Here is a 263,795-nt window from a genome sequence, read left to right on the forward strand (position 1 = left end):
AAATTTATTTGGGTGATAAATGGTATACAATCCTATCAAATAGATATCAATCTCAATTTGACAAACTTTTACTTACTAATGATATATTTCAAATGCATCTATGAAAACTTTTTTGAAGGAGAGATGCAGGACACGAAGTTTGGAAGACAGAAATTTAATTGTGCATTTTGTACAGGTATATGTATTTATTTTCTCAGTAACAAAATTCTTTCATTTAAACACGCCAAACAAAAAGTGTACTCTTGTAATGGAACCACTGTGTCAATCTTCAGTTACATTACCGAAGTTTTTTCTTATTCCAATTGAGATCTTTATGCGTAACACAAAGGTTGTTCTACCAAGGATCAATTGATGTAATATGGAGATAACGAACATTGAATGCTCTTGAAAAATTCGAGGGCAAATAAAAGAAAACTTCAATAAAAATAATTAAACAAAACAGATTAATACAAAGAATTCCAATTCAAGTGCTGTGAATTCTTTTATTTGTAATCAGCATGTTAATATTTACATTTATCGAACAGAAAAGATGCTTTGTGAAGTTCAGACTTCGAAATGTGTTGGCTACCTGTAATTGGTTTTCTCAGAATTAAAATACTGTACACTTAACAAAACTTCTAAGTGTTCACTCTAATAGATGTATTTATTTAAAAACTACATGATAGAATGGTATGATATTTTCAAATTATTATAATCAATGACTCTCCTTAACAATTGTCAAAAGAAAATCAATTATCACCAATGAAAACCAATGTCCCGTGACGAAGCTTAAAAACAATAAATCTGTACTTTGCGGCACGTGCTTTGTGTAATCAGTTTCTTTTTGTGACCATTATCGATTCTTAACAACTGGTTTAACTAAAAAACACAAAACATGGGCAAAATGGCCATTGAGGAAGGAGGGAGAGTGGTTGGAATGCTGACATCTGGATCATCCTTACGACACGTTTTACTCACTTTTATTTAAGTGTTTATTTGTCCTTAATATTGCTTTTAAAAATCAACAACCAGTATTAAAATCCATTAAAAGACATTTTGCTATAGGTTGTGTGTCATTTTCATTGCCATCTTATCACAATTTGAAAGCTTTGGACAAAATTTAACAAAACCGGAAGTGATCTGGATATTCGTCTGAGGCCAAGGTTTCGCGTCACAACCAGGTTAAAAGATTGTGACATGGTCCAGAACCACTTTTGATTTATTTAAATTAGCAACTTCAATGGTAAGAAAATAGTAACAAATTGGTGCCCATGGCTGTCTAATATCATCTCAAACAGTCTGAATCATCCTTAAAGAGGTACACTTATGTGCGAGACGCCCAAGGGGGTCTAGGTGTTGACCAAAAGGCATCTATGTAATGCCCAGGCCTGCCAAATCCCCCAATCTGAATCCAATTAAACACATTTTGGACTTTTAAAAGGAATATCAAAGCTCTCCCCATCCACACAATTTCAGCGGTTTAGAAAGATCCATGCAGTAGGTGTGGCAGCAGATAATTCAGGGGTACAATGTATCCATGGGAAAAAGGGTGTCTTGCAAAAATTAGAGCGAGTGGTGGTCTTACTCCATAGAGATTATATTTTGTGAATTTTCATTTTGAGGGTACATCATTTCCTTGACACTTTGCTTTAAAGTCTGACGAGATACTGACATGAAATTTACGCAACATCGAACTGAAATATGTTTCAAAGAAGTTACTTATTGTGTGCATTTGTTCTTTATAACTTAAAAAATGTTAGGTGAATACTTCGAAGTTTGGTTCAGTGTAGAGACGCCACCATATACCAGTGAAGGGCTTCAAATTTAGACCTTTACTCGGCATTAAGGGCCGTTGAACAGCTAGGGATCTTTATCGTGCCAATGCCTACTGTGACACAGGTCTCGGTTTTAAGGTCTTACCCGAAGACCCGCAATTTTCACTTCAAAATGCCGAGTCCTTGGCGAAGGAACAGTTGCTACCTTATTACTATTTTTTTACAGTCTTAGGTCTGATGCGGCCGCGGCTTGAACCCTCGATTTTTCGATCGAAAGGTCTTGTTATAAATGTTTTTCAGAATTTCAAATTGTAAATGGCAATATTTTAAAAGCAAAATGTTTTATGTAAGAGAGTAATTACTTTCAAAATTGCATAAACTGCTTGATTCAGTATTTTAATGAGGCACAACTTTCCTGAGTGTTATTCTCTTCATATAAAGGACTCTATGTCAATTAAGATGAAAGCAACTTTATTTTTATTCTAATATAAAGCACCAAAAACTTTTGAATCCCAACCAGTATCAAAACAAACAAGATGTATTTACGCAATCATATTTGGGACATGAAGAACGAGGACGCATTTGATTTGGATTCGGAAGGAATCCGTCCGTATCCCGTTACGTTGTTACTTAAATTCACTGTTTCTCTGTCTTTCCGTCTATTCGTCCGTCAGACTTCGCGTTCACTTAGTTTCAAATAAAAACAGTTTTAACAAAATTCACACAAAAAATTCATATGTGTAAGAGCAATGTCACTTTGTAGTAAAAATCAGACTTTTACCATCCCTTTGACCTTCATTTTAGTCCTCATTTTTAGTTTTCTGTAATTTCAATGAAACTGTTCGATTTGTTTTCATCAAAGAACTAAAAAGGAACGGTAAAAGCAATGAAAGCCAAATTTTGAAAATCTCTAGAGTTCACGGCGGGTGTGATCTGTCGACAAGGGATGCTAACTCCTCCATTGCACCTAATCATGTTTGTTTTGCTAATAATTGTGTTGTTTAATTTGAATATGAGCATGATGACTGTTCGTTATCTTAGCATATCATTTTAGGATCTCGTGATCACTCTAACGTGAATGAAGAAAACAAAAACTAACAGAGTCAGGACCTGTTATTAAGGTCTTCCGTATTCAGCGGAAGACCTTACTGTTATTCTTAGGTTTCTTTTCCACTATTTTATTGTTTTTTCCCTACCGATTTTGTGCACGCGAGTTCTCGGAAACGGCTTGTTTGATTTTCATGAAACTTTCAGGTCTGGTAGAACATCAAAAAATCTAGATATGTATTTTATTTTGATAACATCACTTTCGGTCCGGAGATTTCTGCGATTAAGTGATTTTTAGAGGGTCACTTTGTCCGCTCGTTTTCTAAAAAAAAAAAAAAACAAAAAAAAAACCCCCACTTATAATAGGAACTTGACATTTTCAGCGATGATAGAGCAATGTTCATAGATGTGTACTAAGTAGTTCATTTTTCTCAGAAGTGCCGCACGTTGACGCGCGGTATGCTCCGAAAATAGTCATATGGAGAATATCAAAATTTTTAGGATTTTTTTTAGATTATCTCTTTACTTGTAAATTTTTTTGTAAAGTTTTGTTAAAACATATAGAACAAAAGTTTTGCAGAATGACAAGGTCTTTCATTTGATATCAAGAAATAGTGGCTGGCCCCTAAAATAAGGGATCTACAGGGGCTGAAAGTTTTTTCTCAATATCTCAAAAACTATTGAGAATTTGTGATACATCAAAGAAGCAAAATTGTTCAAAATGACAAGTAGAAGCGAGTAAGATTGTCGAACGTCGTCAAATGACGTCACTTCCATCCAAAACGCATATTTTGCCGTTTTTGACATGTTATTGGTAAATTTATGTAACCAGAAGAGTCCAACCAAATTTTTCATCAGTCGACATCACTTCCGGTCAAACCGGAAGTAGCCAGAAATAGCTTATTTTGCAGATTTTGAAGCAAAATTGAAATTCTAAAGTCACTGGAGACGTCTTAACTTATTCCTTTCTTTTGTTGACCACTTCGGTCAAAACAGGACGGAAGACCTACTCGTTGCTTTGCAACGAGCTTTGCTCTAGTTATTATTATTATTTGACATGTTCACACCCTGGGAGACCGACGTTTGGACATTCGAACCTCTTATTTGCAACAAGTGAATAAAAATAGTTAAGTGAAGATAAAATTATTAATTATATATAATTTTTATCTTTATTCAAGGATGAATGTTTCGTAAATACTGCATGTAGTTGAGGATATTTATTATATTATACTGAATGTTTTATACAAACATACAAATAACGATGAACAGTGCACGCATACATTCCGCGCAGTCAACATTTTTTTGGAATATCACCCGTCGTAATGTTCACTGTTGCTATGTTCTGTCTTGCATGAGGGAGTGTTTTCATCATTCGGAGGTTAAAAAAAATCAAAAATCAAAATCAACTTTTTACATGAAAGTATAACATTAAGAAATGACAATGATAAGTACCACATTTTGTAGGCATGCCTCCATATAGCCAAGACATAAGTTTTGTAAGAAATGTACCTGGTACTCTAGAAATAATTTATATAGCAGTGTTGCTTTTCTCTACATCAAATATTTTCTACTTTCATATACATAATAGAATACTTATCATATTGCTGCTTTTATAATCTGCAAGCTTATAAAATAATTAGCCCCGATAATAATGATGAAACCAGTTTTAGTGCATATTCTTATTTGCTTTATACAGTTTCTAAAAATATCACCGCATTGTTTTCAAATTCGGTCTAACATGAAGGTTTTCATTCATACAATAGTAAAATGTATTCTTTTTCTTTCTTAGCACTTTCCTAAGGATACTCATGAGATCAAGCACACTGCAGATTTTTTAACGATTATTGCTAGCAATGAATAGTCGTTGAGTTAAGTAAATAAATGTCTATATATTGGATTTTTTTGGTACAATATTACCTCTGACAGAAAGACAATCAAGATTTTTCTTAAATTTATTACGAATGATATTTTCCATCCAGAAAAAGTTATATATTTCTTATTGCTCTTGCTAACACGTACGAAAAATTTGAATAGCAATATTCTTGGTTCATAATGTCAAGCTATTTCATTTGGAAGGAATTTAAGATTTCAGGATCCTGATCTTATAAAATTTGTGCATATGCTCTAACACCCCCCCCCCCCCCAAAAAAAAAGATAAAAAACAAATTGATGCGATCATTATTATTTTTTTATTACATATAATAAAATCAAGTTTCTCCTCTGACATGAATGCTCATCTAATGAATTTGTTAACACTTTTCGAACACCAGTGGTGCTTTGCGAAGTTCCCCCTCTGAAACTATTTTATCACCTGAAATAAAGTAATACAGTTTTAAGAAAAAAGAAATTAACTCTTCCTCCCCTTTTTCAGCATTACTGCTAAAAAGGATGTTTCTGAAGAATAGGGAAATTTTTAAATCATTAAAAATGCATAACTTCTTATAATTTCTTATTTAAAAAATGTGCTGAAAGAGAGAGAGAGAGAATCAAGAAGATAATCAAAGAATCATAAACATGTTACATGTAATTATCGAAGAAAAAAAAAGACCTCACCATTCGTGTCAGTAAGATTGAATGCTTTTCGGAGATCTTCATTTTTGGTGCTTGCTTTGGATGTGATTGCAAATTCTTTTAGGTCGATTTTCCCGTCTTCATTGGAATCCCAATCAGAAAACGTGCAAGGCACGGGTCTCATGTCTACCTGCTGATACCTGCTGATATGAAAAATACACAAATTACTTACATTTAATTTTTGTTAATGTAATTTATCGTATTATGTCTGATAGCAAATAGAATTCAAAGTCTGCTTACCCAAATCGCATCTCGTTTCTTTCCGCAAAATTTACCACATCCGTATCCACATACTGGTGCACAGGCAGGGCAACCAGTCACTGCTACACATTTGAAACTACACACTGAACGACAAATAATCCGGGTCCATCGTCGCAAACGCCACGGAGCGGCTTTTTCCACTAGACATAGCTCAGTTACAGTCAACAGTACCAAGAAGAGATGAAACTAAACCAACATAACACATTTTGTACAGTTAATTTTGTGGAGATTCAAATTCTTTGTTTTATAAACTAAATTAAAATATTAGTAAAATAAAATACAATACCTTATTCATTGTTCTGCAATAGTCAAAGTTCTTTGGGTTTTTTTTTTCAGGAACAGCTTTACTTATATATAGGCCTAAAAGGTAAGACAGACCCACTAAAATATTGACATCTCGCATCCAATTTCTCAACAGATTTACAAATGCCTAGATTTGATACTCTGTACACGTGGAATTATAATCTTTATTTTTTTAAATTTGTGATTTGTAACAAACAGAAATTATAAATATATTTATTACATACGTTGTCATTAATACACCTTTTTTTGCATGTGTGATATGCATGACGTCACCGTAGCCATATGAGCTTTCACGGCTGCTACGGACTTTGCAGGGTTGATAATGAATAGCAGGGCAGATATATATATATATATATATATATATAGTGTTGTTAATGAGTACCCGGCCAACCGCCGAACAATGCGATGTCGATAGAACTGCTGCTCGGCTACTCGGATATTTAGACTTAAGTAGAAAATAAATGATTTTTTGTTCAATTAATCCTAAAACAAGTCATCATTTTTTACCGTTAGTCTCGATTTAATGTTTTACAAATACGTTTGTTTTGATAAGTTTTCACAGTTTATCTAATTGATGTCTTTGATTGCGCGTTTTGAAGGCATGAGTTCCTAATTACCTTATTAATTACATGATTAATATGCCACACTCGACATCATGAGCATTCAGAAATAGAAAATTAGCCGCTTTTAAATCCTTAAATGCGTAAAATTTACATAAATTTCAAGCATGTAAAATGGAATAAAATTAACAATCACGCTATAAAATGGTATTTTCTTTTCTTTTTGAAAAAAAAAGAAAAGAAACAGTTTTAGGGTAAATGAGCATGGTGTGTACAAATAAATGTAGATTTGTGCGTGCGCATGCGATGATTAAAATGACTGATATAATTGAAATAGCTTAAGAGGTGATATTTTTTTTTTTATGAAATGCTTTGAAACTGCGTATATATATAGGACCTCCCATGATTTGTAGTTGGATATGATTTTTATCCAACGAGTTGTTTGTTCTTTTTATCCCCGAGCCTTGGTGAGGGGATAAAAACACACAACGAGTTGAATAAAAGTCATATCCAACTACAAATCATGGGAGATTCTTTTTATCCCATGTTTAATACTTCACAACCAATGTTTTACACTGTTTTATACAGGACTCAACTTTATTTTACTTCATCACTCTAAAGCAAAAACAATTGTGACGTCACAACTACACTTAACTGTGGAATTTGAAAAAAATTATCCTATGAGTCATATCCACGGGATAAAGGGGAAAACATGGGATAAAAATAAATATTTGTAGTCAAGAGAATTTATTTTTATGCATGCTTGTGCTTCGCTCTGATTGGTTGTGACAAGAATCTAGAGAACTTCATTGTTATTAGACAACATGCTTTGAAATTCCAAATATAAGTATATATTATTAGGTTGTACAAGATATGATTCTTGAATCACGCACATGATACATGTTCTCCAATTTAATTGGCTGAAACTTTAAAAATTCATAACTTCCTTATTTTCAAACAAAATAGGACGGATTTAAAATACTGTAGATTCCTTATTTTTGGCGATTTTCTTATTATCGCGCACCATAAAAATAAAAGCGAGTAATGTTATTGCTCGAGTGGTGCTTAGTTCCTCGCATATATTTAGGAATCAATAGTACAGAGGGGTATGATAAGTTTTTACAGTACGGTATTATGAAATCTGAATACAAGAAAATGTATGCACACGAGCTGAAATCTGATTGGCTACTACTTTATTGGCTGTAACTCTCTTACTATTCGATAAAATACTCTGAAAATTTACGACAGGTATGTATTTCGAGACACTATAAAATTTGTAAGTGAGTACTCTTAAACATTTATGCAAGTGCACGTGTTCTGAATTCAGGTAAGCTAAGATTGGAAGTGGTTATATTTTTCAACAAGACATGACAATATCAGGAGTTTATGTAAATACATGTATAATGAATCTCTACATCATAATAATATAACAAATTTAATACATAAAAGCTAGTGGAATATTCTGATCGATGTAACTTCACAAATTTTCAGTGAAAGTGTTTGAAATCTGATATGTAGCTCTCTATTATGAGATATAAAGAAATGATGCAGGTGGCAATTTAAGAAAACACGCACATTCACGTGCACCGAAATCTAATTGGCATTTGCTATTACTGAATTTGCCTTGTATACATTGTTATCCCTGCAAAATTCTTTGAAAGTCTATAATACAATGATGTGTCTAATTAAATGGCAAAAAAGTTTCATTGATAACGATTTTCAATAAATAGGTCAAAGACCTACATTTTAAACGGTATAGATATTGTCATGAGGAACTACAGAATCATTTCAATATCAACTTCAGAGTACTTGTATGTTAAAACATATCGATTATTAACAAGGAATTTTGTAGATGACAAATCACAAGATATAACATTTTACAAGTTCCATTTTTATTGAAGGAGCGCTTCTCTATATATGCATTCTTTAATTAATCGCGAAGAATGGTTGTATAGAGCGTAGAAAGTTATATGTACAAAACTACAGGAGATGCATTTAGAATTTAAAATAAAAAGAAACCTAATAATTTTAAAGATTTCTCTATACATGTACATGCATTTCGTTTAACAGCAATGCACCTTATTGAAAATAAAACATATCTGAAAAAAATTATTCATAGAGGAAAATTACTAAGCTTGAAATTTTAGGACATATTTGTAACATATATTGATAAATAAATAACACAGTTATTTTCCTCTTCCTAGTATTGATCGCGTTATAATATACAAATTAAACCAGCACCTGTTTCAGGAATGAATATAAATTTACACAATAACAAACATTGAAGATGTCAAAAGTATAGAGATTACCAGAAAAACAAATGAATAATGATATCAAATGCAATCTGATCTATCCATTGAGAAATAAGGTGCTGCTGTTGACAGATTATAACTCAAAGCATGTAATGAACCTAATTCGGTTATGAATTGTCCGCCTCCTTTATAATATCATATCCTTTATAATAAACAACTATGTTTTTATGTACTTTTTTTGCACGAATGGGTCACAAATGTGTATTTTCACACTATCTGTTCAATAAAAAAAAACTCTTTACAGTAAATCTTACATTATTTACTTATTATTTCCAACTAGAAATATATTCACAAGACACGAATGTCCCGCTCTTTGGAACACATAGAAAGAAATTGACCTTATTTTTCTGTCAGAGCTACCAGAAATAAAATAAGATGATAGAAGGAATATTTTTCGTACTTTTAAATAAAACTGATAGTTCTGATAGTTGAAGTCTTTTGTAGCATGGTATATTGACTCATACTATCTATCAGCAAAATGGAGTGTCATTGTTTTAAATTTATTCTTTCTATATTAGCAGATTTACATTTTGTATGCTAGAAATGCTCTCAAGGAAATTTTCTGAGTATAATGGTATACCTATGAAATATTCCTTTATAGAATTCATTAAGATTAACTAAGAGCAAATCTTAAAAAAGGCAAAGCTCTAGTCATAGAGAATGTCAAATCAGAAAATAATGACGCGGTTGAATTACTCTCAAAAGTTTGTATCACTATATTAAGTTTGATAAAATTACTTGACAAGTAAGGTTCAAAGTCATACGGAAGATAGAGGTGAAAAGAATCACACAACTAGATTGTATTAACCAATATAGGTCATTATATGATAAAACTATTCTAAACAGTTTCTTTGAAACTGGGCTAAACATGAGGTATGACTGACGGATATGCGGAAAGACAGAGGAACGGAGGAATGGAGTAATCGAGACAAGGAGAAAAGGAGACTTTATAACAAAATCTATAGGTCCCTCCTATGGCGGGGCATAAAAAATAAAAACCTTTTAGAAAAAATGATGGCTTGAAGAATTTTAATTGCGATTGATTATACATTCTGACATTTGAACCATGGCTGGGATGGGGTAGGGATGGTGTGGAGATGAGACAGGACTTTACAAGTGTAAAGCATGTCAGATCAAAGCTTGCGTTACTTTTTTATTTGCTCTTCGTCGTCTCTTATGTATTTCTTTCTCCCTCTCTCAATAATCTATTGATTACATTGATACATATATAGCTACGAACATACGTTAAAGAATTCCCCCCTTTTTTAAAATGAGTATATATTTTTTAATTCAACAATAAAGTTTAAACCATTTACTCAATGTGATGTGATTCCTTCATGTCAGAAGATACACTCTGTTCGTAATTAATAACTAGCTTTTATTGTTTGTTATGAATATTTTCGTGTTAATTCCCATTTCTTAATGATAACTTACAAAATATAAAATTCGAGGTTATGAAAATCAGAGCATATTTGATGATGGTAGTTGTAAGACTTACACTCAATTTACGTTTCCCCAAAGACAATTTATCTCTGAACAGTTGGTGTATGGCGTGTTTTCTTTTACATCATTATTACATGTTATGTTATTTTCATACAAATTGACATAAGCTTACATCCCATTGTAAAAAAAAAAATCAAGTGGCATTTGACCAAGTGATTCCAATATCTTCATCTGTATTTCTTTAACCTACTCCAAGTTGAAGTTGTATGAATTGATGCATGCAAAAATGCTCGAGTTTTACAATCGAATACGAAATAAAACGAAACAAAATAATAAAGTTTTGAAGTAAATGTTTATACAAAGGTCACAGTCGTCTTTCATTTGTTCATCGTCCTATAATATAATATAATCCTTTGGTCAACTGGTCTCTGTATATGACATACGCAAAATAGTTACATGTGTGCAATTCACGTTACCACTTCTACTTTGCTTTTGGAAACATGATATATGGTACATAATGTATTCAAATATTTATCACTGGTTATAGGCAGGTACTTGTGGACAGGAAATATTTTAAACAAGCACCAAAGAAAATCCTCATAGAACATCTTTTGTTTCTATACAAAGAATCCCTATGTTGAGGCTTACATGCACTCCTAGACTTGCTCAAGTCTCTATTTTTTAAATTCTTTGTTCATTTTTGTATTGCTGTCCTTTGCTCTCTTCCAAAGTTAAATGTTATCAAACATATTGTCTACTCTCTAAACCCCTCAGCGAAGTCTGCAGACGTCATAAAATGACGCACCATATATACACCGACGACACCCAGATATACATCATTGCTGAACCAAGTGATAATTGGACCGATATGTCCCAAAGACTCTCATATTGTTTATCGGACATACGTAGATGGATGAGTGCCAACCTTCTCAAACTCAACGACTTAAAGTCTTTGCACCGAAACATAGACTTAAAAATATGAAGAGGTTTGAGTTACGATTCGATGATTGTATTGTAAGTGATGCATGCATCTTCTGTAAAAAATGTAGGCGTATTCTTTGACAACACCCTCTCCATGGAAAAGCAATATATCTCAATTTCGCATTCAGCATATATGAACATTTGCAGAATTGGCCGCATTCGTCCGTTTATTAGGGACGAAGAATGTAAAACTCTAGTGAATTCCTTAGTTACATCTAAACTAGATTACGGCAATGCATTGCTATATGGTGTTCATTCTCAACACATCGGCAAACTTCAGAGAGTGCAAAAGACAGCCGCAAGACTAATAACGCGCTCCAAAAGATCCGACCAAAATACTCCACTCTGATCCATCTTACTGGCTCCCAGTTCAATACAGGATCCAATATAAAATCCTTCTATACACTTTCAAATCCCTTCGCAGCCTATCTCTATACATGAGAGACATCCTGACTGTTTACAACCCGCCACGATCACTACGTTCAGAATCCTCGCATCTTCTCCAGGTACCTCGGACACACACGGAAATATACAGAGACGGTCGTTTAGACAAGGCCGCATCGAGTCTTTGGAGCTCTCTGCCTTTTAAACTTAGAGAATGTGTTTCACTGCCTAGTTTTAAAAAGGATCTTTAAACACATCTTTTCGAACTAGCTTTTAATTTGTGATTTCTTAATATAAATATGGCTTTATATCTAGATAGAAAACATTATGATTAATTTTATTCACATGTCTTTTTTTATGTATTTTAAACATTGTCTCTTTTGAAATATTTTAATTGTAAAGCGCTTTAGAAGACTCAAATTGATAAAGCGCTATATAAATTTTATATAACAATATTACAAGTACAATAACAATGTGTTTGACATTATCAAAAAATTATAAAAGAGAGCACTAAAACATAGAGACTTGAGCAAGTCTAATGCACTCCTTTCCAACGTATTTTCCGTGAATGTTTTATTTAGATAGTGTAATCCAGAATGATGTCATTCAAAACTTTTCAAGATTAGTATGAAACATCTTGAAGTAAAAGTCTTAGAGGAAGTGGCGAGGAAAATATTATAGTTTGTACCAGAATAAGTTAGAGCAACTTGACACTTGCAAGGAGGAAGAATGCCAGCTACTAGTAAATTATTTTCACCAACATGAAAAGTTATTAGATTTAGTTTAATAATACAGTTTATCGGGAAATTTTAGCAATCATCTAATTTTGGCATTATTAGCAGATTTTGACAACATTAAAATTAAACCTCACAAATAAGCCAGTCAAATTTATCGATAATGAAAAGAGTTATCCTCAAGATCAGTAAAAAATTAAATAGGCTTTCTAATTAATTAATGCTCACTTATAGTATAAAAATCGCTAAATTTGCCGATCACTAAAACAACCTGTAACACGGTAGTTTATCGGTGAAATTTTATAAACTTTTATTGATAAAAATAGGACAACAAAACCTTGAAAAATATAACTATATTTTTACGGGTTATCTATTGAATTAGATTGTAATGAGATTTTGTTTATCTCTTGATTATATTAGTGACTTTCAACTTTTGAATGAATCGAGATCGATTACATGATAAAATTTTACAATTGCGTATCGAATAAACTAGGAGATATAAACTCCATATACAGATGATAATGGTATATTGATACATAAATAAAGGAAGATGGCGATAGAAAAGTTGAAGTCATCACGTTTTTCATAAAGTTAGGTTGCTATTAGTATTTTCCTAGTAAAGTAACCAAATATGAAACAGATGTGTCAGACTCTATGATGTTAAATCAAAGACGAATCTTTATTAAGAACTGTTAATTGTTCGAAGTTAACATATAATATCATACTGTTGATTTCGTTCTAGTATCAGCCCTAGAATTGTGTATCGACCGAAGCCCAAAGGGTGAGGACTGAAATCATCTAAGGTTTGCTACAAGGGTTGAAATCAAATTACGCAATGTGATTTTGTTTATATGACATATGTAAAACTATAAACGTTTTAAAATCATCTATAGAAAGTTTTTCTCTATTACGAAAAGGATATTAAAATGTAAATTCGTGTTTTAGTCGCAGAGAATAAAAGTTAGAAACCTCTATCATTTTATATCTACAATTTTTGTCCCCCGCTTTCACTGAAAGTGGGGGATATTAATTTGGGTCTGTCTGTCCGTCCGTCCATCCGTCCGTCTGTATTTCTGTCTGTCTGTAAAACTTTCGTTTCCGCGCGATATCTCAAGAACCCTTTGAGCTTTCGCAATGAAATTTAGCATGGCAACTCCCTATAGCCTAAAGAAAAACCCTATCGATTTTGAGGTCAATAGGTCAAAGGTGAAGGTCATTAATTCATAAATTCTGTCTGTTTTAACACTTTCGTTTCGGTACGATATCTCGAGAATCCTTTGAGCTTTTGCAATGAAATTTTACTTAAAAACTTGCTGTGGCCTAAGGAAGACCCCTATTGAATATTGAAATTTAGCATGGCAACTCCCTATAGCCTAAAGAAAAACCCTATCGATTTTGAGGTCAAAAGGTCAAAGTTCAAGGTCGTAAATTCATACATTCCGTCTGTGTGTAACACTTTCGTTTCCGGGCGATATCTCAAGAAGCTTTTGAGCTTTTGCAATGAAATTTTATACCATAACTCCCTAGGGCCTGTCTCGCCCCTCTCAAAGTGTCCCGCCCGTTTTTTTTTTTAATTATTAATTGTATTAAAAGTCGCTTGGCACTATTTTTAGCACAGGCGCATCTGGAGAGTTATTACGTATAATACAGGTTGTCGGCGGACTTTATATTCTTATTACATCTATTAGAACTGTTTAGTAAAGGCTAAATTAGACATCATGTATTGTGTAAAATATCAAACGTGAATATAAACATTATATGTGACATAATGTTTGCATTTAATTTACCATGTAATCAAGTGCCTCCATGGTCTAGGGGTATGACTCTCGCTTAAAAAGAGAAAAAAAAATGACTCTCGCTTAACATGTGAGGGGTGCCGGGTTCAAATCCCGAACGATCCTTTTTTTTTTTGAATTTTTTTTTTTGATTTACCAAATGATAGTATTCAGCATGTAAAATGAAAAAGTTATGACGTCTGGCTTGTACAAACTCATAAAATCATTATTACAGTGTGATAAATATTCTATATAAAAAGAATCTTCTATACACATATTAAAGAATAAGCAATCAAAGCTTTACAATCATATTGGCATTTTTTATTTGCTTCAATATACATGTAAACATCTAATAATTCTACAAATCCGGGGGGGGGGGGGGGATTGCGACCCCCCCCCCCCCCAACTGTGCATGCTCTTCTTTATGCTGGGTTTTCAAAAGTACTTGCAATTTTCTATTATTGTTTGATATAAAAAGAAGATGCTGTGTTAAAACACAATTAGATTTTTTTTTTTTAAATATCAATTTTGCATTATTTGACGTTTTGGAAACTCACTGCCCTACCTCACAGTATGCCTTTGTTTCTATAAAGACTGAACTCTCTTCTTTTGGAAGGCACTCTGACAAAATCTATTGGACGTACTTATTATGTCAATCCATTCATAGTACTTTCCAAAGTGAAGCTTTAAACATACATACTTACCTTTTGTTCGCAGATTTGAATCTCACGTACAGATCTTGAAATAATAAGTCGTTGGATATCTGGTACCTGGTACGGGCTGCAGCAACTTGAAGTAAGGATTTAAGTTGGATAGTTGTAGTTGCAGTTGGACTTTAGAATTAAAATTTATTTCCTTCAATCCCCACACAGGATGTTAAGGGTGAAAATTCGCTATAGCACTAGATAGTTTTTATAGACGCAATTTTAGCAAGAGTCATTTCCCGTTGGCCGCCTTCCACACTCAGGAAAATAAACTATGGGACAGTTTTACTGTCACTACAGGGTTTTACCATGGCGGCCCGCCATGGTTAAACAAGCTGCGCCATTGTTAAAATCGGCGACCGCCATGATTAAATTTTTGTTGCATTTCAGTTAATATCAACTTCAGTGTAACTGTGTAAAGAATGAGGATGATTTTTTAATAAAGTAATTTTGTTGATGATCAATTACAAGATAAGAAAATTTCTGAGTTCCATTACTAATGAAGAAGCAGTTTTCTATGATATCAAAAAGCCTTGTTTTTAATTTATCGTGAGGAATGATGTATGAAGTATATGGACAAGTCGTCTTTTTGATGTTACTAAATTTAGATTTAGAAAAAAAGATTTTTAATTTTTTTTTTTGAGTTTTTGAAAATCAATGTGATATCTATTTTACACTACTTTTAGAATATGTTGTAGCATAGTGTATCTGAAGTTTCTCCTTTACAGCAGTTAATATTTTTGTGAGGAGAAGAGTTAGAAGATTGGTAGTGCATTTGCTGGACCCGGCAAATGTATCTTTGTTTGGAAGGATTTTTTTTATGAAGTTTAGGAATCCAATATAGGTAGGGTAGATCGAACTCACATCGGCTGACTGGAATGTTAAAAATATTAAACACTGAAACAGAAATATGATTTTGATGAATTTCATCATTAGAAAGTGAACTGTGAGTATAGGTTTTGTCTTTATTCAAGCATGAATATCATGAAATAGCAATGATTATTAACGCATCCGAGAGACAAAACCAAGTTTTGTGAGAAATGTCCTCCATTTGTATATATCAACGTTGCTCTTCTCTTAATCAATTTTTTACTGTCATATTCTTAATAGAATATTTTATTTAATCGCCGCTTTCATACAAACATTCTGCAAGCTTAAGATATGTATAAATGTATACATGTATTAATTATTTAGCCACAATGATAATGATGAAATCTGTGTTAATGCATATTCTTCTTATCTGCAATATACTGTGTATTAGAGAATCACCGTACTATTTTCAAATTCAACTCCACATGAAGGTCTTTCTTTTCATTCAATAATTATAATAGTAGACTGTATTTTTTTTTAGTATTTCCCTAGGGATACTAATGGCCTAAAAGAAACTGCAGATTTTAGCCATAATTGCTAGCTATGATGGTCATATATTCAGGTATATAAATGTCTATTTATCTGATTTTTGTTGTCTTTTCTGTACAGTATTATCTCTGGTAGAAAGGCTTTCAAAAATTTAATAAGAATCTTATTTTCCATTTTCTTGTTTATTGCTCTTGCTGACATGTATGAAAAATTCGAATAGCAATATTCCTTGTTCATAATGTCAAGCCTTTTTTTGAAAGGAATTTTAGATTTCAGGATCCTGATCTCATTAAAATCTGTGCATATGCTCTCTCTCTCTCTCTCCCCCCCCCCCCCAAAAAAAAAGATTAAAAAAACAAATTGATGTGTCCATTATTCTTTATTACAGATAATCAAATCCAGTTTCTCCTCTGACATGGATGCTCATCTAATGAATTTGTTAACACTTTTCGAACACAAGTGGTGCTTTGCGAAGCTCCTCCTCTGAAACTATTTTATCTCCTGAAATAAAGTAATATATTTATAAGAAAAAGAAATTAGCTCTCTCCCCCTTTTTTCAGCATCACTGCTAAAAATAATGTTTCTGAAGAAAAGGGACTTTTTAAAATCATTAAAAAGCATTGCTTCGCAATTTCTTACACCAATGTGTGGAAATAAAATAATTGAAAAGAGAGACAGTGTATCAACACTATGAACAAAGAGCCATAAAAATGTTAACAATCGAAAGAAAAAAAAACCCTCACCATTCGTGTCAGTAAGATTAAATGCTTTTTGGAGATTTGCATTTTTGGTGCTGGCTTTTGATATAGTTGCAAATTCTTTTAGATCAATTTTTACGTCACCATTGGAATCCCAGTCGGAAAACTTGCAAGGCACGGGTCTCATGTCCACTTGCTGACATGAAAAATACACATATTTCTGACATATAAATTTTTGTTAATGTAATTACCTTATCATGACTGATAGCAAATAGAATTCAAAAGCTTTCAATCATTTTTGCAGCTTTGATTCAATAGGAAAATCTGCTTACCCAAATAGCATCCCGTTTCTTTCCGCAAACTTTACTACATCCGTATCCACATACTGGACCACAGGCAGGGCAACCAGTCACTGATACACATTTGCACCTACACACTGAACGACAAATAATTCGGGTCCACCGTCGCAAACGCCAGGGAGCGGCCTTGTCCACCAGAAAGAGCTCAGTCACAGTCAACAGTACCACGAAGAGAAGAAACTAACCCAACAAAACGCATTTTGAACATGCTATTTGATAAAGTGGAGATTTGTTCGAATATTTAATTTATAATTTGAGCATAATTTATTATTTTTAGATAAATCAAAATTGTTTAATACATGTACCATACCATATTCATTGTTCTGTTAAAGGCAAAGTAAGATGGTTTTCCAAGGGACGGCATTTGAACATATATATATAGTCCAAAAATGTAAGGCATACCCACGGCAATATTGATACATCGCATCATTTTTCTCAACAGATTTACAAATGACTAGATTTGATACTCTGTACAGGTGAAATTAAAGTCTTGATTTCTTGTGTCTGTTCTGTTATACCAATATTTTTTATATTTATAAATATGAGATTGTTTTGATCTTGTGAAACGTATTTATAACATGTATATAATTCACAAAATATTATTGACAGTAAAATTAATCTTCAATCTTAGTAAAAACTAGCTATAATCTTTTAAAAACATTGCTTGATAGGTTTGATTTTTATCTTTTAACGAAATTTACTGTCTTGCTGCATCTGTATGAAATGCATATCTTGATATCGTAGCATAATTGGATCTGTCGGACTATGACTAATTCAACAGGGCATTCTTAGGTCTTAAAGTGAGAATGACTCTAACAAAAATTTACTACAGTTAACTATAGTTTACTAAAGTTGTCTATAGTTAACTTTAGTAAATGCTTCATACTTTGATTTACTATGGAACTTTACTTTGGAGTATATACAAGCAATACTTCCAATTAATATAAAAAATGTGCAATTATGAATTTGAGAATATAAAATATAACAATCTGAAATATACACTAAAAATACTTTGATATACTATAGTAAAAACTTTGATTTATCATAGCAAAAACTTTGATTTATTATAGTAAAAACTTTGATTTATTATAGTAAAAACTTTGATTTATCATAGTAAAAACTTTGATTTATTATAGTAAAAACTTTGATTTATTATAGTAAAAACTTTGATTTATCATAGTAAAAACTTTGATTTATTATGATAGTAAAAACTTTGATTTATTATAGTAAAAACTTTGATTTATCATAGAAAAAACTTTGATTTATCATAGTAAAAACTTTGATTTATTATAGTAAAAACTTTGATTTATTATAGTAAAAACTTTGATTTATCATAGTAAAAACTTTGATATACTATAGTAAAAACTTTGATTTATCATAGTAAAAACTTTGATTTATTATGATAGTAAAAACTTTGATTTATTATAGTAAAAACTTTGATTTATCATAGAAAAAACTTTGATTTATCATAGTAAAAACTTTGATTTATTATAGTAAAAACTTTGATTTATTATAGTAAAAACTTTGATTTATCATAGTAAAAACTTTGATATACTATAGTAAAAACTTTGATTTATCATAGTAAAAACTTTGATTTATTATAGTAAAAACTTTGATTTATTATAGTAAAAACTTTGATATACTATAGTAAAAACTTTGATTTATCATAGTAAAAACTTTGATTTATTATAGTAAAAACTTTGATTTATTATAATAAAAACTTTGATTTATTATAGTAAAAACTTTGATTTATTATAGTAAAAACTTTGATTTATTATAGTAAAATCTTTGATTTATCATAGTAAAAACTTTGATTTATTATAGTAAAAACTTTGATTTATTATAGTAAAAACTTTGATTTATTATAGTTAAAACTTAGATACTATAGTAAGCTATAGTTAACTAGAGCATTTTTATGTTATGGGGTATGCACATATGATAACATTGTCAAAGTGAAGTCAATCATTGAGAAAACTTCAGGAAAGTCAGTTAGGTCTGGTTTTAAGGAAAAGGATTTTGACAATGGAAGTAAATCAAGTGTATTTAGAAATCTTCGATTTGAATTGAGTGTGTTTGCATACAAGATTTCAGCATTGCAGCATTTAAAGCCAACTAACATTCAGAGTCGGTTAAAGTTTGTAAGATTGATTGAAAGAGCGAAAGAAGTGGACGTCAGCACATACCAGTAGTTCTGAAATGACACATTTATTTAAATTAAAATAGATATGCAATTTGGGGGTTCTATAAAAAGCTAGATATAAAACAAGAAAACTGTCAAGTATCTTGTGAAACGTACAAAGCAGTGGTCAGAAAATCCTGAAACGAGTCTCTTAAGTTATTTAGGACAACGGTAGGGAAACACTTTGAGCACAACATTTTAGGAAATCGTTGCCATAGAAACTGAAATGGAGTATGTTTGATACCTCTGACATAAAATAATAATTTTGAATATCTGCTGATTACAATGATATATAAAATGTATATGTAGCTTTTGTTTTAATTTTTCTTTCTGCCTTTAGATGTGTGACATTTATTGTGAAACACCCTGCATTTAGCAGGAAAGTCTCGTTGTTTCATTGTACCCAAAAATTATTGGTAATGTTATAAAAGAAATGATTGGGATATATATATATATATATATATATATATATATATATATATATATATATATATATATATATATATATATATATATATATATATATATATATATATATATATATATATATATATATATATATATATATATATATATGTATGTATGTATGTATGTATGTATTCATCTCAATCGGATGAGTAGATTCTGGCCATAAAATCTTTGTTTAATACAAAGAACAGTTCAATGCTACTTGACGAATTATTTTAATTCCAGTGCTAAATAGTAAAATATCCCTAATTCCAGCTCTTGAAATAAGGGGGGGTTGACGATATTTTCCACTGACATCGGGCTATAAAGCATCACCATATTCTGAAATAGTCTTGGATATGAATAAATGTTTCTGAAATCTTTTCTTATGTTTTATGCATATAAAATTAAGCATATATATTAGTAAAATATAATGTTTCAGTTGTAAAGCACTTGGAAATTGCTGAAAAAATAAGCATTTTTGTCTTTTTTGGTATATAAACATATGTCCCCCCCCCGTGAAACACAAAAAGCTTTGGTATGAATTTGTGAAATGACAGTCCATATTACCCGTAAAAAGGAATTTTTGTTTCACGGGGGGGGGGGGGGATGTTTTAAAAATATTTTCCGTTTTCCGTTTATTTCCATAGTGAAAAACACGAGTTTTACCAAAATTTTAGAGTTATCTCTCGTTGTTTTCCCAAAGAAGTAATGTTTTATGAAAATCCATATCAATATCAATATAAACATTAAAAATCATTCGAATATCTTAACTTTTGAAAATTGACTTGGAGGTAGGCGGGAGAACAATACTATCGTTCGTAGTTCTTTGACTGGCTTGTGAGGTTTAATTTTAACGTTGTCAAAATCCGGTAATAATGCCAAAATTAGATGGTTGCTAAAAATTCCCGATAAACTGTTTTACTGAACTAAATCTAATAACTTTTCATTTCGGTGAAAATAATTTACTAGAAGATGGCATTGTTCTAGCAAGTGTCAAGTTGCTCATACATATTCTGGTACAAACTAGAATATTTTCCTCGCCCCTTCCTTTAAGGTTTTTACTTCAAGATGTTTCCGACTAATCTTGAGAAGTTTCGTATGATATCATTCTGGCCTACACTATCTAAGATAAAACATGCACTGAAAACACGCTCAAAAGGAGTGCATTAAACTTGTTTTAGTGCTCTCTCTTATAATTTTTGATAATGTCAAACATATCTATGTTTTATAACATTTAACTATGGTAGAGTGCAGAGGACAGCAATACAAAAATGGACAAAGAATAAATGGACAAAGAATAAAAAAAAAATAGAGACTTTAGCAAGTCTAGGAGGGCATGTAAGCCTCGATAAAGAGATTCTTTGTAAAGAAACAAAAGATGTTCAATGCAGAATTTTAAGAAACAGGTCTTCTTTGGTGCTTGTAAAAAATATTTATAGGATAGAGATTTGGATAGAAATTTAGTGCATGATAATATTACAGCTACATGTATTTGTAACAATAAGGGACAATTTTCCCTTTTCCACTAAACACATGACACTTGTTTTTTTCCTTAACAAATCACTTAGCAAAGTGGAGATTAGTTATATAATACATGTATAAAGTATTTAATAACAAATCGCCTTTTTATGGAGCTGTATTTAAAAAAAATGGCACAGACCTACAGACCCTTATTATAACATTTGTTTTGATGTAAACACTAATATCACATATTGAATAAGTCGAAAATCTCTACAATACATCTTACATAACTTTCGATGGACATATCCTATTCACTTTATTGTGTAATGCATATTTGTTTTACAACGTGTGCTGACTGGATTAATTCTATACATTTTAATGATATTGATAAAGTACCAGTGGAAAGAAAATTTTATTATTTTACTGAAGACAACACAAAAATAGTAAACAAACTCAAACGTACTTGTCACGGGTACTTGTGGACAACCCAATCCCCCCCCCCCCCGAATATACACCCCGGGTCAAGGATATTTTTATGTCTTTTTTCATAAATTATTCTTCTAATATACAATTAAAATGAAATGTATGGAGATAACGAACAGTATTCAAGCTCAGAAGTCCATTAAACAATACATTTTTTTGAGCAGAGCAAATACGGACCTCTAAAACATCAGAGGTGGGATCAGGTGCCATGGAGGAGTAAGCATCCCCTGTCGACCGGTCACATCCGCCGTGTGCTCCTTGTCATGATCGGGAAAATAACGAAAAAACCGTCGAAAATGCAGTGTGTAAATAACGGCCTAACAATGAGAATGAAAAACAAGAATTCTTGAGTTTCCATATGATAATGAGGACGTGAAATGTTTTGTTTGTTATTCTCCGTTTAATAGTAGTTGTATATTTGTGTATGTAAATTTGTTTAAAAAGGAGATTAACAATGAAATATATGGAGATAACGAACAGTATTCAAGCACGAAAGTCCATTAAACAATACAAAATAGGAGCAGAGTAAACAAGGACCTCCAAACATCAGAGGTGGGATCAGGTGCCATGGAGGAGTGAGCATCCCCTGCCGACCGGTCACACCCGCCGTGTGCTCCTTGTCATGATCGGGAAATAACGGGAAAAATCCGTCGACAATTCAGTGTGTAAATAATGGCCCAACAATTGGTATGAAAAACGTCAGTCAGCATTTGATTCAATGATAAATTGTATTTGCTGACAAGGTCATTGTATCGACCATAGAACTTACCAAATGATGACTTTAAACGAGACAGCTGATATTCTTGTTTCATCAACTTATTTGTCAATAATTTACCTCGTTTTAGAAATTGTACATATGTATAGCATCCTCTTGCGTATCGAATCAACCGAGAGATGTATACCCCGTATGCAGGTGATGAAGGTATACTGTAAACGTGGAAATTTTGACGACGTGCTAATTTTGACTATATTGACGATTTTTCTTTTCTCGTCAAAATTTCCACTCGTCAAACTTCACATCATACATATAGCGTCACAACAGACATTGACCGTTGTACAAGTTTACCGCTTAATTTTCTCGGCTTCCCCCATTAAAACTAGATCAAAATTACTGTTTAATTTTTTTGTAAATAGTTATGAAAACATATAATCACAGTTTTAAAAACCATTGAGTATGTCATATACTATTATTACCCATGGTCACAACATTCTAACTTTGCGTAATTATCACGCCGTGTTTGACCTACTTTGTCACCTCAGGCAATCGGTCTCGTTATAATGAAAACAAAGACTAGTACAAAAGAGCAATTAATTCAATCAAATCTTATACACTGTAGATGGTTTTTACAAGCAAAATTAAATTTTATTGATGAGAACGCTTGTAAATGAGTTCCCGAGGAAGTCGCGGTCCTTGCTAATAACATCGTGAACTCGCACAGAGCGGCTTAATCGTAGACGTTCTCAAGTCAACTAAGCCAATGTTTCCATCAAGTTTTTGTTCCCCTAGCTTCTGGCGAAATTACTCTGAGTACTAGTTTTGAAACTGGTTTTTTTAAGAGTGCTTTGTATTCATTTTTGTTTTAATCTTGTGAAATCAAAGATGTACATAACTCTTTATTCAATATTTCGTCAAAATTAACACTCGTCAATTTTCGTAAACAAAAAATCGTCAATTTTTCAACTCGTCAAAATAACCACGTTTACAGTATTGCTGCATAAGTAAGGGAAGTTGACGATTGAAAAGTTTAAGTCATCACGTTTATCATAAAGCTTGGTTGTTAGATTACCATTAACGTCTTTTTCAAGTAAAATATCCAAATATGAAACAGATGTGTCAGACTCTGTGGTATCTTTTATCTCAAGTTCACCATGAATATCGTATCGACATAAGAATGGAAATAGCCATTGTTAATTGACAATACGTCGTCGATATATCTAAATGTCGAGTTGAAGGCCACAAGAAGTGTTTTCTTCTTTTCACGTACAAGATTTTGGACAAATTCTGCTTCATATGAATACAAAAAAGGTCTGCTAATAACGGGGCGCAATTGGTACCCATGAGAATTCCAATAGATTGTTTGAAGACCTGGTCTCCAAAAACCACATAGATATTGTCAATCAGAAACTCAAGCATCTTTTTAATGTCAACTTCAGAGTACTTGTGTGTACAATCAGAATATTTTTTAACAAAATAATTTTGCAAATGACCAATGACACTCATAATTTAAAAGAAAAAAAACTCTTTCGTACATTCTCTCTCTCTCTCTCTCTCTCTCTCTCTCTCTCTCTCTCTCTCACACACACACACACACACACACACACAGAGGGGGATTATGGATTTTTCTGTTACTATTCTGATTTTAAACCCAATATTTTTTTTAAAATACTAAGTCCACATCTATGCATGTTTAGGAATCTTATCTTCAATCAAGGGAAGGTAAGAATACATTCTCCGTATTTGCAAAGTAAGGGCGAAAAAAGCATTCAATTATTTTATTATATAGTCTTAATCATTTGTCATTCAAATTATGAATGTAATTGACCAGACTATTTAGCAGATTCCAAAATCCAGCCTTAAGTGCATTCATCCTTAACGATTATAGATAGCAAAATATTCAAATGCGTGTGTTTAAGTACTTGTGAGATACTTTTTAAATTACAATCAAAATTGCAGAAACTGAATTGACGGTATTTTTAGTTTTATCCTGCACAAATAAAAGATACTGTTTCAACTAAGAAGACATGAGGTTTAAAAAAACGTTACTGGCACCTAATACAACCGATACTGATTTTACAACTACGGTATTTTGTGTATGTCTTCTGATTTTTTTTTTTTTTACAATGGGATATAAGCTTATGTCAATTTGTATGAAAATGACATAACATGTAATAATGATGTAAAAGAAAACACGCCACACACCAGCTGTCCAGAGATAATTTGTCTTTGGAGAAACGTAAATTGAGTGTAAGTCTTACAGCTACCATCATCAAATATGCTCTGATTTTCATAACCTCGAATTTTATGTTTTGTACATTATCAGTAAGAAATGGGAATTAACACGAAAATATTCATAACAAACAATAAAAGCTAGTTATCAATTACGAATAGAGTGTATCTTCTGACATGAAGGAATCACATCACATTGAGTAAATGGTTTAAACTTTATAGTTGAATTAAAAAATGTGTACTCATTTAAAAAAGGGGGAAATTCTGTACCGTATGTTTGTAGCTATATCTACGATGGCCGACAGCGGCCGCCACTTTCTGATTAAGAATATTGTCATTTTGTACAGCGTTTTTGTCAATTTTCGTTGACATATTACAACTAAACTGGTAATGCTATATGTACATGTACACTTTTTACACTGACAATTTACACCAGCGAAAAACATTAAAATTCTTTCGTGTGATATGAAATTAAGATACATAAAACAGGTGGCTTGAAAGAGATGAGAAGCATTTTAATGATTTTCTCCCTCAATTAGTCTGAGATATCGTAACCCAGTTAATCCTAGATTAGACATAAATCGTCATTCTGTCACCTTGTTGTATCATTGAAAAGATATTCTTGGGATTGTAATTAAAAAGGCGAATAAAAGTAATACGTTTGTTGTAATGGATATACATGAATATAATGGATATATCTCGATCCTCAAAGTGTATGAGACAACTCGATTCTACCTATTATGTAGAGGTAGAAAAACAGGATTTAGTAGCTCTACATGTGAGCATCCAATCAAAAGTTTATGGAATGTATCAAAAACCTAACTTTAGATACGGAGATATACCCGTTTTTAAGCAAGAATAAAATGACAACCTTAAATGTGGGAGTCTGTATTTGCTCTGTAATACGTAAAATTAATAACTAAATGCTTGAAACACTTTTAAAGGCCAACGCAACCTCTCAAGACTTCCACCTGGTCGGCCAATTATTTTTCAATGTGGCACGGGAATGAAAATATAGGTACATGTAACTAATGTGATCATTTCCTCGTGCGCATTGTTTATAAAACAAAATTCATGCATCAAAGACACGTCCGATTATGAACAAAATCAAATTTCTGATAGACCTGGAAAATTTCATCCTGGTTACCTATGATGTGACCAGCAGGTACACTAACATGGAATTTTATGAATTAATTACTACAATCTGTCGAGAAAGCATATAATATTAAATATCTAGAAGACAATACTAATCTGTAATCACCCCGACCTTGCTGTTCTGCTAGAACCTTAAGCTTATTACCTTCAAGTAACCTGTTTTATGTATCTTCATTTTATATCACAAGAAAGAATTTTGATGATTTATTTTCTCCAGTGTAAATTGTCAGTGTAAAAACTGTATATGGACATATAGCATTACCAGTTTAGTTGTAATTTGTCAATGAAAATTGACAAAAAAGCTGTACAAAACGACAATATTCAGAATCAAAAGTGGCGGCCGCTGTCGGCCATCGTATATATCTGTGTATCAATGTATTCAATAGATTATTAAAAGAAGGAGAGAGAAAGAAAGAGAGAGAAAAATAGAGAAGAGGCGGGGAAGAGCATATAAAAAAGTAACACAAGCTTTGATTTAACATGCTTTACACTTGTAAAATTAATCGCAATTAAAATTTGAAAAATATCTTTCAAAGAATTCATTTTTATTTTAAAGACCATCGTCCATCATTGTTTAGTACATATATAAATGTATATGACCTTAATATGACCGAGGTACGTGCGTTAATGATGTCGCCCAGCAAAACGGACGTCGGAACTGACGTTACAATCGCTAAAACACTCTTGCCAGTAAATGTTCTACCAAGCCTCTTTTCTTTAACTCCTCATTAAAATATTAACATTAGTGAATGAGAAACTTTGGGAGTACTGTATCACAGTAAAGAACTACGCACGCTAACTCTCGATTCCCGCCTACATTTTACACCCATTTAATTCAATACTAATGGCAATTTGACCGTAAAATCTTTGTTGAATGCAAAGAACAGTTCAATGCTAATTGACTGATAATTTTAATGCCAGTGTTAAATAGTTAATTACCCCTAATTCCAGCTCTTAAAATAAGGGGGGTAGACGATATTTTCCATTGAAATCGGGCTTTAAAGCATCAACACATTTTAAAATATTCTTGGATATGAATAAATGTTCCTTAAATCTTTTCTTATGTTTTACGCATATAAAATTAAACACATCATTAATGAAATACAATGTTTTAGTTGTAAAACCCTTCGAAATTGGTGAAAAAATAAGCATTTTTGTAGTTTTTTTTTCTGTAAACATATGCCCCCCCCCCCCCCCCGTGAAACACAAAAAGCTTTGGTATGAATTTGTGTAATGACAGTCCATATTACCTGTAAAAAGGAATTTTTGTTTCACGGGGGGGGGGGGGGAGATGTTTTAAAAATATTTTCCGTTTTCCGTTGATTTCTATAGTGAAAAACACGAGTTTTACCCAAATTATAGAGTTATCTCTCTTTGTTTTCCCAAAGAAGTAATGTTTTATGAAAATTCATATAAATATCTACATAAATATGAAAAATCATTCAAATGTGTTAACTTTTGAAAATTGACTTGGAGGTAGGCGGGAGAACAATACTATCGTTCGCAGTTCTTTGAGAAGTGGTGTAAATCAGATGTGGATACTTAAAATCTACAAGGAACGTCCAGAAAATTTGAAACCACAAAATTTTACCAAAATCAATAACAACAAAACGTATGACCTTTCTACACTTTATACAACCATTCCCAACAAGAAATTAAAGTCCAGGCTTATAACATCATAGACAGCTGCTTTTTCAATAAAAATGGAACTCGTAAATTTACTTACCTTGTCATTGGTCATTTGCAAAATTATTTCGTCAAAAAGCATTCTGATTAAGGACACAAGTACTCTGAAGTTGATATTAAAAAGATGCTTGAGTTTCTGATTGACAATATCTATGCAGTTTCTGGAGATCAGGGTCAGAGACCATAAACTGAGAACAGACTTAAGTCAAAATTTTGATTTTGAATATCTTGGGTTTTATTTAATATACATACTTAAAATTTTGAAGGTTTGTATAACATTCCAGTATAAACATATGATGAGAATTTTGTTCTGTTATCAAAATTATTTCAAAAGTTATGTGGATTTGAAATTCTGACTTACGTCTGTTCTCAGTTAATGGTCTTGGGGTCAGGTCTTCCAACGATCTGTTGGAATTCCCATGGGTACCAATTGCGCCCCCTTATTAGCAGACCTATTTTTGTATTCATATGAAGCAGATTTTATTCAGAAGTTTATAAATGAGAAGAAGGAAACACTTGCTGTGGCCTTCAACTCGACATTTAGATATATCGACGACGCATTATCAATTAACAATAGTTACTTCCATTCATGTGTCGACAAGATATATCCCTGTGAGCTTGAAATAAAAGATACCACAGGGTCTGACACATCTGTTTCATAATTGGATATTTTACTAGAAAAAGACTTCGATGGTTACCTAACAAAAAAACCTTTATGATAAAGGTCATGACTTCGATTTTTCCAATCGTTAACATCCCTTACTTATGCAGTAACACTCCCTCATCACCTGCATATGGGTTTTTGTCTCCCACTTAATTCGATATGCAAGAACATACTCTACGTATGAACAATTTCTAAAACGAGGCAAGCTATTGAAAAACAAGTTGATGAAACAAGTATTTCAACAGTCTCGTTTGAAGTCATCATTTTGTAAGTGTATGGTCGATACAATGACATTGTCAGTAAATACAACCTATCATTAAATCAAATGCTGACTAACGTTTTTCATATTAATTGTTAGGTCATTATTTACACACTGAATTGTTTACGGATTTTTCCGGTTTTTTTTTTCCATTCATGACAAAGAGCACACGGTGGGTTTGACGGCAGGGGATGCTCACTCCTCCCTTGCACCTTATCCCGGCTTTTATGTTTTTGGAAGTCTGTGTTTGCGATTTGTATTGTTTAAATGAACTTCGAGCTTGAATACCGTTCGTTATCTCCATATTTCATTCAATGGGGTTATGAGCTTGATTACTGTTCAATATCTTTATATTTCATTGATAAAATTTGACATTTCATTGAGGTAATAAATCTCTTCTTGTTTTTACTATTAAAAGTTTTTCTTATAATAAATGATTTTATAACACAAGAACTTTCAGAAAAAATTTCGATAAATTTACATTTTGAATAGAGGGATTGTGTCGAATCCGGAAGTGCTATTGATAAAGCACAGCCGTGAATGAAGCATAGATTCTTTTTTGGGAAGTATCCACAACACATATGAGATAAATGATATTTTGATAAACTCATTTTTATATTCATATGTTTGGTTTGGCTTGAAATACTGTAAAAAAAAATCTACAAAGAATCAGGCCAGGCTCAGTTTAAGGTAGAACCAATGTCGGAAAAGTCTTTGTCACAAGATTTTCAAACTTTTCAAAATGATAAATTAGCACTCGCTTATCAGTCAGATTAAAATATATGGTATGTTTCCTTGTTATTAAATGTAGTGCAGCCTGTGCAACTTGGAATGATAATTTTACACTGCGACTATATTTTCAGCCATTATTACGGGTACTGGTCAAAAAATAGAATATAGAAAATCACAAAAATACTTCTTCAAACATCGTCGTTTATAGACCTTATTAACTGAACCGTATTAAGCAATATTATTCAATAATAAATTCTTTTTTATTCAAATGACATAAAAGATTAAGTCCACATTTCAAGGAATATAGCAAATGTGCTCAATTTTTTTTGAGTCAATTTACAACCTAAATTTGTAAATATTTTTCAAAAGTCTTTGTCAGAATGTTTTCAATCTTTAATATAATGAAGAACATACCCAAATAATTAGAAAAAGTGATTAAAATATAGACCTTTCCCCGCAAACTTATGAGAGACACTCTATTTATCAATAATTCTTTTGTTGACCTTTTTGCACTTACACAGGATTTAATTATTAAATGGCTGTTTTGGGGTTACGTTCAGATTTAAAATGTGAATATATATCAAAAAATGTATTTTTTTTTATTTAAAAAGATAATACTTAAGGGAAACATTATTATTACACACCAACCATTATGACAAATAATTATGAAAAGGAATGCACGCCATTTCATGATAGACATTACAAAATTTACACACAATCTTTAACAAATCTTTGACTCAGACACATTTCATCAAGATATTGTACTATTTAGATTTCTTAGGATTTTTGCATTCCTTCAAAATAGTTGCATGCCATTCACATTACCACAGTTGTCAACTTCATTACTTGAGACAGTCTTGGATTAAAGCCGTAAAGTACGGGAAAAAGTAATATTAGATTAATTATGACGTCATAATGGATCTAACACCAAAAGTCGGACTAAACTCATTTACCCGATATGACGTCATGCGACGTAGGTTCTGCGTTGAGAACATGCTTGTTTTATCATGCATATACAATTCTTCAAGCCATCATTCTTTTTAAAAGGTTTTTATTTTTTTAAGCCCCGCCATAGGAGGGACATATAGTGTTTGTTATAAAGTCTCCTTTTCTCCTTGTCTCGATTACTCCATGCCTCCGTTCCTTTGTCTTTCCGCATGTCCGTCAGTCATACTTCATGTTTAACTCAGTGTCAAAGAAACTGTTCAGGATCTTGTTTTAGTATATAATCACCTATATTGGTTAATACAATCCAGTTGTGTGATTTTTTTTCACTTTTTCTTCTCTATGACTTTAAACATTACTTCTCAAGTAATTTTATCTAATTTAATGCAGTGATGCAAACTTTTGAAAGCAATTCAAATGCGTAATTATTTTCTGATTTGACATTCTCTATGACCTTGAACTTCACTTTTTTTTACTTTGCTCTTAGTTAATCTTACTGAATTCCATAAAGGATTATTTCATAGGTATACCATTATACTCAGACAATCTCCAAGAGAGCATTTCTATCATAAAATACGTAAATTTTCTAATATAGAAAGAATAAATTTAAAACAATGACACTACATTTTGCTGATAGATAGGATGAGTCAACAATACATACCACGCAAGAAAAGACTTCAACTATCTGAACAATCAGTTTTATTTTAAAAAAAATACGATTCTATCATCATATTTTATTTTTGATAGCTCTGGCAGAAAAGTAAGGTCAATTTCTTTCTATGTGTTCCAAAGAGCGGGACATTCATGTCTTGTGAATATATTTCTAGTTGAAAATAATATGTAAATACGAGGGTTGTTCCAGAAAAACGGAAACATTTTCAATATTTTTTGTTTCACTAATATTTTAAAGTTAAAAATGTCATGCATTTAAATCAACATTTGTAAAATAATTCACAGAATTTCAGTAAAACATCTCTTTAAATAAAATTTTTCTCCTTGGTAAACGAATCATTCAAATTAGCTGCTGGCGCAACACCGACGACGTCAAAAGGTAGCTCGTGGTGTTTTTGAATTTGTTCAGGAATATAGTGCGTCATTAAAAATTCGTTCGAAGCATAAATTCGATACTGTATTTTATTTTCTTTTAGTTACCGAGTTACAAATGTGTCCATTTCACACGTACTACAGTTAAGAATAAATCAAGGAATAAATAGACAATGTCCCAACCCAGATCATAAACCTAGCTGCTCGAATACTTAACGGTGGTTTCCACGTATGACTTCCAGCTCTAGCCTTTTCAGTTTGTCGTCATTTTTGTTGGTCTAGCAAACGCTTCTTCCATTGGATAGCTCTTTTTTCGTATGGACAGGAGTCAAACCCTGCTCCACAAAACACTTCAGTAATAATTTGGTGACCCACATTATCGCTAGACGTCGCCGTTTTTGGCAATATCTAGTTAATGGGTGAATTAAAAAAAATGACCTAATGCATATTTATCAACCCACACTAAAAATACAGGCAATGAAAATAGATTTCTATGTCTCAACATATGTCTTTAGATAGTGTTTAAATACCCTCCAAATATCTCGTTGATATCTCAATTCACAAAAAAAGTTATGCCCAAAAATGATGCTAAAATTGTCAGGAGTGCAACACCTTTTTGTGACATTTTGAAATTTCAATATTTTTTGGAGATCTGTGAAATAAATAATAATGCTTTATGATGAAAATAAAGACTTTCCTGATAATATTCAAAGTATTGAGCTTTAAATGTGGACTGTAGTAACTTTTGTTTAATCAAGTTGTGGTCATGGCCGATGTTTAAAAAAATGTTATACCATTTCAGGAGTGCAACAGAAAAAAATGTAGTGTTGCCAAAAAAACATCAATTGTAAAATTCTGAATGAAAATTAAGACAAAAAAGAATTTTTGAAGTGTAAAACAATAACTGATATACATTTTTAAAACTTATAAATGACATATAAATCACAAGCAGCATTAATGAGAGTCAAGTATATGTGCATACCCAATAATGTCAGGAGTGCAACATTTGATGTTTTGGTCCCAAACATGAAAAAACTATTATCTTTATATCATTTTCTGATTTTTATTTTGGAAAATAAAGACACAAAGAACATTTTTACCAAATAGATTTATCAATTACAGGATCCGTCTGTGCTTCAGATCTATATTTCTATGGCCAGGAGTGCAACACATCTTTTAGCGATTCAAGCTGTGTGACGAAAACGCTTCTATTCATGCTTAGAAGTATTCATTAATTAATAATGATCTTTTTGTATAATTTGATACTAAATTATTGACAGTTTTATTATTAAAATCCTTCCTTTTTCAATTTTATCAATTCAGATGTGTTTTTATCTTTTTTGTGATTTTTTAATGAATGTTAAAAATAAACACACTAAAAAATTGTCATGAAATTCAAGTAATTCCTCCTCAACTTCACTGAAACAACAGAACAAGTTCTTATGTAATTTTCACTTCCCAGTTCTACATTAAAGGCCTCAATGCTTTTGGTCAGTAGTGCAACAAGTAAGTTAGAATTATAAATCATCCAATAAGAACAAAAATAAAGAAAAAATGATGAGTAGAATTTTTCTGGTGGGTTACTGTGTTTGTCCTCTAAAGGAAAATATGCTATAAAATATATTTTATCTTCTAAATATACATTTAAACTAGTTTTTTTTGGCATAAATAGGGAATAATTCCAGATAAAATGCGAATTTTAAATACTTTCATCTGTTTTAATTATGAAGTATTTGACTATAAATATTGCACAATTTCATCACCACTTGATGTTGCCAACACTATGAATTTTTGTGTTCTATGGTTTTAATTTTGAATTTTTCTGCAGTCAGGAGTGCAACAAAACTGCTTTATAATTACCAATGCTTTTTAACTATCTTTACTAAAAAATAAGTTGAAAAAAATGTTTGATACTATTTGATGTTCAAAACACTATGTCTATCAACAAATTACAGAAATTTTACAGTCAATTCAGGGAATAGTTTTTATCATTTCACATATATTTTTAAATACAATTTATATATATTACACTTTGCAAATAATCATGTTTTAAGGTCTTCAAAATATGAAAAACCTGCCATAAACGATGAAAAATATCAAGAAGACAAATTGATTTACAAAGTAAGAATGGGTTATTGTGTGTTATAATTTTTAAAACAATGTTAAATAAAATACATATCAGATGTCAGGAGTGCAACACAATAATGTAACATAGGGTCACTTCAAAATCTAGTCTTTTTTGTAAGAGAACTCGTATATAAAAATTCTTTTTTGGCTTAGATTTAAAGAATTGACTTGAACGGACAAAAAGTGAATATTGGGGAATTTTATTGCTTCATATTTTTTTCATATTAAAACTTTTCAAAACAGATTTGAAAAAAATAATGTAAAATAACAATCAAAACGCCAATTTTTTGTCACTTATACAAGAGAAGATACTCAATCAAGGTCTAGATTTAATCATTTATACCCTTTTTACCATTTTGAAGCATAAAAACTATAATTTCTTGTGATTATGTATTTTAGAATGTTTTTAAGGTGTAATGATATTTTCTTTTTTCGAAAGAAATTTTACTAATAAAAATTCTGAAACTTTTTAATCCTATTGTCTATTCTATTGCCACTTCAGGATTTTAAACTAGAATGCATGTGCAATATGATGATATAAGTGAAAAATTTGTTATAAGTAGTTGAATTTTTCCAAAAAATTTTAGTTTGGAGGTCATTTTTTTTTTAATTCGCCCTAATAGCGTTTGTGCATATAACGTCATATTTTTGTTATTTATGGTGTCGGAGTATTAATTTTTTTACACATGAGTACTCTTGATCATGAAGTTTCTAAGGATATAATTTTTGTCACATAATACTTCTGTATAGCCTGGTAATAAAGAAAACATTGCTGTCAATGCTATTTCTGAAAGTCAAGAAATTACCGTGAGCCGACCACCGATATTTAACACCCTTTAACTGTTGTTTATTAATGTATATGGCTTTGGATCCTTATATTATTTAACCAAAATAAAAAAAATATCATTTTCCAACTTTATGCCAAAAGTGAATAATTTTGGTTATGTAGTTTATGAAATATTTAAAACGTTCGCGTTTTTCTGGGACAACCCTCGTAATATAAGATTTACTGTTAACAGATTCTTTTATTGAACGGATATTGTGAAAATACACAGTTGTGATCCATTCGTGCAAAAAAGTACATAAAAACAGTTGTTTAAAACCTCAGATATTATAAAGGAGGCCAACAATTCATAACCGAATTAGGTTCATTACATGCTTTAAATTATAATCTGTCAACAGCAGCACCTTATTTTCTCAATGGTTAGATCAGATTGCATTTGATATCATTATTTATTTGTTTTTCTGGTAATCTCTATACTTTTGACATCTTCAATGTCTGTTATTGTGTAAATTTATATTCATTCCTGAAGCAGGTGCTGGTTCAATTTGTGCATTATACAGCGATCAATACTAGGAAGAGAAAAATAACTGTGCCATTTATTTATCGATATACATTACAAATATGTCCTAAAGTTTCAAGCTAAGTAATTTTCTATATATATATATATATATATATATATATATATATATATATATATATATATATATATATATATATATATATATATATATATATATATATAATTTTCAATAAGGTACTGTAAAAGGAAATACATGTATAGGGAAATCTTTAAAATTCCTAGGTTTATTTGAATATCTAAATGCATCTCCTGTAGTTTTCCACATACGACTTTCTACGCTCTATACAACCATTCCTCGCTATTAATTAAAGATTACAGATAGAGAAGTGCTTCTTCAATAAAAATGGCACTTCTTGTGATTGGTTAACTATACAACATTCCTTGTTACTAATCATTCTGTTTTTACATATAAGTACTCTGAAGTTGATATTTAAATGATTCTAGAGCTCCTCATTGAACAATATCTATATAGTCTCTGATACCAGTTCTTCCATTAATTGGCTTGAATTGTTATGGGCACAGATTATGCCTGTTCCTTTGCCGACCTGGTTTTATACTCCTATGAAGCAGAATTTATTCTGAAACTTCTACATGAGAATAAGAAACCTTGCAGTGGTCCTCAACTCAACATTTAGAATATCAACGACGTTTTATCTATTAACATTGATTACTTTCATTCATATGATTCGATATATCTGAATGAACCCAGAATGCAAGAACCACAGAAACTGCTATTTCTGTTGGAAATTTGAATATTTTTACTGACTATTGATTGTAATGACTAACTAATAACTAAACTTTATGATAAACGGAATGCCGTCAGCTTTCCGTCGACAACTTTCCTTATTTATGTAGTAATATACCAACATAGCCTGCATATGGTGTTTATGTCGCCTGATTCGATGAGTATGATCAATTTGTAAATCAGGGCAAGCTAGTGACAAATAAGTTTAAATTACAAGAATATCAACAACCTCGTTTTAAGTCAGTATATCGCAAATTTTACGGTCGTTAAAACAACCTTGTATGCAGATACAAGCTACATGTATCGTTGAACAGTATTTTGTCCGGCATGTTTCATACTAATTGTTAGATCATATTTTTTTTTTACCAAATTTGACTACGGTTACTCCGTCTTCCTGGTTAACACATAGAACCCAAGGTATGACCTTTGAAATGCTTACTCCTCCGAGGCACCTGATCCCATCTCTGGTGTTTTTAGGGGTCCAGGTTTTTGACCTGTTCACAATTCATATTCTTTTCTGGATTTATCAGATTGATCACGGTTCGTTCTCTTTACCTTTTACATATAAAAAGTACAAATAGAGAATACATTATGATGAATATTTTTCTTTCGATTTTGATGTGTGATGCTGCCACACTTATCAATATACAACTATGGACTTCAATTAAGGTCTATATGTGTTTACAAAGAATCATGTTATATATACCGAAGAAAAGGAAATGATCTCGACTGAGCTTCGGAAAACCATACCACTTTAAAGCATTTATTTTTAGAGGCCCAAAATTTAGGGAACCCCGATCTGCCGTCATCATTTCATAACTACTATGAATTCTGTGGAAGATTACACCAGGCGACGGACAAGATATGAAAAAGAAGACCTTGACACTTTGTCAGAATGGATTAAATGCATCAGACGTATGTTATAAACTCGCATTAAGCTGTTGAGGGGCAATATGAAAACCATGCATCCTTCTGTGTTCAATAATATAGTAGTGAAAATAGATTACATGATCAGCTTGTACTGGTCCCAGCTGAAAAAGCAGGTAACAACATTGTCGTAATATTTCAATATCTCCTGACCGTTCACGGTAGCTTAGTCGGTAGAGCGCTCGCTTCGTGATCGGGAGGTCGTGAGTTCGAATCTCGGCCGCGACTAACCTAAGTCGATAAAAAATGGGTAGCAACTGTTCCTTCGCCATGCGCTCGGCACTTTGAAGTGAAAGTTGCGGGTCCTTCGGATGAGACCTTAAAAACCGAGGCCCCGTGTCACGGCAGGCGTTGGCACGATAAAGATCCCTCACTGCTCAATGGCCCTGAGTGCCGAGTAAAGGTCAAAATTTGAAGCCCTTCACAGGTATATGGTGACGTCTCTATATGAGTGAAAAATTCTCGAATGGGACGTAAAACAACATACAATCAATCAATCAATCAATATCTCCTGCATATGGTGTTTGTCACCCAACTTATTTTGTACGCTAGAACATACTATGAGTACAATCAACTTTTAAAATTAGACAGTATACTGACAAATAAGTTGATGCTACATGGCTTTCAAAACTCTTGATCAAAATCAGTATTTCGAAAACTCTTGTGTCATTACAACGACCTCGTTAGCAAATACATTTAGTAATTTCCGAATCTTATATTTAACAAATTTACAAAAAATCATGAAGGCCATTACTTTTACAAATAAGACATTGAGGGCAAAAATACAAATGCCGGATAGGCTCATTTTTGAAAAGATAAAAAAATTATTTAACTCGTTATAACGAGATAATTATCTCGTTGTAATAACTAAGTATCTCGTTATAGCGAGTTAGTTTTCTCGTCATAACATGTTAGCTTTCTCGTTAAAACGAGATAATCATCCTGTTATAATGAGTTAGTTATCTCGTTATAACGGGTTACTTATCTTGTTTTAACGATTAAGTATCTCGTTATAACGAGATTTTCATCTTGTTAAAACGAAATATTTATCTCGTTATAACGAGTTAGTTATCTCGTTATTACGAGTTAGTATCTCGCTATAACGAGTTAGTATCTCGTTATAACGAGATAATTTTCTCGTTATAACGAATTAATTATCTCGTTATAACGAGATACTAAGTCATTATAACAAGAAACTGGCATAACTAACTCGTTATAATGAGACACTAAACTTGTTATGATAAGATTTTAACTCACTATATCGAAATAAAAATTTTTTCTGTCAGAAATCCGGATTTCGTACATACAATAGTATGATGTCTTTGAAGCTAAAAAAATATATTGTTCTGACAAACAAGATATCTGTTCTGACAAAAAATAGTTCTGACAAGTTTGTTCGTCTTAGATATGCGCGAACGTTAAGAAATTAAAAGTAGATAAATATTTTGTTCAGATGTGTTTAGTAAGAACTGTATATTTGCTTGGACAACTTAATGAATTTTTAAAATATTTGTTAAAACAGAATTAACATTTCTTCTTTGGATAAGACTTTTCATTCCTCTAAAGGACAGTATCCAGAAAATCAAAGATAGTACATGTTTACAGCACATGGATCCAGTGCACGTTGGGGAAGGATATGGATATCTGATAGATTTTTTAAAATTCATTCCTTAATGGTTCTTGAGGTTTCACAGAAGATTTACATGTAATTTATTTTAAAATCATTTGTATCTCAACTATTGTTTGCCATGTGCAATAGATAGTTAATTATCATATCATTTATTGCTTGACCGGGAGTCATTTTTCGACGTCGTATGTATATATATATATATATATATATATATATATATATATATATATATATATATATATATATATATATATATATATATATATATATATATATATATATATATATATCTACGAATTACACGTTGCATTGACATTACTTGCATTTACATTTTACACATGACAAGTTATGTTAGATAGTTACAATTAACAAACTGTGATGCAACAATTGACAAATAATGAAATTATGATTTACACTCTACAAATTTTTAGAACTTGTATAAAATACTTTTGACATATTGTCAATAAAATATGTTCAAAACAAACAAACAAGGTTTACGTGCGTACATTTTAAGAATTACAGAGTTTGAATTTTGAACTCTCCAAAGAAATGTACCCGGTACTCTAGAAATAATTTATATAGCAGTGTTGCTTTTCTCTTCATCCAAATTTTTTCTGCTTTCATATTCACAATAGAATACTTATCATATTGCTGCTTTTATAATCTGCGAGCTTATAAATTAATTAGCCCTAATATTAATGATGAAACCTGTGTAATTGCATATTCTTATTTGCTTTATACTGTTTGTTAAAGAATCACCGTACTATTTTCAAATTCGGCTTCACACGAAGGTTTTTTTTTTCATACAATAGTAAACTGTATTCTTTTTCTTTAGCATTTTCCTAGGGATACTGATGAGATCAAGCAAACTTCCTGAAATTTTTAACGATTATTGCTAGCAATGAATGAGTTAAGTAAATAAATGTCTGTTTATTGGATTTTGTTGTCTTTCCTGTACAGTTTTACCTCTGACAGAAATTAAAGATGATCGAAAATCTATTAAGAATGTTATTTTCCATCCAGATAAAGTTCTATTTCTTATTGCTCTTGCTAAAAAATTGATAGCAATATTCTTGGTTCATAATGTCAAGTCTTTTTATTTGGAAAGAATTTTAGATTTCAAGACCCCAATCTCCTTAAAATCGGTGCAAATGCTCTACCCCCCCCCCCCCCCAACAGATGAAAAACAATCTGATGCGTCCATTATTCTTTAATACAGATAATCAAATCAAGTTTAATCTCTGATATGGATGCTCATCTAATGAAACTGTTAACACTTCTCGAACACCAGTGGTGCTTTGCGAAGCTCCTCCTCTGAAACTATTTTATCTCCTGAAATAAAGTTATATAAATATAAGAAAAAAGAAATGAGTTCCCCTCCCCGTTTTTTCAGTATTACTGCCAAAAATAATCTTTCTGCAGAAAAGGGACATTTTGAAATCATGAAAATGCATAACTTTGCAATTTCTTATAATGTGTTTAAATAAAATCATTGGAGAGAGAAAGAGAGTATCAAGGAGATGATCAAAGTAAAAAAAAAAAAAAAAAAAACCTCACCATTCGTGTCAGTAAGATTGAATGCTTTTCGGAGATCATCATTTTTGGTGCTTGCTTTGGATATAGTTGCAAATTCTTTTAGGTCGATTTTCCCGTCTCCATTGGAATCCCAATCAGAAAACTTACAAGGCACGGGTTTCATGACTACTTGCTGATATGAAAAAAATATATATATTACTTACATTTAATTTTTGTCAATGCAATTTATCTATTATGTGTGATTGCAAATAGATTTCAAAATCTGCTTACCCAAATTGCATCTCGTTTCTTTCCGCAAAGTTTTCTGCATCCATATCCACATACTGGTGCACAGGCAGGGCAACCAGTCACTGATACACATTTAAAACTACAAACCGAACGACAAATAATCCTGGTCCATCGTCGCAAACGCCACGGAGCGGCTTTGTCCACTAGACATAGCTCAGTCACAGTCAACAGTACCAAGAAGAGATGAAACTAACCCAACAAAACACATTTTGTACAGCTGATATAGTAGAGATTCAAATACTTTTTTTTTTTTAATAATTTGAACATATTTTAGATAAATCAAAATTTTAGTAAAATGCCATACCTTATTCATTGTTCTGCAATAGTCAAATTACTTTGGTTTCCTCAAGAACAGCACGTACATATATATAGGCCTAAAATGTAAGACAGACCTACGAAAATATTGACATCTCGCATCCAATTTCTCAACAGTTTACAAATGCCTAGAATTGATACTCTGTACACGTGGAATTATGATCTTTTTTAAAATTTGTTTTGTAACCAACCAGAAATAATAAATATATTTATTACAAACATAATAATACTAACCAATCACTAGAGCTAATACGAGGGTCAAGATAAAGACAACAGTGTGATATTCTTTGTTTACTTCGAAAAATCGAACAGTTTTTAAGAGGATTGCTGTATGAATTAAAATCTTATATCTTTCTGCGAAAATTAAACAACCAATTCTGACATTTCTCGACTATCTCAAGATATCGTTCGTGCATGATAAGCTGAAAAGGTGGAGTAACCGTTGAGTTGTACTTCACATTATTAGTCCTCTACCGGTGAAACCGGAGGGGACTATAGGTTACCTCTGAGTCTAGCTGTCCCTCTGTCTGTCTGTCAGTCTGTCCCACTTGGTTTTCCGCACTTTTTTCCTAAACCCTTGCAGATATTGAGCTGATTTTTGGTATGTGTGTGATTCTTGATAAGTTACAGATCAAGTTTGAATTTCGTTCCTCTTCAATGATTTTTAAAGGAATTACGATATTTTAAATTTTTCAGAGTTTTCCTCAATTTTTATTCTAAACGCTTGCAGATATTTAGCTGATTTTTTGTAAGTGCTTAACCTTGATTAATTATTGATCGAGTTTGCATTTCGTTCCGCTTCATTCATTTTTGAAAGAACTACGGCATTTTCAATATTTAACGGGAACCAGATTACACTTGCCGGTAGGGGACTAGTATTGCTAATGCAATGCTCTCAGAATGCTTGTTCTATTTATATTTCAATCATGACAGGTCACAGAAAAAAAAAACATAGCTGGCCATTTCACCCTTCAAATGTTATCGTTATATAAAGGGTGTGTTCCTGTATTGCACACATTTATTAATTAGGTATGGGTGTTAATTGTGTTTTTATATAAAAAAAAAAAATCTACATGTAGAATATGTCTTTGAAATAAATCCAATTTTGATCTCATGATGGTGTCAATAATGTAACTGAAATTTTCCATACAACTGTCAGTTTTCAAAAACAAACAGACAAACAAACAAATACAGTTAAGTAAATATTATATAGTAAACTACAGTTTACTATAGTATCAAAGTTCTTTACTATAGTACATGTATTTTTTTTTTTTTATTCAAGGGAAATATTACTTGTATATCCACCAACAATTTACAAAATTTACGTCAATTGGTATGTAATTTAAGAGATATTGGGGTTCTAAATCTCAAAACAATTCTTGAGTTCAGTTTCATAGCAAATGAAAGCTTTTACTATAATAGTAAACTACGTATAGTAAACTATAATAGTAAACTATAATAGTAAACTGTAGTAATTTTTTGGAGGGTTGTCTCATATGTATCCTGGTAAAAATAATAGTTTACTTCTCGACCATTCCTTTCAATTTTCAACTTCAAGACGTATCGTCATAGTTTTGAGAAGTTGCCTGTGATATAAAATAATATTTCACACATGCTTATTTGATATTGTTGCCTAATTTATCAGTAATTAAAAGAAAATGACCAGTCATCCAATCATGAGAGGACATAACATGAACCTACCTAACTGGGAGTTCCCATTTCCAAACCAAATGGTTTTTTAATGTCTTATTTCATTGTCTATTGAAAAATCACAATTTAAATGTCAGTTTTGATTCCATTATTTATTAGTTTTGTATTTTCTACTTCCTTATAAACCTACAAAGTATTTTAGTGTTGTGTCCATTAAGAAGCGTTTTCATTGATACTAGATAGAAATGTCTTCAAAACATTGATAACCATCATTTGTTTGATGCAGATCTGGATCTCTTTTACTATATGGTTCATAATAATTGCAATAATTAGGGACACCCCTTTCCTTTAAAAAAAATTGTTATTTTACAGACGTCTGTGGGGATATCTATTATATACATGTACATGTAATATGAAAAATATAAATTTCTGAGGGGATCTTTATTTGTACAAATAATACAGACTCTCAAAAACATTTTTTTGATGTAAACATTTAATTTCAATAAGTCAAACTGTTGCTGTGAAATTCCTCTACCATGTACATAACCTTGGATGGACATACTGTGTAATAAATATTTGTTTCACAACATGTGCTGACTGAATTAATTCTATACATTTAATACTGTTGACATCAGTAATGGAAAATTATACTATATTATTGACTTTAAGATAGAGGCACTCTAATATTAAACAACTCAAACATATATTTTTTTATATTTGGATGAGATTTTAAAGTGCTTTTATTTGCTGTAGTAAAATCTATATGTATGATATACCAAAAACACATAAAGTTCTACGTTTGACTAGCATGCTTATTTGCAAAAAGAGTGAAATGAGCATTTGTTATATTGTATGCAATGCCAGCCCATAAAACCATAGTAATTTTACTAAATTTCAAGTCATCAAGCCTGAATCTTTAATAGAACTCGGAAATACACAACATTGAAAAACACTTAATGAATTCGAAAAGGTTCATTTTGGGTTTTTCTTCATTTTCATTAATTGCATAATTTTTGCAGAAAAATGGACTCAAGTCAGGAAAACATTTGATCCCAGTCTTAATTTTTCTCAAACATTTTCAGTAGCCATGACGACTATTTTAGGACAATTTTAGGACTACAACCAGTAATAAAATAGCTTAATATAGTAAATAACATATTTTACCTCTTCACAACAAAGTGAAAGTGATAATGTGAATCATCCGTGATGATATTGTGGATATCTTGTAAATAAGACACTCTAATCATTCGGTTTTCGCTATAAAAAGGCCATTTTACCGTAGAAAGGTGAATTAAAAAGCATTCAAATTGGAATTAAAAGACGATGGCGTCCCTCTGTATAGCATATATTTCAACACTTTAATGTCTTGTTTCGTAATATTTCGTATTCCTGTATAAAATATAAACATCTTTTCTTTGTATTCATAAATTTAGGCATACTACAAGCATAGATTAGGTTGAAGAAATACAACTGCATAAAGTATCGTTCATTATCTTAATATTTCATAGAGCAATTTATAAATATTCGTTTTTGGAAGGCATATAGAAGAACATGCATAAATATACCTGTAAGAGACTTCTTCAAAATAACATTCAAAGTTGCAGAAACTGGTTGGGTTAGAATTTTTAGTGAGACAGAGTGTGTATGATTGTTATCCTGCTCTGATTAAGGGCCCTGTTTCTTTGCTTTAGGTCTATGGGCGACATTAACTTTTTAAAATTTAAATATATTTCATTGAGATAATTGCAAAGAACTTATTTTATTACGTAAATACGCATAAGCAAAATCAACATCAGCATTCAGCCAGCGTTTAAAAAAGAGCATCGCCAGGATTAGCATCAGCAAGCAAATGAAAGAACTAGCATAACTAACACTGACCTACTTAAAATCAGCAATGAACTACAAGCATATGATAATCAGTGAATTTTTTCAGTCAGAAATTGAAAACAGAGAAATAAAACTGGTTTGATTATTCAAAATAATGATATATATGATTAAAGATCATAATAAAATAATTATTAAACAGGGTGTCCCAAAATATATACCATATGAAAGAACCACCAGAAACACATGCCTTGACATATTTCTTTGATAAACGTAATATTCGTGTAAATATAATTTTATCAACAAAAATATTCAAATAAAATTTTCACATTAATTATGAATTGTGATGTCACAAAATTTCATAAAAATTTTGCAAAAGATTGCATTTTTATCAAAATGAATTTTACAAAAGAGCTAGCTACCCTCATTTTGAAACCTTAATTATGAATTCCAGTCTTAGGTTTCTGTTACAAACTCAACCCTGAATCTTTAACATATCTAAAAAATACATCTTTCCAATGAAAATCCAGTAGATAACTATTGAGACATGCAATGCACTTTGAAAAAATTTCGCACTTTGAAAAAAATTAACGCCTTTTGTAATTTTTTTTCAAAGTGCGTTAAATTTGGGACAAAATCAACGCACTTTGAAATTTTTTTTCAAAGTGCGTTAAGAGTGCAGATCAACATTTTTATTTTACCATGGAGACACTTTGAAAAAATATGTATGTTTAAAACAAAATTCTGGACTTAGATTTTAGTAATAGACAGCATTATTTTGTTACATTGCTTTCGAAAATCTGATGAATTCATCTACAGTGGCGGATCCAGGAATTTCATAACGGGGGAGGGGGCGCACTAGAAGGCAGGGGATCTGGGGAATGAATTGTAGCCCCAAGTGGGTGCAGGGCAAAGCCCTGGTGGGAGTTCGGGGACGAAGCCCCGGAAGCTGACGAATTCTTTTAAATAAGAGGTGTTCGTTTACATGTAAAAAAAAAAAAAATTAATTCAAACGGGGGGGGGGGGGGGCGCCCGGTGTGATGATAATTATTTGAACCTGGTTGGATACTTTTCGGTGATAGGTCACTTCAGGATCTGAGATATAGATTTTTAGGGGTTTTCTTGTTCCCAAAGGTTCTCGTAAATGTTATAAGAGAGAAAAAGGTTTCTAGAAATAATGGAGGAGTGATTGTTTGATAGCACAATTTCCTTTCTTTTTCTATTTTATCCAGTCTGTAATGAGTTAAGTAGATGTAGGGGTTGACAAGTGACTCTCTCTCTCTCTCTCTCTCTCTCTCTCTCTCTCTCTCTCTTTAATCTATCATATTCATCTATCTAACTTTTGTGAACATATATAAAACAATGGTTGACTCATTTATTTGATAGTAAGAAAAATAAACTTTAGCCACATTATACTCACTCTACTGAAATTTTTACCTCTTTTACTAAATACTTTTTCTCATAAATATCTTATAAACAAAAGTTATGCAGTCAGATTACTTCTAAATTTTTAATTTGATATCATAAAAAAGACTAGACATATTAAATAGCATGTTTTAATTACCCTATAAATGCCTTTTTTCTGAGGAATCAATGTTGATACTTTTTGAATTATTTAAATAAAATATTTGGGTAGGAAAGATAAATAGTTGGGCTAAGAGGCCTTCTACCTGTCTTCTCCTCGTTCTCGATGAGGGTAGATCAATTCATCAGTTTTTCGAAAGAAATATAACAAAGTAATGCTGTCTTTTACTAAAATCTAAGTCCAGAATTTTTGTTTTATACATATTTTTTTTTAAAGTGGTTAAGTGTCTCCATGGTAAAAAGTGTTAATGTACACTCTTAGCGCGCTTTGAAAAAAAAAAAATCAAAGTGCGTTGTTTTTGTCCCAGATTTATTGTACTTTAATTTTTTTTTTCAAAGTGCGTTGAAACAAACCACAAATTGACCGTTCACCCAAATCCATAATAGTTATAATACATAATCAATCCAAACGAATAATAGCTGTACATGTGACCAGACTTGATAGGCTGTCATATTTTTTTAAAGGTAAAACACGCTTTTGCATATGACGTCACGTCATGCTACTAGTATGTATCTTTGGAGCGTCCGTTTATAGAGACGGTGGGTAGTGTGATATATTCCGCGGCCGCACTTTCGCGTTAATTTTTTTTTTATGGGTCAATGTCGCGTGATATTCTTTCAATCAATGGGAATTGCAAAAATAATCTATATAATATATTATTATATATCAATAAATTTGAAACAATGAAACGTCATTTTGCTGTTACAAAGTTAGGATGAATCTACACTACATACACTACAAAGGGCATCAACTGCAATAAATGCATCAGTAATGTTAAAAAGAACTTTCTTTTATTAAACGCAGTCGGAAATTGAAAAAGTATACAGCTGTTTGATTTTCATGAATAAAGGTTTCTGGAAACAATAAATAATAAAAATAAGAAACAAAACAAAACATAAAAGGGAGAGTTGTTAAAACGAACGAGACAGATACATATTAACCGAATTCAGGTTCAATATAAGAACTTTTATTTCACACCGGATAGGTCACATTGCCGTAAGGAAATATCATCTGATACCACAGTCATTTGTTTTTCTGGTCACCTCTATACTTTTGACATCTTCAATTCTATTGTTGTGTAAATTTATATTCATCCTGAAACAGGTGCTGTCTCAATTCATTCTATATATTATAACGCGGTCGATACTAGGAAGAAAAAATAACTGTTTTTATTTATAAGTAAAACTATATCTTTTATGGTTTACAGGAAGAATTTCACCCTAACCACCCTGCTTTTGGATTGACGGAAACGAAATTTGATCTTAAGTATACGGCTGCAGCTAAAACTAAACAACTTATGCTCTTATAATTAATTCAAGCTAATGCATCCCACACTACATGTAGGTACCTAATGTTCCAAGATCTGTGCACAAGGATAAATCAACCGATAAGGAGAAATTTTGTAAAGCTATATAACTTAAAAATATTTTTACAGTGTTTGCAAGCCAAAATGTCACAACTTACTGGACTTATTTCATTTATTTTATTTTCTCCATTTCAAAGAATTCTGAAGATGACAATTTATATATATATAATTATTGACGTCATAATAATTTTTGTTATTTATAAATATGAATTAAAAAAAAGAGACTCATTTCGAGAAATAAAAACACCAAAGGTAATTAGTATGTATGCATTAATTAAGACCATGAACCAGGCCTCTGGGAAAACGAAAGATTTTATTTTAAACTATTCTTATGAGCTTATAAAAAAAACCTGGAATTTCTCAAATGCCCCTTCCCAGTTTTCAGTAATACAATATGTCTACCAATTTCCGAAGAAATCCTTGTGTAAATACATAAAGATTTGTAAAAGCTGGATTTCAAAAGTGCTTGGATACTTCTTGTAATAATTGAGAAAACAACTGCGGGCGCTGAAGCAATGTATGACCAGTCAATAAAGCGAAAATACACCTGTACTTTTGTCAGACACATTCCTCAGATATCTGCTTTTGTATCTCTCTATAATTTAGCAAAACTATGTATTATCATTATTCTCTTGTTATTTCTAAATTGTTTTCAAAATGTCTTTAAAGTATAAAACACCGAAGTAAAGTGATATCAGCAATTCAAGTTATTTCCAGGAGAGTTATATAGGAAATACTATCCCTCGGTATCTTGCATAAATTGCCTGGTAAGGTACCTCAATTTTTTGCAGGTAAACTTGTTAAAGTACCAAAACTTCAATCACAAGTTCTTGGGGGGGGGGGGGGGATTATACATGTATTACTGACGAATGTGACGTCTGTATGGCATGTCAAACGTTGCAATATTCGATCTTTTGCATTTGCATTGTATAATTTTTATTTGTATTGTATAATTTTCTATTTGTATTGTATAATTTTTCATTTGTATTGTATAATTTTTATTTGTATTCTATAATTTTCTATTTGTATTGTGTAATTTTCATTTGTATTGTATAATTTTTATTTGTATTGTATAATTTCTCATTTGCATTGTATAATTTCTTATTTGTATTGTAAAATTTCTTATTTGTATTTGATAATTTTTCATTTGTATTGTATCCGCGGACTGTTTATTTGTTTCGTTACGAAGGATTTCATTGGTCAAGTTTCAGTCTGTATCGGGTTGAAGATGTTCCGGATGCTCAAAGCAAACTGGGCTCATATGTATTTGCTTGCTTGATTGATTGATTATTGTTTAACGCCGAGTCGGCAATATTTCAGCCATATTTCGGCGGCATATGTATTTGCGTGCATGTTAGACGGTCATTGGATTCTAAAAAGGGAGCGCTGGTAGATGGCAAATAAATAATCTGTCCTTAGGAATGCTGACTGAGAAAATAAATAAATTGACCTTGAGTGGTGGTAACTACCCCCGCCCCCAAAAAACTGAGTTTTCGGGTTTGGGTGGATTTTCTTCTTTTTGTTTTTCTCCTTGTCTCTGGTCATATTGGAAATAAATATTCTCTCCTGCGAGAGAATGAAAATAAATAATCGGATTCAACACCCCCCGAGAATCAAATGGTCGTCCCTTAGCATGCACCGCAAATAGAGGAGCCGAGTTTGTGTTTGTAGAGAGTGCGCGATCGGAATTGTGGGAAGGGTACCAGACTAAGTTTGTGATGGGCACCTGAGACCATTATACAGACTAAATTTTATGACCAATGACATCCTTCGTAACGAAATAAATAAACAATCCTCGGATACAATACAAATGAAAAATTATCGCATACAAATAAGAAATTATACAATACAATTAAGAAATTATACAATGCAAATGGAAAATATAGAATACAAATGAAAAATTATACAATACAAATGATTTTTTTTACAACACAAATGGAAAATATAGAATACAAATAAACATTATACAATCCAAATGGAAAATTATAAAATCCAAATGGAAAATTATAGAATACAAATAAAAATTATAAAATCCAAATGGAAAATTATACAATACAAATGAAAAATTATACAATACAAATGAAAAATTATACTATACAAATAAAAATTATACAATACAAATGGAAAGTTATACAATACAAATGGAAAAGATCGAATATTGCAACGTTTGACATGCCATACGTCTGACCTTAACAATTTTTATAACAAAGCAGCAAAGAATTGTAGCTCAAATATTCGAAAATTCTATAAGCTAAAGACTGATGTGTATCAAATTAATAAGTAGTCTATATGGATGTACTTTCCGGAATCCAGTTTCATGCCCGATATCTATTTTACCTACGTTTTGACTGTAGTACAAATTTTTCTATGATAAAATAAAATTGAAACTAAATACTGCACACTTGTAGTTTGCTTTAGATAATTACAATTAAACTTGCAGTTAAACATACAATTAAGCATTCAAAGATTCTGAATTTAAATTCAGAAGTAGTATCCGTCTAAGGGAAACATTATACGACTCTTTGAAATTATTTAGGGCTTGCTACGGTGAGATTCAAAGCCTGAATGCATAAAAAGATGGATAACTCTAATTTGATTTCCAACTAATTTTAATATCTTTTTTGCAATAGAAAGTGATCTGAGTTTCGGTTTTGGCTATATGATTATAATTAACTATATTCCACTGCTGCTTTGACCTCGGACCGGGTATCGTTACTTGCTATGCATTTACTGAAATAAATTCGACTGATGAACGCTGGTAGCACGTAAATATTTTGCAAGCTTTTTTATTAACTCAAGAAACATTTTGAAGGATAGAGAAGCCCACTGAGGCCAGTTGAGAGTTCCAAAATCATAATAAAAATTTTCCCTTCTATATGTCTTTCTATGGAAGCCCATTGAGCCCAATGCAGAGAAAGAAATATTTTTGTATTGCGTTTAAATGCAATAAAAATATTTCTTTCTCTTAACTGGCCTCAACGGGTTTCTGTAGAACTCATAAATGTTGAAATATATTTAGAACTGTTGATAGGATAACTGGAATTATAAACAATACTGTCAGCAACAAATACAAGTATTTGAGGTATTAAAACATGGATAATGAGGATTAACTGTAAAGTTTAAACTATTTGGAGAGAATAGTCTTGTTTGTGAAAAATCAAGAATTAGATCCGACGTTAATCCTGGTGAAGTCATTTGGTTTGTTGATACCATTAGGGAGGAATTACTTCAGTTTCTGCATCCAGGACTTTTCCTTGCTTTTTCTCTGAGCGACTGTCCGTCTTTGCTTATAGTAAATAACCACAACTGTCAGGTCCTCCCATTTGTGACACTCGAGGTTGAAATGTTCCCCAACTGGTTGGTTGATTTTCTAGGTCTTAATGGTCGAACGGTGATAATTGATTCTTCTGCAGAGATCTCTCGTTTCCCCAACATAATGTTTTTGACAAACCTTACATGCTGTTGTCTGATTGACAGGACTTGGGCCTGTTTTATACAAGAACTTACGACTAAGACCAAACACTTTAGCTGATTGTAAATGATATTTATATTGGATTCCGAAACTTCATAAAAATCCTTACAAAGATACATAGCGGGTTCCAGTGAATGTTCTACCAAGCCTCTTTCTTTACTTCTCACTTAAATATTAACAACAGTGATGGAGAAACTTCAGGGGTATTGTGCAACAATATATTCGAGAAGTGGTGTAAATCAGATGTGGATATTTAAGAATTCCAAGAAACTTTTGGAAAATTTGAAATCACAAAATTTTACCAAAATGAATAACATAAAAACTTTCGACTTTTCAACTCTGTATACTACCATTCCCCATAAGAAATTAAAGTCCAGGCTTTTTGACATCATCGACAGCTGCTTTTTCAATAAAAATGGAACTCGTAAATCTACTTACCTTGCTCTACGTATGAACAATTTCTTAAACGAGGAAAGCTATTGACAAAGAAGTTGATGAAACAAGAATGCCAACAGTCTCGTTTAAGTCATCATTTCATAAGTTTTATGGTCGATGCAATGACCTTGTCAGCAAATACAATCTATCATTAAGTCATATGCTGACTGACGTTTTTCATTTTAATTGTTAGGCCATTATTTACACACTATCTACGGATTTTTCCGTTTTTTCCGATCATGACCAGGAGCACACGGCGGGTTTGACCGGTCGCAGGGGATGCTCTCTCCTCTATGGCACCTGATCCCTCCTCTAGATTCTGAGGTACCTGTTTGCTCTGCTCTCGATTTGTATTGTTTTAATGGACTTTGAGCTTGAATACTGTTCGTTATCTCCATATTTCATGTTAATGCAGTGTTGGAGAGCTGCACGTAATCTCGTCGTTTAACCAATTATATACCATTCTTGTCACATAGAGGGAAAGATACAACAAGAAGCATATAATACATAGAATTATTGTTTTAGTTCTTCCGATCGACGCGTAAACACGAGATATGCATGATATGTGATTTTTAAAATATAAATTGCTGATTGGATTCAAACGGTGCTTAAAGGTTGGAATCGTGTATTGCACGCCTAGATTCTCTGTTGGGTGAATCGTAATTTTGAATTATTTGATACTTTCGTGAGTGTTATGATTACTTTATTTTCCCACCTAAATAAACATCTGAGTGAACACCTATTATCTATTGAGAAGTTGTTGCCTCTTTAATACCCCTCCCCCTTCAACTTCTCTACGAATTTGTAGAGTTTGTTGGTGAGATCAAAGAGGAAGACACAAAGGCTAAATTGTGAAAATACGATTATTTATCTAATTTGTACTATGGATTGCCTAAAAACTGGTAGTATGATCGGTTCTAAAATATTTCATACAAATACATATAAAAAGGCAAATCGCGATGAAAATGACAAGAACAGTTCATGCATCTATTGAAGAACGCACAATCACTATGCCTACATGTAATTGTGGAAGAGCTGAAAAAACATGGAAATAGAATAAAACTAGTCAAAACACAGCTCCAAATGGAACAGAATCACAGAATCGAAAAACCACGTCATTTTGGGTTGCCAAAACCATGGCATCAGTTCATCACACGTTAGAACCAAAAACACAGGGAATGGGACTGCAGGAGCAGATCCGACCGAACTGCATTCAAAGAGAATGAATGCAAACACTCGACACTCATGGAAATTCATTGGATACACATTCGCGACCTATGGAAACATACACATAGTCCTTGAAAACCTAAATGAACGATCTAATAAAACACAGATTGTCGTTAAGTAAAATGTTGACTGACGTTTTACATGGGAATTGTTCAGCCTTTGTTTTCATGCTGATTTGTCTACACGTTACTCTGTTTACCGATTAAGATAAAGAGCTCACGGTGGGTGTGACCGGTCGACAGAGGATACATACTCGTCTATGGCATATGATCCTACTTCTGGTATTTCTAAAGATCCATGTTTACCCTGCTGTCAATTTGGTCTTATTTCATATTTTTCGAATTAGGTTTTGAATTAGATCATTACATTATCTTCACAATTACCTAGCATATTTTTATGAATAGCTAAAAAGAAGAAAAGCAAGAAAAATTTTCAGTGTTATCTTTTTCAAATCAAAAGGTTAAACGAAACTATTAACAAGAAATGAAACAGGATGGGAGGAATAGTGTGGTTCAGTAAATACTTAACTTGCTTTAGCTTACAAACAAGAAAATTATTATTTATCGTTATAACCTCTTTTCATTGATTTATGTCAATCAATACTAATTATTGTACAATTATAATATTTACATATTCCTAATGACTCAACGTATGACTTAAGACGTAAAGTTTAAATTCCTTATTCAGCTTTTTACCCAAAAATTTATGGTGTTTTGACGATCTACGATATCATTGCATACTTTACAATCTTGCTGCACACTGATTCTACACACAGTACTCCAAAGTTTATATTAAAAGATGCTCGGGTTTCTAATGCTGGATATCGAGATAATTTAATGGAACGCTTTCGCAGTGAAGGTAGGATAGATCTGTCAGCTGAGGACAATGTGCTGTTGCATACAACGCGAGATCGATCACTGTGGATTTATAAAGGACAGATAAGAAAGAGGTCCTGGTGAAACATCTTGAGAAACTTTCGCTGAATCACGCTAATAAAACTTGGGAGAAGATAGTTCTCACGTGTTACATTTTTATTGATATTTTTCATAAAGCCGACTCTTCGAATTAAATTCAACCATTTCTTTTTGATAATTGTTACTGTTGGAAGCTGATAAAAACTCTAAACATTTTTAGTTAGAATACCAATTATTTAATTTGCAATTCAAATTCGGCGTACAAATATAATTTAGCTTTGAGTCGAATGTTGACTAACGTTTTTCATAGCCGGTCGACAGGAGATGCTTACTCATCCATGGCAGCTGATCCCGCCTCTGATGTTTTTAGATTGATTGATTGATTGAATGTTGTTTTACGTCCCGTTCGAGGATTTTTCACTCATATAAAGACGTTACAATATACCAGTGAAGGGCTTCAAATTTAGACCTTTTAAACTCGGCACTCAGGGCAGTGAGGGATCTTTATCTGCCAACGCCCGCCGTTACATGGGGCCTTGGTTTTTAAGGTCTCATCCGAAAGAGCAGCAACTTTTACTTCAAAGTGCCGAGTGCTTTGCGAAAGAACAGATGCTACTTATTCTTTATCAACTTAGGTCAGTCGCGGCCGTGATTCAAACACACGAGCTTCCGATCCCGGAGCGAGCACTCCTGGCTTCGGGGCCACCAACATATAAAAATCTCAGCTCAAATCTCAACCTCAAATCTTAGATTTCTGCCTTACCTGAGATATTCCTAAAACACCGTGCCACCAACATTTCTGAGATTCGTCTCACGTAAGCAGAGATTTGAGAAAAATCTTAGACTTATTCTCGTTGTTATATGCGACCTTTTTTTCTGATAATGCACAAATTTGTTGAATTAATGATTGAATTTACCTTTTAGTCAGTTGTTAATGCAATATTTTGGTGTTTAATCGCGAAAATACACATCCCCCACTTCCTACGTCTATTTGCTGTTTCGAGTCACTCAACTGAAAGGATTCCATTACGATCTTTGCGACAATAAATATTCACCGAGTCCCCGTAAGATAATCCGTATACAGAAGAATAACACAAAACATATCCAAACTTTATAGTCTTGGTTCGTCTGTCTACATAAACACACAAAAATATACACCGAGGCGTCACTTCCGCCATTGTGACGTTACGTGTCGAAAGATTACAAAGAGTAGATAGGCGGATCAAGACTATATATTTACAGGCCGATTACACAATTTTTTTTCTTTTATTTTGTTTTGTACAAAGTCAGAAATAATCACATTAAACAATTTGATTTGGGTTCAAGTAAAACCAAGCATACATGTATATATTGAATTGAATTGTAATTATGTTACTCGCCTTGGACATTTTTTCTGTCGCAACTTATGCACGAATTTTACGGAACACTCAAGAAAATTATCATGTGAGAAAATAAGGATTTAAGGACATACGCAACGTAGTTTGAACTTTACTGTCTTTTTCCTTGGAGTTGAATAGTTCCAATACTTAAAGGAACTGTGTGCTACATTTTAATGTCTATATATGCTATTGTACACTTCTTCTAAAACAAGTTTGGATAAACAAAACATCTAGAATGTATGTTTAGTAATTTTTGTATATTTTTCTTTGAATTATACAAGAATTTTCATCAATTGATATCTTTTCAGAATCCCTGGTAATGCGTGCTGATTTTTTGTCTACGAACATTTGGTGGCACTATAATCTTAAATTAAGAATATCTCGAAAAATTATCAGTAGGTAAGGTACGTTGCGTGTGTCCTTAATCAGGTAGAAAAAAAATTACTCGGTGTTTTCTTTATCATTGTTAATGCCGAGTTTGCAGTATTAAAATCATCATTTCGCAGCGGTAAAACCGCTGTACATGATTACGCCGTGAAACTTTTCATAGGAATTATAATCAGTTAATCGTCACTTGATAAGTGATTGTTAGATTGATTTAGGTAACCAGTGTAACAACGAATATTGCTCACTTTATTCTTTGTTATTATATCTGAAATTAATTATTATTATATATATTATATCTGAAAAGAAGAATATTTTTCCTGTGACATTTTATCACGGGATCGTGGAAAATGTGATGTGTTATTTACACATAATAAATATTCTTCAGAAAAGTTTCACGGCGTAATCATGTACTATTTGAAACTTAGGACCATACTTGTCTAATCTCAAAATGTAACTGGTCGTATTAAAAAAAGTCTGGTTTATTCTTTCAAATAATATAAACGGTCAGGGATTTTTGTGTGCGATGCATAGTGTGTATAAAGCAGATGCCCATACGCGAATCTAGAGGGGGGAGGTGGTCGCCCCCCCCCACCCCCACCCCGGAATTTGCATGCAAAGTTATTGAAAGTATATACTGAATCAAATAAAAATTGATTTTGGACCCCCCCCCCCTCCCTTGAAAACGTGGACCCCACCACTACCACAACGAAATAGGTTTTTCACGTTTGTGAAACGGATTTTTTTTCTTTTCAAGAAATTTTCGGGGTTTGATACTTTTGGGAAAGCAGTTTTGCTTGTCAAGAAATTTCTGGTTTGGATTTTTTTTTTTTTGACTTGGGTGGACCCCCCCCCCCCCAACACTGGAAAGAATTCCGGGATACCTATTCTCAATTAGGAATTTTATAGATTTAGTGAAGATCCAGATTAGACAGATTGCTATCATCAGTGATTAATAAATGGTGATTTATAAATTATTTTGAAAGCATAGCAATATTTTACACAAAATTTTGGACAATGTTCTTTTAATATTTGCGTATAATTTACACAAATAGGTATATACGTATATTGTACAAGTAAAAAATAACTACCGGAGAAAGAACAAAGAAGAGGCCGTGAAGATTTAATATTATCTAATCATATTTTCTTTTCTGATATACATGTATATATAATGTGATTTGATAAATTTGCCTGACCATACATAGCACACTAAAATATGAATTTAATTAATAAATGAAAATAATTCTTGCATGAATGAAGATATACATGTTATGTAAACGTGTCACAAGAATATTGCTTTTATTCCTTATTATTATTTTTTTTTTGTTTCAATGCGTGGACAATATTATGACATTTTTTACATGTGCGCAAGCCCCTCCTCCCCTATCTTAAAAACGTATGATCTTGTTTTGGAAGAAATAAACATGCTCTCTGTGTTTGCACGTTAATTTCATGTATTTAAGGAATAACTGTCTAATTTTTTGGATTCATGATGTGATCAATCGAGTGGCTTGCGTGATAATTTGCATAAACGCCGAAGGCGTTTATGCATAAAATTATCACGCAAGCCAATCGATTGATCATCGTCATGAATCCAAAAAATCTGACAGTTATTCCTTATATTTACATGCTCCTGATTCTGCAAATTCCCGTGCTAATAGCCCCGCCCCGCACGTGATTTTTTTTTAACCGCGCCTATCGATGAACCAGTAGATTTATGTAGAAATAAAGTATTTTTACAATTTGTAATTTTATCTCGGACAAAGACATTGGAAATGTAAATATTCATGGATTAACCTGTGCACTGTCATAATATTTGCAAACATTTTACCATAAAATAATTCTGTGAGATTTTATTTGAGACTACTATGTACCAATCTCAAGATTTTCTGAGAAATCTCAGATTTTTTTCTCAGCTGAGTCGGAAAAAACGTTGGTGGCACACACGTTTCAGAGAAATCTCAGATTTGAGAAAAATCTCAGATTTAAGAAAAAACTCAAGAAATAAGTCTGAGTTTGAGAAAATATTTCATTGGTGGCACAGTTCGGTGAGAAAAACTCAAATTTTCTGAGAAATCTCAGATTTGAGAAAATCTCAGCGTTGGTGGCCCCGAAGCCTGATGTTTTTAGAGGCCCATGTTTGTTCTGCTTCTAATATCTAGTTTCAACGGACTTTTGAGCTTGATTACTATTTGTTATCTTCATATTTCATGAAAAAACATCAGTCAATATTCGACTCAGTGACAGGTTTTATTTGTAAACAATGTTAAAAGTTTGCATGTTGCTTATAACTAGATTGTTGATACCCTTGTATCATTAACACAAATGCTAGAAGGCTGTCATGGCTTAGAAACTGATTGTACGCAGAACATGCTCTTGTATATCGACTCGAGTGGGAGACTTAAACATTACAAAAATAAGGGAATCTGGCGATAGATAAATTAGACTCATCCTGTTTATCAGAGTTTCATAGTTAATTTCCATCAGTGTCTACAAATACAAAGCTAAATAATTGGTTTGCGGCGATTAATATTCGCCGCAAATAAGTAGTGTCTAGTAAAATATTCAAATGTGAAAGAGACGTGTCAGACTCCGTGTGTTTTTTTTCTTATCTTACGTTTAATATGATAATCGAATCAATATATGAATAGAAAAAAGCTGATTGATAAAATTATTGATAAAATTATTCAATATATCTATGATATGATTTATGATAAACGTGATGACTTTAACTTTTCAATCGTCAACCTCCCCGAATATTAATCGCCGCAAACCAATTATTTAGCTTTGTATTTGTAAAGAATGTTTCTTCAGTCGCAAAAATTAATTGTCGCGGATTGATTTCAAACTGACGATTCGCGAATAAAAGATGACGCGAATAATAGTTAGTTTACAGTATCATTGAGTCTAATGCGGACTGACGCCTTTCAACAGATTGTTGATCAATTTACTGAAGAAGCAGTTATCTAAAATATCTAATGCTCTTTTTAATTTTTCATGCCAAATATTTGTATAAACTGAGGAAGTTAAATGTTTTTGGTTGTTTATGAAAAAAAAACTCTTTATGGATTTTTAGCACCCACATTTGATTAACGTCACCTTTCAAATACTACATGTAAGTATGTTGTATCACACTTCTGAAGTTTCTCCTGTACTACTTATGTTTGTGAGGAGTAAAGATAGACGGTAGAACATTTGCTTGATTACGCTATGTATCTTCATTTGTCAGAATTTTTATAAAGTTTCGGGATCCAGCAAAATAAATTCAATTTTGTTGTTGGAAATATTAAAATTTTAAAAATTTACAACTGCTTTTGAAGAATATCTTCAGTTGAAAAGGAACTGCGAGAATAAGCTGCATTACCAGTAGTAGAATGGAAATATGTCATATACTATTTTCATATGAGGTCTTGTTCATATCAGATTCGTTCAAGAAATGGATTCAATTTTTGAAGAGGATATGAACTACAACGTTTCATACCGGCATATTTCATGGAGCGCGTTAACGACTAACTATTATTGTTATGTTGTTATATTTTCATGTACGGGAAAATGTTATCTAATTTGGCTTAATGGTTTCTAAACAAAGATTCAAATAATATTTGCTATAAAGTCAAATATCTTCACAGTTCTGATCGGATATGAGTCTTTCAAGTTTAGGAGAGTTTTTTCTGACATTTTTATTACATGCAGTGATGTTATTTGTTCTTTATAATTTGTTTTGTCTTACTTTCGTCCGTAAGAAGATTTGTACGCCGATCAAAGAGTAGGTTCACCTAAAGCATAATATGACCCTGCCAAAATACCAATTACCTGACCAAGACCCAGTGTTCCATTTCAAATATCAATTTAAAGAGGAGTCTAAGTGCTTTCATTTCCTAAATACAATTTCCGCTGAGCGTCCTGATATTAGAAAATTGGGATTTGTGAAACTGCAGTGTTCTTCAATTTTGCAGAAGAAGGGAGTATTTGAGTATCTTCAGCTAACAATTAAAATATGAATCCACCCCTCGATCCAAAAAATAAATTATTTCTATAATCTTCAGAAACAGATCCTTCATTATATAACTGCACATTTTAGATTAGTTGTGCTCTACGTAAAATATTGAAAACGCTCTAAACATTTAACCATTTTTGAAGAAATTTTTAGGAATTGAGAATAAAGACGCAATTCATGACGTCAAAATATATGAACTTGTGAGAAAATTACGTCATTTTAATGGATATACAGTCACCAAGGATCCAAGTGAAAATTAATGTACATGTATTGTCAACTAAAACTAAGCGGTTTTGATTTTTCAGAAAATCACAAGGCCAAAAAAATGTCCTAAGTACCTTGTTCTTCCAGCATGTAAATAAATTTTCATTTCTAAAATATTTTTCTCTTTGATGGAATGAATTTCATAAAACTAGATAATCTTTAAAAAAGAATAGTACATACTTTTCTAAAACATCAGTAACTTCATTGTAACTTCACATAAAGTTCTCAAGGAGAAATTAAAATTCATTCACACTAGAAAAAAATGATTTTTCAAGGGCAAATCAGAGATAAAAATTATGAAAAATAATTACCCAAAACAAATCAGTCTAGAATATCTCAAATTAACTGCTGTCAATTCTTTTATTTGTTCTCAGCAATATTAACATTTACCGAACATAAAAGCTGCTTTGTGAAGTTCAGACTTCGAAATGTCCTGGCTACCTGTAATTGATTTTCTTAGAATCAAAATATGTTATTTTGCATTTAAATGTTGATTGTTGTATACTATTTCAAAGTGAGTATATTGCCTTAATATAGTATTAAAAAGAGAAGAATGCATCATAGGTTCTTTGCTTACTGTCTGTGTCTGTAGCTTGGAAAGCCGATTCCATATCTTTCGACGCTACAACTGAATGAGCAAGAGCAGAGAATTCCTCAAAATCCACACGACCATCGTTATTTTTGTCCCAAACGGTAAAGTCACAAGACAGAGTGCGGACAGCAGGCCTCTATAAAAAATGCAGATGCGTCATGATTAGTTTATGATAGGCGTAAAATATTAAACCATATTAAAGAAAAAAATCTAGACTTAACATTGTTTTGATCTACCTTATTACATTTTCAACAGTGAAATAATGTGATTTATTCTTTGAATAAAAGTGATATTCTCTCACAGTGTGAAAGGATACCAAAGTGATATTCTGTCACAGTGTGAAAGGATATCAAAGTAAGTAAAATATAATTTCTGCCCTGTAACAAGATTGAGATAGAAACTAAACCATCTTGACAGAGATTAAAACTGCCAATTTCTTCCCAAATATGTTGCTAAAATCTATGTTTCAATGTTTTCAATCTAACTGCCAAGCTATGACTTCTTAACTGCTACAACTATGACGCCACAGCCTATGACACTGTGTTAAGAAAAGAGAGAGGCAAAGGGAAAAATCAAAGAAAATGTAATAAACATAAAATTCAATGTGTTGTAGTTGGATATAGAATTTATTTCACTCGTGAGACAGGATTTTTTATATTTTCACGAGTGCGAAGCACCCGTGAAAATAACAAAAATCCTGTCCCACTCGTGAAATAAATTCCATATCCAACTACAAAATATTGAATATCCTCTATATATTTCTCTTCTACCACACAACTTTTTGCAAGATCTTCTACAGTGGGGCTCAAAGCAGACAAGATTTTACGCACTTTATTTTACACGCCATATACAAACAATATTGACGATACATCTTACCCTGATCCTGATTCGCCACCGACGTATTCGTCTCCAGGCACCAGACGACTCCTCTAACAGGCAGCACGTGATCACAAGCACTAGAAGTACAAGTGATAGCTTCATTCTTAAAATGCAATTACACCTGCAAAAAAGACAAAATGATGTTGTTTCTCTAACGCAAACCAAATAAATATCAAATAATCAATTCTAAAGGAGTTATAACTATTGCTTTAATAATACAGAATTATCATTATTATCTTTAATATATATTTTAAAAATACATCTGTCAAAACTCTATAGTTTATAATTACCTTTCTATTCCAGGAACTTCCAATGAAATGCAGTCTTCTATCCTGCTTATTTATATGCTCGGGCATTAACTTAATCTATTCAAATTATTTACAATCCTTTTTTATTCGAATGACACTTCAAAAGTTTGAGTACTACGACCATTTGTTGCTAAAATTAATTTATTAATTTACAGATGTTGCGTTATTTATGTTTCAAGGTAAATGTAAACCAGTGTTAAATTTTGCCTACTTTGCAGAATTTTAAATACATGTATATCAAACATCGTTTTTTTTTTTTTTTTTTTTTTTTTTTTTTTTTTTTTTTTTTTTTTTTTGTATATTCGTCCGAGCAGGAAAAAGAAATGCCGGTATTACTCTTTGACTTGAGCATCAATTTATGGCTTGAGCATCAATTTTTTCTTCTATATTTAGGCTTTGTTATTGAATTTTCCTGTTTCCTGTTCTTTGTGCATTACAGTCTTTTTCTATCATTATTTTATCGTTACTTTGTTGATCTTCTTTTCCCATACACTTTTCTTTATGGAGAATAAATTTAACTTTTTATATGGAGTTCACAGCACCGTAAAACATAAAACTACTTTGTTTACTGATCTCTTGACCCCAATATTAAAAAACCTACCAACTTATTCTACTTGCCACCTTATTGCTATGCATTTAGTATTAAATGCATTGACATACACCAGTATATTGTATTATTAACTATAGTTACCAGTAGATTACTAAAAACTATATAATTTCTTAAAAGTTTTGTCGGTTTTCATGTTCATTTGTCCTTTTTCTCAATCCTGGTTCAATTTACTAGTATTTTCTTATAGAGATGGACTTAATTCCCATGTATGTGACAAAGACAACACTTGGACTGTTTTAATTAGCGCCGGAAATATATATATATATATATATATATATATATTATTTTCTCAATATTCTTTCTTTGATTTTTTGATATAGATGTCATAGCTGGACTTTATTGCTCCATGTATAAACTGATATATCGATATGATTCAATCTCATTCTTATGTCAATATTTTTCAAATCAATATTTTGATAGATCGATATAACTTTTAGCAATAAAATCCATCAAACAGAAAAGACGCTTTAAATTATTTAAAAATATCCAGATATAATACAACATATAAGTAAAAGTAAGAAGTTATAAAACATTATATGTTGATAAGACAATAAAAAGTAAGACTATATATGAAAATGTAACACAACAAGTGTAGAGACCTTTGCGCTTCCGTACTGGACAGCTGTAAGAAATTAAGTCACAGCTTCAGATATTAAATTACGAAAGCCGGATAGCCTCATTTTTGACAAGATAAAAAAATAATTAACTCGTTATAACGAGATAGTTATCTCGTTATAACGAGTTAGTATCTCGTTATAACGAGTTAGTTATCTCGTTATAATTTAATTTCGTTTGTATACTAGCCTCTGATTGGTTAATATCCAAAAAGGAACACAAATTATTTCTGTATAACCTGGTTTGGTATGGGGACACACCCCCCTGACAACCAGCTGAATCACCTGTATCCATACAATCCTCTCATTTCCAGTCCTCGGGATTCATGGAAAATTCCAGATTTAATAAATGTACCTTTAATTTCAAACAATAATTCGATCTTACCACATGTAACCAAACAACATGGCTGCTATGCCTATGTATCAGTTTTTACCTCCCCTCGATTCCCATCACTTCCGTTACTTCCGTTACTATGGTTGTATTATTGAGCGGCAAATTTGAACTAATAAAAAGTAACGAAATTTTAAACCCATAGTTATTTAATGATTTTAAAATTAAATTATAAGGAATGACTCTAATTCTTGGCCAAATTATTCGAGTATAACCTGGTTTGGGTCAGTTTACGCTGTTTTATAATCCGCTTCGCGGATTATAAAGCGTAAACTGACCCAAACCAGGTTATACTCGAATAATTTGGCCAAGAATTAGAGTCATTCCTAAAATAACGAGTTAGTTATCTCGTTATAACGAGTTAGTTATCTCGTTATAACGAGATAATAATCTCGTTATAACGAGATAACTAACTCGTTATAACGAGACAGTTTTCTTGTTATTTTGAGACTTAATAGCAATGTAGGAATAAAAATGGCTGCAGTTTTAAATGCCAATTAATTATCAGTCAAATTTAACTTGAGCAATTGATAAATGGTTGAAAATTTAATTTGCTCTGGGGTTTACTTATGATTAAATCTTGAACTATCTCGCTGTCAATAATCATAGCAACTCTAAGGCGAACACATTTACACATTTTCGTGAACTCCTCCTCAAATTGTTGCATTAGGACGCGATATTTTTCTTAAAATAATATTGCCAAACATACTTGCTTCAAACTTTGGCAATTTATTTATGACAACTATTTCTGATGAATGACACTATTTCGATATGTTTTGGACGACTTATACACTTTCATATATCAATTTCTATACCGCTAAAATTAAATATCAGAGACAATATAAGTGCAACATATCGTTTATGCAACATATATAGATTACAGTGTTATACATATGTTACTTCTGAGATTCAGAAATGTTTTGAAAACGGCAGTTAGATCATAGGCGTAGTAATAGAGGGGCTAATGTCCACACCACCACTTTTGAAAAGGGGGCGGTCAAGAGTATCTTTGTGCCCCTTCCTCCATATTTTTTTTTACCTGAGTAAATATCTCCCGAAAATAATGGCGAATACTCGTAGTTGGAATATCAAATCTATTTTTTTTCTTTTTACTTGTCAAATATTTTACTTGGTTTAACCCCCCCCCCCCTTGAACTTTGTGACTTAGCTTATGCATATTGTCCACGATAATGAGGAATGGTGAAGCAAAAATGATATTACATCCTTTTAAGTAATAAGACGTTAAATCTGATCTGCTGATATTGACATTTTATCTAATATTCTGTCATGATTCATTTTTTTGTTTATATTTTTTGCGGGGGGTTGGGGGGTTGGGGGGGGTCCAAGTTGTGGAGATTCACGGAGACCTATTTGAGATTCACGTCTATTTGGCGGATCCTATATGTTTACCACATAGTGTCAGAACGCCAAACCAGAGTTTACAAAACAAAAAAAAGTTTACAGAGTTTACAAAGCCAGTTCACTTTTATAATCTTTTTACTTAGGATTGATCAACGAATAGGCCTAATACTACATATGTACATTTATATTATTAATACAACATTGAAGCAATGTCGTTAATTATTTTCCTCATCACAATAATTATTATGTATACTTTACAAGCATATAATTTTTATTTCAAAAAGAGATTGATGATTTTTTTTTTTTTGGGGGGGGGGGGTAATAAATAGAGGATATTCAATGTTTTATAGTTGATATGGAATTTATTTCACGAGTGGGACAGGAATTTTTTTTATATTTTCATGAGTGAAAATATCAAAAATCCTGTCTCAACATACAATACACATTTCTTGGCAAAATTTATGCTTGAAATACACCTTAAGTAATGCTTATCATATTGTAAACTTTAGATATTAAACTTTCATTCTATACCCAAAAAAGATCACATGTCAACTGTTTTTACTAATGCTGACCTTCACCTTTTATTGTGGCTTCCGTAGAATAAAGAGCTCCAAAAGTTTTTTTAATTCTACCACATTGATAATAACGCAAAAATTACATATTGTAATTTAAGATCCCATGCCAAATTGGTAAATTAAAATGTTTCTTTCTTTTAATAAACAGAAGAAATATATAAATTATTAAGTGATAAGTACAGTATTAGTTCTTGATATTCATCATATTTATTATTGAGGGGAAGGAGGGATTGATGATAAAAACAACGTGAATTTATTTTTTTGTCAGACATTGAATTTTGATCTTGCCCCTTTAAGACGATAAAATTGAACTGGTATTCCTTGTTAACAGGCAAGGAATTATCAAAATATGATCGTTAAAGCCTAACAAATGGTTTCATATCCACATGATTTATTCGGAATATTTAAAATAATGGGATTATTTCTATGCATTTTTTATTGCGACAAACATTACGCAAACATTATTATAATTTTAACAAATTCAAGAAAGCTTGAACAGGGCAGTTAAATCAGCCAGAGTATATCATTTTTTTCTGATCTCCTTGTACAAATTGACAAAATTTTGATGTTATATACATTCCATTTGAAGATGACACTAATTCTATTTTGCAATTTTAAGGTATAACACAACAACATGAGGCGGTCACAAGTTTCCGTATATTTGTCTTCGGTCTTTCCAATAAACAATACTAATCAAAGGAATAACACAAAAAAAAACTAGTATGCTGTTACATAAAATCTTTATCACGCACAATTCAAACAAATTTGATCGACTTGCTTCTGTATATTTCCTATAAATAATGGTCTATTCTTTACTTAGATATATCAATTCTAGATCAATTTTTATCTCGTTATAACGAGACAATTATCTCGTTATAACGAGATAACTAACTCGTTATAACGAGATAATTATCTCGTTATAACGAGATAACTAACTCGTTATAACGAGATAACTAACTCGTTATAACGAGATAACTAACTAACTCGTTATAACGAGATAATTAACTCGTTATAACGAGATACTAACTCGTTATAACGAGATAATTAACTCGTTATAACGAGATAACTAACTCGTTATAACGAGATAACTAACTCGTTATAACGAGATATTAACTTGTTATAACGAGATACTAACTCGTTATAACGAGATACTAACTCGTTATTACGAGATAATTATCTCGTTATAACGAGATAACTAACTCGTTATAACGAGATAACTAACTCGTTATAACGAGATAACTAACTCGTTATAACGAGATATTAACTTTTTATAACGAGATACTAACTCGTTATTACGAGATAATTATCTCGTTTTAACGAGTTAAATATTTTTTTGTCTTGTCAAAAATGAGCCTATCCGGCTTTCGTATTAAATATTGTAAACATGGAATTTAATAGCAATTGGGACAAACTTTGAGAGTTTTAGTCCGTGCCAGAATGGTTTCTTTACTCTCGCTGTCTATTAAACTTTAGCATCTATCTTACAACTTACAAACGACAAATGCAATTGGTGCTTATCATAGCATGTGATACTGAGTTCATCTTATGTGTAAAATTAAAAATATCTCTATTGCCTCTTATCCCAGACTGTCACAGAAGTTTAAAACCATTTCGAACTAAAATGTGAAGACTCTTATACAATCATGTGCATCGAGATTGTAAAGTATACAATGATATCGTAAATCTTGATAACACCATAAATGAACAGCTAAAAATTGAGTAAGAAATTTTTAATCAGAGATACACACACTGACTCGTCAGAAATTTTATAGTTGCAACATATAATTTAACACTAATTAGTTTTAATTGATACAAACTGACGAAAAGAGATTATTGCAATAAATGGTTTTCCCCTTTCGTGAGCTCAAATTTGCAAGTAATATATTAAATTAACATACGTATTTATTGAATAACATTCCCCCTCCCTTTTTTCTTTTATTGTTAATAGTTTTGTTTAACCTTTCGATGTGAGAAATTTTATGCTGAAAGTTTTCTTTCTTTATTTTTAGCTATTTACAAAAATATGCGAAGTAATTGCGAATATAAAATTATGATCTGGTTCAACACCTAATTCGAAAAATATGAAATAGTACAAAGGAGGCATAAGCTAGCATGGATGCCTTGACATACCAGAAGCGGGATCATATGCAATTGAGGAGTAGGCATCCCCGTCGACCGGTTACACCCACCGTGAGCCTTTTATATTAATTTGGTAAACGGAATAATGCATTGACAAATCTGCATGAAAACAATGGCTGAAGAATTTGCATGAAAAACGTCAGTCAATTTTCGACTTTGAGACAAACAGGGTCAAATGTGTTTGCATGTTCCACTATATTATTGATACCCCTCTAGCATTAACATACATGTATTTGTTAGTAGGCAGCCTAGGCTTCGGAGTTGATTGTACGCAGAACATGATCTTGCGTATCGACTCCAGTGGGAGACCTAAATACCACAGGCACTTGTTTCGTATACGGGGCACCCCTACTTATTTTTACCACACGGTACCTAACTCAATTTCATGCACCCCCGCTTCAAGCTCGTATTTTGTTCATATATCAATCATTAACCTACTGTAAAATTATATCGTTCGCTTCGAGAGACTTTTTTCTTGTCAAATAAATCCTTTCAGACGTCTCTGGTCGAGCCTCTTTATTGTAAACCACTCATTTATTCCTCGAAAATTACCTCGATACATATTAAGACTTTAGATGGGATACAACTTCCGGTTGGGGGTAGGATAAAACCAGAGACTTCCGAGTAATCCATTCCAAGGTCTCTGATTTTATCCTTCGTTTATAACCCCAACCGGAGATTTGTATCCCATCTAAAATCTTAAAATGTATCGAGGTAATTAATGAGTGGTTTACAATAAACGAAACAAGTCATGTACCTTAAAGCTAATTTCCCCCATACTGGATTGTATTTTTACAAGTTCTGAACAGTGTGTGATACGCTATACCCTGGAAAGTACTTTATACCTATGGTAAATCGAAAAGAAGAAGATGCAGACTTACACACAGAGGATTTTGTTGGACTGCTTTAATTGCAGCAGGATTAGACATTTCGTATGGATATGTAGGGCACAGAAATTTGACCACAGAAATGACGTTTTTGGGCCATCATTAAAAATATCTTTGTTTCCCCTAACCCGACCCTAAAATTTCAAGTTGAGTAGGTAGATAGGTAAATTATTATTTTTTTTCTAACAGCAGTTTTGAAAATACATTGTGAAAATTGAATAATATCTGTATAAATAACAAAGAACAAAAGAAACCGATTTTTAAACCGAATATCATACAGATGAAATTTAACATGTATGGTAAATTAATTCACAAATATTATTCATTTGAACTTTATTTTAAATTTATTGAAATTGATTTTTTTCAAAAAGACAACATTCGCAAATACTCAACCATCGGCCATCCGAGTATATATTTTTTTTAAAACCTACTATCATCTTCGAGTGCTTACACAGATAAAATGTCGAGAGCCTCGCATGGCGCAGTAATTCTAGTGTTTTGTTTTGGAGTCACGACGTAATTCAGGAGCTTATTTTAAGTCACAGGTCCCGATGTGGGGCGTGGAAACTGGTCAGTCAAATGAGACCGTAAAAAACGTAGGACCATGCAGTGTCACAGTATACATGTAGTTGTTGGTACGATAAAGATCCCTTACTGATGCTTTATGATCAATGGCCATAAGTGCCAAGAAAAAGTCTAAATTAGGAGCCCTCCACCAGGCAGGTGTTCAAATGTTGTCGACCCAGTAATTTTTAAAAGTATTTTAAAGCAAAGAAACAACCTATTTTCAAGGGCCCAACTAAAGAAAAGAAAAATACACTGAACGTCTCAGGAAGCCGTACCATAAGCCAACTTGAAAGATTTCAACACTATTTGAAAAGAGAGTAGCTGTATAAACAATATTTAATTCAACCAAACCATATCTAAAATGATTAAGGTTTCATACATCTGATGTTATAGTCACGAAGTTTAGCCCATAAATAAAAGGAATGAAGAAACGACATCCGAATTATATTTATCAAGATGAAATAATTATACAAAGACATATTTACAATTCCTATGATCCTATATAGTGAAAAATAGAATCATACATAGTGTTTATTTTAGATCAAAACGAATGAAATGCAGTGAAATTTATTGATATGCATACACAAAGTGGGCCCCTCATCTGCTCATGAGACAGGCTTTGTCATGCTTGCTACGTACGTTAATTAAAGAAGACACATTTGTAAATACCATCTTAACACTCCTTAGTCATGGTCTATTTTATTCACGAAATGTTTCAAGAGTTTGGGATTCTAATAAGTTAAAGATGTATATTAAGATTGATACATCGCCGTTGTTTCATAACACTAAATAACCCTCTGTGGCCACATGTTGTGGGCGCCAAATGGGAATAAAACAAATGTCGCCATTCTGATAAAAACGAATTTTGATGAAATTGTATTTTATAAAGTTGATAAACAATAAAAATAAATATTTGAATAATCTTATTAAAAAAACTTTTCAGTCGGCACGATTTAAGTGGGTCGGTCGTGTTAGGGGAAACAAACCTATTTTTTATTTTGGCCTTGGCATTACAGTTTTGGGAAATGCGATCAGTTCAACACAGGCAGAAATAAAAAAAAATCCGACAGAAAAAATCAACGCCACAGACAGAGGACAAAGACTTTCAACGAAAAGCGTTTGAACTTTCCAGAGATTCCTTTTTCAAAGATGAAGGAATCACAGCTTCAAAGAAAACTGCTTCAACTGTGAATGTACTTTTGCGCATAGAAATAAATCACCAATAAAATCTTAAAAAAGCGTCATAATATAATGCTAGCCCACTCACAAGAGCGAGACGATCAAATTCACACTGTAGGACTAAGTGCTGCACATGTCCAAAGTGCTACCGGAAAAGGAAGAAGAGAAGTTACAAACGAAAGAAGAAAAGTTGCGTAGACGGGATAGACAACTTCCAAAAGACAAATGTTTTGACACGGTATACAAATGAGTTGAAGTTTGTCAGATACAGTAACCTATATCCCAGTAATTACAAAGAAGGGACTGGTACCCCAAAGTCATGCACCAAACCCTGGAACATTTGGAGGAAAAGGCAACTATCAACGTTTGAAATGTACCCAAAGGACATAACAATAGATAATAATAGAATCCAGTGCAAGCTACTAGTATATGGAAATCAACATTCGTAATCCAATTCATGCAAAGTAGAAATATCCAGAAATCCCTTAAAATTTACACAGGTACTTGTGGACAGCCCCCCCCCCCCCCCCCGATATTCAACCTCGGGGCTTGTTGGACAATTTTTCACAAATAATATTTATTGCACTTATTCATCATGTGTACCATAGGAATTAAATCGTGAAAACTCCAAAATAATCGTTCCACATAAAAAATGCTTCACTATACATTATATCTCTCTTATTATTTTTGTGTGGAACGATTACTTTGGGGTTTTCGAGTTAACACTTAAAATTTATGATTTTTCCGAAAACACATCCAAATAAATCCACGTAAAGTGGTCCATTGAAGAACGTTAGTATTCAGGGGAAGAAAAAGCAAAATGCGGAAAGTTTACACTCGATCTGTAAATATATCTCATACAACTCTGACGTAAAACAACACACATTCATTCATTCCGAATTTTTTCCCGGAAAATTTAATTTCAATATATATTTCCAAATTAATTTACGTAAAGATGTGGTACCTTCGATATCCAACGGACAAAAACGGCGCTTTCCTGGAATATTTGCCTACTGGTCACTTACAATCTTCATCCGTTAAAAAAAAGGATCCTTCACAATACTCTCAGAATTGCTTAATTACTGTCATTAAGTTGCTCAGCTCTTTTTAACGCATCCATAGAGTGCCACAACGATAAATAATATATGATTGGGGTTCAGTAAGGGTCTTTAATTCAAAAATATTCATCCCTTTGAAAGAAATGTCTTAAACCCCTAAGCGCCCCATCCGTCTGGTTTGGTCACCGTCACCAGTATCGTATCAAGACAATAACCAATACAAATGTATGTTTTAAGTAAGATACAAAACTCAGATGGTCTCTATAATGTCAGATACCGGACTGAGACTCGGTGCTTCGCACTTTGTCCCAGTCCCGTATCGAGACCATCTTCGTCTTGTACATGTACCCCTTACACATATAAATTTTCTATTTACAGCAATATAAAATACTCGTAAAATCCTATAGTCGAATTTTGTCCTTTTTGTAAATTGAAACGAAATAGAATTTCGGAAAACAGATTCCTAAGTTTTTGTTGACCCCTTTAGGCAGTTCCAGATAATTTTTTTTTTCTTTTTAAATTCTACTCCTCCGTCAGAAATAAGCTCCTTAATCATTCTATTTTACATGTAATTCATTACGTACCTATGGATTAGATACATTCGTGCTTGCATGCATTCATGTTATAATGAATAAAATGTTGTTGTTTTTTTTTTGTTTTGTTTTTTTTTTTTGTTTGTTTGTTTTTTTTTTCTTTTTTTAAACTTACTAAGAAACTTTTATATAAAAATTGATTTTAACAAAAATAATCAGTAGAGATAAATTTACTATCAAGAAAGAATGGTTTCTTAATCATTGATTAACTGTCTCAATTATTTACGTAGAGGGCAGTGTGCAAAAAGACGTATAGCTAAAGATGGAGTTTAAGCAAAGAATAAACACATATAGGCAGAGAATGCAACCTTTTCCCCCATTCCCTTGCCTATGTTGCTCGTAATTATACTTATATTTTTTTCGCGTTCATCAGCATTCATATTATAGGGGGTTTTTTTTTCTTTTAAATTATTTTAATATTCTGTTTACATGTATATGTAGTTCTGTTCATTTCATAGAATTGATTTCTTCGATTTAAGCCAAATTAGTCAAATACGGTTAAACAACAAACCTATCATCGTATACTCATGTATCACTTTTATTTTGCATTACATGTACCGTATTTCAATATTTTTCGCAACATTTTTAAGGATTTTTTCCTTGACAGTTCTTGATTACCATATTCCTTTCAGGAACTACCTCTGCATCTTTAACTGATGTTGTCAGAACATCCAGTTTTCTTTTTTTCTGTCTCTTTTCCATAACTATTGAGAATCCTACGCAAACAGGCATAAAAAGTGTGATTCAATTTAATACATACTAGTTTCTTTCTGAACTGGAGATCAAGAAATTATGAGATCATGTTTGATGTTCTTATTGCGCTACATATTTGGGAAATCCTCACTGTTAACTATTTTTAAACAAATTTGTCCTCATTGATAGAGGATTCAAAATTTTAAATAATTCGTAACCAGTAGAGCTTCAGTAACGAATTAATGCATTGGTAAAGTGTCTGTCGTCTAAATTTATCTTTGGCGAATTATTTCAAATTAAATTTTACGTTTGTTTCCAAAACGTACTTTGTTAACATTTCAGTTATAAATTATTTATTTTATACATTGTTTTCTACACCATTTCACAAATTTCGTGTAATAATAATATATTTTAAAAATAATTGTATTTAGATAAAAGATACTTGACGCATTTTCTTAGGATAATTACAAAAAAATATTTTGCAGTTTTCTAAATTTAAGGGCGATAACTCCAATACCACATATAATACCGTTTTTTCTTTAAGGTACTCAAGCATTTTGTTTTTATTGTAAATTGTTTTAATAAAATACGGAAATATAGGCATAAATCTTAAATATTCACAAAATATTTGTATGTAATTTTAAGCATAAAATCATGACTGGCACGATCAAATATTTATATATTTTTTGATGACATACCCTGTTTCTAATCTACCGCATTATGCTAACAGTTTATTTTGAGTATTTAACATCACAAAGTAACAAGTTTGAGGCTAGACTTCCGATGATCAGCCTATTTTTGAAAAATGCTGCTACGGAAGACGCAGTTAATTCACCGCCGTCATCCAAATAAACTTCAATGACGTCTTCCAAAATTCCATTCTCGGCTTTTATCTTCAGAACCTGTAAATTGAATATATATAGTTCAAGAATAAATTCATACATCCAGACCTAGAACTGTGAGGGTACGAATATATGTCATTTCTCTATCGTACCTGTGATGGGGAAACCATTCCCTGCCCTTCCTTCCACATATAACTGACTAGTGTGCTGATTCTAGGGTGGGCACCCACCCACAGGTCACCAGTGTGGGGGTCAACCTCAATATTGCTGACCCCTGTGTCCAAATACTTACTCTAAAAATGACAGGTAAATAAGTTCTTAATTATCATTCAGTACACCCCAGTTTCTTGAAGAAAAAAAAGTTTTCATTTTTTTTTTCACCTGTTTGAGTTCAATGCTATTGTCGCTTTTTCTTTCATATACCGAAATCTTTTTCTCTAATAGTTCAGCCACATAGACAAACCTACAAATTAAAAAAAAGTATTATTTGATGTTCTCAACTTTTACAACTTCATGGAGAGAGAAAAAAGAATGTTATCAAAGAATGGTTTTTTTTAATCTATATAATACAAAAGCTTTGTTTTTTTTCTTGTGACCGCATAGACAACAACGGAGTTTCAATGGTACATGTATATTTGGGGACCGCTGGGGGAAGGGGAAGGATATTTAGATTGAGATGAACTGGTGGCGCACATTGAAAACGCGACGGTGGAGTTTGGTTAACGCACCTGGAGAATCACCCCCCAAGAAATCAGCTGATGATAGAAAACGAGGGAAATACTATACAGATACCTCAAGTGCAAGAGGAGGGTACAAGTATGAACTTGTATAAGGGCTATCCCAGTAAAAAATTTCTGAAGGCCTAGGGGCCATTTTAAGAACGCCATTTTAAGTTTTAATCGGGATTTCCATCGGAAAAATCCGGTTATTGATATGGCGGGCGGATGGGTGAATGCCTAAAGGGTATATATCATTTGTTCGGATAGCTCCTCCATTTTTCAATATAGGAAGTTCATATTTTGCTGATTATTTGTGTACGAGGGGTTATCAAAAAGTTCGTGGACTGATGCGATAAAATTAATACAAAATGTATAGTCTGTGCTTACAAAATTTATGAAAAAAAAAACAAGATAAAAACAACAAAATTTTAAGAAACGTTCAAAATTTTAGCTTGATACGTTGATAATTTGCCAAATTATTCAAAATTTTAGCTTGATACGTTGATATTTTGCCAAATTATTCTAAAATAAAAAAGACATAATATGGTCACCTGGCGCTATCGCCATTTAGTTTCAAAACGTCCGACAACGTCATTGTTTCTCAATGTCCGCTCCCTCTGCTTATCTTGATGAAATTACAGCCCCGTAGAACGCGGGGGGGGGGGGGGGCAGAGGGCGTAATTTTTCCTTAAGATGCAGGTTGCCCCCCCCCCCCCACTTTTTGATGGTTTAAGGCCGAGCACAGCAAATTTCAGGATTCGGACAGTAAATTACCGTTTTCTGCTTGTCAGATCATCTTGGGAAGTTGCCCCCCCCCCCCACTTTGGTTAGTTTTTTTTGGGGGGGGGGGGCGCCCCCCCCTTTTGAAACCGTTCCTACGGGCATGGATTAACTGGAGCTAAGTAAGGACTTAAACCCATCTTGTTAATATTACTTTACAATGCCATGAACAGCTGCTTTCAATGCATAAGCTTATAATTTTGCAATTGGATCTATACATATAGGAACAGATCCTCACTGATTATGCCAGAATACTTAGCTTGGTGGAGTTCAATTTCTACCACACACGATCAACGTCACTTTTCGACGTGACTGACTTTTGACACCCTGACTACAAATCGACATTAACTGTGGATCTTTCATCTCTCTGAATCTTTTTGGGCATTTAAAAAAACAAGTACTCTGGAAGATTTTAATTTTTTTCTTTATTTTTTAAACATGCCCTAGGTTTATACCAGTTTTTCCAGGTGCGAAACTTTATAGAATGCTGGAAAAAGAAACCCCTCAACCTTTTTGATGTCATTTTCAATCCCTTAATTTTTTGGACATTCCATATGAAATTTACGATAAAATTTCAAAGAACTTACGGAATTGGTTTAAAAATTGCAAATTTTGCGGAACAATTGTGTCGTACCACAAATAAATAAATCCCGAAATAACGGGATTTTTTGATGACAAACGCTCGTATCAAAAAGTTTTTATCAGTTACACTCAGGTAGAAAAAACGTCATATGTAAGGTTGCGGAGGTTGCGCCGCCTGGACATACCATTGCTTACAAAAACATTAATAATTTATAAAAAAAAAAAAATAAAACTTATATATATATATATATATATATATATATATATATATATATATATATATATATATATATATATATATATATATATATATTAGGGATGGCAATGAATTTTCGAACATTCGAATATTCGGTGTTTTTCAGATTTCATAAAAATAAATTTTGATTAGAACAGTGCTGGAATTATCCCTGTTTAATTTACTAGCGATCAATTTCGATCGCCTGATTTCTTTCACTACTTTCTTATCTTATAAATCTTCTAAATTACATGTATTTTGTTTTGAGTAAGGTGTTGTAAAGAATTGTATAATATTGCTTTATGTATAATACAAAACGTACTTTCATAGCTTTTATTAGTTAAAGATACGATCGGATCTAGAATCGAGGAAAACAAATGAAATCTAAGAATAACTAAAATGCTTGAAGAGTATACTTATCAAAATAAAATTAATTGATCATTGAATGAATGTCCGATATAATTAATCTGTAATTAACATTGTAAAGGGCTTAATTTCAGAATAAATGTGTAAATTACTTGATTATCTCGGGTTGTACATAATTTATATTCATTATCGGGAAAACAGTTAATTACCTGGGAAAATTGTTTATGTAAATATTTGTTTACATTGTATCAAAGATTATAATCATATCTCATATCAGGCAGATAATTGTAATTTACTACACGTATTGAAATCTGAACAGTATACCGTTACGGCTATCTTGCCTTTTGTGAGACGACTGGTTCCTCAGGTGGGGCTACTATAAATACACGTTTCATTTGTTAAAATTATACTTTTCTACATTTAAATCAATTATTTATTTCAAACATTGACAAATATCAAATGGAATTTCTTATTGTACACCTACAAAGTCTTCATACAATTTTACTTCCTACATAAGTATTCCTACGAGAGTAGGATGATGCATATTTAAAATAAAACAGATTTTATTTATTTTATCGAATATTCGAATATATTCGAATACTTTCATTGAATATTCGAATATGAATTATTGACAAAATTGACATCCCTAATATATATTAGGGATGGCAATCGAATACAGAATTGCTAATCGGTTAACCGCAAGACGTTCCGACCGATTAGTCGGTTAATCGTATCAAAATACAACATTTTTGAATTTTTTTTTTCGAGTACCTCTATTCATATACCCAAGAAGCCTATAAAAAAATGTTAGAAGCAGGAAAAATTCTGTTAATCTTGATCAGGAAACTACACGTACATATAATTATTTTTTTTCAATTTCAATAGACAAGAAAAAAATTACAAAAACATGAAACACGCATGCCTGTAAAATCAGACCATTGATAATTTTCTAGAGTAGATGTCACACAAGTTCATTCTGCATTGTCACCATAATTAAAACTATGTCTGAACTTTCACTAATTTACAATGTTTGTCTTATAATATAATTCAACAGATAACGGCAAAAGATATTCATATCAAGTCACAGCGCGGAACGGTGATTTGTTTAATATAATTAAAGAATTACAGGACAGTCGGGGGTAACAGCTTGGTGTTTTTAAAAACAATAATTAACACTTCACAAACTGACTAATTATCCCGCGATCTCCATCCGGAGAGCCATAATTACCTCCAAATAAGCTTAATGAAAAAAACTAAATTATCAACTTTAATGCAGAGGTTTCTTTTTTAGGAATTTAAGAAAATTGCGTTCAAATTTACATATATATTTTTTTCCGACTAACCGATTACAGATTTTCTAACCGATTACCATCGTTCCGACCGAGTAATCGGTTAACCGGTTACAAATTGCCATCCCTAATATATATATATATATATATATATATATATATATATATATATATATATATATATATATATATATATATATATACCTCTGGTCGGGAGAAACATTGATGCCGTTTGCAAACAAATGTCCTCCTGCAACGACCTTGACCTTGATCCCATCATAAAACAAGACTTCTCCCATTTTGATGTGCAAAAATAATTCCAAACGGGTCCACTTCTGTGAGCACGTGACGTAAAACTGGTTCTCTTGGACAAGCACGATGTCATTCAAACTAAAATAAATCATTTCAAACAGGTCACTCATCTTATAATAAATCCTGTATATATTCTCTCATTATCATTACATGATTTTACAAATAAATAGATAAATATGATATCATTAGTGCCTTACGATGAAAATAGAGGGTCTTTTACAGTTTTCGTGTGGATAAGTGTTTGCTTCTTCTCGTCAAAATTGAAAAACTCAATGGTGTCCTGTCCAGATGTTGGGTGATTTACAACAGCAATTGTCATGGTGCCTTTTCAGAGTCAACACACACACAACATATATTATTCAATCAATATATCTAAACACATAAAATATTATCTCAACAATTGGCATTTAATCATAAACAATGAATGTATTTAACCTTATATTCCTGTAGAAGTTTAGAAAAAATATTTATATTTCAAATAACAGTAGGATTTTTCCATTCAAGAATGTGCATTGTATATTATTATAAAATTATTTATTTCTACAAAAAAGTTTACATGTGGCCCCTCCCCCCCCCCCCCCCCCCCCGCTTATCCTACCCTTTTCCTTGTTCAGCCACAATGAGAGTCCATGGAAATGTGCCTCCGATACATTTATATTGCCCTGTATCTGAAGCTCTCTAACGGCGTGGGTTGGGTCTAAAAAATCTGTAAAGAGGAGTTTCCCGCGAGAACCCGGAAAAAAGCCCTGGCGAAAATTAAATCACCTGTCTTACTCTTGACTATATCTTTAACAGCTGTTTAATGTAGGGTCATTAAATACCGACTGTTCTACTACTATGAGCTGAAATGAGGATTAATAATTATTTTTTTCAACTGAAAAATGATAAATTATCAGTTCTCTTTCTTTATTTAGACTTTTACAGAAAAATATGCATTGGTAATGTTCTCATATTAATATTGGTAGTAAAATACTTCTATAGAATACTTACACTAGAGATGAACACTCTTCCATCTGGAAGTACCGACAAATCCCCAGATCCACCATCTACTTGTAAATATATCGAAATGGTATACTCATATATTTTAGGAAGTTACACACACTTACAAACACACACACTATTTATAAATAGTAATTTTTTGTACCTGCGTCTTCCAGTTCGATACATGGACCAGGGGCGTGAATAGCAATCACGGTACTTCGTAACACATCCCTATAGAATAAACAATAGCTGTATGTATATATTTATTTTCTTATTTTTTAACTGAAAATAATTAAAAAGACGTAAAGCAATATATATATATATATATATATATATATATATATATATATATATATATATATATATATATATATATATATATATATATATATATATATATATATATATATATGTATGTATATATATATATATATATATATAATTTGTTTCGGTTCTTACCATACGACAACGATTCTCTGCATTATCACTGCCACAAGAACTGTTGTAAGCACAAAAATTACCAACTTTATTACAGCCATTACAGATGTAAACTTTCGGGAAGGCTTTTGATTTAACCTGTTCAAAAAGAAAAGATACCGTGTACTTGTTAGGATAAGCGTACGGATTTTACCAATGCTTTAAAGAACTCACTTTTACTAAAAGCTTTAGAATTTTTTGTAAAATTTGCAGCATATGTTGGTTTCAGTTTTAAGTACTGAATGCGACCTTACAGGTTTTACATCCAAAGGCAGATCTATTAGATAAGGCGCGGCGGACAAGCGCCCTCACGTTTAATGTTATAATTCTTTAAAAAAAATTTTGAAAATTATGAAATTCTGGTGTAAATTATTAAAAACAGAAAACTGCATTTTAAAATCTTCTTATGAATACCTGCGATATGATGCAGAGAATGGGTCGGGAACGAGTATAAACTGCGGGCGTGATGTAAAACTTGAACTATTTAGATTGGGTCTGGGAGAATTTTGGATAAAACAGCAAGCAATAAACTTCGCTCATTTTATTTTATGTATAAAAATAGAATCCTAGATATATACCTCCAAGAGTGCACTGCATTTATGGATAATTCGTCAAAATGCTTTCTATATAAACATATTGTCCAATCTGACTTCTGTAAAATGCAATCCTATTTAACAAAACCTTTTCAGAGTAATTTAAAAAAAAAACATATTTCCCGCATTAGACTTTCGTCACACTATCTTAACATAGAATGCGGAAGGTACCAAGGCAAAAGTAGAGAGGATAGATTATGCGATGTTTGTAATACACGTGAAATAGAAGACGAATTCCATTTCATTCTTCAATGCCCTAGATATCTAAATTTAAGAAAAAAATATATAACTGAATATCATTACAAATCGCCAAGTACTTTTAAATTAATCCAATTGTTGGGTACCAACCGCATATCTACCTTGGTTGGTTTAGGGAAATATATTCATTATGCTCTAATATTACGTAACAAAGATCAGTCAGGTTAACCTAATTTCTATCTGTGTAAGGTTTATATTTTCAGATGTCTGTACATCAAAACATCATTGCTATATATTGTATTATAACCTTGAATTATGTATTGTACTGCTTATTGTATTGTACTTAATTTGTTCAATATATTATTGTATACTATAGATGAGTGGAACTGCGGGACTGAGGAACACTTGACCAGGGGTTTCACCCCCCCAATTTAGGCTCACTGAGAGTCTTAAATTTTGTAATATATGTTATTCTATGTTATTTTTGTAAACTGATGGGCTGTATTGCCCAAAGTTATATCCTGAATAAACTAATATATTAAAGTCTACAGACATCGTTACATTTATTAAAGAATTTACATTACACATATTGTTACATATCCCTAACAATTTTAAAATACAAAGTATTTTGTTATTCCACAAAAATACATGTACACGTTTCAATATTGTAATTTTCTTAGAATTCATAATTTTAAATGAACACCATTTATCTGAACCTCATCTAAGTAAAATCATAAGAAATAATAACATGCGCCAGCATGTCTTTTTAACTTACTAAAGTTAAAAAAAAAATCGCAATTCGTAATTTTATTATCACAAGGGACAAGTAGGTTCCTCGAGTCGCGTTTCAGTTTTGTATGTGATTAATGTTGTATTAAGTTACAACGTTACCATAGTTTGTCATTTCATAGTACTTACTCCCTCTTCTGAGGGACTCAAAATTTTTTATAATTCGACAGGCGTATCATTGTACCGTGAATTATAATGGTATGGCGTTTATGTCCGTCTGTAAATTCCACAATTGTAATGTACGCGATGCTTTTCCTTACAAGTTTTCCATTCAATGCTCATTTTATTAATTTTACAAAGTTTTAAAATTTTTCCATCAGTTTAATAAGTACAATAAATCGACAACATTAAAATAATACATAATATATGCATTATTGTCAATTTAAAAAAAAAATAAAAACACGCGCACTTAATATCTAAGCAATAGAGAACAACTTGCCAATGTTAAGAAAGGGAGACTACTTTAAAAACATGTTTCATGGAAGAATTTGTCTGACATAAAAAGAGAGAGATTCGAATTAAAAAAAAAAAGTATCAATTTCTGCTCACCACACTTTTATTATGAACATTTATATAAATATATTATTCATCTCGCGTTATTCTTACCATGTCTGCTTTTAAATACCACAATAATGTGTTCATTAGTTTAAATTTATAGTAACTTTGCCATAGTCTATCCTCTTGTGAGGATCCAAAATTTTTAAACGTGTTACCTATAGAGCTCGCTAAGCAATAAGGTACAACCGTTAGAGTGAGCGCAGTTATGAAGTTTCTTTACGTTAGTTAAACAATACTTCAATTTTAAAACAAGTAAATATTTTTAATGTTTCTTATAATATATACAATTTATTTTACCGTGTTTCAATAAAACTAAGTATTTAACATAAAAAGGTATATTTAAACACACATAACTAGTTCTCGTTTGATAGAAGATGAGGAAAAATGCTTTAAACTAAGTATTACACAAAGTTATTATATTTTTTTTTCCCTAAAAGAGACGTAACTCTTTAAAATGTATAAGTTTCCTATAGAGGTAAGATAAACAATTAATATGTTAAAATATTGGAACATGTCGACTAACCTATCACACTGTATTATTTCCAAAACTTATACAGATCTACATCTCGGCCCCAGTATGCAAGACACTCTGTTGCATTTTTTGCACTTTCTTGATACCGGAAACTTATATGCGAAGAAGAGGAAGAAATGGGTCCAAAGAGATTATTTTTTCCGTAATGTAAAACACAGGTTGCAAACCGTTTCTTATTTTTTGCCCAGTTGGAGCAAACGTCACCGTTTCTTCGAAATAAATTACTTTTCAGAGACTTCTATTCACTTTATGTGAAAAGATTCTTTCTAAACATTTATATAATTTCATTATATTTTGTATTATTTTTATTGTGAATGAGTGCCTATCTAGAGGTATGTTATTTTTAGAAGACAGCACTTGGTTCAGAGTGGATTACCACAGGCACTTGGAGTATGGACCCCCCCCTTCTCCATTTTTTTTCTTTTTAAATCTGGGGTCGAGTCACCTTTTTCCTATTTTTATATCCTAATATGTACTATATGTTATCAATAATGTAACTCTTTTGTCTCTATATGCTGTTTTTAAATATACCGTTTTCGACTGATACATAAGATTTTATGTATCAGTCGAAAACGGTATATTTAAAAACAGCATATAGAGAAAAAAGAGTTACATTATTGATAACATATAGTACATATTAGGATATAAAAATAGGAAAAAGTAACTCGACCCCAGATTAAAAAAAAAATGGAGAAGGGGGGGGGGGGGGTGGTCCATACCCCAAGTGCCTGTGTGGATTACTGGTCATTCTGATCTGGTCGCACTTCCGAAATATTGTAAGCTATAAAAGATATCTTGAAAAAGAATCCAATATCTTGAAAAAGTATTCAAACGATGAGTGGATTATCATAATTATGTATTTCATCACCTTAATTGACAAAAAAAGGGGTTTGGGGTTTATGTCACAGGTGCTTGGGGACGACCCCCCCCCCCCCCATCCCCCGTGTTCCGTACCTCAAGGGTTTTTCTTTTAAATAAAATATTTTTCTATGACACATTCACAAAGTATTACAACTGAAAAATCCAAAATATAACCTTAAACTAGCCTTTCATAAAAATTCACTCTCTCTGATACTAAAAGAGAACTTTCAGTATCAGAGAGTGTGATTTTTTATAAAAGGCTAGTTTTAGGTTATATTTAGGTTATATTTTGGATTTTTCAGTTGTAATACTTTTTCAATGTGTCATAGAAGAATATTTTATTTAATAAAAAAGTCAAAGAACCCTTGGGGTACGGAACACGGGGGAGGGGGTCCCGTCCCCAAGCACCTGTGGTTTATGTGAGTGTGTGTGTGTTTACATTACACAGTAGGTAGCATCTTAGATTATAATTTATTCAGTTTATGTTATATCATGGGAATTTAAAAACTTATTAAACAATAAAAACAAAATTCTTTTTTTTTCTCCAGCAGGCAATATCCTAATCTCGGCTAAGATTTGACTGACAAGGGACTGATACCTTCACCGATGAAAGTCCAGAAACTAGTATCCAGTCAAGCCGAATCTCAGCTGAAATTTAGCAATATCCGGATCAAGTGATGGAGACCCATGGCCAGGTAGTTAGCCGTGCAGTATCGAGGAGGAACATGAAACGGATGCTATACCTGTTCTATTTTCTCTGGATGAATATTTTCAAGTATTTGTATCAAACATGTACGTATAGTGCCAGATTCTGTAATATTTAGGGTAAGCTGCTGGATTAAAGAGGGGGCATATTGTTTTCCACTTGTCGGTCGGTCGGTCAGTAGTCTGTCTTTTCCGATCAATATCTTGAGAACCCTTTCTTTGACTGATATCAAACTTAGTTTGGTTTAGTTTGTTTTCTTTTAAGGGGTAGTTGACCCCTTTTGATTTTAAAGTCAAAAGTTAAGGGATAAATACTCAAGACAAAGGGAGATATTCGCTCAGTGCCTCGAGAACCCTTCGTTTCACTAATATCAAACTTGGTACATTGGCTTAAGCCTTCTGAAGTCACAGAGTCAAAGGTCAATGGTAAAACTGGACAGACAAAGATATTGTCTCTGCTCAATATCTTGAGAACCCTTGATTGACAGACATCAAACCTGGTTTCCCCTAAGGAGTAGATGACCATGTTGTTTTGTAAGTCACAAGGTCAAAAGTCAGATCTAACTGGTCAAGATAGGAAAATATTGACTGCTCAGTATCTTGAGCAATCAAACTTGGTACACTGGTTCTCTCTAAGAAATAAACTACCCCAAAGATAGAAATCAAAACTTCCAATTATGATTTCCCTTGACGAATAGGTTACCCTTTTTTTTTCACCATCGTTACTGACATTCTGAAGTTGACCCTTTTTAATAGTGCCACATGATTTGCATATATATACATGTTTCTATTTACATTTCTTGCTTTTACAAGTGGCTAGGTCAAAATTTGAAGCGGGTCTGTTACATATACATGTATAAATTATTATCCTTACTGGACGAAATTACATGAATGGTGTAACTAGGGATGCACACTATCAGGATTATTTCCTTTGTTGCATCTGACTTTCATTTTCTGTAAAAATGGCCAGGTGGAATCAGGACAGATCGAATCATATTATCAAACATTTGTATCATGATGAGATTTACCTCACTTGTACATATGATTTGTTGTGTGGGTGGGTGGGGTGATAAAAGGATGTATACTAGGCATTTTTTTCTCTTTAGTGAGTAATATTTTAAAAAGATGATTTTTTCCCCCTTTTTTCTGCACACATTGGACTATTTGGTAATTCGCTTTTACCTTTTTCAGAGCAGTATCCACACTGTAGTGTATTATTCATAAGAAAAACGGTATTGTAAATATTTTTAATGAACATCAGTAATACTGGTAATCACTGTACAGATGTAAATTAATAGAACATATAATGTTACTATGAAATAACCCAAACAAAAAATATTACTAAAAATAACAACAAGCAATAAAAAATAATAAACAGATGTAAAAATTTTACCCTTCATATATATAATATTTTACCCTTTTAGTATAAATAAGACCTCTCTCTCTCTCATTTCTCTCTCATACATATGAGACAGGTTGTAAATAAATGTCCTTCGTAAGTTTGTGATACACACAGGCAGCAGACTTGGCTTTGTCGTAGTGAGGGGTGCTGGGACAATAAGTTTCCATTTCAATCGCCATTTTCCCACAAACTCTTGTTAGACTTGTCATAAGATCTTCGTTTGTGTAAGTGATGTCTCGGAACACGTGATACAAACAGTACATCAGCCAACCACCCTTCCCCTGATCGGACCACGCTATTGTACCTAGAAAGTAGGAACAAAAAGTTGGATTTTTATTAATGATCTACCACCATATATATTTAAACAAAGTACTATTTATATACTTATAGTTTAGAAATGCACCAAAAAATTTAACAAGACGATGCTTTGAAGGGAACTTGAAATATACTGCTTCGTGCAATTTTGGAGACAACAGCTGCTGAACAACAATTAATGATAAAAGAGACGTTTTTGAATACCAAAGCCTGTATCAAATAAATGAAGTCTTAAATAATCACATGCCAGAAAGTCTTACCTGCTGCGGAAGAAAACATAACAAGGAAGTCATTAAAACAAGGAATCTGAAAGACCTCGATATTCTCTGGTTTTGTGTCAATATTTGGAAATTTGTATGTTGTGGTGCGACAAGGAGGTTCTCTTGATTGGTGACTCTTTACAGCCTGCTCTTTCACCACATAACGACTTTGTGCTTGCAGATAATTTCCAGTAAACTGTCCAGATAAACCATGAGCACGACTTTTTTCATACAGTGGATTAAGACTGGCAAAATAAAAGTTATTCCGGAATTCCTCAGGTCGTCGACCTTCATAATCGTCATATATGCCTCCGACATCGGCAGCTGTAGCCTTAGTTCCGTCTTTGGTAACATCCGGTTGAATAAAGTGGACAGGTACTTCCACACCCATGTCAACTTCGTCAGCTTTTTGTATATCAAGTCTACCCCTACAGGCCTAAAAGGATATCAGTTTACTATGCTATAAAAATATGGATCAGTATCTCATTAATTCGTCTTTATGTTACCCTGGAAGAATGAAATAGGGGAGGTATATTGTTGTTGTTCTACCTATAATTTTGTCCGCAAATGTTCTAGCACATGACTTGAACACTTCACAGAATTTGATAATCACCAAGTCTAGTTATGCATTCACCATTTAACATTTTTCAAAACGGCCACCATTGCCATGGAAAGAGACGAAATAGTAAAATTTGCCAGTAACTGTCCAGTTAATTTTTTCGAAAAAAGTTTATTTCTTGCATCAAAACAAACTGATAAATGCAAAAATGGAATCGGTTGTGCAATTTTTCAGTACTGCCATGGATACAAAGAAGTGCAATTTTCTTTTATGTTTAATTTTTCCTCTAAATATATTTCATATTGCATAATATTGATGTGCAAATGTTATCTAAGGTTTCTGTGGTTTAAAAGTTCCAAAATGACTGTAGTTGCCATGGAAAAAATAATAATGAGTAAATTTCTGTAATTCAGAAAATGTAGAATTTTGCAAAATTTTAAAAATATATTGTTTACTCCGATTTCATTTCCACTATTGCATTGTTTGGGGAAGTTCGGTCTGATGTGTGCTTCTGATTGCAATAGGAAAGTTTTTAGAATATTTAGTATATCATTGAGGGAGTTAGCAAGGTTCCAGTTCACCGAAGCCAAGACTATTTCGTGAGGCAGAGTCCGGGGAAATAGCTCTGGTCAAGGGGAATAGCCAAATAAGTCAATGATATAAATTTTAACTGCTTTATTATACCAATCAAACGTAAAATTTAGAGAATTGCAGTTAAAGCTTTCGAAGTAGGGATTAGCTCACTTGCCTAGCGCACGGCAAAACGGGCATTAGTCCATTCACAGCGATTTCTAGGGAATGATTCATATCTAACGATCTAATTTTATATAGGGAAAAATCAGTAAAGGTTAAATAATCCATAATAATGTTTATTGAATGTACAATTCCTTCCAGATGATTGTACAATTCCTTCCAGATGACTTGTACCTTTGCAAAGTGCTTTAATCTCACCTGAATAAAAAACATCCTTGGTTTTCCTCTCAGAGCTCGACAGTTCCGGTCATTAAAGAGCTCCAGGAGTTCTGTGGTCCTCACCACCCCGTCTCTGGTGTAGACAAAATGTTCTGTACGGACAAAAGGCTCGGGACCTTTGCCCTTCGTGCTTATTTGTCCCTCCATCCCATGAGAACTGATTACACAAGCAAAACAGTCCGATTCTTTAGTTATGCTTTGCTGTATATCTGTAATTCATGTATATGTTTCACATCACTTTTTATTCCAAGCTTTATTAGCTTAAGTAAAATAAATGAAAAAAGTTCAAACAGTTTAAGGATTTTTTAAAAAAGGATTAAATCAAATCTTTAGAAATTTTTTCCCCAGATACACATATCTTGCTTTAAGGATAAATAACATGAACAACTTTTTTTTCACAAATAAGCAATATTTCTCATAGATAGGTAACCAGAATAATATTAGCCAGTGGAAGAAGTTTGTAAGATTTTGTCACAATATTATAGTGATTTATTAGCCAGTGGAAGAATTTTGTAAGATTTTGTCACAATATTATAGTGATTTATTATTTATGTCATTTCTAATCATATATATACCATCCCATGCATCAAATTTTTGTCTGTGTTATGTATCCTTAAATATGTAAAGTGTGAAGATAACTAAGTTAACATGGTAAAAAAAATGCATCTTTACATTTGTTAATTCATTTTTACAATGAGCTGTTAGCAAAAGCTATGTTTACTTTTCATTTTAGTAAGAAGATCTCTAGAAGTAAGGTTTTCAAGAAGTTTTACTTCAAATCCCATCTCCTGAAACATTTTACGCATGTAGTATACATCCCATGCAGCATTTTTTCTTTCAGCTTGGCTGTCAAATTTACTGTTGATTACAAGAACAGCATAACCGAGCTTCTCGTGGCGGAATAGGTATCGGTTATCGTCGACAGACTGCTGATGGCCATGGTCAGTTAGTGGGCGGGAAGACTCAGGGTATGACCAGTGGAGTTCGCTGGAGTCCTGTGATTGACATACCACACTTCCGGATTCTGGGATGCTGGAAGCTGCACGTGATTCCGAATTGTTCTGATTGGTTCGAGTCTTCAAGAGTCCTGTTTTATCCTCGTCAATATTATCGTCAGATGGAATTCCATGTTTTCTTTTCTTTTTCTTTGACTTTAGACCAAGAAAACTGAAAAAAGAGAAAATGCAAGGTGTAATGCCGTTACTGTATGTCTCAGATTTTTCTTCCTTTGGAAATAAATCAACAAAATTTTGTAAAGACAAAATCTACATATGTAGGTAAGGGTGATAAGTATATTTTAAGCAATACAGGAATGCATTACAAGTAATACGATAGGCCTAGATTTTATATCTGCCTAACAAATTACTTAGAAATTAAAGTACCCTCTATTGACGCCTCATCCGCGACATTGTTTGTCTGTTAATATTTGCTCTATTCCTTACCTCACAAACGATGTAGATATCAACTTTCAAGTATTTAATTCTTAATGTATTGATTTTTTTTATGTGCAATCTTTTTTTACAACTAAATTTAGGTCAACAACAATGTCCTAATATGGTAATCAAATGTCTATCCTGTAGTCTCGTTTTGGGTGTATATTAGAACTCTGTAATAGCTTTCATTGAAAACAAGACAGTTTTCAAGTTTTAAAAAAATTCCGACAGCAAAAAAGGGAAGAGGTGAATTGAAAGTTTACCCTTCTGAAGTAACTGATTTTTTTTTTCAAATGATCTTCAAGTATCATTAAATTTGCCCCCTATGGGTGATACAATAAATGCCCCTTTCTTCAAATGAGCGATTAACTAAGTGATCTCGAGTCATTCCATAATTTAGCAAGAACAGTTTTGACAATGCTTACTCTGTAAGTGTTTTCTTGAAGGCTTTCAGTCCGTCAGGTTCTGTCTCTGTAAAGAATTTTACCTGAAGTCATTTTAACAAGTCAAAAAAGTATTAATTGAATTAATGCGATAAGCAGTAATAAAAACACTTTTATCATATACACTTTCCTTAAATTCCACAATATTTTTGTCAAATACAATTCTTGACAAAGCCTGAAATTTTGGAAATTAATTACTATAAACTTATTTATTATTGATATATTATTTTTAAAACATGTATTCGATATTTCTTCTGTTGAAAAGCATCCATCTAATTATGTGCTCAGTATACGCAATGATCAGGCCACCGATTTCAAAAAGTAAATTGCAGAATAAAGCAAGGGAAAATACAATATAGAAGTATCTTTCATGTGATTTAATTATCACAATCAAATTTAAAGGAGCAAAAACTTCCTTTTTTCCAATACGAAAGTCCTTTAGTCTCGTGACTGGACATTCCGTTGACTGTGTTCGGTGATTCATGTAGGATTGTTTTGTTACTAACGATATGTTATCAATATTTCTATTGACATTTTAGTTGCTTGATAGTTGTCAGTACAATCTATAGAAATAACAAACATTCAGGGACTTGTAGATGCAGCATTGTAATCATCCCTCGAAAAATCCTGTCCATAGAATTTTACTAAATATGAAGCCTGTAAAATTATTCATTTGTTTTCTTTTTTACGATTATGAAAAAGACGGAAATTTTCTTTTGTTGCTTGTCATATATTTTTTTTAAAGATAGAATTGTTGGCCTATTCAAAAGACATTGAGATTGACGAGTTAAGGTCAAATTGTTTCTTCAGAACCAAACGGCGTGAACCACAGTTAAAGGACAACACTTGATCGGTTCAACATTGTCATTTCATCTAAAACTAGCAACACTAAATGAAATTCTTTATCATTGAGATAACATCGTATTTCATAATTCAACTATAATTATCAGAACTGCACTGTAAACTATAATCTACCATGGTAGATTTAATCTATTCTTACCTTTGGCCATTTCTTCAAAGTTTTCCCAAAACTTGTTTCCCTGCTGCTCCGGGTCCATTCCTTTCTTTTCTCGGTGTCAACTAAGTAAGTGGCCCAGTGAGAACATTGGACTAGCCCCTACGACAGAGGTTAAATTTAGAACAGAAATTCCAGAAAAGTGAACAGGATCCAGATCGCACAATCAATAATCACTTGACTGTCGGAATGCCCCCGGATTTCGTGGAACAAGTTTAAAGAGAATTGGTCCGCTAATCCTCTGCTCGTATTTGTTGTTCACTCATCCATAGAACGAGTTTACATTGTATCCCAATACACACGATTAACAAACAACGGGTCCAAAAAGCAAATGGTGGGAAAATATGCTTTAAAGCGGGGTCTTGTTTTGATAACACTGGTTTGTGAATGTAGCGAATTTCGCTGCATTGATGCCGAGTGAGCCGGTAGTTAACTTCTGATTTTTTTGGCAGAATTATCAGTCAATCACCTTATCTACATCACGTGATAAGATATTCATGATTTCTACTTTTAACTTATCGAAGAGTAATGTTTTGCTTTTGGCCACCGATTTAAATGATTTTTTATTTAAATAAAATTTTACATTTCACACATGGAAGTCTTGGAGTATAATTAACAAGTGAAATTCTACTACTCGACTGTCGCTTGTTCATATGGACTATAGACTAATATTTTTACTAGGATACTCGTTAAAATGAGCTTTTTCATAACCAATTCTACTGACCCGTAAAAAGTAGGGACGTATAGAAAACAAATCTTCTTTCCGAAAGTTCTATATTCATTAGATTTATTTATTCATTTTCATAATTTACTATACTTACTTAGTCCTCTTCGTGCTGGTCAGCATATAAGGCCGTCACCAGAGACTTCCATGTCGGTCTATCTTGTGTCCATCTCTGGACCTGCCCTCGTGACCAGTTGTTTTCTTTTATTTCTTTCTCCACCGATCTTCTCCAGGTCTCTTTGGGTAATTTATTCACTTTAAACACGATGTACATTTAACAATTTATTACATTGAATTTCCTTTCTTAAAAGTGTCTTTTCCCGGCTAAGAAATCGTCTTCTAAAGTGATAAATTATGACTTAATTTGCATATATTTTGACACGGAAAAGTATTTGGATAGTAAAATTGTAGGCCATTATTTTCATTGTGAATTGACCGGATTTCTCCATATACCAAATCATGACAAAGAGCACACGGTGGGTTTTACCAGTCGACAAGGGGTGTTTACTCCTCTATGACACCTGATCCCACCTCTAATGGTTTTAGGGGTCTATGTTTGCTCTTATCTCAATGTTTTGCTTCAGTGGACTTGTGAGCTTGATGATTGGTCCTTTTCTTCACATTTCATATAACTTTATTTCTAATCTTCGTCAAAGTTATTGGAAATTGAAAAAAAAAAATCAAGCTCATGATTCTATGGTAAAAAGGGAATTTTAGTGTAAAGACAAGTCTGGCGGAAACGCTATCCTATATAAGTTAAATGAAAAATTAATCAAGAAGAACACCATTTACAGTAAGAGGTCATCCAGAAAGATTCGCCTATTAGTCGGGACAGTGATGATGATTCGAGGTCTTTCAGTAATTAACATTCTCGAAATCTTTTTATCCCATGTTTACCCCTTTATCCCGTGGATATGACTCATTGGATAATTTTTTCGTAATCCACAGTTGTGACGTCACAATGGTTTTTGCGTTAGCGCGATGAAGTAAAATAAAGTGGAGTCCTATATAAAACAGTGTAAAACATTAAACATGGGATAAAAAGAATCTCCCATGATTTGTAGTTGGATATGATTTTTATCCAACTCGTTGTGTGTTTTTATCCCCAAGGCTCGGGAGATTCTATATATCACCAACATGTATACTAAATTTGATCCTGTGTCAAAATTATTGAAAATAAAATGAGGAGGTCGTTGAAAAAGTTATTCAACAATGAAATTGTATTATTAGGAAAACGTAAAACAAAGTATTGTTTGAAATCGGATTAGTTAGTAAAGGAAGTTTCTATACTACCTTAACACTGTAAAGGGTTGAATTGAACAGGATTGAAATTTCTCAATTTTGTTAAATGGTCATGACAACAATTCCGATTTCATTATTGCTAAAAGTATGTTTATATTACCTTATTCACTGATCAAATGACAATCATGGATGTCTCTTAAGTTCATAGACTTAGACCAGCTACAAGTGTAAAATCATAATATAAACAGCAACTCAAATATAACCTTTCTTTCCATTATCATTACATAAAATCGCACCATTTTGTTTTTTTCCGATTTTTTTTGTGAGTGAACCCCCCTCCCCTCAAGAGGGGGTGGACCCTTTTCATACTAACACTTTGCTCCTGACTTCACATTAGCCTACGCGTACACATGAACAGAAAGTAATTGACGCCACTGATTATCATAACTTTTCTAGACAACCGCACTGTTTAAAAAAAAAAATTCCTGTAAATGCTATCTATGATATGTTTCACGTTACCGGTGCGTTGACAAAAACTTAGAGAAATATTTTAGTATGTTTACACTAAGGAATCGCCATTAGATGTAAGACAATGACTAACAATTTAATTCAAATGGACATTATTTTATAGCAGGTACTTGAAACGTACATGAACTTTGTGCAGACACCGGAAATTGATGGATGGGTTTCAGTCAGGGTATCGGGTATCTCGTCATGAAAGAAGGAGCGGACATTGAGAAGCAATAATGTCATAAAACTCAACAGCGAAAGGGTCGGTTGATACATGTATAAGCTCGCAAACTGTCAACGTATCAAGCTAATTTTTTCAACACTTCAACTTTTGTTGTTTTATGTTCCTTAAAAATTTTTAAGCACATCCTATATAGTATAAATGTTGTAGCATCAATCCACGGCCTTTTTGATAACTCTTGGAGGGAGGTGGTCTAGAAGTTGAATACATGTTTCAGTAAAAGAAAAATTCAGCAAGTATGCACAAGTTTTATCAGTCAAAATTAGACCAAATAATAAATTTGTTTTGAAAATACATATTCCAAAGTATTGAGTGCATAAATCTAAACTTCAGTAACTACAACAGATGCATGCAATACCTATTGGAATTTAGAAAAAAATGTTTGTAGAAATAATTATGTTAAGAGTTAATCTACAATTGACCCAACGACAGGTTGTATTTGCAAACAAGGTCTTTGTAATGGCTACCTTATTGATTTTTTTTTTTAACCTTAAATAATAATCATCATCATCATAAGAAAATTTTGGGTGCAACTGTGTGCGTGAAGATTAGAACCCGACTTAACTTAATGGAAAAATTCTGAGCAAATCAAATCTTAAATTGATATACGTATATAGTCAAACTTATTGTTTTATTTTAAAAAGTTGAATCGAAGCAAACAGCTGAAAAAAATAAGAAGAAACCAGCTCATCGTTAACAATTGAATATGGAATCATTCAAAATTAAACCATTTGTAGACATGCTCAACTGGAAAAAGTTTGGAAATTCTTACTTCCCTTCAGAAAGCGCGAGGTCAACATTACCGAAAAATTCCAACTCATTACCGCTACTTTTCTTCGAAATTTCGGGTGATCATTACCACTATATTTTATCCAAAAAAACTATTGCCGAGAACAACTCATTACCGCTACATATCGAATCAGCCAGTAATGGCACGGAATATAAGTTCTACCCATTATAATACATATTAGAGATTTCCAGTCAGCAGTACGTCAAGCAAATGGCCTTCAAAGCTCTATCAATTATTTAAAGAATTAGACAGTGTTTTATCCATGAACAATGCTCGGTTTTAACACTTTCTAAATGTTTTATTGAATAAAATAGATTTAAAATAAAAATTGAAAACAAAAACCAAAAATATTTTGTTCAAAGTCATGACAATTTTGAAAATGTAGCGGTAATGATACGCACCCCAGAAAGCAGTGACACAGGACAACGTAATTTGGTAGGTTTGTTTATGCTGAGAGGTAATAAAAATTGAAATATCCAATATATTTTTGGGCATTATTGCACGCTAATTATGCATCATGATGCTTTTTTTTTTGAGGTGCTTTTTTTCGCTTGTCCAGAATTTTTTGAGGTGCTTTTTTTCGCTTGTCCAGAATTCCTGTTCGGCTGTGCCCCCTCGGACTGATATTGCTTCCTACGGGCCTGGATGATACACATAGAAGTATATCAATATTTTCCTTGCAGTTTCTTGAAGAGAAATTTTGGACCATCATTATATTTGACATAAAAGTTTTAGTTTTCATTTTTTAAACTTGAACGGAGGAAAATATATGTCTTTGGACAGTTTGTGATAAATACAGGCGGTGCTCTTTGTCCGATGGGCCCTCTTGTTGCACGGTATATACGCCTCTCTAGTCGCCACTTCTCCACAAACTTGTGTCAAAAGTGAAAGTAAGTCCTCCCCAGTATTGTTGGAGAATACCTTTTGTAAAGCTGAGAGAAGCCAGCCACCCTCCAAGTCTTCAGACCACGCATATTTACCTGAAATAAAAGTCCAATATTTTGTTTTGCATCTTTTTTGTCCAAATACAGTATCTTTTGCGACTGGTCAATAAAATAGCTTTAAAATGATAAATGTAAATAAGAGTATAGGCCACGTTGAGATTCTCTGTATCAAGACTTTTTAACGACATACCAAAGATATTTTAAGTATATTAATATTGTTATTTTGTATTTATACTTGATGACAAAACATAACATTTTTGTAGGTATCTTTTCAAAAAAAGTGTACGCGTCTTTTATTTTGATACATGTAAGCAAATTTTTATTTTTTTGATTCATGGCTGGTTTGTTAGCGTTATTCAGGGTTAGACTTCATTGTTAGTTATACGGAAGTTACGGTAATACCAGATAAGTTCAGTTTGCTCAAAAACCATATAAATGGTACCTAATGAGGACTTGGGTACCGAGAAAATAACATAGACATGGGAAAGCAGAGTTGTATGAAGGTACATCATTAAGAAAATTGAGAAAAAAATAGATACTGTGATGAAAAAAACATGAGGCTCAAGGGCCTTAATGTTCACCTGAGCATAATGCAACTCTGTAAAGGATCCATGGAATGTTATATAGATAAAAAAAAATAACATAAATAACCAGAAACTCGAAAACAAGAGAATTAGGATAATAGGGATCAATACAAAAATTCGTCTTGTCATCAGCAACAACTCGGAAACTTGTTCTGTACATGCCACGCAGTGCTATGTATAATCCAGCACTATCACCGTATATAACAAAGACAATAGTGCTTTTATACATAACACGCATTATTCATTTCAAACAAGTCTCTTGGTCTTTCAATAATATTTAATGTACATGACTAAGATATTTTGTCTCCTTTTTTTATTTATCTATTACTTACAAATCTACCTACTTTTAAAAATTGTGAAAGACCTTTTAATTTTGTATAACACATTTAAAAATCTTGTATCATTCATTTATTAAATTTATCTATCAGTTACATTGTTTACAGTGATTAATTATCAAAAATGAATAACTAATGGGAATAACTTCTCATAAAGCGGAACAAAAATCACCATAAATGATCATAATAGACCCCCACCCTAACTCCAGGACGTCCCAGGGCCCATAAATTTCAAAATTCTAGAAGAAGACGCACTTAAAACCATGCACTTAGTTTCTCTGGTAAATAACTCCGGAACAGAGAAGATTTTCAAAGAATTTGTGCATTTTCACAATATGATCAATATAGAGCCTGTCCTAAAACCGGAACCCTTGATCCTGAGGCCATGAATTTCATAATTTTGGAAGAGGCACCCTTGCTCATCATAATCATGCATTAAGTTTGTCTGTTAAATACCAAGTTTTTGAAGAATTTGTGCATTTTCACTGTATCATCAATAGACTCATTGCCCTGGCGTCATGAATTTCACAATTCTGACAGAGGGCTCAATGCTTATTACAATTATGCCACCAATTTGATAGCTTGAAGTCCAGGAGTAAAGAAAAAGATTTTTAAAGTGATGATTTGGGCCCCATCCCTCAGACCTAGGGGGTGGGGTGTTTAGGGACCATAAAATTCACAATGTTCTCCATCTTCTATAGAAACAGATAGCAATAGGTCACCTGACTGAGTCGGGTGACCTAAAAAAAAACGTTCGTTTATGGGTGCACAATAGTGGACATCAGAAAATCGAAAATATCATTGCATTCGGCTTGAAACAACATATTTTTCAATCAAAAAATTTAATAAATAATAGAAGAACTATTTTTGGTAGACAATTCACCTTATATTGAGTAGATGAATTCTTAAGGGTGGTAAATTGCTCGATGCAACGATATGATGAAGGAGGTAAATAGCAATGTAAAATAAAAATAGAAACTAATAGTGGCTGAAGGTTAAACCATCAGAGATGAGATTTTTGGTCAATATCTTAATTACCTGAGGTAGAAGAAAACATCACTAAGGAATCGTTGTAACATGGGATTTGGAACACTTCGTTATTTACAGAATCATCGTCACTTTCGTCGTCGTTATTCTCTAACAAATCAACACCTTTATCTACATTTCTTCCTCGACAAGCCTAATAAATATTAAGTAATAATGAATATTAAGATGTTCAAATTTAACAAAACACTATTGTCCTTTAAGAAATTCTGTAAATCATCTTCTTAAGGTGCCCTGACCTGAATAAAGAATAATTTCGGTTTCCCTTTTAGTGCTTTACATTGCTGATTGTTAAACATGTCCACAATCTGCCGTGTCCAGATAGCGCCTTCTGTGTTCAAGAGGTAGTGTTCTGTCTTTGTGTACGATTCCTCAGGATATCTGATATAAAATCCTGGATCCTCCCCTCCGTGGGTACTGATGACACATACAAAGCAATCACAGTCACTGGGCATCTCATTTTGGATTTCTAAAAACAACAGAGTCTAGATTTTACTCAAAAACTTGTGTAAGAAAAATATTTTTAACAAATTAAAGAATGGAGGATACAATACCACTGAAATGTAGACATTGTCCTTTAAGCTTTATACAGTCTTGATTCTTTGGATCAGAGCATTACACTCCAAGCAGATACTAACCAACGAGCTCTGTAATTAGTTGTATATTTGTAAGATTAACAAATTCCCTCACTTCAAAACCCATAGAATTGAATAGTTTAGACATATTTTCAATGTCACGCTTTACTCCAGGTAAATTTTCGTCTTCGTTTACAAACTCATAATTCATTATAAGAATGGCATATCCTCTTTTGGCGTTCCTGAAACAGTAGATATGTTCGTCCCTTTCAATGAATGGCTTTACATCAGAATTAAGTTTAATGGGCCCTGTTGGAAACACATTATTTGTCGAAGACTGTGACTGTGAGCGAGACGGATTTTGTTCACTGTAATAGAATTAAAGAGTTACTGGCTTAGTATATCAGTATATATTTTTGTAAAGATTTTCTTTACATTTTATAATTAAAAAGATAAAATAGAAAAATCAAATTTAAAATTACACCCTAAAATACAAGAAGTCAATCCTAAAGTATAATGAAATGGAAACCTCTGAAGTAAGCCGTATATATAGTGTAAATTACAACTTACTGTTCGGTTTTCTTTGAGTCGTTATGAAGTATCTCGGACATTTGTACCAGAACACAGGCAAATAAAGGCGAAGCAATGAATCGGGGGAAATTGTCCTAAGGTTTAATAATGTCTTTCTTCTGTCCAAAGGAGAACAGGTGGGTACTATTGTTACAGTGAGATTGGACATCCACCGGAAGTAACTATATTGAAGATATAAAAGAAAGGAATTTTTAATCCCTGTTACTCTGACAATCGTGTTTCTTTTTTTTATTTTTTAACACAATTTTAAGGGCTTACAACGAAAACCTATACAATGATACAAGAAACGATGGTTAACTTTTCTAAGGCGATCAATTAATATCCCCTATAAATACATCAACTCCCATCTCATGAAAAACCTTGCAATGTTTTAATTTGTTAGCACAGTTATTTGAAAATTTTAACAACTGCCTTGATTGAAGTATTTCAGATACCCAATCTACACGACCATATTAATTTTACACTTACTTAGCACAAGATACATGTAGGTCAGCTCCTGAGGGGTGTATTCCACTCCAACGGCCCAAGCGCCGCGGATTGTAGTTTCTTATGGACGAATCAGTGACACGTAAACAGAATCATGCTGCCTGTATGTACACACAACTGATCTCTTAATCCCGGACCACGTGGACAGGATTTCACAGACCGTAAGAGGACTTTACGTAATTAACAAGCCATGTCTGTCCTCCTCATAATCAGCTGACGATCGAAGCGCAAATAAAAATCCATACCTCCCCAAACAGATATCATCATGACCTAGAGATCATTTGATTAACCAGTTTAACCTTTTTGTATTGTATAATATACTGTTTGATTGTTTATACAATTCCAATCACATTTTGACCCATGAACTTAAAACATCAGATAGAAACTCTTATAAGCTGTGTATTGATCCATATAATGATCACTGTAACAGTTTGTGGGAGAACACTTGAGATACTAGTACACGATGACAGTATGCTTTATTATAAACAATATCTGTTAAAACCCAAGGTCTAAGTTACAATGGTATATTTCTGGCCCCTACATGCAAGATAAATTATGTCAACATGTGAGAAAAGTATGTCAACATGCAAGATAATTAATTTATGATTGAACGACCGTTGTATAAACGCAATTCCAAATTTCTCAAACCGAACAGCTGGGATAGGGGCAATCAACCACACATGTATTATTATTCTATAAATGTCTTTACAAGTAACAATTTATTATGAACCATCTCTATCTCGCGTTTAAGACACATAAATTTAAAAAAAAAAATCAGAGCTCTTTATTTCATTCATTTCTTTAATTGCCATTTTATGAATTTACACTCCGCCCAAACCCCTCTCTATACTGGAAACCCTGGATCCACCTCCTGGAGTGCTTTATACTTTGATGTTCTAGCTGCTATACATGAGGGAAAAGTCATAAACAATATAATCAATGAGACAACACCGCCACATGTTTGTTTTTTCTTTAATTTTTAACAGTAATCGATATAGTAATAACTAATTCGGACTTTGTAAGTTGGTCTTGGGCAAAAAGAAATGTTGTTTTCATGTCTGCTGTTGGACCTTCTGCTCAACGTCCATTTGCTGAATTTGTTCAGTCTCGATCTCCCCGTTCTGATGTACGGTGAAAATATAATTATATTCCTGTATGGACCCTTGAACCTCCTCCTCTGTCGTCAGAGAAGACCTGTACTCCTCATCTGTGATCCCCACCTGTCTAAGAATAGCCCTCGCCTTTTCTGACATCTCCTCTAGTGACTTCTTCCTAAATTTTACTGACTGTGAACGAAAGACTGTGACCTCGCCAAAGCCAAGAGATTCTAAACGTTCAAAGAATTTCACAGCCGCCCAAGAGGGATGGGTGGTCCGCGGAGACGACGTCCTCTGTACCAGAGGAACGGGCGGGAAAAGGCGGTACTGGCAGGCGTACGAGGAGGTGATGAAAATTCCTTTTGTCAACAGACATTTTCTGATTTTAGCGCAACACAGTTGAACAAAAATACTATCACTACATGTGAACACGCATGTTTTGAGTTGTGTTTTGTCGGTCAGACGTTTTGGAGCAGGAATAAATCTACGGTTGACATGAAGTTGATGTGGGCGAAGTTTTAAAGGTGGAGGTGGAGGACGAAATTTACCTCTTGGTCGAAGAATGCCTGAATTGTTAAATTGTTTACTGTCACCATCAAGAGGTAGTACCTGGTTTTGTTCATAATGTTGGCGATTACTTGTCTCTTGATTTAGTGGAGGGTTTATTATTCTCTGTTGTTTGGGGTGACCTACAACTTCTTGTGGTACACTTGGATAATACACACTGCTTGTTTCTCGCTCATTCTGACTAATGGTGTTGTCTCTGTTCTCCATTGTCCACATGGTGACGTCAGATTGCTGAATTGTTTCAACGTCACTGGTTTCTCCTGAATCGTCACGTTTTGGTATAATTCTGGCAACAGGTTCATTGTTGCCATCCAAGGTGATTTCTATGACGTCATCTTCATTCTCTCTTCCACTGAATGCATTACTAGTATTCATCGTTGTAAGTAGCTCAACTTCACTACTAAGAATAGAGTGAAATAGTTCGGAGTATGTTGCACTGTCAGACCCGTGTAACAGTAGACATTTTTGTCGCAGCAGGTACAGCGAGACAACAAACATGGATTGGACAGTCGTTTTTGTTATGGTAAAATCTGTATTGGTGTCTGTCACTGCAGCCGTCAAAGCAGTTGATATGGCGCTTAATCGGGCCATTTGGGACATCACGTGATTAGCACATCCTCGTTTCAGTTCATCATTATGGCACTGTTTCTTAATAGAATTAATTATTCCAGACATTCTGAAAAAGGAAAAAAATTAAAATGATGTTACTTGTGTACATTACAGTAATAATAATTTTTAGTTTAATTTACTATTGGAATGTGAGATGTAAACTTTGCTATAAAGCTTGAATATACATGTATTGTAATCCCAAGATAGAAAAACTTAATCTAAAATAATTAAAAAGCAGTACACTATGAAGATCATCAATTTCCAGTCAGTACAAAACAAATCCATTCATTCTGATTTGTCTTTATTTCCAAAAATAAAGGAACCTTTTTGATTTTCAGGGGTTTAGAAATCTTTCCTGGAAACATACCTTTCAAACTCTAGTGTGGCCTCTTCACTGAAAGTGTATGAAACGTCTTTATTAACATGTAGATCGTGTATCTTTTGGAGGATCGTATCTAAGGTTTCACTTGGTTTAATAGATATCACAATATCTTCAAAATCCCTTGCACATAAAACTAAAATCCTGTCCAAGAGCCGCCCTGGGTCAGGGAAGTTTATGATCTCTGAAATATTAGCTGCCTGAGCCGCTGCTATGACGTTTATACTGGTGCTAGAAGGGCCACCATTCTGTTCTGAACAGGAGGTCAAGGACGTTTGCAAGGTGCGAAGATTCCAGATATCTGGCATTTGAATCACCTTTTTAAGAACAATGTCGAGATCGTCTATAACGAATAGACGGCTGCCACGGACTCTGCAGGTTTCTGTGATGTTATCGACAAAGGACTCGTTTATTACGGTGACCTGCGATTTACCCTCCATTTCTTTATCGTCTGTGAAGTTTTTCACTTGTCGGCTACATGTTTTAACACAGTTTAATACTGTGGATTTTCTTTCACCTCGTCTTGCTGCCACAATGGCAGTAAGATTGACACATTCTGTCCAACTCTTGGTAACCTTGACCTTTGCTCTGGATCCCATGGCGCTGGCTACAGAAACAAACACGGGTAGTATTAGCAGATCCAATTCACATCCTAAGGACTGTGCATGTGCACAGAGTACTTCGTGCACTTTACTTTCAAGTAGCAGCTCCCATTTTATCTTGTAGGACTGTGCCAGTTTGAAAATTTCCATTCTGTCGTCCATAGTGAACATCAAATCTAAAGTAAAAACCATTATGTTTTATTTCGTTTTAATTAAATTTTACATATTTAATAGCTAATTGTAAATAAATGCAAATAAAACCCCAATAAAAAAAAGGTACACTACACATTGTTTACGTTTTACATAATTTATTTAGAATATATATGCTATCTTTTACTCTTCAGGATCCATGTCTGTCTGCAAGTGCTAATCCTGACGGTACGATGGGAAACAGACTGATTAACTTTCATTTTCTAATATAGTTATTGTGAACAATAGATCTAGTAGTCCTGACCGATTTTGTCCGTGTGGAATTTTAAATAGTATCTCAACTAATGGTTTACATTGTCAAAAAATAGAATAGAATGTACAGCCATCATAAGAACCAAGCTACATGTGGCAAAATAATGACACGATCAATAGATATATAGCAACTAGCGAAGATATTTGTGAACTAATATTCAAGCAGACGCCCTGACTATTCACGTTAAGTTTTAGATACCAAACTACAGAGTCGTAATTATTCAATCTGACAATGGATAGTGTTTAATTGTTACATATCCTTAAAACTTACCAACATTGAACAGTGTAGCAAAAACCTTAGCAAAATGGCGGATATCGCAGCCGCGGCACGCTAATCCGGGTCTCAATGCTAATGTTTAGGCTACAGTATTCTAAATATAGACCTTCTCCACTATAAACTAGCCGAGCAAATCGAAGTCTTCATGCGCTTGTGTCAGGTAAAGATTAGCGAGCTAATAAAAGCTATCAGGGCACCTTGGGGGCATAGGCAGCGGGAGTTGGTAATCTGTCTGGACTTTTAAATCTGATACATGAGAAAAGTTATGAATAATTTGTTCATGTTATTTATGCCTCATCGTTCACATGAAACTGTGTCAAAGTCTAACTTACATTTAATTAAATGATTTAATAAACAATCTTGTGAGAAATCATATTTAAGAAAACGATAAGTTAGAAATTTTCAATAAAAGCGACGTTGTGACAATAACGAACGTATATGTACCGTAACACGTGTGTACGTGTATGTAAACATGATGAACTTTTACATGAATTATCCGAGAGTATTGTGCAGTTGCTAAGACGGTCTATCACCCAGTTTACGGATTTTTTCTACTTTGACTATATATATTTAATCTCCTTTTTAATGGTCATCAATACAGCTCTTTGATCCTCGTCCTCTTTCATATTTCATGAGCTAAAAGCGGTCCACTATTTACAAACACTTTCCTTGGATCAATTAATTGTTCTATTTCATATTGTTTACTTCCTTATTCCCAATTACCCATTTCCCATGATACCTTTTCAATGGCACGTTAACTAAAAAATAAAATTGGCGCCTTCCACATATAGCACTCTCAGGAAGTTGAACAGGACGCAAAATTCTTTGACCTGTGGGGACAGGCTGTTCGGTCTGAAATGAGCCATTGCAATAAACATGTAAGGAAGATGTAAATAGTGAAGCTCAGATAAAGTTTGGAATGGGAGATTTCACATTTGGGAGTTCTAGGGCAGTGCTTCCGTTATGTAGGAAGCACGATGAGGACAGGGATATGTGTTGTGAAGATTGCAAGACCATCTTCTGTGTGACCTGTGGCCAGACAGAACATAAGGACCATAGATGGGGAAGCATTAAAAAGATATCATCAGAGAAAAAGAAGGATATCCCAGAAATCTGCCAGGGGATACGAGGCTGCATCCATGAAATTACGGAAAGCTTATCGTTCATCAACCAAATCGAATACGAGCAGGAAAAAAGACACTCGGGCCAAATCAGAAAGTTAGTGAGACAACAAGATGATATGGTGTCAGAGGTTTTCAGAATTACTAATAACAATATTGAAAAGTCCAAAGAAATATACTCGCGCTGTCAACAAAGGCTTGTCAACTTGAAGACCAATCTTAGCAACTTCAAACAAGACTTGCTGGATAAGGTTAGATTTTTGGAAACGCAGTCTGGTTGCATGACTGGATTTCAACTGATCGACACGAAAAATGATGCCGAGGCGCTAATGACCGAAGTTAACAACATTGATTTGACGGCTTACGGATATCTCCCTTGTTTCTTCAGGGGTAAAATGGATCACGCCGCCCTTGAAACTATGTACGGCAAGCTGATAGACCCAGAACACGTGAAAGTTATAAGGGTAGCGAACTTTAAAAACTTTTCGAACACGATTGTATCCATCCATTCCGTGTCAGAGGAAGTTGCCTGGGTCCATGGATGGGACTGCAGTGCCTACCTGCTTAACACAAGCGGAGTCACTAAAAGTTCAATAGAAATGCAAAGTGTTTCAAATGACTTTATCGTATGTTCTGATGGAGCTCACATTTTCACAGATTTTGAAAATGACGAAATCAAGAAATTGGATGAAGGTGGCACAATATCTACCCTTGTTTCAACAAAGCCACTTACACCAATAGGAATTGGAAAATCTTTGGATGGGAACCTGTTTGTTGCGTTAGTAGACGATTACAGTTTTAAACTAAGCACAAATAGTAAACGTTTGATCAAATTAATCTCAACTGATGGAGAAGAATTGACGACATATGAATTTGACAAAGATGGAACCACGAAACTTTTCACCAAACCTCATCGGGTTTTCCACAACTATAACAGCGATATTTGCGTCATAGACCAGACCGGCCAATCAAGCGGCGTCCTTCGAGTTCTCTCATCAGATGGTGCGCTTAAATTTGATTACCGTGGAAACTACGTGAGAAAACGTTTCGATCCAAGGGGTTTAGTGTGCGACGCTCAGTGTAACATAATTGTGACAGACTGCCTCCACAATTTCATTCACATGTTGAGCCCATGCGGTGAATTCATTCGTTATCTCGTAACAAAGCAGGAAGCGTTCGATTCCCCATACTCGGTAGATCTTCATAAGTCTTGTTTGTGGGTTGGTGGCAAGAATGGCGATATCAGTGTTTATAGATACATTTCTCAAGACTGAATCTATCAATAATTTGTGATTTTCCGATGTTGTGCAGTTGTATATAATGACACACTCGTGACGAAGCTGGCAGTCAAATAAATTGATTTATTTTCAAGACTTGATGATTTCCGACTAGTAAATTTATTTTATTTAAAGACTCCAAGGCTCAGAAACTCTTTGTTGACCAATTAGGGGAAAAACAACTGAGTGAACTTAAACTTATTCTTTGTAGATAGCACAAGTTTGATGAACAATTTGAGAATCCTTTTCAAGGGAGAAAATCATCAGAGGTGAAGCTTTATTTCCTATAATGTGATCTTAGTGACCAATTAATTGCAAACACCTGTTAAATAATGGTATTCGACATATTAATAGAATCTCCAGTTTCTTTTTATCCTGCAAGCTTTTCAAAAGCTCCGTCTTAAACTTGGGTTAAATACAATGTACTCTTTAGACCAATGAAACTTGACATTTCTACTTTTAACAGAAGGAAGCTAGTATACACAATCACTCATTGTGTAATAGTACATGTACTTATAACATGTCTAACAGGTGTAATGTTCATTGTACAGAGAACAATGCACTGAAACTCTTGATTCCCGCTTACATTTTACACATAATTTAACGTGTTTGGCGGCTGTTTGAATATATAGTAGACTTCATTATTAATTGATTAATAATTTTAATACCATTATGATACACTTGTTCTTAAAACTTCCGCCTCTAAAGAGGAATAATGGATATAGAAATAGGACTTTTATCGAATTTTGAAATACTCATAGATAGGGAAAAATAACCGCTTTATCTTTTAATTTAATTTAATATGTAAAATTAATCATAACAAGGTCATACAGAAAAAAAATTGTAGTTAATATGATTAAATTGAATTTTCACTGTATTTGGGTTTGTAAACATATACCCCCCCCCCCCCCCCCGGAAACAACAAAAGTCTCTCTATTTTCTCAAATTAGGAATTTTTGTTTCACCAGGAGGGGAAGGACATGTTTTAAAAATACTTTCCCGTTTTCCATTAACTTCTATATTGAATGATATTCAGTCTGTTATAAGAAACATATAGTTATCTACTAATTTCTTTCATTATCATTATTTATTATTATTGAATTATTTCAAATTTGAAAGTTCATATAAATATTTATAAAAATTTTGAAAAAAAAAATCATTAGAATATGATAACTTTTTTTTAAAAATGATCTGGAGGTAGGTGGCTAAACATTGCAGTTAAACTGGGAAACGTCAAGATACACAATGGAGCCATGATACACAGAAGTCTTCTATAGTTGTGGTATTGTGCTAAGGGACACACAGGACCAGTCACATATTCATTGAATTCTTATTTTTATTAATAATACAAAGACACTTTATGGACTTTCTATAAAGAATATCAAGGGTATATTAATACTTATAAAATAAAAAAAAGTAAAGCAGCAATATTTTAAATTTATTATTAAGATGTTGGACAAGATAAACAAATAATTGCATTATATCACAAGCCATTATAAACTTTTCTATGATCCAGTTCTGTTACAATTTTATTCATTATGGCTACCTTAAGTGTATGTAAATATATCTTAAACAAATTCTACATGAATATCATCAACATCATATCACTTCATATATCAGCATCTTTTCAGTACAACTATCCAAATCTAAGGTCTGACCTTAACACATATCCTATATTCATTTCCCTTTAAGATAGGATTAAATATCACTTGTTTGAACAATTCATAATGGCAAAGCTTTATACAAAACTGTCTAAATAATGGTACCAGATAAATTAAAGCAACTTGAAATTGACAGAACAAGAGGTTAAATAATACACTAAAATGGCATTGATTCACATTGTGGTACTGCAGTATTTTGAGATGGCAGCAAGTATTGTCACATATTGGAATCTGTACTGTGGAACAAGTACAATAAAATATCTGATGTTTATTGAGCATCCTCTCCAGACCATGTTTAGTATGGTCTCTGTTACCATGATTTTACATGTAGAAGCATAGTTTGTTGTGTTTCATTGATTTATGTAAATATTAAAACAGAAACTTAACACTGAAGCAATACAATTAATTTTTGCTGGCAAAACTACGACATAAACTACTAAAATATGTATCTAACAAGCAAGAAGTTTGCTGATGTGAAAAAAAGGTGATTAATGTAAAAATAATGTCATCCAAATAAAGATATATCATAGATATGTCATATAAAAATACAATATTGTATATATATCATAACAAAAAGCCTGCATAACTTGACTATAGTTGTAAGGGTGTGGTCATTAGCCAAACAGTTTAACAAAGCATGGGTGACAATAGGGCTTGTCATTCTGTTCTTTAAATGTCCCTTTATTGAGTTGTTTTAGACAGAAGGCACATGTGAAATGTTCTGGATGAAACTTTTTGCTCATAGCAGTGATACAGCGACCTGTGATTGGTTTTTGACAAGTGGCACACAGGGAGCCCCTCTTGGCGTGGTAATGGGTCTCACAGTATGGCAGACCCTCATGGTCAAAGAAACTACGACCTCCAAATGGCTGGTGACAGTCCTAAGAAACAAAGTGAAAATATATTATAAACATATTTATTGAATCAAACTCAACCTCTCCCCTCTCCTCTTTTAAATTTATAACCACAGATAATTAATATTTATATTGAGTTTAATTAATTGATGTTTCCATTCCTGAGAAAAAAATAGGTGAAGAAGGCTTAGACTTGCGACATTTTCGCTTTACATACCCTACAGACAAAGCACTCAGGATGCCAATGTCTAGAAAGGGCTGAAATGTAGTTGTCAAGGATTGGATGTCCACACCCACCACAGCGGGGGGCAAACATCTCCAGGAAATCTTGTCTTAAAAGGAAAAATAAATCACATTAAATTCAAAAAATTTGTAAAAGACGCTTATAGCAAACATGCTTATAACAAATTCATGCTTAAAGTTAAGTGATTTTCATTCCCCGTGACTTAAAATATATTGTAAACTTGATGGATATAATAAATTACTCTTATAAGGAAGCAAAATCGTCCGTCCCTGCCTCTTCATTATAAACATGTTTACTGTATTCATACAAGAGCCCAAGGGCTTTAACGGTCACCTGAGTATAATACGAAAGGCATTTGAAAAGTTCTGAGAACTGTTTGATAAAATATTAACCATTTAACAGAAATTACTGAGTTTGATATCATTGGACAAATCACAAAAATATACACATTTTGTGACGTCACTTTGTAATTTTTATTATGTAATAACTCCGAAAATGACGTCAGAATCTTGAATGTCTAGCACACTGACCATAAAAATGACGGAACAAGAGAAACAATTTCAGTGAAGTAAAATTTTAAAGTCAACTTTTGTTCATTACTTGGATGCACGCTAAGGAACACAACTACCAGTTGGAAGAATGTTTACATAGACTACAGTCTATCATATGGAGGTTAAATTCAGGAGCTCCTATAGTTCTGAGGTGGTTTAAGAGTGTGTCAAACACAGAATATTATTATCAAAAATTGCGCACAGTATTGGGTAAAAAACACGCTGCTGTGAGAAAAACACAAAGTTTACAATCACGGGAGAATAGTGAACGGTGTTATAAAATTTGCTGGCATTAATTCGTCATGTGTTTTAACCAATTTTGCGGGAACGATTAAAGCTCAAGAGAGGTTAAACTAAGGATTTCAAATATTTTCTCGTAAAAACCAAAATGGCGCCGGTGTAGTTCTAACCACACTGGAACTCGATATGTTCGAAAATTTTAAATCATGGAAGATAAATAAGATTGTACATGGCAATGAAACTCAGATTTATTTTTTTTTTGAGCCGAAAGTCAAAAGCAGTAGTGAGTTTTGGATTGCCGAAGTTTAAATAATATGAAAAAATACGCACAAAAACTTGTCCTGTGGAAGACTTGTGTACGCCATATTCGTAAACAGTAAGAGTCCTGATACTCAAGATACATTTGTGGAAAACTGCATTATTACACTTCAGTTTTATACAGATTATGTTTTGTTCAATACAGTGGAGAGCTATATAATAGACCGAAAATCCAGCTATATCATATAAATAAAAATCTTTTATGAATGCCTAAGATAACATTATTGTGCTTATTAACCAAGCAAAAAAAATAAAATATGGAATTGCTGATTTACTGTACCATTCCTATAGTCTTACTCTACTTCCAGGCAAATTTTCTTTGAAATATCTTTTCAAAGAAGCCTTTGACAGCACTTTTTCGATGTTCTCATGTGAACAAAAAACACGACTTTTCAGTATGCTACACATTCGAGATTCTGACATCATTTTTGGAGTTATTACATCATGAATATAAGAAAATTACGTTCATATAAGTGCAAATTTCCAGCTCTTTTCAATGGTATCAAACTTATTAACTTCTGTAAAATTGTTATTATTTTAGCAAGCAGTTCTCAGAACTTTTCAAATGCCCCTTGTAAAACAATTTAGAGGATCCAAAGAAGTATTACATAAAATAAACTGATAGTTGAAGCTATGTTGCCCTCAAGAAATAGAAATAAGATGATCAGGGATCAACAAAATAATTACTGTAGATCACTAAATTTTCGTGACACCTTGTTTTTGTGAGATAGAAATTTTCTCTTTATTGGCGAGACAAAATTTTTCTTTAGAAATACTAATGTACATGAGAATGATATTTTTGCGAACACACTGTCTTGCATAAAAAGTGATTTACAGTAGTACTCTGTAACAAATCTAGAGTAGATCTACAACACCCCCCCCCCATTTGTCACTATTACCATGCAGTCTAAACAAGCATTATTTCTAATTCCATCTCATTCCCTCTTACATTGGCCTTTCTTGGTCTATGAAGAACATGTAATAAGACAAGTTATTCTTGTGTGGTTTTTATTTATTATTATTTATAAGTCCATCTGACCATTAAAACCATGAAAGTACTTTTTTTTATTGAACAATAAAATTCTTGTATGATTTTCTCATTCAATTGACCTTTCAAATATATTATTCATTGGAAGATTTAGAGGGGGATGGGGAGGGGGTTGGAGGGCTCTTTTGTGACCAAAAATATAAATAATATTAATAAATCATTGGATATTGCATTTATTATACCTAAAATATAGCTAAAATAAATCAAAAACTTGTTCCAAAAACTCCTTAAACTTGAGAGTTTCAGGGGACTTTGGCTCCCACCCCGACCCCAACTGGTGTGTCCCTCCCTCCCCCCCCCCCCCCCTTTAAAAGAATCTTGGATCTGCCACTGTTATTAACCTTGAATAATTGATTAATTATAATACATGTAGTGAGTAGCAAAGGGGAATAACTTTTCTACTTTCAGTGGAATACGTACTAAAAGAGCCTTGCCCAGCTCCAGAACACTTGACCTAGTGGTCAAGAATTTCATAAATTTGGTAAATATACCCTTGCTTATTACAACTTTGTACTCTGTTGCCTCCTAGATGCCCAGGAGCAGAGAAGACTTTCAAAGAAATAATGCATTTTCACTATATAATCAATAGAGCCCCAAACTGACCCCAGAGCCTGGAGCCACAAATTTCACGATTTTGGAAGAAGCATTCTTGTTCTTCATAATGCACAAACTTTATCTGCTTAATATTCAGGAGCAGAGAAGGAGATTTTCAAAGAATTAATGCTATTTTCACTATATAATCAATATAGCCCTGCCCTAACACCAGAACCCCTGACCCAGGGGCCATGAAATTTTACAATTTTGGAAGAGGCACCCTTCCATCTCATAACTATGCACTAAGTTTGTTTGCTTAATACCCAGGAGCAGAGAAGGATATGTTCAAAGAAATAATGCACTTTCACTATAGGATCTATTGAACCCCACCCTAGCACCAGAATCCCTGAGCCAGGGGGCCATGAATTTCACAATTTTGGTATAAGGTTTAATATTTATTACAATCATGCCAACAGTTTGACTGCTTTATGTTCAGGGTTAAAGAAAAAGTTTTTTAAAGACTGCATCAATTTTAATAGATTTAGCTCCACTCCTCAGGCCCCAGGGGGGCGGGGACGATGTAATTCACAATTTTTGTTCCCCTTCACTCATAGATGTTCTATGCTATAATTGGTTGAAATTGATTCAGCGATTCCAAAGAAGAAACTGAAAATGTTCAAATGTTAATGCACGATGGATGACGACAGATGAAAACAGATAGTAATTGGTCACCTGAGTGACTACGTTGATCTAAAAATGGTTGAAATTGGTTCAGAGGTTCCAGAAAAGAAGCTGAAAATGTTCCAATGTTAATGAACAAGGCATGAAGATGGACAATATGTCACCCGAATGACTCCGGTGACGTAATAAAAATAGAGTTCTGCACAGCATGCACCAAGTTTTAATATATCATTTAATTAACATCTGACATTAAGACTTAATAATGTAGTCAGTATTCACTGTCTATTAAACCATTTACCGGCAGTATGCCTTTCCATTCTTTTCATGGAATCCATCATCACCAAAAGGGTTCCCACACTGTGCACAGAAAAAATGCTCTGGATGCCACGTCATATCTAAGGCTGTTACACATTTCTGAGGGAAGAAATTTCATTTAAACTAAATTGTTCAACTGATCTTGTTAAAGTACTGCCAAAATGACCAAAGGTGTAAAAAGTTACAATGTTGAAAAGGTTTGTTCATCTTGGAGACCAATATCTTGATTACAAATTGAAACAAAACTTGGGAATGATAAGAAACAGCCAGAATGTACAAATATGTTGTCTTACATCTACAATAGACCCATTGCAGTAGGCACACTTTGGGGCAAATATTTTATGGTAGTCCTCTTCACAATATGCTGCTCCGTCCCTCTCATAAAAGTTCTTAGTGCCCAGGGGTAGATTACAGTTAGCACAGGTGAAGTGTTCTATATGCCATACCTTTCCTAAAGCTGTTATCACCTGTAAAATATACATACACATACTATAGATCTAAAAGGGAGATAACTCAAATATATTTAACCTAAATAAAACCTATATAAAATAAGCTTTAGGCCTATATATCTTAATCCCTCAGATTCATCCATCAGAATAAAATTACTGTAGTAAAAGTGTCCATTTACTGTAATCATGGAAATGTTTGTGTGGGGAACAATTTTGCAATGATTAGAGTTTCACAAAATTCATCACCATACGGACAGTTCCAAAAATGATACTTACAATAAAACATTAAAAGCAGCAGAAATAATAACTCTTTAATTTCCACAAAAATAAACCCCGGGTGAAAGCTTTATTACATAGAAATTGCAAACTTTAACTCCATTAAAATATCATAATTTATAGAAATAAAAAATAGGAAGCATTTTCATCATCCCCCCTCTAGTTTTAATGATGGTAATTATGACCATTCACTTACCAATACAATCATAGGCTGCTTACACACCCAACAAACCCTCCTCACCTCTTACATGTGCCAGACCATCTGTGACCAGTTACAGATCCAGCACCTCATTTTAACAGTCACTCCCTTACCTGTCCCATCACTGGATGGATACACTTCCAAAACTTTTTTTTTACTTTAAACTATCAGGTTAGACCCCCCTGCTTCTCTCTCCCCCCCCCCCCATCCTTACTTTTTTTAAGGGTAATCCTTTCACCTGTCCAATCATCGACTGGTTAAAAATCTAACAAATCACCATCCACACACACACACATATGGCCTTACCCATCATGACCACTCCTATAATCTAATCACTGGCTGATTATTACTTGCCCCAGACACTGCTGTAATGGTCTCTCTCTTACCTTTTCAATCACAGACTGGTTACACTACCCACAACCTCCTTACACTTCGTGGTCTGGTAACATGCCCAACACACCAACCTTTACTTAACTGGTCACTCTCTTACCTGTCCATCCACATACTGATTACATACCCCACACAGCCCAACTTTACTTTAATGGCTACTCTCTTACATTACCAATCAAAAGCTGATTACATGCCCAACACACCATCTTTTCTTTAAATGGCCATTCTCTTACCAGATCAATCACAAGCTTGTTGCATTCCCCATACAACCCATCCTTACTTTAAATGGCCACTTTCTTACCTGTCCAATCACAGACCGATTACATGCCCCATACCCACCTTTACTTTAATGGCCACTATCTCACCTGTCCAATTACAAGATGACTACATGCAGCTTTAATTAAATGTCCATTCTCTTACCTATCCAATCAAAGGCTGATTACATGCCCAATACTGTGGAATCATTTAAATTCGTGGGGGTCAATGTTCGTATGCAAGCAAAATTTTATTGGTTCGTGGGGATGTAATTTCGTGGGCAGCTCGTTTATTTGGTAGATTTAATTAATCAGTACGTTGACAAAAAATGTTTGTGGGGATGTAAATTCGTGGATAAGGGTGACCCACGAACATTGATCCCCCACAAACAATGATGATTCCACAGTACCCCAACTTTACATGGTCTATCTTACCTGACCAATCACAGGCTGGTTACATGCCCCACAGACACCCTTAGTTTTAGTAGTCACTCCTTGGCTCTTCATGTCTTCATGAAGATTTCCCAACATGGAATCTAGCTCTTCTCTCTGGGGTGCAACAGGGGTGGATGGAGCACTGCTCTGAGAGGGGTTTCTCTTTTGGGGTTTAGCATAGGGTGGTTCACTAGAAGGGGAGACTGACCTCTGAGTTCTCTCATGCGAGCTACCTCCACTGACCTATGTAACAGTAATCAAATCAAAATCAAAGTTTATAACTTCAATGTCTTAACAAATTTGGAAGGAAAACCAAGATTTTCATTGTAATTGGTTATACAGTCTAACAAGTCACTAAACTTTGTCCCTCACTCGAAATGAAAATTACTTTTTAAAACCAGAGAATGTGTTGATAGCATGTAGATTTTACTGCTTGACACATGATTTTTAATACTGTAAATCATGTTTTATTCGTGAGAACTTTATTTTCGTGTAATTACGCGAGACAGTGTGCTTGTAAAAATATTATTCTCGCGTATATTAGTATTGCTAAAGATTATATAGAGCAGTAACCACAATTCATGAAAATTTTGTCTAGCTAATAAAGGGTAAATGTGTATCTTGCGAAAACAAGGTGTCACAAAAATTTAGTGATCTACAGTAATACAAACACTTTCATACAAATTCTAATTCTAGTCTTTTTTTCTAAATACTTAAACCTCCATTTTCAAGTACATGCTGAATATACTGTTCTGCGCCATAAAATTAATTTATAACATATTGTGTTGCATGTCAAGTTATTTAATACACACATTACTCCATATTTGAAAAGTTTTCAGGACTTGAATAGAAACAACGTTTCAACAAATCAAGCTGACTGACCTTGAACCCAGACAATGTTGCCATGAGTTCGTCCAGCTCTCGGGTTGCTGTAGAAGTGGCTTGTGGTTTAGGCTGGATCTGAATCGTGGTCTGTTGGGGCTGGGCAGGTGGTACATCGGAGGTGTATTCATAGTTATCATTGGTGGGGGGACTACAAAACAATGCATACAATATAAAAGTAGTGACAAAATGCTTACAATTTAAAATGAGGTTTGAAGGAAATCTTAGTGCTAAAATGTGCAAAAAATGAATCATGACTGCAAGTACTGTATATGTGGTTGAAACAGTTTTTAAAAATGTCAGAAATTTGTTTGGACAGAAAATAATAAGACCCTTAAAACAGTAATGTGAAGTACTTCACTTTTATCAGAGGATATGCAGGTCTTTTTTCTGCATTTTTCTGAAGCTGACTTGCTTGTGAAGTATTAATGGGACAATAATAAACACACCAATCATACTATTTCTTCTGAAAACTTGTTTTATACGAAAACAAAAAAAAAGGTTGAAAAAATAATTTTGGAAATATCATAACAAATTACTATGACTTTGGTACTCCAAAAATTTGTACTGTGTAGTTTTAAATACACATGTACATAAAGTACTGAACATACTAAAGTGTGAATTGATTTGTAACCAAATATTTTACCCTGAGAGACATGCCTTTTGATCAATAACTGAGCATTTAAATAATGATTTAAAGATAATGTATATGCCAAATATAACAGACAAGTAATGCTTTAAAAATTTATTGAGTAAGAATTGAATTTCTTATTTATCTTGTGAGATTCTTTTTCACACTGATGTGAGTAATACTAAATATATGTGATAAATTTATCCAAGCATAAGGAAGAGAAAAGTAGTTCAGAAGAACACGATCTTATTAAAATATTATTTCACATTTAGTTTTTGCTGCACTGGATGAGGATCCACATATATATACCAACCAATGAGATAGACATTGTAAACAACATATAGTTCCTGTAGACATTTCATAAGACTGTTAGTAGCTATATAGCATCAGGCATACAAATGTACTCTTCTAGAGGTGCAATGTACTATTAAGTTATAAATGAATGTACTACATGTACCAGTAAGAAGTTGTAGTTATTACTTCGTACCTACATTCTATAGTTATTACTGGGTGCCGTGTTGATTTCCTACCTCCTGTACTTATTACTGGGTACCTACATTTTATAGTTATTACTGGGTGTTGTTTTGATTTCCTTCCTCCTGTAATTATTATGGGGTACCTACATTCTATAGTTATTATGGGGTACCTACATTCTATAGTTATTACTGGGTACCTACATTCTATAGTTATTATTGGGTACCTACATTCTATAGTTATTATTGGGTACCTACATTCTATAGTTATTATTGGGTGTCATGTTGATTTCCTGCCTTCTGAAGTTATTACTGGGTACCTGCATTTTATAGTTATTATTGGGTATCATGTGAAATCCCTACCTTCTACAGTTATTATTGGGTACCTACATTCTATAGTTATCACTGGATGTCATGCTGATTTCCTACCTTCTGAAGTTATTACTGGGTACCTACATTCTCTAGTTATTACTGGGTGTCATGTTGATTTCCTACCTTCTGAAGTTATTACTGGGTACCTACATTCTCTAGTTATTACTGGATGTCATGCTGATTTCCTACCTTCTGAAGTTATTACTGGGTACCTACATTCTCTAGTTATTACTGGATGTCATGTTGATTTCCTACCTTCTGAAGTTATTCCAGGGTACCTACATTTTATAGTTAACATGGATATCATGTTAAATCCCTACCTCCTGTAGTTATTACTGGGTACCTTCATTTAACAGTTAATATTGGGTATCATGTTAAATCCCTACCTTCTATAGTTATTATTGGGTGTGTCAGGCACTGAACCTTCTAACATATCCAGGAGGCCTCCTACAGATGTTCTGTCCTCTCGGGAGGGCTTTGGGGCCACTGGAGGGGGTTGTTTACCTCCTCCATTTGTAATAGGCTGATTTCCTGAAAAGACAACCAAAAAAAATCCATGGATTACATCAGATCTTATGTGTTATTATGGCTCACAAAAAAGTTAACTTATCTATTAAAAGTATGTTTTTCATTAAACAAAAAAATTCACACATGTTGGCAAGAAAATGACTCAGCAATGAGTTATCAACACTGGTTTTACAAACATACCACAACAAGAATGACCCAGGGTAGTTTTATAAAAAAAGATTAAAAATCTTGATAACATTCTAAACAAGAGATTGATTGCTTAGCTTTACTTTCAGCAAGAATGAGCCCAATAAACTTTGCCAAAATTGTCCGCTTACATGTATAATCAAAGAGAATATGAATACAGAGCTATGTTTTATTCACATTAGAAAAGAACAAACAAAATAAAAAAAAAATACTGTCAGAGATTCTAAAAAATCTCTCTCACTACCAAAGTGTAAGGGTATAAATCCTAGCAACAAAATTATATCCTTAAATCAGATTGAAACTCACTTCAGAGCCATTACAGATCACTAAAGAATTCCTTTGAACTGTAAAAAATAATTTCCTACCACTATATTTCCATTTTAACATGACCCAGTATTTATGAATTGCACAGTCACAAGCATGTAGCCTCCGTCAGAGCTGTGATGGATTTACACGCCAATTAATCATCCAAGTCAAGTGAATGTTTGTGCCAGTGAATTACTCTCCTATCAATAACCAACTGTGAAGTGACACCACTTTGTACATTACTTTTTCCTCTCTCAGGAATAATCTACCTCAGTGGTGAATCAAATCCCTTACAGGGTGGCAGCGCCTGTAAATCTTTTAACTGTGTGACAACCTCTTTTTTTTTTGAGGGGGAGGTTCTCTTTATCTTTGGAAGTTATTCTAAAGCTCATTGACGGAGACCCTTTTAATTGTGTGTGTCAGGAATGCCAAGTATTTAAATTATTAAAATACCCCATTACTGTTTATTTTAAGTACATTTTCATAGAGAGGAGAGGGAACTGAAATAAGAAGTAATTATGACATGACTGTTAAGGTAGATAGAAGGATGTTATCAGAAAAAAGAATAAAGAGCTAATTAAGCCTAGCATTCCAAAAGTCTATATTAAACGACTTTGTGTCTCTTAGCTAATTAAATTCCTGTCTTGTTTAAGCTTCAATACACATCAGTTAATTAAATTACACTTAATTCAGTTTCAGTTTTTCTGACAAGGGAACCTTTTTTACCCCTTGGAAAAACCATATCCTCTGCAATGTTTTTAAATGAAATGAAAACAGTTTATTTCACTGTCTAAATATAGGTAAAATATTTACAATTGGAATTTTATGTATGGTGGTATTATTTTCAAATAAACTTATTGGCAAAACATTTACAAAGCAGTTTACACAGAGGTATAGTACTATTACTAAGCATCTTTATCACTAATATTTACATATCCCCTACAAATTTTTCTGGTTGGGGGGGGGGGGGGCAAACAAAATATTCAAACTGCAAACAGAAAATTTCTTGAAAGTCTGTTCAGAAAATAACCCTTTTTTAATGTAATATGTTTCATCAAGACAACTTTACCATTCAGTTTATTTATTTAATTAAAGTACCAGTACATCTGTATTGAATGCATCTAACAGACGTTCTATCACCACATAAAGAGTTCACATCACAATCACTACAGACTTAAATATGCCAGAATGAAGATAATTTACCTGAATTGCGTTTGTCCACTTCTGCCATGAATTGAGCCGAGTTGAGATCCTTAAGGAGCTGGTCAAGCTCGGACAGATTGTTGCTCAGTTGTGATGTCCGAGGCTGATCGGCGTTCACCTGTGTCACCCCGGTCTCATAATACATAGGCTGAAAATAAGAAATGCAGAATCTCCTAATACCAAGAAAATTGTAGAAACAGCAATCAAATGCTTCAGAAGATTTTTCATGCTTGCAATTTTAACATGTAATGTCTTTCTCAAAAAGGGATATATTTTCACAACCAGAATGCCTGTTGTAAAGACAAAATACAGAATTCTGCTGTGTGGACTTAAGTATTCCGATTGCACATCTAACGAAATACTCCCAGAAAATGGCTACTTGTAAACCATAGTACCAAAGTTGTTAACACAGTGGAGGATACAATAGCTTCAACTTCCTTAAAAGTCATACAAAGCTCCGATATAACTATTCATCAATACAGCTGTCTATATACACATTCCGTGTACTGTGTAAGTTACGTAACACGTACATTATTTTCCTTTCATAAACTTTTAACATCATACGACACCTTTAAAGTGTGCCTATGATTACTTGGTATATGTATTACTCCTTGACTAACAATAAAGGTAAATATATACAGTCTTTTTATGGATATACAAATAATATTATGTAAATCATCCACACAATTATTGTACTTCCATGGTTATATAATAGTAGGCAATAAATCTCATACATTACAGAAAATATGCTCATATTCTAAATTACCTCTCGATATACTTGAAATACAGACAGTCTGCGCTGTTTACAAAAGAAAATAATAAGTAAAATTTTTGCTGGAGTCATTACCCATAATTTTCCAGTTAATGGAATCAAAATATGCCAAAATGGAATTGTTATTTGCAGGATTTATGTTTCAAAGAAGTTTAGATAAAGAAAAAATAAATTTTCTCATGCTCAATTTGCATTGGAGGTATTATCGTGAAAAGGAAACATTATTGATAAAAAAGGCTTTAACTTAACAAAAAGAAAAAAAGATTCTTTTACATGCAGCTCTATTTTGCTCTTGTTTTTTTTTTTTGTCTTCATGCAAAGAATATACCTTGAGATAGAAAATGAAATGTACAAAAAAATGAACAACATGTACAACCAATCAGTCCACGAGTTTAAATGGTAGATCATTCATGCAAATTCATATAACTTTTCTGGGCCATGTTAATATTAATAAGAACAAAATTCATCAACTTCCTTTGCTTTGACTTAGGCTTGCTGGATCTCACCTGATCAAACTGTTTGGGTGGTGGAATGCTCTCCAGAAGTTCTTGGGGTGGCGGAGGTGGTAGGGGTGGTGGTGTCTCACTGCCACTAGACCTCCGTGTGTACCTCTCATCATAATCATTGTTAGTGCTTCTGTACTGAGCATGGTTCTGTACCGGCTCCCTTGGCTGACCTACATCCCCGGCGCGATTGGATCCGTCCGCGTGCTGGTATTGTCGTACTTGTGTGGTGGTGTTCTGAAGGTCAGCCAATAATGCATCTGTAACATTGCAAAAGAAAAAGTTACTGCATCTCTCAGACTAAAATAGTCAATCTCCTGTGCTGTGCCTTGCAGACTAAATTCTAAAATAGATATGCTGCGTTGAAAGAATTACCCTATGTTTAATAATGTTTTGTTACTCATAACTGCACCTGTAAAACACCAAGTTCAAGCTGAGATGGTAAATGTAGTTACAATACCATACTGAGTCTAAATAGAAATTACATCTCCAAAACAAATTTTGTACACTATGTAATACTAAAATTCAACTGTGATGTCATTTTTTTTTGTTTTGAGCACTCTTAATATTTTTTCGGGAATGGAGAGTTGCATATCACATGCAGAATACAGTGTTTATATCATGTACAAGTTCTCCCTACGGTACCTCCATTGGTGCTAATCTTGTTAGAACTTTGATATCATAAAAGTGTGGCAATAATAGGCATCAAACCCTGTACCTCCTGTTTGTAGGTGAGTTACAGTAACAGAGATCAACATTAACAGTTGTCCAATTGTCCGGGTCGAGTAAATTCTCAGATCTGGCAAGTGAAATTGTCAATGTACTTGTTCGATTGGGCAAGGGAATTTCTATGATAAAAATGTATATTTTTTCTTTTTAGCTTACATTAGTTTATAAATCTTTTTTTTTAATTTTGGGCAATCAAGTTTTGATTTTGGGCAAGTCAATGTTTGAGATTGGGCAAGTGAATCTGAAAGTTAATGTCTATCCCTGTCTGGAGTACTTACTAGATACTATAATAATGATGTCAAATGGCTCTTAAATTACTTCACAATTTCTTTATAATTCTATTCAAATGCTACTAATTTTTTCTAATAAAAATCACATCTGTATTTATACTAACAAATAAATAATTATGAACATTTTGAACAGTTCATTTTAAGAAGGTAAATATCTTTGTACCTCTCCATTCCTTAAAAGCAATGGCCCTAGGCCCCAAAAGGGGGCCTCTGCTCCATTTCTTTTAAGGAATAGAAAGGTACCTGGACATTAACCTATACATAATTTCTCTCTCTCTCTCTGTCAAATTGAACTTTGATTAATTGTATAACAAAGATACATGTGTACTGTAAACATGTACATCTATAGTATACATGTATAAATGAACATACAAGTATATAAAAAGGTTTTCAAAAAATTCTTTTACAGTCCATGTTTTCACAAATATAATTTGTAAGACAAGTCAAACTTCCTGATAAAAAGAAGCCCTCAATGCTTACAGGATTCCAGCTACCACCTTAACTTACAAAGGGCTTTCCGGTGTTCATCTAACGTTACACTTAGGATAGCTACATGTTCTGCACATGTAAAATATACAGATTTACGGAATGCGTCAACAGTGAATAACAAGCCTTAAGTGGTACTTGATACAAAATAGGAATCCTAAATACATCTCATGCAGGGAGATGACGAACAATGTGGCCCAGCTGATAACCTATGTGGGATGTCGTACTGTGGTCGTAATGTGACCATAACCACATCTCCTGATCCAGGTGTACATTACTACCATAATCAATCAGTCTTGTACAACACTACCTAATGACATCAATTCTTTGATCTCCGTTCCTATACGAAATCTCTCATAGTAACACATATTGATGTCAAACATAGATTCAAAAATACATTTATAGGAACACTGAATCATTGTACCATTACTCTTTATTTCTCTCACTGCAGTGTTAAAGCAAAACTACATTATTAATTATTCCAACTTAATCTATAACAGGATGACTCGTAAAACATTTGCAGTAAAATGCACCAGCAGAATGGCACAGCCTTTCTGGATTTTACCCTAGAGCTGCATGTGTTTCTCACAACAAGCTTTAAGCCTCAGCTGAATCAGTGTGTAAAAATGGAATATAAAAATGCAAATTTTGTGCTCTGTGAAGTAGGAAATTGACAGAGAACAGGTTCTGAGGATGGGAGCCATTATATCTTTGTGCCCCATTATCTTACTTATCTGGAGGGAATCTGGGGATTTATCAGTCAGCTTGCTCTTATTGTCAGAGAGAAAACACATGTCAGCCCCCGTCATACAACCACTTCACGGAGAGAACAGCCATTATACTGAAATATTCCATGAATGCTGATCAGAGCTACATGTAACAATAAAGTTATGTTGAAAGGTTAAACACCTCTATCAGAGTGACTATCCCTTATTATCAAAATTAGAAAACATAATAAACATGAGAAAGTTTTCCTCCCAAAATTTCAGTATCTTCTGAAATGTTCTTACTTTACATACTCTATGTAACATTGTTTACAATGTTTAAAACATGTGAAGGCACAGCAAAATAACATCTTTTACAGATACAGTACAACACCATAATTACAGGAAGTTAAAACTTCCATATCAACATGATCAAGACAGAAAACATTATGTAATTACTTAACTTTCTTCCTGGGCAACCTTGGAGAAACTTTCACAAATTTCAGCATATTTCCTGGTCTACTTTGCACCCGAATGCGGAGTTATAAGAGAGTTAGTAGAAGTACTGAGAAAAGTAAGAACCACAGAGTCCCCTCACTTATCCCCCGTTAATACTGCAGTCAAGTACTATTTGTTGATACAAGATATACCACTATACATACTATCCCGACCACTTGTAATACACCGAGTGTCATAATGTACAGTAACTGTATCTGTGATATGTTACCATTCACATCAGAGGCAGGAATTCTTCCATTCCCCAGCCATAAACAGGTTACATAATTGTAGATACAATATCTAGAAAGTCAATCAAGGTCAAGAATTCCCTCTCCAATCATCCCCCCAGTGCTTCTCCATTCAGAAAAAACAATCATCAATCAATTTACCATGCAGGAAATCAGAGAAAAAGAAGCTAAAAACAGGTTTTTCTAATTGAGAAAGTAAATTAGTTATCAATTAAAACTCCAAAGTGTCCTACCTATTTCTATCATGGCTCTCCTTTCTGCAGCAGGCCTCCTAGTGAATCATCTACTCCGAAAACACAGATATACTCTGCCAAGAATTTCACAGGGATCTTGTCAAAGTTATCAATGATTACAGATCTGGTAAATATCAATGCACAGAGAGCTTACTCCCCCCTATATAGTGGAACTATTTACAATTTTAATACCTCTCTTTACAAGCACTTGGGGGGAGGCTGACCTAGCATACCTGGTTCCTAGCCGAGAAAAACATGTCCGTAATCTTGTGTTTGATTTAGTCATATTGTTCACTAACATCACAACCTTAATGCTGACTTGAAGTTTTATTAAAAAGAAATGCTTCCCTCACAAAGTGGTATGTCAGATCTATTAAACAGCAGTATATAACAGTTAAATTCTAAAATTTGGCATCTATAGTTTTCAACCATCTTAATTATCTCTTTATCCATGACTGGAAAAAAGTACAATGCAGATCCTTTTTCAAAAAACTTGCATGCATATAATGCATTCTTGCATAGGTCATTAATTTCCACACAACTGCTTATTAAACTAGAGGTACTGTGAGCAATGAGCCCACAAAATGATACCCCTCCCCACTCCCTGGGTCCCATATGAGTTTAATGGCAAAGACCATCATGTTTTGCTATGGGAAGCCCCAAATATGTGTCCAATCAAAACTTTAAATAGGAGATGCACAATGACACCATGTAAATAAAGATTCTGAGAAAAATCTCCTGAAATTTTATTCAGTGATATAGGAGGAGTTGCAGATAACAGATGGATATATATCCCCAGTAACAGAAAGAATGGAAGTGTCCATGTTTTGCTATATGAAGCTCATCAGAATGTGAAAAGGTGTGCAATGGCACTCTGTAATAAAGATTCTGTGAAAGTCTCATTAAATTTTATTCATTGGTATAGGAGAAGTTGTAGATAAGAGACGGGTACCCCCAAGCATAATGGATGGACAGACGTATGGACAGACACCCCATCACCTATATACCCCCATTTTTTGGTATCAAAAAAAGAATGTGTGCAAAATAATACAACCCCCTTTTTCTTCTTAGCTGATACAAGTTGCATTCATGCACTAGCTTAGTAAATTTAAAATGACTGACCATACATAATTACTTCTAAGTAAGGAAAGTCTATCACACTATGATAGAAAATAGCATAGACCATAAGATAACACCACATATAATCATGTTTTTCTAAATATATCCCTGTTAAATGCATCTGAATGGTTTCATTACCATATTTTGTAATGTACAAGTAAATCAAACCCTGTCTCATAGCCTCTAACAGACCTACACTCTTTGAAATTGAGTTCTAACACATTCCCTGAGTACAGAGATAAGTAAATTTAATTTTCTGATGATGTAACCCCAACAGAATGTCAGGCAGTTGGAGGCTGCATCTATAAATAGCCTATTCCTTCAATCTCATTAGTGTCTGGGAAAAATCTGCACAAGCTATTACTCATCAATGGATGCACTGTCAGCTGATGAAGAATAATCAAGTCTTGATTGCTGTGAAATGATAAACACTTCAGATTCATCATAGCAGTTAAGTACATGTACCAAGAGAGATAACTCTAATATGACTAGCTTCTACAGTCTGCAGAATCTTATCATTTATGTAAACTGATTGTTTGTAAAATAATTTATATGCGATATTTTAGTCAATTTGGGCACTGAAATAGCATTATACACTATTAATATCATGCATATACATGTAGTACTAAATTATGAAAAAAGTCTATTAAGCTAAAGATTTAGGTCTGCACCACATGAAATATAGTAATTTGTCGGTTACCTATGTAGCAGTAAGACTTTCAACTTTAATACTGACAGAAAATTTCTACTGTACACATACTATGGAAATGAACATAAAACTTGTAACCTTATGCTAGCTCCGGAACCTTATGTTACCTCCCAGGAGAGTTGCCAAACTTCATTTTCCATGCTTATTAAGTAAAACATTGGAACCTCAAAAATAAGGAGTAATTTCAAATAAAAAAAAATTTCATTGTATTTTCTGTGTCTGATTTTTTCAATGAATAACTAACCAAATGTAACAAACAAGACATTTACATGAACACTTGTCATGAATTAACCTTTTGTAAGAATCTCAAGATCTCAATAAACTTCTTAGCGAAGGTACATGTATTTATATCTAGATAAAATGAGACTGAAATCTGCCAGGTTTAAGGAAAGTCAGTCTATGTACTCCAAAGAGGCATCAAATTTCAATTTTGGACAAATAGATGGACAGACTGCACACTGTTAAGAGTATCATTGAAGCAATGTTAAACACTGTAACAATTAATACAATGTACATTGTATATACATGTTCTCACCCCACTGTAGTACATATGGAATAGATGAGGTTACCATGTTTTGCTGTCATTTAGTGGAGAAAAGCATATTTTCCCTCTCTGGCCTTTGCAAGTTAATGACACTGTATCTCTCAGTCCGGCACTTTGTTGAACATGAATTGCTTTAAATTATCTGATTTTTCCAAGTCGTAGCAACACATTTGCATGAGAGCATCACATTCACCTTTAAATTAAGCTCATAATGAAGGTACTTGGAAGCATAAAGAAGTAATGAAGGTGATTTCTTTTGATTGACCTTGGTTGACACAGCAAAGTAGCTCAAATTTAACTGTGATTTCATGAATACACCACAGCTTACATCTTTGTAGCTGCAGAACTGTAGCTCTCTGGTTGAGAAAATTCGGACAGATAAACCATAGAGCTACAAATCCAAGCATTGTAAAACCTTGTTTTTACAATGCTTGGATTTGTAGCTCTATGGTTTATTTGTCCGATTTGTTGCTCGCTTAGTTAATTATTATTTCTTGAATTTTATGCGTCCCCCCACTTTTAATCACGGTATCCGTTAATCACCAATACATGTATATATTACTCCTATTTTTAATACTTTTTTAATCTTTTAACGGTTCCAAACGGCCCTATGTGGTCTTGGAGTATCATTTTTAAAAAAATGCATTCCGATGTCCATGTTGGTGTCATGCTAAAATAACACACCCGAGTTTTATATACTAGTATATTAATCTCATTTCTTTTTTATATACATATTGCCTTCTTTATAGACAATATATACATGATAGTTGAATCTCCACAATTTTTTATTTACATTTTCTCTGCAAGTGTATGTTCTTTGAAAGACTTTTTTTGCACGACCCTCATCATGGACGTCAGAATAGGACTTTTTTTAAACTGAAATTCCAAAACCCTAAAGGGCTGTTTGGAACCGTTGAAAGGTAATAAAGTATTAAGAATAGGAGTAAATACTATGATTATTTATCTGATACCATTCTTGAAGTGGAGGAAATAATAAAATGCTAGAAATAATACCTGAAGTGAGTGACAAAAATGTGGCAGCGTAAATTGAAGGTTTTTACAATGCTTGGATCTGTAGCTCTCTGGTTTATCTGTTTGAATTTTCTGAACCAGAGAGCTACAGTTCTGCAGCTAACATCTTTGATGTATAACAACAGCATAACATCCTACATGTACCATACCTAATATCTGACCCTTATAAATGAACATACACTCACTCAATACTATCATTAGAATGGCTTATTTGTTATTCACTAGCTATTATCATAGAAATTTTATAGTTATTTGAAGACTATTGCACATTTATGTTATAATTTTACTTTTCAAGGTCACTGTGCATAGACATTACATAAATAACAAGAGGCCCATGGGCCACATCGCTCACCTGAGTAACTTTGGTCAGGCTGTTCATTACCAGACTTCCCCCCTTGTAATACCTATTGTGGCCCTGCCCTACCCCCGGGGGTCATGATTTGAGCAATTTAGAATCTACACTACCCCAGGATGCTTCCACATAAGTTTCAGTTTTTCTGGTCCAGTGGTTCTTGAGAAGATTTTTAAAGATTTTTCCTATATATTTCAATGTAAAACTTGGATTCCCTATTGTGGCCCCGCCCTACCCCCGGGGTCATGATTTGAACAATTTAGAATCTACACTACCCCAGGATGATTCCACATAAGTTTCAGCTTTTCTGGCTCAGTGGTTCTTGAGAAGAAGATTTTTAAAGATTTTTCCTATATATTTCAATGTAAAACTTGTATTCCCTATTGTGGCCCTGCCCTACCCCCGGGGGTCATGATTTTAACAATTTAGAATCTACACTATCCTAGGATGCTTCCACATAAGTTTCAGCTTTTCTGGCTCAGTGGTTCTTTAGAAGAAGATTTTTAAAGATTTTTCCTATATATTTCAATGTAAAACTTGGATTCACTATTGTGGCCCTGCCCTACCCCCAGGGGTCATGATTTTAACAATTTACAATCTACACTATCCCAGGATGCTTCCACATAAGTTTCAGCTTTTCTGGCTCAGTGGTTCTTGAGAAGAAGATTTTTAAAGATTTTTCCTATATATTTCAATGTAAAACTTGTATTCTCTATTGTGGCCCTGCCCTACCCCCAGGGGTCATGATTTTAACAATTTAGAATCTACACTATCCAAGGATGCTTCCACATAAGTTTCAGCTTTTCTGGCTCAGTGGTTCTTTAGAAGAAGATTTTTAAAGATTTTTCCTATATATTTCAATGTAAAACTTGGATTCCCTATTGTGGCCCTGCCCTACCCCCGGGGGTCATGATTTTAACAATTTAGAATCTACACTATCCCAGGATGCTTCCACATAAGTTTCAGCTTTTCTGGCTCAGTGGTTCTTGAGAAGAAGATTTTTAAAGATTTTTCCTATATATTTCAATGTAAAACTTGGATTCCCTATTGTGGCCCCGCCCTACCCCCGGGGGTCATGATTTGAACAATTTACAATCTACACTATCCCAGGATGCTTCCACATAAGTTTCAGCTTTTCTGGCTCAGTGGTTCTTGAGAAGAAGATTTTTAAAGATTTTTCCTATATATTTCAATGTAAAACTTGGATTCACTATTGTGGCCCTGCCCTACCCCCGGGGGTCATGATTTGAACAATTTAAAATCCACACTACCCCAGGATGCTTCCACATAAGTTTCAGCTTTTCTGGCTCAGTGGTTCTTGAGAAGAAGATTTTTAAAGATTTTTCCTATATATTTCAATGTAAAACTTGGATTCCCTATTGTGCCCCCCCCCTACCCCCAGGGGTCATGATTTTAACAATTTAGAATCTACACTACCCCAGGATGCTTCCACATAAGTTTCAGCTTTTCTGGCTCAGTGGTTCTTGAGAAGAAGATTTTTAAAGATTTTTCCTATATATTTCAATGTAAAACTTGGATTCCCTATTGTGGCCCCGCCCTACCCCCAGGGGTCATGATTTTAACAATTTAGAATCTACACTATCCCAGGATGCTTCCACATAAGTTTCAGCTTTTCTGGCTCAGTGGTTCTTGAGAAGAAGATTTTTAAAGATTTTTCCTATATATTTCAATGTAAAACTTGGATTCACTATTGTGCCCCCCCCCCCTACCCCCAGGGGTCATGATTTTAACAATTTAGAATCTACACTATCCCAGGATGCTTCCACATAAGTTTCAGCTTTTCTGGCTCAGTGGTTCTTGAGAAGAAGATTTTTAAAGATTTTTCCTATATATTTCAATGTAAAACTTGGATTCCCTATTGTGGCCCCGCCCTACCCCCGGGGGTCATGATTTTAACAATTTAGAATCTACACTACCCCAGGATGATTCCACATAAGTTTCAGCTTTTCTGGCTCAGTGGTTCTTGAGAAGAAGATTTTTAAAGATTTTTCCTATATATTTCAATGTAAAACTTGGATTCCCTATTGTGGCCCCGCCCTACCCCCGGGGGTCATGATTTTAACAATTTAGAATCTACACTATCCCAGGATGCTTCCACATAAGTTTCAGCTTTTCTGGCCCAGTGGTTCTTGAGAAGAAGATTTTTTAATGACACCACCCTATTTTTGTCTTTTCTTGATTATCTCCCCTTGTAAGGGGACTTGGCCCTTTATTTTAACAATTTAAACTCCCCTTCACCCAAGGGTACTTTGTACCAAGTTTGGTTAAAATTGGCCCAGTGGTTCTTGAGAAGAAGTTGAAAATGTGAAAAGTTTACAGACGGACGGACGGACAGACGGACGGACAGACGGACAGACGGACAGACGGACGGACGACGGACAACGGGTGATCAGAAAAGCTCACTTGAGCTTTCAGCTCAGGTGAGCTAAAAATGAATGTGACATCCCCAAACAAAGACCTATTCAGAGGTTCAAACCTCATCTTAAAAACAGGAAAAAACCCTTCTGTGTGTGACCTTTCTGTTCGGTCCTCATCAACAACAGGTGCCCTCATGACATGTGTAATTTTGTTGTCAACTGTCAGACATAATACATGTATCACCTGTGCTCTCCTTCCTACTGTGTTGCTCCTTATTACACAGCTAACCTAGATCAAAAACACATTTTCTTGTATCCATCATTCCAGCAGGTATTGATGTAAAAGAAATTTTTTAAGGTAAATGGTGTACAGTTGCTTTTACTACATGTGGGATAAAAGAGAATTCACAAAGTCACAAATGTACAGTCTGACTGAGAAGTTTCTGAAGTAACAAGTCTAGTCCTTAGATTTATCATCTGGACATATTAGAAAGACACCAAACCTCATGACATGATGTACCAATAAAAGCAAAGCAATATTCTCATTTCTAAAACATAAACAAAGATGAGAAATGGGTGCGAGCTAGATCATATCTAACTAAAACAATCATTTTCATGGCGATTAATGTATTTGTTGTTTACACTTAGTTAGATCCTATGCCTACATGTTTGTTGATCACTGTCCACGGACAGATGTCATGACTCTGTCAGTCTGTCTATGCCCTGTGTTTGAAATATTATAACTATTTACTGTGTTTCACATAAATCATAATGTACTTCCCCCCCTCTTTAATTTTATTAATAATTCAGTATTATTCAGCAGCTCCTACTTTTTTAAAAAAAAAGGTCAGCCTCAAAATCAGTGATGCATCAAAAAGATAGTTTTTATAATTGAAATTCAATGATTCCTTAGTTCATAGACCTAGATAGATCTAGCATAATTTAAAGGAAATAAAAAATAAACAATTTTAAATTTTTTACTCCAAACTTTCAATCTTATATAAGTTAACTTTGAAATCTACAAATTAATGTACAAAGAATTTATGTGAGCCAACAAAAGATATGATAGCCTTTTTGATATATCTGATTCTTTCCTTTTTGTTCTGTACACTATAAGTAGACATTTCACCTGTCAGGGTAAGAAATCATAGAAAGGGAAGAAACATATAAAGTAAATACTAAATATTGACATACAGATCTAGGTGTTTACGTATCTCAGTGTTTAATGACCAATCTGCCTGTCCTCCATGACATACAAAATTCTACTTTTATACAAAACATTTTATATCTGGATTGTATTGTTACCAAATTAATACTACAACAGGAAAATATGCACACTCAAACACGAGCAAATGTTGAAAAAAAAAAACAAACATTCAAATGAAAATACACTGCTGCAATGCTTCTAGAATAGAATATAGACGTCAAAGCTAAAAGTCCTGTTACTAACCCAACACAATGTATACATGTATCAAGTTAGTCATACATACCCCAATACACATACATTAAATGAACCATAGTATGGCATGTACCATGTTGAGCACAAAATCTCATAAATGAATTAGGTATAGATATATTCAAAAGTTAAAAGATTCAATCCAGTAATTGTACAGACAATGACTGATCCTTCTACTCTTTAGTCAGCATCACTTCATATCTGACTATTGGTAGTCATATGGTAGAAAATAGTACTGAATGATAATAAGATTATTAACCTGAAAAATATTGAACTGTAAATACACTTCTTGTCGTGGTCACTGGTGCCCATTATCACATGATTATTCTGTACCGGAATTTGTCTTACAAATAGAATTATTATTAAGTTTAGTTTTTACCATATATACCAAGCAGGGGTTCAAAATTCCTCAAGCCCGACGTCCCGGACTAACAAATTCCGGATCCGGACTCGGCATTTAGAATCGCCAAAAGTCCTGGGACTTGGCAATGTTTCTTGTTTATCTTTTATTTAAGTTAAGAAAAAAGTTCGTAAAACTAAAAATAAAGCAAATTCTCAAATGTATTGAATAAAAATGTGGATTTTTTGGCGTTAATATACCCACAAAACATTACGAACGTCTCAAAAATATAATCCGTCTTTTTATGTTCCGTTGCGGTTAGACACCTGCTTTTACGCAATTTCTCATGTTTCCTCCCATATGACATGAGTTTGTTAAATTTTGGTTTTACCTGGAAAGGAACGAGAAATAAAAGACCCCATGAGGAACATGAAGCTGGGGATCAAAATAACAATTCCAAAGACAGAACCTATGACAAGAAGAGAGTTCGCGAATTCCAAAGCCACTGGCGTGATGATAGGCTGTGGCTTGATTAAAATGACGATATGAAAACGATGTTTTGTTCATTTTGTCAAAGTTTTCCGATTACGGCGGACAAGTCAAATGCATTGATATATAAAATATAATTTTATCTATCATGAAAATATGGACTCAGAAATTTCTTCCTCGGACTTGCCTAAAATTTACTCTTTAAGTCCTGGACTTGACCATGATAAAAAAAATTTTGAACCCCTGCCAAGCATTTATAAAGAATAGACTTATAGTTATATTATATAATAGAACAAGTAACCTTAAGAGGCTCTTCCTATGGTGGAAATTGTTACATCATTATAACTATATATAACATGTACGTGATAATGACCTTTTGTGAGTAGAGAGCAGTGTTCGAAATTAGCGTCGGCCCGTCGGTCCTGCGCCGACGTACAAACGAAAGGACTCACGAATAGTATGACTAAATGGGTCCTTGAAATAATTTTGGGCCGATGATGATTTGCCGGGAAATAAGTTAACGTCAATCACATCTTCTCAGACCGTTGTTTTTCTTTACCGCTTGTTGGAAAGGCGTAAGAAGTTGCGATTAAAGTTTAGGTATATTGGTGTATGTATTTACATTAACTTTTATATCTTTCCTGCATTTTAACATGTTTAATTGGATATATTAAACATTTTAACCAATGAGCGTCTAATGAGCGTCTTTAAATCAAATTGGACTTATGATGGGCAAAACTTGTTATTTTTATCAAGATCGTATAATTTCTTCTTTCATGTGTATTTTAAATAAATACTGAAGATTTGATTTCTTTTCTGTATGGAATAAAGTTACGTTATATGTATGCGGTTACATTTTATCAACATATTGTGGTAATCTATGAAACCTGCGTAATTTTTTATCCGCGGATTTTAAAACAGCAATTATATTTCTGAGGAAAAGTATGTATATTGTAATATAATTTAATTTTGGTTGTAAAGCGTCATTTGATTGGATAAAAAAAATAGAAAATAGCGTATAACCTGGGTTGCCTACGTCACAATGACTTACGTATCAATCCGCTTGACGTTACATTTAAAATACGTACAATTTAAGGGCATTTTTGAAGGAGAAATTGTTTTATTTTTTTACACTTAATGATGGGAAATTAAATTATAAGGAATAACTTTAATAGCTACCCAAGTTATACTGGTATAACCTGGGTTGGAACAGTTTACGCTTTTTTATAAAACCGCTTGGGTAGCTATTAAAGTCATTCCTTAAATAAACACATGTCAAACTCATTAAATGTTATATATGACCAAGTAAGACAGTGTGATGATTAATATCTTACCGTTTCAAATTGTTAATACTTGCGAATTGTAGATACCCTTTATTAAATTGACATATTTCATATGAAGCAATAAACTTACCAAGATCATCGATACGTAAAAGTTTATTTTCCCAAAATATTTAATGGTATTATTTTTTGGCCTGCGCTGCCCTGAAAGGACTCGTGTAGTCCCTTTATCTGTGGGTCCTTTGGACCCATAGAAAATAATTCTGAATTTCGAACACTGGTAGAGAGACATAAGTAACAGAGAGACATAAGTAACTGAGACATAAGTAACAGAGAGAAACATAAGTAACAGAGAGACATAAGTAACACAGAAACATAAGTAACAAGTACTTTTCAATTTTCACACTGTTTAACTGAACAAGTATGCCAACATGATCAAAGATAATGAAATCAAACCTTTTAAATTCTATCTATCTATTATTAAGAATGTTACATTTTCATAAGTTTTTTTTTAATTCAACAGAGAAGGAGTTTCAAGAAAGAACATGTGACTTGAAGTCATGCAACCAATCTTTAAGATTACAAAATTTATGTCTGGTCTGGCACATATTTTGGCTAGTAAACCTGTCAATGGCAAGAGTTGAGAATCTCCTCTGGGAGTCATGCTTCAAACATAAAATTTTAGCTACAGATCTGAGATCTCTATATATATATTTCTATCTTATAACAGAAAATCATCACTTTTTACATTATAATTCGAGTATTTTATCACATAAAACAATGCTGAGTTTTTAAAGGGAATAAATATCTGAAATCATTTCAGACAAGCAATTCAGTAATGCCAGCAGTGGAACAGAGGAAAGTCGGATTATAACTGAAGTGTTCCTGTTAACAGTTCAGTTAAATACATACTAACAAAATCATTAGTGGAAAAGAATAAACTAGACAAACCTAAATCTTCCATTACTCTCTGGCTATAGTGTTGCATCAACTACCACTTGTTAAGTTTGTTGTCTTGCTTCCGGTATGAAAATAACAGAAATATTCAGAGGAAATCCTGAATACACTTATGAGAGATGACGACTCATAGATGGACTATGTAATTTGTACCTCACTTGTATAATCTGTCTATAAGGACAACAACACTAGACCACTCAAACTGTCCTTAAAAAATGTCAAAAATGTTGATACATAACTTTATAAATTTTTTTGTTCCCATTACACATATTCCGGAACTACTTCCGTTCTAAATGGCATGTACTCGTGCCCGATCTTATAGGGGCGGATCCTGTTGAGAATGTTTTCTCCCTCCTGCTAGAGCACCTCAAGGACACATGATACAAACTTTTGTCAAAAATTTAGAAAATAATAAATCGTGTTTATATAAGTAAAATGAATAAGTTTCACCGCATAGTTATTAATTTTTCATTCAAAGTTTCACAGTAATGGGATTTAAAATTACAAAGAGTTTACTGTTTAAATTAATAAGGATGGTTGCAAAAAGGTAGAAATTTGAACATCACAGAAAGTCTACAATTTCTTAATAATATCTTAGAAATTTATTATTTGCATCATTTTACAACCAAAATAAGTCCAAAATATATATATCAATCCATACATCCATTTTTTTTTTATCATCTTTCCTTAATGTAAAATAAATTCCAACTTTTATTGAGAACGAATATGTCTAATTTATGTTTTATAGGATATATTACACCTACATCTTATGGAATATGCATGAGTTCAAAAACACTGTTATTACATAGTACAAAGTAGTTAGTAGAATATTCTTTTTATTATTGGACAGCAGAATGTTGAGAAATAGAGTGTAAATTTGTTCCCTGATAAGAGCACCCTATTTGTTCCTTTATATTCACTCTCCAGACTTGGACAAGTGTTTAAAACTAAACGGATTACTTGCAAGTCAGGTTGATCATCTTTAAAGTTCTTCTGCAATTACAGTGTCGGATATTCACAGAAGAAAACCTTATCTGAAGATGCTGCTGAAGAGTAATAAATTATTTATCTTAACCAACAAGAGATCTAGAAGTGAATTGTAAAAGTTTCACTGGCAGTTCTGCTGGTGATTTATATCCAAAAATCATCACAATTCTATAACATTTTTGCTCACAGAGGGGATTTCACCAAGAAATTAAGTATAAACATTTCATACCAATGGTTTGAAAATATAATCATCATTCAAGGCAAATATAAATATTGAGAGGTGTGTTTGCAATAGCTGTTTCCTATATGCCACACATCCTTCACCCTTATAATGGTTTGTCCTGCTTTTTCACTCATCATAAGGGAGAACATTTTAAGACAAATGAACGTGGATTCTATAAATAACCACAGTTTAATCCCATGTTTATGCTCTAATTCTATCAGGTTTAATGATAAAATAAAACACTATCACAAACTGTGTCATAAAAATCATTTATTTTGTACATTTTTTTATATTATGGTAGTCATAGCCCATGTCTGTCCAAAAACTTCAACACATACATGAATAGGTATTATATACAGAATCAACCATCCATAAAAAAGAGCAGATTTGTCCTCATTCTTCACCAAAGATACACATTCTCTTTCACAGACATTCCTCTGAACACTCAATGGCTGCACCCAGACACAAAGATCAGATTCTCTCCACCTCATGTTTTCTGACTAGTATCCCTGGAGCGGTAGAACACACCTTTACTTTTGAGATCTCTAATTGTACTGGGGTGAAGTCGACCTGTCACAGAAATAGCGTAGCAGCCTTTCACAAATCTTCCTGCAATAAATAGATCACATATACTTAAAAGAAACATAGATTATTTCTAAGAGAGAAATTGAGGAAAACATCTCACCCTACATCTGGGGGCCATGGATTTGAACAAAATTGATTCTACACTACCTCAGGATGCTTCCACATGGATATGACTAATAATGCCTTTGTCGTTCTTGAGAGGAAGATTTTTAAAGATTTTTACTTAAATATATTTCTATGTAAAACTCTTATCACCTATTGTGGCCCCACCCTATCCCCAGGGTCATGATTTAAACATTATCTACACTACCTGAGGATTCCCACCCCATCTAATGATTTGAACAAACTTGAATCTACACAACCTGAGGATGCTTCCATATTAATATAACTAGATATGCCTATGCTCTTATTGAGAAGATTTTTAGATTTTTCCTATATATTCCAATTTTTTATTATTTGTTTCCACATAAACCACCTACCATCTGGATATGGCATGAAAAGTTAACTATAGGGGTGAAACGATACACCTTCTTCGCGGTTCGATACGTATTGTATAATTTTGTCTCGGTTCGGTTATTTTCGATACATTTTGATAGAGGGAAACAAATTCAACGTTGTTTTATGCTTTCTTTTTCTAAATCTAGTCACATATTTTACGAATTTTATTTGCAAATTGACTAGAAGAAATTGATTAAATATTATTTGACTGTCAAAAATTATTTAACAAGCTATCAGTCATCAAAAATTTACGTTTTCTATACTTATTTATACTGAATAACGTGTTTTACCTTATGCCATACCCGACTGAATAACGATCCCGACCGAAAAACAAGAGGCCCATGGGCCACATCGCTCACCTGAGCACAGTGGATAGGCAAAAGCACAAATCAGTTCAGTATTGAAAAGATTTCGGGGGGGGGGGGGGGGGGGGGGGGGGGCTTGAATTTTAAACTACCTGATGATGCTTCCATGTCAAAATAACAAATGGCTTTGTTGTACTTGAGAAGATTTTTAAAAAAATTTCTGATATATTCCTTTGTAAAAATTTGATCCCCCCTTGTGGCTCCTCCCTATCCCAGGGGTCATCATTTGAACAAACTGGAATCTACACTACCTGAGGATGCTTCCATATCAATATGACTAAACATAGCTTTTCTGTTCTTGAGAAGAAATATTTTTTCTATATGTTCTTATGTAACATCCGATCCTCCATTGTGGCTCCGTCCTACTCTCGGGGGTCATCATTTGAACAAACTTGAATCTACACTACCTGAAGATGCTTCCATATCAATATGACTAAACATAGCTTTTCTGTTCTTGAGAAGAAATATTTTTTCTATGTGTTCTTATGTAAAACTTTCTATCCCCCTATTGGGCCCCACTCTACCCTCGGGGGTCATCATTTGAACAAAATTGAATTTACACTACCTGATGATGCTTCCATATCAAAATGACTAATCATGGCTTTGCAGTTCTTCATCAGAAGAAATCTTCCTATATATTTTCTATTTCAGACTTTGATCCTCCATTGTGGCCCCACCCAACCCCAGGGGGGCAACATTTGAACAAACTTGAATCTACACTACCTGAGTATACTTCCACATAAATATGATCAATCAGGGCTTTGCTGTTCTTGAGAAGAAAATTTTTAAAGATTTTTTCCTATATATCTCTATGTAAAACTTTTATCCTCCTTTGGGGCCCCACCCTACCCCCAGGGGTCATGATTTGGACATACTTAAATCTACAGTACCTTAGGATGCTTCCATATCAATATGATCAATTAGGGCTTTGCTGTTATTGAGAAGAAGATTTTTAAAGATTTTTCCTATATATTTCTATGTAAAACTTTGATCCTCCACTGTGGCCCCGCCCTACCACCGGGGGTCATGATTTGAACAAACTTGAATCTACACTACCTGAGGATGCTTCCATATAAATATGACTCATCATGGCTTTGCTGTTCTTGAGGAGAAGATTTTTAAAGATTTTTCCTATATATTTCTATGTAAAACTTTGATCCTCCATTGTGGCCCCGCCCTACCACCGGGGGTCATGATTTGAACAAACTTGAATTTACACTACCTGAGGATGCTTCCATATAAATATGACTCATCATGGCTTTGCTGTTCTTGAGGAGAAGATTTTTAAAGGTTTTTCCCATATATTTCTATGTAAAACTTTGATCCTCCATTGTGGCCCCGCCCTACCCCCGGGGGTCATGATTTGAACAAACTTGAATCTACACTACCTGAAGATGCTTCCACATGAGTTTCATCTTCCCTGGCTTTGTGGTTCTTGAGAAGAAGATTTTTAAAAGATGCTATTAATTTTTCACTAATTCTTTATTATCTCCCCTTGAAAGAGGGCATGGCCCTTCATTTGAACAAACTTGAATCCCCTTCACCCAAGGATACTTTGTGGCAAGTTTGGTTGAAATTGGCCCAGTGGTTCTTGAGAAGAAGTCGAAAATGTGAAAAGTTTACAGACAGACGGACGGACAGACGGACTACAGACAAAATGTGATCAGAAAAGCTCACTTGAGCCTTCGGCTCAGGTGAGCTAATGAACCGAACCGAAAATTAGAGATTTTGCACCGTGTATCAAACCGAGAAAAAATACCGCGGTGAATCGATACCGCGGTGAACCGTTTCACTCCTAGTTAACTACCCTTTATGAGACATATTTAAAGAATGTTATTTGATATTTCTGTATTATAATTCATTTATATTTTTTTGAAAACTGCATAATATTTTGCAAATTGTGATAAAGATTTTATTTTACATAGTTTATAACATATAAGAGCTGTCTTTGTGCAACACACTACTTCAAAAATTAACTTGTTCTAAAGTAAATTCAACTGACATTTGCAAAGAGTGAAAATGATTTAAGCACAACTTGCCTCGTAAATGTTGAGGTGTATCAACAATATATTGCGTAATGCATAAACACAATAAAAAAATATAATTTGAGCTTTTTATGACTGTAAAGGGGGAAATTTTCTCTTGGGGAAAAATACCAAATACCGTAAATATGATCTAGATTAATCCCTGCCTACCCCTTGGGGTTATGATTTGAACTTGAATCTACACTATGTGATGAAGCTTTCATATAAGTTTCAACTTTTCTGGTCCAGTGGTTTTTGGGAAGAAGATTTTTGAAGATTTTTTTTCCTGTTTATTTCTATGTAAAAATTTGATTGCCTATTGTGGCCCAACTCTACCCCCCCCCCCCCCCCCCCGGGCATAATTTGAACAAACTTGAATCTAGACTATTTCATGAAGCTTTCATGTAATTTCAATTTGATTCTTGAGGAGAAGATTTTGGAAAGATGCCATTAAATTTTCACTAAATCTTAAATATTTCCCACTGAAAGAGGACATGGCCCTTCATTTGAACAAACATAAACCCCTTTCTCCCAAGGATGCTTTGTGGCAAGTTTGGTTGGAATTGGCTTTGTGATTCTGGAGAAGAAGATGAAAATGTCAAAAGTTAACAGACAGACAAAGAGATGGACGGATGACAAACTTCAATCAGAAAAGCTCACTAGAGCCTTTGGCTCAGATACACTAAAAAATTGAGGTGGTGGTAGAAAATGAGAGAGGGTGGGGATGAGAATGTATGAATTTTTTCATTATGGCCATATATTCAGTATACATTAGGAAGAAAGAGAAGTAGTTCTTTCTCCAAAATGTAATCTATGGTATGTACTCAGTATGCATTAGGAGAGAAGGGAAGTAACTCTTTCATAATCAATTACCAATTCTCTGCCATTTGGCAACCCAACTATCCTCTGGTCCCATTAGTGCAATTAATCTGTAAAAAAAAAATACATATATACATTAAACATATAACATAAAATATCATACACAATAATTGCAATATATGTCCTGAACCATTCACATTTTCAGACAATATTGCCTAGGACAAATGAGCAAAAAATTTCACCAAATTGTCCCTGACATTGTTCTAATTGCATGTTTTATGCAGGTATCTGCACTGCTCTGCAAGTAAATGTAATGAGATATACAATGACAATGTTAGTATGTATGATTTATTGACAGAATATCCATTTAGTTGCATACTTACCCATCAAAGTTTGAGCTTGTGCAGTCATAAACTTGTTCTCTGTTGTTCTTCATACGGAGATACTCCTCACAATTATCACAACCATCATACTCAAATTGCTCCAAAGTCTGCATTCAAGATATGTAATATTATCAATGACCCTGTCCACATACATCTGATTAAATGTTATTAAAAACCACAAGATTCTAGAAATTTAATGTCATAGGTAAATATTATTATCAAATACTATGAATAGTCACAGGCACTTTCAACCAGTAAATTCATTTTTTTTAATGTGGTACACCTTAAGAAACATCTTTAAAGATGAGGAAATTTGAGCTACAATGTACTTCTACCATAGTCTAGTCAATATAAATATTTTTAATCTCAACAGAGTAGAGCGAAACAAGAATTTAAAGGTCAAGATTTAGTAAATGAGTTTTGACTGTCTTTTTGGTGGTAGATTCATTTATGTGACGTCATAATTGATTTGCAGGGATCACTCTGGATTTTAATGTTGATGGCCTATGGCCCATCAACCTTAAAATCCATGGGCCATCTGCCGGGGGTATGGGGGCCATGTTAGACCCCCATTGGGGACCAGGGGCAATGCCCGGTAGGGGGCCCAGGGGGGCAAAGCCCTCTGGGAAAAATTGATTTTTATGCTATTTTGTTGTGAATTTCAGGTGATATATTAGGTATCTGAGGGTTTTTAATTGCCATTTCTGAAACAACAAATTTCAGGTTTTTTAAAATTTGTAAAATAGAAATACTTTTTATTTTCATAAGGATTCTCTACACAGTTCTGAAAAATGTCATTGGAGAATTTTTTAAAGACTTCATACTACAGAGTATTGATAAACAGAAAATAATGTCCTCACCCGCTTTTGATTTTATTGGTTAAATTCTTGAAAGTTGTTACTAATACAGAGCACTTTCAGAAATTAAATTTGGTTCAAATGGTAGGGACTATTTTGTATTAGGCAAAAAAAAAAAAATAAATAATAGTCTTGTTTCCTGCTACACGACCGACCCTATATTTTTGCACCAGACCCTTAAGTTTTTTTTTCAGTTTTGGGAAAAAAAAATCGGGAATTTCATGTTCCAAAACTGAAAAAAATATATATTCAAGTGGTATTTCATGAAATTCTATGTTTTAAATATGGATTTTCATAAAATACCACTTGAGTTGTGCATCAAAAGACATGAAATTTAACTTTAAAAGATAATATTGACCTCTGACATGTTTAACCTGGTTTTGTATTAGTTCATATCCAAAAAATACTGTTGGAAAAAATAAAAGAATTTTCCTACCTAACTACCCTATTTTTTCAGGCTGGTAGCAGGAAACAAGACTATTATTATTATTATTTTTTTTTTGGCCTTAAAAGAAGTCTGAGAAAAATATGCAAACAACTGAAATAAGAGAAACTTTATTTTGATTAAAATTAATATCATTCAAGTAACCTTTGAAACATGTAAACATTGAATTTTATAGGCAGTCTGAGTCAAACTGATAGAATGGTCTACTTTTAGCTCTGACAATGAAGTAGTTTACGAGATTTTATTTGAAGTAAAAAAATGTAAGCTTCCATTGTTTTGGGTCAGTTGGTCTGATCTTTGCCTTTGGAGGAATTTCGAGCGAGCATTTGGTGGTATGCAAAATTAGTAACTTGTACAATTTTTGTTTCGGAATTATCATTTAAAGTTTTTTAAATTCAATATTACAAATTAGAATATATCTTTAATATGTTGATAATTATATCATTGCATATAAATACTATAAATTACGTTTAATATTCAGTATTCGGTAAAAAAAAATTCTTGATTAATCTAAAGGAAGGAAAAATTACATGTACGATTCCCTGTTAAGGTATTTTAGTCTCGATCAACCAGACGCTCTGGTGTTGTAAAGAACAAATGCAACCAGAAAGAGTCTGGTTGAACCAAGAACATAAAAGTTTGTTTTGATACGTCATATGATCAGTTGGGCTGAAGGAAGATCTACCGAATGGTCCTAAAATGAACCAAGATATAAATTTGGGCTCACACTTTTGCTTCTTATAGCGCTATATCTGTTAGAGATGCACCAGACCGACCCCTAAGTAAATATTTAGTGCATCATTTACAAAAGTTGTGCGCCAATGGCACAAGGGCGCAGCCCAAAGTGATCTCTGATTTGTATTTAATTTTTCCAATACTTTATGTCTGTAATAGAATTATGCAGAAAATAAAGCATTTTCATGGCACTTTTGTGAAAATCTGCATATAAATAGCTTTTATATCAAGGTGTTCTAAATAGCTTAATAAAGCTATATAGCTAATTCAAGCTATATAATATAGCTTGTATTAGCTATATAGCTTTATAAAGCTATTTGGAATACCTTGATATAAAAGCTTTTTCACAAAAGTGCCATGAAAATGCTTTATTTTCTACATAATTCTTTATATAGTATATAGATCTAAACCAAGAGATTGTGCTTGAGTTTCTTTGTGTGATGTGTGTCAAAGGTGCAAGTTTGATCTTAATACAAGCGCTTTGGTTTTATTCATATGAATATATTTGACACCTAACAAACATATAAATACATATATCAGGTACATATCAGGGGTAGACAAATAGAATTTTGCATTACTTGCCCTCGGACAGGTTACCATCATAAAATTACTTGTCCTACCAAAAAATTTGCTTGTCCGACCTGTTTCTTGATTTAAACAAAATCATTAACATTAAATTATTTCTCAACTGAGACACTACACGGGAATCAACGTAGATCTAAAATCACTAAATTTTCCCAGATTTCTTTCGATATTTTCAGGGCATTGGTAAAGTCAAAGTTTCATTCTATTCTCCTCAAAATTCTTCAATAAGATACTCCCTATACTTTCTTTGAATAAATTTAATGAAAAAGGTGAAGATGATCTCAAAAAACCTACAAACGAGACAAATCTGTGAACACTACTGCATGCCGATTGAGCTATGGACTTCATGACTATGTGATTGCCAATCAACAACCAATTTTAATAACAGTAGCATGTCTGTATTCACAGAATGAATTTAATATTTTGTCAATAAAAAAAGTCTAAAATCCAATTCAACTTTTTTGACGACAGCGAAAGATGTCATGTTTTACGACTTGTGTAACACATTCATGGGTAAATTCTAGAGAATTCATATTCAATAGTGGTCAACAGCAGCGAAAACAGATGCTTTGTTGTGATTCATGATATTTTAAAAGCGGTAACACAAAAGACATATTGAGTATATGATTTTTTGTAAATGGGAAAAAACACTTGTCCGCGGGCAGGCACCACTTATCAAATAACTTGCCCACTAAACAAAATTGGTTGTCCCGGGCGTCGGGCAATGCTATTTGTCTAGCCCTGCATATTATGTATTAATCATATCACTACTACAAGACCCAAAACACTAACGTTGGCAGCTGGTTAGTGCTTTTAAAATACAAAAGACTAATGAAATGTGGCAATTTACCTTAACCAATGAACATAAAAGGCAGGCCCTTAAGTTTCTTTGATCCTTTGGTACTGTTTCAAGCGACATTGTCTACTAGCGTTATGAAAATTTAGCCGATACCTGTGAGTTGGTCAGATGTCTTTGAACAGCTTAAATTAACTATTCCGTTAAATGATTCGGATTCAAAATATACGTTGAATATTTCATGACAAGATATAAGAATAATGAATTAATATTTCACTTTTCATTAACTTTAATATAATTATGAAAGTAATAAAATTTCATCTTGATATAATTCATGTTATCAGTTTTTAAGTCTAATGTATATTTAACCGAAACATTACACTTCGACTTATCTAATACGCGCACGAATATATTGAATTTGTGTTGTTAGTAAGTTTAACTAATTCAAAATAATATCCAAGTTTATGTAATATGTGATAAATGTAATGAAACTAAATTATATGTTTTTATCTAGTTGTATTAACTCTGGAGTTTATCAAAACTTCAAACTAACTATTTGTTGACCTACCGGAAGTCGCAAATAGAAGTACATGTGTGTTGTTTGGCAATTTTAGCCGAATTCTCCCTTTGAACGGGGTTTATTTTCTGGGTCGTTTATGCCGTAACTATCTATTATGCAATACGACCTCTGTTACCCGAGCGTGACATAATTTCACCGTAACTTTAATTATGTGAATTACTAAGTATGATAGAATAAGATTTATTCCTTTCACGCTAGCGACAGAAAACATGTCTTTTTGTGGATCTAAAAACAAAGCTAGAAGTGTTGCAGAGGGTGTTGTGAAGAACGAATGCTTTGTGGATGTTCTTAACATTGTGCCACATGCAATATTTTTGCTTGTCAGTTTGTTTATATTGATTGTGTGGTGCAAGTCAAAGTACTACAATGCAACAACCTGGGTACATTTCACAGGGCACAATGTAAGATGGTTTTTTTCACTTGCTTTAATTATCATAGTCGGCACAGAAATTGCAGAAGGGTTTATGTCTGATGCCCAAGATCCTGACACTGTAAATTACCATGTCTTCATACCACCAATCATTGCCTTTGTAGCAACTATACTGACTCTTGTTTTCTACCATAACATAGAACAGTGGAATTCTCCAAGATTTTTATTGATAATCTTGGCATATTGGATGTCAGTGTTGCCAATTAAAATATTGAAGGGTGTTTCATTGCACAAAAATGGCATATCGGTAGCCCATGTGAGAGTGTGGTTGACTTGGATTGATGTGGCACTCTATGTGATTTTACTGACTGTTGAACTCAACTTACTGAGAGTACAAGTAAGTGAAAAGTAGAGCAGTGGGGGCTATTTAAAGAAGAATTAAATCTGTCCCTTTAAATTCCAATACCAGACCTAATTCAATGTACATGTATTTAGTATTTTTATTGACCTTATTTGATAATTGAGAAAAGTTTTAATACAGTTTTTCTCATGTTTTCAAACTCTTTCAATTTGTACAACAGAAATATGCCTTCTTCAAAAATCCAGTGCCAGCAAAAACCCCACCTGATCTTGGAGACAGCAAATTTGTGTTCAAGCATGTGAACTTTTTATCAAAAGTAACATTTTGGTGGCTAAATGGATTCCTTTCAGATGGTTTCAAGAAACCTTATGAACAAGAGGACCTTGGACATTTACCAAAGGTTTGAAGTTACACATTTTAGCAAATGCATGCATATTAGTCATTGAACCACTCCTAGCTTTCTACACCATATACTCTGTGAAGGTTATCATCATTCTAGATGAGTTACAACAGAAAATAAGACTGTTAAAATCACTGTATGTGGAGGACAATTGTTGAGAGCTTTTGACAGAATATTGATATGAATATTAGTCAATGTGATATGGTTCTGATCATAATTTTGCATATTATTAACTATATAATTTGTCCAAAATAAAAAAGATTAATTTAGACACATAAACTAAAATTTCATGCTGTATGTTAGCATACGTGCCAACTTTCGAAAATCTGCATGGGCTATTTCGTGCATTTAGTTTTGGAACATTTTGTCATTAAAATGAATATTTGTCCTACCTGATATATTGAATACTTAGTATCATATTAACACAGGTTTAATACCTTGATTTATTCTCCATAAACTTTAACGAAAATTAAAATCATCCATGATTATCATTTAAAAGAAAACCCTTACCCCAAACCAATGAGTTATTACATATTGAGTGACTACTCTGAGCATATTTAAAAAAGTAGTATTAAATAAATAAATTTAATTCCATTTAAAATTTGATTTGACAACTTGAACACTGAGTATTTGCATGTATCAACTTATAACACCATAACTTAATTCAGGACTATAGATTTGAAATGAGACTTTGTTATTTCATCTTTCTTTACTGTCTTTATAGTTTACAAAAGAAATATAGCTTTTTCGTGTGAATATTTCATCCTCTTATCTTCCAGCAAGTGCAATGCTTAGATTTGGCTCTTGAATTAGTTAGATAGCCTAATGTCATGAAAATTGGTAATTATTAACATACCTCATTGTATACATGTTGATAGAGAAGTAGTGTTTCATGTTTGCATATTCTTGGTCAGTATTGATATTTTTTCTAGTGAATATCAAACAATATTAACCACCTAAAGAGTCCATAATTGTATGATATTCAGGTACATGTACTTCTAAATTTTCCAACTCTGTTGAATAATTGTACTTCTAGAGTGCATACTCCTTGCTTTTATTATCACAGGCACCTATGGACTCCCCCCTTTCAATTTATTTTTCTTTTTAAATCTGGGGTCAATACATTTTTTTCCTCCTAGTATATTCTAATATGCATTACATGTCATTGACTATATAACCCTTTTGTCTCTGTGAGCTGTTTTTAAATATCTCATTTTCGACTGTTACATAAGAAGAAACAAAAGGTTAATTTATTGATAACATGTATTATTATACCTCTATTAAGAATACTCAAATTTGATTGGCTTGTTAGAAGGCTTTTAAACTCAATAATGACTCCAAAAAGTACCGTTTACAGCAATAATGACCTAGGAATCACTGCACGTGGGGTATAATGACCGGTCAATAAAAATAATGACCGCTAAAAATGACCTGTTAATCCAAATTCCATTCAAATTTAAAAAAAATTATGCATACAGTAATGATTGTACATTATAAAAAATGCCGTTATAAAAATATGTTTAGTATTTTTAGGATATGGAACACGATTGACCTTTAGATGCGTCATAAAACATTTATCGTTTTCATTGAAACTTTCGTTACAATGTCAAATTCAACGAATTCAGACTCTGCTCTCTTGTACAGTAAAAGTCTGCACCAGATTGTCATTGTACTCAGGAAAGGTACTTGTGACTTTATAAAAATGCATGTTACTGACAATCACAGAGTGTTTTAATACTAGTAAATCGGCGGTGCAAAAACTTACAAGACTTGCACTTTGCAGGCGAAAAGTAAACAACTTCACTAGCGAATCCCGATCCCGATGGAACACTGATAATAACAGTTCGCAGGTCTAATTACACAATTGATTATTTTAGTAATTAAGCCTACAAAAATTGCCTTAAGGTCAAGATCTAGTAAATGACTTTAGACTGTCTTTTTGGTGCTAGATCCATTATGACGTCATAAACAATTTAAACTTTCCTTTTCCCGTACATTAAAGCTCAAATAGAATTATGAAGAAAATAAAGTATTTTCATGGCAGTCAATTTGAAATCATGTGAAAAGTAATCCCGATACCTATATTCAATTTTACATTATTTTAAAGAAGAGGCTAAGAACATACAGAGTACCATTTTCTGAGAGACTGTAGGCAATCTGAATACATTTCCTTTGTCTGATATGGAAAAAACTCCAATATTCATGACTGGCTTTCTTAATTTTTCATTAAAAATGACAGTTTACAAAATGATTTTTTGTCTTGTTTTCCTACAAATTATGCCCCGATACACCTTATTTGACCAAGCTATAGTTATAAAGCATCATAAAAGGAATTTATTTCTCAAGTTTGAGAAATCTGTAGGCTCTTTTCATTTACTAGATCTTGACCTTAATATATATCGGTATAATAAAACAATTGATTACCCTTTATGAGTTCAACATGGTGAAATAAGGACCCTCGACCTGGCCCACTCGCTGACCTGACCTGACCTCGGCCGCTACGCGGCCTCGGTCAGGTCAGGTCACCTCGTGGACCAGGACTTGGGTCCTTATTTCACCATGTTGACCTCATGAGGGGTAATTAATTGTATAATGTATATTAGAATACACAATTAGGAAAAAGGTTGTCGATCCCAGAAATCAACAAAAAAATTGGAAGGGGGCATACCCAAGTGCTTGTGTTATATACTGTATATGGCTTTGATCTTGCAGGATTTATCATATCATATAAAACCCCAATATGTTCAAGTTTGTTTGTTTTTTTTTTTTTGTTTTTTGTTGTTGTTGTTTTTTTTTTGTCTTATATTTAATGATATGAAATACAATTTGGTAAATCCATTATATAGTATTATGTAAGAATTTATTACTAAAAGTCTTTTATGATACAACACTGCAAGTTAAGGTTTTAGTAGCGAGATTTTTTTTTTACCTACATGCTACATAATCATGTTTGAATATGTGAACAGAACACTGTATTGTTGTATGACATGTGAAATACACATTCACATACTGTAGTGCTGTCATTGAAAGAGGATTGAAGTAAAAAGAGGTGACAAAATGGAATGTTCCATAAATAATACAGATAAAAACCTGATGAAATTTTGAATGATGTATCTTACATCTGTCTTATGTTGTCAGCAGGGTTATCAGTTCAGATAAATGAGGCCCATTTCATCATGTTGATATAATTTGTTGTGTGCTAATTATAATATATATTTTTATCATTATTTAAATAGGCAAGTTAACCTAAGGAGTGATGAAATAAGATCTCAATTAAAATAGCTAATAACTTGGTTAACTAATTCATGTGATAAAAGAACTTATTTAGCCTGTGACGGATTCAGAATGCTGTTTGTTTTATAAAAAGCATTGAAGGTGGAGACTGACCACAGTGTCAAGTTTAAACATGTTGACATTATTGGAGGTCGAGTTCTGGTTGTAATGTACTCGTTTCATTGATAAGGGTGACCTGCCCTCAAGAGGGATTGACAAAATGGATAAGTTAATAACTAGGACTTAGATATACAGGTGCAGGACTTTTAAAAATGGTTAAGGAAATGTAACACTCCTTAAAAAATATAATAAATGCAAAGACTAAAATCAAATGTTAAAAAATTAAATGTTTGGAATTGAAAACTTGAAAGTATACATGTTATAGCGGAAAAAGGAATTTGAGGTGTAAAATCTTCAAGGAATCATCAGCTGGTCTCCTGAATACAGTTGACTAAGGAATCAGCTAGCACTTTAAACAATTGAGCCATCTAGATAGAGGATACAAATATAGAAGACACTTAATGTAGGACTGATCTTTAACCCTTTACAATTGTGATGCACTTCCATCTGAAAATTAAAAAAGAATGTGACAATGTGTAATCCCTCTATAAGGCTCATTATGATGAAATCGTGGTCATCAGATTGCTAATAAACCTAAAAATTTGAAAGTCAGCAAAATAGCAAATCATTTTGATAATAGATTGTATGAATTAATGGTTGTGGCTATGTTGATGTTATAAGATCATGGATATCATTTTCTTTAGTTTGATGATTTGCCTTTGTCCATTGATTGTAACTTTTTAATACCAGTAAAATTAAATTCTAAACAGAGAAAGATCTGATAATAAACATTAAATTATAGTTCAGAGAAATATTGTGAGTATTTCTAGATAGATAAATACTTTTATCATGTTTATATATCTTCAAAAGTATTTTTTCTAAACAAATTGAAGTTTTGAGTGCATTTATAACTTAATTTCAGCAATAACAGACAAACATGACTTAACGAGGTTCGCTCCTGAGCTTTTGAGCAGATTTTTATCTTAACCTATATTTCAAAAATTCTCCATAATGTTTTAATTCTTACAATAAATTTGGATTCTACAATGCCAATTTAACTATATTCAGTTAAAACTCCATGATTGAATTCCATACCAAAAGCATTAAGTGAGGAACTATATTTTGTGGCGGAAGGTTTTTTAGAAGAAAATGATCATTTTTTCTCTTTTGAAGTATCTAAAGTATGTTAAGTTTGGATTCCTATTTTAACATGCAGTCTGCACACATAGTTATTTTTTTGCAGTGGACTGTTTTATACTGGTCCTAAATTATCTATTAAATAAACTGTCATGAATTCTATCATCATATTTGATAAATATAGCAAATAAATTGTGAAAATGAAGAAAAAAATAGCCCTAATTTAAGCTTAAAATTAGCACTATTTTAGTAATAATAAATATCTAAAAATTAACATCACAGACCCCCACTTTTAATTTTCTTTTCTGAATATATACGATACTCTTTACCATTCTTCTTAAATTCAGTAAAATGTCATTACTTTCAAATGATTTTTTTGCTTGTTAAATTTTTAATGCCAGAAAAATGAAAATGTTTGAGTGCAAAAAGGTCAAATAATTGAACATGCGGAGTAATTTGAAAATTTCTTCGTTGTCATAAATTTTAATGTGTCTATTTAAGATAAAATAAGACTGTTTTTGTTCCCATAATTTATTTGAACAAAAAATATTGAAGGAAAAACTTAAAAATTGATTTATGTGTAAGATGTATTTTCAGTGCAAAAAGGTCAAACTAAATGCTCTGTAGCGCCAAAAGAAGTGCATTGACCCCCATTTTTTGTTTTGATTTTTAATACAGCTATGTGTATAAATTCTAAAAATATACTTGATAAAAATTCTCATTACTTTTGATGACAGGATCCAACCTCCTTAATAACAGATTCCATGAAGACAATAAACATCAAATACATGTATTGTCCACAAGGTTTTATCAGAGTGCATTTATTATATATATATATATATATATATATATATATATATATATATATATATATATATATATATATATATATATATATATATATATATATATATATATAAAGCACTAAAAATGACCAATGACAAATAGAAATTGTCAAATTTTCGGAATGCCCTGTCCCTTCCTTAGGAGAAAGAAAAAAGTTAAGAATTCATAAAAACAAAGGAAACAGAAAACAAAATACAACTAGCACTACTACTAAACTACCAAACACTATGTATTTACAATGTTAGATGTTTAATTTGAAGTTTATAACCAGTTGTGAAGAAAAAATTCCGGGCCGCTATGCAATACGTCCGGTCATAATATTTCATAGCGGCCCAGAAATTTTTCTTTTAAACTGGTTATAAACAATCAAATGTAAGTTTTGATTAATCCAAGTGAACCACATAATAAATCATATATGATGACTACATAATTTGCCACGAGAAAGCCTAACTGATAATGTATTTTTCTGTTAGTTTTAAGCAAAGATAAGTCTGTAAACTTTTATTAGCACCTTTAACCAAATCAAATATTTATGTGAAAGGTTTAAAGTACTGCATACTTATAAAATAAAGGAGGATTAAAACCTTTTTATTTCCAGTTATTTTGTTTATTGCTTTTAAATTATTTCATCAAGTTTATAAGATTAAATCAAAGGCAATCTGCTGCTACAAGTGATAGTTAAATATAACCAAGAGTGTGAATAATCCGAAAATCTGTCAACTTTTACTGCCAGAATTTTAGTGCCTTGTGGGATTTGACTTTGACATAAGGAAACTGGAAACACTACACACTTATTGTAGGGTAGTTTTAAGCAATTCCAATAATCAGCCCTTAAATGTGTAACCAGCAATGAGAAAAATATGCTGGAAAAGACCAGGACTGGAACCTGGTTCCCCTGAATTGCTAGTCAGGTGTTCTACCAACTGAGAAAGATCTGGCCATCAGCCATCAAAACTGCATGCTTGACTGCCACAGTAAATGGGAATCTACCATTAATGACAAAATTTGTAATACATTATTCTTAACATTATAGAATATGTTTATTCACCAATCAAGGGCCCTCAGGGGGCATATACAATTATTTCAGAATGATTACATATAAATAATATTAAAGTATATTGTAATATGAAAGAATATAAATCATATCTATCATGAGGGTACAAATGAAAGATGTACAATATACCACGAGTACGATACTCATGAAAATGCAAGATTTGCAACATAATCACAATAGTCTGAAACTGGATCAAAAATATTGAGTAGGAAGAAAACTGAAGGAAGATAAAGAAATTGACAATAATAGCAGTATGCTTAAATACATGTATATAGTGTGGCTTGAATACAGAGGGCACCAGGGGACGATGCCTCTGCACATGCAGTCAATCTTACTGACACACCTGTACCCTAAGTATTCATTATATTAAATGAATACATGATTTATATGTTTTTTTTCCATAGTAAGTAAACATTGATGATTTCTGTTCATGAATACTTCATTGTCTTTGAACATTTTTCCTTGAGAAATATAGCAGCTACCTTACACTGAAAATGAACTAGATAAATTCAATAGGTACATCTTTATAATTTTTCAAAGTTCATAAACGATTTTTTTTCATTAGTTTTTAGAGCTAAATCATGATATTATAAGTATTATATTGGATGTGGGTAATGATTTATTTTATTTTCCAATATGAATACTAATGCCCATTTTTTAAAATTGGGTCAGATAATTTGGTTTATTAGGACAAGCAAACAATTCTAATTTCTTGAGAAAACAAAATAGACCTTTTTGACTTATGGACTCTATGGACACTATTCGTAAATGTAGCCAGACCTATGAGGAAAAAAATGAAAGAATTGGGTCTGTTTGTACAGCTCTAATGTTGATGTTATCAAAGTAAGGTATCATAATGGTAGGTATATGTCAACTGTATGGTTAATAGGTTAACCACTTCTGTGTTAACATGTCAATATTTAATGGTCTCCTTAGCCTTTGAATGATTGACTCTATCAATGTCCAGTGGAGATATGAGTGATACAATTGTCAATCATTAAGATTATTGATATGAAGATCAATTTTTAAATAGCTTCATAAAACTTGCATATATTTACTTATGGTAAAACCCAGCTGAACTAAGTCTGTCCACTAAAGGTGAGGTGCAGTTACTGATAATGATGGAAAATTTTAAATTATTAAGTTTCTAGTTGAAGACTGTAGATCTAATCATCACTGCACAACGAATACAAAACAGAAAATGCATGAAAACATGTTTAACTCTCATTACAATTATCACAAAGTCATTGTACTCTTTATAATAGTATTGTAAGGTCAAGGTCATTAAATATTAGTTGTGACACTAGTGATGATGATATTCCCACATATCACCCCAAGTAAAATGACAAATGTCCTGGTATAGAAAGGATTGCTTTAAAAAAAAAAATATTGATTTGACTCTGAGATTAAAGATGAAGTCATATATGAGTAGTGATGGGACTTGATACATTGTCTTCTGATGATACACTCAATATGAAATTCCATAAGCCTAGATTGAACAATAATGCAAGAAACTGTGGCCCTGATAGGATTCTATGAGGAGAACAAAACTGAGAGGAGGAAGAAAATTCTGGGTAAAACGCTGTCTTTATTCATCAAGGAGGAAAACGAGAAAGTGTTAACTTTCATAATGACATACATGTATTTCAGAGCTGCCAACCCTTACAGTTTTGGTGTAAGCTTATGATTTGAGAGTCTGAGATAGGACTTACAATTTCTCTATTCTTTTATTCTAAGATTGAAATGCCATAAAATCTCATATTTTTGAGGGGTCAAATTTTTGTGGTTTGAGGAAAAAATGTTGGTTCGTGGGGTTTTGATTTCATGGATGAAGAAGTGCAGAGTTGTAATATATTTGAAAATTTACATTTGCAGGACATACAAGTGGAGTCAGTGTATAGAAGATTTAAGGCTGTATTTGATGATGAATTGGTAAGTCTGCTAACTTAACCTGCTATCAACATGATCTAAGCCATAGGTCTCTAGCTCAGTTAGCAAACATTTTTAAATATGTTTACATATGGAAAATGGAGTGGAAAAAAAGAATACTGAGATTGTAACTCAATCTAAAGTAGATTCAATTCACACAAGTAAAATATCAAAAACAGTAAACAAAGTTCTATACGGACACTGAATGATTCTTCTTTTGTTCCATGCTTTGCCAAAATACATGTATTAACTTTGGTTTCATTCTAGATATATTTTTAAGTTTATGTTGTTACATTTACTGTATTCACATATTTATCTTATTTGCATCAGTACAATTTTTCTCTCCTCTGTAGGACAAAAGTCAGAAGAATGGCAAGAAACTCAATTTCCACAAGGTGTACTTACGAGTCTTTTGGAAGAATCTATGTTTGGCTGGCTTTCTTCGTTTTTTCGGAGACATCATCCAATTTGTTGGACCTTGGTGCATTGAGCTGATTATTAATTATGCGTATGAACAAGTGAAACTCAAAGAGGATAGCCATCTAACCAATGGCAGCTCGGTTGTGTCTAATGTCTCCCAGGCTGTGGTCCTGTACAACATCTCCTCAGCATCCAATGGCAATCAATCTATTGTCATGACGATGCCTCTAAATATGGTAATTTGAAGATCCTTTGTAAGGAATTGTGGCAACTATTATGATTTTGAGATTTGTTTATCCAGCTGTGCAATTTTTATAACATTGATATTAGTTACAGTGTGTATATATAGTTTTTCTTGCTTCAATTAAATTTACCACCTGTACAAAAGTTTAAAATGTATAACAGAAGTCAGGCATTTCCTGATTACTTAAATCACTACAACAGTGAACTTGGAAAAACAACAAATTTCAAAACATGGCTAAAATATTGATTGCCTTGCAGGACATTAATAGTTATGTAACTGCCAGTGAGTTCATTTCTAATGGGTATGTCCTGGCCGCGGGGCTCCTGATCCTCACCATCATACAGAACAGCTTGTGGCAGCAGCACCATTACCTTGTTATATTAGAGGCCGCCAAATTGAGGGCCTCCATTCAGGTACATCTGCACTAGGATTTTGTTGTTTTATGTATATTTTTTTTGCCTTGCAGACTATGCATGCTCGCCACATTACTGTTGCGGATTTTTTTTCCAATGGTTATGTGGTAGCTGTTGTACTCATACTAACAACCACAGTACAAGCTGCTTGTCATCAGTTCTATGGATTTATTTCATTAAATACGGGGGCCAGTTTGAAAGTTGCCGTACAGGTACGCTTTCTAATTAGAGCACTGCTTGATTCCTCCAAGAAAGTCTAAAATGTTCTTTTTCTCATACTATTGCCAAAACAAGAGCAAAGCAAAAAAAAAAATCAAACAAGAAATATGATATCTTCATTATTTAGATGAACTGAAAATGATAAAATAGCTTTCTGATCCACTTTGAGTCTGTTGTTTAACTTAAGGAATAACTGTCTAATTTTTTGGTTTCATGATGTGATCAAGCGATTGGCTTGCTGATAATTTGCATAAGCGCCGAAGGCATTTATGCATTAAGTTATCAGACAAGCCAATCGCTTGATCATCAGATCTGACAGTTATTCCTTATATTTACATGCTCTTGATTCCGTAAATTCACGTGCTACATGCCCCGCTTACTTCTGTCTCTCTCTGTCCCGCTGCGAACGTGATTTTTTTTTAACCACGCCTATCAATGAACCAGTAGCTTTATGTAGAAATGAAGTATTTTTACTATTTGTAGTTTTATCTCGGACAAAGAAATTTTAAAATGTAAATATTTTTTCTATATACTTGGCAGCTAGAATTAGATAAAAGCTGATAAGATCTAAATAAAGCTAAATAAAATGAAAAGAAGAATTTTCATATGGAATGATAGTATTGGGTATCTGTGCTGAGTAGGTTATATTTCAGCCAGTCATGTTTTTGAAGAATGTAGTGTCAGCATCAAATTTTCTTCTAGGAAGGGGGGATAATCAGGGTTTTAAGTCCTGACAAGGTCATTAAGAGGGTCAGAAAGGTCAAAGATCAAAACGAATAGAACACCAGTGTCAGAACTGTATTACAAAAAAGTGTTAAAATATGTGATCGATGTACATGCATTTCTTTCTCGAAGTGTGAAATCAGAAAATTATACAATTAAAATTTGTGGAAATGTTTTACAGTATTTTGTGATATAATGCCGCTGTGGTCTAATGTAGTTAGAAATCTAAGTGTGTATAATATTATTAAGTATCAATGAATTTGTCCTTTTTTTTTTCATTGTACACCAGCAACCATATAGTTGAGTGCTGATGGTAAGCAGCATAACCTTAAAATCCTCTTAATATTTAATTTGTACTGGGATTAAACATATAAGCATGTGTAATATTTAATATTTACTGGGATAAAATGTATATGCATGTATAATGTTTTTGCTTTGCTTAAAGTACATCATGTATCTTTAGTTTTAAAAATGTCTTGGTATTCCCATTTACTTGACATAATATATATGTACTGCATTGTTATGCATTCTTATATATTACAGCAGTATATATATTATTTAAATTTTTTAACATTACACTGAATATTTTTTAATGTTTCACACACTTTGTGTTATCAAATCTATCAAAAATTCTGGCACTGTAATAAATCACCCACAAACAAATATGTCATGGGATCTGGGCAACATTTAATGTCAGAAAATTTAATACTTTTAATTTTTTCGTTCATTCAATTGCTCACCCAGAAGGGGAGAGCACCGATTCTGTGTGAGGCTTGCTATGATGCACACTATTTGTTAATTTCTTCATACTTATTTTTTTCTTAAAGGGACATCATGACACATTAACAGGGAAATTGACAAACATTGAATTTTCACATGACCTATGCAAATCTTGTTCAATTCCTGAAAGTATTAGGTATCAGAAAATTTCAGGTTTTGGAACCTAAAAAATCGATTTTTATGGAGGAAAAAATAATTTTTGTATGGCCCAAGACGAAAATATTGCTTTACTTCTTCCTCCTTATTCTACGCGTCACAGAAAAGTTGAAGAAGTTACCATGGTCTCAAGTACCAATGGATGAATGTTGGTAGACCAAGAATTTAGATACAATCTTCAAAAAAGAAAATTAGAACATATTTCTCACCTTTACATGCTCCAATTGAATGTTGTTTATAAGTCTACGCTAAAAAAGTGGCTTGACCTTGACATGGACGATAACAAAATGGTACATACAACCTTTGTTTTTCCAGCACTTATATTGTGCAGTCTTTTCTTGCTTTACAGTGCAGTTTAGTTGTCATATCTTCTCTATACTCATAATTTTCATAAACTTTTGCTTTATGATATAGATGTCTTAAAAGAAACACATGATTTTGACTCATTATGTAACTTTAATGTGGTAATAGAAAGATAAACTTTGTGTCCTTTCTTATTTAGATCTGAATTATATTTATTGTGGCATTCATTTTCTGTCTTAATTTTCCTTGTACATTCTCACATATAGAGTAGTTTTTAGCTAGATTGTAATCCAAAACATAGTCTCTGGATTGACGATACATGTCTCATCAATTTAAGTTACAGTTAATTAATCTGTCTGAGTCAACATATTTGTTTGCCTTTATGTTTTGCTCGTTTATTAGTGAACTATTTAGAGAAGAATCTGATATGTTCCCACATGGATAAACTGGAATGAGATGTTTTAAATGGAAACATTAGAGATGAACTTGACATTGGACCTTGAATTAAGTGAATGGAACCTATCTCTGTTGAAGTTGACGTCAGAGTTGATAAATGGACTGTAGTCATACCTTAAGATTTCTTGCCATTTTGAATACCTAATTGTATGTTGACTTTTGCCTTGCCCTTAGAATTGGGGGATGCTTTGGAGGGGCACATCTGTCTCCTTATGTTACTGACCAGATGACATAGGACTGATCACAATATTTATCAAATTGTTAATACTTTGCTGTCTAGCCATATTGTCTAAAATGGGAAATGTATCTTGTTGCAGATTTTTACATTGAAAACAGATACAAGTATTGCAAAAATGTTTATGAATCTAATTTGTACCTTTAAAGAAAATCTCCTAACGCTGTTTTATTTTGTTGAATTAAAATGCAGTTGAACTTCAGTATCTCGAACACTGATATCTTTTAAAATACTATGGATATGTCAAAGTGAGTTGGGAACCCCAACTTTGTATTTCCTTATGTATTTTAACCTCAATATATCTGGAATTCTTGATATCTCAAGAGTTTTTTTTTTGGTCCCATCAAGTTTGAAATAACGAGGTTTGACTGTACCAAAAAAAATGTATGAAATTCAATATGGATAACAGTATTGATCATAAATCTTTTCTTCACAAATGTCAATTCAAACACAAAGATTCTGACTGCTTAATAATAAAGCATAATTAATCTATTTGAACACAGGCGATGGTCTATAACAAGGGTCTCCGTCTGTCTGGGCTGGTGATAAACTCCGGGAAGATGACGATGGGGCAGATCATTAATCACATGTCCCAGGACGCCACCAACATGATGATGTTGTTCTTCTTCATCCACTACATCTGGAGTGTTCCACTGACGGTGAGAACATTCTCCATCTTCACCAAATAAATTATATTTAAGCTAAGTATTGTGTGGCAGGATTTGTCTGCCCCCTTTTAGCTCACCTTGACGAAGTCGAGATGAGCTTATGCTATACCCCCGGCGTTGGCGTCGGCGTTAGTGTTGGCGTCCCGGTTAAAGTTTTAGGAGCAAGTCCCATTCCCAAGTAACTATAAGCCCTACCTGAACCAAACTTGCATGGATGATGCTTCTAGGGATGGACACTACCACACTTGCTTCGGATGCTGGATCTGACCTAGATTTTCCAGATGAGTGACCAGGTTAAAGTTTTTGGAGCAGGTCCATTCCCAAGTAATTATAAGCCTTACCTGGATCAAACTTGCATGGAGGATGCATATAGGGATGGACACTACCACACTTGCTTCGGATGCTGGATATGACCTAGATTTTCCAGATGGGTAACTACGTTAAAGTTTTTGGAGCAGATCCATTCCCAAGGAACTATTAGCCCTACCTGGACCAAACTTGCATGGATGATGCATCTGGGGATGGACACTACCACACATGCTTCGGATGCTGGATATGACCTAGATTTTCCAGATGAGTGACCAGGTTAAAGTTTTTGGACCAGGTACCCAATTATAAGCCCTACCTGGACCAAACCTGCATGGATGATGCATCAAAGGAAGGACACTACCATACTTGCTTCAGATGCTGGATTTGACCTACATTTTCCAGATGAGTAACTAAGTTAAAGGTTTGGGAGCAGGTCTATTCCCAAGTGATTATTTAAGCCTTACCTTGACCAAACTTGCATGGATGATGCTTCTAGGGATGGACACTACCACACTTGCTCCGGATGCTTAATCTGACCTAGATTTTCCAGATGAGTGACCAGGTTAAAGTTTTTGGAACAGGTACCTAACTATAAGCCTTACCTTGACCAAACTTGCATGGATGATGCATCTAGGGATGGACAATACCACACTTGCTTCAGATGCTGGATCTGACCTAGATTTTCCAGATTAGTAACCAGGTTAAAGTTTTTGGAGCAGGTCCATTCCCAAGTAATTATAAGCCTTACCTTGACCAAACTTGCATGGATGATGCATCTGGGGATGGACACTACCACACTTGCTTCGGATGCTTAATCTGACCTAGATTTTCCAGATGAGTGACCAGGTTAAAGTTTTTGGACCAGGTACCTAACTATAAGCCTTACCTGGACCAAACTTGCATGGATGATGCATCTAGAGATGGACAATACCACACTTGCTTCAGATGCTGGATCTGACCTAGATTTTCCAGATGAGTGACCAGGTTAAAGTTTTTGGAGCAGGTCCATTCCCAAGTAATTATAAGCCTTACCTTGACCAAACTTGCATGGATGATGCATCTGGGGATGGACACTACTATACTTGTTTTGGATGCTGGATCTGACCTAGATTTTCCAGATGAGTGACCAGGTTAAAGTTTTTGGAACAGGTACCTAACTATAAGCCTTACCCTGACCAAACTTGCATGGTTGATGCATCTAGGGATGGACACTACCACACTTGATTCAGATGCTGGATCTGACCTAGATTTTCCAGATGAGTGACCAGGTTAAAGTTTTTGGAGCAGGTCCATTCCCAAGTAATTATAAGCCTTACCTTGACCAAACTTGCATGGATGATGCATCTGGGGATGGACACTACTATACTTGTTTCGGAAGCTGGTTCTGACCTAGATTTTCCAGATGAGTGACCTGGTTGAAGTTTTTGGAGCAGGTCCATTCCTAAAAAACTACATGTATAAGCCCTACCTGGACCAAATTTGCATGGATGATACATCTAGGGATAGACACTACCATATTTGCTTCAGATGCTGGATCTGACCTAGATTTTCCAGATGAGTGACCAGGTTAAAGTTTTTTTGGAGCAGGTCCATTCCCAACGAACTGTAAGCCCTACCTGGACCAAACTTGCATGGATGATGCATTCTAGGGATGTACACTAACTAACCTGCTTCGGATTCTGGATCTGACCTAGATTTTCCACATGAGTGAATTTTAACCATATTTTAACCAAATTAGCATGGATGATGATGTATCTAGAGATGAACACTTCCAGACTTGCTTTGGATTCTGAATCTAATATTGATGGATATTAATCTTGGGATGTACACTAACTAGGAAAAATTAAGATGCGAGATTTGCCTTACTTATAGATAACATTCGTCGAGGTGAGCTTAGTAATCTTTGATTACCTATGTTTCTATTTTCCTTATGTTTAAGCTGGGTAGTAAAGATTAAGTAATACATGTTTCTATTACTTTAGATTGTGATAGCACTGGTGTTGATGTACATGAAAATGGGCTGGACAGCCCTCATTGGTGGGTCTGTAGTGGTGATGTCGGGACCACTTCAATACTTGGTGGGACGAGGCATGTCTAATATGCAGAAAAAAGTCATGGTATACCCATATTTATAGAAAGACTTTAAATTAAATCATTTCCTTCTCTATACTGACAGGTAGCTATACCTTAAAGATATTAACAGGAAGGTAAAGAATTGATCTCAAATTTAGATAAAACATACCTGTACTTTGTTTGAAATATAGACAATAGTCAGAAATAAAACTGAGAGAGGCAGTTCCATTTCCTGAGTTGGTTACCCTTGAATCATTTATTTACTGTACATAAACAAACTGTAATATTTAAAGATCATGCTCATATTGAGGATCACATAGATAAAGTATAGGTTTTTTCCCCTATTACTTGTAGGCACAATCTGACAAGAGGGTCAAAAAGTGTAATGAGGCTATTCAAGGCATAAAGGTCATTAAACTGTTGGCTTGGGAGTATTTCTTCAGACATGAAATTGAGGCATCAAGGAAGAAGGAATTGAAAGTTCTCTTTATCAACAGTGTATTCAGAATTCTTTTCAGTAAGTCAAAACTGTGATTTTGAAAAAAAGAGTCCTCCTATGATTTCATAAATCAATTGAATGGCTCTCTGTAGCAAGGGAGACAACTCCCTTGACATCGATAGAATAGAGAGAAACAAATACCGAAAATTAATAAAACAAAAAGGGGAAAAAAAATTGTTTTGAAAACAGATTAAATGTTTTATGTTACACTGTAGCTGAATGAAAAGTAGTACATCAACAATAAATTCTTTTCTTTATGCAGCATTCATTCTTGTTGCTGTGCCAACCATAGGAACCATGGTGGTATGTATGAATACAATTTCAAGATTTTCAGTGATGATTTATACTGTGTTTATTTAAGCGGTAATCATATTTTAGTGCTGCTTCCTGTCCTTTCATATAAGTTTACACCAATATATGATTAAAATAAATACAATTAGCAGCTGGGCTTCAAATGCACTAATTAATGATTGTGCTAATCAGTTGATGAGGAAGACTGTGGTAAATTCTGAATGTGATAATTTATGTACTTTTACAGTATTTAAAGCATATTAGTCAGGAATCGACATTAATGGTTGTCCGATTGCCCGGGGCAAGTAAATTTTCTGTTCGGGCAAGTGAAACTATTGATGTACTTGTCCGATCAGGCAATTAAATATTTCTGATAGAAGCATATATCTTTAAACAAAACAATAAATTGAACACTTGATTTCCACCAGAAAAGTGACATCATTTTTGCGTTTGGGAATCTCTTAGCATTTCTAGAATATAACATTCATTCAAAAATTTGGTTTGTTATTCTGTTTTCTTTCATTGTAGTTGACAAAAAGAATGCTTTCCATTTGTCAACTTTGTTATTCTTTAAACAAAACAATAAGTTGAACTTACATATACACAAATGACTTCTTATAAAATGCAAATTCAGTATTTTCAAATTTCAATTTTAACACTCAGTAAATGACCCCAGGGGACTTGGATAGGGCCACAACGTTGGGTCAAAGCAAGGTTAAAATAATATGCAAGCATCCCCATGTTGATTAGATCCAAATTTGTCATGGCCTGTTGTATAGGTATTTCATCATAATAGGGGATCTATAGAGGAATATCTTGCATGTGGCACTTTTTAACCTGATTTTGGGTAGAGACATTGATCATGAATTTAACTATGTTTGATGCCTGACTTTTTTCTCTTGCAGACTTTCCTTTTATACCCACAACTAGAGGATAAGCCATTAGATGTTGGGAAAGCTTTGTCAACTCTGGCATTATTTAATATTCTGACCCTCCCCATGGCTCTTTTTACACTGTTTTGTACAACCTTCATCACAGCCAGGGTCAGTATGAAGCGTCTTCTGCGTTTCCTGCTGGTCGAGGAGACAGAGGGACTGGGGGATAAGACTAAGACTCTGACCCAGAGTGTAGGGATTGATACAACAGATCCTGAGGTAAGGTCTGTTTGGGCAAATATTTAATTACTTAAGGGAGAAATAATGATTGATGTTATGAACAAGTATTCAATGATTTGGATGGGGGAAGAGGGTATATTTATTCTGGTGATAAAAGATTATTCTAAAATTTAAAATGTAATTTTTAACAGTTCGTTATTACAGTGTAATACTATGTTATTAAGATACTACCAACTAAATCTCAGAAGTTTTCCTCCATAGGATATAAAATTGGACACTATTGTGGAGTATCGTAATGGTACAAAGAAGACCTCCACAAGTCTACATAAAGATGACGATCTCAGCAGTAGTCAGAGTTCATTAGGGAGTAACCTGTCTCGGACCCCGTGTCACAGCCGACATAACAGTAAGGGATCACTACGGGAGATGATGGAGGGAAGCAGAAGACACAGTTCCCAGACCACACATTCCTCTCACTCAGGGACAGGTCACCTGTTTAAAGTATTCTGTAGCCTTAATGCTATGTATCAATTGTCTGCCTCTTCAGCTCAAAGTAGCATATGAAGTTCAAAAATCATTAGTAGAAATACACATGTAATTTCTTTTGTCCTTTATGAGAGATCTGGACATGCATTTAAGATTTTGCAGATGTTTATTTAGTTTTTTATAACATAACAGCTCTTGCGGTGGTAGATGGAAAGGAGCCACAGCGTGGACGCCACACCAGCGGGGTTTCCACAGAAGACGAGGAAGAAGTGGCAGAACCTCTCACAGTTATAGAGGCAAAGAATGTGTTTGAGATCGTCAATGGAAATTACTCCTGGCATTTGGACAAAGAGGATGAAGTAGCGCTGAAGAATATCAACGTTAAAATTCCTGTCGGGAAGCTGACAATGATTGTAGGACAAGTTGGATCTGGGAAGACATCACTGATTTCAGCCATGCTGGGAGAAATGACAACTATTAGTGGGCATGTAGAAGTTGCAAGGTGAGAAAAATGTTAAACAAACCACCTATCAAAAGTAATGTCAATTTTGTTTATAACACAAACAATTCCAGTAATGTGAACAAACAAAAGACCTTATTATATTAAAATAGAGTTGTTAATGAAATTATTTTTGATACATTGTTGCTGAATTTGTAAAAAAAAAAAATACTGTATGTGTACTTAAAAAAGTGGGCTTCATATTTTAGCACCTTTGGCACAGACAACAGTGTGCTAATTAATGGTTACCATTAATAAATCTTTAATAAATACAATCCAGGCGCAGACGTATGTAGCGCTAATGGGTGAATTAAAAAAAAAATGACCACCAAACTGAATTTTTTTGGCAAAATTCAACTTCTTATAACATATTTTTCACTTATATCATCATATTGCAAATGCATTCTAGTTTAAAATCCTGAAGTGGCAATAGAATAGACAATTGGATTAAATAGTTTCAGAATTTTTATGAGTAAAATTTCTTTTGAAAAAATAAAATATCATTACACCTTAAAAGACTTTCTAAAATACATAATCACAAGAAATTATAGTTTTTTATGCTTCAAAATGGTAAAAGGGGTATAAATGATTAAATCTAGACCTTGAATGAGTATCTTCTCTTGTACATGTGACAAAAAATTGGCTTTTTGATTGTTATTTTACATTATTTTTTCAATTCTGGTTTGAAAAGTTTTAATATGAAAAAAATATGAAGCAATAAAATTCCCCAAAATTCACTTTTTTGTCCGTTCAAGTCAATTCTTTAAATCTAAGCCAAAAAAGAATTGTTATATACGAGTTCTCTTACAAAAAATACTAGATTTTGAAGTGACCCTGTGTTACATTATTGTGTTGCACTCCTGACATCTGATATGTATTTTATTTAACATTGTTTTAAAAATTATAACACACAATAACCCACTCCAACTTTGTAAATCAATTTGTCGTGGTGATATTTTTCATCGTTTACAGAAGGTTTTTCATATTTTGAAGACCTTAAAACATGGTTATTTGCAAAGGGTAATATATATAAATTTTATTTAAAATATATGTGAATTGATGAAAACTATTCCCTGAATTGACTGTAAAATTTCTGTAATTTGTTGATAGACATAGTGTTTTGAACATCAAATAGTATCAAGCAATTTTTTTCAACTTATTTTTTAGTAAAGATAGTTAAAAAGCATCGGTAATTATGAAGCAGTTTTGTTGCACTCCTGACTGCAGTAAAGTTTAAAATTAAAACCATAGAACACAAAAATTCATAAAGTGTTGGCAACATCAAGTGGTAATGAAATTGTGCAATACTTATAGTCCAATACTTCATAATTAAAACAGATGAAAGTATCTGTTTTAATTTCGCAGAAAAAATTCGCATTTTATCTGGAATTATACCCTATTTTATGCCAAAAAACTAGCTTAAATGTATATTTAGAATATAAAATATATTTTAAAGCATATTTTCCTTTAGAGGACAAACACAGTAACCCACCAGAAAAATTCTACTCATCATTTTTTCTTTATTTTTATTCTTAGTGGATGATTTATAATTCTAACATGTTTGTTGCACTCCTGACCAAAAACATTGGGGCCTTTAAAGTCGAATTGTGAAGTGAAAATTACTTAAGAACTTGTTCTGTTGTTTCAGTGAAGTTGAGGAGGAATTACTTGAATTTAATGACAATGTTTTAGTGTGTTTATTTTTAACGTTCATTAAAAAAATCACAAAAAAGATAAAAACACATCTGAATTGATAAAATTGAAAAAGGAAGGATTTTAATAAAAAAAACTATCAATAATTTAGCATTAAATTATACAAAAAGATCATTATTAATTAATGGATACCTCTAAGCATGAATAGAAGTCTTTTCGACACACAACTTGAATCTTTAAAAAAATGTGTTGCACTCCTGACCATAGAAATATGGATCTGAAGCACAGACAGATCCTGTAATTGATAAATCTTTTTGGTAAAAATGTTCTTTGTGTCTTTATTTTCCAAAATAAAAATCAGAAAATCATATAATGATAATAGTTTTTTCATGCTTGGGAGCAAAACATCAAATGTTGCACTCCTGACATTTTTGGGTATGCACATATACTTGACTCTCATTAATGCTGCTTGTGATTTATATAACATTTTTAAGTTTTAAAATGTATATCAGTTGTTATTTTACACTTCCAAAATTCTTTTTTGTCTTAATTTTCTATCAGAATTTTACAACTGATGTTTTTTTGGCAACACTACATTTTTTCTGTTGCACTCCTGACATGGTATAACATTTTTTTAAACATCAGTCATGACCACAACTTGATTAAACAAAAGTTATGACAGTCCACATTTAAAGCTCAATACTTTGAATATTATCAGGAAAGTCTTTATTTTCAACAGGAAGCATTGTTTTTTATTTCACAGATCTCCAAAAAATATTGAAATTTCAAAATGTCACAAAAAGGTGTTGCATTCCTGACAATTTTAGAATCATTTTTGGTCATAACTTTTTTGTTAATTGAGATATCAACGAGATATTTGGCAGGTATTTAGACACTATCTAAAGACATATGCTGAGACATAGAAATCTATTTTTATTGCCTGTATTTTTAGTTTGGGTTGATAAATATGTGTTCGGTCATTTTTTTTGAATTCACCCTAATTCATGATTATGCCAACCACTCCATACCCAGTGATTGCTCTATATTCTGAATACACCAATTTATGTACACATACAGTAATAGGTATATTGAAATTTGTGAATGATCTCAATCCCTTTTCAGTGCAGATAAATATATTGAGTTATATATGTTAATCTGAATTAACTTTGATTTCAGAGGAGTAAAAATTGCTTATGTGCCACAGAAACCTTGGTTACTGAATGCTACACTGAAAGACAATATTTTGTTTGGACAGCCATATAACTATGGAAGGTAAGGATGGCACACAGAGGAATATTTGTAAAACACTTTTGAGAATACAAAGGAAGAAAATATAGAATATACAGCATTTTATCCACTGATTTTCCATTGAAATTGCTGTCTTGATTGATTAACAGGTACACAAAGGTAATCAGTTCCTGTGCTCTCCAGCCAGATATTGCTGCACTACCTGCTGGGGACCAAACAGAAATTGGGGAAAAGGTTTGTCTATACACAGGTGTCATACAACAGTTAGATACATGTATATAAGGTTCAGTTTTAACATACAGTCATAGGAATTCTATAAGTGCTTTTCTTGTCAGCATTTGATGATGAAGCTCTGTGTTGTAGGGTATCAATCTGAGCGGGGGACAGAAGCAGAGAATCAGCATAGCTCGAGCTTTATACTCCAAAGCTGATACTGTTATACTGGTAAGTTACTTGTGTCATATACTCATAAGCTTATACTGTCTTACAGGAGATTTCTCCCTCCTTTATTTTATCCGTTAACAAAGGTATTTATATATATATGCATGTTTAAAATTAAAATGTGATAGAAATTTCTTATGATTTATACATGTGTATCTACCAGGCATCATAGCATGATACATACTTGTGTATGTTAACAGGATGATCCATTGTCAGCTCTGGATGCTCATGTTGGAAAGCATGTCTTTGAGGATGCCATTGTCAAGCGCTTAGTCAGGCGGAAACGTTCAGTCATCCTTGTTACACATCAGTTACAGTACATAAGTCACTCCAATCATGTAAGTCTTTTGTACCAAGCTGGAATTAAAATATTTAGGAATAATTAACTGAGGAATGGTATTGTGGGGTTTACCTGATTTACTTGTTGGCTTTACTTGATTTAGTCGATGTTGGGTTTACTTGATTAAGTTCATAATATTGTTGGGTTTACTTGATTTAGTTGATAAGTATTGTTGGGTTTACTTGATTAAGTTCATAATATTGTTGGGTTACTTGATTTAGTTGACAAGTATTGTTGGGATTACTTGATTTAGTTGATAAGTATTGTTGGTATTACTTCATTTAGTTGATAGTGATGAAGGATGGAATGGTCCAGTACCAGGGTGCACTCAGTGAAGTGAAGAAACAGGAACCTGAGTTGTATGAATCCTGGAGGAAGGCCTTAAGGGAGGCCAAGAGCTCAGAGTCAAGGTCAGACTCAGTTCTTACTATAAATAAACCTTTATTTGTATATTTTTTACCATTTCATGTTATAATCCAGTAATTTACCTTTTTGCGTGAACTTATTATATGTCAGCTTGCTGATAATATATTTGAAAAGAAACTGGTGTACTGATAAATTCTCAAAAGTATTTGTGTATTTTTGTGCCATACTGCATTGGTGTATTACTGCAGCATACTATGGTGCAGTATGGTACTGCATATATGTTAATTTTATTAGTATCAATTTATGTGAGGGGTATAAATTTGCCATTGTATTATGCAGTCGAGATCATCATGATGAGCCTAAATCCCCGGAGAGTAGTCATCCATTTGACTATAGTAGACAGATATCCATACAGGTAACAATTAATGCTTTATATTTGCACAAGAATAATTTTTCATTAATACCTTCAGACCTGTTTACTCTTACGATTTCGCCGTATTTTGAGTCCAAAATACGTCTCACGTTTTGCTATTATAAAAATACGGAAATCGGAAATCCTTTTGTTTGATTTTAGCAGTTAGTTTTCTTTATGATCTCCCTCACTTTGATGCTTTTTAATCGGTAAAAAAAATGAAAAATTTCGGGCTGCTAAATCACGGTGGTTTTAAAAAAAATAACAGAAATCCTCCAAAGAAAGCATTATGTTTTTCTTTGTTATTAAACCATGTTTTGGTAATAGGAAATGTAGTTATTATCTAGCAAAATCAATGGAAAGTGGAATCTTACGGGCAAATGCCAAATCTCACTGACGAATCTAATAAAAAATACTGAGAGACAACAATATGGGTAAACAGGTCTGTACCTTGCATATTTTCTGTTGTACATGTATTTCCATTTTTAAAGCACCTCGTACAATTATTTTGTCTTGCGATATCTAAAGAGCCTTGAGCCTATTAAGTACAGAATTAAAATGATATAACAAGTTAGTTATTCTTGTTACTTCCAGTCTGTTCTCTCTGGAGGGAGCACATTTGGCAGACAAATCTCTGAACTGTCCAACATGGAGGAAGAATGCATGGACGCATCAGAAGAAGGTAGATTTTATGGAATTTTTTTTTATGAGTCGAATTGTGTTCGATAGTCACCCAGAAAAGACCTATGGACTCTTCTTGTTTTATTGTTAAAAAGTGCAGGAAAAAAATCGTTTTAAATTGCATTAATGACTATTTGTGCCAAGTTCTTTTACAAATATGTTTATGCTTCAGATCCTCTGAAGAAGCCAGAGAATCAGGCAGGACAGCTGGTCCAGAAGGAGAACAAGGAAGTAGGGGCGGTGTCCCTGCGTGTGTATCACCAGTACGTGCTGGCCTGCGGCTGGCTACTGATGATTTTTATGATTCTACTACAGATTGGCTATCATGTGATGCTGGCATGGAGCAACATTATTCTGTCCATGTGGGCAGAAGATTCTACAGAGTTTCAGACTGAATTATCTCTCCACAGTAGCCATAATATGGGAAATGAAACAAGTAATTTGAGTCTGGTGAGAATTCCAAAATAACTTTTGTGTTTGGCCAAAAGTATTTTGATATATTAAATTACTTTAATTTCATTTTTCTTTAAATCTTCTCACCTTTATAGATATAAGAGGTATGATGAACCATTTGTTTGAATAAAAACCTTATAAATCTTTAAAAAAAAAAATACACATGTCCATTTTAATTTTTGTTGTAGAATTTTTTTGTGTTGATTTCAGGAGTTTGATAATGATAGCTACATGAACAAGTATCTAATGTTTAATGTGGTCGGGTTGATAGGGGCCTTTATAGCTAACATGGTTCTCTATCTGACAACACTGCGTGCTTCCAAAAACCTTCACTTCCGACTCCTGGACACAATTCTCCATGTTCCCATCAGGTAAGAGGCCAGATAAAATAGGGGTTTTATGATTCTCATCTTGTACAGTCTAATGCATCACTGAATACCATGATACCAACATTGATAATTAGGAACCTAGTTTATCCTTTCTTTTGTTAAAAATAATTCTGAATCACATTAATATTAATGGTTTTACTTCATATTAATACATGAAGACAGAATTTTGAGGTTGTACACTACAACTTAAATAGATGGGGTTTTTTTTAATTGAGTAAATATGTTTTAGTAACCTTAGTTCACTTAAAAATATTTATTTCTTTTTTATTAGGTTTTTTGATACAAATCCAAGTGGCCGAATTATGAACAGATTCTCTTCAGATGTGGCAGGAATAGACCAGGTAAAAAGTTAAAAGAGAGAGAGAGAGAGAGAGAGAAACAGAGAGAGAGAAAGATGTACATCATTAAAGTGCTGTAGTTCATTAGGTTCCTTTCAAAATCTTGGTTCCTTTGATAAATTTTTTAAGCCAATAGTATTTTTAAAATACAGTTGAACTTCTGTATCTCGAACACGGATATCTTGAATACCATGGATATGTCAAGGTGATTTTGAAGTCCCAAGCACTTATTTCTTAAGTATTTAACCTTGGATATCTCGAATTCTCGGATATTTCGAAGTATTTTCTTGGTTCCGTGAAGTTCGAGATAACGAGGTTTGACTGTATACGTGAAGATGCTGAAAGATAAACAAAATTTGTAAAGTCCATCATTGTTGAAAATGTACTTTGAATGATAACAGAAGTATTGATACATGTATGTACACAAAAAAGACTATTTCTCAAGGCCTACAGTGTGTGAAATGATGCAGATTTGTTCAGCGACTGTAATATTTTATGTTTCACCTGTTTCAGTAGCACCTGGTGCATGATTTCATTTTCCTCTGAAAGCAAGCATTAAAATCAGGGTATTATTCTGGAAACTACAGTAAATGCAACTTTTAACAGCAAGAATCTGCATTATTGTCAATTACTAATTAGGGAATAACTATCTTCTAATTTGGTATTTGCAACTGTTAATGCTGATTTAACGGTCACAAACTGAGTTTTACCAGCGACACGTAAATCCCTTCTAATGCAATTTTTGCGTTTTATTTGATTTTTAGGTCACCTGAGTCACTCAGGTGACCTATTGCTATCCGTTTTTGTCTGTCGTCGTGCGTCGTCCGTCGTGCGTTAACTTTTGAACATTTTCAGCTTCTTCTCTAAAACTGCTCAACCAATTTCAACCAAATTTGGCATATAGCATCTATGGGTGAAGGGGAACAAAAATTGTGAATTTCATGGTCCCTGCCCCCCTGGGGCCCCAGGGGTGGGGCTAAAACCACCAAAATTGATGCAATCTTTAAAAATCTTCTTCTTTACTCCTGGACATCAAGCAGTCAAACTGTTGGCATGATTGTAATAAGCATTTGACCCTCTACCTAAATTGTGAAATTCATGGCCCCAGGGTCAGGGGTTCTGGTGCTAGGGTGGGGCTCTATTGATTATATAGTGAAAATGCATTATTTCTTTGAAAATCTTCTTCTCTGCTCCTGGGTATTATTTAAACAAACTAAGTGCAGGGTTATGACAAGCAATGATGCCTCTTCCAAAATTGTGAAATTCATGGCCCCTGGGTCAGGGGTTCTGGTGTTGGGGGGGGGGGGGGGTCTATTGATTATATAGTGAAAAAGCATGAATTCTTTGAAAATCTTCTTCTCTGCTCCTGGATATTATTTAAACAAACTAAGTGCATGGTTATAACAAGCAATGATGCCTTTTCCAAAATTGTGAAATTCATGGCCCCTGGGTCAGGGGTTCTGGTGTTAGGGCGGGGCTCTATTGATTATATAGTGAAAAAGCATGAACTCTTTGAAAATCTTCTTCTCTGCTTCTGATATTATTTAAACAAACTAAGTGCATGATTATGACAAGCAATGATGCCTTTTCCAAAATTGTGAAATTCATGGCCCCAGGGTCAGGGGTTCTGGTGTTAGGGCGGGGCTCTATTGATTATATAGTGAAAATGTATTATTTCTTTGAAAATCTTCTTCTCTGCTCCTGGGTATTATTTAAACAAATTAAGTGCATGGTAATGGTGCACAACCTGACCCAGGGGTTCTGGTGTTAGGGCGGGGCTCTATTGATTATACAGTGAAAATGCATTAATTCTTTGAAAATCTTCTTCTCTGCTACTGGGTATTATTTAAACAAACTAAGCGCATGGTTTTGATGCACAAGGATGCTTTTTCTAAAATTGTGAAATTCATGGCCCCAGGGTTGGGGGGGGGGGGCTCTATTGATTATATAGTGAAAATGCATTAATTCTTTGAAAATCTTCTTTTCTGCTCCTGGTTATAAAGTAAACTAAGAGTGTAGTTATGATGAACAAGAGTGCTTCTTCATGAATCATAGCCTCTAAGTCAGATGTCTGGTGTAAGGATGGGTCTCTATCGATAATATAGTGAAAATGCATTAATTCTGTTAAATAATCCTGTCTGCTCCTTAGTGTTGAGCAAATAAATAAAGTGCATAGTTATGATGAACAATTGAGCTTCTTACAAAATTTTAAATTGGGGGGGGGGGGGGGGGGGGCTATATTTGTTTATAAAATGAAAATGTGTTAATTCTTTGAAAATCTTCAACTAAATGCATAGTTATGATGATGATGAGGGTACCTCTACCAAATTTATGAATTTCATGACCCGGGGACATGGGTGTTAGGGTAGGGGTGTGTTAAATCTGTAGTGAAAATGCATTATTTCTTTGAAAATCTTCTCTGCTCCTTGGCATATTGAAGACGAACAGAATTAAAGTTTTAATAAGCTAGGATATTTTTACCAGATTTTTGAACATCAGGACCATTTGGTAAAGTGTTCTGGTCCTAGTCAGGGCTCATGACCAGATAGACTTGTAAATAATAAATAGATAAAAAAGAGACAAAAATAACTTATTAAATGTTCTTCAAAGACCAAGAGAGGCCAATGTGACAGGTTGCGATGTGGGGTTAAAAGTAGTACAGAGGAACTATTAGTTTGTTAATAGTCTGCATGGTGATAGTGCTAAATGGGGAATAAATTAGAATTTAATGTATGAGTTGTTACTGAATACTAGACTAATTATTTCATTGATTCTGATCATCCTGTTTCTCTTGCTTTTGGGCAACAAAGCTTCATCTATCAGTTTATTTTATACTCTATGGATCCTCTAAATTGTTGTATTATACTCAGGTGACCGTTAAGGCCCTTGGGCCTCTTGTTACATCTTATTTTGTCAAGTTTTTATTTATATGAAATATGTCATGGAGCGTTGTGTTTTTGCGTGCTCTATTATGACATCACAATCAAAAGCTTTCACTCTTGTTAATGCTCATTTTACTGCCTCAAACATCAGTGCATTAGCCAATCAAAATTCATTTTACAAAACAGTTGCATTAGAATACATAATGGAAAATCAGTAAAGGTATATTGAATACTATATGCCTAGTACTTCAAGTTTATTCCCATTTTTCACAACCCCAAAAAATTTGTTTAAAGACCATGGCTGTTAGTTCATTTCTGTTTTTCAGAGGTTATCATTTATACTGGAGAGTTTTACCCACTGTATAATTTCTGTTTTTTCAGAGGTTACCATTTATACTGGAGAGTTTTACCCGCTGTATCCTCGTGACATTGTCGGCCCTGGCTGTCAATGCTATAGGAACTCCGTACTTCCTGTTGGCTATCCTGCCTCTGATGATTCTGTATTACTGCTTCCAGTACTTCTTCAGGGCTACAGCACGGTAAACAATCTACATTACCACATAAAATTTTCTTTGTAATTTGATAAAAAATATTTTGATAGAAGATTCTAACAGTGCTTTTCTTTTCATGTAGAGAGCTACAGAGAATAGAGAGTGTGACTAGATCTCCCGTCTTTTCCCATTTATCAGAGACCCTCAGTGGTTTACAAACAATCAGGGCATACAGGTAAGGGAGGTAATACAAACACATCAGTACACATCTGTCTGTATTATATAAACACTGTATCATATTTATGATTCTACAAGTTAGTTGATGATTGAGATGAGATCTTAAAATAACTGCATATTAAAAGCATATTTACAATGGCATATTTGATGTAAATTGTTTAAAAGTATGTTTGATCATATTTTACAGAGCTGAGAGAAGATTTAAGAAGAGAGCTTTTAACTTAATTGACAGTAACAATGCACCTTACATTTTCGTCATGACTATAAATAGATGGCTAGGAATAAGACTAGTAAGTTTCTAGTGGACCGTAAAGTCTTGCATGTAGTTCATTTTTTTCTTATTGTATAAATCTTTTCAATTTAAAATTTTTCTGTATGTTAAAGTTTGGCCTGAAATATAATCAAACTCTTTGTAGACATGAATATATGAAAAATCATTGTGGTATGAAATGTGAGGAAATTTACCTGAATTTTTCCTGCCAGACAGTATACTTATTAACAATTTATAAAACAATGCTCTTCTTTGTGAAATAAATTAATATGAACTATAATTTGTTGTCAGGATTACATAGGATCAATTTTGGTGTTTTTATCTGCTGTGGCCAGTCTGACCACCTGCCTCGCTGGACAGACCTCTCCTGCCTATGTGGGACTGTCTCTCACCTATGCTTTACAGGTAGGAAATGTCTTCACTTCATTCACACTGTGATATTATTAGCCAGTCAAAGCACTGTGAATTTCACAGTGCTTTGACTGGTTAATATTGTCATCTATATAAATAAAAATTCCAAATGAATATTTTATTTTTCAGAGATTTGTTTTCTCAATTTATAGATGTCAGTTTCAAGAAACTCAAAATTATTTTTCGTGTTGCCTTGTTGAATGTTTAAAAAAGCTGAGCAGTATTCATACATGTTACTGTTTTGTTATTCAAGTGAAGAATCACACATCGTACTTTTTTCTTTCAGGTCTCTATTTATTTGAACTGGATTGTACGAAATGCTGCAGAGTTAGAGTTAACCATGAATTCTGTGGAGAGGGTAGATGAATTTATCCATCTGGACCGTGAAGTGAATACCCATCATAAAGGTTAAAGGCTCATAGTCATGACTTACATTTTATTTCTTAAAGATATGGTAACATGCTTCTAGTCAAGCTCTCCTTTGTTTGTAAATGTTATTGTTTTACATACATTTGAAAATTTTCAATGACTTCTCAAATATCACCTTTATTTACTACACTGGAACTGATCATTTACACTTTTGCAGCATTTCTGCTTTTCTGTGTTGTTTTCCAACATGTTTTTCTGAATTTTTAATTTTTATCTTTTAATTGTTAATCACAGGTCACCATGAACTTGAGAAAGGTTGGCCAGAACATGGTAAAATAGAGTTTAGAAATGTCAGCCTGAGGTATGATAAACACCTGGATAAAGTGGTGGATGGTGCCTCCTTCACAATCAGTGCTGGAGAAAAGGTGGGTAAGGGAGATAAATCCAAGGTAGGCTTAATTAACCTAATAAAACATTTATTTTTATTCAAGTTTTTTGAATTGTTTTGAAGTTTATAAAATCGATGCATTGTGATGTATCCAATGAAAGATTTAGTTTTATGACCCAGTACATATAATGTACATTGTAATTCTTCAAATTTATTAGATGGAGATCAAAATTTATCCCTGCTATTTCCATTCAGTGAAGAATTAGGAATCAAAGTTGTTTTTTAATATTTACCCTTGATTTTAAATTTATTTTAAAAAAATTAAATGTAACAAACTTTTTGTCCTTATCAAATTAAGAATATGTGATATTTTGTTATAAATTAAAATATAGATTAAATGATAGAATAAAGTAAAAATCCATTTTCCCTAACTTGTAGGTTGGAATCTGTGGAAGAACAGGAAGTGGAAAATCCTCTCTGACCTTGAGTTTGTTCCGCATGATTGACATTTGTGAAGGAGAGATTTACATTGACGGAAAAGACTCTCAGAGAGTTCCTTTAGAGGAACTGAGAAGTAAACTGGCAATAATTCCTCAAGACCCTGTCCTCTTCACGGGAAATATTAGGTCAGCTACTGTATGATATTAAATTCATCTGATTTTAGAGATCAGTGCTTAGAACATAGGATGCAGAATTTATTATGTGTGAAGATTTTTAATTAATTTACTAAAAAATAACATTCTTAAATTAGAGTTTAAAATATGATGAGTGCATTTTGAATAGATTTGCAAATATAAAAAAAATTGTAGCCACACAATTTCATAATTGTGGATTTAAACAAGTATGTATTGACAAAGCGTTAGAGATACTCAAGCTGTAGAGTGTCATAAATATTCTAAACTGACATAAAATGTAGGCTGTAGAGTTTCAACAACTTCTGTGAAATAAAACTTATGTACCAAAGTAAAATACATTTAGTGATTTTATCACACAGTTTTTCACTTGTGTGAAAATGTTAGAAAAAGTTTTGAAAAATTATTTTACCTTTACACTTCATATTACCTATTTACCTATTAAATATAGTTTCGGATTTTTAAACCAAGTAAATGACCTAGTATTGTTTTAGGTAACTCAGGCCCCTCTAGGGCTTGAGTAAGTTAGTTCATACTAGAAGTAAAAAAAATTTATTGAAAAACTTCAGGTATAACCTGGATCCTAAAGGAGAAATCCCAGATGAAAAGTTATGGGCTGCTCTGGAGACAGTTCAAATGAAAGAAGCTATACTAGAACTTCCTGATAAACTAGGCAAGTCTAGATTTTGTTTTTTCTTTGCCAGAGATAAATCTATGCTACACTCAGTGTACTTTTACTGCATTCAAATTTATGTATATTCCTTGTTGCTTAATTAAAACCAGGGAATTTAGTCTGCAATGAAAGTAATTTAGAATAAATTGGGGAAAAAAAATGAAAGAAAAGCTGCAAATTTACAACTGTGTGGGGAAAAACATGAAAATAAAAGTGAGATAAATCAAAGTCACATATAAACAGCATGAAAATCATCAGAGTTTGAAATGCATGGGAACATTTAACAGAATTTCTATAGAATTTCTGTTGTGCAGAGTTAATGGTGAGAAACCATTTTTAAAATCATTCCTATTCTTAAGTCTTTCTACTGTTTTTTTTAAAAGGTAACAGTATGTTTTTATGCCCTGCCATGAATATGGCTGGGGCATATATTGTTTGTCATGTCCATCTTCCGTCTTTCCGTCTGTCCTTCCGTCACACTTTGCATTTAGCTCTGTTCAAAGCTCAGTTTCAAAGAAACTATTCAAGATATTTTTATCAAACGTCAAATGCTGATAGATATTGATGAGAGCTATGCAACTGCGTCAACATTTTTTTACCTTGACCTTTCCTTTGACCTTGACCTCACTTTTCTTAAAATAGTATTTAGCTCAGTTTTAAAGATACCATTCAAGATAGTGTAATCAAACTTCATATGTTGATACATACTGATGTAAGCTATTCAACTGCATCATTATTTTTTGACCTTGACCTCACTTTTGACCTTGACCTCACTTTTCTTAAATAAGTGTTTAGCTCAGTTTTAATGAAACCATTCAAGATATTTTTTAGAAACTTCATATGCTGATACATACTAATGAGAGCTATTCAACTGCATCAATATTTTTTACCTTGACCTTTCCTTTGACCTGGACCTCACTTTTCTTAATAAGTTTTTAGCCCACTTTTAAAGATACCATTCAAGATAGTGTTATCAAACTTCATATGCTGATACAAATTGATAAGAGCTATTCAACTGCAACAACATTTTTTTTACCTTGACCTTTCCTTTGACCTTGAACTCACTTTTCTTTAATTAGTGTCAAACTTCATATGCTGATACATACTGATGAGAGCTATTCAACTGCATCAATGTTTTTTGACCTTGACATTTCCTTCGACCTTGACTTCACTTTTCTTGAATTAGTGTTTAGCTCAGTTTTAAAGAAACCATTCGTAATATTTTTATCAAACTTCATATGCTAATACATACTGATGTAACCTTTTCAACTGCGTCAACAATTTTGACCTTGACCTTTCCTTTGACCTTTCAAAGGAACTTTTCTTAGATTAGTGTCAAAATTCTTATGCTGATACATACTGATGAGAGCTATTCAACTGCATCAATATTTTTTACCTTGACCTTTCCTTCAACCTTGACTTCACTTTTCTTAAATTAGTGTTTAGCTCAGTTTTAAAGAAACCATTCATATTTTTATCAAACTTCATATGCTAATACATACTAATGTAACCTTTTTCAACTGCATCAACAATTTTTGACCTTGACCTTTCCTTTGACTTTGACCTCACTTTTCTTAAATTAGTGTCAAACTTCATATGCTGATACATACTGATGAGAGCTATTCAACCTCATCAATATTTTTTCAATATGACCTTTCCTTTGACCTTGACTTCACTTTTCTCAACTTGTGTTTAAGTTTTAAAGAAACCATTCATAATATTTTTATCAAACTTCATATGCTAATACATACTGATGTAACCTTTTCAACTGCATCAACATTTTTTTACCTTGACCTTTCCTTTAACCTTAACTTCATTTATTTTAAATTAGTGTTTAGCTCAGTTTTAAATTAACCATTCAAAATATTTTTATCCAACTTAATATGCTGATACATATTTTTGAGAACTATTCAACTGCATCAAAAACATTTGACCTTGAACTTTTCTGGGACCTTGACCTCATTTTACTTAAGAGGGCTGGGTGGTTGTGGCCATTTTCAGACTATACTGATCTCCTTTAGAAGAAGAGCTCCATATAAAGATATACAAAAATGATCAAATTTTAAAACTAAAATGTATTAAATTTTTCTTTGCCAAATGATAGTTGACAGCTTAAGATATAATATCTAAAAAATTAAGTTATATCTGATGGTTAATTTGTTGACCCCCAGCCTCCTTAAATTTGCTTTTTGCTTAATTTTAAAGAAACCATTTAAGATATATTTATGTAAGCTTATGCACTTATACATAATTTTGTGAAAATTTTTCATCTATATCCAACTTTTTAGATTTCAATTTCAATTTTAAAGAAACTATTCAAGATATTCTCATCAAATTTCATACACTAATACAAACTTTCATGTTGCATTACTAATATACCCTCGGCAGAGCATTCATGTCCTATGGACATAATTCTAGTTTTAAAAAGTTTTTGAGCATTTCACATGAGAGTCTAAAATTATCTCTGACAGATTAAAAAATTTTTGAAGGATTTCTCATAATTTGAAAATTGAACTTACAGATGCTAATGTGTCAGAGGGAGGAGAAAACTTCAGTATAGGACAGAAACAGGTATGTATGTTGTTGAGTGATGTATGTATATAGCAGGGATGTAAACTGTCAATAGGTCTTCACAAACTGTGGAATTTTCATTGTATGTTCGGACCAGTGCTCAGATTTTGTTGGTCATTTACATCCATATAATAACTTTGTTAATGTAGCATTTGCTTGAATCTTCTGTGTATACTAGTTACCCACAAAATTAACTCTCCATGATTGCCCCCCACAAATGATAATGATACCACAGTAACACTTACTGATTGATAAAGATTTTATGTTAACACAGTTTGTTCTTTATGTACTAAACTTTCAATGAAATTTTAACTTTTGATATTTGTATACTGTAGATCACTATATTTTTGCGACAACTTATTTTCGCAAGATAGCTATTTGGTATTTATTTTCACCAGCCTTGGTTATTGTTGTATATAATCCTTAACAATACAAATACATGTATACATGAGAATGAAATTTTTGCAAGCAAACAGAAGTGTAATTACGCAAAATTGAAGTTCTTACGAATAAAAAGTGATTTACAATAATATAGACAATTATTATGTGATAGTAAGACAACAATGATGTTTAGTACTTATAAAAATTTGCAGCATAATTTTTTGCAAGAAGGCGGAGTTCTTTTTTTTAAAGCTATATTAAAGTATGTCCTTATAGGGCAGTTCTAGGTCTATTTCAATTGGTTAATTAATGCCAGTTCTATAGTGTAGGAGTATCTATCTGTCAGACTAACAGTACATGTGACTTTTTTTTTCTCATGACTCCAGATAACTATAAGCACATGTACATAATAAATTGTTTAAGGATGTGCAGTGATTTTAAATAATGCACCTATCTAAGGCAATCTTTTATATGAGTTCTCCAAAAATTGGAGTTTGTCATTGAAAGTTGGTCTCCATCGAAATTGAAATGAGGTTGAATACTGTTGAATCTGTATTTTCTTGTAAAATAACACTGTGTGATTGTATTGTAGCTATTCTGTTTGGCGCGAGCATTCCTTCGTGATAACAAGATTCTGGTGTTGGATGAGGCCACAGCATCTATAGACCTGGAGACTGATAATAAGTTACAGAGGGTCATAGCCACAGCATTTGGAGACAAAACAGTCATTACTATCGCTGTAAGTCAATTTTACCCTCCATAGCCACAGCATTTGGTGACAAAACAGTCATTACCATTGCTGTAAGTCAATTTTAACCTCCATAGCCACAGCATTTGGAGACAAAACAGTCATTACCATCACTGTAAGTCAATTTTAACCTCCATAGCCACAGCATTTGGAGACAAAACAGTCATTACTATCGCTGTAAGTCAATTTTAACCTCCATAGCCACAGCATTTGGTGACAAAACAGTCATTACCATCGCTGTAAGTCAATTTTACCCTCCATAGCCACAGCATTTGGAGACAAAACAGTCATTACCATCACTGTAAGTCAATTTTAACCTCCATAGCCACAGCATTTGGTGACAAAACAGTCATTACCATCACTGTAAGTCAATTTTAACCTCCATAACCACAGCAATTGGTGACAAAACAGTCATTACCATCATTGTAAGTCAAACTTACCCACATAGCCACAACATTTGGAGACAAAACAGTCATTACCATCGCTGTAAGTCAATTTTAACCTCCATAGCCACAGCATTTGGTGACACCTTTAGGCATTTGATATGGATTGCAATATATGAGTCTTGATTCATTTATATTTGATTTGATTCAAAAACATATTATGAATAGATTTGATGTAGCAATTTATCAATTAAACTCAACCATTTACTGCTTTCATTTTTTTTTTTTTGCTATCTGAGAAATCTAAGAAAACCCTGCTCTACATATGTTCAATATTGTCCATTTTGTTAACATTTAGTTAGGCACTAGTTGATAACCAGTCAGGGAGCCCATATGGAAAGGAAACATGTATTATATGTTTTAACCAAATCAAACTGAAATTGACCCAGAATGAATCAAACATTGAATCCAGGACCCTGAAAAGCAAAATTGTTTCACCCATAATTTTAAGCTATATCATAATTTTCTGATCTTGACCATCCCTGTGACCTTGAGGTCACTATTCCCTATTTTGTGTTTAGCCCATCATCACAAACCACAGCCAAAATGTACCAGCCTTTCCCATTCTGTAGGAGAGAGCTATGAGTGGACCATGGCTTGACACAATGTTTGTAGCACAGTTTCAAAGTAACTATTCAAGATATTTCTACAAAAACACATACAGTTGAACTTTGTTATTTCGAACGCTGATATTTTGAATATTGTGGATATGTAAAAGTGATTAAAGTCCCAATCACATTTTCTTTATGTATTTTAATCTCAATATCTTGAATACTCGGATATAGCGAAGAATTTTTTTTTAATATGGCCAGGGCATATAGTGTTTGTCATGTCTGTCTTCCATCCTTCTGACTTTCCATCCTTCTGTCCTTCCATCTGTTCCATCACTCTTTGCATTTAGCTCATTTTCAAAGAAACTATCCAAAATATTTGTATCAAACTTTATATGCTTATACATGTACATATTTATAAGAGCTATTCCACTGCATCATCATTTTGACCTTGACCTTTCCTTTGTCCTTGACTTCACTTTTCTTAAATTTGTTTTAAGCTAAGTTTCAAAGAAATTATTCAAGATATTTTAATCCAACTTTATATGCTGGTACATATTCATGAGATAAATTCAACAACATTAGCATTCTTGACCTTGACCTTCCTTTCTTAAATTAGTGATTATCTCAATTTCAAGAAACTTAAGATATTTTTATTAAACTTTATATTCTTATGCATAATGATGAGAGCTGTTCAACTGCATTTACATTTTTTTTACCTGTCCAGTGATCATGACCTAACTTTTCTAAAAATAGTGTTAAGCTCAGTTTCAAAGAAACTATTTAAGATATTTAATCAAATCTAATATGCTGATACATATTGGTGAGGGCTATTCAAATGCATCAACATTTTGACATTGACCTTTCCTTTGACCTTGACTTCAAATTTGTTAAGCTAAATTTCAAAGAAACTATTCAAGATATTTTTATCAATCTTTATATGCTCATACATATTCTTGAAATCTATTTAATGGCATCAACATTTTTTACCTTGACCTTTGACCTTTGACCCTGACTTCAAATTTGTGTTTAGCTTAATTTCAAAGAAAATATTAAAGATATTTTTATCAAACCAGATATGCTTATACATATTGATGTGAGCTGTTAAATTGCATCAACATTTTTGACTTTGACCTCACTTTTCTCAAATTTGTGTTTAGCTCAGTTTCAATGAAACTTTTCAAGATATTTTTTGTGTTAGCTTATGCACTGATACATTATTTGGTGAGCATTTACCAACTGTGTCCAATTTTAATTTTGACCTTAACCTTCCCATTGACCTTATAATTTATTATTTATTGTGTATAAAACTCGGTTTTAAAGAAACTATTCAAGATATTTCATATTTGCATCAAACATACACTAATACAAATTTACTATTCAAAATATTTTCATCAAACATACACTAATACAAAATGTGTGTCGCATTACTGATGAACCCTTGGCTGGGCTTTCATTATTTCAAAGGGTGGGGGGGGGGGGGGGGGGTTGATTACTGATTTTGTTTGGAATTTGTGTTTTGAGGCACTTAGCATAAGAAAATTTTTAAAAAATGAAGAAGTATATAAAAAACTGACTTAATTTATAGTTCACTTCAGTCACTTGAACTAGAGCCTTCTAACTCAATATCTTAACTCTAGAAATGAGAGCACTTATTGATTGTATTTAATTCTTTTATCATTTCCATAATTTTTTTCAGCATCGCATCTCTACTATCTTGAAATATGACAGAGTAATGGTTCTTGAAAAGGGAATCGTGAAGGAATTTGACTCTCCTCAAAACTTGCTCAAGGACCCTCACTCCATCTTCACAAGTTTAGTGCGCAGCACAAAGAAGTGAATTAGGACGACATACCTGTGATATGCAACAAGCAATCATGTTTTACTTTCTTGACTAGTCCTTTAGAAAAGTTACTGGTATATCCTTTAATTTGCTTTCCAGAAGAGACTTATTAAGATTTTTTTCTTCAGGGTTTATATACAAGAATTTTGTTGTTTTTTCGCCCTACAAGATCAGGTCTAGTAGTCACCATTTTGTTCATTCATGCAATGTTGGATAGTGTTGGGGAAAATAAATTTTGAGAATGAAATGTGTTTGTTATCAAAGAGGGGGGAAAATAGGCAACATGTACTTAGTATACTAAAGGAAATACAAACTGGCATGACTTAATACAAAATAGCATATGTCAATGTTGAACTAAAAAGGCTAGTCATGATACCTGAAGTGCAATTTTTATTATACATTGTACTATAGAATATATTAACAGGAGGACATATTAAAGCATAGTTTTATGAAATGATCAAAATTGCATTAACGTAGTTCCTATAGGATTTTTTGGATATATTTTTCAGTCAGACTATCAAAAACCTTTATCAAGAAAGGGCATTATTCCACTAGCTGCTACAGTAGAATCTAAATTGCGTGAAACCTCTCATAGTAATTCACTAGCTGCTACAGTAGAATCTAAATTACATGACACCTCTCTCATAGTAATTCACTAGCTGCCACAGTAGAATCTGAATTGCACGACACCTCTGTCATTGTAATTCAGAACTGCTACAGTAGAATCTAAATTACATGACATCTCTCATTGTAAGGCATTGTTACATTACATGTATTTATGTCACAATCTTTTTCAAGTGTTTGATAATATAATTTTTTTTATATAAGTTTAACTTCTTTTTAATGTTTTTGTGTAAGAATTTTTCTTACCTGATTTATCACATTTCTTTTTCTACCATGTTATTGGTACAATTTTTTTTATTGCTTGACACAATGCAAATGAAGAATTTGTTGATGTAATAGTTAGTTTTCATTCTCTTCTTTGTAAATATAGTTGACATGTATCATATTATGTTCTCCAAATACATATATCTTTGTTAAAACTGTAACAATCAGAGAGAGAGAAATTCTCAGTGTTTGTTGTGATGTATAAACTGTATGTTGTAAGAGAGTCACATTATTTTATTCTGTCAAGGTCTTCAATATTAAAATAAAATATTTTATTGTTTAAACATTTAATTTTACACTGTTTTCAGTATAGAAATAATTGAGGTGCTACAGTTTACATTTATCAGTTACTGCTGAATATGAAAATTGATAGATATTTTTACATGCCTATCTTTAGATAGTAGTACTTAGGTATGAGGCTGTTTGTTTGTCTGTGAAGAATGCAGTCTTGTAGTTTGTTCATTATTTGCTGGGGGTTTTTGTGTAATATTTTTTTATTTTCAGGCTTTTTTTAATTTAAATGCTGTATTTATTTATTTTTTTCAAATTGATTTCAACTTTTACTGTGATTAATATAATTATGACCTAAAAAACTTAGAAAGAAAGCAGAACTAGGTTTTGTGAATCAGAGGATGAACTTATATAGCACTGTTTGTGGTACCCTTGTTATAAATTTTATTTTAAGCTTTTCTTTCTTTTTTTTTTTTTTTTTTTTGTTTCAGAATAAGAACAATTATAGGGCAAAGTTCTATAAAGTTATGAATAGATGGCATTGTCTAACAGTGCTGTCACAGCTTCTGTTAAAATTTAAAAAAGAATAATAAAAAAAAAATACATACACATATATATTTAAAATTGAAAATAGTTTAATTATATTTATTTTTATATGTAGATATTTTTAAGGTGACTCTCAGTTTAAGTATGTTACTGTTTTGTTTTCTTGTTTAGTTGTTTTTGATTAATTCTGTTGTTACTTTGTACATGTAGTTATATGGGTTTCGTGACCTCAATTTTAAAGGTCAGATGACAAGTGGTTCTGATGAACTTTTTTTTTATTTGTTGCATGTCTCGAAAAACTTTTGGAATGAATGTATACAGTGTATCCTGACTGTTTGCCAACATGTTGATGTCATTAAATTGAATTTAATGTAACAAAGTAATTGTATTCAGCTTTGTCTTTTCTGCATTTTTATTTTCATCCTTTTGGTAGTACAGAACTGTGCAATTTAGCAAAATATTGAATAAATACTACTAAATTAAAGAAATCCATGAACAGTTCTATGTGTACATGGAATAAAAGAAGGTTTATTTTTTAGAAATCACTACCATTATTTGTATATAAAAAATACTCTGACAAAAGGTTGTGAAATAAAGCAAAAATCAGCAAGAAATGTACACTGTAAAGTTGTTTGTTTGTCAATTTAATGTTTAAAAGTTTGTTACATTTAATGTTGACTTGTGCTCCTATCCTAGGTCAGACGAATGTGATTTTTTTAAATAGAAAATTGGTGCACTTTTATAGAAACATATACCCGGTAGTTATATTTTGTAATTCTGTGGCTTACCATCAAATCTAAGGTGCATCAGTTACACAGGCATGTATTTACTGGTCACTTGGAATCCAACCTAAGTTTATCTACTTTGTTGTAAAATTCAACCTACTAATTGCTTTTTTAATGGTCACATTTGCATATTGGAATATTCCACTTTTATATTCACTGTAAGTTCAGTCAATTTTTATTCTCCCAAGAACAAATATTGGCTCTCACTGCCTGCCATTGTCTGTAAATTTTGAAGTAAACAACTTGGAACATTCATATTTTGGTACAAATGTAGCTTATAACCAGAAAGCATATAATGACCTTGACACAAGGTCAAATAGACAAATGAAGTCACAAGATATGTGTAAAAGTCTTTTCTGCATTGATAGCTTTTCATTGGATATATAAATTGGAAAACATGGCAGAAGAACAGGTAATGATCAAAGGGTATATTGTCATCCTAACTCAAAAATCATTAGGAGAAAAAGTAAATCTCTGAGCAATGAGAAGAAATCATTTTTGTTGGGTCCACCATTTTTTACAGGAGAAACATTAAAAGCTCATTTTTATAGTGTGATATGAGGGATGACATTTCTCTGACCCAAGGCTATTAATAGACAAGGTTAAGGTTAATAAAATTATAAATTCAAAATCTTTTAGCCATAAATTTGTATTGCAGTTAGGTTAGCTCATATTTTGCATAAAGGTTGATTGTGATCAAAGGAGGACTCATTTCTCCAAAAAGCTGTATAGATATGGTCAATACTAGTGGGCAGTTCTCAGGTACTTGTGTTTCATGAATCATTTTGTCATGACAAAGTTCTTAAATTTGACCATATTTTATTTGTTTTGTAGTTGGTGCTTAAATTTGATGTTTAGTGATTTTTTTCTTTAATTATGCATACTTAAAAATTATTTATTTCAGTAATCACTGTGTTATTAGTGTATTTATTATACTTTTGCATGAAATATTTATTTTGAATAATAAGGTGTCTTTTGGAAAAAAAAATTGAGTAGATGAAATGTTTAGGTATAATTATTGTTTATAATTGATAACACCTTTGCACTGCCGTTTCAAGCAAGCATTTTTTTAAATCGAGTAAATTTTTCAGCATCAATATATATATATATATATACATGTATCAGGAATTTATATGGATGATGCTTTAATGATTTTGACCAATTGCAAGCTTATCTTAAGCACTAAAATTCCAATTCTTGCTTTATATTTCACTATTCCCAGAAAATAATATCGCTAGTAAATGAACAGATTTATTCAGGGTAAGAAAACAGTATCAGCAGACTCTATCTTTTGTACACATTTATTAGGGGTAAATTGTTTTAAACATTTAAGAAGTCATTTTATCAGTGTGTTGATTTCATATATTGATTCATTTGTGGTTTTAACGAGAAATAAAATGTGTCTGAAAAATATTCAATTGATTTGACTTAAGTAACTTTAGCCTGTGATTGGAGTAATTATGGTATAGACAAAGAAATGGCAGTATTTTTACAATAAATTTTCCAAGCAATGATGTTCATCTTTAGATTGCTAGATTTGTCTGTTTGTTTTCTTAGCTCTTAATTGTAGTCTCTGTTTTCCTATCTCTTATTTTGAGTTGACAATCTCTTTTTTTTTTCAATTTGAAATTGATCGATTTATATGTATTTATAATTCAATTAATCACAATGGATTAAAGCCAATTTGAAATTAAAATGATATTGGTCTGGAAGGTGGTCTGAGAAACCTACATTGTGTTTTGTGAGTTAAAATATCAAATAGTTGAGAATATTCTATAAAATCAAGATATTTTTTTATTTTCAGTTTTGCTGTGTAACATGACATGTGTGCCTATTATTTGACCATTTTGGTGTTTGTTTTTTTTAACATGAAAGTGAATCATCTTGTTTTTTTTTTCTCTCTTTCTCTTTTGTAATAAGAACATATAAGTGGCTTTTATGATTTGACTGTCACAGATGTACTAGAATTCTCATTAACAATATTTCTTTTGTACTTGTAATTTTCTCCTGACATTTGAGCAGTTCATTGTGTAATTTGCTGTTTTACTTTTGATAATTGACTCTGGTAGACCAGAGATTTACTTAACAGAAGAGTAATTTGTCTATGTTGTAGGACAAACTAGGGAGTATTATAAAAGTTAGATAAAGTGAAATGTTTTCTAGGTTTTGTTTAGTTTTATTGGAAGAAAAGGCAACACAACACACATGTAGTTTACTACTCCCTCAGCATTGGGTACAGTGAATATCTCTCTCTCTCTCTCTCTCTGGATGAAATCAGTGGTACCCCTATCAGTAATAAACCTACCATTCAGAAAGTAAAGAGGAAAGAAGGCATGAAAAGGGATACAAAAATAAAGTTCTAGAACCACACTAGGAAAACTCCAAATTCATGGGCAGATTTAGAACACTTTCATAGGAGGACTCCACAGATAACTTCAGAATTCTGCCTCTCCAGTATTGCACATTAAGATCATACATTATATTACTCTGATGTCTTCAGGTCAGACAGTACAAAGTATATGTGTACTATAGTGCAGTGACACACCTAGGAAGGGTGCTGTTATTTTTCGAGTTGATACACTGACAGCCCACAGAAGAAATTTATATTTTATTAAAGAGACACTCCCTCCTCATGTACTTTCGCTCAGTAGTAGAGTTTTCTAAAGTCAAAACTTTTTAAAATTGTGATATAAATGAAGAGGGGGGGGGGGATTTTAGTCATTTCAGGCCTGTAGCAACGGTTTCAAAGGGGGGGGGGGGGAACTTCCCACAAATATCTGACAAGCAAAAAAAACCTAAACTGACCAAAAGTGGGACGGGGGGGGGGGGCAACTTCCCAAAATTATCAGACGAGCAAAAGAGAAAACCTAATTCCTAATTAACTGTCCAAGACCCGCAATTTGCCAGTGCTCGACCTTACAACATTAAAAAGTGGAGGGGCTCCAGGATCTAAAGAAAAATGTACTATATAACAAAATACTATACTGGGAAAAAAGGGGGACAACCCCCTCCCGTTTTACGAGCCTGTATTTTGTTTGCTAATATTATTATTTTTCAGAAGTTAGCCGTTTAATTATAAAAGTAACTCTCTGAGCATGATAAATAGTTATAACTATCTAAATTAACAATGCAAAATCAATTAAGAATATTTTTGTTTTCTTTTTTTATGTTTTGCTTTTTTTTATTTTAAAGGGGGAGGAAATAAGCACCTCCTACTAATTTACCTGGTCTGTGAACCCCTGTCAATCATCTGAAATTAATCCTGGGATTGGATACTTGGATTTGATTGACATTTAGTTTTCTGCCATTGTGTATATCTTGTGTACCTTGTCTGGAGATCGTACCGACCATCGAATTTACATTCAGGCTTTTGATGCTTACCGCAAATAATAACGTGATAAAGAAGCAAGGAAAACATTTTTTTTATTTAATTCATAAGAATATGCCATAAATATAATAATTCTGTTAAATAATTTTAAAAAAAATGATAATAAAAATTATGCTTATATATTAAAATTGTAATTTAAAAGGGGGGATTTCATTTCACGATTACAATCGATAACTATAATTTGTCAAAACATAGTTTAACTGACGTACATTTATTCTACCTTTAAAAAAAATATACCGACCCGCGTTTGAAGAATAACGGAAGTAAATAATTTTTTTTTTTTAAATAAGTATGACAACATTGCAATATTGCTCAAGTGAAATTTTATATAAGACAATTGTGTTACGTGTCGCTTTTCTTCGAGACAAAAGGTGACGAAGTTACGGTATAATAACCAGTTTTAGAAGAGAAATTATTCGGATTATAACGTCTTGCTTTGCATATAATATTTGAAATTATGAATCCCGAAGGGAAAAAAAGTACAATGCAGGTGATTCCATTCCCGTCTCACCGGGTAATAGCTAGCTGTCGGGAAACCACCCCCGGTCCGAAGCCCTGGCCATTTTATACAGATCATGCGTCCTGGAAAAATCACGTAGGAATTATCTTCAAAAATATTTTGTTTATTGTATTCCTACAAAATGTAGCCTCCAAACAGCGTTTCTAAGTTTTATTTTTACTGAGAGACTTATTTATGACCCACTTTCTGCTTTCGTTTTGCATACACGACGTGCAATTTGAATTACTTCTCTTTCTGTCGCTAGCTTACAACGAAAGATTTTGGCCCTATATTCGTTATAACATTTGATATTAGTTTACAAACACACATATAATTGAAATTGTTGAATTATTTTTAAAAACATTAATTTCAAAAGAAAGAATTTAAGTAGGATTCTGTTCGCAACAAAAATATTTCGCATGCTTTATTTCAGAATTTTACGGTCAACATTTCAATTGACCTACACAAGAAAAACAATGGCATTGTTTTACCATGTCGTAGGAAAACGTATACAGGTAATACATTCAGGTAACATCCTGTGTATAAAGGTAGGTATACACAAGCCAGCGTCGTTCCCTTGGGGCTTCTCACCCGCTTCGATTAAGCTCCACCCCACACCAAATTTTCCTGAGGAAAACCGACCGGTTGAAAACCTCGGCCTTTAAGAATAAGCGTGTTTCAACAAATTGTATATACACAGGGACCTACATACTAGTATATATACATGTAGGTCCCTGATATACACAATTACTTTATGCGATGATTTACGAATATTTACTTTAAAAATATTAGAAAGATAATTATGCAAACAATGTTTTTTTGATCAAATAAGACCTAATTAATCAGGTTATCTTCACACTATCGTCTTATTTTGCTTGATCTAAAATTGTAATTATCAGAAGGGGTACATTTTTCAGTCCTAGGACTAGGAATCATTGATTTTATTATCATTGCCGAATTTGCAATATAAGTAGAAAAGTCAGTTTTATTTTGACTGCTTGACTTTCAGTCTAATTTGGATTAAATGAAAAGGGTTTAACTTTATGAGCATTATTGTGCATCGGCCCAATCAATTTATTACCTTCACCGTCATCGTCAATGAAATCCTGTGCACCCCTAGATTCCTTACTTGGTTCAGCCTCTTTTTGTGAATTGTGGAGTGCGGATTCACTGATGCATGCTGTAGTAAATATAAACACTACCACCGCGTGCTCTGATGTAAGTAAAAGTGCGGTGGCCTCATGACAACCCCGGAGAGACAGCGATTGAGGGAGGATAGAACGAGGGCAAAAAACTGGAAAAGATGGGGACCCTACCTCTCGGAGCGACAGTGGGGGACCGTTAGGGAGGATTATTCTCAAGATGGAAACTGGTAAGACAAGCGATATCCAAAAAACAATAATTACTCTGATCTGAAACGTCTATCTAGTATACGTAAAATCATGTTTAATAAAATGTATATTTTTCGTGAAAATAAGTAACGTTTTTAATGCATGTTGCAGAAGTATGCATGCGTGTTGATTTGCTTCTCTGAGTTTATACAGTGGACGCTTATTATTGTTGCAAAAACGCGAAATTCTGACCTACATAGATCTATCAACGAACTGTACAATATTTCTCTAGACATGGCATGTTAAATTAAGGTCATTATCCTGCAAAAGAACAGTTGTTTTTTATTAATGCAAATTATTTCAAAACAAACCCAAGTTTTATAAATCCCGTGTCTTATTTAATTACTAAAACTAAAATATTCGATCTGCATCACTCATTCAGTTAAGTTGTCTATTTTCCTAACAAAATAAAATTATGTTTCACATTTACTTAGATCTTGCAGTGTGTTATGTTTTTTGTTGGTTTGATCGTATGCTCTTTTTTCGGGGGGGGGGGGGGGGTGAAAGTATGTAAGACAAATGAAACTTTCTTCTCCATTGAATATGTAGGTCACCATGTTCTTAAAATTTCCTTAAGTACTCTTAATTTTGCAATAGGATTATTGACCTTTTCATGACATATTCATGAACATTGTTAAATTGGAGGGACTTTTAACCCTTTTATAAACTGACCCAAGAAAGCAATACAGTGTCAATATTGTATTTAGAATTAATATCTTCTAAGTCATACATTTTTTAGAGTTACCCCTTCCCTCTTGCATCCTATTATAAAGCAAGATTGTACACAGAAATAATAGAAGAAATATATTTTTTAAATAATTTTCCCTATGTTCAAAGTTACAGTTGCTTTTGATTGGTAGGTAGGAAAAAAATGAAGACAGTGCACAGGGAATGAGGAAATTTATTTTTATTTATTTTATGTTTAAATCTACATTGTGACTGGAGCTGGTTAGATAATTTCCAAGTGACTGGGACATAAAAAGTAATTTCTAATATTTATGTATCATTACAGCTTATCAAGTAAATGACAAGGACAGTTAGTGCTTGCATTAAAAAAAATGGGTCTCATTTATCAACATTACATCTCTAGGTTTACCATCAGAATTTAAGGAAGGGACATCTTGTTTACAAAGTATGTTCCAAGATTCAAGATTTTATGTTGTTACAATATGTGAAGTTACATAACTACTGATGGTGCATATCTTCTTATTTATCAGTACTAATTCACTCCTCAATCATGAGACATCAGTTCTAAATGTCAACAACATTACAACATCAAAGCCATTTACTTCTACTGAGGTGTTAGGTGAATGGTGGGTAGAATCTTAGGTATCCGTCTATTACAGCTCTTAACACATTTATAAGATTTTACTAGGATAAATGGTATTAGTGCCAGTTATATTGTTCTCTGCACAGAGAGAGAAAGAGAGAGGGAGAGAGAGAGAGTAAATGCAGTTTCCAGGAAATGCTGTGCATTGATCAGTGACAGGAAGTAGATAATTGTCTTTAAGATCTCTAAGTTAGGACGTCCTTCCTTGTTTTACATTGATCTCGTGTACATATACAGATCCTATATACACTTACTATATCATGTACTTGATGATCCTTGTGTTTAACATAAAAAGTAGTGATTCACATGTAATGTGGATGGTTGAATTGAAAGGAGGCACATAGTTTTATATATTATATATTGTAAATTATGAATAATCATGAAGATGATCCTTAACAGGAACTTTCATTGCATGACAAGTTTCTATAAGAACACCCCATTTTCAGCAAAATGATATATAATATTTTTCACATGACACAGTCTGAATAGTGACTTGTACCTGATACTTGTACGAATGAAACTTGTGAAAGGTGTACGCCTTCAAAGCTATCTGTAATATATTAAAACCTTACAGAGATAAACTTCAAATTTAGAATTTAAAAGTGATGAAAAATTACTACAATATTTTAAAGTCCCATATTAGAAATATTAATATAGAATCTAAGGCCAAGAAATTAAAGTTCCTAAATTTGTGTATATATATATATATATATATATATATATATATATATATATATATATATATATATATATATATATATATATAATTTTTTTATATTTTTATATATATAGATCTTTCTCTGGAATATTGTGCTTGTATATAGGTTTGGTTTGAGTGATGCTAATTACTTTGAGCTGTTGCTGAAATCAGAAGTTATATTGATTCAGATACAAGTACAATGTATCCTCTCATCTCTGGCAACAATCTATTATTTTTTGTATTCATCCCTTCAACAGCTGTTCAGGACAAGAATTCTATAAATAGCTGTCTGGTCAGTAGTTGTAGTGATGATCCAAACACACTGAAAGGGGAATAACTCTGTACATTAAAAAGAGAGAGAGAAAGATTAAATTAAGATATATTACTTAATTCAAAATAGGTTATAAGAACACAAAACTAGGAGATCATGTATACTGATATTCTGAATATGGTCTAATTCTTCAGCTGGAATTATTTCCCTCATGACCATGCAAGGTCCCGGGCCTATCGCTGGGGGGAGGATGGCCTTCTGGGAATGTGTGACAGACAGGGGCGACTTTGTATGGCCCTGGCCCTCTGGAACACGAAGGACCCCATCCTAAAGGAGAGGTTGTATGGACTCACAGGACACCAGGTATATTTAAGGTGGAAGAGGAGTATTGAACAATGTGGCTTGAGTATGGATTGCAATATATAAGTGTTTACTGTGTACATGTCTGATTTAAAAAAAAAATCAAATTATTACTGTCTACTGCTTTGTATAAATCAAGTTTCATCTCTTTCATAAAATGAAGTTGAAAATAAATAAAATAATTATTCAGAATAATGTCTTTAATACATGTACCGGTGTATCACTATTTCTGTTTGATTTGTTACTTACCAGGGGAACCATGGTGAGGATGTTAAGGAATTGTACTATTATTTGGACAGTACCCCCACCCACTCCTACATGAAAGCGCTGTATAAATATCCCCACCAGGAATACCCCTACAGCAAACTGGAACATGAAAACCAAGTACGAGGCTTCCTAATGCCAGAGTATGAAATTCTGGACACAGGTAAGTGGACCACACATAATTACCGGGTCCCAGGTCATTAGGGCTTAAAAATAAATATACAGTCAAACCTCATTATCTGAAACTTGATGGGATCAAGAAAAAATTTTTTTTAGAGATATCCAAGGGTTTGAGATACTGAGGGTGATTTAAATAAACATTATTTGGGACTTTCAGCTCACTTCAACAAATCCTTGGTGTCTGAGATGTCGGAGTTCAAGATACCAAAGGTTAACTGCATCTGTTTTGTGTAATCCTACTGTTCTTCTTAATATAATCTTGGTTGAAATGATTTGTTTTTAACAAAAACTGTTAAATTTGGAAAAAAAAACTTTGTCCATTGTGAGACTGGCATTGGGTGTTTTTATATCATCATATCAAAGCAAAATCATATTTTGGTGGTGAATATGAATGATGTGTAACACAATTTGCTGAAACATTAAAGATATATAAACATATGCTTAACAGGTGTATTTGACCAGGGTTATTTTGATGTGATGGCTGAGTACTGTAAACACAGCCCCAATGATATCCTGGCGAAGTATACCGTCTCCAACAGAGGCACAGAACAAGCCACGGTTCATGTACTTCCAACCTTATGGTTCAGAAATGTCTGGTCATGGGGCAAAGATGCATATGTAAGTAAATGCTCAGAATTTTAATTTATAACAGAAAAACATATAAATGTAAGAACTAGATTGTATCTTAGAAAAAGGACCTACAGCACATTGTGCATGTGGCTTGAATATGTGTTATGTTCTGTCTTCAAAATGCTTTATGGATTTATTTAAATGATAGAACTGCATTGCAGAAATCTAGGCAAAAACCAAAGAAAGTGTAGAAAACTGCAAATTTCAAAATGATGGAATTTGGAAGTTTTTAACTGAGCCATGTAATAGGGTATGAATCAGACCAAAGCTGATATTTGAGATCACTAGACTTTGTCTGTTGATGCACCTTGGATCCTACAGTAACTTTGAATTTTTTTTATAATTTATTAATACATGTATATCCTTCAAGGACCTTGATTGAGCGTTTTGTTAAATTTGCTCATAATATTTATCATAAGATGTTAAAAATGAATTTTTTTTATACTTCAGTGTTGTGTGAGTCCAAAGCCCCATCTAAGTCAAGTGTCCAGCACCAAGGTGAAATGTGACCATCCAACTTTAGGTTTGTCCTTGAATGACTTTACATTGTAACTGTAAAGCAGTTAAACATAACAGATCATCCTGTTACTTACTTACTTGTCTCCCCTTTTTAGGGGAGGATCAAAGTCACCACATAGACCCTACAGCGGACCAGACCACACCCCCAGCTGCTTTCTGTGGTGGGTTAAACATCTTGATATCTCTTGCTGGACAGAAATTACAAATTTGATTAAAGAAAAATATAAATGCTTCTGTTTCAAGAGTCATTGTTAACATATTTACTTTAGCGGTAATCTTATTTTAATGTCTTTCGAGCTGCTCCATGTCCACTAATTTATGAACATGCATTTAAATACGTTTTAAACTAAAACTTGTAGTTTACAAGACTCAAGTGCACCAATTTACGATTGTACTAATGATGATTAATCAGTTCAAGAGGAGGATTGTGCTATATTTTGAGTATGCTATTTATGTATGTTTACAGTATTTGATTAATTACACATTGAATTGATAATTGAATTTTTGTTTTTGATCAGGGTCATTTTTCTGGGAGGTGGATATGGATCAGAACAACAAAGAACCAGAACTTTTGTTTACAGAGAATGACACAAATTTCAAACGTTTGTTTAATATGGAAGGTGGTGGATATGCTAAGGATGCCTTCCATGACTATGTTGTCAAAGGTATTGTCTTTCTAGGGTAAAGCTTAATAACTAATGTTGAGGGATCTAACAGTATATGAAACATGATATCAGAACTTGAAAACCAAGATGTTCAGTGTATCATGCAATTCTTAAATTAAATGATGGAAAAAGAACCCAGACAATTATTCAAAAGAGTGCATATGTAATTAAACGGAACTTTTTTTGTGTATTGATTTCTGAAGAAAAAAAATGTATACCTATCCAAATGTCATGTAGTTTAATTTTAAAATTATTTGAAAGGACAGAAATCAGCTGTAAACCCTTCATATTGTGGTACAAAATGTGCTGCTCACTATGTCCTGACCCTTGACCCCGGGGAAGAGTTCACCATCAAAGTGAGGCTGTACTATGAATTAGAGACTCCCAAGCATGGAGTCTTTGGACCAGATTTTGATGAAACCTTCCAGGATAGGCAGAGGGAGGCAGATATCTTTTATGAAGAGGTTTGTAATACATAAATAGTTATATATTTTAAACTCATTATAGTTGCAATGTATTGAATTTTGATTGAAACCTTCCCACAAATTAACTACTGGCATAAAGCTTACTTTGATGGTCAATCTGACATGTATTTTACAAATATAAGTCTTAGCTTCAGTGTGAACAAACCTAGTATGTGTCAGGTAGGTTTGTTCACAAGCAAGCAGATAAATCAGGTGATGGAGCACCTGTCGACTTAAGAGTACACATGGATTCAAATCGAGGTTTGGTCTTTCACATTCCTTCCTATTACATTTGGAAGATATTTAACAAACAAAAAACAAAAAAAAGTTGATGCTTGGATTGATACATAATTTTTGACTGATTTTGAATGGAAATGACATAAATACGGTAATAGATTCCTAAAATGTAAATTGTAGGATTCAAATATGCAACATTGTGTCATTTTCTATATAAATCTATACAAATATTTGCACACATTTATGACATTATTACAAAATCTTACAAAATTTTTACAATTACTCTGGCAAACATTATTCGTCATCTTTATAAATATAAATCTAATAGATACATTGCTGATTTCTGAAAAAAAGTATATTTTTGTTATTTATCCTTAAGGGAAAAAGATAATTGGCAGGTTCCATTGTAGGAGGCCAGAAAAGACCTGAATTCAATAATTTATCAGAAATACAAATATCCACACAGATTCTGCATGTCTCTTTATGCACAAGATAATTAAGATCGCTCAAAGTCTGGAATGTTTTGGAAAATGTATTTAACTATTGAAAAAATTTTTAAATTTCTTTTGGTTGCCAGAAAATTCCTATGAAGGACAAACAACAGAGACAGGTGTCCCGGCAGGCTTATGCTGGACTTCTATGGAGTAAACAGTTCTATTACTATGTCATAGAAGAATGGCTAAAGGGAGACAACAACCAACCAAAACCTCCTGCCTCCAGGCTCAGGGGACGTAACTTTGAATGGATGCACCTTTTTAATATGGATGTCATCTCAGTGCCTGACAAATGGGAATATCCCTGGGTATATCAGTAATGTTACCATGATAGTTGTAATAGTTTCTTTTACCTCTTGAAAGCAATTTTGCCTCTCTAAATTTCTAACAGTTTTATGTCACAAGGTAAATTCATATCACTGGAAAGAAAATGTTAAGGTCTGTCTTTAGTTTGAAAGTTTAGGTCACTGGTAAAGTTAACTTGTTGGAAAGTGCATGAAAGAAATTTCAATGTTTGTTGGTTTACTTAAGTATGCCTCATGGGACCTGGCTTTCCATATGATTCCAATGGCAGATATTGATGTTCAGTTTGCCAAGGATCAGCTACCTCTTTCTCAGGGAATGGTATATGCATCCTAATGGACAGGTGAAAGTAGAATTTATGCTCTTTTTTTATGTTATGAAACAATTAATACAAGATTTTTCTATGTGTATGGAATCTATTTAAAGTTAACATATTTAGGACATAAATATCTGAAACATAAATCTTTGCTAATTTTCAGATACCAGCGTATGAATTCAGTTTTCAAGATGTAAATCCACCAGTTCATGCTTATGCTGTTTTAAGAGTCTACAAAGCCTCGGGTCCAAAGAACAAGCGAGACCTTGGCTTTCTGGCAAGATGTTTCCACAAACTCATCATGAATTTCACATGGTAAAGTTGTTTCTTATCTTGAAAATATATGTTGAACTTCAATATCTAGAACACTGATATCTCGAATACCACAGATACGTAGAAGTGATTTGAAAGTCCCAACTGCTTATCTCTTAAGTATTTTATCCTGGCCCGTCCAGTTCAAGATATCAAGGTTTGACTGTATATATTTATATACATGTACATGTATAATATATATATATATATATATATATATATATATATATATATATATATATATATATATATATATATATATATATATATATATTGTTAGTGTGTTTTAGGATGTTATTCCTACTTTTTTTTTTAATTTCAGGTGGATAAACAGAAAGGATTTGGAGGGGCGGAACATTTTTACCGGCGGTTTTCTTGGGTTAGATAACATTGGGATTTTTGACCGCTCTAAACCATTGCCAACAGGTATCTGCATCCCAGAAAATATTTTGTAGTTTAGACCTACATGCATACATATTTGTTTTGAACACAATATTTAGGGCCCTGCATGAAAAGTCTCCCCAGCTATCTTTCTGTGATGCAATAACTCCAATAATTTTCAATGAAACACTGTCAGCTTTTGTACAGAAGTACATTGTATTTTATTATAAGAGCAAGACACCTAGATATTGGGGTAATATCACTTTGTGTCTATGTGTTTTTCTGAATGTACATCCATGACACTTATGGTATGCTTTCAAATTTTGTACTGAAGTACTTTACGTATAAGAGCCAGGCATCTATTGGTTTTGGGGTTATATCACTTTGTCTGTATGCATGAATGTAAATCCACTATAACAGAATAACTGTTTTCATCATAACTATTTCAAACCTAATACAGAAAGATATGAAGGTAAGAGGAATACATCTGTTAATTTTGTGGTGGTCCATTTGTCTATCTGTGCATCTGTCCATCAACACTTTAATTGTGATGCTATAATTCAGCTAGTTTCACTGTAATGTTTTCAAATTTTGTGCATCAATACTTTACAGTGAGAGAAAGTTGTCACTTACCTTGGACAGCCCTCTGCTCTCTGACTTTGTCAGTTTTCTAGTTATTTTTGTATACATGCATGTATAGCTTTCATTTTCCCTGAAAAAAATTATTACTGGGCAAATTCAAGCAATATGATCAAGATATTAACATAATTTTGAAGTATTGTACTTCATTTTCACTTTTGGCACCTTCTTATTCAATATCATATAAGAACTGTTAATTTGACACACTGTAGGTGGTTACCTCATCCAGGCAGATGCCACGGCTTGGATGGCATTCTTCTGCTCCATCATGCTGGAGATTTCTCTCACACTCGCGAGGAGGGACTGTATCTACGAAGACATGGCTAGCAAGTTCTTTGAGCATTTTGTAGCCATTGCTGATGCTATCAATCAGAAAGATGAAATTGGTGAGACTTTGTATCCATGGGGTAAAATGAGGCTTAGCAATTTTTTTTATGTCTTCCTAGGTCTTGAATTCCCAAAAATTATTCAATTGTTTAGATCTTCTTTTTTTTTTAATCTTAAATTGATCATTCAAGTAAATCTATTGAAAACTTTAAAAATGTTCACTTTGTTACAGTGTCAAATGAATATTCTATATGGTTTTAATTCTATGTATTTGTTAAATCAGATAACACTGAAATATTTTGTTCCCAAGGTTTATGGAATGAGGAAGATGGGTTTTACTATGACCACATCCGAGTTAATGGCAAGAAAACAATGCCTCTGAAGATTCTGTCCATGGTGGGGCTTGTGCCACTGTTCTCCTGTATGGTGCTGAAATATGAGGTGCTCAACAGACATCCTGGATTTCACAAGAGAACTAAATGGTTTCTGAATAATCGTAAAGATCTGGCACAACATGTAAGGACAAACACATTGCTATTACTGTAACATGCATTTCTAGTCAAAGAAAGATGTGGTGTTTATCATCTAATTTTAATATCTGCATTAAAAAAAGTACTTTGCTGATGGAAATATTCTCTTTTTTGAAGAGGCACACTCTTTCAAAAGTTTAATGAGGGAAAATGAATCACTGCTTAAAACTCACCAAGAGAATATAACAAAAATATGTCAAATTGGCTTTTGGTTCAGAGTAACTCTAATCAGAGAAATTTGATAATGAATTGATTTTGGTTATGGAGAAGCCCTTTACAAATATAAATTCTTTCAGGTAAACAAAAATCAGCTGAAAAGGGGATTTAACATTTAGTAGATGAATTATATAATGCCAGTAATGTGGACAGAGAAACAGATTGTTCCCTGTGTTGTAGATATCCTTTATGTGTGAAAATCCAGATGAGAATGAACAGACCTTACTGTTGTCGTTAGTCAAGAAAGAGCAGCTAAAGCGTGTGTTAGCTCATGTACTGGATGAGAACAAATTTCTATCACCTTATGGTATCAGGTCCCTATCAAAGGTACTTCTAAAAATTTAGAATAAATTTATCAATATTAAGCAGTCTAGAGTATTTCATGATTTAATATTTTTATTTGCAGCATCATAGAAAAGAACCATTTATTCTTGAATGTGGGGGACATGAGTACAGTGTTAAATATGAACCAGGAGAGTCTGAGAGCAACATGTTTGGTGGAAACAGTAATTGGAGAGGACCCATCTGGTTACCAAGTAAGAATTGTCCCTTCATTGTTATTGGTTCTCAAGTAAGACTCTCTCCATTAATTCTAATTGGTAATCATGTTAGACTTACCTGTACTTATTGATTTTAACTTGTTACCAACCAAGACTTGTAACTTCTAACTGGTTACCAATACATGTTTGTCTTTCTCACTTAATTCCCATTAATTCTGACTTGTTACAAAGTAAGACTTACTCATTAGACATTACTAACTTGAATTGGACTGATAATTCAAGGTGACTGAAGGTTATTCAGCCCTGTTTTGTAGGCACCCTCAGAGATCAGTTTGTTTGTCCATCCTTCTGCCCTTTTTGAGCATATAGCCCTGACTTGTACAGTGTACTTCACCCATGTAATACCAATGGACAAAGTGTATGCAGTGACCTTTATGCAAGATTTTGAATAAAAGGTCAAGGTTCAGGGATTAATATCTGTTACCTGAGGGTCTGGTATAAGGACTCTGTCCAAATGAAAATCTTCCTTTTTTCCCAAAATTAAGGGAAAAAAATTCCCAAATGACAAAAAGTTTCAATTTTTCAGTGCTTTTTATGAATTTTGAGATTACATAAAGATGTTCATAGAGGATAAGCCTACAATTTCTCATTGTTTTACAGTAAAGCATAATATATTATCAATATTTTTAAATTCTGCCTCTTTTTCATTTCAAATTTCCCAGTCAAAAGGACACAGGACCCCGTACCAAAAAGAGCCAATTAATCACTGCGGTCAAAACAGGTCCATGTAAAATCCTGGTCCAGAGAATATTTTTCTCTCCCCTTTGGCCTAAAATTCCTTTGCTGAAACCAGCTATCTTTTAAAAATTGGAGTTTATCTCTACTTATTGTTGATGTTTTGTCTCAAATATATGTTTGCTGAAAGTAAATACATGTATTCTCAGATTTTAGAATGTTACTCAGAATTATTTTAATGTCCATCTTTTATCATTACATATTAACAGAGTGAAAGTGGGTTTTTTTTCTTCAGTGAACTATCTTCTGATTGAAAATCTAAGAAGATATGATTACTTCTTTGGAGAATCCTTTAAGGTAGAATGCCCCACAGGATCAGGGAAGTTGATGCGATTAACAGATGTAGCTCATGAACTTTCTGTACGGCTGTCACGACTGTTTTATCCTGATCCTAGAGGAGTCAGACCCTGCCATGGTTTGTATTAATTCTCTGGATTTGTCTTTTTCTAATCGTGCTTATGTCAGTGAGCTCAGATTCCACCCTGAAAATTCAAATCACTGCAAGTTTACAAATTTCCACTACTGCTATTAACAGATCATTGTCTCCTTTTCAGGTGATGAGGAGAGATATGCTAAGGATCCCCATTTCAAGGACTTGATTTTGTATTACGAATATTTCCATGGTGATACAGGAAGGGGATGTGGTGCCAGGTAATTAATATACAAAACCCTAAATTTCTATGTAGATATTACAGTAAAACAAAGAACTTACTTTTAAAAAGTCACATACCAAAAATCAGCTCAATATCTGCAAGTGTTTAGAAAAAAATTGCGGAAAACCCTTAAAAATTAAAAAAGCTGTAATTCTGTCAAAAAAAGTCATTGAAGCAAACTTGATTTGTAACTCATCAAGATACACTCAAATACCAAAAATCAGCTCAGTATCTGCAAGCATTGAGAAAAAAGTGCGGAAAACCAAGTGGGACAGACCGACAGAGGGACAGAGAGACAGCTAGATTGACAGACAGATGTGGAGGAAACCTATAGTCCCCTCCGGTTTCACTGGCAGGGGACTAATAAATTTACACTTACAGCAAAGTGATTTTCATTCCCTATAGTTTCAAAATGTTTTACACACTTACTGGATGTAGCAAATCATATTTTTTTACACGTTTGTCCCTGACGATTTTCTATGAGCGGTTTTACTGTAATAGGAATCTAAACTGTGTACACGTTTACTTGATTTTTTCAGTCATCAAACTGGCTGGACAGCTCTCATCGCAAACCTTCAGAGATATGTAGCAATTCGGGAGAGGTGGGTGAGCGCATTACAGTTAGCACAGCTGCGAAAAATCTCCAATGCAGGAATTCCATTGGACATTGATATCATGCTAGACCTCAGCTCAGACAGTGAAATGTCTTCATGAAGTCTTCAGCTCAGAAAAGGAGGTCTCCATAATGCTTTAGCATCAGTTTAATTACCAAAATGTCTCCGTATGGTTTTAATTTCACATTAAATAGTGAGATGTCTATAGACCATGTGGAAACATCAACTGAGACATTGAGATGTCCTAGGTTTTTCTGATCTTAGTTTTGAGGGGAATCTCCTCAAGTTTTAATTTACATGTATATATCAGAGGCATCTCGTTCTAAGATTGAGATGTTTTCTCAGAGATTGAGATGTTTTCTCTGAGATCGAGATGTTTACTCCTCTTATTTATAGGAGTGAGTGTCATTTATACCTCATGTACTTGTGACCTCAGATTATATTTGAAGTTGTTTTGAATTGAAAAATATTTTTGATATACCTTGATGAAGCTTTAAATGCTTTTATTAGTATGATGGATTTTATTACGAAAGGTATGAACCAGTTTTTGGCAGAATCTTAATTGGCAGCTCCTTATTAGATCACCTAAGTCTTTCAGGTGACCTATTGCTATCAGTTTCCATCTGTCATCATCTAGTCATGCATCAGTTGTAACTTTTAAATATTTTCACCTTTTTTCACTGGAACCACTGAACAAATTTTAACCAATTTTGGTATAGCTGTTATGGGTATATAAAGGGGAGCAAAAACTGTCAATTTCGTAGTACAGTGGCTCCCGTTTTATCCAATAGTCAAGTTGTCAGTCTAATTTTATCCGAATAGCCGATTATTAGAATAGCCGATTGCTCCATACCGAGTCCAAAGATAGATGTATAGAGCTACAGGTATTGATAATGCATCGTAGCAAATTTCAAACTTGCACTTTCGTTTTCGTTTGATTAGTTTACTTAGTGACTTTCCTACATTAAATTATTTCACTTACTTGTGAATTTAATATGATAACATTTTTCAAATAAATTGATGGATAAAATATATTCTTTGATAGTTATTGCCATCTGTATTCAGCACATGTTTACATTCCCTCTTCGATGGTCGCCATTTTGAAAACGGAAGTAGACTAAATGCTTGACTAATAACTGTAAACTATTTTTCCCTGGATAGATTGTAAATTAAAAATAAACAAAAATTTTAAATAAATGAACAATTTCGTTATTATTCCTTTAATAAGGTTACATACTTTATACTGTTTGTGACAATTCTCTGGTCAATGAGTTTACCAATCTCGTACTTGTCTGCCATGTAAAGAAAGATGGTATGGATTTTGCATGTTTATTTATAGTACGGGACGTTTGTGATTTTAACCATAAATTTTGCACTTAAAAGTGAACAAATATTTAGCCATATGACCAAGTTAAACGATTGAATAGGCTTATTTCATTATCCAAACAAATTGTCATACACAAGCTAATCAGTTCAATAATTAAAATTTCAAGCCGAAAAAATTGCAAATAATTGTCATAATTAACAAGTACATCATTGATTAACATTAAAAACCCAAGCTGATCACCACAATTGTAAACAAAACATATCTATCTACTATGCCCACTATTAACACAGGTAAGGTGCCTGTGTGCGTCCAGCCGTAACTAATCCCCTCATTGTGTACTCAAGCTATGCAGTCAAGGTGAGAGGTGTCAGACTGTGTAAACAAAGGCTTCACATACGAAGTTGGAGGTGTGAACAAGGTGCTGATTATCAAAAAACACTATGATAGTCCCAAATTTTTGTATCAGATAAAACGAAAATCCAATATTTTCTCATCAGAATATCAGGTGAAATTATTAATAAATATATAAAAAATGGTTTTGTGCTCTGATGTTATATTGAAATAGCCGAAATATTCGTTAAACCGCTATCCGATAAAATGGAAGCCACTGTATCTGCCTCCCTGGGGCCTGTGGGGTGGGGTCAAAACAATCAAAATTCATGAGATCTTCAAAAATCTTCTTCACTCCTAAACATTTAGCAGTCAAATCTTTGGCATGATTATAATAAGCAATTAGACCTCTGGTCAACTGGTTTAAGGTTCAGGCTTACTGTAAACCAAGTTATACTCTCAAGCGAGAAGTATCCATGAGTTTTGCAACTTTCTTTCATTCATGAATATTTCTCCTCATGAACCAATTCTTCACCTATGTATTTATGTAGAATGTTGCCTCAGTCTCGAACATAAGACAAAATAGTCATGGATGGATTCCATACTAAAGTATTGCGAATAAAAAGATGTCACGAATAATAGTTGGTTTACAGTAGTTGGTCATATATTGATAATGCATAATATTTTATTCTTTACTACACTATAACTCTTTGCAGTCTATATAATGAGATACTCAGGTTAGCTATTGTTAACTTTTTTTTAAACTGTCAAATTATGCATGTACTTTTAAAATGTATACCGGTAGGAAAAATCTTCCCAAAAACACAATGTTCTTTATTGTCAGATTATTATGAAAATGTTTTCACGTAGTTTACATTCAAATTTGTCTAAATTGTTGTCCTTTGAACGGCAGTGACTTTCATGGCCCATGTGCATTTGAGCTGATTGTGCAATAGTAGAACAAGTACACCTTTGAAATGAAGCAAAAGAAGCGCTAATTAGTACAGCTGTACTAGTAAATTATTTTATTGATTTTTTTGTGTTAATGTATTTATCAGTGCTAGTAAATTATTTTATTGATTTTTTTGTGTTAGTGTACTTTGAATTTGTATAAATCATATAGATGTACAGTGCAGGGAACTAATTTTGTTACATAAACCAGCATAAGCATTAGTAGCATCAGGATCGAGCTAGCATCAGCATCAGCATTTAAAAAACAGCATTACCAGGATCAGCATCAGCAAGCAAAGGATAAAACCAGCATTGACCTACATAAAATCAGCATTATCCTACTAGCATCAGAAAATCAATGAGTTTTAATTCAGTAAAAAATTAAAAAAAGAAAGAAAGAGTATTGGTTAAAGTTTTCACATTATTGATACATAGTGAGATATTATGATCAAATAATTGTAAAGGGCACTTTTATTGCTTTAAACGACAATGCTGAAATTCATTGTCTACTTCCGGTAGCGTGATGCTACTTCCGGTAGCATTGACCTAATTATAAAACAGCATCAGGATAAGGATAACTAGCATTAAATCAGCAAGCAAAGGAAGCATTCAAATCAGCATCGATGCTGTAACAAAATTAGTTTCCTGCATTGTATTTATATTTCGATAAACACATTTACAATGTAGCTTTCCATTTATCCTATATTTTTCTCAATACCTTTAATTGATATATTTAAATGTTAAGTGGATGAGTGCATGCTTGTTTGTGTATGTGTGTGGGTATCAATGCCATGTGATATTTTATACAATACACTGGAATATTCTTCTTGTACTAAATTATTTAGCCAGACCCCTGTTTTAGCGATGCTTCAATGCAGAATATTTTTACTACCATATTGCTGTGAAAGCATACTCATGATGTTTGATCCCAAAAAGCAATAGAAAGTCTTTTTTTTTTGTATGTTTAAAAAATGTTTAAATATTTGATAGATATTCAGTACTACAGTAAAATGCTCATAGATTGATTCTTGATGTATAAATAAATTTCATTTTGTTTTTAGTTATGACATTAGCTTTTTTTTCTTTTTTTCTTTTTGTTGCCATCTGTTTAGTTTGTTGCTAGAGAATGGACTTTTCCAATTAAAGTTTGCCCATAAGATTTTTTTTTAGATTCTTTATTCTGTGCTCATTCTTCAGTTTTTAGCTCACCTGAGTCGAAGGCTCAAGTGAGTTTTTCTGATCGAAAGAACTATATACGGTAAGGGCGTCTTGCCCCCATAATAGTCAAATTTTGAAAATCTCTTGAAATGAGGAAAAAGTGCATATATTGTATAAAATAATCCAAATTAAGACAATATATTATGAAATTGGAAAAATTAGTTGGCTTTTCTTGTCTCTGTGACGTCACAAACTATTTGGATTTCCGTAATTTTTAAAATAGAGGCCAAAATGCACAGAGTTTGTTCAATTTTGGCTATAGTATTTATAGAGCGCAAGCTTGCTCAGGTACCATATTCACATATTTCATTGATATTATCAATCTACACATTATATCAAAAGATCTAGTCTGAGCAGACCTGCGCTCGATAATTTCCAATCAAAAAACCGACGTAAAATACGCTATTTTCTCTAAAAATCATTGCAATTTGGAATTTACGTCATTTTATTGACTTCATATCTAACTAATGATGTCATAGTTGATAAAAATATTTAATGCTTTGAAGTCTGCAAATATCCACCCGGTTTAGAGCATAATTAAAGATTTCTCCATCAAAGTTTTATTTTGGGGGCAGATACTGGCCACTACAGAATATAGTCCTTTGTCCGTTGTCTGTCATCGTCGTTGTAAACTTTTCACATTTTCATCTTCTTTTCAAGAACCACTGGGCCAATTTCAACCAAACTTACCACAAAGTATCCTTGGGTAAAGGGGATTCAAGTTTGTTCAAATTAAGGGTCATGCCTTCTTCCAAGGGGAGATAATTATGAATTAGTGAAAAATTAATGGCATCATTTAAAAATCTTCTTCTCAAGAACCACTGTGCTTGAAAATATGAAACTTATGTGGAATCATTGTGAGGTAGTGTAGATTTGTTCAAATCATGACCCTTGGGGGTAGGGTAGAGCCACAATGGGCGATCAGAGTTTTACATAGGAATGGATAGGAAAAATCTTTAAAAATGTTCTTTTTCAGAACAGCAAAGCCATGATTTTGTCATATGTATATGCAAGGATCCTCAGGTAGTGTAGATTCAAGTTTGTTCAAATGACCCCCTGGTAGGGTGGTGCCACAATGGGTGATCAAAGTTTTACATAGGAATACATAGGAAAAAATCTTCTCAAGAACAGCAAAGCCATGATTGGTCATATCTATATGCAAGCATCCTCAGGTAGTGTAGATTCAAGTTTTGTTCAAATCATGACCCCCGAGGTTAGGGTGGGGCCACAACAGCTATCAAAGTTTTATATACAGTAGGAATACATAGGGAAAAATCTTTAAAAATCTTGTTCTCAAGAACTGTAAAGCCATGATCAGTCATATTTAGATGGAAGCAGCCTCAGGAAGTGTAGATTCCAATTTGTTCAAATCATGACTCCAGGGGGGTAGGGTGGAGCCACAATAGGGGGATCAATGTGTTACATAGGAATACATAGAAAAAAATCAGTAACAGCCATTTTGTGTCATATTAATTCAAAAACATCCTTAGGAAGTTTAGATTCAAGTAAGTTCAAATCATAACCCCTACACCCACCCCCCCCCCGAAACACTTTTATATTTTAACTTTTCAAGACTGAACTAATTTCTGCTTTTTCCTAGCCAAAGTGCTCGGGTGAGCGATGTGGCCCCCGGGCCTCTTGTTTGTTGTTTCAATAGATTTGCCAACAAAGGATTTGACACTGTAAATATTAGTAATATTCTTCACAAAAGGGTCAAGTCTTATATTCCACCATATTTCAAGTTAATTCACACCTTGCATTTCTTACAAATATTCATCAACTATTGCTTCCAAACTCTTTAATTACAAAAAAGGTCAACAGTGCCTAGATATGAAACATCTGAAACATAATCCTTCTACGTGTTCATGTTCTTCTTCACCCTACAATTGTAGTCCTGCTGGACACGTCATTACTGGTGACGTGAAGATAATTAATGAGGACCTTAAATCACTTGTTTTACATGGCCGTAGGAACGGGGGGGGGGGGGGGGGGGGCAATTATTTTGCCGATAAATAGATTACTATATATAGAAAACGTAGATACTATATGCATGTGCCCCTCAATAAAATCGTCTTATGACCTTTTTTTTTTTTTTTTTTTTTTTGCTTGTCAAAGAATTTTAGGTAGTTGATAGTGCCCCCTCAACTGAAAATGTATAGGTCCCCCCCCCCCCAACTGAAATTGCTTCCTATACGGGCCAAATTTAGGGAACCCTGATCTTTCAACTGGCATCAAATTCCATAAATATGATGAATTCTGTTGAAGATTACGCCAGGCGATAGGCCAAACATGAAAACGAAGACACAACGAAGACACATTGTCTGAATGTATTAAAAGTATCGGATGTTGAAATCTGAAACGAATATTATTTGTAGGCACTCCTCGTGTTAGGAAGTAAATGGAAAATATACATACATGTATATAAAAAATATTTTGATTGTATACGCACAAGTACTCCGAAATTGATATTTGAGTTTCTGATTGACAATATTGTGTAGTGTTGGAGATCAAGTCTTGAAACAATCTGTTGAAATTCCCATGCGCCCCGTTATTAGCAGACCTATTTTTGTATTATAAATTTATACATGAAAAGAAGTCTCTTGCTGTGGCCATATATTCTACATTTAGATTAAATTATGTATCCTGATGTTTTCTTAAACTTGTACCAAATTATGTTGTAATCAAATGAAAATTGTAGCATTTTGTAAGATTTTCTAACAGTCTTCTTTAGTAGAAATATCAACAGTGATAACTAAAACTAAACTAGTCTTACGTAGTAGTTTAGTTTACAACCTACAAGGTTTTATTGAAATCAGACACTGTCCACTGAAATTAAAAATATGTGAGAGCATTGTGTATCTTAGTATATAATTAAACCTGTGGTCCAAGTTTTATTGAAATCAGAACAAGTGTAAGAGGAATAGCGTTTTGAAAGAATTCTACATAAATTTCTGTTTTTAAGAAACCAATGGATGTTAAATTTTATTAAATTCTGACCAAAACTATAAGAGAAAGAATTTCAAATCAATTTTATTTTTAGTATAGTCATGGAAACATCAAGATCACATAAAGCTGAGAAAGAAAATTATGTAGCTTAAGAGTGCTTGTACATTAGATGTTATTGAAATAGGACCAAAAATGTAAAAATAAATAAATAAATTTTTAAAAGAATTTTATAGAAATTTCTATTTTTAGAACGAAAAATGATACATAGAAATATGTCTTATAATACACTATTTATAAATAATAAATCTCTTACTTGCCTGGACAGCCTCTACATTGATTCTAGTGTAACGGTATCAGGTTTTATTGAAAGGGGGCCAAAACTGACAAGGGAATGAAAGAATTTCACAGAAAGTTTAGATTTAGTAATCATAACAACACTGTCGGACCAGTAGACCTTCAATGAAAAAGAGAGAAAAAATGTTTTAAGTTTGATGAAAGTGAACGCTCTCATGTTGCAGAGATTCAGATTAGTTTAACCCTTTCCCTTCGGAGTGTTTTTTTTTTTTCTTTTCTCTTTTTTTCCACAGGAATACTCTTACAATGAAATACATGCTTTATACAAACAATTTTCAGTCAGAGCTAGAAAATCAAATAATTTTAAATGGGTAAAACTAAGTGGGGGTATTATAACGATCTAATTATAGCTTTTTCGATTCGTTTAATACTGTTTCACTGTATCAAGAATTCTTTTTTTATAACTCTCTGACATTGGAAACATCAGTCAGCACAAATATATGGGTAAATTTGCGAAATGCAGAAATCACTGGATAGAATCTCCATTATTGTAATCTATTTGTTTTAAAATATTTTAACTTTCGTTGCTCAAAGGTTCCAAACATTGCAAAACAGCACCTTCATCGAAACAGACATCAAAGTTCGTTATACAGGTAACATGAACAATATGCTTATTTTTAAACAATTTTTTTCTTCAGTTTTTACATTATCTGTACTTAAAGAAATTATTTGGATTCAATGTAAATCAGCAAAATTCTCTCTCAAGCTTGTGATTTGTTCATCTCCAAAGGATACACCATATTAAATCCAAGAGAAGCACAGCCAGCCGCCATCTCTATAAAATCTAGGCTCATATCGGCACCGGTGATGACCATGATGAAAATGGTGAGAGGCTCTCTGTCATCCTGCAGATAAAGCTGGAAGAAAATGAACCCCGCCGTGATTGCCGACGTCAGCTTGAAGAAAGCGAAAAAAGAGTGAAGTTTGCTGTCGGAAATTTCCTCGCTGAGTTTGAAAGACGCCGTCAAGATAAATGCAATAATGATGACGAACGCCAGATAAAAATAGAACACGTATTCCCATGTCGTGTTCGAATAGACGAATCCGGGATTTACCATCACTGCGGCGATTTCTGCAGCGTCAAATCCATACCCGATCCACATCCTAAACATAAAGAAGGTAGGGAACTTTGTTCCCGAGTAAAGTTTCTTCACTATCACTAAAGGAATGTCCATGTTTGAACAATAAAATTTTGGTCTTTTGCTCATGACACTCTGCTTGTGAGTTTTATAAGTCCTCGGATGTCATGTCTCTGTAGTCCCGCCTTACATAGATATTTATAGATACCTACCAGTATTCAGAGGTTATTTCTTCAGTAAAATTTACTTTTTTCAATAAGTGAAGAAGAGAATTTAAGGATTATATTACGTAGACATTTTCTATTTTTAAGGTCGTAAATTTGATATTTTGAACAAAGAAAATTGCAGAGTAAATCTTTCTAAATCCATTGCCTTTGTATCTCTCACATTTTTTCAAACAGCTTCATATAAACAATTTTCACGCAGAGATGACATTATTTAAATGAAAGTTATTGGATTTCTCAGTGAAGTAATGTTAATATTAAATGTTAAGTAACGCAATAATCATAGACATCGACCAAACTCCTAGATATAAATTAAACTTTTTCAAATTTATTGTAATAAGTCAACCATTTTTTAATTTCTTTTTCGGCTAGTGTCCTAATCTGTTGATAAAAACTTAATGGGAAGAAGGAAGGGGATAGGGCTAGGGCTGGTAGACGGTTTAGTATTAGATATCATTTGTCACATTATACCGCAGTATATCACTCGAAATTAAACGTAACTTTGAGTAGGAAAGTCCAGTGCTAGAGGGGGTTATTGATACTCGCTTATGTTCTCGTGATATTCGCATATGTTCTCTCGGTTTTCTAAAATTCACGTTTTTATTTCTTAAAAATAAGAATTAAAGGAGGGGAAAAAAACAAAGTAGAGCTCAAACTTCAAGTGTGCATACTGATATAAAAATTAACTTCAACACAATTGATACATATGCACTCACCATTTTTATTTATGAAATCAGGGGAAATTGAAAGCAAGTGCAAACAAAAGAGAAACATTCAGTGTATCAAAATCTGTTTATGGAAATATATCTGAACGGTTTTAAAAAAGTTTCCCACAATGAAAAAGAATTAACGAATATCTTCATTGCAGGCAGAGGTAGTTAAAATGGTTTATCCATTTCATTGTCTTTGTACAAAACACAATTATAAACCCTGCTCGGGGTGTTCCATATGAGTATTCTTAAGGGAAACAGGTTTTAAAACTAAAATCCTGACTAAAAAACTGTTTATCTGGAAATAAAAGTATCTAGAATAAAAAAAAGGGAAGAAACACAATGATACAATACCACAGGGCATGGAATTTTTAGCATTTCCTTACCAATGCAAGTGACCTTGACCTTAAAAATGAACTGTGAACTCAAATTTAAGGGAGTGGGGGAATTTTCCTCAGTGGCCGGTGCTGTTTATCTATAAATAAACTTGAGAGGGGTGACTCTAAAATATTTGACAAGCAAAATGGGGGAGATATGACTGCTTATCTTGAAAACTGCTGACATTATTGCGGACATTGTGAGCAATTTTTATAATAGGAAGGTATCCCATATTTAGTTTTCATATTATTCGTATGCAATGTTGTTATGTAATGTAACTAATATGAAGACAAACCTAAAACCTTTATTTATATCCACAAATTTTGGTATGTACAACTCAAATCAAAAACTGGCAATTCGCAGTTCTTTTTCTTTTTTTTTTCTTTTTTTTTTTTCTTTCTTTTTTTTTTTTTTTTTTTTTTTCTTTTTTTTTTTTTTGCTAATTCGCATATATTATGAAATAAGAGAAACAACGTTATATGGGTGAACATGTCATTTAATCAAATAAATGACGAAAACAGACAAAATATAAAAACACATACAAATATTTAATTGGCTGGGATATTAAGTCAAGCAAACAATGTTTAACTCTGACTAGATTCAATTAGAGAACATGACGACTAGTCATATAATAGAAATCCCAGCCAAAACAACTTCAAAAAAGCTAACTACAATAACTAACAATAAATCTTACAAATCATAATTGTAAAAAAAAAATAGAGCAAAAAAGGTGTTCCTAAAAAAAAACAAACAAAACAAACAAACAAACAAAAACAAAAATAAAAAAAGAACAAATCAAAGTATTTCTATAAATAGTATTCAAAATTTAATTTACATGTACAAAAACTTCAGGCAGTTTTCTATTTGTATACATTTCTACTTTGAATGTTCTGGATTAATAACTACTTCACAGAATAGACGTCATTCATCCTTGAAATAAAGTTTCTGCGTCTGAATTCACCCAAAGCTTTTACTCGACAAAAGTTGACCAACTCGTTTTTTGTCACGAAACCCAGGCTTTTTGATTCATACCATGTTTCAGTACTCTCATCAACTGGAATAAACCCAAACAGGTTAAAGGTTCGAGTCTCCTTGTGCTTAACTTTCCCCAAGTTAAAATTGAGTTTGTATAGACAGGAGATTGCGTTCATTTCATCTCTATGTTCATTCTTTGCTATTGCGATCATTCCAAAATAAACCTCACCCGAGCTCATTTTTTCTCCAAAGGTGAACTCATAAATGTTCACTCCAAGTTTCTCAGCAAAATGAATTCCGGACAACTGTCTGAGGATGTTTGTGCGAAAGCTACCGAAACTGTCGCCTATTTGTCGCACGAGTAAATCTGTCTGAGACAGCGAGAAACCGCGATATTCTTGTACTTCGCATTTTTCGTTCCAGTGAGAAAAGTACTCTCTTTCCAATGTTCTCTGGAGCGCCCTGGCTTCTTGGGTAGATACTTTAACAGCTGATAATGAATCGTCGATCATAGCTGCAGAATCACAATGTGAGCTATAAAGTCCACACGCACCTGTCGTTACTGTGTGAAAAAACGTCGGATTTTTGTCTGTGTCAACGTGTACACCTAAGTAAAGAAAATGAAAAAAAAAAAAACATAAAAATTTCTTGTATTTGAGAGATACAACAGGAAGAAAGGAGTACACAATAATCTATTAACAGTCGGTAAGTAAAAATACGTAGGAATAAAGTTTTATTTTTTTTTATTTTTCATGAAGAAATTTATACCTTCATTTGTTTTTTCGTGATGTGTCGATACGGATCCCATTTTCATTCATTCACTAAAAATTCAATTGACATAATTCAACATAATTCAAGAAGTTTACAATTAAATGTCATCTGTAATAAAATTTTAAAATGATATTATTGAGGGGAACATCCACAAGTACTTGTTTCTGTTATAGATCTTTGAACCCATAGAATAAAAATATTAAAAATTTTATTATAGAAACAAGTGCCTGTGGGAACATCCCCTGATAAGAGGGATAACTTTTCAAGAAAATAATCTTAAAATTCTATCCGTGTTACAAGGTCTTTAAGGTATAATTTTGGCAGTTTCTCCATGAAATACGAAGATAACGAACAGTGATCAATCTCAAAAGTCCATTGACACAATACAGATTTAGAGCAGAGCAAACATGGACCTCTAAAAAGCATCAGAGGTGGGATCAGGTGCCATGGAGGAGTTAGCATCCCCTGTCGACTGGACACACCCGCCGTGTGCTCATTGTCATGGTTGGACAAACGGAAAAATCCGTAGACAATTCAGTGTTTAAATAATGGCCTAACAATAAGTACAAAAAACCTCAGTCAGCAATTCGACTTAGTGATAGATTGTATTTACTGATAAGGTCATTGTATCGACCATAGAACATGCAAAATGAAGACTTTAAACGAGACTGTTGAAATCCTTGTTTCATCAACTTGTTTGTCAGTAGCTTCCCTCGTTTTAGAAATTGTTCGTACGTGGAGCATGTTCTTGCGTATCCAATCAACTGGGAGATAAAAACCCCATATGCAGGTGACAGGGGTATATTGCTACATAAATGAGGGAAGTTGACGATGGAAAAGTTGAAGTCATTACGTTTATCATTAAGTTTTGTTGTTAGATTACCATTAACGTCTTTTTCTAGTAAAATATCCAAATATGAAACAGATGTGTCCATGTATTTCCATGAAATTGAATTGTTAATCAAAACTAAGCTATAAATTATGGTTGCGACCATCAGAATAAAGGAGCTAGTATAAGGTTTGACTTTAATCAGGCTGGAAAAAATACTACTAGTTAACAATGATAATTTATTGATAGATCTAAGTATTATCCATAATCTTAGGTTGCCTTTGCGAAAAACAAAGTTACGATAATAAAGACTAAATCTTACCTTAAACACCCCTCTCTTACTTTTCAACTGGCCAAAAAAATAATAATCGAAACTTTACTTGTAGTATGGTATCCTATAAGGGATAAACAGTACGTAAAACAGCGAAACCATCGTCACCTAGGAGCGACAATGTGAAATTGTGAGGGCGAGGGATCTCGTCGATTTGGTGCTAATTTGGAGACTCTATTTCTCTTTTTCAAAAGGGACACTTCTGTTTTTGAATGATATAATTCCTAGACTTTGTCTTCAGAAGCTGTAAACCCCCCCCCCCCCCCCCCCAGCTATAAAACCTGTACTGAAAAGAGGTTTTCATCAATTTCAAGCGATAACATTTGAAGTTGTATAATTTTAATTTTGTTAATCCTTCATCAGTATCTAAACTTTATATCGGACAGCAATTTTTGATTTATAGTGTCTATAAAATGGAGTGATTCCTGTATGTAATAGAGTTCAGAGTTCTAAGATCTGCCCCTCTCCATGGCTGTTTTCTATTTTATGTTTTCGCCCTCGTTCGTCATTTCGCTGACTCTTTATTGTTCAAAGCTAGTAGCCCGAACAGGACACCATACTGTGGTGAGTTGCACTAAATCGAAACCGACAGTCGGGAATCAAGTGTATGAAACTAAAACTGAAACGCTTGTGATTGCCATCCTAAAACATGGATTGGACTTAATATCAAATTTATACCTCCCCTCCTTTCTCTTTCAACATCAGTTTTAAATACCAAGAGTAAAATCCCCGAACTTTGGCAGATTAGCTCATTTCACCCTAAAAATGTATATTAGTATGAAGACATTGTTTCATTTTTTTTCTCTTATCCAGTCAACCCATTTAGACTATGCCATGTAAATGATGCAGCTCTGTTATTGGAAAATCCTTGATGATTTTGGGAAATTATTATTACATCACACAGCATACAAGTAGACAGTATCTAGCCAGCTTTCTCAGAGGTAAGATGCCTTTATATATTTGACTTTTTATTGATGTATCAATCAAACCTTTGAACGACACTAGTAGATATGTTTGTCCATTTCTCGAATGTAAAACTATGTTTATTACAATTTTGTAAATTCAACACCTTAAGTATCTGACTATAGTTTAAAATCGTAAAATATCATTAACATTCGTTAACTAGAGTTAAGAGAGAGTTGTAAACCATAGAAACCGTATTTACCAGATAATCTGGGAAATGATAGGACAACTATTGATCAAAATTTATTTATTTAAAAATAGAAAAAAAAAGCGGACGATTTGAAATCATTTTTTTTCATAAAGAACTTTGTGAAGGTAAATCACCGGGTCGGACATTTTCCAACCTAGCATAGCGTTGTAGAGTAGACAAATATGACTGAGCATTGCTGGTATCAAACGAGTCGCTGATGGCTTGACTTATTCAAGATTATGAAGAAGAGAAATTAATTCTGCTTATAGGATGCAGAATTTGTTTTTATGCCCCCAAAATCGAAAATTAGGGGACTTATAGTGTTTGTCCTGTCCGTCCGTTAACGATAGAGTTTACGATTGTTAATCATAGTTTACATCTGTTAAATTTAGTTTATGACTTTAAATGACAGTTAACTATAGTTTACTACTGAAATCTACGTATAATCGACGAGTGTAAACATAGTTTCTCTGATAAATATAGAAATTAGAAATAAAAACTTTAAAGGAAAAAGAATTAAGGGGAGAGGTGCTGCGTTATAAAGGCACACTTCTGGCAATAAGTACCTTAAAACTTTGAATTCCAGTAGGGACTTGCTCCTGTAGTATCAGCGCTAAAAAAGACTGAAGACATGATGACGAAACACAGTGACTGAAGGCAGCACGGAGTGTGGTTAAATAAAACTACTGCATTCATCTGACCTCTACCAACATTTTTAGAAAACAAGATGTGTTTTTGAAACTCTAATGCCCCCGTGTGGCGGCTCATAGCGAAGGTTAAAATTCTCAAATACAAGTCAAACCCCCAAGGTCAAGGTAAACATAACAAAATTGTTGGTGCCCAATGGAAGAGAACACATATAAGATATGAAAGCCCTAGCAAAAACTGTTAAAGGGTTATTGTCAAAGTTAAAGTTTTTCAAAAGTAAGTCAAACTCCAAGGTCAAGGTCAAAGGGTAAAATTGTCAGATTGAACAAAGTCGTGAGATGAAAATGATGTTATGACTTGTTTTTCAGCTTAGAAGAAGACAGTTCCAACTTGTTTGATACTTCAAGCCGTGAACATGGCAGAGGTGGCTTCTGGGACAATCGATGTCCATGTGCAAATACCCGTCCAGTCCACGGGCACTGGCAATGCTGAGAGTGAAGCTCAGTATTCGGCACTTGCAGCAGTTAAAAAGGGTCTTCATTCAGTGAAAGTAAGACAACGTATTGCTCTTCACTTAAAGTTTTATCGTCTATGGACAAACAATGTACTTCAAATGAACTAATTAGTAAAATATGCTGGAAGTTGTGTAATATATAAATGTATACCTATAAGTGATTTAGATATTGAATATGAATATGTATAAAATATAAGGTGCTGCAATTATTGGTAGGTAAGAAAATGTCTATTTGTATGTCTAGCTGTTTGTCCGCCAAAACTTTAACCTTGACCATAACTTTTGATTGGTTGGAGCTATGACTTTCATATTTCACTTGTATATTTTTTGTGACAAGACCTTTCTTTGGGTACCATCATATTTGACCTTCGGACCTTGGCCTTGGAGTTTGACATTTTTTTTTTACCAAACTTTAACCTTGGCCATAACTTTTGAACAGTTGGTGCTAGGGCTTTCATACTTCACATATGTAATTCTTCTGACAAGACCTTTCTTTGAAAACCAACAGCTTTGACCCTTTGACCTTGACCTAGGCGTTTGACCTACTTTTGAAAAAACTTTAACCTTGGCCATAACTTTTGAACGGTTGGTGCTAGGGCTTTCATACTTCACATGTGTCAATCTTTTGACAAAACCAACAACTTTGACCCTTTGACCTTGGAGTTTGACCTGCTTTGAAAAAAAATTAACCTCAGCCATAACTTTTGAACGGTTGGTGCTTGGGCTTCCATATATCACATGTGTATTTCTTGTGAGAAGGCTTTTCTTTGCGCACCATTAATTTTGACCATTTGACCTTGATGTTTGACTTACTTTTGAAAAACTTTACCCTTTCCTTATTTTTTCAATATTTGCTGCTAGGGCTTTTAATACATGTAATTCACAGGTATATTCCTCGAGACACGACCTTACTTTGGGTACCAACATATTTGATTTGCATTTGAAAAAGTTTGACCTTCGCTATAAGTTGCCATACGGGGCCATCAGTGTTTCACAAACACATCTTGTTTTTGTTTTTTTGTTTGGGGTTTTTTTTAGAAAGAAATACTTTTGTGGGTTTTCTTCCTTTCTCATATTTTTTAGATAAAACTTTCATTTAAATATACATTTTTAAGGTTGCAAAGTACGATGCCACAAAGTTGGAACGTGAATTAGAGGGAGAGTTGTTTGAAAAATGGCACGAAGGCTGTGAAGTTATGAAAACAACCAAAATACCCGAAAACAAGATCGTTCCATTTCTCGACCACCTCCAGAATAGTTATGAAGGTATTAAAAACTTGATAAAAAACAAACAAACAGAAAAGAATTCAATAGGGGAAAACGATAATAATTTTTCACAACCTGGTCAGGAAACTCAAGGCGAGTCTTTGTTATCAGAGACTGCTGGACTGTTAACATTTCACTTACTTCAATCTTTTCTGGACACATACTGCATGCCTTTTTAGATTCTTAGATTTAACATAACGTATTCGTAAGGATTCATACTTAATGAAACGAAGGTATTTTGTCCTCTTTCAAGGTAGGCATAATTAGAAGATTAGGCAGGGGACATTGAAAACTTAAGAAGGAGAGATTAAATTGAAAACAGAACCGAAAAAAGTATATCTAAGTGTTGTACAAATAGCGTAGAACTTTATATTAATAATCATTTTCTCAAGAAAGACCTAATGAAAAATCAGAATTGTTCAAAGCTTGAACCATTGGGCAAGCACTCCCTTAAAAACAGCTAGCATGGCTAAACTTTGTCAAAGATATGCAAGCAACATCTTTGAGGGTATAATCAGATTGGTTTAATTCGTGAAGAGGATGGGTAGAAATAAAATGGGTAAAATTTTTAGAGACGTATAATTTTTTAAAAAGAATCTCTAGAAGTTTGAAATGCTTTGGATGTACGTGTATATATGAATAATCAAGTTAAATTGTTTGTCTCAACAAATTTTGCACATGCATTGACTAAAATTTGTTTTACTGCCCTGCTTCAGTGACATCTCTTTTTCCACTAAGTATTCTCAAGGAGACTGGGAGAAAAGCATGAAATCGATTGTCAGGGTCTCTTCTTTATTACTAAAAGATCAAAATTGTTACCTGAAAACTTTTGTTGAAATGTTGTTCCAAAGTTGGTCCACGTTAATGTCCAATGTGTAGTGTGATTAACAATGTGAGCACTATAATCCATTGGCCTCTTATTACATGTTGCATGTTATTGCTACAATTTTATAATGGAACATAATGCAGAGTAGACATCGAACTTACAGACACAAAATTTTCCAGGTATTACTCCAGATATCAGGAAAAAGATGGAAGGAATCCTTTTTTCGGATGAGGCATGGGAGTATAAACTAATAGAATGGAAATTCAACCAAGGTGCTGATTCTTCAGCGCGATACGGAATGATGGCGTTTGGAAGATCCCCAGATCTGAAGTACATTGATTGCATGTATGTCCTCTACAAAATGGACTTCAAGATAGCTCCAGAAGTAATCGTTACTGAAAAAAAGCATTCAGTGTTGTGGGGGCTGTTTTCATGGACCACCGAGAAAAGAGAATCCAAAGAACGAAGCCTGGGATCAAAATCAGTCAAGGCTTTGCAGAATTTCTTCAGACTAAAAGCACTTGAAGGATTCTACAAGGAGGGGTTAATAGAAAGTATCAACTATGTTCCAAGCATTGAGGATGTCCCAAGCACAGATTAATGTTAGACATCGAGAAACTTTTCTTTAAATTACATTTGAACAGTTAAGCATATAATCTGCAAATATGTTTTCACAATTAAACCAGAAAGTAAAAAAGAACAAGATGTGTTTGAAACTGATGTCCCCATATGACATTTTATAGCAAAGGTTAAACTTTCTCAAATGCAAATCAAATATATTGGTACCCAAAGTAAGGTCTTGAGGAATATACCTGTGAAATATGAAATCCCTAGCAACAACAAATAAATAGATTTGGAAAAGGTTAAAGTTTTTTAAAAGTAAGTCAAACATCAAGGTCAAAGTCAAATTTAATGGTGTACAAGGAAAGCCTTCTCAAAAGAAATACACATGTAAATGTGAAAGCCAAAGCATCAATCGTTCAAAAGTTATGACCAAGGTTAAAGTTTTTCAAAAGTAGGTGAAACTCCAAGGTCAAGGTTGATGAATTGTAATTGTTGGTATCCAAAGGTAGGTCTTGTCACAAGGAATAGACATATTAAATATGAAAGCCTAGGATCAACTGTTCAAAAGTTATGGCCAAGGTTAAAGTTTTTTCAAAAGTAGGTCAAACGTTATGGTCAAATGGTCAAGACTGTTGGTATCTAAAGGACGGTCTTGTCACAAGGATTACATTTGTGAAGTATGAAAGCCCTAGCATCAACCGTTCAAAAGATATGGTCAAGGATAAAGTTTATCAAAAAAAGGTCAAACTCCTAGGTCAAGGTCAAAGGGTCAAAGATGTAGAAATCCAAAGGAAGGCTTTGTCACAAGGATTACACATGTGAAGTATGAAAGCCCTAGCACCAATTGTTCAAAAGTTGTAGCCAAGGTTAATGTTCGGTAAAATTTTGGGAAACTGGATCAAACTCCAAGATCAAGGTCAAATATGATTGTGCCCAAAGAAAGGTCTTGTCTCAAGAAATACACTTGTGAAATATGAAAGCCATAGCTCCAACCAATCAAAAGTTATGGGCAAGGTTGAAGTTTTGCGGACAAAAAAGTCAAAAAAGACAGATAGACGGACGGACAGGGCAAAAACTATATACCTCCGAAACTTCGATACGGGGGCATAAAAATCATACACGAGAATACTTGCATTTAATCATGTTACGAATTGACATTATACTGTATTACTTCTATTCTCAATGATCGTGTAGTGTAGGGCGGCGCAGCAAGAATTCCATCGCCATCTAAAGCAATTTTTAAACTTGCCTAGATGGCCGAGTGGTCTAGCGCGTTGTTCCTGCAGTGCTAGGAGACAGGTTCCATAGGTCAACAGTTCAACCCCGGGCTGGGGCGGGAGTGAGTATCCTAGTAAAGTGAATATCTATTTCAGTACGTTCTGTATCCTATCATTGATCATGTCAATGAAATTTCAAATGAAAAAAAGTTTCATACCTAAATACATGATAGTGACCGGTCGACAGGGGATGCTCACTCCTCCATGGCACCTGATCCTACCTCTGTTTTCAGAGGCCAGTGTTTACTCTGATCACAATCTGTATTGTTTGATTGAACTTCGAGCATGATTACTGTGAATGAAAATGGTGAAGATAACGAACAGTTATCGATCTAAAAAAAAATCCACAAACAATACAATTATGTGAAGAGGGCATAAAACATGGACCCCTGAAAATTCCAGTGGTGGGTTCATGTGCCTAGGAGGAGTAAGCATCCCCTGTTGACCTGTCACACATGCCGTTAGCCCTATGTATAGATCAGGTAAATGGAACATTTTGTAGTTAAATTCAGTATAAAAACAAAGGTCCGACAATTGCATTTTCGCTTTAATTTTCAGCTCACTTGAGCTGAAACCATAAATGAGCGTTTCTGTTAACATTTTATCCTTCACCCGTCTGTCTGTAAATTTTTAAAACATTTTCGACTTCATCTCCAGAACCATTGGACCTATTTCGATCAAACATGGCACAAGAAGAATCCTTGGAGTAACTTGGATTCAAGTTTTATGAAAAGGATCATGCTCTCTTGAAAAGGAAGATGATAAAGAAAGGCAAAGATAGGTTGGATGTCTTTAAAAAAAAACCTCATGAACCGCTGGGAAGATTATCACCAAACTTATACATAAGGATGAGGATATTGTAACAAGTCGAGCGGACCCTTGTTACAAAATAAAAACTCCTTTGTCAGGCATACAAGTTTTTATTGAGGATGGCAACAATCTAGAAAAATAACAACGAATGATATGCTGACCATTCAGACAACAGGTGACCCGAAGAAAAGGGGTGGGGGATGAACATATCTTGCGACTACTTTGCACAGTTAATGTATTTTATAACTTGTATCTCGAACTCAAAGTAAAAAAACTTTGCGTAAATAATTGCGTAAAAATATTTTCCAGAAAAGCAACTGGGCAAAGCCATGTTAGTAATTTTGCTTTGGAACGTCCCAATTTTAAGATTTTATGTCCGAGGAAAACATACAGATAATACAGGTAAACCCTGGGTATACAGGTAGGTATACACAGGCCAGCGTGGTCCCCTCGGGACTTCACAACCACTTCAACTGAGCTCCACCCTACACCAAACTTACCTGAGGGAAACCGACCGTTTGAAAACCTCGGTCTTTAATTAACACCGAAACAAATGATGACTGTGGACACAATTAATATAACAAGAAAGTCTGCATCATTATCAGTCATATTTTTATTATTATTATCATTTTTATTTTTATCATTATTATTACAGCTGACGAGTAAACCTCTATTATATTACTTACTTATTCGTAAAATTTCCTATCTACTGATAAGAATTTAATGTGAAATATATTGTGGATAGAAAAGATAGAAATTGCAACTGAAGTTACAATTTATTATTTTTTCACTCTCAAATCAACAAACAAGACATTTAAGAGGAAGTGATCTCTGATAGAGAGGTTGGTAATAAACAACACCTGTTATACAATTGTGTGTCCTCGTCTCGGAGAAACAGACTTGATATATGTTTTATTAATTCTGAATTCCCTTGCGTCCTGTTGACTTATTAGTATGCACTTACATGTACACTTCTAAGCTTATGTGATTTTACTATGTATATTTGATATCGTAAATTTCTTTTTTATCGAGCACCTAGATTTGTTTGTCGTTAGTCTTTTGCTGTGGTTTTAATTTGTAAATTTTGATTTAGTTGCTGATTGCCCCCTCCCCACATTTTTGTTGCTGTACGGTCAAACAAAGGCAAATCCCAACAAAAATGTAATGAACCCCCCACCCCCCTAAATCCTAAATGCTGTTTGTTTCTTTTGGATATTGTTACAATTTTCAAAAATATTGCTAGATATTTATTCTTTGGATTAAAGTTGTGAGTGTCAAAATTTAATGGAACAATAGGTGTAGCCATATAGATAACAATTTGTGACACCGGTATGAATTATTTTTCTTTAGAACAAATCTCATGAGGAAGAAACGTGGATATTTAGCGATCACATTACGAAGGGGTTACGATCTTTTCACGATTATGTAGGATATGACACGGTTACATATACGATACTCTTTAAGAATGACTACAATATATATAGTACGACACACACAGTATTCATACTTACATATTCTTACGAATAATATCGAGTTCATTTGAATAGCCAACTTTTTACAAGACCGTTTCTGAGACTTCAAAAAACCTTGAATCATACTGAGATGTATAGAATGAAAATTGTTGCACGAAAAGATCTTAATTTCAAGCTTCATTTTTAGACTTTTTAAATAAAATAATAAATTTAAGAGTTATCCTTCCTGACTGAGGATTGGATATCCTTAAGAGGGATCCGTAATTCCTAAGCTGGTCCAAGGTATATTTTCGTCATGTTTACATAGAAGTTTATTTTAACATTTAAATTCCAGGTGGTCCAGACCCACCCCCACCCCGTAGATTTGCGCATGTCCTATTTGCATGAATAAACTTTTTTTTTTCATAAACAAGTTTTCTGAATTTTGACCCCATATGATATCAAATAAATTAACTTCATTTAAAAAATCACGAACACTTTAATTCGGTAAAAAACTGGTATTTATTACATTTTATCAGGAAATTTTTTTCTTCTTTCAAGTAAAATTGCCCTCATTCCCTCAAGCTCTAGACTTGCTTCTTTTTTCATCGCCCTGGAACAAAACAGATACAGAAAGTGTTAAAATATAAAAGAATGGAATAATAAAATCATTAACTCAACACAATTAGAAAGATAAAAGAAAGGTATTTAAAGTACAGACATAAATTTTACCTTGAAATAATCTACTCCAATAAAGAACAGTTTCCGTGGTCCAAACAAGCTATCATCATCATCGTCATCATCGTCATTTTCATCGCTTTTGCTGGCATTCAGAAGCTAAGAAAAAAAAAGTAAAGTTGTAATATAATTACATGAAATTATATTCTACTACTACTATTTCATATAAAAATAATTTTTACAGATCTTCATAAAGATAGCAAAACAATATTTTTAATACTTAAATCTGCATTTCAAGTTTTTTTCATGAGTTGCCTATCATTTACTAGTTTGCCTTTACCCTACATGCTACAGCTGATAATTATGTAAGGTTTGGTATTGTATTTTTTGTATTATAGTTACCTTTCTCCTGTCTGGAGCCTGTTGTTTCCTTGCTACCTCACCACTCTCTGGGTCTGCTACCTTTCCGTCCTCTGTTACTTCCTGTTTAATTGTCTTCTCATTCTGTGGGTGACCTTGTTTTTCTGTAGAAACATACTTTTCTTTCCTTGGATCTAGTGTATTCTCTTCGACTGAATGAGTCTGTTTCTCAGCAGTTTCTATATCTGCAACATTCCTTTCCTCTTCGTTAACTTTTTTCCATGCATTTCCCAGATCTGCCTCATACTTTACTTCTGGGGGAGCTTGGTTCTTTGTATTCTCCATATCTGCTGCATAGTTTACTCCAGGGGGTGTCTGATTCTTTGTATTCCAAGGATCGGCTTCATACTTTACTTCAGGGGGAGTGTGGTTTTTTGCATTCCCTGGATCTGCTTCGTACTTTACTTCTGAAAGAGCTTGGTTCTTTGCATTCCCTTGGTCTGCTTCAAACTTTACTTCACAGGGTGTGTAGTTCTTTACATTTCCCGGATCTGCTGCATAATATATTTCTTGGAAAAGTTGGTTCTTTGCATTCCCCGGATCAACTGCATAATAGATTTCTTGGAAAAGTTGGTTCTTTGCATTCCCCGAATCTGCTTCATACATTTTTTCTGAGGGAATTTGGTTCTTTGTATTCCCTAGATCTGTTTCATACTTTACTTCCTGAAGGGCCTGGATCTTTGTTTTCCCCAGATCTGTTTCATACTTTACTTGTGGGGGAGCTTGATTCTTTGCATCCTCCTGATCTGCTGCATAATTTAATTCTTGGGGAGCTTGGTTCTTTGGATTCCCCAGATCTTCTTTATACTTTACTTCTGGGGGAGCGTGGTTCTTTGTATTTCCTGGATCTGCTTCATATTTTCCTTTTGGGGGTGTGCGGTTCTTTGTATTTCCTGGATCTGCCTCATATTTTACTTTTGGGGGTGTGTGGTTCTTTGTATTCTCCAGATCTGCTTCATACTTTACTTCTGAAAGAGCTTGGTTCTTTGTATTCCCCAGATCTACTTCTAACTTTATTTTAGGTGGAGCTTCGGTCTTCGTATTCCCTAGATCTGCTACCAGCTTTACTTCTGGAAGAGCTTGCTTCTTTGCATTCCCTGGATCTGCTTCATTCTTTACTTCTGGGGGAGCTTGCAATTGATTCTTTGCATTCCCTTTATCTGCTGCATAATATATTTCTTTGGGAGCTTGGTTCTTTGTATTTCCTGGATTTGATTCATACTTTACTTCTGGGTTAGCTTGGTTCTTTGTATTCCCCAGATCTGCTTCATTCTTTACTTCGTGGGGAGCTCGGCTCTTTGCATTCCCTGGATCTGCTTCATACTCAACGTCTGGTGGATCTTGACTCCTTGAATTCATCGGATCTGATTCATACTTCACTTCTGGTCGAGTTTGTTTCTGTGAATTCCCCTAATCTGCTACCTGCTTAACTTCTGGACGAGCTTGGTTTTTTGCTTTCCCTGGATCTGCTACTTGGTTTACTTCTGGGGAAGCATGGCTCTTTGTGTTCCACGAATCTGCCTCATTCTTTACTTCTTGAAGACTTTGATTCTTTACTTCAACGGAAACCTGTTTCATTTCCCTGAGCTGCTTTATACTTTTCATGTTCCTTGTTATAAATATATATCTTCTTGCTTTGGTCCGTTGGTACTGGTTTGATAGTCTAAAAATATATAGTCAAAAAAATTATATAGCACCATATTAATATTTTAAAAAATCATCGAAGTTATTTAAGTCCATATTAAGTCCAAGATGGTCTTCCATCCTATGTATAATTGATCATTTTACCTCTTGTTTTATTTTCTAAAATCTCTTTCTTCTTTTTACTGAATACTTTCTTGCTTCTTGTCTTGTTTCACTAAAATGTTCAAAAAGTTCTAAAAATAAGGATGTATTCCAGATTATTTTACGCTCAGGCCTTATATGCAACACATTTTGTTATACTTTCAAATTCATATTGAAATATTTGCATCTATCTTTAATAGATTTTTATGTATTCAAATGAAATTGGGAGAAGGGGGGGGGGTTTGATCTGTGCACTAGAATATTATTTAATAAGCCATCATTGAGGAGTATCTTAGATCCTCTTTACATATATTTGTAGATGTACAAAAAATCCAATAATTAGATCACTCAGAGATATAAATCATTTCAGAGCGAAAAGAATCGTCTATTCCATTCAATATTCGACAAAAAGTAAGAGAAAATTGAGCCACTACCTATGACTGTCCAACTGCTGTCTACATCTGCTTCTCCGAGATTGATCAAGTCGATTTTTCTCCGTGTTTGTTTTCTGTCCTACAGTATTCTCTTCCTATCAACAAAATAATGGCTTCAAAACATATTTCAATTATAAGATAAATGTGGTATATTTTTGTATTTTATTTCAAAGTTTTGGTGTATCATGTTTCATTTTATTTAGATGATCATTGTGGGTTGAAATATTAGAATCGAACATGAAAGTCTTTAAAGACACGTGTCAGAAGTGATAAAATTTGAATCCCTCTGAAATACCCCCATTCTTTTCTTCTCCTCCTCCTCTACCCTCTCAGACCAGGAGTAATCGAATTTCAAAATTTGAAGCTTTGATCTCTGAAAGTAAAGAATAAATTTTAGAAGGAAAAAACGTATAGAATGTGTAAAATACGTGCTTTATATAAAGATTTAGTGATTTTGTATTAAATTTATTTAAATCGCTGTCTACAATCTGTTAATAAACGATTAAACCCAGACTACACTTACTCAGTCTCTAACGGGTTCGTCTCCAAAATTTAAAAAATTCTTCTCTGCAAAAAGAATACAAATTGTGGTACATATTAGAAAGCATGAAATGTGTCAGACCTAAAACAAATTCAGACATGTTTTTTTTTTTTTTGCAGTGACAGTAATACCTGCTGTTGTCCATATTTTTGTCTCTCGTCTCCTCGCCTGTAATCTCTTTATTTATCATTCTCGCCATTTCTTCCTGCTGCTTTTGCGCCTAAAGATTCAATGTATATATGGACACAGATGAGAAAATTATCCGTATTTCAAAAATTCATTGAAAATATATCTTCTGAACAAATATTCAATACTGATCCAATATTTTTAAAATGCGCAATAAAAGTTAAGTAACATGTTTTATTTTTTTAAAAAATCCGCACTTGATTCGTTAATATGATTGTACGTACCTCCAAACGTCTTTCACTTTCCTCAACTGCATCTGCCCAGTTATAGTTAAATTTCAATATCTTGAGCTTTGATTCCTGAAAACAATTATTTATTTGATTAATAGATTATATATTCATTTTATGAAATATTAAGAGAGGTGGAATTGACACCAAAATAAATGAATACAAAAAATTTAGAACTTTTTCTGAAAAGCTGTACAATATGTCTTGTGCTTTTTTTTAAGGATGACGTATAACATGTATTTGCATTTCAGTTATTCATAAGAAATTAAGACTTTCATAGCAAATTAAGACCCAAGACCCAACCACCTTTCCTGCTTTGGGCATCAAAGTATATATCAAATAAATAATAACTATACAGTATATTCTAAATTTCATTGCTTGTATCGCAATTAAAACTTTTATATATGCTTGAACATCCAACAGTATAAATATGTAGAATTTAGAAATATAATTCCGAGAATGCACGCGGAACATGCATTCTTCGACTTTAAGTGTAAACATGTTTGTATTGACTTAAGGACAGATACAAACAAACTTTTATCAAAAGTATTGAAAATAACAACTAACGCCATGCTTACATAAGTGAATAAGTTTAACCGTACAAATTTTAATTTCTCATTCAAAGTTTCACAATAATGTGATTTAAAGTAACAAAGGTTGTAAAGATGATTGCAGAAAGGTAGAATTTTGAATATCATAGAGTTTACAATTTCTTATTATTTAAGAAATTTAATATTCGCGTCATTTACGACTAAAATGTGTCCTAAAATATTTACAGCAACCCAGGCATCTATTTTTTTTTTTTTTTTTTTTTGGTTTTGTATCATCTGTCCTTAATGACGTACTGTAACCAGACTTAAATCCTGACTTTAAACACTCGCAATCTTTTTTTTTTTAAAGAAGCAAATCAATTTAGATACTACCAGGCCCGTAGTACGAGGGGGGGGGGGTAGTCTTTTGCTGTAGAGTTATTAGGTAAATGTTCATTTAGGCCTTACACCCACCCCGCACACTTTTTGTTGTTGCTTTAAGGTCGAACTCAAGCAAATTCCAGCGTTTGAAGAAAAAAAAAATACCGAGAAGTTACAAAAAGTCAGAAAGTCCCCCCCCCCCCCTCTTAAATAGGATGTCAGGATTTTTGAGATTGAGCAATTTATGTTATTTTCTTTTTCTTTTCTTCCTTTTTTGCATGTCAAATCCCCTAGCTCCCCCTTTCCACTTTGAAAACGTAACCACGGGCATAACTACATGTACATGCAATGTGTATTCAATGCTAAACTTACAACATCTGTGACAGCATCTTCTCCGAAATCTAATATTTCATTCATGTCCGTCTTTGTTTGCTCTACGACGAAGAAACAAATATATTTGTTAGAAAAGTTGAAATACATATGATATTGATCATAATAAATATATCCTCTAAAAAGAAGAGCTAAAAAATAGCTCTGCAGTTTTAATTACCTTCCACTTCTACGCTCTTGTTGTAGTGATGATTGTTACGTCACACTATTTGTGACGTCGAGCTCTTGAAATTATGACATCATAATAGATATCTTAGATATTTTATTGAACATTGTTATGAGAATAGAATACTAAATATTTATAAATATAAAATACCATCCATACACTAAATATATTTGTACTTAACTCACCCATCTGACAGCTTTTGGGTAATTCACATTTTCGTGATTATAAGGGAATTACAATATATATATATATTAATTATACGATCTTGAATTATAAGTGTAATGACATATATGTTGTAGATTACTTGCGGAGACAGGTGGATAAAAGCACATATAGCTGCGAATACTCCTTAATTTTATTTTAAATTATCAATTAGTTTACGATCAAACAGAGATGAAAATTTAAATATGCTAAGTGGATATCGACAAATACAGAGACATTTTTATTAATATGAATGTAATATGTACCATGACAACATTTACATTTTTACAAGACTTAAACTTTTCAAAAATGTCGAATGTTGGAAACCTATCAAATTATCCATTGCTTCCTATTGTATCCAAGACTAAATTGTTTATATTTCATAAAAGATAACAACAACAACAATGATACAGAAGAAAAAAAAATCCTACTCAATTTCTTCGCTCTTCTTTTGTTCGGTAGTGAAGTCAATAATATTGTGACGTCAAAGATCGTCAACAAACACCCTGTAACGTCACAATTAAACATAATTAAAAAAAATTACATCCTATAATAAAATTGAAAACAAAATGTTGAAGCACACGGTTGGCGTACTGGTCTACAGTGGAAAAAGGATTTTTCAGTTTTAAATTGTACACATATTAAAATTTGAATTTGTTAAGGCAATTATCAGATCTACTTTTGAATGTTACTCAAAGATATAAACTCTTAAAATTGAGGTTTTTTTCTCGCAGATTTTTTTTGGATGCTAATATCTGTAAAAACCACCATATTATAAACTGTATTAATTAATTTGAGAGTAAAATTAATATGTCACTCAACAGATTTTTATATCTTAACCACGAAAATCTAGGAATATGAGGATACCTTACATCATTTGATCTAGATAGATACATATACACACACATATATATATATATATATACTGTATATAATTATATCGTTCAAGGAAATGGCCAAGCTTGTTCTTTTAAAATCATGGCAAATGCTTATCCATCCGCCTTGATATCTATCTGATTGTTGTCTATATTTTATACAAAGCTTCCCTGTGTTGAAGGGAATTATGTTTATTCAAAAGAAATAGCAAAATCCGTTCCAATGGCAGATAATGAAGAAATAAAGGATAAAGTTGGATCTTAAAAATCTTTTGTAGAACTGGATCTTTTTTATTCTGATCGTTTTTCCTATAGAGTATACATTTAAGTTTGTTAAGAGCAATGTTTCTGATCTAGGATGGAGATACAAATGCGGCTGAAGATTTTCATTGGAGTATATACGGAATCATCTTATTCCAATTATTGTGCTTGAAAACATTCACGAATCCTGAGAATGTATTCTTCAGCACTTATTCTTGGAATAATAAAACTTCCAGTTAAAAGTTTAAATAAAACTCCAACATATTTGTCATATTATGTTTTAAACATCTACATTGTTTTCAACGTCAACAGGGCTATGTCATCAAATCATGCACCATTGATTCAAAATATAATTAATCAGTATTTGGTAGTTTTACAGAGGCTATCCCGACATTTTACTAAAAAAATCGAATGAGATAAAAAGAAGATCTATGTGTGATTTTATAGATCAACTTGTTGAAATAGCAAATATTTGCGAGGCTTGCTGAAAACAGAAGGGCTATATTAACCATATTAATTTTCACACATCCCCATGTAATGAAGAATCATGACCCACAGGGCTACGTTCATCTTCGCTAGCCAAGGGTTTCTGATGCGGTACTCTCCTCATAAGGAGGAGAGTAGTGTATCAGAAACCCTTGGCTAGCGAAGATGGGCTACGTTATATTATGCATTTCTTTGTGTTTCTTGTCGCATTAAGTAAGATTCTGAGCTATCCTTAGTTCTGTTCTATCATTTTCGTTCCTGACTCCTGGTTAGTTGAAAATAAACAATATGTATATGGCGACGGGTAACTAGGTATTAGGTATCCATACTAGCTTTTTCAGCTTTGAAAAGTTTTGGCATACACCTTGAAAAAGTGTTAACGATTGATCTGGAGCTCATGTTAAGACAATATAAAATGAAGCCCTTAATTGGCTACATCCAGTAACTTGGTGTTACCGTTTGTTTTCTTCTTATTTTCATCGGTATTAATTGTTGTCAACACCATCACCGTTAAATACACCAGGAAAGGCTTGATTTGTACCAAGAGCTGCACAGCTAATTGCCATTTCGATGAAAAGATCGATCCCTGCCACAGTCATAAGAAAAACTGTTTTTGGGTCTCTGTCTTCTTGGAAGAAGAGTTGAAAACATAGGAAGCCGGCATTGAATGCTGAGGTCAATTTGAAATATGCCAAGCGAGAGTGAAGTTTTCCTTTTTGTATCACTGTACCTTGTTGTCGAAATACAATGGTCGAAGTAAAGGCAGTCAGAATAATAAGGCTTGAATACGTGTAAAACACGTACTCCCAGGCTAGGAACGAGTAATGGAAACCAGTGTCGATGATGGCAGCAGCAAATTCAGTCGCGTCAAATCCGTAACCTATCCGAACGATTAAAAACGTTCGATAGTTTAGATTTCCAAATACATGTAGTTTTTTCGTGACCAACAATGTGATATCCATTTTTAGATGAATTAAGGTTTATGCAAACGCCTTTTATACCTAATGGCTGCAACCATCGACGGAGAGATGGACTAACAAGGGCATTAGGAAGGGACAACGAAAAACTGTGTCCAATGATGTGTAGACAATAAGACAATTTTTCCTCCAAAAATGGCTTCAAATTGAGCATATTTTAAAAGTAACTTCAAGCGGAGTAATACGTTTTTGACGTAACTCATTGTGACGTAGGCAACTTATGTTATACGATATAAACGAAATCTTTTATCCAATCAAATGACGTGTTACAACTAAAATTAATTGTTATTTAAAAGACAATTACGGTTGATGTTACCAGTAACTAAGTTAATCTTTTAGATATAATCCCCTCATATCAGTTTGACCCAGAAATTATAGAGTGGGGCAAAGGGGGTGTAGGTCTATTCAAATTATCTAAGATCCAGGATTAAATGTACTATAATTTAATTCTAGTTATAACGCGGTATTTGATTGGATAAGAAATTTACTTTATATCGTATAAATTGGGTTGCCTAATTCACAATGGCTTGCGTCAGAAACGTATCGATCCGCACGTACATTACATTTAAATTTTGTACAATTTGCAGTCATTTTCTAGGAGCAATCATCTTTTTTTTCTTGCACTAAATGAATAGAAATTAAATTATAAGGAATGAATTTAACAGCCACCCAATTTATACGGTATAAACGTTTACGCTTTTTTATAAACCGCTTTTTATAAACCGTTTATAAAGCGTAAACCGTCCCACTCCAGTTTATGCAGTATGAATTGGGTAGCTATTTAATTCATTCCTTAAGTAAAATCACATATTTTCATGGACTCAAATTTTCAAGGTTTGAGAAAAAATATTGGTTCGTGGGGATCTGATTTCGTGGTTGAAGAAGTATTGGGTAGTTAGGTATATGAAATTTTACACTTTGTGGGGGACATTAATTTGTTGGTTTCTTCATGCCTCGAAAACAACAAAAATTAACCCCCCACGAAAATTATTCATTTCACAGTATACAAGAAAAACTTTCAAAAACCTTTATCTCCAGAACGACAAGGTAATGTTAGTCATAATTGATACTGAAGCTTCCCCATGTAGTGTGATTCAAGTTAAGATGTGATATGATCCCCGAGGGGCTAGGGTGGGGCCAAAATATGCGGTCAAAATTTTTCATGTAAAGTAAGAGTGGTAAAGCGGTTCTAGTATATATACTGTATTTCTTTTATTTGCCAAAAGTTACTCTTCATTGTAAGTATATCCTTCATTATTATATAGCTAATAAATGGTCAATAATTAAAAGCTAATGAAAATCTAGAGAATTTTAGCGTTCAATATCTTGGAGTTTTATTGAACGCTGAGTTTTCATTACGTATACAAGTATGATCCGAAACATTCCGAATGCGAGTGTACAATATCGAACACCCGTAGTAAACAAAAAATGTCGTCTGGTCAAACGCCCAACGGCAATATTTATGATGGGGAGTGGCAGCTAGGTAAGATGTGTCTATTTTCACACTAAATTAAAATTCTTAATAAATAATGCAGGAGCTATAAGCCTCCATAAGCAAATTACATGTATAACGCTTCTAGGGTCATTGAAATGATGTGATATTGAACATTTTTTGGGAAAGACACTGATATTCCATAGTTTTAATGCAAAAACCGATACAAAAAAATTCTCTTTTTCCGAGTTATTTTATTTAAATCAATATAAATCAATGGGAAATGTTTTAGCTATATAATAAAGCAGCTGAAGAATTTTATTGGTGAATATTGGCACTCGTTGGCTGTACAAATGCACTTGCAGGGTCGTGCATTTCTACAGCCAACTGGTGCCAATATTCACCAATATAAGTTCAATAATCCTCTATTATCGTTATATATAGATTATTTTACATGTATATTCAAAGTTACTTTTCCTTGTTAACACATCCACCATTGACATGATTGATTTGATATAAGATAGTTTTTCCCTTAGGTTCCTTCCATGCATGTCGATGTGGAGAGATAAACGTACAAATCGACGAAATCGTATTCGTTTTCTGATGATTAAACGCGTTCGACGACCAACAAGCACATCAGCATTTAGGAAAATCATTGTTGTAGCGATGTGTAACATGGCAATGAAACTAATATTTAGGTTAGAGTACAGAAACAGGTACTGAAGTGGGTGGAGTATTTTTTTTCAAGATGGGGATTTTCTCTCTTGTAAAATTTATGTACATGGGATGTTCCAAATGTATAACCATCCACAGACACCAAACTCGCTTGATTTTTTTAAATAAAGTCTTTAATATATAAACATGTATACTTGTAATCTCGGTGTTTATAGAACAAAAACACTATTAAGGTAGGTCACAGGTTTAAAATTTCGCGCATTCTGATGGGCATAAGAAAAAAAAGTAAGGAATGTCGTAAAACAAAAGAAATTGATGATCATGTATCTCCCTCATTTGACCTTAATGATTAAATATAGGAAACAAAACAATTTAAAGAGGGAAATTTCAGTGATAGAATGTAATGTACTCCATAAGCCAATATAGCAAGGGTGGTTGTTGTTAAGGATCCAGATCCTCATTGATGACAAATTACAAAACAATTTCAAAGGTAAAACGTAGCCTCACAGAATTTAAAATCTTCCGAAAAAAAAACTTCTTCCTTTCTAGGTAGTCCGACATTCTTTCTTGGAAGTCCGATCTGGCCTTGGTATACGAAAGCCCAGAAGGCTCATTCGAGATTCGAGTTTCGAAATACGAGATTCGAAATTCGAGTTTCGAGATTCAAGATCCAAACTAACCAATCAAAAGGCGGATTCAATATTTGATTACTCCCCTTTAATAAGTTTTTACTATCAACAAATCACTGAATATATTTTTAACAAATGGGTCATTTGCTTATATAAATATGCAAGAAAAAATGTTATATGTATCAAAACAATATAATAATGAATTTTGGGTAACGTTTTGAAAAATATATATAAATCTTATTTTCCTCATTAAACAAAACAATAGATACATATATAGAATATTATATGGTCTTATCGTTTAATTGCGAAATTAGTAGGTCGATAAAATATTTAACAAGCACATTGATAAGGGGGAAAATTATTATTGATATGAAATACTAAGGATCGTCTTAACGCTGCACAGTTATTTAGTTAAAGATACATTTCATTACATTAGACTGATCTAGTATTTGATACTGTATGGAATAAAATAAATTCCAGTCTGTATTGTATAATTACATAAATTTAATTAACTCAATTATTCAAAGCTTTAGACCACTTAAAAACTTAATTTATATGTATTTCTCCTATTGGGAAACAGTGGTGTATATTCCCTTCTGCTAATGTGTAAAGTCACAGATTTCACCTAAAGCGCATCATTGCCGAATTGCGGATAGGCAAGGAAGGAGTCGCCCACTCTCAATAGAGGGGGGTGGGGGGTCGGAGGACCACTTTCCGCGATCTTGGAGATATCTATCATTGTCATTTTTCCAGTGAATATTATTATAAATCATTTAAACATATTTTTATGATACAGAAATGAAAATCTTCACGACCTCTCGTAATAAAATTGAGAAATTTTAAAATCCTTACACCTACCTGAATAATCTAAATATGAGTTTTAAAATGTTTTATGTTTGACTTCCTACAAACCCAAACATATTTCCTAATTTCTATTCCCTGTCCTAATCGTAGACTTGTTGCTGTCATTTTTGATAGTCTGATATCGACTTCAAGGTAACATTTCAATTTTAGATTTAACCAGCTATAAAAATCAAAAGTTTTGTATACTGTAAAAATTGGATATGCATAAAAGTGTGGATTGCTAAAAATACTTTTATTGCATTTCATGAAAAAAATATTCTAGTAACTGGTAAATAAATAAGATTAATGATCAACTTTCCCCCATTTTTCAACCAAATACATGTATGAATAAATATTTTATTTTCACATCAAAAAAATGATGTGTAGGCTACAGCCTTTTTGCCTAAATGGAATATACACCATTGGGAAAGCGAACGCGATTTTTCTTTATCACTACTTTCAAGATTTCCTGTGTACATTAAAAAGGCATACATGAACTAAGTAATTCTAATACGTACTCCTTTAGGGTATACGATTTTTTCAAAGTCCTAAAGGTGTATAGAGGGTCCATTGTTTTGTTAAAATAATTAATTTTTTTTATCATTGTTAAATACTTTTATATCTTTTTTTTCTCTATGGCCATTACATCATGTATTGAAACTTGTGTATTGATTGGTTATGTATCTCGCGAGACCCGAGCGGTTTCCTTAAAAATGATTATCGAATATATAATTATTTTACCCATGCATCGCAAGATTGACACTGAATGTTGATAACCGAACATTTGTCTACCGTTGTAATAAAATAAACAACATAGCCATAGGACTCTGGACACGTCTCTCTCTCTCCCTCCCTCTCTCCCATTCCCTTATATTTTTACCGATGTAATACACTATAGAAAACATAGCAACTTTATGTGTCCTTCAAAAATAACGTCTAATAACCGTGATAACCCCCTGTTGCCTTTTGGGGGGGAGGGGGGGGGCTTTACAGTGATTTTATTTACTTATTTCCTACGGGCCTGAACAAAGAGAAATCATTATCTTTATTAAGCATGTATATTTCAGCCATCCGTAATTAAGGGGGTGTCTCTTGGTTACACAAACTTGGTCACTGGTCACTTTATAATACCTTGTCACAAACTAGGCCTATATCCACTTTAAAACGCGTATTGGTCACTGATCATTCTAATACCTTGTTAAAAACTATATCTGCTTTGAAACCCGTATTACTAATTAATTATTATTAATCGCTAGTCACTTGTTTTATTGCACACTTAACTTTGAAACCCGTATAAGTCACTGGTCATTTTCTAATACCTTGTCACAAACTATATCCACTTTGAAACCCGTATTACTCTTTACTATTAATCGCTAGTCACTTGTTTAATTAAACACTAATAATTCTCATCGACTACAATACGCACCCTCCCCCCTGCTCTTTGAATCAGATTAACAATATTTCTTATTATGATATCAAACCTGTAAACAAAGCAGATAATAAGATATAAATATTCTTGATATAAATCTATTACAAGTATTAGCTTTCCTAAAAAGCTTGTCTGACTTGAGCAAATTTGTTTTTACATGAAGAATCAAGAAATATTAAATACACTGTAATCAACATGAGTCTGAGTCATGAAATGAATTCTTTTGCTAAGAAACAAGAAAAGTTCAATTCAGTGGCATCAACATAAAATAAAACTTGACATGAATTTATTCTGTATACATTATATTGTAATTTCTTTTTTCTTAGATGTAGGAACTGGGGACCCCCGCCCCCCCCCCCCCAATAATTTTGCCGATTTCTATATACATAGCTATTTTATGATTGTGTCACCTAAATCATGTAAATATTAACTTCTGATAACTTTTGTATGGTCTATAAGGAATTTTTCCTTGATAGTGTCCACCCTAAACTGCAAATTTCTGAAATTTCTTCCAACGGATCTGTTCATGGATACAAAGATATAACCAGTCTTTTTGAAAGAAAAAGTTGCAACACATAAAAATCTAAACATCAATTGGTGAACAATCTTGATAGTTATGAAATGTCTTGTTTAAAAAAAATAAACGTAGCTAACATCTTTGCATTTAAGCAAAAGAATATTCAACATCTATCCTTCACTTTGATTATTTTTAAACTATGTTATAGTTACATTATAGATATTAATTGGTTATTGGTAAATACACTCACAATTTTTAATTCACGAGGGGAGGAAATCAAACATCTGCAAGTTATGAATATGTGTAAATTAATAAAAATTCTAAAGGTAGACAGACTTAGTATGCATTGAAAATAAACATCCATTAGTTAATCTGACAAGTATTAGCTTTCCTAAAAAGCTTGTCTGACTTGAGCAAATTTATTTTTACGTGAAGAATCAAGAAATGTTAAATACAGTGTAATCAACATGAGTCTGAGTCATGAAATGAATTCTTTTGCTAAGAAACAAGAAAAGTTCAATTCAATGGCATCAAAATAAAAAAAATTGACATGAATTTATTCTGTATACATTATATTACTTGTAATTTCTTTTTTCTTAGATGTAGGAACCGGGGGGTGGGGGGGGGCACCTCCCAATAATTTTGCCGATTTATATACATAGCTTTTTATGATTGTGTCCCCTAAATCGTGTAAATATTAACTTCTGATAAATTTTGTATGCTCTATAAGGAATTTTTCCTTGATAGTGTCCACCCTAAACTGCACATTTCTGAAATTTCTTCCAATGGGTCTGTTCATGGATACAAAGATATAACCAGTCTTTTGAAAGAAAAAGTTGCAACATATAAAAATCTATAAACATCAATTGGTGAACAATTTTGATAGTTATTTTCGTTTTATAGTTACATTATAGATATTAATTGCTTATTGATAAATACACTCACAATTTTTAATTCACGAGAGGCGGAAATCAAACATCTGCAAGTTATGAATATGTGTAGATTTATAAAAATTCTAAAGGTAGAGAGACTTAGTATGCATTGAAAATAAACATCCATTAGTTAATCTGGTAAAGATAATGGACAAGTGTTGACTTGACCAGCTTTATTTCGACATGAATGATGCATTTGAGAATGGCCAAATGTTATGTAACCTGTAATGCATAATGTGATAATAATGACAGATCAGCTCCAATACTCTGGCTTGTTTGGATGTTTAGCATATTTCCTTTACTCCTCATGCTCTCCAATTGATAGTTAAGAAAGTATGAAGTTTCCAAGATCAAGTTATCACAAGAATTCTATTGAACGACTTGACCAGCAAGCCTTGGCTAAATCTAGTACTGTCTGACGCCATGACGTCAGACAATAATCTTTAAGAAGTTATAATATAAATTTAAGAATATTTTGCAGACCAAAACCCAATATTTTTCTCTAATTTCGCTCTGATATATATAACACTCTTTCTTGCATTGTAATATAATCAAATGACCTCTTCGGTTTGAATATATTCAACGATTTCTAGTAGGTCAAAACTTAGTAAAGGAGAGTAATTGAATCTTAAACGGCCTTTTGATTGGTTATTTTGGATCTTGAATCTCGAATTTCGAATCTCGTTTTTCGAAACTCGAATCTCGAATGGGCCTTCTGGGCTTTCGTATTGGTACGTGTCTTAACAGATATGACGCCAAAAGGCAACATTAATCAGTACTGACTACACTTGTGTAATCTCTCGTAAAGAGACGTTAAATAGCAGAAAACTTATCAAAGGAAGGTTATCAAATGCCCCCTTATCATATTCAATTACTTTATTCTAAGTAAATGCAAAGTTGCCACTAAGTATTCAATATTGAGCATGTTGAATTTTGAGATGTCCCATGTCATGAGGCATGTGTATTGATTAAAGACCAAAAAAAAAAAAAACGAATTCTTCATGAACAGTATATTCATTAATTTTTCTGTTCTTTGATTTAAACAATATGGCATAAAACATAGAGTGAACCGAAACTGAGATGATCCGTAATTAGGGCCTTTACAATTCAAGCTATGTAGCTAAATATAGTGGTTGTGCAAGTGTTGCTGAGAAGTAAATATTTACATGAAAACGTTAGCCAGTAATTGGCGACTTCATTCAAGCTAGTTAGCTAAATATTAGCTAAATATTATAGTGACGTTGACAAAAATTTCGATCCCGATTTCACAAAACTCAATATTTACACTTGGAAAAAGCAAAATCCTATGTTATGTTTTATTATCCCCCATCGTCGCAAACCACGGCCACAATGTACGATCCTCTCCCATTCTGGGAGAGAGCTGTAGGCGGACTCCGGACCTTGGCTTGAGACGATGATTATTCCCTGGTTCAATTTTATCTACGTGATTGGAATGCAATAAGATCAGATGAATGAATTAAAAATATATATATAAATCAAGGAAGCATTCGACATCGATCCCGGTTCAAATTACGTCACTTCCGTTACGCACACAAGGACAAACTTACCCCCCCTCCCCACACACACACACACAAGCGCGTTTCTATATCCCCTCCAACTCCGTTGCGAGGGGATAATAAATTAAATTTAGGTGTATCTTTCTTTCCTCGCTTAATAGTATTTAAATCCATATGATCTACTGTATCGATCATAATCGATCTCCGTATAATTGCGGTTGAAATTTATGCTAGAGAATTTCTCACAGTTTATCCTGAGAGTTTGTTTGATGAAATATATCACTGCCTGGTATATATGTAAACTATGAATTCACTGAACACTAATAAATGCCAATGGTATATACCTTAACGTCATGAATGGAATATTCTAGATCTTAAAGTTGGCCATGGGCAGATCCAGCGAGGAGGGGTCAGGTATGTTCTGGTGGGGTATAGATTGTTGTATTATAGTGCATATAATGAATTAATAGTTTACCTATATGTACCAGGCAGTGGTGATTCATCAATTAATTCTATGTCTCTCAGTCTGCCTTCACCCTCCCTCCTTTCCTAAGGACCGGATTACCAAATGTAGATAATAACAAAATTAAAATCTGTGGACCCCCTCCCTCTAGGAAACACGGGCGTAAAACGTAAACTTGTAGGAAGATTTGTATAGTTGTTGTTGAAAGTGACTTGTCCATGAGAAATCGGTTGATTTAGACATCACGTTTGAGGGGGTGGTATCATAAACTAAAGCTAGTTTGTTGAATGGACAATTTGAAAAATAAGTGGGAACATTGTTCACAACACAAAAAGCAGATACTGAGTGCAGGCCAACAGCCAGTTTACTGAAATGAAAAAAACCATTCCAATAATCTTTTCTTCAGAGATGTTATTTATTAAATTACGTGTGAGGTGACATTTTGTAATCCAAGACGATGAAATCTAAATCAAAGTAGAGGGAAGTCGCCCAGTAACAAGACACGGAGATTTAGTTTAAGATATGGATTTCAAAGAAAAATAAGACATATCAGAATTTATTTTTATCAAATTAATGGAATGAAAATGGTTCTTTACCCCAAGACTATTTAAAATAATATTTGGCACAATGGTCTCGACATAATGGTCCATAATTTATCAGACCTCAAGTTGTAATACAATGTTTAAGTCTTTCACACATAAATTCAAACTTCCTGCACTTCAGTTTATGAAATTTCCATTTTCGGTATAACTGTTCGGAATTACATTTAGTCCACAATTATTCATATGAAACAAGATCAATTCAAGCTTTGTTTTGAAGACGGTGACGTGTGTTCCTCTGGTTTTCGAATTTCCCTTTAGTTCTTACTTTTGTTGTCAAAAGGGTAAACCATATTTACTCCGAGGGCAGCGCAGCCCGCGGCCATTTCCAGAAAATCCAGACTCATATCGATGCCGGTCACCACCATAAGAAAAATGGCGATCTCGTCCCTCTGTCCCTGCAGATACAACTGGAAAAAGATGAAGGCTGCGTTAACGGTCGCCGTCAACTTGAAGTAAGCAAGACAGGAGTAGACTTGTCTGTCCGTGATATTCTGTTTCACTCTGTAGACAATCGTCATAATGAAGGCAATGAGAGCCAGAAGGCCTAGATAAACGTATAGTATGTACATCCATACCTCACTTACGTAAGTAAAGCCGTAACGTATGATAGCGGCAGTGAACTCCGCGGCGTCAAAACCGTAACCTATCCACATACGGAAGATGAAGAAAGTGGAGTACTTCTTCGATGCATATAACTTCTTGGCTAATATTAACGGAATGTCCATTTTTGTTCGTGTCGATTTCCGTATCTATAACTGTTTGGCATGTCTACAGATTTTAGGGGTGGTAGAACTGAACAAATAAGATAAGCGAGAGAAAAAAAATCACATTAACAATTCTGCAAAATGAATGATTGATATTTTTGATAATTTTAATCGAACCTGAATGAAGGGTTGGATTAAAATAGTCTGATTAATATAATTCCTCTAACTTACTTCGTCGTCGCGACGACAATCAAAATACGGGTCTGGGATTTAGGGATCTTAAAAATGACAAGAGGGTGAGGTTGCATAATTCTTTCACACATTCAGTATTAAAAAGTTGCAACAATTCAAACATTGGAGGTTTTTTTTCAGTAAAATATTTGATATAATTGTTGCGATGGATTTCATAAGCAGGACAGACTAGAGTAAAACGATATTCATCTTCAAATATATTCGAACAGGTAAATTGTCTATCCGTGTTATTGTACCGACCTGTTTCTATCACAAGTGCTTGAGGACAGGAGCCCCTCCACCGATATATAGAGACTCACTGGTCTTTTCGATTTTTTAAGGACAAACTGAATTGTGTTTGATACATACAATCAACTCAAAAAATTAGTTAAAACAAACATTTTATAAAAGTTTTTACTCCACTGTATATATTTTTGTCCTCTTGTTTGACACTTCCCGCTCAAGGAAAAACACAAGAAACTTGCATTACGATTTCTTAATGAATATCTGGATTACTATTTAAAAAAAGGTTATTTTCTGTGGAAGTGAAAAAAAAATGTAGTATGGCTATTATGTTGTAATTTCAGAATTTACTGAGTGGAGGTTAATGCATAAGGACTATATTCTGTATTGTCCAATACCCCTCCCCCCCCAATCAAACTTTGATGGAGAAATTTTTAAATTCTAAATAAACCTGGTAGATATTTGCGGAATATCAAAGCGATAAATAATTTTATAAACTATGACGTCATAAAAGAAATATGAAAAAGTGAAATACGTGAAGAAAAAAGTGTATTTTACACCAATATTCTGATTGGCAAATATCGAACGCAGGTCTGCTAAGATTTGAATTTTCGATATAATGTGTGAAATGATAATATCATTGAAATATGTGAATAAAGTGCCCGAACAAGTTTTCGCTCTGTGAATACTATAGTCAAAATTGAACCTATGTATTTTGTCCTCTTTTCAAAAAAGAAAAAAAAGAAGGTAAATTCCAATAGTCTGTAAAGTCACTAAGACACAAATGCCAATTATTTGTTTCTAATTTATTATATTTTTGTTAATTCAGATTTTAAAAAAAATCAATTACACCTGTTTGCACAGTACAAGATATTTTCAAAATTTTACTGTTATAGGGGCAGAAATATGCGTTTACCGAATATAGTTCTTTACAACATGATAACTTATCATATCATAATTTTTCCATTTACCTCCTCTCAGTAAATTCAAGATTTACTACATGATATGGCTCTGGAATGTTCTAAAATCATTCTTGACCTATCACGTAAATATACTAAGATTAATGGATTACATGTATGTATCTGTTGTAATCTCCATGATGTAGAAGACCAATTTCACTATTTTGAAAGTCCCTTTTGTATAACGATCTCAGAGAGAATTTTTTGAAAAAAGTATTATACCATGGCCGTATGAACCGGGGGGCACGGGGGGGGGCTATGCCCCCCCCCCCCAATAATTTTGCCGATATATAGATTACTATAGTAAACTTAGATACTATATGCTTGTGCCCCCTCAATAAAAACGTCTGATGACCTTTATTATTATTATTATTTTTTGCTTGTCAGGAAATTTTTCCTGGTGCCCCCTTAACTGTCAACTGAAAATATGCACCCCCCCCCCAACTGAATTTGCTTCCTACGGGCCTGTATACTAAGCCTAGTGTCCTTAAATTAATTCAGGTGTTAAGTACATATACTAATAATATTAAAGATCTTTTAAAATTGGGCAAATTTTTGAATGCTGCCACATCGTTCAAGGGGATTCAAGTTTGTTCAAATGAAGGGCCACACCCTCTTTCAAGGGAAGATAATAAAGAATTAGTGAAAAATTAATAGCATCTTTTAAAAATCTTCTTCTCAAGAACCACAAAGCCAGGGAAGATGAAACTCATGTGGAAGCATCCTCAGGTAGTGTAGATTCAAATTTGTTCAAATCATGACCCCCGGGGGTAGGGCGGGGCCACAGTAGAAGATCAAAGTTTTACATTCAATTCAATTCACTTTATTGACAATTACCATGTCGGCATACAGTCATGACATAAAACGAATTAACAAGAATAATACATACATATACAAAATGACAAATGTGGGTTGAACAAAATAATGTAGAGTATATTCACATATTTCTAAGTATTCATTGCTGACTTTCTTTTCTGGTGTCAAAGCACTTTTTCAAAAAACAACATATCCTTCTAGCAGTTGTAATATTTGTAGGATTGACAATTTTTCTAATGGGATTATCACTAGTATATGTGTTTACATTAAATATATCAGTATAATTACATCTAAATTGGTCATACTTTGAACAGTATAGAAAAAAATGTTTTTCATCTTCAATAAATAATTTACATGAATAGCATAAACGTTTTTCTCTAGGAATAGGGGGTTTACAGTATCTGCCCGTTTCAATATACAATGGATGGGCACTGATCCTTAATTTTGTTAATACAGATCTAAAACTTTTCTTTAAAGGCAGCTTTAAATAACTTTGCAATTTGTATTCATTTTGAATTACAATTTTACTATAAAAAGCTAACTTTCCAGAGTTTGATTTGCTTATTTTTTTCAGTTGTTCATGTATCTTGTGGTAATTTTTTTTTGTGTATTTTCTTCCCTAAATTTCTAACTTCTTTTCGTAGGAGTAAGCAATCTGTAGTCATCCATTTTGGTCTTTGTTTATTTTTTCGTTGTGATTTTGTAAATTTTGCAGGTTTAAATGGAACACTTTTATTAGCTGCATTAATTATAATACTTGATAGTTTATAAACAAGATCATTTGAATCATATGTGTTATCATCATATATTTGGTCAAGTAAATTATCCAACATTAGTATTTGATTTTTAGTTTCTTCCTCATTAATAGCTTCTGCATATTGGTTTTTACAAGTGCTTGACCAGAGATATTTCCCCTTCAAAGAGTGCATTTTATATTTTTCATTGCAAAACACATTTGTGTTCATATTAATACTTGCAGTTATAAGGCAATGATCTGATATTTCTGTAGGAGGTAATACATTAAAATGTTCAATTTTATGATACAACTGACTTGATGCCAACATATAGTCAACAGTGCTTGAACCATTAGAATTAAAAAATGTAAAATAGCCAAGTGAGTCACCAAGAAATCTTCCATTCAGGATGGATAATCTATATGTTTTGCAAATATCTGTAATTAGGTGTCCATGTAAATTTGATGTCTTATCAAGTTCAGGTTTCTGTTCACTGAAATGTCATGTCAGGTTTATATATGTATTCTGGTAGAGGGCAATCCAAAAATGTATCATTCAGTGTGTCATGTTGTATAAAATCTTGCAGCCCTCCTGTACGAGCATTAAAATCTCCACAAACAAAAATTTCTCCTTTGCTTCTATAGTTTGCAATTTCATTTTCTAAATTAGAAAATATTTCTTCCGATTTTGCCTTACTTACGTATGGTTTTATATAACAGAAGCAAAAATAATATGAATCAATATTCTGTTGTGATTTTGTATTTCGAGTGTTAATTTCAAGCCAAATGCTATTTTCACTTTGAAATACTTTTTTGAAGTGTTTGTATATTGTAGGTTTAATATATACATGTAATCCACCTGATGGTCTACCCCTTTTCTTTGTCTTTTTTGAGTTCAATACAAATGGTGGAGAAAATCCTGGAAGATTTCTTGTTGAATCCTTCAGCATTGTTTCAGCTAAACAAACAATATCATATTTTGTACAAAAGTTTATTAAAAGATCATCATTTAACTTTTCATCACTGAGACCATGTACATTCCAGTATGCAATATTTAGCGATGACATTTCAAAATTATAAGAAAAATCAAGCTAACATTCTGACAGTGACATAAAAATATAAATGGCAGATACATATATCAAGTTTAGAACAACCATTTAAAACACAACCAGGTACATATTGACTACTCTTACTTCAGTTTTACAACACACAACCTGAGGAAAAGAGAAATAATAATAACAAGAGAGTATTATGACTTAGATAATGACTAGATTGAATGATTGGTATCATGCTGGTCTTCCATGTATCTACAAAAATTTCAACATCTGTTCTAGAAGTTCTCTCATTTGAGACTCCTTCGTTATTGGCTCTTGAACATTTTGGTTCCCCTGTGTTTTTTGTGGTTGATTTCGTTCAAGATGTTTATTCTGGTGCTTTCGTTCACTTGTGTTTTGGTGGTTCTTGAAATTATATTGTCTCCATTCTCCGCTTGTTTGCCATTGATCAATGCGGCGATGCTGTTTCCTTTGGTAATATTGTCTTTGATCATTTTGGTAATGTTCCCTTTTATGATGCAGATGATTTTGTGATTCATGTTTTTGATATTGGTCATATGGTTTCATTCCTAGATGTGGATTCAGATGTTGCTTTATCATAATGACAAGATTTTTCCTTCCTATGTTACACAAGTGCACTCCATCCCTTGTGTAATTTTGAGGATTTTCTGATGATATTTTGTTCATTTTGATGAAGTTTACACCATTTTCCTCACATAATTTCTGTAGTTCTCTGTTGGTCTCTGTAACTTTTTGGTTGTATGTACTGTCTCCATATCTTTCAAATATGGGTAGAATGTGAAGGACACAATTTGTTGGATTTTTAGTTATCATTTCTTTAAATCTGAGTGAGACATCTTCTGGGTTTTCGTTGGACAGGTCGTTACACCCAACTCCTATGATTAAGTGTTTTGGAAATGTTATACTCTGAATATGTTCCATTGCTCCCTTGATGTTCTTTTTTCCTGCACCCAGTACTGTTATTCTTAAATCTTTGTTCTTGTACATCCATTTTGGATCTAACCATTTTCCATGTGAGTCCATGATGACTTCAATAGGCAGATCTTGTTTCTTTTTTGGCATTTCACATGATATGTCTGACCTTGTTTGGTGCATTGCACCTGGTTCTTCAACATCAGTTGAGAGGGCTTCATATCTGTTTGCAGTTGGAATTAGACACTTAACACTGGTATTCTCTTCTAACATCACATTTCATTGTCTTTCTCTTCATTTTTGTTTTCCTTCTGCTGCTCTTTCTCATTTTTGTTTTCTTTTTTGTCTTCTATCAACCTGCTTATTTCTTTTTTGAGTTCCTTGATTTTCTCTTCCTTTTTTCCCATTTCTGCCAGTAAGTAGTTTATTTTATTTTCCAGTTCTTTATTTCTCGATTGAAGAACACTATGATTAATTTCGTTCTCTTGGCTATTTCTGGAAATGATTTCTTCCAAATTGTTTATTTTCTCCAAAAGATTGTTATTGAATACATCAATCTTTCTGTCCAAGGTGCTAAACCTTGAACAAATACCTGATTCTATGGTTTGCATATTATTTGGTGAGGCGACTGTGTTTGGAGAGATGATTCTTGGAGTTGAAAACGTTTTCTTATTACTACTAAGAAATGACTGGAATTCATCATATTCAGCTGACACGTCAAGTAGGTTTTTCACTTTTGTCTCAGAGTTGTCTTGTGTGGACATATTTTCCACAACAGATTTTTAGTGTGGAAATTCGTCATCTACCCAATGAAGGTAGTTGTTTCCCTGAACAGTGATCAAGTGGGTAGAAAAATATACATTGATAGTAATGATTTTTTCCATCTCCTCGCCTTCTATATCGACAGACAACAATCTAACTAGAACTTCATCGATTAATTCCTCACTTCCATCCTTCAATCTATCAATCCATTCACATTTGAATTCCTTTCTTTTACCAAACTGATAGTGATATCTGTAAGCTAAACATTTTAACCAGTTCATCAAACGGTTTTTGTCTTGTACCCTGAAGGACACCATTTTTGCATTTGGTTTGTATAGGTTTTTGTCTATATGCTCCAGCTCAGCATGAGCTGCTTTTCCAGTTGGAAGTTTTGGTACATCTGGGAATTGATAGTGTGCCGTATTTAGGACCGAGTCCCAATAAAAAGAGTTCATGATCACCTCTTGGTCTGCCTTACTTATTTTACTGAAAACCGCCATTTTTTTTTTTTTTTTTTTTTTTGCCGCCGTTCGTGTACTAATTTTGTTTGTTTGTTTTCTCAATCCTTTTGGGTAATTTTCGCCATATGGGCAGTTTTTTCATTTACACTTAAGAAATATTCTATTTTCTGCTACATTTTAAATGTTGCCACTGTCATAATATCAGTTAATTTGACATTTTTAAAACTATTATTTACCACAGAATTTTTGGTGTGTTTACATAGAAATACATGGAAAAAACCTTTAAAAATCTTCTTCTCAAGAACAGCAAAGCTGTGATGAGTCATACTTATATGGAAGAATCCTCAGGTAGTGTAGATTCAAGTTTGTTCAAATCATGACCCCCGGGGTAGGGCGGGGCCACAATGGAGGATCAAAGTTTTACATAGAAATATATAGGAAAAATCTTTAAAAATCTTCTTCTCAGAAACAGCAAAGCCCTGATTGATCATATTTATTTGGAAGTATCCGCAGGTAGTGTAGATTCAAGTTTGTTCAAATGTTGACCCCCTGGGGTAGGGTGGGGCCACAATGGAGGATCAAAGTCTGAAATAGAAATATATAGGAAGATTTCTTCTGATGAAGAACTGCAAAGCCATGATTAGTCATTTTGATATGGAAGCATCCTCAGGTAGTGTAAATTCACTTTTGTTCCAATGATGACCCCTGGGGGTAGGGTGGGGCCCAATAGGGGGATCGAAAGTTTTACATAAGAACATATAGAAAAAATATTTCTTCTCAACATTCAGTATTAAAAAGTTGCAACAATTCAAACATTGGAGGTTTTTTTTTCAGTAAAATATTTGATATAATTGTTGCGATGGATTTCATAAGCAGGACAGACTAGAGTAAAACGATATTCATCTTCAAATATATTCGAACAGGTAAATTGTCTATCCGTGTTATTGTACCGACCTGTTTCTATCACAAGTGCTTGAGGACAGGAGCCCCTCCACCGATATATAGACACTCACTGGTCTTTTCGATTTTTTAAGGACAAACTGAATTGTGTTTGATACATACAATCAACTCAAAAAATTAGTTAAAACAAACATTTTATAAAAGTTTTTACTCCACTGTATATATTTTTGTCCTCTTGTTTGACACTTCCCGCTCAAGGAAAAACACAAGAAACTTGCATTACGATTTCTTAATGAATATCTGGATTACTATTTAAAAAAAGGTTATCTTCTGTGGAAGTGAAAAAAAAATGTAGTATGGCTATTATGTTGTAATTTCAGAATTTACTGAGTGGAGGTTAATGCATAAGGACTATATTCTGTATTGTCCAATACCCCTCCCCCCCCCCCCCCCCAAATCAAACTTTGATGGAGAAATTTTTAAATTCTAAATAAACCTGGTAGATATTTGCGGAATATCAAAGCGATAAATAATTTTATAAACTATGACGTCATAAAAGAAACATGAAAAAGTGAAATACGTGAAGAAAAAAGTGTATTTTACACCAATATTCTGATTGGCAAATATCGAACGCAGGTCTGCTAAGATTTGAATTTTCGATATAATGTGTGAAATGATAATATCATTGAAATATGTGAATAAAGTGCCCGAACAAGTTTTCGCTCTGTGAATACTATAGTCAAAATTGAACCTATGTATTTTGTCCTCTTTTCAAAAAAGAAAAAAAGAAGGTAAATTCCAATAGTCTGTAAAGTCACTAAGACACAAATGCCAATTATTTGTTTCTAATTTATTATATTTTTGTTAATTCAGATTTTAAAAAAAATCAATTACACCTGTTTGCACAGTACAAGATATTTTCAAAATTTTACTGTTATAGGGGCAGAAATATGCGTTTACCGAATATAGTTCTTTACAACATGATAACTTATCATATCATAATTTTTCCATTTACCTCCTCTCAGTAAATTCAAGATTTACTACATGATATGGCTCTGGAATGTTCTAAAACCATTCTTGACCTATCACGTAAATATACCTAAGATTAATGGATTACATGTATGTATCTGTTGTAATCTCCATGATGTAGAAGATCAATTTCACTTTATTTTGAAAGTCCCTTTTGTATAACGATCTCAGAGAGAATTTTTTGAAAAAAGTATTATACCATGGCCGTATGAACCGGGGGGCACGGGGGGGGGGGGCTATGCCCCCCCCCCCCAATAATTTTGCCGATATATAGATTACTATAGTAAACTTAGATACTATATGCTTGTGCCCCCTCAATAAAAACGTCTGATGACCTTTATTATTATTATTATTTTTTTGCTTGTCAGGAAATTTTTCCTGGTGCCCCCTTAACTGTCAACTGAAAATATGCACCCCCCCCCCCAACTGAATTTGCTTCCTACGGGCCTGTATACTAAGCCTAGTGTCCTTAAATTAATTCAGGTGTTAAGTACATATACTAATAATATTAAAGATCTTTTAAAATTGGGCAAATTTTTGAATGCTGCCACATCGTTAAGAAAAAGAAAAACAATATCGATGTATAACGCTATCTTCATGTATGTATTTTTACGTTCACTCTCTCTGTATGATTTTTTTCTCTTAATTAATTAATAGCATGTACTTTTATTTTGATGAGCCAGCTGGATTAAAGAAATAAAGAAACTTGTCTAATTTACTTAGTTTTAATTAGAAATGTGATGATCCTGTGGACAATAAGCATCGTGAATAGGGCAGAAACATGGACATCTGAAATCACCAAGAGATCGTGTGCCTTGGAGGAGAAAGCATCCCCTGTCGACCGGTAACGCCCGCGTAAGACCCTCTGCTTTGATCGGATATTCGAAGTAATATGTAGTCAAAATTAGCAAAAACATTTAATGGCTCAACATCCGATATGAAAGAGGACATATCATGCAGGTTGCATACAAGGTCATTTTAATTTTTTAGAATTTGCGAAATGCTGAGTTTTGAAATACCTGTAACACCAATTTATTTGTCAGTTGCTTGCCTCGGTTTAAAAAAATTAATCGTACTCATAAACTCAAACTGGTTGTGCCCCCTCAAAGTGAAATTGCTTCCTACGGACCTGGTATGTCAACATAATCCTGTTGCATTTTGCTTGTATGGCGCAAGTAAGTAAGTTTACCAACATTAAAATTAGATTCTCTAAAGAGATTGGTAACTTGCATGTCAACAAAATTATTTTGCATGTTGACCTAAATAAGTCGCATGTATGCATAATTATGTTGCATGTTAATTAAAATAATTTGTCTGGCATGCACCATACATATTGCATATCAGCATACACTCGGCACACCTCGACCGATTACATCAAACATTTGATGTAGGGTACCGTAGTCAGCCGAGGTGAGCTGAATGCATCAGCATGACAAGTCTGGTGAGCAGTGAGGGTTAATTTTCATTTCAATAGCTGAGAAATCCAAATAGAAAATAAATTCTTATTCGACCTAGTAGATTTTCGGATACCAGACGTAAACTAAAAAAGGTGAAATGGGAATTTGTCTGCAAATTGCTTATACATATGTATATTAACAGAGACATCATATTGATTTATGTATTCAATAAAATCACTTCTGAGAAACATAAAACAAAGAATATCAGATCAATGCTTACAAGAGGAATATGCAAAGATTCATAATTCATCAAAACTAAAATTTTGTCAAGTTCAAACGCTGTGGATACACTGATATATTAAAAAAGAAAACAGAGAGATCAATTATTAGCAGGTTGAGACTTAGTGCACATAACCTTGTCATAGAAAAAGGGAGACATTTGTCTATACCCACAGATAAAAGATTTTGTAATATTTGCAACACAGGGGAGATTGAAGATGAATTTCATTTTCTATTCAGCTGCCATAAATACAATAATCATAGGTTAACTTTTGAAAGGAACTTGATGAATTTTTTTCAAAGAAAAATATCAAATATGTCTTATACTCAAAAAGTTAAGCTTTGCTTTAATAGCCATTGTCCAGAAATACTGAAAATAACACACTCACTTATTAAAAAATGTCTTGTATCTAGAAATGATTGCATTACATAATTATTATACAAATGATGTATGATTTATAATTATGTATAGTCTCACATTCTATACTAAAATATTGTATATTTATGTATGAACAATTGATGATTCTTATAATGTGTTGTGCCTTTGCCAATTATTGTAATTGTGTTTGTGCCAATAAATATTTGTATTTGTATTTGTATCGTTTATTGTTAAACTTTTCATAAAGATAATTTCCGAAATATTTGATACTATTTAATTGATTTTAGCTAAATATTACAATCAAACCGAAAATTTGTTTTTAGAAATAATAAAATGAAAAAATACTCAAGATAATAATGTTTCGAATTTTTTTCAACTTACGAATGAGTTAATAATTTTATCTAACAGGTCGAATTATAGATAGTACGCATTACCTTTATCCATGCTGCAGGAGCACGAAATTTAAAATCAATGTGAACATACAAAACACTTGTAAAACGATGATATACTCGAATTTCATTGCATTGAGGTAAAGAGGCATTATTAAAGACATAATATATCGTTTTACTGTATAGTATGATTTATGAATTACTTTGGCAGCATGCAGCACATGATGAGAAAACCGCAAGCCCGTAATCTCTATTGAGATTCTGCTGGGCTAGATATTTGGACTGTGGGCGTCAGTCCAAATATCTAGCCCAGCAGAATCTCAATAGAGATTAGCCGACTCCCTGCTCTGCTGCTGTCTGAGACATGCTCTCTCTGGCATTGACATGTAGAAGAGACCCGTGTGACTATCCTGCCATCTTAAGTAGTCTTGTTAATAAGTTGTACCATGGGACAGTCACACAGATACTACATTACCAAAATGTGTTAGTGTTACTAATCAGTGGCTGTTATAAAAGATTACAACAAAGAACTCAGTCTCATTAAAACAAGCCCCCTTCTCCTACTTGTCAGTGTTATTCAAATATTTAGGAGATTTAAGGGTGTTTATTTTAATGAATCTGGAAGAACCTTCAGTGATTTTGTAACAGGAATGGAACTTTTAATTTCCTAACTAAGACAGGTGTTCTGTCAACTGAGCTTTCTGGCCACTGGTGATCGAATCTGTCTGACTGCCACATTTCTTCCTCCTTAGATGTCTTTGCCCCAGAGGACACTAATCCAGACTCTTCCCTGACAGGTGAAACCGTTTTTACCTGGTACTTCTAGGGCTTGGTAATGGTCCCAAAAGTAACAGGGACAGGGCTTATAATCCATTGCAAATTCAAAAAGATTGAATTTTTCCGTTCTTTTTACACTAAAAAATAACTTGAATTTTGAGATTATAATGAGTCATAAAGATGTAAATAGGAAATAAGCTTACATCTAACTGAACTCATCAATAATTCTCTAAATATGACTAGATTTTGTATTATTTTGTGCATAATTTTGACATAAGAATTTAGTTAAAAAACATTTATACTGTATATGAAAAATTAGAATTTTTCATAACAGGGAAAAGTTGGACTTTTCTTTGAACATGTTGAACACATGCAGTCACTATAAACTTAACAAGGGTCACCAAAATAGGTGATGTACATCTCTACATGAAATCACACTTTTTTAGCTCACCTGAGCCGAAGGCTCAAGTGAGCTTTTCTGATCACATTTTGTCTGTAGTCCGTCTGTCTAGCTGTCTGTCCGTCCGTCTGTCTGTAAACTTTTCACATTTTTGACTTCTTCTCAAGAACCACAGGGCCAATTTTAACCAAACTTGCCACAAACTATCCTTGGGTGAAGGGGATTCAAGTTTGTTCAAATGAAGGGCCACACCCTCTTTCAAAGGGAGATAATAAAGAATTAGTGAAAAATAGCATCTTTTAAAAATCTTCTTCGCAAGAACCACAAAGCCAGGGAAGATGAAACTCATGTGGAAGCATCCTCAGGTAGTGTAGATTCAAGTTTGTTCAAATCATGACCCCCGGGGGTAGGGCGGGGCCACAGTGGAGGATCAAATTTTTACATAGAAATATATTGGAAAAACCTTTAAAAATCTTCTTCTCAAGAACAGCAAAGCCCTAATTGGTCATTTTTATATGGAAGATTCCTCAGGTAGTGTAGATTCAAGTTTGTCCAAATCATGACCCCCGGGGGTAGAGCGGGGCCACAATGGAGGATCAAAGTTTTACATAGAAATACATGGGAAAAACCTTTAAAAATCTTCTTCTCAAGAACAGCAAAGCTGTGATGGGTCATATTTATATGGAAGCACCTTCAGGTAGTGTAGATTCAAGGTTGTTCAAATCATGACCCCCGGGGGTAGGGTGGGGCCACAATGGAGGATCAAAGTTTTACATAGAAATATATAGGAAAAATCTTTAAAAATCTTCTCAATAACAGCAAAGTACTAATTGGTCATATTTACATGGAAGCATCCTCAGGTAGTGTAGATTCAAATTTGTTCAAATCATGACCCCCTGGGGGTAGGGTGGGGCCACAATGGAGGATCAATGTTTTACATAGAAATATATAGGAAAAATCTTTAAAAATCTTCTTCTCAGAAACAGCAAAGCCCTGATTGATCATATTTATTTGGAAGCATCCGCAGGTAGTGTAGATTCAAGCTTGTTCAAATGTTGACCCCCTGGGGTAGGGTGGGGCCACAATGGAGGATCAAAGTCTGAAATAGAAATATATAGGAAGATTTCTTCTGATGAAGAACTGCAAAGCCATGATTAGTCATTTTGATATGGAAGCATCCTCAGGTAGTGTAAATTCACTTTTGTTCCAATGACGACCCCTGGGGGTAGGGTGGGGCCCAATAGGGGGATCGAAAGTTTTACATAAGAACATATAGAAAAAATATTTCTTCTCAAGAACAGAAAAGCTATGTTTAATCATATTGATATGGAAGCATCCTCAGGTAGTGTAGATTTAAGTTTGTTCAAATGATGACCCCTGGGATAGGGAGGAGCCACAATGGGGGATCAAATTTTTACAAAGGAATATATGGGATTTTTTTTAAAATCGTCTCAAGTACAACAAAGCCATTTGTTATTTTGACATGGAAGCATGATCAGGCATGATCCTTAGGGTGTAACTTTTTTTGGGAATTGAACACAAAGAGGAGTAACTCAGTCCAACATATGCATAATGCAAACCAGGAGTGGTGGTATAATGGTTAGAACCCAAACTGGGTGACTAGGAAACCAATGATTTTGCAGTTACTGCACATACTTTCTGAGCAATCTGACATCTTCACTACATGTTTAAACCATTTAATATGTGTATTTAAATGATGTAAAAGTAGAAGCAGAGTAATTTGTATATCAGTGATATTTCATTTCACAGTTGGTACATGTTTAATAAGTAGGAAGACCATAAAGACATTTTGAAGCATATTTATTTATAAAACAATTCCAGTCATTGTCAAGAAGTTCTGAAAACCCAGCAAAATATAGAAACTGAAAGTTCTATGAGTGTATACATACATGATACATGAATGCATGTATATTCTAACTATTCAGAGTTGTTCCTCTTTCCATGATTTTCATAAAACTTTTAAAAGTCAATGGGTCTGAATATAAACTGCTCATAATGTTAATTATAAATGGAAATGTTCACAGCAAAGTCAAGGATTTTGTATTATTCCTTTATATGAAATATGAAGGTAATGAACAGTAGTCTAGCTTAAAAGTCCAAATTATATATTACGAATATTAATTGAGCAGAGGAATCATTGACCTCTGGAAACATAAGAAATGGGACCATGGAGGAGTAAACATTCTATTTATTATAAGCATATCATTGATTGGTATTTTTATTTTGCATGTATGATATATTGTTCCTCATATTTACTCATGACTGTATGCACTTATAATTTTTTTTTATTACTGTAATAAAGATTTAGGTTTGTTAGCTCTTCAGAGTGAAAGGCTTAAAGAGCTAATGCTATGGTCATTTGTGTGGTGTGCTTTTGGAATATATGGACCATATCTTAAGAAACCCTTGCCCAATTTTTGTCAAATTTTTTACGGAGTATCCTTGGCCCAAGGGCTCCCATTTTTATTAAAAATAGAGATGTGACCTTTAAATAAGGGGAGATAATTAGTGGGAAAAAAACAAAAATTGTGGTTGCTAAAAATTCTCAAGAACCACTGGTCAGATTTTCACCAAACTTACACATAAGGATGCGGATATTTTGTAGATTAAAAATTGTTCAAGGCATCACCCTGAGGCAAAGGGCATGGTCTCAAGGTCACTTCAAAGTTGACTTAAAATTATGTTTTGTTAAAACTTGACATTTTGCCCACTATAAGGACTAGGATCATCAAATCTTGTCAGTTGATGCATCTTAGGACCTTATATCATGTTGACTCAAAAGTAGGTCACAGTGTCCTATCTGTTTTCATATGTCATCGTGTGACATGCGTTGTGCATCATGCGTTAATTTGAACATTTTCAGCTTCTTCTCTTCAACCGCTGAACCAATTTCAAACAATTTTGGCATAGAACATTTATGAGTGAAGGGGAACAAAAATTATGAATTTCATGGTCCCTGTCCTGCTGGGGCCTTAGGGGTGGGGCCAAAACCATCAAAATTAGGGCAATCTTTAAAAATCTTTTTCTTTACTCCTGGACATCAAGCATTCAAACTGTTGGCATGATTGTAATAAGCATTGAGTTCTCTACCAAAATTATGAAATTCGTGGCCCCAGGGTCAGGGGTTCTGGAGTAAGGATGGGGCTCTAATGATCATATAGTGAAAATGCATAAATTCTTTAAAAAATCTTTTTCTCTCCTCCTGTATATAAAGCAGATAAACTAGGTGTATGGTTATGATGAGCAAGGGTGCCTCTTGCAAAATTTTGAAATTTATGGCCCAAGGATGAGGGGTTCTGTGGGAAAGGGGTTCTATTGATTATTTAGTGTAAATGCATTATTTCTTTGAAAATCGTCTTCTCTATTCTTAGGCATTTAGCAGATAAATGATGGGCAAGGGTGCCTCTTCCAAAATTGTGAATATCTTGGCTCCTGGGTCAGGGGTTTTGGTGTTAGGGCAGGGCTCTATTGATCAAATAGTGAAAATGTATTAATTTTTTTAAAAATCTTCTTCTCTCCCCCTGTATATAAAGCAGATAAACTAGGTGCATGGTTGTGATGATCAAGGGTGCCTCTTCCAAAATTGTGTAATTTATCGCCCCAGGGTGAGGGGTTGCATGGATGGGGGGGGGGGGCTTTATTGATTAGACTAGAAAATAGATCACCGTGACCTACTTTTGGACAGTGACCTACTTTTGGAATTTTAAGACTTTATCAAAATATATAGGGTACAAAGAAGCTTAAAATAGAAGTGATAGGGTTGTACAATCTATCAGAGGAGTGATTCTAGGCCACTGGGCCTCTTTTTGTTTTTGAAAAGAACACTAAAAAGTCATAATTTATTAATTGTTAAATGTTTGAATTCATTATTTATTTTTAGAATGAAGGAAACCTCTCTGAAAATGAGCTGTTTGCAGCATAGTGCATTGAAACTAATACCCGCCAGCAGCATGCTTCAGCAGGACTATGGTTAGATCTTTTGTCGTGAGTCACAGCAGACAGACAAGAGAGATGAATGGGCTAACTGTTCACATGCTGTTGAAAAAAGGGTGCTCTTTGCCCAGGAAAAAAAATATCCAGACCACACAGATTCTGTTCTGACTGCTGTATTTCTTTTAAATGATTGACAAATACAATCATCTTCAGGTTCAGGTGTGTTATATTCTGTGTCTTATGACTCGATGATGCTTTATTTATAAAAAGTTATAATTTATAGTAAAAAGTGACAGTCTTAGTGCATGGTCATTACTGTGGAATCATTTTAATTCGTGGGGGTCAATGTTCGTGGGCAAGCAAAATTTTGCTTGTTCGTGGGGACATAATTTCGTGGGTTACTCGTTTATAGGGGGTTTCAATGAATCAATAGATTTACAAAATAAACGTTCGTGGGGGATGTAAGTTCGTGTGTAAGGGTGACCCACGAAATCCACGAACATTGGTCCCCCACGAACAATGATGATTCCACAGTATGTGGTGTTTTTTATGTAATTTTGCAAACTTTGTTCATCCATTCGCTACATAAGTGGGAGATCATTAAAAAAAAAAAAAAAAAAAAAAAAAAAAAAAACTACCACTAAATTGTTGATCACTTTCTTGTAGTTTATTTTCACAGCTGTATTTAGTATATTATAAACAATATTTGGTCATTTTTCTCTTTTGATCAAGCAGGTGTAGCTCTGACTTGTTCTCAATGACACACAGAACACTCTAATTTGATTGGTTTTTATTATCATTACCTCTTGCAAAATTAATGAATTCTAGTGAATTAATTTCCATGTATGTGATATATTTGTTTGTTATAAGGTTTAAACATATGCAAAGTGTGAAGAGAAAATCAAATTCTGTTTGAATTATTCAAAAGAGAACTTTGCTGTAGGTAATTGAGATAACAGGTAACCTGGTGGAGTTTAAATGATACTGATAAACGAGGGTGATGTGCAAGAGCAGATCATATCACTGCCTGATCCAAAAGACAGATTGGTGCTAAAACAAATTAAGCCTAATGCTTTTTTATAATTCAAGACTGTACTTGCATAAGTCATTGCCAAAGTGAATGGTTCCATACGGAACACTTGCTTATCCCAGTGTATTGTTCACCATTATGCATAATGACAACACGTAATTTAATCTCAGCACGTAGATTAAGGTGGAAATCTGTTCCATTCAGTTCAATCAACAGTGCTGACCCATGAAAATTTGACAATAAAGCAGAAAATGTCTTGATAGACATGAATAAACAAATATTTGATCTTGTTTCATTGTGAAGTTTTTAAATAGCTATAGTCTAATTAATAAGTAGGTGTATTGTTGAACTAGAGGAAATAACATAGCTCTGAATGGGAGTTTTGATTACTTAAGTAATATTGTGCTTTGAATATTTCCTTGTTATAGTGATCGTGATATTTCTATATGACATTCATTCTTTTTATGTAATGTAGACTTTTCTTTGCACAGGCGAGCATTTGGTGACTTAGGAAAGTGTCCATTGTTGGAGAAAGATGATCAACTGCAGGTAGATTAACTTTTTCATACTGATCTGTATAGCTAATGATTTCTGAGATCTGGAGAGGGATCATGCAGTGCATATTTATTTCAGCAATGCATTAATTGTATTGGTTTGTCTATGCACTGAACCTGTCAGTAAATAATGTGCATATATGTACATTTGCACTAGCATATTTATATTCATTTTTTATTGTAAAAAATGTTTATGAACAATGTATGAGGGAATGAATTTTTTTTTTTTTTTGGTTGAGAATTATTTGAAAAACATTTTAAAATGTTGTTAATATGTGAGAGCTTGGATTTTTTTTTAAATTAAAAGATACTCAGCTTCACATTTCAAAAATGAATTGCATTTTGATAATGGAACAAATAATGAAAAAACAATGAAAGCTGAAATACACATGTATAAATGGTATTCTTAAGGTTCCTTAACATGATGATGGGAGAAATAACTCACATTGGGATAATTAAATGACTATAATCCATTATAAAAGGCCACTTCTGTCAAATTTTGCCATAAAAGATATTCTGAAATTGAATGTACTTTAATTATTAAATAGATTTCTCTAGGAAAATCATCAGCTTCAAGACAAAATTTTATATGAATGAATACAGGGTTGATGAACATTAAGGGGAAAACTGTAGTATAACAGGCAGTGACATATAAAGTACACCAAAATGTTACACCACCCTACTCTGTAGATATAATTTTGATATATAAAATACTTTTTGGGTAACTCAATTTCTTGGCATCATTTGTTTATAATTTATTGGGTGTGGATGCCTCTTGGATATTCTCATATTCAAGTTCGGAATCCACATCTAGCACACACTTGTGATCAACTGAGTACATAGAAATGTGTTAAAGTACCAGCAGTTGTAAGCACACACAGTTTATTTGTGTGTACAGAGTTTTGGGATTTTATGAAATTACCAGTGTGATTGAAGTTGTATCATCATATTATATTTTAAATATATTTTTAACAAAAAAATGTACTGCTGGTTTTGCACATAGCAGTCTTGGTATGTAGGTAGAACATAATTTTAGAAATATTTGCAGTCAATATGGAATCAGATATCTATTGATATTACACGTACATAGACATCTGTTATATTTTATGTAAGAATGAGTTTTTATCAAACTGATTGTAGAAGTGGACATGTATATGAGTTCAATCATTCCTACGCATCTTATTTTTCCATGCTTTTTTTTCAATAGAAAAGAATATACATGTATAACAACACACAATTCATTATTTTATTATTATTATATTTTATTTCATCAAATTTATGATAATATCAAAGTAAATTATGCAGAGTTAGAAGGTGAATATTTTGAAATTGTATGAAATAAGCAACAATGAATTCATAAGGTCAGTCATTATGTTGGCAATAACCAGCAAAGAGTAAAATGTATCATTTACGCGCTGAAAATAGTGCACTGAATTATGTTTCACCTGAAAGTACTTTAAAATCGGACACCTACATCTGTTTTATATCACGCGGCAGGTGTGTTGACTCAGTAATATATGTTTACTTGTGAATTGTTCTATGCATACAAAATATAGAGAGAAATTAAAATAAGCAGGATTGAATCACATTGTAGCTATATAGGACATGACGGACATTGCATTCAGAGAGTGTACTGTAGAGAATGTAAATACATCAATGTACATTTCAAATCAACAAAAGAACTTTTTGAAATCTGAAAGCCTTTAATTCAAGACTCTTAAGGAACAAGTGGGTGCTATGTTTGTATAGCTTTTTTGATCATTAATTTTGACAAACTTGTATAAATTAGTGCACTTATACATAAAGTGCATAAAGGAAATATGTAGGTAGTGTGTCACTGTATAATACATCAAGATAATGTATAATGCAGTTGACTTACACATCAACATCTGCATATTTTTAATCTGAAACAGATATTAAATGATTATGCTGAACTTTCTTGGTGATAGATGTATATGTTTATTTAAGTACTAACTCCGTGAGTGTACTAGGTGTAGACTCTGATATATAATCTTAATGGTGTCATATTCTCTGTAAACTCCTTCCTCTTAACTGTGAGCTTGCTGTAAACTTCTTCTTTTAACTTGTCACATCATGAATATAGTCTCTGTTGTTCTAATGTAGGGTGGAGATTTTAACATTTGTCCACTTCACACTTCACATGAGCGAAGCATGAGGGCCGAGTCTGACCTAGCGTCCACCCTACCCCAGGGTAGTGTCAGGTAAGCACTAATGCACTTATAATGGATAAGCTAACAATTGCTTGCCTAGGGGTCAACAATACCATAGGTGTACTTAGATAGTAATAGTCAGTGTAACAAATCTCATAAGAACAACGCCATAGTAATTTAATTGTCAGAAATGAATATTTAATGTAATTTACCTGCCTGATCCTGATTTCATTTTTTAGCTGGAGTTATTGTTGGACCAGAATCTCATGAATAATCAATTATTCTGACACACGCTGGGACCGCAACTGTTCAAAGAAGAATCAATTTGATAGAATTTTATTACATCCTAGCCGTATAGTGTGTATTGTCTGATTAAAATGATGTTTTCGTGTCAAGTTCCATCTTTCGTTGATTTTTTTTTGTATCCACACCTTTACCTTGTAATAGCTATTGTTAAAACAAAGACCCCAGGGGCAATATCACAGGTAAACAGTCAGTGTGTACTGGTGACCACCTGCATGAGGTACAGGTATCTCTTGACTTCTTCAGCGGTCCCAGATAACATGACTTTGTTTCCCTCTCTTCCAGAGTTTTATCTGCCGGCTGAGTTAGATGACAATTATATAGGAGATATAATGTCATAACTGGAGGACCTCAGACTTCGTTTGGAGAATCACACCTGTAGCCAGGTATGTACAAACATAAACAATGACCACTCTCCTAGTCAGTTTCTCAGAGAATTAAGGCAGCAGGTAATGTTTATCATTTTGGAAAGTGTCGAATTATTTCAGTGAGTTCAGTACTGTTTGGAATTAAAGCAGCGCTAGCAGTTAATATTTATGTTAAGGACACATACACGTATTTTGTTAAAGGGTCAGGAAGTCCTTTAATTGTCTCAAACCCACTAAATTAGAATTTAAATATTAAGAGTGTTTTAGGGCCTATTTTATAAGTTTCATAGTGAAACTTTTTGCCTTTGTGTTCTTGATAACAAATGGCTTAAAGCACATTTAAATTTTTTTTTTCAAGTATTCCAATATGATTTGTTAGATTAAAATATCAGACTGATGACTAAATGTTTTCTTTAGGTAAATAGGTGTATTGAGAGTCCATCATTCTAAATTTAATCACCCACTAGTCTATCTCTCCATCTAACGACGGTCCATTTCATAGCACAATTACTTTATCTTAAACACTGGGTGCAACTCCTATAATACGATACAGGTGATTTTAAACTTGATTCTGACTTTTTGTGAATGAAGGCCATTGTTTGAGACGGTTTAGGTAAATGGTATCATTCGGAGTTCACCATACAAGCTCTCTATGTCATACACAGGACAAAGAAGTGTCAACATGCAGTTAGTGGCCAAAATACATGTGAGCCGCATGAGAAAATGCATGTGATATTACTCCAAGTTAAGTCGCTTAATACAGGATTAATGGATTAGAGTGATTAGTCTAGGGATCTAAAGACATGCACTTGAAAGACAAAGAATAAAAGCTTTGACTTCCTATGTGCATGATATACAAGTTGTGCATTCTCTATCGATAATTTGGCAGCTAGGATGTCACTGAATAGCTTTCAATATTAAGGTAATATAAAACTTATTGATTGATAAAAGGCAATAAGGGGGAGATTTACTAACAGAATGTGCAAATGTCAAGCTAAATTGCCTAAACACAGCGATCAAGAGGAATAAAGAATGATTCGGAAGATTATAACATGGTATGCAGATCCTATGTGAAAGATCACCAGCCCTGTGCAGAAATGGACAGCATGCTCAGATTGTTATGCAATTCTGAATGACTGTTGGTAGCAGCATAGTGGTGTATGGCCTCTTGAAGTCTCTCTGAGACTGTTTGCTTCTACTTCTGATAAAACTTCAATAGACGAGACACTTACTTTATTGCGCTGCTTTGAATGTTGCCTAAATTGACGTCCTTGTCTTCTCTTGAGGTGGGACATTATAGGCTCTTAACAGTTGGTAAATATAAATATATCAGCCATAATGTTTGATTTCTCTTGACTTGACATGGAAACTAGGTTTTATTATGAAATTTTGTTGTATTATACATTGTCTTGTTAATGAAGTTAGAATTGGAATATTTTTCATGCATAAATGTAGTTTTTCAACATGAGTTATTCTAGAGGAAAGACAAGAGTTGGCAGAAACAATATATTCAATTCAACATCAGTATCAAAATGTCTCATGCTATTTATGGATTATTGTCTAATTGATTGTTCAAATATGAGGTCAAGGTCACGCTTAGAGGTCATGGGTTAGATAGGACTTTGCCACTATAGAAATTTTCCTTGGATAGGGGCATTGTATGACAAAAAAAAAATTGTTTTGAATGAAACCTATTTATATTGTTGTCACAAACTGTCATTTAAACCATGTTTTTATCCTCAGATGAAATATGAGATTTTGTTTGTCATAATGTAGACAAGATGTTTATTTAGGAATACTGAAAAAATTTCATTATTAGTGCGATTTTTGGATTATAGCCTTTAAACTCAAAGTTCAACTACTGACGGACAACATGTAATAGACCCGTTCTTTTGTAAACATGATTAATCAGCTGTTTTCTGTTGGGATGTTACAAAGGTGTGAAACTTTTCCACCCCATCCGTCACTATAAAGGGAGATAATATGGGGTTTCCTCTGGGTTATGAATTTACATTGAGGAGACAGAAAAATGATACTGAGATTTCTTTCTATTCATCCATCATGCCCCTTCTATGACTTTCAAACCTTAAAAGGTCATCTATTAAACTCTGTAGATACCAAATAAGACCTTTGGATTATAACTGTCAATAACAAGATAGTAGGGAATATTGGATGTACTGAGATGAAGGATTAGATATTGCTTTCAATATTACAAAAACATATTCAAAGTTATCTTTGACTTGACATTTTTTTTGTAACTTTAAGCATGTTTTTGCTTATTTTTTTAGAAAATAAAATTTTCTGTGTTAAAATATTTTTAAAATCTATACAAATGTACTGTAAATGAATACCTTTTTGTGAAAAACTTTCAAAGAATACTATTTTGTGTATAGCAATGGTGTTGGTCCTGAGATTTAGGATAGCAATGTAACGGTTCATTTACTGCTCGTTAATTCATCATTAACCTCTGATCAGTGTACGTTACTGTTATCTGTCTTGTTTAGGACACAGTCAGTTCTATCTACCATGTTCTTATGTCTTGTGATAGTGATAAAACACTTGTTCTATCTTGTTTAAAAGGTTTGATTGCTCTTGTTATGGCTGTCTGTTGTACATACAACACTTCGTTTTATCAGGACTTTGTTCTTCCTAAACTAAAGTTTTACATTTAGATGCACCATTTCTGCACTGTTTTTATTTTCTTTTCAGTAGGATTATATGCCTACATTTACAGTACATATTTTAAAATTACGTTTAACTTAAAAGTAAAAGACTATCGTATCAAATTTTACATTTTTATGAAGGTTCTAACACCTTTTTTATGTATTAATATAAATCATACTGTTATATCATCTTGTAATATCTGAAATAAGGAATGCAATGTTTTAAATGAAATTTTACTTTCATATCTTCTTAGGAAAAATACAGGATTTTGTGTTCTTTGCCTTTTAAACTAAACTCATTATGATAGAATGATTGATGCTGATATGTATATTCTATAATTTTATATTTTCTGAAGTCAATTTTTTGCTCTCTACTTTTACCCTTCCTGTCAATATTTAATCGGTCTTGCCACTATCCCTTTTTTGCTACTCATGTATGACATCACAATTACCACAGCTCTATATACTACTGACTCTCTCTAATGTTAATACCACAGCTCTATATATTACTGACTCTCTCTAATGTTACCCTGTTTGAAGAAAGATTTATTTCATTTTTTTACTGTTCAGCACCAAGATTTTTACTGCCCTGATGTCAATTGTCATTGCATTTAATTTTTTTTCCATCTCATTTAAATATATCCAGAGGGTTTTTTTTTTGTATCTTAATGCTCCTAAATAGAAAGGGTAATGATATGAAATATTTAATGATTTTGAAATCTAGGCCTGAATTAGGATGGCTTGAATATTTACAGTGCATAAAATCCTCAATTAAAGTAGGTTTGTATAGATATAAATTGACATATTCATCATTCTCTTTTCAGATAGAAGCTCCTGAATATTGAGTTTAGAAGCAGTGATGATATCAAGCTCGGTTAAATGAACAATCGATGTTAAAGAATGGAAATCCTTTAAAAGGATAGAACAATTAGCACATCAGCTGCACAAGAATATGCTGAAACAAGATTATGCAATTGTAATGCTCCAAGAAGCACATCGTTACCTCGTTAAAAGAATTAATCCTACTTATATACATCATACTTTTAGACCTCAACAGCTTTTGCAATAGACAGCCCTCTGTTGTTTTTCACTTCACTGCCTTATTTACATCTTTAATACCTCAGAAGCAGTGTTCGTTATTTTGTGTTCATTAAAAAGTAATGAATTTTTCTTTAAAATTTTGACAATGGCAGACAATGATAACATGAAGGACACTTACAGGAGTGTGTGCTATCATTCATTGGAACCCTCAGTACCAGTGACCATCACAGACTCTGACAGACAGCAAAAGCTAAGACAAAGAATCCAGGAAAACCGACTCAGGACTCAAAATGCACTGAAAAACAGCAAAGATGTGTTAAAAACAGATTCAGCAAAGTCAGATAGGGTGGAATCTAGGAAAGAGGTGTTTCTGTCAACTGGTAGGAGTGCTGGAATTGAGCAGAAAAAAACAGAAAAACCAAGAAACAGGTCCGGGGAAAGGTCTTTTAAAAAAATAAGTGGTTCAAAGCAACGACGTAATGATCTTGGGAATGAGGACCTTTCTGAGGAAAAAGATAATGAAGCAAAAGATGAAAGGGGAGTGTGCATATGTGATTCGTTGACAAATGGGACTGATGGAACTTTTACCGAGTCAGGACTGAGCAATTCATCTTCAAAAGTTACCAAAGAACAGAAAGAGAAACTGCGGCAAAGATCATCTCGATCAAGAGAAAGGTCTAAAGTGGACCAGTCTGTTAATCCTGTGACAGCTCCCAGAGTGACCAGGAGTGTGTCTGAACCTGGACAAAGTAGTGATGCTTCTGTGGTCATTGTCAGAAGTTTGTCTCAAGGGCCAGAAGGACAGGACGGGACAGAATTGACAACAGAGCTTAGGAACCTCCAGGATGAGGTGGAGATTTGCTGTATTGCTTTCCTTTCACAAATTGTTGGGGAGGGAGGGGGTGAATAGGAACCTTCAAGTCTGTCTGTATAAGTTTGCAGTCATCTTTTTGTTTCTCATGTTGACCGTACTTTATAATAGAGAAACAGAGATATACTTGTAATTAGAAAGCTCTTAGTAGACATAAAGGTTGATTGACTAGAGTGTGGCTCAACAAGATCAAGGTCACAATGTTCTAAAGTGGAAGTTTCTTGCTAGGGTTATAACTTGTAAAAGAAAAAACATAAGAAGCTCAAAGATTTCTGAAGACAGAGATGTAATTTTGCTAGAATAGTCTCAAATTCTTGTGTAGACCATGTTCTTATAAGAGAAAATATAAATGTCAGAAGTTTATGCTTGGCACACAGAGGTATGGCCTGAATCTGAACTAAGGTCATTTTTAAGCTTTTTTGTAAGGTCAAGGTTAGAGTTTCTGAAAATAAATTTTCTGTCGAGGGCATAACTTTATACAGCAGGAAGAGTACAGTACTATAAGCCCATACCTGCCACAATTGCTTTTAACCAGAGAGAGTATGATGACTCCATGTCAAGAAAAAAATTAACCAAGTTCACAGTATTCAGAGGAGTTTTGTCTTGTTCGGATCATATAACAATGTTATGTAAAGATTACAAAAAATTAAACAAGATAACTTTCATGGGAGGATATATGTCATAAAAATATGTTATTTTTGTTTTTGTACTATTACCAGTACAAGAATTTTAAATGAAAATTTTGAAATACAAATCTTTTCAGTGCTTGAGTGCAGTTATTTAGTCCGAGTTTTTTTTTGGGGGGGGGGGGGGCACAATTTTTTTATGATCAGTCATCGTTATCTATAAAGTATGAACCCTTGACAACATGTGAATTGCTCTCAGTGCAATGTATGCAAAGTATATAAGAGGAAGCAATTGCTAATATATTTATTTCCTTTTCAATGAATGAATTAATGCATAGTACACTATATAAAATGTTTTGTAAAAAAAATGAAATATAAATTTATCAAAACAGGCAAATGGGGGTGTGGGGGTGAGAATTCATAGTCATTGTTTGTAAACATTGAAAGAGTAATGAAGGTGGGATAAC

The 263,795-nt window shown here is 33.2% G+C and overlaps 12 protein-coding genes across 14 annotated transcripts; 4 read left to right on the plus strand and 8 right to left on the minus strand.

Moving 5' to 3' along the window:
* Positions 1-500: 500 nt before the first annotated feature.
* Positions 501-5,928, minus strand: LOC133205023 (EF-hand calcium-binding domain-containing protein 1-like). Its single transcript, XM_061340765.1, has 4 exons — positions 5,920-5,928; positions 5,613-5,819; positions 5,355-5,505; positions 501-568 (listed from the first exon to the last, which is right to left on the minus strand). Exons 1-4 carry the CDS (start codon positions 5,926-5,928, stop codon positions 501-503), a joined length of 435 nt encoding a protein of 144 aa, XP_061196749.1.
* A 53,076-nt stretch (positions 5,929-59,004) lies between these two features.
* LOC133172023 (uncharacterized) lies at positions 59,005-60,267 on the minus strand. The gene is made up of 3 exons (XM_061306827.1): positions 60,148-60,267; positions 59,257-59,407; positions 59,005-59,120 (listed from the first exon to the last, which is right to left on the minus strand). Exons 1-3 carry the CDS (start codon positions 60,250-60,252, stop codon positions 59,059-59,061), a joined length of 318 nt encoding a protein of 105 aa, XP_061162811.1. The 5' UTR covers positions 60,253-60,267; the 3' UTR covers positions 59,005-59,058.
* An 11,301-nt stretch (positions 60,268-71,568) lies between these two features.
* Positions 71,569-80,458, minus strand: LOC133205267 (serum paraoxonase/arylesterase 1-like). Its single transcript, XM_061341039.1, has 10 exons — positions 80,371-80,458; positions 77,692-77,808; positions 77,396-77,463; positions 77,242-77,297; positions 76,850-76,997; positions 76,449-76,575; positions 76,144-76,329; positions 72,350-72,431; positions 72,121-72,261; positions 71,569-72,028 (listed from the first exon to the last, which is right to left on the minus strand). Exons 2-10 carry the CDS (start codon positions 77,769-77,771, stop codon positions 71,858-71,860), a joined length of 1,059 nt encoding a protein of 352 aa, XP_061197023.1. The 5' UTR covers positions 77,772-77,808; positions 80,371-80,458; the 3' UTR covers positions 71,569-71,857.
* Positions 80,459-83,178: 2,720 nt separating this feature from the next.
* On the minus strand, positions 83,179-88,704 carry LOC133205266 (caspase-6-like). Its single transcript, XM_061341038.1, has 6 exons — positions 88,330-88,704; positions 87,312-87,357; positions 86,175-86,620; positions 85,433-85,662; positions 83,923-84,358; positions 83,179-83,651 (listed from the first exon to the last, which is right to left on the minus strand). The coding sequence occupies exons 1-6, from the start codon at positions 88,385-88,387 to the stop codon at positions 83,404-83,406; spliced, it is 1,464 nt and encodes a 487-aa protein (XP_061197022.1). The 5' UTR covers positions 88,388-88,704; the 3' UTR covers positions 83,179-83,403.
* A 3,843-nt stretch (positions 88,705-92,547) lies between these two features.
* On the minus strand, positions 92,548-100,503 carry LOC133205025 (uncharacterized). Its single transcript, XM_061340766.1, has 9 exons — positions 100,398-100,503; positions 99,051-99,840; positions 97,466-98,750; positions 97,236-97,313; positions 95,904-95,998; positions 95,397-95,701; positions 94,998-95,227; positions 94,753-94,894; positions 92,548-92,831 (listed from the first exon to the last, which is right to left on the minus strand). Exons 2-9 carry the CDS (start codon positions 99,833-99,835, stop codon positions 92,590-92,592), a joined length of 3,162 nt encoding a protein of 1,053 aa, XP_061196750.1. The 5' UTR covers positions 99,836-99,840; positions 100,398-100,503; the 3' UTR covers positions 92,548-92,589.
* A 778-nt stretch (positions 100,504-101,281) lies between these two features.
* LOC133205265 (uncharacterized) lies at positions 101,282-102,924 on the plus strand. Its single transcript, XM_061341037.1, has one exon. The coding sequence runs from the start codon at positions 101,323-101,325 to the stop codon at positions 102,796-102,798; it is 1,476 nt and encodes a 491-aa protein (XP_061197021.1). The 5' UTR covers positions 101,282-101,322; the 3' UTR covers positions 102,799-102,924.
* Positions 102,925-104,227: 1,303 nt separating this feature from the next.
* On the minus strand, positions 104,228-131,180 carry LOC133172011 (paxillin-like). Of its 2 annotated transcripts, none has more exons than XM_061306812.1 (10): positions 130,945-131,180; positions 117,110-117,366; positions 115,832-115,979; positions 113,995-114,139; positions 112,133-112,283; positions 111,251-111,493; positions 109,541-109,714; positions 109,231-109,346; positions 105,534-105,648; positions 104,228-105,343 (listed from the first exon to the last, which is right to left on the minus strand). In XM_061306812.1, exons 1-10 carry the CDS (start codon positions 130,979-130,981, stop codon positions 105,077-105,079), a joined length of 1,653 nt encoding a protein of 550 aa, XP_061162796.1. In that variant the 5' UTR covers positions 130,982-131,180; the 3' UTR covers positions 104,228-105,076. The 2 variants fall into 2 exon arrangements, with proteins under 2 accessions (XP_061162796.1, XP_061162798.1); XM_061306814.1 differs by lacking the exon at positions 130,945-131,180 and adding an exon at positions 120,295-120,434.
* Positions 131,181-132,410: 1,230 nt separating this feature from the next.
* On the minus strand, positions 132,411-160,266 carry LOC133172105 (transcription elongation factor SPT4-like). Of its 2 annotated transcripts, XM_061306915.1 has the most exons (5): positions 160,247-160,266; positions 140,307-140,381; positions 136,835-136,941; positions 136,506-136,561; positions 132,411-132,769 (listed from the first exon to the last, which is right to left on the minus strand). In XM_061306915.1, the coding sequence occupies exons 2-5, from the start codon at positions 140,373-140,375 to the stop codon at positions 132,648-132,650; spliced, it is 354 nt and encodes a 117-aa protein (XP_061162899.1). In that variant the 5' UTR covers positions 140,376-140,381; positions 160,247-160,266; the 3' UTR covers positions 132,411-132,647. The 2 variants fall into 2 exon arrangements, with proteins under 2 accessions (XP_061162899.1, XP_061162898.1); XM_061306914.1 differs by lacking the exon at positions 160,247-160,266 and having other exon boundaries at positions 140,307-140,420.
* Positions 140,913-180,281, plus strand: LOC133172106 (ATP-binding cassette sub-family C member 9-like). The gene is made up of 34 exons (XM_061306916.1): positions 140,913-141,599; positions 141,784-141,963; positions 150,209-150,265; positions 150,616-150,918; positions 151,184-151,339; positions 151,393-151,551; positions 154,715-154,870; positions 157,171-157,305; positions 157,616-157,778; positions 158,023-158,063; positions 158,957-159,205; positions 159,428-159,653; positions 159,845-160,154; positions 162,981-163,076; positions 163,202-163,286; positions 163,416-163,496; positions 163,694-163,831; positions 164,119-164,243; positions 164,539-164,614; positions 165,206-165,293; positions 165,465-165,742; positions 165,956-166,116; positions 166,406-166,475; positions 169,736-169,893; positions 169,988-170,080; positions 170,270-170,372; positions 170,645-170,758; positions 171,051-171,171; positions 171,428-171,558; positions 171,960-172,147; positions 172,723-172,826; positions 175,348-175,397; positions 176,371-176,517; positions 179,220-180,281. The coding sequence occupies exons 1-34, from the start codon at positions 141,042-141,044 to the stop codon at positions 179,358-179,360; spliced, it is 5,241 nt and encodes a 1,746-aa protein (XP_061162900.1). The 5' UTR covers positions 140,913-141,041; the 3' UTR covers positions 179,361-180,281.
* Positions 180,282-186,882: 6,601 nt separating this feature from the next.
* On the plus strand, positions 186,883-199,551 carry LOC133171616 (uncharacterized). Its single transcript, XM_061306403.1, is given in 20 exon segments — positions 186,883-187,072; positions 189,587-189,755; positions 190,005-190,179; positions 190,645-190,814; positions 191,277-191,349; positions 191,441-191,506; positions 191,864-192,010; positions 192,272-192,474; positions 193,289-193,513; positions 193,737-193,810; positions 193,812-193,851; positions 193,988-194,139; positions 194,459-194,562; positions 195,369-195,542; positions 195,794-195,999; positions 196,410-196,556; positions 196,636-196,765; positions 197,760-197,939; positions 198,079-198,175; positions 198,717-199,551. Coding segments are annotated over 20 exon segments (2,838 nt in total). The 5' UTR covers positions 186,883-186,941; the 3' UTR covers positions 198,892-199,551.
* A 9,640-nt stretch (positions 199,552-209,191) lies between these two features.
* Positions 209,192-210,127, minus strand: LOC133205818 (uncharacterized). The gene is made up of 2 exons (XM_061341703.1): positions 210,052-210,127; positions 209,192-209,890 (listed from the first exon to the last, which is right to left on the minus strand). Exons 1-2 carry the CDS (start codon positions 210,095-210,097, stop codon positions 209,211-209,213), a joined length of 726 nt encoding a protein of 241 aa, XP_061197687.1. The 5' UTR covers positions 210,098-210,127; the 3' UTR covers positions 209,192-209,210.
* A 3,256-nt stretch (positions 210,128-213,383) lies between these two features.
* LOC133205282 (uncharacterized) lies at positions 213,384-216,259 on the plus strand. Its single transcript, XM_061341056.1, has 3 exons — positions 213,384-213,565; positions 214,645-214,795; positions 215,801-216,259. The coding sequence occupies exons 1-3, from the start codon at positions 213,431-213,433 to the stop codon at positions 216,220-216,222; spliced, it is 708 nt and encodes a 235-aa protein (XP_061197040.1). The 5' UTR covers positions 213,384-213,430; the 3' UTR covers positions 216,223-216,259.
* The last annotated feature ends 47,536 nt before the right edge of the window (positions 216,260-263,795 follow it).

The sequence above is a fragment of the Saccostrea echinata genome, unplaced genomic scaffold (genome assembly GCF_033153115.1).
Source record: "Saccostrea echinata isolate AGI-Se365-2 ecotype Australia unplaced genomic scaffold, CSIRO_AGI_Sech_v1 ptg000054l, whole genome shotgun sequence".
NCBI lineage: Eukaryota > Metazoa > Mollusca > Bivalvia > Ostreida > Ostreidae > Saccostrea > Saccostrea echinata.

Bases quoted from the DNA above. Each gene is read 5' to 3' on its own strand.
- LOC133205023 (XM_061340765.1), bottom strand. The intron at 5,506-5,612 runs GTAAGCAGACTT...AGCAGGTATCAG, and splicing joins AGAAACGAGATGCGATTTGG to CAGGTAGACATGAGACCCGT. The intron at 569-5,354 runs GTGAGGTCTTTT...AACCAATTACAG, and splicing joins CAATCTTACTGACACGAATG to GTAGCCAACACATTTCGAAG.
- LOC133172023 (XM_061306827.1), bottom strand. From the start codon at position 60,252: ATGAAGCTATCACTTGTACTTCTAGTGCTTGTGATCACGTGCTGCCTG. The intron at 59,408-60,147 runs GTAAGATGTATC...CATTTTTTATAG, and splicing joins GGTGGCGAATCAGGATCAGG to AGGCCTGCTGTCCGCACTCT. The intron at 59,121-59,256 runs GTAAGCAAAGAA...AATCAATTACAG, and splicing joins CCAAGCTACAGACACAGACA to GTAGCCAGGACATTTCGAAG.
- LOC133205267 (XM_061341039.1), bottom strand. From the start codon at position 77,771: ATGGCTGTAATAAAGTTGGTAATTTTTGTGCTTACAACAGTTCTTGTG. The intron at 77,464-77,691 runs GTAAGAACCGAA...TTTATTCTATAG, and splicing joins CAGAGAATCGTTGTCGTATG to GGATGTGTTACGAAGTACCG. The intron at 77,298-77,395 runs GTACAAAAAATT...ATTTACAAGTAG, and splicing joins TATCGAACTGGAAGACGCAG to ATGGTGGATCTGGGGATTTG.
- LOC133205266 (XM_061341038.1), bottom strand. From the start codon at position 88,387: ATGGACCCGGAGCAGCAGGGAAACAAGTTTTGGGAAAACTTTGAAGAA. The intron at 84,359-85,432 runs GTGAGATTAAAG...ATATCCTTTTAG, and splicing joins CAAGGATGTTTTTTATTCAG to GCCTGTAGGGGTAGACTTGA. The intron at 83,652-83,922 runs GTAAGACTTTCT...CCTACTTTCTAG, and splicing joins TATGTTTTCTTCCGCAGCAG to GTACAATAGCGTGGTCCGAT.
- LOC133205025 (XM_061340766.1), bottom strand. From the start codon at position 99,835: ATGTTCACTATGGACGACAGAATGGAAATTTTCAAACTGGCACAGTCC. The intron at 98,751-99,050 runs GTATGTTTCCAG...TTCCTTTTTCAG, and splicing joins GCCACACTAGAGTTTGAAAG to AATGTCTGGAATAATTAATT. The intron at 92,832-94,752 runs GTAATTAAGATA...CTTTTATTTCAG, and splicing joins GATGTTTTCTTCTACCTCAG to GTAAATATGCGTGGTCTGAA.
- LOC133205265 (XM_061341037.1), top strand. From the start codon at position 101,323: ATGGGAGATTTCACATTTGGGAGTTCTAGGGCAGTGCTTCCGTTATGT.
- LOC133172011 (XM_061306812.1), bottom strand. From the start codon at position 130,981: ATGCAACACTATAGCCAGAGAGTAATGGAAGATTTAG. The intron at 109,715-111,250 runs GTAAGATAGACC...TATATTTTACAG, and splicing joins ACCAGCCTGTGATTGGTCAG to GTGATAACAGCTTTAGGAAA. The intron at 109,347-109,540 runs GTAAGACAACAT...TTCTTCCCTCAG, and splicing joins GCAATGGGTCTATTGTAGAT to AAATGTGTAACAGCCTTAGA.
- LOC133172105 (XM_061306915.1), bottom strand. From the start codon at position 140,375: ATGTCGCTTGAAACAGTACCAAAGGATCAAAGAAACTTAAGGGCCTGC. The intron at 136,942-140,306 runs GTAAATTGCCAC...TCTTGAATGCAG, and splicing joins TTTTATGTTCATTGGTTAAG to ACTTTGGAGCAATTTGAGTA. The intron at 132,770-136,505 runs GTAATTGATTAT...TATTTATTGCAG, and splicing joins TGCCAAATGGCAGAGAATTG to GAAGATTTGTGAAAGGCTGC.
- LOC133172106 (XM_061306916.1), top strand. From the start codon at position 141,042: ATGTCTTTTTGTGGATCTAAAAACAAAGCTAGAAGTGTTGCAGAGGGT. The intron at 163,832-164,118 runs GTAAGTCTTTTG...TACTTCATTTAG, and splicing joins ACATAAGTCACTCCAATCAT to TTGATAGTGATGAAGGATGG. The intron at 175,398-176,370 runs GTATGTATGTTG...ATTGTATTGTAG, and splicing joins TCAGTATAGGACAGAAACAG to CTATTCTGTTTGGCGCGAGC.
- LOC133205818 (XM_061341703.1), bottom strand. From the start codon at position 210,097: ATGAAAATGGGATCCGTATCGACACATCACGAAAAAACAAATGAAG. The intron at 209,891-210,051 runs GTATAAATTTCT...TTCTTTACTTAG, and splicing joins TCACGAAAAAACAAATGAAG to GTGTACACGTTGACACAGAC.
- LOC133205282 (XM_061341056.1), top strand. From the start codon at position 213,431: ATGGCAGAGGTGGCTTCTGGGACAATCGATGTCCATGTGCAAATACCC. The intron at 213,566-214,644 runs GTAAGACAACGT...TACATTTTTAAG, and splicing joins AGGGTCTTCATTCAGTGAAA to GTTGCAAAGTACGATGCCAC. The intron at 214,796-215,800 runs GTATTAAAAACT...AAAATTTTCCAG, and splicing joins CCTCCAGAATAGTTATGAAG to GTATTACTCCAGATATCAGG.